The sequence below is a fragment of the Anomaloglossus baeobatrachus genome, chromosome 1 (assembly GCF_048569485.1).
Source record: "Anomaloglossus baeobatrachus isolate aAnoBae1 chromosome 1, aAnoBae1.hap1, whole genome shotgun sequence".
NCBI classification, from domain to species: domain Eukaryota; kingdom Metazoa; phylum Chordata; class Amphibia; order Anura; family Aromobatidae; genus Anomaloglossus; species Anomaloglossus baeobatrachus.
In genome coordinates this window covers 884,111,958-884,400,315 of record NC_134353.1, presented here as the reverse complement: position 1 = coordinate 884,400,315, position 288,358 = coordinate 884,111,958, and the positions used below count along the sequence as shown (strand labels likewise).

At 44.4% G+C, this 288,358-nt stretch overlaps 1 protein-coding gene across 1 annotated transcript; it reads left to right on the top strand.

Moving 5' to 3' along the window:
* The first annotated feature begins 82,954 nt into the window (after positions 1–82,954).
* Positions 82,955–268,785, top strand: NDUFS4 (NADH:ubiquinone oxidoreductase subunit S4). Its single transcript, XM_075326610.1, has 5 exons — positions 82,955–83,084; positions 133,543–133,621; positions 256,186–256,358; positions 261,886–261,959; positions 268,567–268,785. Exons 1-5 carry the CDS (start codon positions 83,005–83,007, stop codon positions 268,668–268,670), a joined length of 510 nt encoding a protein of 169 aa, XP_075182725.1. The 5' UTR covers positions 82,955–83,004; the 3' UTR covers positions 268,671–268,785.
* Positions 268,786–288,358: the final 19,573 nt, after the last annotated feature.

The following is a 288,358-nucleotide window of genomic DNA, read 5'->3' as shown; positions in this document are numbered from 1 at the left end:
TCGGACTGCAGCCTTCCACAGGTAGTGATCTTCAGGGCCCTGTGTAATTCCAAATCCCTGTATAGGGGTAAAAGGGTTTCAGGGTTCTGGGGGTCATGCTTGGTGAGTGGCTTCCCTCTAGCCTGTCCATTACATCCCATCTGAGTCTGTTGATCCAGGCAGGCGTTACAGTGAGGTAGCGCATGTCTAGATTTGACAGAGAAAGGATTCAGAAGGATCTAGATAAGCTGGATCAATGGCCAGCAACTAATAGAATGGTATTGAACAGGGAGTAATGCAAAATTCTACATCTTGGCATGAAAAATGAAAATAACATATACAGAATAGGAAGAATAAGGCTAAGCAACAGCACATGTGAAAAAGACTTGGGTATAGTAATAGATCATAGACTGCACATGAGTCAACAGTGTGATGCAGCAGCAAAAAAGGCAAACACAGTTATGGGATGTATTAACAGACGAATAGAGTCTAGGTGACGTGAAGTAATTATCACCCTCTACTCCTCTTTAGTCACACCTCATCTGGAATATTGTGTTCAGTTCTGGGTACCACATTTTAAAATGTGGTGAGACCTAGCGGCTATTTGACCACAAATATGTGATTTGCAAACTTCGGCCACATTTTCACTAGACTTGTGCGGCCTCGCTCAATTCACTTGTACTGAGTGAGGCAGCACACATCTAGATTTGACAGACAAAGGATTTAGAAGGGTCTAGATAAGCTGGAACAATGGGCAGCAACTAATAGAATGGTATAGAACAGGGAAAAATGCAAAATTCTACATCTTAACAAGTAAAATAAAACTAACAGCTATACAATGAGAGGAATAGAACTAAGCAACAGTACGGGTGAAAAAAAACTTGAGTATACTAATAGATCACAGACTTCACATGAGTCAACAGTGTGATGCAGCAGCAAAAAAGGCAAACACAGTTCTGGAATGTATTAAGAGAAACTGAGTCTAGATCACATGAAGTAATTATCATCCTCTACTTCTTGGGTCAGACCTCATCTGGAATACTGTGTCCAGTTCTGGGTACCACATATTAAAAACAACATTGAAAAACTGAAGCAAGTTCAGAGAAGAGTGACCAGAATGGTGAGTGGACTGTAAACTATGTTCGAGGAATGGTTAAAGGATCTGGGAATGCTTAGCTTGTACAAACTAGAAGAGTCTTAATAGCGGTCTACAAATATCTGAAGGGATGTCACAGCATAAAGGGATCATGCTTATTTTCATTTACATATGGAAATGTGGCGCCCTGGACAAGCCAGGGGCCACAGGTAACTACACCACCACACCCTACACCCCGGTTAGGCACATCTAAGCCAGACACAAAACCCTTGTTGCCTTCCCCAGGGCTGATGTCCACACCAGGGGGTGGAGCCAGGCGGTTGGTCTCCGCCCACCGAGGAGTTCACAGTCCTGGAGGCAGGAAAAGGAAGTTCAGTTAAGCTATGGAAGTGAAGGAGTGAGGAGTTGAGTTTTGACAGTGAAAGTGGAAGGAGGGAAAGTGAGCAGTAGTGAAGTGGCAAGAGAGCAGACTGAAGTGAGTCCGGGTGTGTGGCTCGGACGGAGCAGCAAGGTTGGCAGACGGTGGTGACCGTCTGCAGGAGTGGCCTATCGGAGTTTGCCGTAAGGACCGTGGACGGGCGGTGGCCCGGCGGTACCGGACCGGTACACAAGGAGAAGCCAGCACCATTGGCAGGGGCTTTTCGGACCCCGGCAAGGCTAGGAGTCGCCGTGAATTTGCCAAATCCGTTCGTGAAGGGGACCTCCTGGGTTTCCAAACAGTCAAGTCCCGACAGAAGGCAACCGTCCAACCGTGAAGGGGAGACACCGCCACCGCCAAGGGCAACCGTTTCCCAGGGCCAGCGCCTGCGGGCAAAAGGGGCTCCTCCGGCCCACATCCAAGTCGGGGAGCGGGTTACCGGTGGGAACCCATCGGAATCAACATAGAACATAGGTGCAGGGAGAGACAGTCATCACTAACCTACGGGGAAGAAACAACCGCAGCCGTCTGGGGGACCCGTCTATCCAGCCGTGTGTTTTACCGAGAACTGTGTCATCGTCTCAGGCTGAGTGAGTACCCCCGTGCCGTACGACACAGCGCTGCCCCTGCGACCCTGCACCTCACGAGGCCTCGCAACCCGCCTGCCATCCAGCCCTACCCCATCACCGGGCCCCGGGACAACCAACCCCCTACCCACGGAGGGGAGAAGTAACAACTCAGCTGCTCCCTGTCACCGCTCCCGGGATCCCCGTTCAGAGCAGCGGTGGTGTCACTAAAATCACCACAACCGTGGGTGGCGTCATGGACAAATATCCATAATCAAAACCCCCACAACCAATCACCCCCTTTTCACTCACGGGCGAGGAACGCCGCTCAAGTCCCCAGGATCCGGTCCACTGCTCGAGCCACCACTGAGCAGCAGCCGCAGCAGCGGCCGCAGCAGCAGCGGCCGCAGCAGCAGCGGCAGCCGGACCCGAGCAGTGGGAGAGCGCAGCGTCCCCTCCTCCGCCCGCGACAGAAACATGAGAAGCAATGTCATGAAATTGAAAGAGAGAAGATACAGATTAGATATTAGAAAAAACTTTTTGACAGGAGTGTGATCAATGAGTGGAAAAGGCTGCCACAAGAGGTGGTGAGGTCTCCTTCAATGGAAGTCTTCAGAGGCTGGACAGACATCTGTTTGAGATGGTTTAGTGAATCCTGCTCTGAGCAGGGGGTTGGACATGAAGACTGAGGAGGTCCATTCCAACTTAACATGCTATGATTCACAGGTCAGCAGTCACATAGAGTGACTGCAGACTTTTGTGATAAGCCTGAACAACAACTTTAAGGTAACCATACAAAGTCTAAAGGACTCTTTTTGGTGGGACTACACTATATTTTTTCTGTCAGTGTTTCCTAATTGTTAATCACCAAATAATGCTGTAACAACAAAGAATCAGTGTGCTTACTATTAATGTCCAATTTTTTTTGTTCTAAGGCGGGCTTTACACGCTGCGACTTTGCTAGCATCGGCTAGCGATGTCGCGTGCGATAGCACCCGCCCCCGTCGGTGGCACGATATGTGGTGATCGCTGCCGTAGCGAACATTATCGCTGTGGTAGTGTCACACACACATACCTGTGCAGCGACGTCGCTGTGACCGGCGAACTGCCACCTTTCTAAGGGGGCAGTCGTTCAGCGTCACAGCGACGTCACAGCAGCGTCACTGAACCGCCGCCCAATAGAAAAGGAGGGGAGGAGATGAGCGGCCGGAACATGCCACCCACCTCCTTCCTTCCTCCTTTTCCGGTGGACGCAGGTAAGGAGATGTTTGTCGCTCCAGCGGCGTCACACATAGCGATGTGTACTGCTGCAGGAACGACAAACAACATTGTTACTGCAGCAACAACAATAATTGGGAATAGGGGGGATGTCACCGATCAGCGAGTTAGCAATTTTATTTTGAAAACGGAACGAGATAGAGAAAAAAAGTGAATTACAAAGTTGTAGGGCATCATCAATTCAATATGAATCGACACCTTGCATACAGAAATGCTATGATTAGAACGTGTAAAACTCACAAGACTGCAGACGTGAAGCGATACCTCATGGATACCTTCCTACAAGTCATTGGGTATGGTGACTGCATGGAGTGGCCTCCGCTCACCTGACCTGACTCCATTGGACTTCTTTCTGTGAAGTCACATCAAACAGCAGGTGTATGCGACCCCTCCACCAACATTGCAGGACCTACGACGACGTATTCGTCACGCTCCCAGTGTCCCGGTACCACTCCGTACCCACTGATCTGGTCTCTGTGTCACAGCGCTGCTCCATACCCACTGATCCAGTCTCGTGTCCCAGCACCGCTCCGTATCCACTGATCCGGTCTCGGTGTCCCGGCACTGCTCCGTACCCACTGATCCGGTCTCTGTGTCACGGCGACACTCCGTACCCACTGATCCGGTCCACGTGCTCACCGATCCCAGCTGCTGCTCCCGCTGCTGCTCCCCTGCATCCCCCATGCTCCCTGCTCGGCGGTCCCTCCGGCTTACTGCTACTCGGGACTTTGCCCCCGCTTCCTCTGCGCCCTGTCCCCGGCCTCCTGTGCTTGCCTCTGGCTCCTGGGCTTCACGCATGCGCGTTAGGGCATGGGCGCGCTAAGTCACCTTGTCTTATAGGGCCAGCATCCCTGGAACAGGATGTGGCTGATTGCAGGTGCAGGGTATAAAAGACTTCCTGTTACTTACGGGCGGTGCTTGTTCAACAAGTTCTCTCAGCTAGTATCTTGTGATAGTGTTCAAGCCCTTTGGGTTCGGTCATTAACCCTGTCTCTGTCTTCAGAACCTGACGCCCGGTTTGCCTCAGCTGGTCCGGCTCCCTGGAGATTACCCGGTGTCCGTTTGCAGTTGATCTCTCCATCGTCCCTCTGCTTCACTTCGCCACCGGTTCTGGATTCCATCTGAAGTCTCCAGTCTGCCCTCGTCACTGGTCCCGAACCCCGCCTGCGGCCCTCACCCGGCTCTGGTCATCCATTCCGATTCCCTCCGGACTTTCTGAGGACGCTCCCGGAACCCCGCCTGTGTTCCGGCCACTGTGCATCTAGGCCACCTGGGGTGGTCGCCAAACAGTCCCTGTATAGGGGTTCGCTCCTGGTGGCCTCCCTGGGGGAGTCCAGTGCAGGGCCCAGTGGGTCCACTCCTGGACTGATACGTAACAGTATCACAAATGCTTGTGCAAACGTGTCACCTACCATATTGCACAATGTGCAGCAAGATACAGTATGCTGTCCAGAGTCCAGATGTGCATTGCAGCTGACGGTGGCCACTTTGAGCATCAAAAGTTAAATGAGCGCCATATGCGTGACCAGCATTCAATGTTTTGGGGCGGGGTCATGGGTTTCATATCATAGCATTTCTGTATGCAAGGTGTTGATTCGTATTGAGTTGATGATGCCCTACAATTTTTTAATTCATTTTTTTTCTCTATCTCGTTCTGTTTTCGAGATAAAAAAGCTAACTCCGTTGTTTTCCGCCAGGTGGCGCTATAGGTGGTTTCATTGCGTAGCGCATGGATACTTTACTATACCTAGACACCATTTCTATGCCTTTAGCTGCCGCCGTTCTCAAGTTAATAGCAGTGGACAAGATATGGGTGAACACACTATATACTACATACGAGTTTGTGCAGCTGTCTTGCACAAGACTGTGATTGATCTCTTTGTGAAGCTCAAGCCCAGTCAGGACTTTGGCCAAGATGGAAATATCCACTGTGGGAGCCTCTGTATCAGCAATATTTAGCATTCGCCATTTCCAAAACAGCTCTACAAATATACGTGTGCTAAAAATTAAATATATAATCTGATTCATTTTTAAATGTACCCTCCTGAGCTCCTGTTATGAAATCCAAATCTATAAAAACATGTCTAGTGTATGATCCAAAATCTTCCATCAGCCCATGTCACATTGCATTCAGTTGTGTTGGGATGATGAAAACAATCCCCTGGACAGGATGAAGACAATTGTGAATGATTGGGCTCCTGCTGTGCGTTACAATGCACAGAGATACCATGGTGTGGGAAGTACTTGCCAACAATTTGCAGATAAAGCTTATTTCCAATGCTCTGCATATCCATAGCCTGTCCGCAAGTGAAAGCGTATATATCCACCGCATAATGTTGTCATGCATCAGGTTGATGCCTGCAGTTCACAGTAACATTAATTTAGGGGGGATACAATTATTTTTCTGATTTTATGTTTGGTTTTTAGATATATTTTTACTAAACCTTCCAATTTATCATACTTTTTTATTTACTTAATATACTGTATATACACATTTATTAAATTGAAATTAATTCCTTAGTGACAGAGCCAATTTTGACCCTATTAACCAGGCCAAATTTTACAAATCTTACCAGTTTCACTTATGATGTAATATTCATTGAAGCGTTCAAAAGGTCTCAGTGATTCTGAGACTATTTCCTGGGTTGTTTTTTTTCGTGACATATTGTGCTTTATGTTAGTAGTAAATTCGGGATATTTTTTTGTGTAGATTTGTGAAAACATTGGAAATTTGGTGAAAATTTCGGAATTTTCAAACTTTGAGTTTTTATGCCTTTAAAAACTCAGAGTTATGTCGCGTAAATGGTTAATAAATAACATTTCCCACATGTCTACGTTACATCAGGACAATTTTTGAAAAATATTTTTTTTTGTTAGGAAGTTACAAGGGTTAAAAGGTCATCAGCAATTTCTCCCTACACAATTTACAAAACCATTTTTTTAGAGATCACATCACATTTCAAGTGACTTTGACAGGCTTAGGTGATAGAAAATACCCAAAAGTGACAATAGTTTAAAAACTGCACACTTCACACTGCTCATAACCACATCCGAGAAGTTTATTAGCCCTTCAGGTACTTCACAGGAACTAATGCAAGGTAGAATAAAAAAAAATAATTACATTTTACCTAAATATGTTGCTTTAAACTCAATTTATTCACTTTTACAAGACATGGTAGGACAAAATGGACCTCAAAATTTGTTACCCAATTAGTTTTGAGAGTGCTGACACATGTGGTCAGCAACTTCTGTTTGGACAAATGGGAGGGCTTGGAATGGAAGGAGCAATATTTGCATTTTGGAAAGCAAATTTGGCTGAAATAGATTGCGAGCACCATGTCTCTTTTGCAGGACCCCTAAGGGGTACTTTGCACTAGGACATCGCAAGCCGATGCTTGCGATGCCGAGTGCGATAGTCCCCACCCCCGTCGCAGCAGCGATATCTTGTGATTGCTGCATTAACGAACACTATCGCTGCGGCAGCTTCACATGCACTCACCTGCCCTGCAACGTCGCTCTGGCTGGCGAACCGCCTCCGTCCCTCCTCATAGCTGGCGTGAGCCGCAGGACGCAGGTAGGAGATGTTCCTCGCTCCTGCGGCTTCTCACACAGCTATGTGTGCTGCCGCAGGGGAACGAGGAACAACATCGTACCGTCGCTGCAGCTACATTATAGAAATGTTGGACACTACACCGATGATACGATTACGACGCTTTTGCGCTCGTTAATCGTATCATAAAGGATTTACACACTACGATATCGACAGCGACGCCGGATGTGCGTCACTTTCGATTTGACCCCACCGACAACGCACCTGCGATATCGTAGTGTGCAAAGTACCCCTAAGATTCTTAAACACCAGAAACCCCTCACAAGTGACCCCATTTTGGAAACTAGACCCCTCAAGGATTTTATCCAAGGGTATAATGAGCATTTTGAACCCACAGGTACTATGCAGAATTTGATAACATTAGGTTGTCATATTAAAAATATTCACATTTTTTCTTCACAAAAATGTTGGTTTAGCAACAAATTTCTCACTTTTACAAGCTGTAACATCAAAACGTGGACCCCACAGTTTGCTACCTAGTTTTTTATAAACAAGGCATTACCCCACATTTAGTCAAAAAGTTCTATTGGGACAAAAGCGGAGGATTCTCAACGGAAGGAGCAATATTTGAACTTTGGGGAGCAAATTTGGCTCTACTTGGAATAGATTGTCATATTTGCCAAGCTTGTTTGGTTCAAGAATAAATATAAAACCGCTATAAATTACTTTTTTGTAAATTACACCCTCTATTGTACTTATTTAGGGAGTTTGATAGCATTTTTTTTATGTGAGTAATGCAACACAAGTTTGAAAAATTACAATTTGCATTTTGTTCACTCACTTTTATGAATCTTTTTTCTACATTCTGAGGAACACACCTCAAATTTTACTGCACTAGTTTTTCAGTATTCAGAAATACAGGTCCATTTCAATAAATAAGAATATCAAAGTTAATTTATTTCAGTAATTGAATACAAAAAAGGAAACACATTATATAGAGTCATTACACACAGAGGAATCGATTTCAAGTGTTTATTTCTGTTAATGTTGATGATTATGGCTTACAGCCAATGAAAACCCAACAGTCATTATCTCAGAAAATTAGAATATTATATAAGACCAACTGAAAAAATGATTTTACTGAAAAGTATGTACAGTAAATTTACTCAATACTTGGTCGGGGCTCCTTTTGCATGATTTACTGCATCAATGCGGCATAGCATGGAGGCGATCAGCCTGTGGCACTGCTGAGGTGTTATATAAGCCCAGGTTACTTTGATAGCAGCCATTAGGTTGTCTGCATTGTTGGGTCTGGTGTCTCTCATCTTTCCCTTGACAATACTCCATAGATTCTCTATGGGGTTTAAGGCGGGCTTTGCACGTTGCGACATCGCAAGCCGATGCTGCGATGTCGCACGCGATAGTCCCCACCCCCGTCGCAGGTACAATATCTTGTGAAAGCTGGCGTAGCGAAAATTATCGCTACGCCGGCTTCACATGCACTCACCTGCCCTGCGACCGTCGCTCTGGCCGGCGACCCGCCTCCTTATTAAGGGGGCGGGTTGTGCGGCGTCACTGCGACGTCACACGGCAGGCGGCCAATAGGAGCGGAGGGGCGGAGATGAGCAGGATGTAAACATCCCGCCCACCTCCTTCCTTCCGCATAACCTACGGAAGCCGCGGTGACGCCGGTAGGAGATGTTCCTCGCTCCTGCGACTTCACACACAGCGATGTGTGCTGCCGCAGGAGCGAGGAACAACATCGGACCGTCGCGTCAGCGTAATTATGGATTACGCCGACGCTGCACCGATGATACGATTATGACGCTTTTGCGCTCGTTAATCGTATCATCTAGGCTTTCCACACTGTGATGTCGCATGCGATGCCGGATGTGCGTCACTTTCAATTTGACCCCACCGACATCGCACCTGCGATGTCGTAGTGTGCAAAGCCCGCCTAAGTCAGGCGAGTTTGCTGGTCAATCAAGCGCAGTGATAGTATGGTTATTAAACCAGGAATTGGTACTTTTTGCAGTGTGGACAGGTGCCGAGTCCTGCTGGACAATGAAATTTCCATCTCCAAAAAGCTTGTCGGCAGAGGGAAACATGAAGTGCTCTAAAATTTCCTGGTAAACAGCTGCACAGACTTGGGTTTTCATAAAACACAGTGGACCTACACCAGCAGATGACATGGATGTGGAAGCTTCACACTAAACCTCAAGAAGCTTGGATTGTGTGTTGTAGCCCACGTCCTGGATACGTCTGTGTGTGGTGGCTCTTGAAGCACTGACTCCAGCAGCAGTCCACTCCTGGTGATTCTCCCCCAAATTTTTGAATGGTCTTTTCTTAACAATCCTATCAAGGCTGCAGTTATCCTGGTTGCTTGCGCACCTTTTTCTACCACACTTTTTCCTTCCACTCAACTTTCCATTAATATGCTTGGCTACAGCACTCTGTTAACAGTCAGCTTCTTTAGCAATGACTTTTTGTGGCTTACCCTCCTTGTGGAGTGTGTCAATGACTGCCTTCTGAACATCTGTCAAGTAAGCAGTCTTCCCCATGATTGTGTAGCCTACTGAACCAGACTAAGGGACAATTTTAAACACTTAGGAAGTATTTGCAGCTGTTTTGTGGTAATTATTCAAATTTTCTGAGATAATGACTTTTGGGTTTTCACTGGCTGTAAGCCATAATCTTCAATATTAACAGAAATAAACACTTGAAATAGATCACCCTGTTTGTAATGACTCTATATAGTATATGCTTTTTTCTTTTTGTATTGAATTACTGAAATAAATTAACTTTTTGATGATATTCTAATTTATTGAGATGCACTTGATAAACTAGGTCTTCATCATAAGGAAGAAAAGTTTCTCATATAAAAGTATAAAATTTGTCATTACAGTGGAACTGCTGACAGTTGTCATGAAAATTTTTTGATGAAATTCTAATTTATTGAGATGCACTTGTACATTCAATACTTAATGGCACCAATGGAAGTACAGGTCACACGGCTGTGCCTATGGTGCACCATTTGGTCTTTAGGATACAATTGATGGAATTGCAGGAACCATTCAAAGCTTACAGAGAAATTGATCTACCAAACATGAAAATCTTTCCAGAAATTATTACTCACAAGGAGCAGCATGCCCCTAAAACACATTTGCAAGTTATGAAACTTGGTCTTGCTAACAAAACAGTTATCCCGCCATTGCATATATTTTAGAAGGAAGAATAAACTTTACTGGAGTGAAGAGTAAAATGTGCAAAATGTGGAGGAAAATGCAGCAAACTATGTGGCAAACCAGAGTTTGTTTCAGAGATGAACAAACACCAGTAGGGCTCGAAGGACAAGTTTAGCTTTCAAAGAGCCTAGTCGTACAACTTCTATTTAGCTCCGTCAATCCCTACATGAAGGATGAATGTGCCAAGCGATGTGGTACACTATAAAGGCTCCTGCACGCTGCGGTAGGAACAGTTATTTGCACAGAAGAACCAATCTCCTACAGAATTCTTAAAAGTATTGACCGGTACAGGATGTTCTGCAAGAACCATGCAGTAAAGCATATTGTGTAGAGATCCCTCAATAAAATGATCATGTCCATATCACGAATATAAATAATATATAAGTAATATAAATGCAAAGAAAAGTTTTGCATAGCAAGACATAGTTATAAAAACAGAAAAACTAAGACAAATGGTCAAAAATGTTTATGTGAGTGAGTCCGGGAATTGTCAAATGATCAGACTTTTCAAGAAGATTTGTGGGGTCCAGTTTTGGGTGGGAGTGTGAGGGACGAAGAGAATGAAATATTGCTCTGACAGTCTCCGGACATTTGTGACTCAAAGGCTGCCTCCTGTTCCGTTGAGTCAAATAAGAGATACTCGACAATCTTCTCCTGGTACTGGAGAAATGTGAGTGCTCCTTGTGATTTTTGCACAGAACAAAGCTGTTATAGGTAGCAAACTATATGAAGTTGATTGCTACCTTTTTGTACCAGGTCCTGGTCTTTCGCTTCACCAGATACAGTGGATGCTCCTTGTCCGACTACTCAACGCATTCCATGAACTTATAATAAACTGTTACACAGATCGGTTTCTCTTTGTCCCTGGTTGCTCCCCTGTCTCTGACGATCACAGTGGTGTCCGCATGCAAGATGGTCAGCATGTAGACCTTATTATCATTCTACATCACTGCAAGTAGATGGCCACTTGCCAGTGAGAATGATGTCCCTGTCTCCATGCGCCTTGACACCAAGCGTGATTGAAAACATACTCTTTTTTGTTTTAACTGTTCCACAGGCCCCTGCATTTGCATCATGGAGGGATTTGTATAGGGGAATACTATTAATAATTGTTCGTGTACATGTTGTAACCTTTATCTAGAAATGGTGTCATTTCTAGATAAATTTTACCATGAATGCCAATTGTCTGGGTGCAATTTGGTGGGTTGATTTGACAGTCCCTGCCTTCATAAGTGAGAAAAGTGCACGTGTACCCGCTTGTGCTTTCACACATTTTGTATAGTTTGATGCCATATTTGGAACGCTTGGAGGACTGTGAAATTGAAGACTGTGCACACAGAAGGGCGGGACAGTGCACGGGAGAGATGGCAGGCAGAATGCGTAGGCCTGAGATTTCCAGCTACACACCTGACGTCACAGAGACAGCGAAGAAAAGGGGAGGAAGAATCCTGTATAATGAAGACTGGAGGCAGGCTTATCTTCTGGGCAGTGCATGTCCCATAGCCTGGAAGATAGAAGATATAAAAGAGGATTTTTGCAAAACGACCCATCATCCAGAAGGCATATGTGACGCCCTGGACCAGCCAGGTAGTCACAGGTAGATCCCCTGCACAAACACCAGCCCCTAATAAGGTGACAGCAGCCAACCTACAAACCCTTGTCACCTCTCTCAGTGTTCAATGGTCACACCAGGGGGCAGAGCCAGGCGGTTGGCCACGCCCACCTAGGAGTCCAGAGAGCCTGAGACAGGAAACAGTCAGTTGAGTTGAGTTCAAGTTTAAGTTCAGTGCAGTACAGTGGAGTGGACAGTGGAGTGGAGTTCTAGTGCAGCAGGCCTAAGTCATCAGGTCTGCAACGACAACACTGACCGGTGCCGGGGTCATAGCCCTGGTACCGTGGCAAGGAGGCAGACAGTGGTTGACGCCTGCAGGAGCCGGGAAGATGGCTGGTGGAACCGTAAGGGACCGGGACAGGGTAGTGGCCTGCCGGTACCGAACTGGGGAACCAACTGGAAACCGGAGCACCAGGAGGGGTACTCAGACCCAGAACGAGGTCCAGAAGCCACTGGACCCCGTCAAATTCACTGATTGAGGTCTGGTCCTTTCCCGTCCCAAGACCCGAAAGACGGCAACAGCCCACCGAGGGGGATAGAAAGCCACCGCACAGGCAGAGAGATCCCACGGGCCAGCGCCTGTGGGCAAACGGGTTCCCCGACACACATCAAGACGGGGCGCTGACTACCATTGCTGAAGCATAGGCAGTCAAGTTGTACTAAAGAGGTGCAGGAGAAAGGCGGGAACCACCAACCTGAGAAAGGGGCAAAGCGCAGCCAGCTGCGGGCACCGACCACCATCCTTTTTGGTTTACCAGAGACTCCAGTGTATCTGTCATAGTGAGTACAACAGTGCCCTCGGGCTGCGCACCGCACCACACCATCTTGCCCGAACCTCACAACCACCGGGCCCCGAGACCATTACCCCCTGCCCATGGAGGGGTCAACACCAGGCTGCATAACATCGTCCCCGGGAGCCTAGTTAAAGGCAGCGGTGGTGTCCACATTCACCACAAGCCGTGGGTGGCGTCACGAACTTACATCCCTACACGTAGCGCCAACTCCCCTTCAGAGCGACGTGACCCCCGGGTGCCGGGAGGAGCTCGAGCCACCCACTGACGAGCACGGATCCGAGCAACTCGGCAGCCGGCCGAGCCCCGGGGCGGTACACATATATGTATGGCTAATTTCACCTATCTATTAATAACTAAAAAAATTGAAACGATTGACAAATTCCCTTTAACGTTTTAAAATGGTGGCCATTAAGATCAATGTAACACTGAGCTGTTAATGTACCTGGAATGAAGGGGTCCGGCTATTGTATATTATGCAAAATCACACCGCATTCCCAAGAACAGAATGAGTGTAATGTTCCCTTGTGAAGCACACTTCATGGCGATGCCCATGTGGTCTTGTCAAATGCAAAGAATGGCACATAATGATAGATTCTGTACTGCAAGTGCAATTAGTCATCACATTCAAAGCCTAAAGGTTTCAAACATTGTCTACACAAATCATCAGAAGGTTTTTGAGCAATACTGGGTGATGACCCAGATGTCGAGCTACAGGTGTTCCACTGACTTCATGCTACTACTCTCAAAGCCTATCACAAAAGCAAGATGACAATGATGGCTAGAATGAAGGTCTATCTTCTTCGGCCATGTGTCTTGATTTTGTCTTGGACACATTAGTTGAAACTTGGTCTAGAGACAGGAGACCACATTTCTAATGCCATGAAGAGGACTTCATGAGAGAGCATGAAAGTGTCCCAGCTGTTTTTCAGCACGGCATTGCTAGGCTACATGTTGCTCATGTTACCATATCTGGGATGTCATTAGTTGGCAGTTTCAAAAGGGAGCTTTTTGTTGATGTACTGGTCCTGAGGAAGAGGTTTCGACCTCGAAATGCGTAGACCAATGCAATAAAAGAAAGATATTATTTATCAACTTCTCTATAGTTTCATTTGGCTGATGCGCGGCGTTAACCCCTTCTTTACTTCATTTTGAACACTCAAAAGGGAGCTACCAGCAGAGGATCTTGAAGATTTGCGCCCCAAGTGCATTCATCATAGTAGAACATTCCTCATACTATTAATAACTAGTGATGGGTGAATCCCCCTGATGTTCGGGATCGGGAGACTCGACCCAGCTTTTTGTAAAGTACGTGTTTGGGGTCAGAGATAATGCGAAGTTGCGTTTGAACCCCGAGCTTGGACTTTACAGTTATGGGATGGGGCGGGGGGGGGGGGCTGTAAAGTAAAGAATATATTTGATAATAAATATTGTCATTATACTTTCCGGTCCCGCAACGCATCCTGCAGACCTGCTATCTACTGGCCGCTTCTGCTTCCGTGTCCGATCATTAACATTTGGGGGTATTCACTGCATTGCTCATCACTTGGTAGTTTTCGGCCATGTTCTCGCTGACGTCAGGGTTCACCTTAGGCTTAGCCATGGACTCGATTGAACTTTAACTATCACTGTCAGCCTATTTCTTGCTCTGTATAGATCCTTGTCTGTTCAGAGCGATGAACCAGAGCTGACATTGCTCACCCTGTGGACTACGTCGGACTAAGGTTTTTTTTTTATTATAAAGGTGGAGTCTCTAAATGTTTTTTTTTGTTTTATTTCTAACAATAAAAAAAAATTGTATGTGTTGTGTTTTTTTTTCTTGTTTACTAGAAATTCATGTCTAATTTTGCGTGACACCATGAATTTCGAGCTTAGTACCAGATGACAATAGAAAGCTGGTATTAACCCCTTTATTACCCAGTGTGCCACTGCCATCAAGGCCGCTGGATGAGCTGGGTAAAGTGGCTGGAAATGGCATTAAGAAAGAATGCGCCATTTCCAGGGACGGCTATGGATTTTAGCATGGGTGCCCCAGAACGCTTGGGCCTTACCACGCTGAGAGTTCCAGCCCCCATCTGCCTGGTTTTACTTGACTGGCGATCAAAATACGGTGGGAGACCAAGGATTTTTTTTTCATTTTTTTTTTTTAACCTTAGAACGCATACCTTGGGCCTTGCAGGCCTGCTAGGTTACTTTTTTTCTATTGTAGATTTCTATGGTTGCACATTCTAAAGTTAAATAACTAAAAAAAAAAATGGGCTTCCCTGCATTTTGATTGCCAGCCAAGGTAAAGCCAGGAAGATGGAGGTGGCAGCCTGTAGCCATTCGCTTTATCTGCACTGAGAATCAAAAATACCGTGGAGCACTACATCTTTTTTTTTAATTATTTATTTTTACACTACTATATGTGTGAGGGACCCAACAGCCAATCACAGAATCAATGAAGCCAATCACTAGAATGTATGGGTTGGTTTCAGGTTACTCCAGCATTCAATCACAGACGTCCACTCTGTGACAGTGTCTCTGATTGCCTGTTATTTTCACATTAAAATGAAACAACAACACAGAGAAAAAAATATTTTATTAGAAATAAAACAGAAGACATTTAGGACTCCATCTTTACTACCCCAAAAAAAAATCCTCCGACGTAGTCCAAAGGCGGGTGAGCAACTTCAGCTCTGCTACATCTGTGCGAGGAGACAGACAGGTCTGCTCACACAGACAACCAGGCACAGACTCAGCTGAGAGCTGTCAGAGACTTCACCCGAGTGCACAGCTGAGCCCGGTAAGCTATGCCACCCCGGGTTACCTCGACTGACGTCACTGCAACACTGCCGTAAAGTGAGTGCTTGTCAGCAGTGAGAGTGCTGACTTCAGAGTCGGGGTTATCCGAGGGCACAGCTGACATCACTGCAAGATGTCACGGAAGGTCCTGTAACCCACGAGGTAACATTCACACCACACTGGTCACATGGCTATGATGTCATGGAAGGTCCTGTAGTCAGTGGAGGCTACCCGGGAGCACAGCTGACCGGCCTCAGCTGTGCACTCGGGTGAAGTCTCTGACAGCTTTAACCTGAGTCTGTGTGAGCAGACCTGTGTTTGTATCCTCGCACAGATGTAGCAGAGCTGAAGAGATGATCGCCTTTGAAGTACGTTGGAGGGGTTGTTTTTTCCCTGGACCTTGTGTTCGGGTTCGCCCATCACTATTAATAATTTAAAATGATAGCAGCCAAGGCGTGTAAGTACATGGATTTGTGCATGTGGGGCTTAGACTTGATACCGAATACATTGAGATACTTTAAAAATGTTTCCATTTTTTCATCAGTTGCAGATCATTAACATTTCTATTGTGATGTCTATAATTCTACGACGTTTTCACTTTGGTGTTACAATTTTGGTGTTGAGGAGTGTATTTAATGAGATGTGCAGTCTATTATATGAAATTTGGTGAAAGATCGGAAAATCTAGTCGGCTCATTTTTAAGCCCCAATTCAAAATAGATACCTGTTCTACTCACTTTTGATATCGTCTGTTGGGAGAGAGTCGAGAGGCCACCATACACATTAGACTGTTGGTCAACCCTGCCAATATCACTAAATTCAAACAAAGTTCGATTAACGTGTATGGGGTCTTTACTGGTGGCAAAATAGATATCAAACAGAATTGACACACTTTCAATCCCCACAGAGGTTGCCCCTAAAGCTGGTGTCACACTAAGCGACAGCGACAACGACGTCGCTGTTACGTCACCATTTTCGGTGACGTAACAGCGACCTTGTAAGTCGCTGTTATGATCGCTGCTTAGCTGTCAAACAGCAGAAGCAGCGATCATAACGTCGCTGTGCTACATGTGCAGAGAGCAGGGAGCCGCGCTTAGCGCTGGCTCCTTGCTCTCCTAGGTACAGTACACATCGGGTTAATTAACCCGATGTGTGCTGCAGCTACATGTCACAGTGCAGAGAGCAGGGAGCCGCGCGCACTGCTTAGCGCTGGCTCCTTGCTCTCTTTGCTACAGTATGCATCGGGTTAATTACCCGATGCATACTGCAGCCACATGTCACAGTGCAGGAGCCGGCACTGGCAGCAAGAGCGGAGGCTGGTAACCAGCGTAAACATCGGGTAACCAGGGAAAGGTCTTCCCTTGGTTACCCGATGTTTACGCTGGTTACAGCTTACCGCAGCTGCCAGTGCCGGCTCCTGATCGCTTCATTTCGTCGCTCTCTCGCTGTCACACACAGCGATGTGTGTGTCACAGCGGGAGAGTGACGACCAAAAAATGAAGCTGGACATTCAGCAACGACCGGCGACCTCACAGCAGGGGCCAGGTCGTTGCTGGATGTCACACACAGCGACAGCGACGGGACGTCGCTGCAACGTCACAGAAAATGGTGACGTAGCAGCGACGTCGTTGTCGTCGTCGTTATGTGTGACACCAGCTTAACTCTATCCAGACTCATGATTGAGAAATCTGCCTGGTTGTGTCACTTCCTTATCACTGCAATACTACACAGATTTTCTGTTCAGTTAGGTGACAACCCCATGAGAGGTTGTTTTACAGTCATATCGGTTTTCTTTAAAGACTGCTGAATATATTTTTTATCTCAGATAGAAGACATATTGGAATCTGTAATGCTCGATGATCGAGCGAAGGGATAGTAGACTCACTGGACCAAGGCACCGATCTCTGACCTGGAGGTGTGTATGTGTACGGATACTGAATCTTTGATAAAGCCACAGGTGGTGGATATAGGCTAGTGTTGGTAGGTAGCCACTGAGGGTAGCGCCAGGGGAACTTGGTACCTCAGCAGCTGGCGCCAGAGAAATGGGCACAGACAGTTTCTGATATTAGATGTAGCAGTAACGGCCGGTATTGTGGGTGCAGCTGGGTCAGATTGATGCAGCAGCAACAGCCGGTATCATTGGTGCAGCTGGGATGGATGGATGCAGTAGCAGTGTCCGGTATTGTACATGCAACCAGTTTGGACAGGTGCAGCAGCAGCGGATGCGTAATGCACTGGAACACATGATTAGCAACAATACAGCACAGAAACAGCAGCACTGGGGATCTGTCAACTAGCAACGTGTATACCAAGGGGAAGGTGCCTTAATACCTAGTGCCTCTCGGCCATAGGCAAAGTGCACGCATGGCCTAGAAGAGCTTGCAGTAGGCCTGTGTGGTGTATGCATGCGATGGGAGTCGCCACTGAGCACTGAGCATCCAGAAAGGTGATAGTGCCGGGGTAGGACAGTGCAAGGATGCCGGTGCCTAAATTACAGAATCACAAGTGATTAATTTTTGTAAAAATATAATTTTTTTTAAATTAAATTCTGCAACTTTTTAGAACGTTAAGACAATATTATAAAACTGGAATTGAAAATTAAAGAAATCGTACTTTGCTGTAAAATCTATAGATTTTCCAAATTCAAAGAATTAAAATAATTCTCCCATACATTTACTGTGAAGACCTTGGTCAATATGCCAAATACAGTTCACTGTAAATTCAATTGTAAGTGTGCAATGGTAAAATATTTCATTTTTTTCATAAATATTATTTTTTAATTGATGTCCTGTCCATCCAGAAGACGTTTCAAAAATAGCAAAAAAAAAAATAAGCAGAAGTTTGGGAACTTCTTCCAAAATGTTGTCAAAGCGGCTTAGACACCAATAGTCTGCCATAACAAGATTAGGAGGCAATCTAATCTGCATGTTATTTTTACAAAGAGCAATGTCTTGTTGATATTCTTTATGCTTTGCTGCAGCTAGTGTGTTTTATTTGTGGGGTTTTTTTCATTTTTTTTACAAATGGAATGTTTTTGCTAAATTTAGAAGAAAAAAAAACTATTCATAGGAGACTGCTGAAAAAGAAATTGGAGACAAGAAAAGGATAAATATCTGATTGACTGTGTAAAATTCATTGTGACAAGTAAAGGAAATTGGGGAAAAAAAGAAGAAATAAGGGAAGGATTGTAGACTCCCCCTTATATTATAAAATACAAGATGTGATGTATTCATACATGACTTTATTAACAACTGTATATATTAAAAAATGATGATGATAGAATTGTTGATTTAACCCGTTAAGTGGGAGATTCTTACTTGGAAGGAAAAAAAAACAAATTAATGTGTTCCAGGCCTGGCTAAGTACTGAAAAAAGGTTAAGACTCTTTCATCAAGTTCTTTTCTGGGAAGGCTCTGTAGACACAATAGGGATTACAAGTCTCTTTGATGAAGTCTCTCTCATTTGAACCTATTTCTCTTTCCCCCATGAAACTAAAGATAATCTCCCTGAAATGAACATTTCCCCTTTTGAATGATGGCTCAGACAAATGATAAGGGTTGAAAAAGCAGAGACACACTGACAAAAGAAAAAGCAAAAACATCCAAAAAGTAAAAGCAGAAGATTAGGTATTATGACATCCCATTGAAATACAGAGTGGGTTACTTGGTGGAAAGCAAACGGAGTCATCTAAGAGCATTCACGCACTCAGCAAGGGGCAGCCTTCTAGACCTGTACTAACTAATATCCTATACTATCACTACCTGAAGTTTAGTTGTTTTTTTTTTTATTTTTTTTACATTTTATTACGTCTATGATGTTGGTGGTGAAAATAAAACATACCTAACGTCTTAGACAAATACAGAATGCATACAACAGGGGATCTCATGAAAGGGACTGAACGCCAAATGAAAACTAACAACACTTGAAGGGTTATTCCCATCTCCAAGTTCCTATCATAATATGTAGTAGGTGTAAGGGGTACTTTGCACGCTGCGACATCGATAGCCGATTGTAGCGATGCCGAGCGCGATAGTCCCCGCCCCCGTTGCACAAGCGATATCTTGTGATAGCTGCCGTAGTGAAGATTATCGCTTCCTAAGGGGGCGGGTCGTGCGGTGTCACAGCGACGTCACACGGCAGGCGGCCAATAGACATCCCGCCCACCTCCTTCCTTCCTCATTGCAGGCGGGACGCAGGTAAGGAAATGTTCCTCGCTCCTGCGGCTTCATACACAGTGATGTGTGCTGCCGCAGGAACGAGGAACAACATTGTACCTATCGCTGCAGCGAAATTATGGAAATGACCGACACTACACAGATCACGATTTTCGGCGCTTTTGCGATTGTTTATCGGTGCTTCTAGGCGTTACACGTTGCAACGTCGTTACTGGCGCCGGATGTGCTTCACTTTCGATTTGACCCCGACGAGATCGCAGTAGCGATGTCGCAACGTGCAAAGTACCCCTTAGAATACTAATATTAGCAAATGCCTCCAATTAGAAATATAGTATAGTTGTCCTGATTCACTATGTCACGTACCTCATGTGCAGGGCATTGGAGGTCCTTAGGTATCCATGGTAATGACCACTAGCAAATAACGAACTATAACTGAGTGTGTTTTGAACATATACACAAACTTTATATGACAATATTTATGAAGTATTTGTGATGTGTGCAATATAATAGAGTGCAATATAATGATATAATATCAATAAATATAAAGGAGCACTATAACTAAGCACTTTATCTATATATATAATGGCCTTATTCTGTCTGTCTGTCTGTCTTGCTCCAAAATTGTGTCCTTACGGTGACACAAAGCGGATTGGCCGCTGGGCCCGCCATGGCCCCGCCCCCCGCACGGATTGGCCGCTCGCCCAGGCTCCGCCCCCACACGGATTGGCCGGCCGCTCGCCCAGGCTCCGCCCCCCACTCGGATTGGCCTCTCGCCCCGGCACCCTGCACGTATTGGCAACTCGGCCACGCCCTGCCCCCCTCACGCAATGCACGCTCGCTCTGGCCCCGCCCCCGCACGCATTCCCTGAAGCGACACGGAGCCACGACTCCCAGGTGAGTACTGTACCCCCCGGGAGTCCACATCAGCGTACGCCACCAACCCAGCCGACACATACCTTTCGCATTGCTGGGGTTGCCGGCGTACGCTGGTGTGGGCTCCCGTGCGAGCGGGGGACAGGATACGCTGGTAACCATGGTAGCATAGTTACCAGCGCATCAAGGTCCTGCAGCGGCGGAACATACACACACGCACACACATAACAACAGACACACACACACATCAGATCACACTCACTCTCACACACACCTCACACACACCTCACACACACATCACATCGCATCCACACACTCACAACATCCTGGGATATCGCTTGCTTCTCGGCGGCGATACTGTGCAGTGAGCTTCCAGGACCTGCCGGAGGATCACATGGCCAGAAGCATGTGGTATCTCCGGATGTTGTGAGTGTGAGCGCATATGTGCAATATCGTCAGTGTGTGTGTGTGTGTGTGCGTGTATGCGATCGGGTGTGTGTGAGTGTATGCGATCGGGTGTGTGTGTGTGTGTGTATGCGATCGGGTGTGGGTGTGTGTGTATGCAATCGGATCTGTGAGTGTCGGCAGAGGAGCACGGCGTACTGGAGGAGGCTGGGAGGAGAGAGGCTGATCCTGGGGAAGGCTGGGAGGGGGAGGCTGATGCTGGGGGAGGCTGGGAGGAGAGAGGCTGATGCTGTGGGAGGCTGATGCTGGGGTAGGCTGATGCTGGGGGAGGCTGGGAGGAGAGAGGCTGATGCTGGGGGAGGCTGATGCTGGGGGAGGCTGGGAGGAGAGAGGCTGATGCTGGTGGAGGCTGAGGCTGGGGGAGGCTGGGAGGGGGAGGGTGATGCTGGGGGAGGCTGTTAGGAGGAGGCTGGGAGGGGGAGGCTGATGCTGGGGGATGCTGGGAGGAGAGAGGCTGATACTGGAGGAGGCTGGGAGGAGAGAGGCTTATGCTGGGGGAGGCTGGGAGGAGAGAGGCTGATGCTGGGGGAGGCTGGGAGGCGGAGGCTGATGCTGGGGGAGGCTGGGAGGCGGAGGCTGATACTAGGGGAGGCTGGGAGGGGGAGGCTGATGCTGGGGGAGGCTGGGAAGGGGATGCTGATGCTGGGGGAGGCTGGGAGGAGGGAGGCTGATGCTGGGGGAGGCTGGGAGGAGGGAGGCTGAGAGAAGAGAGGCTGATGCTGGGGGAGGCTGAGGCTGGGGTAGGCTGGGAGGAGAGAGGCTGATGCTGGGGACAGAGAGGCTGATGCTGGGGACAGAGAGGAGAGGCTGATGCTGGGAGGAGAGAGGCTGATGCTGGGAGGAGAGAGGCTGATGCTGGGAGGAGAGAGGCTGATGCTGGGGCAGAGAGGCTGATGCTGGGGGCAGAGAGGCTGATGCTGGTGCAGCATGGGGGATGGAGCACGATGGGGGGGTGCGCAGCATGGGTGATGGAGCACGATGGGGAGTGCGCATCATGGGGGATGGAGCACGTTTGGGAGTGCGCAGCATGGGGGGTGGAGCACGATGGGGAATGCGCAGCATGGGGGATGGAGCACAATGGGGAGTGCGCAGCATGGGGGATGGAGCACGATGGGAGGTGCGCAGCATGGGGGATGGAGCATGATGGGGGGTGCGCAGCATGGGGGATGGAGCACGAGGGGGGTGCGCAGCATGGGGGATGGAGCACGTTTGGGAGTGCGCAGCTTGGGGGATGGAGCACATTTGGGAGTGCGCAGCTTGGGGGATACAGCACGATGGGGAGTGCGCAGCATGGGGGATGGAGCACGATGGCGAGTGCGCAGCATGGGGGATGGAGCACGATGGGGAGTGCGCAGCATGGGGGATGGAGCACGTTTGGGATTGCGCAGCATGGGGGATGGAGCACGATGGGGAGTGCGCAGCATGGGGGATGGAGCACGTTGGGGAGTGCGCAGCATGGGGGATGGAGCACGATGGGGAGTGCGCAGCATGACGGATGGAGCACGATGGGGATGGAGCACAAAGGGGAGTGCGCAGCATGGGAGATGGAGCACGATGGGGAATACGCAGCATAGGGGATGGAGCACGATGGGGAGTGCGCAGCATGGGTGATGGAGCACGATGGGGGGTGAGCAGCATGGGGGATGGAGCACGATGGGAGGTGCACACCTCCCCCCAACACACACACACACACACACACACACACACGCACGCACTGCACAACATACCACACACACACACTGGGAACCACAAACACCGCCCTACACAGACACCCACACAAACAGACAATGCTGCACACACACAACACCCAACACACAAACACCGCGGCATACATAAATATACGCACATACCGCACAACACACACATTGCACAAAACATACCTCCCCCCAAAACACACACACCCCACACCCACACAAACCGCGCAACACACACACACAACGCTACAGACACACAGCGCTCCACAAACAACGCAACACACATACAACACCGCTCTCACCCCCCGCCACACCCAGACAACACCCAGAACATGTACAGCGCCCTACACAAACACTTAGTAACTACACACAACAACATCTATATATATATATATATATATACATATATATACATATATATATATAACAAAAATCATACATGAACTACACAATATGTAAATTCTAGAATACCCGATGCGTAGAATCGGGCCACCTTCTAGTCTAATATATAAAGCTGAGAGTGATTATGTATGAACGCTAAAGGAATCTGCACCGTCACATTTACAATCACGAAATTTTGCACAGACACTCCATTGTGACTCAGGGAACGTCATAGACTATGTTTGGGCAGGAAAATTTAACCCCGCGCTTTATAGCTACTGTCCAAAAATCCTGCTTCCATAAAACTGAATGGAGGTGGGAGCTATAGGTTATTAATAGCAACTGTCAGTGGTTGCTATAGGAACAAAATAAACTGTTAGTATAATAAGCTTATATGTGAGGTAATAAGATGTCGGTGGGGAGACGGATTAAGAGAGACATAAAAAGACAGACAGACAGATACAGAGACTGACAGGGAAAGAGAGAGAGATATTGACAGACAGAGAGACAGAGACAGACCTGTAAAGAGACAGACCTGTAAAGAGACAGACCGGGCAGAGACACATCGGGGAAAGAGACGGACCGGGGAAAGAGACGGACCGGGGAAAGAGACGGACCGGGGAAAGAGACGGACCGGGCAAAGAGACAGACCGGGGAAAGAGACAGACTGGGCAAAGAGACAGACCGGGCAAAGAGACAGATCGGGCAAAGAGACAGATCGGGCAAAGAGACAGACCGGGCAAAGAAACAGACCGGGCAAAGAAACAGACCGGGCAAAGAGACAGACCAGGCAAAGAGACAGACCGGGCAAAGAGACAGACCGGGCAAAGAGACAGACTGGGCAAAGAGACAGCCGGGGAAAGAGACAGCGGGGAAAGAGACAGCTGGGGAAAGAGACAGCCGGGGAAAGAGACAACCGAGGAAAGAGAGAGACAGACAGACACACAAATAGAGACAGATACAGAGCTAGAGACAGACAGACACAGAGATGGAGACAGATAGACTGATACAAATACAGACAGAGAGATAGAAACAGACAGACAAGAAAAGAGACAGAAAGAGGCACAGACAGACAGCGACACACATACAGAGACTGGGAGAGAGACAGAGAGCCAGTTACTATCCCGGGCAACGCCCGGGTACTACAGCTAGTTCAATATAATATTGTATACATACAGTTTGTCTCTCCTCTTGCACATATATAACTTATTTAATCAAGGTTGATCCAATGGTTGGTCCAATCTTATGTATTAATTGAAAGTAATGCAATTGTTATATCCAACTTGCTCTGTCATAGATACGAAGATAGTCTGTGTCCTATGATCACGTTGCCCTGTGAATGTTTACCTTAATGTATTATTGTTTTTACAAAAACACTATCTGCACTGTGTGTTATCTATAAAATATTTTTCTACTAATAAAATAATTGATATTATGAATCCACTTTGAAATTATTTTGCGTTTTCATATATGTAACTATGAGTCAGTTGTAGGTATATATCCTATCCCAATATGTAGTAGGTGTAAAAATAATAATAATATTAGCAAATGCCTCCAATTAGAAATATAGTATACTTCTCCTGATGCACTATGTCACGTACCTCATGTGCGGGGGCATTGGAGGTCCTTAGGTATCCATGGTATGACCACTAGCAAATCACTAATTAACTATAACTATATGCGTGGTCATAACCATAGATACCTAAGGTTCTGCAATGCCCTGAACATGAGGTAAGTGATAAAGTAAATCAGGAAAACTATCCTACATTTCCAAGTGGAGGCAATTGCTAATATTATTATTACACCTACTTCATATTAGCATAGCATCTTGGAGATGGGGATAATCCTTTAAAGAGTAACTGTCATTTGAATTTTTATTTCATAAACTCATACTACACATGAATATTAGAAACTTTTTAATTAGTAATGACTGGATCTGATGACATTCGAAATTCAACAAATTGTGCAGATCTAATTGGAAAATTCAAACAGTAGCATATTTGTTCTACACAAATTGAATCCGTCATTATGATCAGGCCTCAGTGTGAATACGCACCTACACGTTGCACTTGTACCAAACTGCTAATGTGCCGGCCCATTTCTTCGGATCTGCTTTAGTTCGATGTACAGTTTGTGCATCTTGTCTACAGAGCTTTTCAAGTGTGAAACAATGAGATGTACAGTAGGTCCTGCTCTGCCCCTGTCTATTTTGAGGACTGTGGGCACATAGTGAGGTGATATGCTAGAGTTAGGGACTATCATGATTGGATATACCTTGTCGCGGTGGGATGGTTTTTACGTTCTTTTGATCAATAAAGTGTCAAGTAAGTACCCTATGTTATTTACATGTACTATTACTATTTATTCAGTTACTTACTGCAGGTTATTTGCTCATTTGTTTTTATTCAAGGTTTTTATTATACTCTGGGATCTGAATAGATGGCTGACTTTGCCAAAACAAATAAAGTTAAAAAGGCTTTCTTTTCTTTCTCCACAAAACTTCAGTTACACAGACCTCAAATATGAACATGTAAACATCAATTTCTGTGAGACTACTGTTACCATTTCTCCTGGTACGGAGTTAAGTTGGCTATATACTCGTACAATTCATATATGTTGACTTGATTATCGATCGGCTTACAACTGTCTATCCTGTCTTGACATATTTAGCAATACTCAGCCGAACGCTCAATGAGAGAGCCGCCACCAGACTCTACTGGCAGTGGCATATCTTCCGCCAAGCAAAAGAATCAGACAATGAAATTTCAAGTGACCGATCATTCTCTCGTCTGACATCATTTGTCAAGGGAAGGTCGGGGGGGTCCCCATACATAATCAGTTGCTCCAGCTAAAATCAGAAAATTTGGCTAACATCATGTTTAGTCCTTAAATAGAGTCTTAAGGCCCCGTCACACGCTACAATATATCTAACGATATGTCGTCGGGGTCAGGGAATTCGTGACGCACATCCAGCATCGTTAGAGATGTCGTAGCGTGTGACACCTCCGAACGACTGTTAACGAGCAAAAATACTCACCTTATCGTTGCTTGTTGACACGTCATTCATTTTCATCACTATGTGTGACACCCCGGGAACGACAAACACAGCTTACCTGCGTCCCGCCGGCAATGAGGAAGGAAGGAGGTGGGCGGGATGTTCCGGACGCTCATTTCCGCCCCTCCGCTTCTATTGGGCGGCCACTGTGTGACGTCGCTGTGACGTCGAACGTCCCTCCCCCTTCAGGAAGAGGATGTTCGCCGCCCAGAGCGACGCCGTTAGGGAGGTAAGTACGTGTGACGGGGGTTAACGACAGTGTGCGCCACGGGCAATGATTTGCCCGTCACGCACAACCGAAGGGGGCTGGTGCGATCGCTCATGGAGGTCTCAGCTGAATGAACATTTTGATGGCATTTTTTGGGAGCTTAGATATGACGTGCTTTAGCTATGGATGAACCATGCACCACCGACACTTGTAACAACTCTATTGATAATCAACAATGTAAATCTATTGAAGCTACTACTGCTTAAAAAATACCAGGCAGCAAAGTTATGAATTCAGCAGTCTTAAAAGGGCCCTATGAAAATGTAGAATGCAAAAGCTTAATGGTTTGCCATTAATTTAGTGAAGAAATGGGCCATGCAATTTAATGCGGAATATTTCCTTCATAGTTCTCATTGAGGTTGCTAGTCTTTAATTGGTTTACTCTGTATGTAAGCTGACTACCAGGATACAGAATAACTGGCTTTCTTACGATTCTGTCTCTAGACTTGAAAATCCAAAATGGAACTACACTGTTAGAAAAAAATAGAAGGAACACTTAACCCCTTCACCTCATGACTATTTTCTATTTTAATTTTTTTCCTCCCCTTCTTCAGACATAACTTTTTTCCCCAGTCAATATAGCCATATGATGGCTTGCTTTTTGCTGGACAAGTTGTATTTTTAAATGACACCATTCATTTCACCATATATTGTACTGGAAAATGGGGAAAAAATTACAAATGCGGTGAAATTGCAAAAAGAAGTGCAACTCTAAAATAGTTTTTTTCAATTTACAATTTCACTATATATTAAAAATAGACCTGGCAGTGTGATTTTGCTGGTCAGAAGGGGAGTATGTAGATACCAAACATGTATAGTTTTTATTTAAGCGGTGAAATAAAAATCGGAAATTTATAAGAAAAAAATTGTTGCTTTTGTCACCATTTTTTGAGATCCGTAACATTTTTATATTTTGGAATCTAGGGCTGTGGGATGAATTTTGTTTGCTCCCTGAGCTGATTTTTTTACTGATACCATTTCCTCGTGGAAACACTGTTTTAATCACCTCTTATTGTATTTTATTACAATGTTGCGGCGGCTAAAAAACCATATACTGTTGGAGGGTTGAACTCTCTTTTCCTTATGCTATTTACTGATCGGATGATTTATTTTATATTTTGATAGATCGGACATTTCTTAATGCAGCGGAACCAAATATGTGTATTATTTATTTACTTATTTTTGTTTTAATTTCAATGGAGCAAATGGGGGAGATTTGAACTTTTGAGGGTTTTTTTTACATTTTTTTCTTTTATTTTTTTGCATATTTTAAAAAACTTTTTTTTTTCATTTTTTATTGGATTTAATAGCCCCCCCAGGATCATCCCATCATTTGTGCTATACCGAGTAGCGCATAAGCACTGCTAGGTATAGCAGAAATCACGATCTCCTATGAACGCCAGCTCGCAGCATCACTTGACTATATATTAAGCCTTTCACATGTCTTCTGTGGGGATATTTCTTTTGTTGAGTATTTTTGACTTAAACTAGCTTAAGGCCTGAAACCAGCTCAGAGAATTAACTCTGCTGCCGAACATCAGTCAGGGTACCATAGGCTGATCAACAGGATTGTGCAACCCTCCAAGGATATGCTTCCCTATCTCACTGTACCACCACCAAACCAGTCATGCTAGATGACGTTGCTGGCAGTATAACAGGTACTATGGCATCTCCAGACTTTGTAACATCTGTGCTATGTTGTGACACTGCTCTCATCCGTTATTAGAATCGGAGGCCAACTGCGAACCGGATCGAACCAGACAATTGTGATGTTCTATCATAAATGTCAGAGAACGTGGACAATCCTGGGCTGTATGTACAAGTCCCACTGAAGGACATCAAACTCTCAAGCCACCATCTTGAAGTCTGTTTCTGATAGTTTGGTAAGAAACCTGAAAATTCATGGGAAACAAGTAATTTTGTATATTTTGGAAGTGCAGCTCTTGTCTCCCGACACCCAAAGGAGCAAATAATTCTGTTTCTAGTTCAAAGACCGTATCTGACACTCCTCTTGTAATGGTCCATGCTCTGGTGTCTGCTTCATGCTCTTGAGATTGTGCTGGGAGACACAGCAAACCTTCATGCAGCGTAAGCTATGGAGGTGCTATCCAGGAGGAGCAAGACTACTTGAACAACCTGAATGGGCGGCAGATATCCCACCATGGTACCAGTGCTGACGAGGACAACAGCAAAATATAAAACTAGTGAAGAATCAAGGTAAGGAAAGAGTAATTTTCTGGCACCAGTCACCAAATGCAGACCCTCTCTTTTGGAGGTTGCCTGTGTCCTCTCCAATGCACCTGTTGTCACTTATATTTGCACTAAAGTCTCTGCAAAGAATATGTACCAGTTACTATCTTTTTGCCATAGTCCTGTCCATGAAGAATGTTCGGCTGCACATAGAATTTCAAGTATCCAAAACAATGACAATATCTTATAAGTCCCCAATGTAATAATTCAAAGATAAAAAAATAAATCTACTAACTTTATATGTAGTCAAACAATAGATGAAAAAATGTCAGCAGAATTCTAATTACAAGTCAAAGTAGTCTAGTCCAATAAGTAGCTGTGTGAGGGGAATGGCCACACACAAAGGGCATAGTTACAGCCATCTCATTATTCGGCTGAACATCAATGGAAATTAAGCCACACACATTCTCCATCACTTCTTTGGTTAATGAAGTGACACATGACATTGGGGGCGATCAGGTGACCTGGATTTCCGTCATGCCAGATCAAATCCAATCAGATCTCACTTTGTTCACTCTGGACATGACCACACAAAACAACCAAATGGTTACAGAAGTTAAACAAGAACATAAATGACTAGTCCTAGAGTAAGTCGAGAAAAAATCTTGTCCGTCTATATCTTTATTAGGTGGGAATGAAAACCTGGTCAAACATTTAAAAGTTATGCCATTGATAAATTTTACAATCATAGGGGGAAATTCACCAAAAGTTCTCTGGTGTAGGGTGTGCCAAATTAATTAAGAAGTACCGCCCCTGATGTATTTGCCACAGCTATCTGTTCAGTGGCGTAACTAAAGAGCTATGGGCCCAGGTGCAAAATTTGGACATGGCCCCCACCAGCATGTTGGTCAGATCTATAAGCTCTAGTAGTAATGTTCTCCATCCTGTAGTAATGTCCCCCGTCCTGTAATAATGGTCATCATCCTGTAATAATGGCCCCCTCCTGGCCTCTTTATTTAATAATGTTCCCTATTGTGGTCCCTTCTTGAAGTAATGTCCTCAATTATGTAATAATGTCCCCCATCCTGGCCCTCATTCTTTAATAATGTCCCCCATCCTAGTCCCAAGTGCTCGTCTTGAGTAACAAGTATAATAGACGTCAATGAGAAACTTCAGCATTTTCCTGGAAGACCCTGGAGATCTGGAGGCATGAAATTGATGGAAACAGCTCTCAAATGGAATGCGAACAGCATGGGGAAAATGACTGGATGAATCTCTGACTCCCAAGTTCAAGCTGGTAACAATGCTGGCAGAGTATTACGCCACTTTTACGGAAGGAGAATAAAACCTATAAAACCAAGGATAAAATGCATTTTACAGGAAAAAATGTTAGGAAACATTCTTTCCTGTATAGTGACTTGTATATATGGCAAATTAAAAAAAAGGAAAAACGAAAAAATACGCCTCCTTTACTCCTATCTATGATCACACGTAACGTTTTTCCAGCGTTTTTGGACTTTCTCATAGTTTTCAATGGTGAAAAAGCAATTCACCGGTAAATGTAATTTTAACATTTTACTATTTTATCTGGGCATATGGTGTGTGTGACATAGTCAGACACATCCTGTTTCATTAATGAAGGAAAGACTCTGAAACTCATAAAGCCTATGCGGAGGATGCAAGAACTGCCAAAAATTAGAAGGAAGAGGGACTCTGATACACCCTGTAGTACACATAAAGGAGGGACTCATACACAATGTGTTCAAATTGTTAGGTTCTCGGACTCCTACACTCATAAAGCCTATGCACTAAGTGCAAGGGCTGGCAAAAATTATAAGGAAGGATCGGCGTACACCCTGGGAGACACGTAGAGGAGGGCTCCAAACAATATTTTTTTTACCATTTTTAAGGAGTGTGACTCCTAGACTGGTAAAGCCTATGCAATCAGTGCAAGACCAAGCAAGGATTCCAAGAAGGGATAGCAATACACGAGACACAAAAGGAGGGACTCCGACAACGTTTTGGGACAATTTTAAAAACATTCAGACTTTTACCTATGCACTCATTGCAAGGCCTAGCAAGAATTCCAAGGAGGGATTACAAGTACAATAAATGCAGCAAGAGACTAAAGCGGGCTTTACACGCTGCGACATCGCTAGCATCGGCTAGCGATGTCGAGTGCGATAGCACCCGCCCCCGTCATAGGTGCGATATTGTGTGATCGCTGCCGTAGCGAACATTATCGCTACAGCAGCGTCACACGCACATACCTGGTCAGCGTCGTCGCTCTGGCCGCCGAACCGCCTCCTTTTTAAGGGGGCGGGTCATGCGGCGTCACAGCGATGTCACACGGCAGCCGTCCAATAGCAGAGGAGGGGCGGAGATGAGCGGCTGTAACAGGTCGCCCATCTCCTTCCTTCCTCATTGCCGGTGGACGGAGGTACGTAGATGTTCTTTGCTCCTGCGTTGTCACACGCAGCGATGTGTGATGCCGCAGGAACGAGGAACAACATCACTAATAAACAGGCAACAATATTTGGTTTTAGGACGACCTCTCCAAAACCAACGATTTTTGCCTGTTTTGCAATCGTTTAAGATCGCTCGTACGTGTCACACGCTGCGATGTCGCTAAGGACGCAGGATGTGTGTCACTAACGACGTGACCCCGACGATAAATCATAAGCGATATCGCAGCGTGTAAAGCCCCCTATAGAGAAGGGCCTCCGACTACATTTTATGACAGTTTTAAAAACATTCAGACTCGGCAAAGCTTATGCACTCATTGCAAGACCTAACAAGAATGCGAAGGAGGGATTGAAATACAAGCACCAAGAGATGTAGAGAAGGGCCTCTGACTACATTTTGGGGCAGTTTTAAAAGTATTCTGACCCATACCCTGGTAACCCCGGTAAAGACTATGCACTCAGTGCAAGGCCTAGCTTAAAATACCAAGGAGGGCTTGTAATACACCCAGCAAGAGACAGTTACATATGTCAAGAACATCCAACCATAAATGCAACTAATGATGTAAATACATAATGTCAAATTAAAAATTATTGTACAATTGATAGTGCACTGGTTGTAGACATGTGGGAGACCTTATGAAGATAGATACATACAAAACTGTACACAAAAAAAAACAACTTAATTTGTTAAAACAGTGAATACATATATTAATAAAATGCAGTGACAAAAAATTGCAGAAAAAAAGAGGAAAGCCCAGTGTAATAAAAACAATTTAATAAAAGCACACCAACCACCACGGCGTTGCTCAAATGTATAGAGTGCATACTAAAGAAAAAAATGGATGTACGGTACATAAATAAATAACGTCAGCAGCAATATAGTGAACGGCATTCAGCAATGTAGATAATGAAAGTGCTTACATGCAAAATTGCGAGTAAAGAATGTATATAAAATTGCCAGAGAGATGAAAGCTTATCATACATCTTAAGTGCGTATGCATGTAAAAGTGCTTATGCATCAAATAAAGTCTCTATTATAAAAGGTATGATTGATAACCAGCACAATTATGCAGGAAGTTAAAAGCAATGTGTTACAAATTGGCGCTACCGTCGCCGCAAGCAGCCTGCTGCGGTTCCCAGGCGCCGGCTGCCATTTTTGGCCATGCCTCGGGTTGTCCAGCTAGCTGCTTATTCCTCCGCATCGAAGTGTGGAGAGGCGTCTAGGGCGCATGCTCGTGCCAATTTGCCCCAGCCTGAACTTAAGTCCAGTGTTTCACCTAGTGAGCATGCTCAGCCTGTTAGTTCCATTCACTAGGCTAAGTTCTCAGTTCAGGCTACTGACCATGCTTATACACTTAGTGCGAAAAGCCTCTTTGCCCAGGTGCTTGGACTTCGTGCTGTGTCCAAGTCTTATTTCTGAGACTAAGTCTGTTGTTCAGGCTACTGAGCATGCTCAGGCACTTAGTGCATCATCTGAGGCTAAGTCCGATGAGGACTTCACTGGACATGTCCATGAGGTGGCAGGACCTGATAGGCTACTCAGTGGCAGGTGTCCTAATGATGTGGCCACTCCGGACTAGCTTGCGGAGGCCCGCCCCTATGACCTGGCACCCCATCATTGGTCATCAGATGATGACTGGTAGGATGTTTGGGGCGATGCTGCGCTTGTGTAATCAGTGACATGGCGGTTGCGGATAGACCACTGGTGACATCACTGATGATGTAGCACTCCGCTATTGGCCCATGGAGGCGCCATTGTGGTTTGCACTGGGTTTGGGGCGGACCCTAGTTGTTAAAAAGGCCTGCAGAGCGCACCATGGTGCGGTCTTAACACATGCATAGTTCTGTAGCCACAGCAGAGCTTGAGAGTCACATTGCGGCTAGAGCCACTATACTGGAAGCGGTAGGTAGGGATAGACGTCGGTGACCATTGCACCAAGATTCGCAGTTAGGCACAGCAAGGGCTAGTTTTCCCGCTTCTCCTTTTACCATTCCAGTCCTGCCGTAGCAGCCCCAGTGGTGTTAACGGGGCTGCGTCTACTGTCCAGGTGTGCCCTCTACATGCACGGACAGTCATTACCAAGACTCTCTGTGCTGCTAACAGGAGAAGTCCTGGTCTCAGTGTGTGTGGGCCCTGTGGAGTTAACAGGGTTCACTATTTACCTGGTCTGAGTGACTTTTAATTCGGGTCAGGCTTTATTTCTTTACCGAGCCACCCAGCTCTGTGTTATCTGCCTGACCTTTGGGTTGCCAGCAGCAGTTTAGCATCACTGCACAGTGGACTCCGACTGGCGATTGGGAGATTTACTACCTTTTTTCCTAATCCGGCAGTACCCACGTAACACAATGGCAGCTGAAAAAATTCATACATGAATATATAAATTATTAATGTACAGAAACATTACCTGGAACGGGAAGATGTGCAGATGTGATGCCCACCCCAACGCACGTTTTGGCATCTCCTTCATCAGGTCTAAGGCAACCATCTCCTGTTCCTCCTTCTCCTCATTAACACCCAATCTGTGCTGAGAAAATGAAATGAGGCTGGGCTGGGTAGTATAAGCCTATGTACTTCCTCCAGCTATACCTGGTCAGCACGCAAAGCTTCCTCTTTAATTGTGAGCAGCAAGCATTTGAGTAGACACAGAAGAGGGATGATTACGCCGCTCACCATATTGTTTGAGTCCTCAAAGTTTTGAAGAACCACACAGATGTCAATATCCATAGCCACTCGTCGATTCTTATGTGCCCAGTCTGACTAGAATACCGACGGGCAAGTTCTAGCTAGTACTCAACTACTGCCCTCTGCTGCTCACAAAGTCTTGTCAACACAGGTAATATTGAGTTCCAGTACATGGACAGGTCTCAAACTAGTCGGTGAGCTGGCACTTGCTGTTGCAGCACAGACCGGTGGCAGCTGTAGGTGACTTGAGGAAATGGACGCACACACAAGTAGCTCAGGCAAATCTGGGCAGGTTTTAAGAAAGGGCTGAACTACTAAGTTGAGCATGTGAGGCAAATCAGGTTAGGGCCATTATCACACATGACCATGCCTGGTTGGAGGTTCAGCAGCAAGACCCACAGATTTGTCTGGTCTTTTAGACCTTTCAACAACTTTGCAGCGATATTCTGTTTGTCATCTAAAAATATGAGTTTCAGCAGAGCCTATTGCCGCTTCACCGAGAGTGCTGCAGTGCTTCCAGCTTGTGACTGATAGGGATGACAATTCAAAGATGGAGGATGATGAGGGGGTGTGGGAAATGGTATAGGAGGTGGGGGAAACCATGATAGAACTAGGGCCCGAAATTCTAGGTGTCAGTAGCATGTGTGCAGTCCCAGGGTCCATCTCGGTTCTGAACTCTACAAGGTTCACCCAGTGTGCCATCAAGGAAATGTAGCATCTCTGGCCGTAAGCACTTATCCATGTGTTGGTGGTTAGGTGGACTGCGTCAGTAACTGCGTTGGTCAGGGCACAGGTAATGTTATGAGATACATGGTTGTGTAAAGCAGGGACGGCTCACTGGGGGAAACAGCGGCGGCTGGGGAAGGAGTACAGGAGAACAACCACCGCCATCAGATTGGAAAAAGCCTCATTGTCATTTCCAGTACAAGCAGTCAGGAAAAGTGGCCTTTTAGTATTTGGGTCTGTGAGTGGGTGGCTGGATATTTCCGCTTGCATGTCCAAGGCCTGGGGTAGGGATAGCTGAATACCGCACTGCGACAAGGAAGTGGATGTGGCTACTGATGTGCACCGACGGGTGCAGGGTAGAAGGCGTCTGCACCTGCATCCTAGACAGGGGATTGCCCAGCATGTGAAGTGGCAGTGGTGGCACGTGGAGACACGGATTGTGGACCCAGGAGATCAGCCCACCTAGTCAGGTGTTTGGCTGTCATGAGGTTGAGCATGCAGGTGATGGTCAAACTGAAAATGGTCTAGCCCCTGCTAAGCTTGGTATGGCGCAGGTTGCAAATTACTGTTTTCTTGTTTTCTGCACTAAAAAAATAAAAAATGCCAGACTGGGAAACACTAACCCTTGGCCTGAGATCTGTCGGTGTGTGTAAACTCTGGGAAATAGTTGCCCACCTTCTCTCTCTGGCTACTCCACTGCCTCTTCCTGCCTGTTGCAGTGCTGCGGATCCCTCACACTCTGCACTGCTGTGCTTCTGCATTCAACCTTGCCAGCTTGGGTCAGTGACTCATCATCCACCACCTCGTCTTTCACTTCCTCACTCGGTCCTCCTCCTGACTTAAAGGGAACCTGTCATCAGAAATTTCGCCCAAAAGCTAAAAGATTCCCCCTCTGCAGCTCCTGGGCTGCATTCTAGGAAGGTCCCTGTTATTATTGTGCCCCATGTGAGACCAAAATAAAGCCTTTATAAAGTTCTACCTTTTTGTATGCAGCTTCTGTAAATTCGTCCCGGGGGCGGGCTCTCTGCCGTCCGTTATTCTGCCTCCTGGTCCTGTATGCCGCCCCCATCGCTCCTTTCCATATCTGATGCACCGCCCACTGCTCCAGCCATCCCCGTGCATGCCCAGTGCCAGTCTCACAGGACTGAGCACTGTGACTGCTGGTGATGTGTGCGCAGGCAAGTGATTATGGACGGGGCTGTGACTGTTATCAGCAAGTACCCGGCCATAATCTCTTGAGCGCGCAAACCTCTCCAGCGTCACACTGAGCTCAGGATTTATGCTAGACTGTATGGGCTGCTTTCAGGGATGACGTCCCTTTGTCATGTGATAGTATTTCGAACACGCCCCTATCACATGACAAAGGGACGTCATCCCTGGAAGCAGCCCATACAGTCTAGCATAAATCCTGAGCTCAGTGTGACGCTGGAGAGGTTTGCGCGCTCAAGAGATTATGGCCGGGTACTTGCTGATAACAGTCACAGCCCCGTCCATAATCACTTGCCTGCGCACACATCACCAGCAGTCACAGTGCTCAGTCCTGTGAGACTGGCACTGGGCATGCACGGGGATGGCTGGAGCAGTGGGCGGTGCATCAGATATGGAAAGGAGCGATGGGGGCGGCATACAGGACCAGGAGGCAGAATAACGGACGGCAGAGAGCCCGCCCCCGGGACGAATTTACAGAAGCTGCATACAAAAAGGTAGAACTTTATAAAGGCTTTATTTTGGTCTCACATGGGGCACAATAATAACAGGGACCTTCCTAGAATGCAGCCCAGGAGCTGCAGAGGGGGAATCTTTTAGCTTTTGGGCGAAATTTCTGATGACAGGTTCCCTTTAACATGACTGGTTGGCAACTGTGTTTCTTCATCATGCATCTCTTGAGACTAATTTCTGTTCCTCAGTGTCGGCTTCTTCTGACCATGGCTGCTCAAATATTTGGGCATTGCTGCACACAATCTCCTCATGTCCCTCATGGAACGTACACAGAGAGAGGCCAGAAGAAGCCATAAATTGGAAAGTAAAGAGCTCCTTGGAGTGTCCAAGTATGGGGTCACTTGTCTCCTGGGATTCGGCATGGTGGGGGGAAGGAGGATCATATAGCACAGGCTATGGGCTAGTGAGACTCGGCTGTGTGGAAGACAGGGTGGTGCTGGGAAACAGACTGGAAATATTATCTGCCATCCAAACCACAACCTTCTCACACTGTTCTGGCTTCAGAACTGGTGTCCCAAACTCCTATAACAAAGTGGGACAGGCAGTTAGGTCTAGATGATGCATGTGTTTGGTGTGCTTCCACCACAGGCCCAGTTTGCCTTGGCCCACTGCCACAGCCTCTTATTACAACCACCATCAGTGGGACATTCACTCCCCGTCCCTTACTGCATGCTTGCGCATTTTCAATTATTTACGCAGCTAAGAGAATAGAATGCATTTAAATTGGCTCTGAAAGGACTTTTGGTTGTACGTGGCAGTATCAAGAAATGTAAGGCCTTAATCCCTGACTTTATGGCTCTAATATGCTATCTCTACTCTAGTAGCTAACCATACACTAATTGCAGCGAATAGTTGTATTACAGAATCTATTTGAATTAGCCCTGAAAAGAACTGTTAGTTGTATGCGTCAGCACCAAGGACTGTAACATAATGAACTCTGCCTATACACTTTTAATACACTATCCCTACTCTAGTAACCCTACTGTAGGGTTACTACACTAATTACAGCTAAGAGTGGTATTATTGTAATATAGAATCTATTTTAATCAGCCCTCAAAAGGACTGTTGGTTTTACATGGCAGCACCAAGAACTGTAACACAATGAACCCTGTCTAATATTCTCTAAAACATTATCCCTACTCCTGCAGCTAACCCTGCCCTAATTGCAGCTGAGTAGTATTATTATAGAATAGAATCTATTTGAATTAGCCCTTAAAAGGACTGTTGGCTGAATGTTCCACCACCAGGTACTGTAACGTTATAGCACTGTTAGAGCACTTCTCCAGCAGTAACTCTCCCTACACTATTTTTGGCTACAGTGCTCTAAACATGGCAACACCAGGTCTTATTTAGACCTGATGATGAGATGCAGCTGGCCTATCACAGTATTGCCAGTTGCCAACATGATTGGCAGGCAATCCCCGAATGTTTAGTTACTGACAATCAGCTGCAAAACATGCAAGGAGGGCATTCAAGCATGGCATCCGAGTACCAGGATACTTGATTGAGTATCGAGCGTGTCAAGCACCCCAATGCTCGATCGATTGCCAAGCACACTCGCCCATCACTAAACATGACCAGTCCAACAAAACTGGCATTTCAATATGGCGCTCCTTCCCTTCTGAGCTTTGCACTGTGCCTGCAAAGTAGTTCCAAACATATATAGGTTATTAGAAAAATCAAGAGAAATTATGTAACAAGTTATGTGATCAAAGTTCCACCTTTTGAAAATTAAAAACTTGGTACCAAGACAACATTATAGTGAAAAAAAATTCTCAAGAGCAGTACTTTCCAAAACAGGGTCACATGTTGGTGGGTTCTGCTGCTTTGGCACTATAGCGGCTCTTCAAAGACGACACGGCACATGTAGTAGTCCATTCCTGTAAAATCAGCGCTCCTTCCCTTTCAAGCCTGACGTGCTCTAAAACAGCAGGTTTTCACCACGGGGTAATAGTGTACCCAGGAGATTGCACAACAAATTGCATTTTCTCCTGTTACCCTTCTGAAAATGAACAATTTGGGGCTGATGCAACATTTTTGTGAGAAAAATTTGATTTTTTTATTTTCACGGCTCATTGTTATAAAATTCTGAGAAGCACCTGTGAGATCAAGTTGCTCACCACAGCTCTAAATAAATTCCTTGAGGAGTGTAGTTTCCAAAATCAGGTAACTTGTGGGGGTTTCCACTGTTTAGGCACATCAGGGGCTCTGCAAACATTACATGGCATCCACTAACTATTCCAGACAATTTTGCGCTACAAAAGTCAAATGGCACTCCTTCCCTTCTGAGCCCTGTATCAATATATTAAGACGAAATATTTTTCCTATCACATTGCTTTAATTTTTGTGAAGCACCAGAAGGGTTAATAAACTTCTTGAATATGATTTTGAGCACATTGAGGAGTGCAGTCTTTAAAATGGTGTCACTTTTGGGTATTTTCTGACTTCTAGGTAAAAGTGTGACGTAGTCCCTGAAAAAAATGATTTTGTGAATTTTATTGGAAAAATTAAAAATTGCTGATAAACTTTTAACACTTCTAACTTTCTAAAACAAAATCATGTTTCAAAACTGATGGTGATGGAAAATTTACCTTGTAAATGTTATTTATTGACTATTTTGTGTGATATAACATCAGTTTTAAGGGCATAAACCTTAAAAGTTTGAAAATTGTAAGAAACATTTTTGCCAAAATTCCGATATTTTGACAAATACAGTTAGGTCCAGAAATATTTGGACAGTGACACAATTTTCGCGAGTTGGGATCTGCATGCCACCACATTGGATTTGAAATGAAACCTCTACAACAGAATTCAAGTGCAGATTGTAACGTTTAATTTGAAGGTTTGAACAAAAATATCTGATAGAAATTGTAGGAATTGTACACATTTCTTTACAAACACTCCACATTTTAGGAGGTCAAAAGTAATTGGACAAATAAACCAAACCCAAACAAAATATTTTTATTTTCAATATTTTGTTGCGAATCCTTTGGAGGCAATCACTGCCTTAAGTCTGGAACCCATTGACATCACCAAACGCTGGGTTTCCTGCTTCTTAATGCTTTGCCAGGCCTTTACAGCCGCAGCCTTCAGGTCTTGCTTGTTTGTGGATCTTTCCATCTTAAGTCTGGATTTGAGCAAGTGAAATGCATGCTCAATTGGGTTAAGATCTGGTGATTGACTTGGCCATTGCAGAATGTTCCACTTTTTTGCACTCATGAACTCCTGGGTAGCTTTGGCTGTATGCTTGGGGTCATTGTCCATCTGTACTATGAAGCGCCGTCGGATCAACTTTGCGGCATTTGGCTGAATCTGGGCTGAAAGTATATCCCGGTACACTTCAGAATCCGGCTACTCTTGTCTGCTGTTATGTCATCAATTAACACAAGTGACCCAGTGCCATTGAAAGCCATGCATGCCCATGCCATCACGTTGCCTCCACCATGTTTTACAGAGGATGTGGTGTGCCTTGGATCATGTGCCGTTCCCTTTCTTCTCCAAACTTTTTTCTTCCCATCATTCTGGTACAGGTTGATCTTGGTCTCATCTGTCCATAGAATACTTTTCCAGAACTGAGCTGGCTTCATGAGGTGTTTTTCAGCAAATTTAACTCTGGCCTGTCTATTTTTGGAATTGATGAATGGTTTGCATCTAGATGTGAACCCTTTGTATTTACTTTCATGGAATCTTCTCTTTACTGTTGACTTAGAGACAGATACACCTACTTCACTGAGAGTGTTCTGGACTTCAGTTGATGTTGTGAACGGGTTCTTCTTCACCAAAGAAAGTATGTGGTGATCATCCACCACTGTTGTCATCCGTGGACGCCCAGGCCTTTTCGAGTTCCCAAGCTCACCAGTCAATTCCTTTTTTCTCAGAATGTACCCGACTGTTGATTTTGCTACTCCAAGCATGTCTGTTATCTCTCTGATGGATTTTTTCTTTTTTTTCAGCCTCAGGATGTTCTGCTTCACCTCAATTGAGAGTTCCTTAGACCGCATGTTGTCTGGTCACAGCAACAGCTTCCAAATGCAAAACCACACACCTGTAATCTACCCCAGACCTTTTAACTACTTAATTGATTACAGGTTAACGAGGGAGACGCCTTCAGAGTTAATTGCAGCCCTTAGAGTCCCTTGTCCAATTACTTTTGGTCCCTTGAAAAAGAGGAGGCTATGCATTACAGAGCTATGATTCCTAAACCCTTTCTCCGATTTGGATGTGAAAACTCTCATATTGCAGCTGGGAGTGTGCACTTTCAGCCCATATTATATATATAATTGTATTTCTGAACATGTTTTTCTAAACAGCTAAAATAACAAAACTTGTGTCACTGTCCAAATATTTCTGGCCCTGACTGTAAATGCAAAAAATATAGACCTAAATTTACCATTATCAAAAAGCAATGTGTCATGAAAAAACAGTCACAATATCACTGGGATCCATTGAAGCATTCTGGATTTATAACCCAAAAAAGTGACACTGGTCAAAATTGTAATATTTGACCTTGTCAGAATTGTAAAATTTGGCCTGGTCAGAATTGTAAAATTTGGCCTGGTCAGGAAGGTGGAAAAAAAGCTGGGTGGTGAGGGGATGTAGGGGACTCCTGCATTTTGTTTTTATTTTATCACTGGAGTGGTTCATTTAATTTAAGGCGCCCAACCCTATTCTTATACTCACCCTCCAGGGGCTTCACCCTCTATTGTAGATGCTTTCTTCGGTCATGGGCAGTTTGTGACCTGCCAGCAGCACCAGTGTTTCATGAAGCCGGAAGTCACTCTTCAATGCATCTCTATGAGAGCATTTTTGTGGCTCTCATAGAGTTGCGCTGAGATATAACTTCTGACATATGGCCAGTCATACATTGCAGTCACAATATGGCGCCACGGGACAGGAGAGGTGTGGGTTAAAAGGTGAAAATGCTGGAGGATAAGTATAAGAGTAAGGGAAAAGAGCTTAGATTAAAAACACAGCTCCACTGCTGAAAATAAAGCAAACAAACACTGGAGTGGTGCTTTAACAGGACCACATCTCTTTTTTCCTTCAATTTCCTTCAATTTTGGGTGGCTGTCAATTTCCGCATAAGTTATATATATTTTCCAAAATTTGAGCAGGTGGCCTGCATTAGGATGGAAATCAAGTCCATAAAAATGTACAAATCTATTCATGTATTGTTATAGAGGTAACAAAACTTCTATCTCATCTGAATTCCTCAAGGCACAGTGAGTAAATGAGATGAAAGAGGACCTCGGGAGAACCTGGGACATGTCATAGTGTGTCAACAATAATTTGATGCTAACAAACAGACATTAGCACGTTTAGGCCACCGAAGTCAAGGGTCAGAAGAAATGATAACATGTGCAGCTCTCGCTTACAACAAAGTGGAGAAAATATCTAAGGGTCACATACTTTGGAAAATTTGGAACTATGGAAACCGCTCCGGGATGTAAAAGTAAATGCATTACATAGTGAATGGGAAGCTGAACTGTATCCAGACCACTATGTTTAGATGTGAAATGTGAAGAACTTACTATGGAATGTTAGCAAAACAGATCAGACAGCAAAATCATCAACATACAACTTGCAAGATAAAAGTGGTTCAGGGTCTACTTCTTGAGCTCTGCAGATAATGTATTTCCTCTACAGCACTGGTATAAAGCTGGTGTCACACACAGCGACAACGACAACGACGTCGCTGCTACGTCACCATTTTCTGTGACGTTGCAGCGACGTCCCGTCGCTGTCGCTGTGTGTGACATCCAGCAACGACCTGGCCCCTGCTGTGAGGTCGCAGGTCGTTGCTGAATGTCCAGCTTCATTTTTTGGTCGTCACTCTCCCGCTGTGACACACACATCGCTGTGTGTGACAGCGAGAGAGCGACGAAATGAAGCGAGCAGGAGCCGGCGTCTGGCAGCTGCGAAGCTGTAACCAGCGTAAACATCGGGTAACCAAGGGAAGCCCTTTCCCTGGTTACCCGATATTTACCTTGGTTACCAGCCTCCGCCCTTGCTGCCAGCACCGGCTCCTGCTCTGTGCCCATGTGGCTGCAGTACGCATCGGGTAATTAACCCGATGTATACTGTAGCAAGGAGAGCAAGGAGCCAGCGCTAAGCAGTGCGCGCGGCTCCCTGCTCTCTGCAGTGTGACATGTAGCTGCAGCACACATCGGGTTAATTAACCCGATGTGTACTGTACCTAGGAGAGCAAGGAGCCAGCGCTAAGCGCGGCTCCCTGCTCTCTGCACATGTAGCACAGCGACGTTATGATCGCTGCTTCTGCTGTGTTTGACAGCTAAGCAGCGATCATAACAGCGACTTACAAGGTCGCTGTTACGTCACAGAAAATGGTGACGTAACAGCGACGTCGTTGTCGCTGTCGCTTAGTGTGACCCCAGCTTAAGAGTAACGGACCTGTAACATGTTAGTTCAGATGTTATCAACTTCCTCTTTTTTTTTGTATGCAAGACAAGACAAGATACTAGATATCTCAACGTAAAGGGGATTGGGATTCTGAAGATTAACAGGAAATGTTTCAAAACCCTGCTGTACATTATAAGACTGCATTTAGACAGGCCGCCTGCTGCTGCTAAACAACTGCAAATTGGCTACTTGCAAGGCGATCAGTGGTCATTTAGTGGCCTGTCTGATGAAACATCCTTGTTGTTATGCTTGCCAGGTGAGCATGGGGTTAGTGGATCCACTGGACTGAAGGTACCGATCATTGGCCTGGAGGAGCAAACGGGATCGGCCAGTAAGTCTTCAATAAAGCCCCTGGAGGTGGCAATAGGCACACACGCTGGTAAGTAGCTAAGAGGACAGCCCCAAGGGATCAATGGTACCTCGGAAGCTTGCGCCACGGGTACAAACAGTAGCTTGTTGTAGAAGCATCAGCAGCCGATGTCTTGGATTCGGCCAAGATGGATGGATTCAGTAGCAGCGGCCAATATGGATACTTGCAGCAGTGGTAGCAGATATCATAGGGAGCGGCTGGCGTGGATACTTGTGGCAGCGGACTTGTAATGCACTGAAACACAGATAGGAATAAGGAACAGATCACAGCACAATAACAGCAGTAGCACTATGGACCTGAGAACCAGCAACATATAGAACTCTTTGCCCAGGCACCTCCCAAAATAACTGAAGCCTCTCAGCTCGGTCAGGGCGTACTGATCTTTTAAGAATAGGGGTGCGTCCGTGCACGAAACCTAAGCATATTCCCAGGAGGCCTCCGAGGCATGCGCAGGAGCTGGGAGACAGCAGCATGGACCGAGGATGGAGAGGTTTGAGTACATGAACAGGCAGGACAAATTCAGGAACACGAACAGGCAAGTACTGGAGACAGGCTGGCAGTACAGGTTCTAATCACAGGATGGGGTCAGGTTCAGGGACTCAGGAGTATGGGTTCAGGTACACAGGAGTAGTGGTTCGAGTTGACAGGAGTACAGGTTCAGATACATAGGGGCCAGACGTTATTAGCAGGCACAAAGGTATCCATGGTTACGACCACTCATAGTGACAGTTACCTGTGGTGGTAATCATGGATACCTAAGCTGTAATGCCCTGCACATGAGGTAAGAGACATGGCCAAATCAATAAAACTATATCTAAATGGAGGACTTTCCTAATATTATTAATATTACACCTACTACATGTTTGCCATGCCCAGTCCCACCCATGCTCTGCCCAGTTGTTCGAGTGAAAACAGCAAAAGTTACTAAAAATTGTTGCTCAACTTATGAGTTGCGTGAAAATTTGGGGACTTTTTAAGGAGTTTTACACCACAATTCTGGTGTAAACACCTTAATGAATCGGCTCCACAGTCTTTATCCAAAAATAGAAAGTCTGGTCCTCGTTGCACGAGTGAAGATGAACCGTCTATGCTCTGGTTAGTTAGCAGGAATGCTATTACTCCCTGCTCAGCCACACAAGCTTACAGACAGGCTACACTAAGATGAAATCCTGGACTCATCAACCTAATGATCACTGAATGTCAGAGAACTGATTGCAGGGATTTAGCTGATCTATCAGGCCTGTACAGTATTACTCACATCTCATAGCTGGCTCTAGGTCATTTTCTGACTCCTCTGTCCGGGATAATTCTTATCATGGAGACATTCCAGACTATTAATGACAGCTTTATTTTCACAGGTAACAACTTTATGTCGCTCCTTATCAAAGCAAAAAAGTATGAAAACTACTAAAAACTATACTAACAAGTATAATCGTAACTATCCATAGAAAGAATTGTGAGGTTCAGTGTAGAAGAGCTGCAGCATAAAGGAATTCAGTGAGATTCTAAGGTTATGCAACTTCTCATAAATATGTGACAATATCCAGGCCCCGTAAAAGAACATACCAATACATACCAGAAACCTAGCAAACCCCTACAATTATATACGCATCATCCTGCAACATTTTATTGTTATATCACCTTAATTATACTAGCATCTGGCGTCATTAAAAATCAAATTCCTAGGAATATTCCAAAACTTTGTAAGTATATACCGTATATCTCATTGTTGTATGCTCCACACATTCACCATTTTCTTAGGAAAAGAAATTCATCACAAGCACATGGACAGTTTGTTAAGGCAGTGTTACAATGTAGGAACCCAGGACTCAACATCATGAGCCGCAAAATATATTAAAGGCTACGGACAATTTTGACGTAAAAATGATTTTAACTTTTACAAAAGTAACAGAGTTAACCAGTTACTGGCGGAGTAGGCAGGTAGGTACAGCCAGGATGGCTGAGGCAGGCAGGAAAGCAGAAATGGAAAGGTATGGTGGGCACAGTAGGAGCAGATGGTATGGGAAGGCTCAGAAATAGATAATGGGACAGGTGCATGGGACCAGACAACTAGTTAGCAATCAGAAGACTGACTAACTAGGGACGTTGCGCATACACCTCCCCTAGTGGGAGGATGCCTTATGTACCTAGTGCCTCTCAGTCATAAGCGAGAGAGGCACTTCCGGGAAATGGTACACTGGCCCTTTAAGAGGAAGGCATGTGTTTGCATGTGTGCCCTAAACTCACTCCCGGGGGGACCTGTGCTACGTGCACAGGCCCTGTGAGCAGGAAGGAGAAACACATGTGGACACCTGTAGGAGCATGGGGTGAATGCAGCCAGGCCATGGCGGTAAGTCGGCGTCCCTGCTGCTGAGAATTAGGGTAGTAATGGGACTTCGGTGCTTTTTTATTTAATCGTATGAACGTATACCTTTCCATCATATCAGAATAAACACCGGACAATAAACAATCATTGAAAGTATCAAAAAGCATAAAAATCAAAGTCAGATATTGAGGTTTTCTATGTATGCAATAGCATTATCATTTACAATATAGAAATCATTCTTGTTACCATGGTAGGATCTAAGGGTACACTCCTCAACAATGTGCTGGATAGTTTGATAGTCTGCTCCAGTCACAGGTAGGAGAGTCAAATTTTCCCTACTTATGCATAAGATCTGCACAGACACCAACGTTTCTTCTAATACGATTTAGAGTAACCCATGTTTTCCTCGGTAGATTGAAGCCTTGTAGTTGGTTTTGTAAGTTAGGGAACATTTGGGGATCACCGTCTACTGCACTTACCCAAAGTTCTCACCATTTCTCTTCTAAATTGAAGTCTTGTTCATGCAAGGTGATTGCAGTTCGGATGGGTGGGTATCTTGATTTCAATCGTTGTATTGTAACATCTCTGATATTTTGGTGTATTGGGAGTTTTTCATTATTCACTACTTTAGTATATTCTTTAAGTAGAAGCTTTTGTCTTCTTATATTTGCGGGTGCGATATGACTCAGGACAGTTAACCAGTGAACAAGTGTAGGTCTAATAGCACCAGATATTATACGCATAGAGTTGTTCAGCTGAGTGTCAATTAGGTTTACATGACAGCTATTTAACCATACTGGAGCACAGTGTTCTGCAGCAGAGTACACCAGGGCAAGAGTAGATGTTCTCAAAACAGATGTTGCCGAGCCCCAGGAGGATCCACAGAGTTTCTGAATAATATTATTACGTGCTTTCAGTTTCTGCACCACCTTATCCAAATGGGCTTTTTAAAAGTTAGACTTCTATCAAGGATTACACCTAAATACTTAGGATTGAAATTGTTTTTAACATGCGGCCTTCAAACTGTACTTTAAGTTCAGTTTTAGCACTTGCATTGTGTAAATGAAAACAACATACTTCCGTTTTCGATGGGTTGGGCTTTAATCTCCATTTTCGAAAATACTTTCCCATTACACTAAGATCTTTTGTAAGTACATCTGTCGCGGGCGGAGGAGGGGACGCCGCGCTCCCCCACTGCTCGGATCCGGCTGCCGCTGCTGCTGCGGCCTCTGCTGCTCGGTGGCTCGAGCGATGGGCCGGATCCCGGGGACTCGAGCGGCGCTCCTCGCCCGCGAGTGAAAAAGGGGTTGGTTTTGGGGATTTATTGTTGTCCGTGACGCCACCCACGGTTGTGGTGATTGTATGGACACCACCGCTGCTCTGTATAGGGATCCCGGGAGCGGTGACAGGGAGCAGCTTTGTTGTCCCGGGGCCCGGTGATGGGGTAGGGATGGATGGCAGGCCAGGTGTGGGGCCTGGTGAGGTGCAGGGTCGCGGGGGCAGCGCTGTGCCGCCCGGCACGGTGGTACTCACTCAGCCTGAGACGTTGACACAGTTCTCGGTAAAACACACGGCTGGAAAGACGGTTCCCACGGACGGCTGCTGTTGCTTTTCCCCGGTAGTTGGCGGTGACGGTCTCTGTCCCTGCACCTAGTGTAATGTTGGTAGCGATGGGTTCCCACCGGTAACCCCCTCCCTGACTTGGATATGGGCCGGAGGAGCCCCTCTGTGCCCGCAGGCGCTGGCCCTGAGAAACTGGTGCCTTGGCGGTGGCGGTGTCTCTCTCCTACGGTTGGACTGTTGCCTTCAATCGGGACTTAGTTGTTGGGAGACCCGGAGGTCCCCTTCACTGACAGATTTGGCAAATTCACGGCGACTCCTAGCCTTGCCGGGATCCGAAAGGCCCCTGCCAATGGTGCTGGCTTCTCCTTGTATACCGGTCTGGTACCGCCGGGCCACCACCCGTCCACGGTCCTTTCGGCAACCTCCGATCAGCCTCTCCTGCAGACGATCACCACCGTCTGCTAACCTTGCTGTCTCGGTCCGGGGCACACACCCGGACCAACTTCAATCTTTCCAAACTGTCACTTTCTCCTTCACTTCAACTCCTCTCACTTGCTCCTCTATCCCTTCCGTCTCACTTCAAACTCTATCTCCCTTCAACTGACTGGTTTTCCCGACTCCAGGACTGTGAACTCCTCGGTGGGCGGAGCCAACCGCCTGGCCCACCCCCTGGTGTGGACATCAGCCTCTGGAGGAAGGCAACAAGGGTTTCTGGTCTAGCTTTGGTGTACCTATCCGGGGTGTAGGGTGTGGTGGTGTCATTACCTGTGACCCCTGGCTTGCCCAGGGCGTCACACATCCTCTGCTTCCTACATTGCTTACTGTAGCAAGTGTCCAGTCATCGGCATATCCAAATTTCCATTACACTGTTTAAGGAATATCAGCTAGATACAGAGCAAACAGGAGAGGTGCCAGCACTGATCCCTGGGCCAGTCCAATGTTTAAAGATTTCTTACAATTGGTCGAATCACCCATAATTAGTTGAAAGGTTCGATTTGCAATCATATTATTCAAGAGATACATCATTTGCTTACATGGAATCACCTTCAAAAACTTATACTGTATAAAAGTCCTTCCCTCCACACAGTATCATATGCAGCAGAGAAGATTGATAAACGCCACTGAAACTTTCTTGTTCTTCTGGAATTCCCCCTCATGCTGAAGCTGGAGCGAAACGCGTCAGAGGGACTCTGTATAGTGGCTAAATTGACACAGGTAATTATGCCTTTATCTATTTAGCAAAAAATGGTTGGAATATAATTCACATATGCTCTGCTATTTTGTGAGAAATTGTGAGTAATTTTACATGTGTTTTTCTAAGGGGGAATTCTATGATTTGTAGTGTCGGGTTTGCGGTATTTCCCACACCGATGTCATTTAATCCTTATATTTAAGCACTTTATTAACTTTGAAGCTATGTGCTCATCTATTGTATAAAGTTTTCAGTTTGCACTTTAGTAGTATTGAATATATATTTTTTATATATCGGTCTGGGGATATCTTGCACACCCAACACCTTCAGATCATAAACCCTTTTTTGTATTTTGTCTGGATAACCATGCACATGTCACTTTAGATTAGCATTTTTGTGTCCATTAATTACTATGCACAAGACACTTTATCCTTAAACTAATTTAATCAGCGATTTTTGTAATCATTATGCTTGTGACACTTTAATTTATTGTGGTTACTCTTGTTTCTCTATTTATTGAACCAACTAGAATTTAAGTACAGCTGAATTTCTTTGTACTCTAAAAAGGAGATTTTCCAATATATTTACACTTTTAGCTGTTTTTTGTAATTTTTGCATCTTGTGCCAATATTAAGCCCTGTATCTCCTGTGTTTATCCTGACCTACCACACATGCTTTTATGTATGTTTTAAGTATTTCAGACTAATAATTAAAATAAAATATATTTTTAAGACAATCTCTTGTTTTCTTTTTGGGTATTTATGTAATATATTGAGATTATATATATTCTGGGCCATTGCTCGGTTTGGGTAAAAAAAAAAATTCTTACAACTGGTTGAATCACCCATAATAAGTTGAAAGGTTTGATTTGCAATCATATTATTCAAGAGATACATCATTTTCTTACATGGAATCACCTTCAAACACTTATATAAAAGTCCTTGCCTACACACAGTATCATATGCGGCAGAGAGATCGATAAACGCCACTGAAACTTTCTTGTTCTTCTGGAATTCAGCTTCAATGAGAGTTGTCAAAGCTAAAACTCCGGCGCTACACAATCTAAAGAAAATAAGGGGGGGACACACACACAATACGTAGAAAGTGCGTGTCAGGTATGGTCCAGCCATCATTATACTAAATAGGGGTTGTGTTATAAAGCTGCATGATTCAGTCATCAGCCAGGATCTGTCTAAATGCAGTTAACAAGTGCTATTGAGTTTATGTAGAATGTGGAGACAAATAAATAGGAGATTCTGAGGAAAAATTAGAAACGGGGAACAAGAAAGAGTTAAATTAGTGAAGTGAAGTGATAGCACTGTCTAAAGAGATGTATTTTCAAAACACACTTAAAAATGTGGGGGCTAAATATTAATTGGATCGTCTGAGAGTGCATTCTAGAAAACTGAAACAGCACAAGAGAAGTCTTGGAGACGGAAGTGAGAGGTTCAGATTATGGAGGATGTTAATCCTGAAAAACAGTTGCAGAAGGGAGAACATGGGGTAGGGTGATTGAGAAAGATAAGGGAGGAGAAGTAGGGGAGGGCAGAACTGAGTAGAACTTTGTGGGAAAGAGAGAAGTTTTTATTGCACTAATTTTCAATCAGCAATCTTCAACTATTCATTTGTAGACTCTATTATATGCAGTTTGCAACCCGATCCAGGTTTTAGATTGTTTACTGGTGAGAGTGCTTCTCTCAGTAATATAGGCTGGATGTGAAGTCTAAATGTCTCTCCCAGTAGTATGTGTATCACTCCCAATAATATAGGCTAGATGTGAGCTCTATGGTTTAGCTAGGGCACAGCTATCCAGTTGCTTTCATGTTTCAGCACAAACCTAGAACCGCACTTACTTCCTCTCTATGTGCTTTCCTCCATGTCTGCAGCACTTTTTACCATGCTTAACATCAAACTTTACATACTTTCCGCCTACCAACTGCAGATCTGTGTACAGTCCATCCTTAGGGTACCTTCACACTTAGCGATGCAGCAGCGATCTGACCAGCGATCTGACCTGGTCAGGATCGCTGCTGCATCGCTACATGGTCGCTGGTGAGCTGTCAAACAGGCAGATCTCACCAGCGACCACTGAACAGCCCCCAGCCAGCAGCGACGTGCAAGCGACGCTGTGCTTGCACGGAGCCGCCGTCTGGAAGCTGCGGAGACTGGTAACTAAGGTAAACATCGGGTATGGTTACCCGATGTTTACATTAGTTACCAGCGCTGTGTGCAGAGAGCAGGGAGCCGCGCACACTGAGCGCTGGCTCCTTGCTCTCCTAGCTGCTGTACACATCGGGTTAATTAACCCGATGTGTAATGCAGCTACATGTGCAGAGAGCAAGGAGCCGCGCACACTGCTTAGCGCTGGCTCCTTGCTCTCCTAGCTGCTATACACATCGGGTTAATTAACCCGATGTGTACAGCAGCTACATGTGCAGAGAGCCGGAGCCGGCAGCACAGGCAGCGTGAGAGCTGCTGGTAACTAAGGTAAATATCGGGTAACCACCTTGGTTACCCGATGTTTATCTTGGATACAGCTTACCTCAGCTGTCAGATGCCGGCTCCTGCTCCCTGCTCGCTTCATTTGTCGCTCTCTTGCTGTCACACACAGCGATCTGTGTGTCACAGCAGGAGAGCGGCTTTGAAGAAAACGAACCAGGGCTGTGTGTAACGAGCAGCGATCTCGCAGCAGGGGCCAGATCGCTGCTCAGTGTCACACACAGCGAGATCGCTAATGAGGTCACTGCTGCGTCACAAAAAGCGTGACTCAGCAGCGATCTCGGCAGCGAGCTCGCTGTGTGTGAAGCACCCCTTACTCTTCCTATTATCTCAAACAATCAGGAGCAGGAAATCTGATGAATTTGTGAACACTCTGCATCAGCAAGATCCATAGACAATTTTTGTAAAGACTATGTAGAAAGTTGCTTAATATAGGAAGCAAATTAACAATAAAAAAAAATTCTGTACAAAAGTATACATAATGTCTAAATACAGGGTAAGGGTTTTGCTTAAAGGGATGATTCCAAAGCAAAGCATTTTTCTCCAAAGCTATTTTCTAAAATACTTGCTTTAACAATTCCCTACATGTCTAACTACTCTGATTTTTTTTCTAATTTTCTGTTTGATAAATTTTCGCTTGATTACCCCAGTGCATCCTAGTATATTCAAAACGTCATCAGGGGGCAGAGGCTGTGGTCAGTTTCATAGCCTCTGCCACTCTCTGAAACAAAGCGTCATTAGTGACACTCGTTTCAGGGGCAGTGCTGTCACTGCTGTGTGCCTGAGTGTATGCAAATGTGTATGTCCAAATAGTGGCATTTCAAGTTAGATTTTTTAGTCTAGCTGCCCAGACACTGATGTTTTTAACCTAGATAGTGGCATTTTAGTTAGGCCCCCTCATTAATGAGATTTACCTTGACGTTGGTTTCCGGGCTTACATGCATTGGCCAATTCATAAACTAAAAATCTCATTTTTTCATATAGCAATAATGGCATTTTAGTGTGCAGCTGTTTGCATCTTGTATTTGAGTGTATGCACTGTCTTAGTTGAGCAGTATCTCCCTCTGTTCCTGTGTGATGAGCGCAGTGTCCGGATTGTTGTCGGCTCATTAGTAATAAGTCTGCAGCAAAGTGGTGTCACTACCGGGGCTGTCGAGTTGGAGTTGTGGAGTTGGAGTCGGTGTCCATTTTGGTGGAGTCGGAGTCAGTATAAAATGGACCAACTGTCAAAATATATAATAAATTGGGTACAGTTGTTCAATGCAGTCTGTGAGGAATATTTTTTCATAAGAATTTGGGAAAGTTATGAAATGTCCAATCAATGTCTGATCTATTCCTGATTAAAGAATCCAGGCTTTTAGTTGAGATGAATCTGTGCTGCACTTTAGCTACATGATATAAGTAGTGAAGCTTGTTCTCTACCGATAAAGGTAAAAAAAAGACACAAAGACATCTTAGAACTGCTAGAGACTCTAAAGTGAACAGGAAAGTTGGATTAACCTCTTAAAAACTGCAGGCCATACTGGTACATCCTAAGCCATTAAAGTGTAATCACCTGTGGCTGCTGCGGGCAGCCAGATGTGATTCCTGCACATGTCAGCTGATTTGAACACCTGACACGTGTGCCTCGCAGGCGCAGATAGGTCCACGATCCACCCGCATCTGTTAACCCCTTAAGTTACGCTGTCAAAATGTGACCGCACAATTTAAATCCCTGCCACGGTAAACGCGCACTCAACCGCCGCCATTGGAGTTACGTAATGTGATCACGTGGAGCTGATGGTTGCTATCGTAGCACAGGGTCATGTGATGACTTCTGTAGCTATCATGACTCTAATCCTGTAACAGTCGGTCAAATGCTGCCTGTTACAAGAGACGAGCATTTCTGGTGAACTCAGCTGTGTAGCTGTGATCAACAGAAATGAATGAGCGCTCAGACTGCTGATATTTATAGTGTCCAAGGGGGGCTAGTAAAATAAAAAAAAGTTTTAAAATTTACAGAAAAAACCCAGAAAAACCCAAAAACCTAAAAGTTCAAATTACCCTCTTTCACCCCATTGAAAATGAAAGGGTTAAAAAAATAAAAAAAATATACACACATTTGGTATCGCCGAGTTCAGAAATGCCTGATCTATCAAAATATAAAATCAGTTAATGTGATCGGTAAACGACATAGCATCAAAAAAAATTCCAAACGTCAAAATAAACATTTTTGGTTGCTGGAAATTTTGCACAAAATGCAATAACAGGTGATCAAAACGTAGCATCTGCGCAAACATAGTATAATTAAAAACATCAGCTCAAGATGCAAAAAATAAGCCGTCACTAAGCCACAGATCCCGAAAAATAATAGCGCTATAGATCGTGGAAAATGGCGCAAAAAGTGTGCCACTTTGTTTGGACAAACTTCTGAATTATTTTTAACCCATTAAGATAAAAAGTAAACCTATACATGTTTGGTGTCTACGAACCTGTAGCATCCTGAGGCATCACACGGACACATCAGTTTTACTATATAGTGAAAATGGTGAATAAAATATCCAAAAATGTTTTTTTTGTAATTTGTCCGCACTTGGAATTTTTTGGCCGTTTTCCAGTACCCTATATGGTAAAACTTATGGTTTCATTTAAAAGTACAACTCATCCCGCAAAAAACAAACTTTCATATGGCAAGTATGACGGGAAAAAAAAAAAGTTACAGCTCTCGGAAGTAGGGGAGCCAAAAAACCCCAACAAAAAAATGAAAAATTGTCTGGGGGTGAAGGGGTTAAGGTAAGTACTTCTTAAAGCAAATCTAAACTTCAATAAACAGCAAAATGATCCTTTAAAATGAGATGATCTTGTTAAAACTGCTTCATATATCTTCAATTTATCACATGCGCTGTGTTGTGCACACACTGCAGCTGGCAATAACAGATAGTCTGCAAGAAGGGCATGCTGGAACTCTGATTGGCAAAGTGAGAAAATTGGTTATTGCTGTCAGAACCCCTACTATTGTTTAATCTTGAATAGACATGCTGGAAAAGGGGCAATTGTTGATCAAGACACTCGGTGGGGCAGCACTTCTTTCATAATTGAGCGATTGCTTGAGCTGAAAACCTTTCTTGTAGACTTGGCCAACCGTCAGGTAACACTAAATGAAGATCAATGGACACAGGCGGCTGAATTGAAGGAATTGCTTCATCACGCATTTACAGTGACTAAAAAATTACAAGAAGAGGATTTAAGTCCCGCCATTTTAATAAAGGATTGAAAGAACTTGCTGTTTTGCCTGTCCCAATGAGTAGGTTTAATCGCAGATGGCATTGCTGTATCAATGAAACACTGCTATTAGAAAATAAAATTCTTCTTGTAGCTGTGTATGTGGACCCAAGTCATCATACACCGTGTGCAGAATTATTTGGCAAGTTGTATTTTGGAGGATTTTTTTTATTATTGATCAACAACTATGTTCTCAATCAACCCAAAAGACTCATAAATATCAAAGCTTAATATTTTTGGAAGTTGGAGTGGTTTTTTTTTTTAGATTTGGCAATCTTAGGAGGATATCTGTTTGTGCTGGTAACTATTACTGTGCAGAATTATTAGGTAACTTAATAAAACCAAATATATTCCCGTCTCACTTGTTTATTTTCACCAGGTAAACCAATATAACTGCACAAAATTTAGAAATAAACATTTCTGACATGCAAAAACAAAACCCCAAAAAATTAGTGACCAATATAGCCACCTTTCTTTATGATAACACTCAACAGCCTAACATTCATAGATTCTGTCAGTTGCTTGATCTGTTTACGATCAACATTGCGTGCAGCAGCCACCACAGCCTCCCAGACACTGTTCCGAGAGGTGTACTGTTTTCCCTCCCTGTAGATCTCACATTTTATGAGGGACCACAGGTTCTCTATTGGGTTCAGATCAGGTGAACAAGGGGGCCATGTCATTATTTTTTCATCTTTTAGACCTTTACTGGCCAGCCACGCTGTGGAGTAGTTGGATGCATGTGATAGAGCATTGTCATGCATGAAAATCATGTTTTTCTTGAACGATACCAACTTCGTCCTGTACCACTGCTTGAAGAAGTTGTCTTCCAGAAACTGGCAGTAGGTCTGGGAGTTGAGCTTCACTCTATCCTCAACCCGAAAAGGTCCCACAAGTTCATCTTTGATGATACCAGCCCATACCAGTACCCCACCTCCACCTCGCTGGCGTCTGAGTCAGAGTGGAGCTCTCTGCCCTTTACTGATCAGCCTCTGGCCCATCCATCTGGCCCATCAAGAGTCACTCTCATTTCATCAGTCCATAAATCCTTTAAAAAGTCAGTCTTAAGATATTTCTTGGCCCAGTCTTGACATTTTATCTTATGTTTCTTGTTCAAAGGTGGTAGTTTTTCAGCCTTCCTTACCTTGGCCATGTCCCTGAGTATGGCACACCTTGTGCTTTTTGATACTCCAGTAATGTTGCAGCTCTGAAATATGGCCAACCTGGTGGCAAATGGCATCTTGGCAGCTTCACGCTTTATTTTCCTCAATTCATCGGCAGTTATTTTGCGCCTTTTCTGCCCAACATGCTTTTTGTGACCATATTGGCTATTTACCATGAAACGCTTGATTGTTCGGTGATCACGCTTCAAAAGTTTGGCAATTTCAAGACTGCTGCATCCATCTGCAAGGAGTTTGTATGTTCTCCCAGTGTTTGCGTGGGTTTCCTCCGGGTACTCCAGTTTCCTCCCACACTCCAAAGACATACAGATAGGGAATTTAGATTGTGAGCCCCAATGGGGACAGTGTTCCTGATGTATGTAAAGCGCTGCAGAATATGTTAGCGCTATATAAAAATAAAGATTTTTTTTTTTTATGCTTCTGCAAGACATCTTACAATTTTAGACTTTTCAAAGCCCGTCAAATCTCTCTTCTGACCCATTTTGCCAAAGGAAAGGAAGTTGCCTAATAATTAAGCTCACGTTATATAGGGTGATGATGTCATTACACCACACCCCTCCTCATTACAGAGATGCACATCACCTGATTTACTTAATTGGTAGTTGGCTCTCAAGCCTATACAGCTTGGAGTAGGACAACATGTATAAAAAGTATCATGTGATCAAAATACTCATTTGCCTAATAATTCTGCACACAGTGTATATTGCTAGATGATTAACAGCTTACTAAAGGAAAAGAAGCTCTGACAGAGGAAACAGTTAGGATGAGGGGGCTACAGGACTGCCAAGAACAAGAGGACTTGGATCCTGCCAGTGTTACTGCTGCCATATCTTCAGGCTCATCAGATGAGGAGTTTAATTTTGAAATGTATTTGGACGACATGGAGCAGGCAAAGCGTTGCCACAGGGAAAAAGATTCCACTCACATAGCAAACAGATTGACCATATTTCAGCAACATTTTTCACTTGCTCTCAAAGAAGTAGAAGAGTTCAACTGTTCATCAAAACTGACTGTGCATGAGGCATTTCCTTTATACCCTGAAATTGTTAGTGATGTTGCCCGTGTAGTCACCGCTTTTACCACCAACCCAAATTACTGTAGAGAGGTTGTTGTCGGGCCTTAAAATAATTAGGTCAGATTTGAAGTCATTTGAAGTCATCTATGAAGGAGGATCTGATGGAGGCCATTCTATTTCTCAGAACAAATTTATAGACTGCAGAAATGTTATTCCATATATTTTTTTTTCACTTACTGCATAGAGTATTGCATATTTACAATTTATTAAAGTTTTTTGTGTTCTAAACTTGTATTTCAATAAATACTGTATATTTTATGTTATATCTCAACAGCTTGATTATTGCATCATAATAATGATTAAAAGCCTGATGTTACCATTTTACTACAGTAAATTTATCACAAACATGAGTCATATATGAATCATATATGAGGGGGTTGGAGTCATGAAGTCGGAATCAGTGAAATTGAGGAGTCAGAGTTTTGGCTTACCGACTCCACAGCCCTGGTCACTATCTCTGGCAGACACAAATGACGTCACCTGCGGGGCAGCGCTACACCACCTGGTATAATGGCACCGCTCCGCAGGCTTATTACTAATCATAAGCTGACAACACTCTGGATGCTGCACTCATCATACAGGGCACAGATGGAGATACTACACAGGGAAGGCAACGCACGGGGGAGACAGCGCACTAGGGTGGCAGGGATTGAGACATTGTACTAGGAAGACACTCAGGGACACAGCTGTGACAGCACTTGTTTCAGGGAAGTGCAGAGGTTGTCACAGTGACCAAAGCCTCTGCCCCTGATGACGCCTGAAATATCACAGCATGCACTGGGGTACTCAAACAAATCGCCAGACAGGGAACAGAAAAAAAAAGCACATTAGCGGTAAGGCTATGTGTCCACGGTAGAAAGTTGCTGTGGATTTTTCTGCATGAAAATCCGCGACTTTCCCGGCAAATCCGCACCTTTTCAAAGGTGCGGATTTGCCGCGGATTTACCGCGGATTTACCGCGGAATTGCCGCGGATTTTGGTGCGGATTTTTTTTTTTTGTTTCCCAATTCTATAGCCAAAATCCGGATCAAAATCCGCAACAATAATTGACATGTTGCAGATTTTTCCGGATCAAAATCCGCGGCAAATCCGCCGCAGAAAAATCCGCAGCATGGACACAGCATTTCCAAAATGCCATTGAAATGGCTTGGAAGTGCCGCTGCTGCAGATTTTCGGAAAATCCGCGGCTTTTCCGCGAGAAATCCGCGGCAAAATCCGCGCATTTTCCGCAGCGTGGACACATAGCCTTAGTGTAGTTAGGAAATAGTAGGGCATTTATAAAGCACATATATTAGAAAAAAGCTTAGATTATGGGACTAAATAGACCAACCCTTTAAGTTACACATATATTTTCTGAACGCTAAGCCCAGAAGCTGACCTATATGCACATAGGTTTGAAAAACTTATTTATAGTCCAAAATATTTATTGTCTAAGGGGAATGCCTGTAGGTACAGTGCACACAACAATGACAGCATCAGTCCTGGAGGAATTTATTATTAAAGGTGTGTGCACTCATATATACAAGGACTATACATGTATTTAAGGAATATCGTGTGCTGTTGCTCCTTGACATGAGCACTGTCCAAAATATGTTAGGAAGAAAGAACAGTTTCCTTTACCTGAATAAAAGAGAAAATCTCTCTTTGTAGTAAAGATTTCTTTCTCTCTTTGTAGTAAAGATAGACCAGACAAAACAATTGCAGATATGTTTAGATCCTGTAGATAGTTTCTCAGCTCAACCTTTATAGACAGCTACAAATATAAACTCCATACAACCTGGTGTCCCCAAAGAACTTAAAGAATATTTTTATTTGAAAAAAAAAACAAAACACCCTAAAAAACAAAAACAATAAATACAAAACTCCAAGTCATTCTTTTTTCTTAAAGCGTAACTTTCATTTTAATTTTTATCTCATAATTAAAATTTTTCCTTCCCAAAATTCTACATTTACAGTGTAAAAACTGTCTTCAGAGAATACAGACTTTTATATTACTGAGACAAAAGAAGACCATTGCCACTGGCAAGATTTTATTGTAGATGGGTGGAGGTAAAGGAAGGGGTACTTTGCACGCTGCGACATTGCTAGCCGATGATAGCGATGCCGAGCGCGAAAGTACCCGCCCCCGTCGCACATGCGATATCTTGTGATAGCTGCCGTAGCGAACATTATCGCTACAGCAGCTTTACACGAGACTTACCTGCTCTGCGACGTCGCTCTAGCCGGCGACCCGCCTCCTTCCTAAGGGGGCGGGTCGTGCGGCGTCACAGCGACGTCACACAGCAGGCGGCCAATAGAAGCGGAGGGGCGGAGATGAGCGGGATGTAAACATCCCGCCCACCTCCTTCCTTCCGCATAGCCGGTGGAGGCAGGTAAGGAGATGTTCCTTGCTCCTGCGGCTTCACACACAACGATGTGTGCTGCCGCAGGAACGAATAACAACATCGTATCTCCTATTGGTGCGACATTATGGAAATGTCCGACACTGCACAGATCACCGATTTTCAACGCTTTTGCGATCGTTTATCGGTGCATCTAGGCTTTACACGTTGCGATGCCATTACTGGCGCCGGATGTGCGTCAATTTCGATTTGACCCCGACGATATCGCAGCAGCGATGTCGCAATGTGCAAAGTACCCCGAATAGTCCTCCTTCACCATTCGTTTGTTGGGCATTCGTCAGCTTGTTAAAACTGCATATCTATGCTACAGTTAAAAAGTTTAGGGTCACTTACATGTTTCCTTATTTTTTTAAAGAAAAACTATTTTTTTTCAATGAAGCTAACATTAAATTAAACAGAAATACACTATATGCATTGTTAATGTGGTAAGTGACTATTCTAGCTTCAAACGTGTGGTTTTTAATGCAATATCTACATAGGTGTATACAGGCCTATTTCCAACAACCACCACTCCAGTGTTCTAAAGGTACATTGTGTTATTGTGTTTGCTAACTGTGTTAGAAGGCTAATGGATCTTTAGAAATCCCTTGAAAACCCTTGTGCAAGTATGTTAGCACAGCTGAAAACAGTTTTGCTGATTAGAGAAGCTATAAAACTGACCTTCCTTTGAGCCAATTGAGAATGTGGAGCATTACATTTGTTGGTTCCATTAAACTCTCAAAATGGCCAGGAAAAGAGAACTTTCACATGAAACTCGACAATCTATTCTTGTTCTTAGAAATGAAGGATATTCCATGCGAGAAATTGCCAAGAAACTGAAGCTTTCCTACAATAGCGTGTACTACTCCCTTGAGAGGAGAGCACAAACAGGCTCTAACCAGAGTAGAAAGAGAAGTGGGAGGCCGCGCTGCACAACAAGACAAGTACATTAGAGTCTCTAGTTTGAGAAATCGGGTCCTCAACTGGCAGTTTCATTAAATAGTACCTGCAAAACGCCAGTGTCAACGTCCACAGTGAAGATGTGACTCCGGGATGCTGGCCTTCAGGGCAGATTGGCAAAGAAAAAGACATATGTGAGACTGGCTAATAAAAGAAAAAAATTAATATGGGCAAAAGAACACAGCCATTGGACAGAGGAAGATTGGAAAAAAAGTGTTATGGACAGACGAATCGAAGTTTGAGGTGTTTGCATCTCACAGAAGAACATTTGTGAGACGCAGAACAACTGAAAAGATGCTGGAAGAGTGCCTGATGCCATCTGTCAAGCATGGTGGAGGTAATGTGACGGTCTGGGGTTGCTTTGGTGTTGGTAAAGTGGGAGATTTGTACAACGTAAAAGGGAATTTGAATAAGGAAGGCTATCACTTCATCTTGCAACACCATGCCATTCCCTGTGGACAGCGCTTGATTGGAGCAAATTTCATCCTACAATAGGACAATCACCAAAGCATACCTCCAATGGATGCATGAACTATTTAGGAAAAAAGCAGGCAGCTGGTATTCTATCTGTAATGGAGTGGCCAGCCCAGTCACCAGATCTCAACCCTATTGAGCTGTTGTGGGAGCAGCTTGACCGTATGGTACGCAAAAAGTGCCCATCAAGCCAATCCAATTTGTGGGAGGGGGGAAGCATGGGGTGAAATATCTCCAGATTACCTCATTAAATTAACAGCTAGAATGCCAAAGGTCTGCAAAGCTGAAATTGCTGCAAAGGAGCATTCTGTGACAAAAGCAAAGTTTGAAGCAGAAAATTATTATTTCAAGTAAAAATCATTATTTCTAACTTCGTCATTGTCTGGACTTTATTTTCTATTCATTATGCAACTCATTTGATAAATAAAAGTATGATTTTTCATGGAAAAGACAAAATTGTCTGGGTGACCCCAAACTTTTGAACGGTAGTGTATCTTGAAATGAGCATTCCTAGGAACATGTTGTGGACATAATACTTTGTAGGGGGAGTGTGTGGAGATATCTTACTATGTGAAGGGCTGTGTAGGGATATTATACTGCATGGGGGATGAGTGGGGAAATCATATTGCAGGAGGAGCTTTGTGGGGACATCATACTGTGAGGGGGAAATCATACTGCAGGAGGAGCTTTGTGGGGACATCATACTGTGAGGGGAAAACTCATACTGCCTGAGCGGATTTGTGTCTACATCATGCTGTGAAGGGACATCATACTGCATGGGTGGGTTTTGTTTGAACATCATACTGCATGGATAGGTTTTGTGGGGACATCTTTATTATTATTTTTTATATAGCACCATTGATTCCATGGTGTTGTACAAGAGAAGGGGTTGCATACAAAATACAGCTATAGGTTACAGTAAACAAATTACAATGACAGACTGGTACACAGGAAAGAGGACCCTGCCCTTGCGGACTCTCATACAATAGCATGATGGGGAAGGAGACAGTAGGTCGGGGAGCAAGTAGGATCATTTTAGTAAATTGAGGGTTGAGAAAAGGACGGATTCTGGAAATATTTTTGAGTTGAAGATGGCAGGAGGTGGTGAGAGCTTGGATGTGCAGATTGAAGGAAAGGGCAGTCAAGGGCTACTCCGAGGCAGCAGATTTCCGATGCAGGGGAGAGCGTGATGCAATTTACCATGATAGATAGAGCAAGGTAGGGAAGATACGTGAGATGGAGGAAAGATAATGAGTTCAATTTTGTGCACATTAAGCATTAGGAAGTGAGAGGAGAAGAAAGAGGATATGGCTGATAGACACATCATACTGCAATAGGGGCTTTGTGGGGACACATTTAGTGAGAATCATTGCGGAGACATTGTACTGTGGGGGATTTGCCATATTGTGTGAGATGCTTTGTGAAGACATCTTACTGCGTGGGGGCTTTAAGGGGACATCATAGTGTGTGTGAAGCTTTGTGAAAACATCATACTGTAAGTGTGACCGACCATATGTAGACATTATACTGTTCGATTCGACGGAACATCATACTGTTTGTGTAGGGGCCTTTTATTGTATTCAGAACTGTTTATTAAGCTACAAAAGCTGCATAACAGTATTATTTATAAACTTTACAAAAAGCAATAAAGTATATGGTTATTATTAGCTGTTACAGGTAAGAATTAGTGATGGGCGAATAGTAACTATTCATATTCGGATATGCTCAATATTAAGAAAATAAGATTTATATAAATCAATAATAATAAGCAAAATTAAGTTCAGCCTGTTGATTTGGTCTTCCACGACAGTCACGGCCCCTTTGGAAAATAAATTGCCCACCCCTCCCCTAGGTGCACAAGCAGAAGCTGCCTATAAGAAGAAATATGTAGCTCCCTCAATCAACAGGAGACACTTAAGGGTGTTTTACACGCAGCGACATCGCTGACGATATATCGTCGGGGGTCACGTCGTTAATGACGCACATCTGGCGCCGTTAGCGACATCGCGTGTGACACCAAGGAGCGACGATTAACGATCGCAAAAATCGTTGATCGTTGACACGTCGCTCCTTTTCATAATATCGTTGGTGGGGCATGCCGCTGGTTGTTTGTCATTTATGCGGCATCACACATCGCTATGTGTGACACCGCAGGAACGACGAACATCTCCTTACCTGCGTCCACCGGTAATGACGAAGGAAGGAGGTGGGCGGCATGTTCCGACCGCTCATCTCCGCCCCTCCTCTGCTATTGGGCGGCTGGTTAGTGACGCTGCAGTGACGTCGCTATGACGCCGAACGCACCTCCCCCTTGAAGGAGGGATTGTTCAGCGGTCACAGCGACGTCGCTGAAAAGATATGTGTGTGTGACGCTGCCGTTGCGATAATGTTCACTACGGCAGCGATCACCAAATGTCGCACGAACGACGGGGGCGGGTGCTATCGCTCATGACATCGCTAGAGATATTGCAGCGTGTAAAGCACCCTTTAGGCAAGACTTTGATTGCCAAAAATTATGATGCATTATATTTAGTGATGAGCAAACCTTTGGAGATTCGGTTTTCCAGGTACATTCAAACCTTAGAAAAGGTTCGGTTTATGATCCTGACCTGAACCAAACCACAATGGAAGCCAGTAATTGGGCAGTTTGTGTTTCCGCCCACATGCAGCCAGCTATACGCAGAACACTTTTGAGGAGGGTGGGTGGTATTTTTCAAAATTTTCTTTGTTTGTTTGTGTGTGCACACGGCATCTGATCATGCTGATTTTACCCCAAGTGCGTGCTGTTCAAACACTGCAAGCGGCTCGCACAGGGCTGAGCATCACTCATACCCAAGAACAGCGCTGCTCACTTTAGTGGTTTGCACTCGTACCTTACTCAAACTTCGAACCCGAACTTTGTTTTTTTGGAAGTCGGTTTCCGAACCTGAACCTTGATCCATAGGTTCGCTCATCTCTAATTATACTTAACCATTATTATATATCCAGAATTATTGCTGTAGAAGTACTCTGGGTTCAATTGATTTTCAAAGTGCCATGGGTCTTCCTGAATCAATTATCTATACAAGTGTTGGGGTAAAAAAACAAAAGGTTCTTCTTACGGAGTCTAGCATTCATTTTTTCCTACGTAGCTCTTCAATCACAGCAAATAGAAGACAGAATGGTTTATAGCACAGCATAGGTTGGGAATGCACAACCAGTAGGCCTAACCACAAACGGCTGTTTTGACCTTAACGGATATCATCAATGTGAATCTGGTTTCTGGCCCGACAGTATGAGATAAAATTTACAGCAGACTTGACTCGCATTGTTTTGAATTAAAGTCATGAATTGAGAAAGCAAATAAAACATTACAACATTTATAAATGCAATTTAGAAAATATGATCAAGATTGAAAGCCCTCGGAAATGGTTTTGGTTAACATAAATGCCAAAATGTATTATGAAACCTTACATTTCATTCCATCTTCTCGTGAAAACATCTCTGGAGACCAGAAATATTGTGGCAGTCGTGTAAGCCTAAATAAACAACTGCTTCCTCTACATTATTGGCAGTATTTTTTACTGAGAGTGGTTGGGATGAAAGCTTGGATCCTGGCAGGTCAGAGAACTTTGCCATTTAGGAACTATTGTTTATACAAGTATTCCAGTGGAGGTATACTATTAAGCAAATTATTGTGTAGAAAATTGCACAATCATTTGCTGTGTGTAAAAGCATTAAATTACATCGCGAGAACACAGGAGTAACAGTTGATGGAATGGTCATTAACCCATATGACATAGTTCGATGCCTTTGGGTAATAAACACCTCACTCATCTTTACGTTGTGGCTAGAATATGCCATTTCCTCAACCATGAGAGTGAGAATAAAATCTGTCCCTTCCCTGTCAAGTGGCTATAGGTTAGGAAAATTAAATACAATATTTTTCTGTTGGATATTTACATCTATTCTTATACTGAACCGGTCAAATCTTCTCAAGCCCAAAACTTATGTATCATTAAAATCAATGTGGTTTAAAAATATACATTGTATATAAAAATTAGTAAGCTTTATTTTTTTTTTAAATACTTAGAAAACCATGTATCATTTCATTTATACAAATACTTGCTACTTTGTGTTGGTATATTGCATAAAATCTCACATAAAATAATATGCATTTAAGTTTGTGGGTGTAATGAGGTAAGGATCAAGGGGTAGGAATACTTTTTCAAGGCAATGTATTTGGGTCCATGTGAATTTAGCGGGATCTACATACAGAGACACATAGACATACAGTATATATGTTACAGGCAATGTATGAAAACCCCAGCATTCTATAGAATACCTAGGCAATGTATACAATCTCTGTCGTTTTCAGGCAAGGTATGAAATATCTGCCTTGTTCTATACTTTTCCTAGGCATTACATAAAATGTCTAGGTATTATAAAGAATGACAAGAACTGCTCAGGCAAAGTCTGATATAATGCCCAGATTGGAAAAGTTAGCCATTACATAAAATGTATAGGTGCCCAGATTGGAAAAGTTAGCCATTACATAAAATGTATAGGTGCCCAGATTGGAAAAGTTAGCCATTACATAAAATGTCTAGGTGCCCAGATTGGAAAAGTTAGCCATTACATAAAATGTCTAGGTGCCCAGATTGGAAAAGTTAGCCATTACATAAAATGTCTAGGTGACCAGATTGGAAAAGTTAGCCATTACATAAAATGTCTAGGTATTATAAAGAATTAGAAGAACTGCTCAGGCAAAGTCTGATATAATGCCCAGATTGGAAAAGTCCTTAGTAACAAACAGTCAAAAAACTAATGAAAGAAGTAATAAACAGTCAAAAAACTAATGAAAGAAGAAATCCTAAATGAACAACAGGATATCTTTACTGGGAAAAACAAAAAGAAACAGAAGTGTCATTCCTGACTATTAGTCTTTAGTAACAAACAGTCAAAAACATGAAAGAAGAAATGCAAAATGAACAAAAGGATATCTTTGCTGGGGGGGAAAAAAACAGGAATCATAAGTGTCATTCCTGACTATTTGTTGCATAACGTGAGTCTAGAATGGTAATTTGAATTGCACTTCATTTTTTTTTTACGCAAAGGCATTTGTTAGTTTAGCACTTAGTCTTGCACATACACCTCAAAAATCCTTGGCCACTTCCTGTGGACTGAGCAGTAGCAGCAGATCGAAGACGTATTTTGTGGTCATGAACATCTTGAACCTAGAGCAAGCCCTTTTGACAAACACTGAATTGTGATCTTGCATAGAGTTGGTTCAAAATGCTGCCTGCTCTGTCCACCTAATTTTGGATGGACCATCCCTGTAGTATTCTACACTCCGCCTGTTTGTCATTTAGGTACTCTATAGAATAACTAGGAAATGTATGAACATCTGATGTATTTCATACTTTGACGATCCATCCTGGCATTGTATACATTGCCTAGGTATTCTATAGAATGCTTGTTTTTACACATTGCCGGTAACATATACACACACACACATACACAGCGACGGACTGGAGTACCTTGGGCCCACCAGAGAAAAACATTCTTGGGGCCCACCAAGCAGTTATCTAGAAATAATACAAGGCCTCTAGCTCTTGCAAAAGGAATCAATATATTAACTAATAAATAACCAATTTAAGCTAATGACTAAATAATAAACTAAAGAAACATTCCTGGCAAAATAATTGTTCAGGGCCTGTGATCAAGTGGCATAACACAACAACAGATACTTTCAAGGTACATTTTGATTGAAAAAAACATTGAACATGCATCTATCTAGCATCCCAGCAGTGTCATTCCAGCAGCACTAAACCTGCCCCCTGGGAGAAAGTGAAAAAATTCTATAACCATTTTGGAAGTTAGTTTTGCACGTGTTTTGCCGCCCTCTTTTCTACAATAGCATTGTTAGTGATAGGACCTATAATAACAAATAACCACACACCTATAGTCGTGCAGCAGCAAACTTACAAAAGCTTTTTTTTCAGAACAGAAGATGACATTGCATACGTATTAATAATGTCATCATGTTGAGGAGGGTTATTGGATCAAATGCTTAATTAACCTCTAGACATAGGGGATTGTGGGAAAAATGTCCAATGAAATCGATTATCCTTACATAAGTCAGTTCAGATATATCATCATGTGACACACATTTGAGATGGCTGCTGCTTCCTGTCCTCTACACCATGCCCTGATATGCAAGGAATGTCGAGATGGGAGAGAAGGACCAACCTACTGATGACCTCATGAAACCACCCACTGATGACCTCACAGACCAACCCACTGATGACCTCATGGAGCAACCCACTGATCACCTCATGGACCCCCCCCCACTGATGACCTCATGGACTAATCCACTGACCAACGGACACATCCGAGCATGCCCATTGTAGAGCCAACCACTCCCCTTTTCCTTGTTTCTATAAATCGATGCTCTGTTAAAATAAAGTCTCTTGGAGCTGCGCCATACTCTTGGTCAAGAAGAGACTTACATCTGACTTTTTGGTGTCAATTCTTTTGTGCATGTACTTGATCCACACTCATAAGGTCAGGAGCAGGCAACTAGTGAACATTTCAAAGTGTTCACCATAACAATCATAGTCTAAGTTCCTTAAAATATCACCGAAGTGACTCTAAAAGCTCATGTCCAATCAAAGACCTCAGACGATTTTTTTTACAATTTTCAGTTTTGAGGACACTCTTTCACATGAAACCTGGGTGCAAGCAAGTGTAAGAAGATAATAATATCAGTATGGCATACTATGACTGCAGCCGAGAACAGGATCACACGCACCCATACAAGTCTATGGATACGTGTGAAACATCGGATGTCATTCAAATACAGTCTGATTACCAAGGACACAGACAATGGAGAAGATGGAGAAATTACTTTCTCAATCTTCTCCACACCTGTACTCAGATTCTCTCAAGCAAAAGAATCGGATCACACAAACATGGCACTTGGATCAAACTCTGGCAGAGTTTGAAACCAGTGACAGTAGCATAATCAGAGCGATTGTCTCGCATAAGAGAACATACGTCCGTGCAAATGTAGCCTACAACTCACATGATTGAAAATGCCGAGTACCTTGTTCCTACATGTAGACATCAAGCCTGACCTTCATAAAAAAGACATCTCAGATATAATGAAGCATGACTGAACATTATTAATGATGAAAACAGGGATACTACTCACAATTCTAAGATCTCAAAATTCAACTCCCTCGTTATATTGTCTGGTGTAGGCTAAATATGGCAAGGAAAAAATAAAAGTTAGCAGAAAGCAAAATACAGGTAAAGCTCCTAAGATAATGACAGTAGGCTTCCTATAAATTTACATGGTGTTCAAAGTCTTATTTCATGTTGACAGATCTCAAAATATATCTGTGCAGGGACATGATTGTGGTCACAGAGGTCATGACCGGGCCCGTGAGGGGTCCACAGACTTCAGCGCATTCGGATGTGAGGCTTTGGATGCACGTTCAGCTGAAATGTATTGTGAAGCAGAGACCCACTTTGTCCGTGCGCTGCAATACAGGCAAGCAGCTGACGTTGGTGTGCATGAGTGGGGCGCATGACAGTGACATCATGCGCTGCCTAAAGGCCCTGTCACACACACAGATAAATCTTTGGTAGATCTGTGGTTGCAGTGAAATCATGGACATATTGTTCCATTTGTACACAGCCATAAACCTGTCACTGATTGTGTACAATTTCACTGCAACCACAGATCTGCCGCAGATTTATCTCTGTGTGTGACAGGGCCTTAACTCTTGCACACTGAAGTAAGCTGCCAGCTTTAGAAGAGGACATCACGCGGCAGAGGAACAGAGGAAGGGGAGTAGAATTTTTTTTCTATAGAACAGCAGCAAAACAGAGGACATATACACCAGGATGGACTCAGGATGGGGGACATATATAATAGGATGGGGGACATATATGCCCCATACCCTGGTATATATACCTGGAAGGGCGCATTGGTACATAATACGGAAGGGAGGGCACTATCCTTATAGGATTTAGAATTCTAAAAGGGTCCATACATATGGGGGGAGGGGCAGGTTCAAATTTTGTACTGGCGAATCAGTGGACTCTAGTTATGCCACTGTCTCTGTATGGTAATTTAATAATAGGAAATAATTCATGTGAATACCTTTCATGATGGGGAAATTTCCTACTTTTGAGCTCTCATTTTTACTTCCCTTCTTTCACGAGCCAAAACTCTTATTTTTCTGTCCATTTATTCGTATGAGGGCTTGTGTTTTTGAGTGAAAAGTTGTACTTTTGATTGGCACTGTTCATTTTTAAACACATAGCGTACTGAAAAAAGGGAAATGAAATCCAAGTGCAGTGAAATTGGAAAAAACAAAACAAAACGCTATTCTGCCATTGCTTTTGGAAATTATTTCTACAGCAAACATTGTATTGTAAAAAGAACATTGCAATATGTTTCTCCTCATGAGAGTAGGCTGCGTGCCCACGATCAGTGTTCACAGCACAGCACAGCAGGATGGGATTTCTAGGAATCCCGTGCCAGTGTGCTTGTTTTCCCCGCAGCAAACACTGACCTGCAGTGCGAGTTTCCGAGCCGCAGCATGTCAATTGTTTGCTGCAGAGTCGAAAGTGTTATCCGTAGGGGGAACACAAGCGAGAGATGCGGTCTCCTGTGTAGAAGACTGGCGGCCCCGCAGGTCAGGACCCGCCACATCCAGGACACAGCGGGTCCTGATTGTGGGCATGTACCCTTAAGCTGTGTGTGCACAGTGCATTTTTTTATGCAGATTTGGTGCAGTTTATCATGCAGTTTGTTACCCAAATCTGCATGTCTATCTTTATGCCAGCAGAGTCGATAAGAATTCTGAAGTGCTGTGCTCATGTTTAATTATTTTTTCCTTGCAGATTTGGGTGCAGAAAATAACCTGCAGCATGTCAATTGTTGGTGCGTTTTTTTCCTGCGTTTTTTAGCCCTTCCACTCATTGACTTCATGAAAATAAACACACGTTTTTCTGCCACAAGGTGCAGATTTTGATGCAGAAAATTGTCTGCGGCGGGTGCACATACTCTTACGGCAAAACCAAAAATGTCCATTGTTTCATTATTTTAGTGAGGGGGTTGTGATGCCATTTTCTGAGACCCGTAAAGTTTCAATCTTTTGAACAATGGAGCTATTTGAGGGCTTATTTTTTGTGTGACAAGACCAAATTTTTAATCGCATGTTACAGCATTCATTTTTTTATTGCAGAGACCAATAAAACCATAGCTTGGCATTTTTTTGATTTTTTTCGCTGTTTACGGTGTTTTCGAATCATGTTTTTATATTGTGATAGATCGGACGTTTCTGAACAAGGCAATATCAAATATGGGTATTTGTTAATGATCTTTATTTTTAATGGGGAAAAAGGGTGTGATTTGAACTTTGTTCCCTTAGGTGACTTGAACCTATGATTGTCTGATACTATATACTGTTATACCATAGTATTGCTGCATATAGTAAAAGTGACCTCCTATGAAGACCAATCACAGGCTGGGTTTCAAGGTAGCTCCATGATGCAGACACGGAGGTCTTCAACAGACCCCCTGGCAATCATAGCAACCTGTCGGTGACCCGCCACCATGTCATGGGCACACCTATGGGCATATACAACACTTCCCTATGCTGGCATGCTGTTAATGCCACTGGCAGAGTTTAACAGAGGCATTTAACATGTTAAAAATCATGGATGGCTCTTTGCTAACCCTATAGTTGTTAAAGGCAGGTCCTGGCTGTAACACACGGCCATTACCTGGTATGTATGGTGAGAGCTGACCTCATAGACATTTAAATTGCAAGAGGGCCCCCTCCCCTCACTGCCTCAGGGCTCTTAAAGGCAGTGGCTGGAGAACTATCTTTATATTTTATTACCTCACATCACATGACAGCCAGGCCAGAAATGTCCCTCTGCTGCTCCTCTCAGTCTACAATGGTGCTGCTTGGGCAGGCTCTGCGCCAATCACTGCACAGCTCCTTGCTTGTGCTGATGTGGCCACAGAAAGAAAACTAATTCTGATTGGCTTGCACTGCAACCAACCAGTGTTAGACTGTCACCACCGCTGTCCAGGGTTTTGAAAGTGGAGCTGGAGACGCAAGCAGGGACAGATGATCATGAGCTGGTGAGTGTGTTGGCAGGCTGAAGCGATCAAGCACCGCTGCTAAGAGAGATTAGGTAATACAACTGCAGCAGCAGTAGGTGATGTGAAGGCACTGCACTGCACTTCACATCAACTTGTTGTTTTAGCGCAGGCTAAAAAGTAAAGAGCAAATGACACCCCTCGGTGCATGCAATTAGAATACTGAGCAGGGCAGGAGGAAGCAGCTGCAGTGCTGGACTGGGGGTGGGGCCCACCGGAGGATTCTCCAGTGACCTAGTGTGCCAGTCCGACCCTGCATATTCATTTACAGTGTATACACACAGACATACAGTAAAGTTTAGAAATATTTGGACAGTGACAAATATCTGTGATTTTGGCTCCGCAGGCCACTATTTTTCATTTAAAATTAAACAACTCAGATGCAATTGAAGTGTAGACTTTCAAGTTTTAAAGGCAACCTATCACCAGGTTTTTGCCTTAACACTAGAAGTCCCAAGAATTTCAAGCTCCATAGGGTTCCAATGGTAGAAATGTTAAATGACCCCTCTCTGTGACTTCCAGTGTTAAGAGTGTAAGGTCCAACATTTCCATAAAAAAATAAAATAAATAAATCGTTATTTTTATATAGCGCTAACATATTCCGCAGCGCTTTACATACATCAGGAACACTGTCCCCATTGGGGCTCACAATCTAAATTCCCTATCTGTATGTCTTTGGAGTGTGGGAGGAAACAGGAGTACCCGGATGAAACCCACGCAAAGACGGGGAGAACATACAAACTCCTTCCAGATGTTGTCCTTGGTGGGATTCGAACCCAGGACCTCAGCGCTGCAAGACTGCAGTGCTAACCACTGAGCCACCGTGCCGCCCTTGTTGTGTCTTCCTGCTCTCGTCCAAGATGGAGTCTGTTGCCTCGTCTTGCCCTTGAACTTCCTGTCTGCCCTGCTTATAAGTCCCGGTACCAGACATTCCTTGCTTGACCATTTTGTGCTGCTGGTTCCTAAGTCACTCCTGGCTTGTTTCTGGACTTCATGCTGCTGCTTGTTAGTTCTGTGCTCTGCCTCATTACTGCACAGCTGCCTGCAGTCTATGGTGCAGTATCCTGATCCTGGCTGTGGTTCCCTTTCTTCAAGACGTCTAGGAGACGAGCTAATACTGCTGGACTTCCTTGAGCTGTAAGAACTTAATGTCTCTGTTCAGTGATCAGTGTACTTAATCCAGGACTCAATCTGTACAGGCTGTGTTCTGGACTTGTGTGGGCCCTAGAAAATACACTGATGATCATTTGATTGCTGTGTGCACTCCTGCATATTGTTTCTGGAGATTCTCGTATTAGTGCTGGCTGCACTCCTGGATTTCATTTCTGAACATTCACGTATCAATGCTAGTCGCACTCTCGTTTATTATTTCTGGACATTCACATAGTAGTACGGTTTGTACTTGCATTTAAGTTGTAGTTGCCTACTGTTACTGGAAACCATGGACATCACCAAACATTGGGTTTCCTCCTTTGTGAGGCTTTACCGAACTCCACTGCAGCTGACTTCTGTTGTTACTTGTTTGTGGGTCTTTCTGCCTTAAGTTTTGTTTTAAGCATGTAAAATGCAGCTCGATGGAGTTGAGATTCGGTGATTGACTCAGGCATTGCAGAATATTCCACTTCTTTGCCTTTAAAAAAACAACTACTAGGTTGCTTTTGCAGTATGTTTTGGGTAATTGACCATCTGTACTGTGAAGCGTTGTCCAATCAACCTTTGTGCATGGTTGAACCTGAGCAGAAAGTATCACCCTGTACACTTCAGAATTCATTCGGATGCTTCTGTCCTCAGTCACATCATCAATAAATACTAGTGACCCAGGGACATTGGAAGCCATGCATGCCTGGCCATGACACTGCCTCCACCATGTATTACAGAGGATGTGGTGTGTTTTGGATCATGAGCCGCTCCAAGCCTTCCCCCATACATTCTTCTTCCCATCATTCTGGAAAGGTTGATCTTAGTTTCATCTGTCCATAAAATGTATTTCTAGAACTGGGTGGCTTCTTTAGATGTTTTTTGCAGAAGTCTAATCTGGCCTTTCAATTTTAAAGCTGATTAATGGTTTGCACCTTGTGATGAACACTCTGTATTTGCTCTCATGAAGTCTTCTCTTTAAGGTAGACTTAAGATACCAAAACACCGACATCCTGGAGAGTGTTCTTCACTTGGGTGGATGTTGTGAAGAGGATTTTCTTCACCATGGAAAGAATTCTGAGATCATCACAATTGTGGTCTTCCAGGCTGTTTTTGAGTTCTTAAGTTTACCAGTACGCTTTTTTTTTTTATTAAAGAATGTACCAAACTGTTGATTTGGCCATTCCTAACAATTCAGATATCTCTCTGATGGATTTCTGATTTTTCAGCCTAATGATGATCTGTTTCTCTTACACTGAGAGCTCCTTTGACTGCATATTGTGGGTTCACAGCAAAAGAGATAATTGTCCAATTACCTTTCGTCCTTTGAAAAAGAGGCAGTTACATATGAAAGAGCTGTTATTCCTAAACCCCTACTCCAATAAGGATGCGAATACCCTCAAATTAATGCAGAGTCTGGACTTTAAATGCATATTGATTATATAACTATATATTGGATAGGTTTCCGTAAACAGCTAAAATGAAAAAAACTTGTGTTATTGTCCAAAATATTTCTGGGCCTAACCATACATTATATCATAAAAGTGAGTACACCCATCACATTTTTTGAGTGCACTTACCTTCATTACCAGCGCTTTAGACATTAATGACTGTGTGTTGAGTTATTTATACAAGCTGTACACTGTCTACTGTATATTGTATCAAAGTGTCATATCTTCAGTGTTGTCCCCTAAAAAGATATAATAAACATTTACAAAAAAATGTGAGGGGTGTACTCACTTTTGCAATATAGTGTATTTGCAGGGGTAAAATAGGTATTAAACACATCATCAATAGCCTAAAATATCAAGAAGTATTAGCTACCTCTTACATTCCCAATCATAAAAGAGGTCAAATTCTGTAGCAGGATGGTGCTCCATCTCATACATCCATCTCTACAACAAAGGTCCTCCTGGCAAAAAAGATCAAGGTGCTCAAGGACTGGCCAGCCCAGTCACCAGACATGAACATCATTGAGCATGTTTGTGGTAGGATGAAAGAGGAAGCTTGGAAGACAAAACCAAAGAATCTAGATGAACTCTGGGAGGCATGTAAGACTGCATTCTTTGCTATTCCTGATCACTTCATCAATAAATTGTATGAATCATTGTTCAACCGCATGGATGCAGTCCTTCAAGCTCATGAAAGTCACACAATATATTAAATATGTCTCTAATAGCACCACAACTTCATTCACCAATGTTAAGCAACATATCTTTGTATTAGAAGTTAATTATTTGTTTGAATTTCACATTACTTTCTGTGGGCGACAAAACTTTTGTCTTGTCAAAATCTGACCTTTCTGTGTTCATTAAATGATCAACATTTCAGCTTTGCAGCAACTTTATTTTCATAACCTAATCCAAATTTGGGAAGGTTTCAGCTTTCAAGAGAATAATTTATAAAACCAATGGATGAATTTAAAGTCAGGTTATAAGCTTTTATTTACATAACATGGATAAGCGACAGAACTTCTGTCAGGGAGTGTAAAGAAAATAAGAATGAAGCGAGCACTTCATACTTAACGAGGCTCCGGCCCAGCTGTACGCTGCTCCCGCGCTGCTGTGCACTGCTCCTGCAGCCTACCTGGGCCGCTCATTATTGCTCATTTCATATGAACTGCTTTCCCCGCCCACCGACCGGGCCTCTGTAATTAGTTGCAGTCAGATGCACCCCCAGCCTGTGTGACAGCGTCTGCCTGCATCCAGTCATCGCTCATCACGGCTCATTCATTCTGCATTCACAGCGGGCAGTCGTGCTCTATGGCCACTCGCTGTGATATTCAGATGTAGCAGAGCTGGAGTCACCATGGGATCTCGTGTGGATTACTTTGGACCTGCAGGGGTGTGTTGGTGTAAATAAAGGGGAGAAAGAGGGTGTTTTTTTGTATTTTAGTCCAAATAAAGGATTTTTTCCGTGTTTGTGTTTATTTACTTTCACTTACAGATTAGTGATGTGGGTGTCTCATAGACGCCTGTAGAATCAGTGATCTAGGATTTAGTAGCAGCTGTGCGCTGTTATTAACCCCTTATTACCCCGGGTCAAAAATGCAGTAAGGATAGAATATGGTTTCACACCAAATTTGCATCCCTTTGCCCAAAAATGCAAATAAAGTTGTTTTTTTCTGCCAGGAGGTGCAAAATTAGTGCAGACGATTTCAGCACCAAATGTGCATTTCTTGGCAGAAAACCGTGGCAAAAATCACGACACAAAACCTTGACAAAAATCGAGGGAAAAAAATGCGTTTTTTTTGCCAGGAGATGTGCTGTAGATTGGGTGCAGGAATATGATGTAAAAATTTCATCACCAAATCTGCATCTCTTGGCAAAAAAAACCCTGTGGTTTTCTGAGAGGAGATGCAGGTCTGTGAACTCAGCAACCTCATCTGAGGTCAGATTACCTGCAATCACAGGTGAAGGACCCTGGGAACCTCCAGCTGTGACCGAAAATGACTTGAGTGATGTCACCGCTCATTGTGCAGCTCATTCATTCTCTGCACTAACAGTGGGCAGTTATGTTCTATGGCCGCTCGCTGTGACTTGGATGTAGCAGAGCTGAATCGCCGTAGGATCTTGTGTGGATTACTTCAGATCTGCAGGTGTGTTTGGGGGGTTAATAAAGTGGTGAAAGAGGATGGATTTTTGCATTTTATTCCAAATAAAGGATTTTTTCTGTGTTTGTTTACTTTCACTTACAGATTAGTGATGTGGGTGTCATAGACACCTGCCATCACTGATTTAGTGTTTAGTAGTAGCTGCAGGCTGCTACTAACCCCTCATTAACCCGATTGCCACCGCACCAGGGCAATCGGGAAGAGCTGGGTAAAGCGCCGGGCTTGTCACATCTAATGGATGTGACAATTCCTGGTGACTGGAGGCTGATATTGTTAGGTTGGATTTCCCCAGCCTGAGAATACCAGCCCCCAAATGTGGGGCTTTACTTTGGCTGGGTATCAAAATTGGGGGGAACCGCACATCGTTTTTTTAAATTATATATTTAAATAAAAATTAAAAAAAAAGCCACATGCGGTTCTTCTTCTTTTGATACCCTTCAAAGATTAGTGCAGGGCTGTAGTTGTAGCCATGGGCTTTATCTGTGCTGGTTATCAGAATATGGGAAGGGGGGGGGGCCCTGCACCAATTGTTTTACTTATTTATTTTTATACCACGATACTGACGGTAGATGCTAGAGTGTATGGGCTCCTTCCTGATATGATGTCATTTTAACACGCCCCTTATCACATGAGCGTGTTCAAAATGATTCCAGCGAGAATAAACATTATTTTTCTAAGTCCACGTGAGCATGGAGTGTAATAAAAGTGGGGGTCTGGGGGTGAGACCTCCAAATAGAGGGATTGCAGGGGGGGGCCAAACCACCCTTACATGATTATGGTGGACAAGAGGAAACATCACCACGTCCACTAACTAAGCCAGTAACGCCCACTAACCTGGAATGAGCCCATATATTCTAGGTGCACGATAGATGCTAGAATGTATGGGCTCCTTCAGTTACACAGCTTATCCTGCCTACCGACTGTCCTGGTGCCTGTGATTGGATGCAGTCAAGTCAGCTGACACGCTGCCACTCAGGGTGGGAGCGTGTCTGACTGTAAGGCTGGTTTCAGACGTTCGTGTTTTAGGTACGTGTGACATCCGTTTTTAACACGGATGTCAAACGTACCCATATTACCCTATTGTGTACTCACACAGTCGTGTTTTCACATGGATCGTGTGGTCCTGCTTTTTCACATGCAGGCATGTCCGTTTTTTCTCCGGCAGCATGGGTGTCACACGGACCGCACACTGATGGGATCTGTGTGACATCACTGTGACACGGACTGGAGAAAACACGGATTTTTAAATAAAAAGATTTTCTATATTTACCTGTATCCAGCGATGCTGTCTCCGGCTCTGCTGCCTCCCGCTCCTGACCCCCGCTCATTATTTTCATTGATTATTCACTGCAGTGAGCAGCTGGGAGCAGGGGCATCACGGTGACAGCGCTGGAGACAGCACCGCTGAGGACAGTATCGCCGAGGTCATCGCTAGTGACAGGTGAGTATCCTACCAGCAGTGTGTGTGCAGGGATGTCCAGGAGGTAATCGGATTTCCCAATAAACTCTGATGACCTCCTGATGACACCCCTGCGACAACTGCGCTACAGCGAGTGTCACGATGATGACTTCCAGGGGTTCATGAGAGTTCATTGGGAACTCCGATGACCACCTGGATGTCACTGCACAAACTGCTGTATACTCACCTGTCCCCGATGATGTCCCCGGCGGTGCTGTCCAGCGCGGTCCCCGCGATGCTCTGGCTTCCAAATCCTCGGGCAGTGAATAATCAATGAAAATAATGAGCGGGGGTTAGGAGCGAAAGGCAGCAGAGCAGAAGACAGCATCGCTGAATACAGGTAAATATAGAACACCTTTTCATTGCAGAGACACGTGTTTTACCCGGTACTTGTCACACGTATGCAAACATGGATGTCACACGTGTGACCATAACCATGCGTGTGACTGGTACCTGATTTAACACGGACGTCTGAAACCGGCCGAATTAGCGGCCCAGGAAGTGAATGAAAAGCAGTGTACAGCCATGCAGGAGCCTTGGTAAGTCCACCGCTTGCGCTCTCATTCCTTTATTCTTTCTACCACCATTTTTAATCTCTGGATTCTGCTCCCCATAGACTTATATGGGAGCCGGATTCCGGACTAGGTCATGGGCCTTAAAATTACTGTTGGGAGAAGTTGGCTTCAAATATTGAGAACCTGGAGCAGTTTGCAAAAGAAGAGTCCAAAATTCCAGTTGAAAGGTGTAAGAAGATTGATGGTTATAAAAAGCGATTGATTGCAGTTTATTCCAAAGTGTGTGCAACCAAATATTAAGGCTATGCGCACGTTGCGTTCTATTCCGCAGCGTGTAAGTCACTGCATGTGCGTCTCAGAACGCCGCCGAAAAGCTGCGTTCTGAGACGCATTGTTACTGCAGAATTCCTGCTGAATACATGCGTTCTGGATGATTCCAGAACGCACATTTTTGACAGTGTTGTCCCACTCGGCTCTGCAGCATCCCCATAGACTTGCAGCAGAGCCGAGTGGGACTGCACTGTCAAAAAGAGCATGGCTGGCTGCGAGACAGTGCCGCACGATCAGAATGAACTCGGATGAACTTCACCCGACTTCATTGTGATTGCGCGGCTCTGTGCGTGTGCCGTGGCTTGATTTGCGGTCACACTTGTAGGACTCACCTGTGATCGCAAATCCCCTGAGTGACTGCAGTGAGCCGCGCGATCAGCTGTGCTTTGACTCAGGTTGTGGCCACAGCTGCAGTCCTCCACCTGAGAGCGGTGGCCACGAGTAACCTCAGTGACAGCACAGCTGATCGCGCGACTCACTTCAGTTGCTGCATGGAGATCACAGGAGCGGCGGTGTTCTACTGCCGCTCCTGTCAGCTTCCAATGTAGCAGAGCTGAAAGCGTCGTGGGACCTTGCGTGGATTACGTCAGACCTGGAGATGTTTTTGAGGGGTTAATAAAGTGGTGAAAGAGGGTGTTTTTTTGTGTTTAATTACAAATAAAGGATTTTTTGGATGTGTGTGTGTTTATTTTCTTTAACTTACAGGTTAATCATGGAAGGTATCTCGGGGAGACGCCTGTCATTATTAACCTAGGACTTAGTGGCAGCTATGGGCTGCTGCCATTAACTCCTTATTACCCCGTTTGCCACCGCACCAGGGCAATTCTGGATGAGCTGGGTAGAGTCCCGGGACTGTCGCATCTAATGGATGTGGCAATTCCGGGCGGCTGCTGGCTGATATTGTTAGGTTGAGAATCCTGAGAATACCAGCCTTCAGCCGTGTGGCTTTACCCTGGCTGGTATCCAAATTGGGGGGGGACCGCACGTCGTTTTTTTTTTAATTATTTATTTATTTTTTACTGCTCGATATAGACACCAGCGGCTGTGATTGGTTGCAGTGAGACAGCTGTCACTCAGCGTGGGGCGTGTCTGATTGTAACCAATCATAGGCGCCGGTGGGCGTGGAAAGCAGGGAATTCGAGTTGGATTAATGAGTGGCCGGCATTTTCAAAAGAGAAGCCGCCACAGTGTGAACGCTGTGCAGTGCCGGGGATCGGTGAGTATGAGAGAGGGGGTGGGAGGGAGAGACTGACATGGACAGAGAGAGAGATGGAGACATAGAGACCGACAGACAGACCTGCCTTTGTTATGTCAAAAAAACATGCGGATCGCAACAAATATGCAGTGCAAATGCAGTGCTTCACATTTTGGCAGCGTTTTTCTACAACTCATTGATTTCAATGGGTGTAGAACGCTGCCAAAACGGACAAAAGAAGTGACATGCTGCTTTTCTAAATGCAGAGATTTTGTCAAATTTTTGACAATCGAAACGCTGCGTTTCAAAAAGCATCGTGCTCACGGATTTTGCATTATTCCCATAGACTTTGCAGGGGAACCAGAATGCATGCATTTTGACAATGTGACGCTGCAGAAATGCAAAAAAAAAAAACCACAACGTGCGCACATAGCCTAAAGGGAACCTGTCAGGTCCTGTATACAACCAAAACCAAGAGCACTTCTGGTTGCATATTTCTAATCCCTGTCTAGCAGCCCCAGCCTATAGTAGCATACATAAAGACAGCTTTTGAAAAAGTATTTCTAAAGATCCTTTATGATATGCTGATCACGTCAGCGACTAGTCGCAAGGGTGTTAGTTCCCTTGGCTAGTCACTCCCCTTAGCAAGTAATCACGCCCCTGTGGGTGTGCAAACATATTAATCAATGCGCAGCATCAGAGGCATGGTCGCTCACTTCTCTGCTGCCACCATGTCCAACGCTGGATTTCGGCTCAGTGTGCATGATCTCTAGACTTTCGGTCGGATCATTAATTACACAATTTTTGTGTAGCTGTGAGGTTTAGATCGTCTGTTATTGTCTTTTAATGCAATGTTGTAGTGACGAAAAAAACCCATAATTCTGGCGTTTTGATTTTTTTTTATATATATGTCCTTTATCGATCAATTAATTGATTTTATATTTTGATACATCGGGCATTTCTGAACGCGGCGATACAAAATGTGTGTATTATTGATTTTTAGTACTGTTTTATGTTGAAGGGGGCAAAAGAGGGAGATTTGAACATTTAGGCTAAGGACACATGGGCATTTAGCATTCGATGCGAGAGCATCGGATGCATTATGCTAATGAACTCCGACTCCCGCTCTACAGCGAGCGTGCTCAGAGTGTCATTATACTGTGCTGTGATCGGATCACAGCTGCGGAGGAGAGGGAGGGACTAATCTCCCCATCTCCTCCATTATCAGCTGATGCGTATATTGCACTGCACGCCGCTGTAATGCGAGTGCAGTGCGATGTTTCTCTGGCACCCATAGACTTGAATGGGTGCGAAAGAAAATGAATCAGATTCCACCTGTAGCATGCTGCGATGTTTTCTCGGTCTGATTAGAAAAGAAAAAAAAATATTGCATATGGATGCGGCCCCATAGAGTAGCATTGGTCCGAGTGGAGTAAGATTTTATTATCGATCGCATTCCATTCGCTCAGTTTTACTCGCCGTGTGTCCTTAGCCTTAGGTTATGTGCCCACGATCAGGATCTTGCTGCATTCAGAATGCAGCGGGTCCTGATCTGCGGGGCTGCAAGTCTCCTCTGCAGGAGACCGCAGCTGCTTGTACCCACAACCAGGGTTCAGTGTGCTGCGGTCTCTCGCTTGTGTTCTCCACACGGAGGGTGCATGCGAATTGACATGCTGCGGTCTGGAAAGACGCTCCGCAGGTCAGGGTTTGCTGCTGAAAAAACAAGCACAGTGGGCACGGGATTTAATGAAATCCCATCCACTATGCTTGTACTTTACATCGCAGCGTTTTGGATGAAGCTGAAGCATGCAACATCCAAAACACTGCAACCACTGATCGTGGACAAGCAGCCTAAAGGCTACTTTACACATTGCGTAATCGGTCCCGATATCGCTATTGTGGGTACCCGCCCCCATCTGTTGCGCGACACGGGCAAATCGCTGCCCATGCCGCACAACATCGCCCAGAGCCGTCACACATACTTACCTGTCCGGCGACGTCGCTGTGACCGGCGAACCGCCTCCTTTCTAAGGGGGCAGTCCGTGCGGCGTCACAGCAGCGTCACTGAAGCGTCACTGAACCGCCGCCCAATAGCAGCGGAGGGGCGGAGATGAGCGGGACGTAACATCCCGCCCACCTCCTTCCTTCTGCATAGCAGCCGGGAGGCAGGTAAGGAGAGCTTCCTCGTTCCTGCGGCGTCACATGCAGCGATGTGTGCTGCCGCAGGAACGAGGAACAACTTCGTTACTGCTGCAGTAACGATTTTTAAGAATGGACCCCCATGTCGCCGATTAGCGATTTTGCACGTTTTTGCAACGATGCAAAATCGCTTATCGGTGTCACATGCAACGGCATCGCTAATGCGGCCGGATGTGCGTCACAAATTCCGTGACCCCAACGACTCCGCATTAGCGATGTCACAGCATGTGTTTTTTTTTTTACATTTTTTATTGATTTTACTAGCCCCCTTAGGGAACTTTATACCTGCACTGTCCGGTCACCACTTTTGATCAGAGCGATGCGTCAGCATCCCTCTGTACAGCAGAAATGCTGTGATCCTATGATTATTGATGCTCTGCCGCCATTCACAGGACGTGAGTCATGACAGTAAGGCGATGTGCACATGTTTTTTCATGCGTTTCCGCAGCGTTTTGAACTGCAGCGTTTTAATGCAAAAATGCATGCGTTTTGGATTTCCAAGCAAAGTCTATGGGAAATAGGCATATTGTGTGTGCACTATGCATCCAATAACGCTGCGTTTGTTGTGACAAAAATTTGTCAAAATCTTTGCGTTTGAAGAAGCAACATGTCAATTGTTTTGAGCGTTTTGGCAACATTGAAGTCAATGAGAATTATCAAAACGCATCCTAAAAGAAATTTGTAGCGTTTTACATGCATTTTTCATGCTAAACGCATGCTTTTTTGACCAAATCAAAGCATGTGTTTTTGGCATTATAGTGAGGTCAAGAGGTTTCCATTTGCCCTCACATCCAGCCCGACTATAAAAAATGAATTGAACAATACTTTTACTTTATTTTGAACTTAACGATTAAATCTCATTAATCATTTTCGGTAAATTATCATTATACAGTGCTGGCCAAAAGTATTGGCACCCCTGCAATTCTGTCAGATAATACTCAGTTTCTTCCTGAAAATGATTGCAATCACAAATTATTTGGTATTATTATCTTCATTTATTTTGCTTGCAATGAAAAATCACAAAAAAGAAAGAAACAAAAATTAAATAATTTCACACAAAACTCCAAAAATGGACAGGACAAAAGTATTGGCACCCTTAGCCTAATACTTGGTTGCATAACCTTTAGCCAAAATAACTGCGAACAATCGCTTCCTGTAATCATCAATGAGTTTCTTACAATGCTCTGCTGGAATTTTAGACCATTCTTCTTTGGCAAACTGCTCCAGGTCCCTGAGATTTGAAGGGTGCCTTCTCCAAACTGCCATTGTGAGATCTCTCCACAGGTGTTCTATGGGGTTCAGGTCTGGACTCATTGCTGGCCACTTTAAAAGTCTCTAGTGCTTTCTATCAAACGATTTTCTAGTGCTTTTTGTAGTGTGTTTTGGGTCATTGTCTTGCTGGAAGACCCATGACCTCTGAGGGAGACCCAGCTTTCTGACACTGGGCCCTACATTATGCTGCAAAATTTGTTGGTAGTCTTCAGACTTCATAATGCCATGCACACGGTCAAGCAGTCCAGTGCCAGAGGCAGCAAAGTAACCCCAAAACATCAGGGAACTTCCGCCATGTTTGACCTTAGGGACCGTGTTCTTTTCTTTGAATGCCTCTTTTTTTTCCTGTAAACTCTATGTGGATGCCTTCTCCCAAAAAAGCCAGACTGGAGTTTGCCAAAATTTACCTGAGAAAGCCTAAAACGTTTTGGAAGAATGTTCTCTGGTCAGATAAGACAAAAGTAGAGCTTTTTGGGAAAAGCCATCAACATAGAGTTTACAGGAAAAACAAGAGGCATTCAAAGAAAAGAACACGGTCCCTACAGTAAAACATAGCGGAGGTTCCCTGATGTTTTTGGGTTGCTTTGCTGCCTCTGGCACTGGACTGACTGACTGTGTGCATGGCATTATGAAGTCTGAAGACTACCAACAAATTTTTCAGCATAATGTAGGGCCCAGTGTGAGAAAGCTGGGTCTCCCTCAGAGGTCATGGGGTCAACGCACAATCCTGCATTTAAGGGACAGACACGGCCAAGGACGTTTATATACACATCCTTGGTCGTGAAGGGGTTAAACAAAAGTAAAACTCTACGTTTGGTATCTACGAACTCGTACTTACCTGAGGAATCATAATGCCAGGTCAGCTTTACCATATAGTGAACATGGTAAATAAAACCCCCACAAAACAATTGTATTGCAATTTCACCACACTTGGAAGTTTTCCCTGTTTTCCAGTACAATATGGGGCAGAAAGAACGGTGGCATTCAAAAGTACAACTCATCCCGCAAAAAACAAGCTCTCGTGGCTATAGTGACAGAAAAATAAAAAAAGATATGGCTCTTGGAAGGAGAGGAAAAAACATAACAAAAATAAGGAAAATCAGCAGGTGGTGAAGGGGTTAACACATGCATTTCTGTAATATATATACACACAGAATACACGTGTCTTTATATATATATATATACACACACACATATACACACACACATACATACACACACACACACACACACACACACACACACACACGTGAGCCGCACTAGCCCCATCTCCATGGTAACAGTTACGTTCGCGCTCCATATCAGAACATCAGAACACGTCGGCGGTGACGTCACCACGCTCTCTTTCGCCCTTCTGCATTTTGTCCTTCGGCTGTTACCGTAGCTCCGTTCCACACGCAATATGGCGGCCTCAATGTCACTGGCGCTTAGACAAGTGTTGTGGGTTAGGAAAGCACCGACGGCCATTCTCCCCCCGACCAGGTAACTGAGTGCAGCCGCCGCCTGTGTGTCAGCCTGTGTGTATGTGAGGGGCTGGGCTGTGTGTGATGCAGTGTGCTCAGGCTGGGCTGCTGTGTGCCCTGCACTGACACTGGGGACGTCGTGCTGTGGGTATACTGTGTGCAGTATTCAGTGCAGGCTTATTCATTATTATTAGATTCAAACTGTGGAGAATGGTGACGTGTCATGTAGTATTGGTATTACCAGGTGTGAGGTGATAGCTGAGCCCTGGCTGCTTCTTATGGTGAAACCCACGTATACTGTATCACCCATCACATTCTGGCCCCTGCGCTCGTCGGTCGCTCGTCTCTGTGGTCCTTTCCTATGTGACGACGTCAGTTCAGGATCCACCAATGTAACATTGGTCAGTAAGGGCTTCGCGAGTGGGTAGCGTAGGGCTCGGCGGGGGGCGGCTTAGGACTTGGCCTGGGGGGGGTGGGTGTTGGCGTACTGCTTGCGAGCAGGGCGATTTAGGACTTGTCCTGGAGGGTAGCGTGGGGGGCTTAGGGTTCACCCGGGTTGCGGCGTAGGGCTTTTTCCGAAGTAGGGTTTCCCCTGGGGGTTGGCATAGGGCCTGTGAGTGGGGTGGATTACGGCTCAGCCTAGGGAGCGGCATATGGTTTGTTCTGGGGGGGTGGTGTAGGGTTTGTCATGGGTGGCGTGGTCCCAGCACCACTCGTCATGCGCACTATGAAGCCGGGTGTATGTGTCCTGGCTTCATAAAGGTCTAGTGCACATGACCGGAATTGCTGGGACTTCTGATCTTGTGCACTGAGCCTAAAGGGTGCTTTACACGCTGCGATCTCATTAGCGATGTGACACGCCAGATCGCAGATGTGATCTGCCGAGATCGCACATAGGTCTTTTTATAGCGCCGGTTACATGTGCGATCTCGGCAGATCACATCTGCGATCTGGCGTGTCACATCGCTAACGAGATCGCTAGTGATATCGCAGCGTGTAAAGCACCCTTAAGCCTGAAGTCTGATGCGGTGACAACGGACACAGGTACTCGCGTCCATGCCGATGACACTGGGCAATGGGCTTTGAATACATATTAGCACAACCCTGTGGGTGTGATATCATGCTAAGAGGCTGGACTAGTTGGGGGAAAAACGCCCTTACTACTAGTCCCTGCTCTCATTAGCATATCATAAAGTATCTTTAAAAATACTTTTTCTAAAGATCCCTTTATCTATGCTAGTGTATACAGGGACAGTAAGGCTATGTGTGCACTAGGCGTTTTTACCCGCGGATTTACCCGCGGTTTTGCTGCGGAAATTTCTTGAGAAATGTTTGAAATCTTTCTGCAGACATTTCCCAGCAAACCTATGGGGAAAAAAAATAGCTGTGCGCACGCTGCGTTTTTTTTTCTCAAGAAAATTCTTTGAGCAGAATTTCTTGAGAATTTTTTGAGAAAATGTGCAAGTCACTACTTTTCCGCAGGTGCCTGCGGTATTTCACTCCATTCACTGTAATGTAATCGTGAAATACCGGGGCTATACCGCATCTAGCAAATGATGTGCGGTATACCCTCGGTATAGCCGCGATTTACCTGCGGTAATGCTCATCACTCCCTGCGGTTTTGCAGGAAGTGATGTCATTATGACAGAAGAGGAAGCGGAGCAGAGTAAACACACACACGTTAGGCTAGTTTCACACCTGCGTTGAACGGGATCCGTAGCATTGCATTGTGTGACGCATGCAACGGATGCGTTGCATATAGTGGCACAACGCATGCTACAGATCGTACAAAATAACGCAGTCCGTTGTAGTTTTTTTTCCCTTGACTTTACACATCTGAGCATGCGTAGTTGTGTAAAGTCAGGTGCGTTAACGGAATCCGTCAAATGACGCAATCTAACGGAATCCGCCACCATAGGCATCCATTATAAAAACAACAGACGCCTAACGGATTCCTGCAGATTGCGTTTTTTTGACACTCCGCCAAGCGCAGAAAAACGTTACATGCTGCGTTCCATCCGCCCGACTCGGCGTCAAAATAACGACGCTGCGTCGTCCAGCGGATGCAACGCAGACACTTGCGTTACAGTGCGTCGTGCATACAAGTCTATGGAGAATAGCGCAGTGCGTTAACGGACTGCGCTAGTCTCCATAGTGACGGACTGCGCTGAACGCAAGTGTGAAACTAGCCTTACACTCCCTGGACGCCGCACAGAAGCACGTCCGTGTGACCTCCAGGTGCCCGTGCAGCCTGTGTCCCGCTCCAGCCCCGCCGCTGCCAGCACTGCAGTGTGTCAGTGTCTGCCCGCAGTATCAGCAGCTTCTCACCCTGCAGTGTCAGTGTCTGCCCGCAGTGTCAGCAGCTTGTCACGCTGCAGTGCTGGCAGCCGTGGGGATGCCGAGCGCTGCTGTCAGGTTAGATGAGATCATTACCTGCTGTGACGATCTCCTGCTCTGCTGACGTCACGGGCTCTCGCGATACTGCTGAGAACGCGGCGGGCATAGAAGTCAGTGACAGCGCTGACATCAGCAGTGCAGGAGATCGTCACTGCAGGTAATGATCTCATCTAATCTTCTGAAGTCAGCGCTCGTCATCCCCTGCAGTGACCTGGGCTGACCTATTGATGTTAGCTCAGGTCACTACATTGCTCTCCCAGCCAATGGGGAACATTCTGTTCTTCATTGACTGGGACAGTGACTATGGTATGGATCGCCGTGGGACCCCCCCCCCCCCTTATTGGATTACGCCGGACGTGGAATTGATTATTCTTTTCAATAAATTGGTGAAAGAGGGAATGTTTTGGGGAGTGTTTTTTAAAATAAAACTTTTTTTGTCTGTTTTATTTCTTACTGACTGAGTTGGTGATGTCGGGTATCTGATAGACGCGTGACATCACTAATCATAGGGCTTGATGCCAGGTGACATTACACATCTGGCATCAACCCCATATATTGCCCTTTTTGCCACCGCACCAGGGCAACGGGATGAGTTGGGGCGAAGCGCCAGGATTGGCACGTCTAATGGATGCGCCACTTCTGGGGCGGCTGCGGCCTGCTATTTTTAGGCTGGGGAGTGTCCAATAACAGTGGACCTCCCTAATCTGAGAATACCAGACCACAGCTGTCATCTTTACCGTGGCTGGTGATCCAATATGGGGGGGACCCCACGTTTTTTGTTTTAAATTATTTAATGTAAAATAACAGCGTGGGGTGCCCTCTGTTTTGGATTATCAGCCAAGGTGAAGCTGCCAGCTGTGGTTTGCAGGCTGCAGCCGTCTGCTTTACCCTAGCTGGCTACAAAAGATGGGGGGACCCCACGTCATTTTTTTAAATTATTTATTTATTTTTTGGCTAAATACAACACTAGGCACCCTTTAGTGCCACATGAAAGTCACTAAAGGGTGTCAGCTTAGAAAATGCAGGGAGGTGGGGCATTATATATGTCTTCCTCATCTATCTCTTTATCTCTCTATCTGTCTATTCCTCTATCCATATTTCCCTCTATCCATTATCTGTCTATCTATTATCTATATTATTTATTGCAGTTACAGCATAAAAAACCGGAAGGACCAACCTGCGGAAAAACCGCATGCGTTTTTCCCGTAGTTTTGGTGCGTTTTTTTTTTCCGCAGATGCGGTAATCTTAAACTCCCAGAAGTTTCTCAAGACATTTTCTTGAGAAAAATCACTTTTCTAGTGCGCACATAGCCTTAGGCAGGGATTAGCAATAAGCACCCAGAACTGCTCGTGGTCCTTGCTGCATATTGGACCTGACAGGTTCACTTTACCATTAGTCTAGGTTCATGACATGAATTTCAGGGGTTTTGTCTTTATATTATTACTGTTCTTTTTGTGAAACTTTAATTTTAGCGATTTAGCTTACAACCTCCATACTGGAGCCTTGGGCACGATGGAAGAACACGTGTAGTTTTTTGGAAAGAATTGGTTTATTTGCTAAACTTACATTTCAATTGTCTTTTGGGGAGAATATACAGTAAATGAATAAAAAATGGCAATGAGCAAAGCCAAATTTAAAGGGAACCTGTCACCAGGTTTTTTCCCTTTTGACCTGCGGACACCACCAGTGAGCTCTTGTATACAGCATTCCAGAATACTGTATATAAGAGCCCAGGCCGCTCTGTAGAACGTAAAAAAACACCTTTATATTACTCACTTAGGAGGTGGTCCGGTCCAATGGGCATCGCTGTTCTTGGTCCGGTGCCTCCTGTCTTCTGATCACCGTCCTCCTGCCCAGCCCCATGTACATGACGCGTCCTACGTCATTCACAGAGAGGCCTCCATTGTGTTCCTGCGCATGCGCACTGTGATCTGCCTGGCAGAGGGCAGAGAAAAGTATTGTAGTGTTCATGCGCGGGCGGTCTGACCCTTCCTCGTGCATGCACATTACAGTACTTTGCTCTGGCCTCAGCCAGCTAGATCATAGTGCGCCTGCGCAGGAACACAATGGAGGCTTACTTATTAAGTGAGTAAAACCAAGCAATTTACATATTAAAATTAATTTACATTTCAGGAACAGAGGGTATTTTTAATTTTGTTTTGATAGAATGGTAGAGTTGGAAGGGACCTCAAGGGCCATCGGGTCCAACCCCCTGCGAGTGCAGGTTATCGTAAATCATCCCAGCTATATGTTTATCCAGTTTCCGCTTGAAGATTTCCATGGATGGAGAGCTCACCACCTCCCGTGGTCGCCTGTTCCACACTTTGACTGCCCTCACTGTCAGAACGTTTTCCTAATGTCTGATCTGAATCTCCTTCCTTAAAGTTTCATCCCATGGCTTCTTGTACTTCCTTGTGCTAATGAGAATAGGGGAGTTCCCTCTGCACTGTGACTACCTTTCAGATATTTGCAGACAGCTATTAAGTCTCCGCTCAGCCTTCTCTTTTTCAAACTAAACATCCCTTTTCTATTAGTTGTCTTTGAGATGGTGGCCTGCCCGATAGTTTTTTGTGTCTTACCTGAAGCGCCTAAAATACTGATGAGGCTTAAAAAAAGTGACAGAACATGTGCATGGCAAGTTGTTTTAGCATTGCTAGGCATATGGTCATACTTTTTGATGTTTTTTGGGGGGAAATGCAGATCTGCTATCTCAGGTGGAACCCACCTGAAAATCCGCATACCCTTACTGGCCACTTCTTGATTCTATCAAGAGTTGACGGTCTGCCAGCTAGGAGGAGTGCAGCCTTTACAAGTGCTTTGCTACAGAGTTTGCAATTGCTGCTGCGACCGGTCCGGATTCCTGGATCCAGCTTTTACACCCTGCTCTTCTCCAATGCCGCAGCGCAGAGTTGTGGCCGTCTGTTTTAGCCATGCCGCTCATTGATCGGTCAGTCCCGTGGCCCTCTTACGTGTAGAAAGCTGGCAGGCTGGGGAGCGCTGCGCTCCTGAAGACTTCATGAAAATAATTCATTAATCTTGATTGATTTATGCTGATTTGTTTCTAAATTGCACTGTTATTGTCAATATGAAGCCTCATCCGAAAAGTATTTTTCATAATTTGGTAAAAAAAATAAAAAATTGTTATGCTTGTTGTTTTATTGTGACCTTTCCAAAATATGGAATGTAAAAAATGCTAAAAGAAAAGCCAAAATCAATATTTATCATCCCACCCCACAATTGTGGGTTCATTGCGCCCAGTATGTTGTGTAATGATGGTTGAATCGGTCAAAGAGTACCGGAGGTCTGATGATGCGGCTGCACAATAAAACTGTCACTCGCAATGCCCCCCTGGTTACTTTAATTATACGTGTAAGAGCCAAATTAGATGCATAAATCATGTGTTTACATATCTGATAATTGTATTTGAAGGGTTGCAGTAAAGAAGACCAGAGTACGTTCCGCCTGTAAAATATTCACTCACCCTTGGACGCATTTTGTGTTTTGTTGTGTAACTACATTAAGTCCCAGAAAGACACTTTAAAGGGTATATGTCAGAGGGTTTTCTATGTAATCTGAGCGCAGCATGGTGATGGGGCAGAGACCCTGATTCCAGTGTTGTTGCTGTCTAGACTGTGTTCCTGATCCAATAAAATCAGTGTTTTATCAGCAGGAGATTATCATTACAGGACTAGGTGTCTCCTGCCATGTAGTCCTGCTGTGTAATCTCTCCCCACCACTGATTAGCAGCTTTCTGTCAATAAGTGGTGTGGGCGGGGTTATACAGAGCTCAGAGAACTGACAGATCTGCAGCAAAGAAAACAGTGATTGTATCAAAATGACAGCAAACAGCTCAGTAAGTGACACATCACTGGAATCAGGGTCTCAGCCCCTACATAAAGCTGCTCCCAGATTACTTGGGAAAAACCTGGTGACTGATTCCTTCTAATCTTATTGTGACTGCATTTTCTCCATTCAATGTTTTTCATAAAATACTGAACACACAACCTGTGACAGCTGCAGGTTTATTGGCGGTCACTTAGTCCTATCCGAATCGCACCTCCCTGGCTGCATCTTAGTCCTGCTCCACCGTTGCCCCGCTACAGCTGTATAGTGATCCGAGGCAGCCAGTAACGCCTCCCATGTCACTCGTCGTTCCATCCGTCCTTCATGGCTTGGACCTCATTCACACATCAATGGTTCACATATTTGCTCAATCCGTTTTTGGCACTCGTACCCTTTAGGCTATGTGTCCACGGTAGAATGTACCTGCGGATTTTTCTGCATGAAAATCCGCGACTTTCGCGGCAAATCCGCACCTTATTTTTGCCGTGGATTTGCCGCGAATTTGCCGCGGATTTTGATGCGGATTTTTTTTTTCTTTTCCCTATTCTATACCCAAAATCCGCACCAAAATCTGCAACAATAATTGACATGCTGCAGATTTTTCCGGATCAAAATCCGCGGCAAATCCGCCGCGGAAAAATCCGCAGCATGGACACAGCATTTCCAAAATGCCATTGAAATGGCTTGGAAGTGCCGCTGCTGCAGATTTTCGGTAAATCCGCGGCAAAATCCGCAGCGTGGGCACATAGCCTTATAGTCTGGTGCTGGTCACATGTATGCATTTTTGTGGACCGAGTGGTCAACATCAAATAAGGGAGACTTGTCCAATCCCAGTTATTGAGGAAATTCCCAATGCAAGTCTACGGGTCAGTGAAAAATCAGACAAACTGGGCGGCCATCGGGGAGCTGGCCCATCCTCACTGGGTGTTGGAATGGTGAGGCTGGGTTTTTTAAAAAATTTTTCTGTTTTTTTTTTTTTTGTTTTTGCTTTTTTTTTTTTTTCTTCAAAAAACTGATGTTAAAAACTGACAAAACCTGATGACATTCTGATGAAACCACTGATTAAGCTCAGACCAATTTCTGCTTGAGAAGTCACTGATGTGAATAAGGCCTTAGCGTTCCCATGATGAGTTTTTATTGCTGTATATTCACTACAAAAAAACTCAGTGTCTTACAGTCCAAGCAAAGTGGATGGGATTTGGAGAAATCTCTTGCCCTCTGTCTTTGTAGGCTGGTTTCAGACATCCGTGTTTTAGGTACATGTGACATCTGTTTTTAACATATATGCCACACGTACCCATGTTATTCTATGCTCTTACTCACCCGGCCGTGTTTTCACATGGACCGTGTGACCCCGCACGCACACATGGAGACATGTCCATTTTTACTCCGGCAACATGGGTGTCAGATGGACCACACACTGATGTGATACATGAGACGTCAGTGTGACACGGACCGGAGAAAACACGGGTCTTTGAAATAAAAAAATTTCTATATTTTCCTGTATCCAGCGATGTAGTCTTCGGCTCTACTGCCTCCCGCTCCTGACCCCCCCGCTCATTATATTCATTGATCATTCACTGCTCCTCTTAGGACCTGGAAGCCGGAGCACTGTGGTGACAGCATCGCCGGGGACAGTGCCAGGGACAGGATCGCCGGTGATGTGAGTATCCAGCAAGCAGTGTGTGTGCAGTGACATCCAGGAGGTTCCCAATGAACTCTGCTGAACCTGTGAAGTCACGGTGGTGACACACGCTGTAGCACCGATGTCATCAGAGTTCATTGGGAACTCCGATGACCTCCTGGACGTCACTGCGCACACACTGCTTGCTGGATGCTCACCTGTCACCGGCGATGCTGTCACCACAATGCTCCAGCTTGCAGGTCCTAAGAGCAGTGAATGATCAATGAATATGATGAGTGGGGGTCAGAAGCGGGAGGCAGCAGAGCCGAAGACTGCACTGCTGGATACAGGAAAATATAGAAAATCTTTTTGTTTCAAACACCCGTGTTTTCTCCGATCCGTGTCACATTGATGTCACATGTATGCAAACACAGATGTCATACTGATACGTGTGGCTTGTACCTGATTAAACACGGGCGTCTGAATGGGGCCTTACTCTGTGTATTCTGACCTGCGGTGTGAGTTTCCAGTCCGCAGCCTGTCGATTTCTCCTTTGGATGCGCTGAGCTTTATGTGCAGATTTTCCCCATAGACTTGTATTAGATGCCAAAAATCTACAGGAAAAAGCACCCATGCTGAAACGCACTACAAAGGTGTGGATCTGTACATAACTACGTCCATAAAGCTTTGTCTAAGCCAAATACCAGTAAATATGAAAAATACAGCAGCTTTAGTTAAAGCATGATACACTAACGAGACGAAAAAACCCCCCGCAGCTTCAAAAGTGCAGTAAAAACTAACCTTAAAATAATGAAAAAAAAACTTGTGACCTAATTTACACTGTTTTGTGCACACATATAGGCAGCAGAAAAACCTGCTAAAAATACTGGACTGTTGGCAGGAAAAATGCTGCACATAATCATGTTTTTGTTTCTTTTATTATTTTTTTTTTTTGCCAATTCATTTGAAAGAGTGAAAAACACTGCAAAGAATCTGAAAGAATTGACTTTCTGCAGGTTAGAAACTGCTTCGAATCTTCAAGGTCAGAGCAAACTGTGCACGAGAGTCAGAAGTCTTTCATTTTGCTGGCACAGCACAATTCTGCTTTTTTTTTTTTTTTTGAGGCAAAAAAGTGTGAAAAAGTAAACATACTGTAGTAGGTGCAGAAAATCTGCAACGTCACACTCCCCAAATTCTCCTGATGGGAGCACAGCCTGAAATGTAAGTTAAGCCAGGCACTCCACACTGATGCTAAAATGATGAATGTAGCCTCAGGCAATGTGTGACTGGTCCAAGTGCTGCCACCATGCTTTACTGGACAGCACACAGCATCACAGATCAGAGTGTGAGACCCCAGAGACTCGGAGCAGCTCCTCTTCTGATCTGAGTTTCTAAATACTGATAGGACATTATTGGTCTGTGTGTTTTCAGAGAAACGTGAGCATCACTGTGCTCGGGTACGCTGGGTGCTCGGGTACGCTGGGTGCTCCGCCACTTGTAGTGTTTGGCTCACACTGGGGAAAACAGTGTGATCGGATGTAGAGTGCACCATACAAAAATGGAAAATCTCTGTCCATCCCCCCCCCCTTTAGAAGTGATCTGTTTATGGCTGGCTACATGTGGGCAGAGACCTGTACTGCCGAATCAGTGACTTCCATTAGGATTCAGCTCAAGGCTATATCCAAAACCGAACGTTATCCAAGTCCGGCTGCACCTGCTGAACCGAACTTTCAGATGTCCGCTCATCTCTAGTTTTTGGAGCGTTTTGTTGTGATGTATGCTGTGGGTACAGGGGCTTCCCGCGGTCGGCACATTGACGTTCTTGGGGCTTTGCTACTATATTTATTTTTTTAATCTTTTTGCAACAGCCAGAACATTCTTTTCTGAAAGATGAAAGCCGGGACACGATGTTCTCAAAGTTTATTTTCCTATCTCGACAATTCACTGTCCGTTTCTCACTTTTTTTCAAATTTAGGGACAAGTTGAAGACAAAATGTTGGCATCCATAACCGTTCTCATGGTGGCCGTATTGTTTACACCTATGGTGGCTTTGCCTGTTAGTAACACACTGGCACAGCCGCTCATTGTCCTGGATTGCTCACCTGTGGCTGCATCGGCGCATTCTCTGCTAAAATGTGCAAGTCTAATTATCTGAGCAACAGAGACACCAAACATCTGGGTCATGGGCATCCAAGCCGCCTTGATACATTTGATGGAGGCCCCACCTCGAAATTCAAGGGACATTTATACACTGCAAGGTGACCAGTAACCCAGTTCTCATTTTTTTGTTGCATTTTCGATCATTCCTCCCCTTTTTTCCCAAAGCCATAAATATATATCTTCCGCCCATATATGAAAATACGAGGGCTTGTTTTTTGCGGTACAAAACTTTAGAATTGCACCATTCATTTTATCACATAGTGGATGAGCAGGTGAGGGAAAAAGCTCAAGTGCATTGGAATTGTGAAAAAAACAAACACAATTCTGTCATTATTTTTGGGGAATTTTACACTGTGCGCTAAAAGTGACCTGTCAATATGGTTCTCCTCATCAGTACGATTACGGGGATACCAAACATGTCCAGGATTATTATTATTATTAATAATAATAATAATAATATTATTATTATTATTATTATTATTATTATTACGGTGTAAATTTAAAAATTTGTAAACTTTTTTTTTTTCTTTTTTTTTTTCTCCGTTTACATGTATATCAACCGGGTGAGTTATTTTTATTTCCATATTCTGATAGATTGGACTTTCTTGAACGCGTCTAATCATGTGTTTTTGGTGTGTGGTTTTTTGTATGTTTTTAAAGGGTAAAAAGGTGAGTTGAACTTTTTTTTTTTTTCTCTTTTCTCTATACTTTTTAAAGCTTTTTGTTCTTTTTTGTAACTACTGCATTTTTTTAGTCCCCTTAGAGCAGTGATCCCCAACCTTTAAGACCTTTGAGAGCCACATTCAGCTCTGAGAGATGGTCGCGAGCCACATCCAGCTCCTGCCGTCCTCCTCCGAGTAATAAAAAGGATACAGTTGTACTCTGTAGTGGTGAGATATGTGGGACACTGAATATGGAAATATAGTCATGCATTACTGTTATGAAAAACACATAAAAATTGAGATACTTGGCACACAAAAATGGCCACATTTTATGTGAGCTCAACAGCCAGCGGCAAGGTGACCTCTTTTTGTTGGGTCCCTACCAATGCTTCTTTGGATTAAAAACCCTCCAATGTATGGGCAGACAGCTACCTCCAAGGAGTGACACCCAGAGCCCCCATTACCGATATAGCAGCCAAAGCTTCTCCACCGACATCACACCGAGGTAGTAAGGCTGGGATCCCCTGGATCTTGGTAATCTCCATCCAGATCTGCTCTTCCATGTGAAGCAACTGACAGAAATCACCATTTGGAGACCTGCTCTTCATAGCTGTTTGTTAGACAAGGTGCTTATGCACCAAGCAGGCACACAGCCACGAGCTACATATCACAGGCCCGCGAGCCACATGTGGCTCCCAAACTACAGATTGGGGACCTTAGAGGATTATAACCTGTGATCGGCTGCTGTCTTGTGCTATATACAACAATGCAATAGTTTTGCTGTATATAGGAAAAATCTGTCTCATTTGAATCCCAGCCACAGACAGGCAGGTAGGTGTCAAGGGATCTCTGTAAAGATTGGAGGTCTTCAGCAGACCCTCAACTGTTATAGCAACCCATCGGTGACCTGTGATCACATCACATAGAATGGCGCTCCCCTATGCCAGAGTGTTGTTAATACCACTGTCAGAGTTCGACACTGGAATATAACAGATTAACCATATCGGGTGGCTGCCTACTCAGTTCCTGGCCCGTAAGCCCGCTCCATAACACCACTTCTGACTTGCACCGTATAACAGCGCATGTTGTGATTAACACTCTCGTTTCTCAATTATCCGGCCATGTAATCAGGCTTCCAATTACCCGATGGACAAGAAAAAGGCTCGTTCGTAGGGTGAAATAATGTTTTGCACCTAATAAAGATCATGATAATTGTCGGTACATGGTTCTGTGTAAGGCTAGGTTCACATTTACGTTGTTTTGCATCATTCACATGCGTTGCTTGACGCATGTGACTGATGCGTTGTACAACGCATGACAAAGAACAGAATTCATTGTCGGACTCCGTTGTGTGCGGGGGGCGGAGCGCGAGGGGGGCGGAGCGCGAGGGGGGCCGTGGCGCTGAGGACATCAGTGTCGCGGGGACTACAGGGCTGAGGACGTGTGTGTGTGTGTGTGTGTGTGTGTACGTACACATGCGGAGTGCAAGAGGGGGCGGAGCCGAGTGGGGAAGTGTCGGCCTCCTTGCACACGTATCCAGGGTAACTAGAAGCAAAGCACTTTTTGCTTGGTTACCCGATATTTATCTTTGATACCAGCGTACACCGCTTAGCGCTGGCTCCCTGCACACGTAACCACTGTAACTATCGGGTAACTAACCAAATCGCATTGCTTGGTTACCCGATGTGTATCCTGGTTACGGGTGCAGGGAGCCAGAGAGAGCATGCGCAGCAAAATCCTACGGATTGCGCTGCTCAAAAAACGTTACAGGCTGCGTTGCTCCCGCCCGGCGGTCAGTTAAAAAACGACTGACCGCGACGCAGCGGATGCAACGCAGCATCATCAGTCGCAATCCGTCACTAATAGAAGTCTAGGGGGAAAAACTGGATTCCTGCAAAATATTTTGCAGGATACCGTAATTCCTGAAGGCTACGGATTGTGACTGATGCAAAACGGAAATGTGAACTTAGCCTAAGGAGGACTTGCGCTTACAAGAGCAATGGTGGTCTGTAGTGTAGATTGCTCAGGGCGCATCGTTTATCTTTATTTTCACTGACTTGTAAGGGTAATTTTGATCCAGGACATGGACATTTGAAAAGCTCTAAGGATTATTGTAGGGATTCCATCAGCATGTATTTGCTCTGTAATCTGAGGTCAATGTGATGGATGAGAGCCTGATTCCAGCAATGTATCACTTACTGTGTTTTGCTGTTTTAATAAAATCAGTGTTTTATCAGCAGGAGATTATCACTAAAGGACTAGCAGCCTCGTGCCTCCTAGTCTAGCCACCCCACCACTTAGTAGCAGCTTTCTGCCTATGCACAGTGTATATAGAAAGCCACCAATCAGTGTTGTGGGCATGGTTATACAGAGCTCTGCTTAGTCTATGTGCCCACGCTGCGGAAAATGCACGGATTTTGCCACGGATTTCTTGCGGAAAAGCCGCGGATTTTCCAGAAATCTGCAGCACAGCTACTCCCCAGCCATTTCTATGGCATTTGGGAAATGCTGTGCCCACGCTGCGGATTTTTCCGCAGCGGAAATCATGCGGATTTTCGTGCGGAAAAATCTGCAGCATGTCAATTATTGTTGCGGATTTTCGTGCGGATTTTGCCTATTCAATTGAATTAAAAAGAATTGCAAAATCCGCGTCTAATCCGCACCTATGAAAAGGTGCGGATTCCGGGGGAAAGCTGCGGATTTTTATGCAGAAAAATCTGCAGATACAGAGTCCCGCGGGCACATAGCCTAAATCTGCAGCAGAGAAAACTTTGTATCATCCAGTAAACTACGGTAAGTGATGGATTGCTGGAATCAGAGTCTCAGTCCCAACTTCAAGCTGCTCTCAGATTACAGAGCAAAAACCTGCTGACAGACTCCATTTAAGAGATTTGTTTTACAGGGAAAAAAGGATGTTGGACTGAGGCCTACAGCTCAGATGTGTGTGTGACTGCCGTCTGTGGGGTCACAGGGTTTATTCCTAGGGTATATCCACTGAGACCCCTTTGCATAGGAGCTGTATACTCGCGCTGGTAGGAATATGTGCAGACTGGTGCAAGTGTAATTCTCCAGCTTTGTAAACCTTTATCTACAGTTTTTGTTCTGGATGCCGACTAGATGATCCTAGATTGTATCCTCTGCTTTTGGGTGGGTTTCAGGTGGGAAAGGTGATGTGCGGAGCGGCGTGCCAGCCTGTCGCTGCCTGCAGCGCTCCCTTGGTGTTCTGTGCTGCTGCAGCGCCAGGATCAGGTGTTCTTTCTGGAAGGTGCCAAGTTCTGTATTTATGTATTTTCTGCAAGTTCCAGCTTTTGTGGAAGGAAGTGCGGCTTATTAATATGTCATTAAATTATGTTACCTGACTTGATGTCTAAAACATGGCTCTGGGTTTGGCACTGAGCTTATGAGAAAGGAGGGGTTTATTTCCCTTATCGCTGCTTCTGCCAAACTTCTCGCAGGGTGACCCGAGACACTTGAAGAAATGTACTCGCTGTTATGTCTATATTTACATTTTTTTTTTTTTTTTTTCCCCCAGATTTCTCAATTTAAAACTTACATTTCACATAGCTCTTAAACCTGATGAGGCTGGTGTACTCACTTTGAAAATCCTTTTTAGAATGACTATATGTATTTTAAATGGTTGAAAGTTTCCCCTCCAAATATTGAAACAAGTATTTATTTATTTTTTTTTTTTTTAGCTCCATGGGGACTTGTTTTTTCTTTTTCCAGGATAAGTTAAAGTTTTTATCGGTAGTATTTTGGGGTACATAAAATTTTTTTGATTACTGTTACACCTCCGTTAATATTTTATGGTATCATGTGCTTAAAGGGAATCTGTCAGATGATTTATTAGTGTAAAATTAATGTTGGCTTTAAATGGGGCTTAAGAAGCGTAAAGCGCTGCGGAATATGTTGGCGCTATAGAAATAAAGATTTATTTATTATTATTATTATTATTATTATTATTATTATTATTATTATTATTATGGAGATCTTTCAGGATCACTAGGTTTTATTGCTGTACATTATCCTGTTATCTTGTTATAAGCGCTGTAAAAGTGTGTGTGTGTGTGGTAATTAGTCAAGCATATGTAAATACAAACTACATATACCATGCTCTCCCCCCATCGCCTTGAAGTGGTGGTATCAGTGATATTAAGGGTATTTCTGCATGCTTCGTTCTTGATTTGACAAAAAAATGCACCCTCTGGCAGACTTGACAACTGTAAACACTGTGTTTGACAAAAAAAGAGGGAATGCACACGGGGTTTTTTTTATTTTACTGTACAATATAAACCTGTCCACTGGTGGCTGTGATTGGTTGTAGTCAGACAGCTGTCACTCAGCGTTGGGGCGGGTCTATCTGCAACCAACTATATGTGCCGGTGGGCGGGGGAAACGGTGAATATGAAATGAGCCTAATGGGCGGGGGAAATGGTGAATATGAAATGAGCCTAATGGGCGGGGGAAACGGTGAATATGAAATGAGCCTAATGGGCGGGGGAAACGGTGAATATGAAATGAGCCTAATGAGCGGGTGCAGTGAATATGAAATGAGCCTAATGAGCGGGTGCAGTGAATATGAAATGAGCCTAATGAGCGGGTGCAGTGAATATGAAATGAGCCTAATGAGTGGACGGCACTTTCAAAAACAAGAGAGACCGCGAGAGCAGTGTGACAGCCGCGCTGGTGATCGGTGAGTATGAAGCAGAGAAAGGGAGATAATTGAGAAAAGTTGGTGACCTGCGTTTTTTGTTAAGAACTGATCCAAAATGCAACAAACGTGATGCAAATGCACAGCTAAACATTTTGGTTGCGTTTTGGACACTCATTCATTTCAATGGGTGATAAAACATGACCAAAACCTGAAAAGAATGACCATGCTGGTTTTGTTTTATTTTTTTAGGCAAAGATTTTGACAAATACTTGTCAAACATAATGCTGAGTAAAAAAAAAAGCAACCTGCGGATGGAAATTTTGATTTCTCATAGACTTTGCTGGGGAAGCAAAACGCATGCATTTTGTCATTGACAGTTGCAGTTTCCTACATCTGAGCAGAATTTGCACTGCTGCCCCCACCTATACTCCTCCTGCCTCTCAGCAGGCATAGTGAATGCCCTGAGAGGAGGGTGGAGGGAACAGTGAATATACAAATGGTTTCTACATACGCTTGACCAGCATGCAGGAGACACTGAATGTTACAGAGCTTACAGCAGGATAAAGTATATCAATAAAACGTACTGAGTCTGAGGCCTCTGCCACACTCACGTGAAAATCACGCACGTGCCGCGAGCCACGTATTTTCCCTGAGTGTTGCGTAAGTACGTGTCTCTGGTACATGCGTGCCACGTATGTTCTCTGTGTGCTATCCGTGATAACACACGGAGAGCCGGTAATTTGCATACTCACGTGGTCCGCGCTGCTGTCCGTGGTGCTGATCTTCGGTCTCCGGTCCTGCCGTCTCCCCGCTGCTGCTGGTTGCAGTGAAGTGAATATGCAATGAGCATAATGAGCGGCGGTCGGCAGCAAGTGACAGCAGCGGCAGAGACAGGAGGGCTGGAGAAGGTAAGTAAAGATTTATTTCTTTTTTTCTCCGACACGTGAGTTTTCTTCGGCGCATGTCACACGGAACCACATCCACACTACATCCGTGTGGTACGGGTGCGGGCCGTGTGACACCCGTGATGCCGGAGAAAACGTGGACATGTCAGTGTGTAGAAAAACGCACACACGGACACACGTTCCATGTGGTTTTTACATGTGTGCCTGCTACCATAGGATAGCATTGGTGTACATGTCTCCGTGCCGCCGGTACATGCAAAAAACGTACCAAATGTGTACCGGCGGCACGGATGTGTGTCGGAGGCCTGAAAGGTCTCATTAAGTCCTCTTTAGGCTACTTTCACACATCCGGTTTGAGCTGTGCGGCTCAATCCGGCTGTGAAACCTATGCAATGGATGCAGCGAAAACACCGCATCCTTTGCATAAGTTTTTACACGCGGCCCGTCCGCTTTTTTCCGGTTATGGCATGCTACTGAGCATGCGCAGTGGAAGAAACCACATTCGGCGGCCGGATGCGGGTTTTTTTGCCGGAGCAAAAAACGTGCCAGGGAACGTTCCATCCGGCCGCCGCATTGGCTAAATCTGCCGCATGTGGCAAAAACTGGACGGAACACAAGCCCATGCGGCACAATGCGGCACCAATGCAAGTCAATACTGGACAAAACGAAACCGGCGGCAAAAAACCCCAAACGGTTTTGTTTTTTCAGCAGAGCGCCGGATTGTGCCGCACTTTTGGTGGAGCGATATAAGCCTTTCCCACCATTTGCTGGGATATACCGCTGGCTGGTCCACTAGACTGTATTTTATATTGTACTTTAGACCCTTAGGGTATTTTTTATTTTTCTGAACACCCCCCCCCCCCCCACTTTATGTTTCAATATATTGATATTTAATAAAAGTTTAACGATAAAATTTTTAGGAGTATTTTTTTCTGTGATTATATTTTCGGGTTACTCCCCTTTGATCGTTTTTTCTGTGATTTTATTGTGCCGCACTGCTACAACCGGATGTGTGAAAGTGGCCTTAAAGTGACCCTGTCAGGTGCAATATGCACCCAGAACCAAGAGCAGTTCTGAGTGCATACTGCTAATCCCTGCCTAAGACACACAGCGAGAAAAACGTTGCGAGTGGAGTGTGATAAAACATCGCATTCCACTGGGACGAATATTAGCCTGTGTGTCAGCGCATATGAGCGATTATTTTCTCAGCCCTAATCGGCAGGGCTGTGGAGTCGGTAAGCCAAACCTTCGACTCAGACTCCTCAATTTCCCTTGCACCAACTCCGACTCCCACATATATTGCTTATAGTTAAGTTAAAATATATTTATTGGATACAACTTTAGAACACAAACTGTAATAAATTGTAAATATGTAATACACTATGTAATATACAGTAGATTACATATATATCTTGTGTGTGCATGTATAAAATAAATATATATATATATATATATATATCTCTATCACTATGCAATACACTATGTAAGTGGCAAAAAACTGTTTTCAACAAAAACCTAGTAAATAAAATTTGTGCAGTCTATGAATTTGTTGTAAGAAATAGAATTGCCTCCATCAGAGCCTCCTTCGCAGATGACCTCAAATCTGGCCTAATAATTTTAAGGCTAGAGAACAACCTCTCTACAGTAACTTGGGTTGGAGGCAAAGCCGTAACCACATGGGCAACATCTCTAACAATTTCCAGGTATAAAGGAATTGCCTCATGCACAGTCACTTTTGATGAACGGTTGAATTTTTCTATTTCTTTGAGAGCAAGTGAAAAATGTTACTGAAATCTGGTCAATCTGCTGCTATAGGAGACGGAGTGAAATCTTTTTCCTTGCGGCAACGCTTTGCCTGCTCCATGTCATCCAAATACTTGTCAAAGTTAAACTCCTCATCTGATGAGGATGAAGATATGGCAGCAGTTGCACTGTCAGGCCCCTAGTCCTCTTGCGCCTGGCAGTCCTGTAGCCGCTCATCCTAACTGCTACCTCACTCAAAGCTTCTTTTCCTTTAGTAAGCTGTTGATCATCAAGCAGTATATGATGACTTGGGTCCACATACACAGCTGCCAGAAGAATGTTATTGTCCAATAGCTGTGTCTCTCTCCGTTTCATTGAAGCAGAAATGCCATCTGCGATTAAACCTCCTCTTTGGGACAGGCAAAATAACAAGTTCTTCCACTCCCTTATGAAAATGCCAGGAGTTAAATCCTCAGCTTGTATTTTTTTTTGTCGCGGTAAATGGGTGATTAAGCAATTCCTTCAATTCAGCCACCTGTGTCCATTGACCTTCATTTAAGGTTACTTGAGGGTTCACCATATCTATAAGAAATGATTTTAGTTCAAGCAATCGCTCAGTCATTAAATAAGTGCTGCCTCACCGAGTGTCTTGATTAACAATTGCCCCTTCCCCAGCACTTCTCTTCAAGATGGAATCAATTTTAGGGGTTCTGGCGGCAATAACCAACTTCCTCACTTTTCGAATCAGATTTCCAGCATGTCCGCCCAGTTTCACACATCCGGCTTTTCGCCGATTTGGCGGATGTGGCGCACACCAGTACAGTACAATACAGTACAGAGTGCAGCGCCACAACGTCCGGGTCACATGCTCCGGTCACATGAAAGCATGTGACCGGCGTTTGTCGCACTGTCACTGTACTGTATACACTGTACTGGAGTGCACCGCATCCGCCAAACCGACGAAAAGACGGATGTGTGAAACCGGGGTCCCTCTTGCAGACTCTCTCTTATTGCCAGCTGCAGCGTGTGCACAACACAGCGCATGTGATGAATAGGAAAGTGTTTTGAAGCAGCTTCAACAAGATCATCTAATCCTAAAGTATCATTTTGCTGTTCTTCTGTTGTAATATCTGTTTGTTCCTCAGTTACATGAACAGCGCTGTGGCTCCATCTCACACATACTGAATCCTAAATTTTCTTCTAGATGTTGTTCATTACTCTCATTTATCAGTGTAATTGTACTTATGTTTGAAGCACTGTTCGTTACAATGGCAAGAACCTGTTCTTTTTTGCGTTCCTAATCTTGCAGAACTTTTTCCACTAAGGCCTGGAGAAACTGGCCGGTGTGATGAGCTTTACTATCTTTTACTGACAGTGTCTTACTAACAATTTCTTTCTTGTCACAAACATATTGAACATTGATGGCAAAATAATTCAGTGAAATGCAGTGACTCTGGGATCCCAGCAAAGGCAATGGGTGACAAGATAGGACATTCAGACACAGCGTTCTGTGAGGATCCTCACAAAGAATGAGCAGTCTGTGGTGTTTTTCTAATCTGCTTTTGCTATTGAAAGCATTATTTATGAGCTCAGAAACCTTTCAGGTGATGCGGTTTTTTATAAAGCTGATCTGCTTTTGCAGCTGAAAAACGTATCCTCAAAAAACACAGCAAAAACGCTGTGTGTGAATGCAGCCTTAGATCAGGAATAGAACAGACATTTATAGGACATTTCATAACTTTCCCGAATTCCTATGAAAACATTTTCCTCACACTCTGCATTGCACTACTGTCCCCAATTTATTATATATTTTAGGAGTCAGTCGGTGCATTTTATACCGACTCCACCAAAATGAGCTCCGACTCCACAACTCCGACTCCGACTCCACAACCCTGCTAATCTGACCGAGAAAACAATCGCAGCATGCTGCAACTGTAATGCGAGACTTTCTCTCGCATCTATTCAAGTGTATGGGGCGAGAGAATAATCGCACTGCACTCGTGGTACACCGGTGTACCCCAAGTGCAGAGAGGGAGAGAAATCCCTCCCTCCCCTCCGCAGAGCCGGTCCGGCCCCCGCAGCTGAGGTCCACTCGCACAGTCGGACCTCAGTCGCAGGGACACTAGCATGACACTCGGCTCTGCTGTACTGCCAGCATGAGCCCAGTGTCATACGAGGATCGCACTAGTGCCCCGTGTGGCCCCGGCCTAACCGTCCTTGTATCTAGTAGCATTTAGATATACTTTTTTTATAAAGATCTCTTTATTATATGCTAATGAGTGCAGGGAGTAGTTGCAAGGGCGCTCATTCCACCCTCTTAGCACACCCCTATGGGCGTGCTACCATGCTAACGTGCTATTCACTACATGTGTCCGTTGCTACAGCCTCAGAACTCCGGGCACTGCGCATGAGCAGGTCACAATCACCGCCCTTCTGGTCATGCGCACTATGAAGCCAGGTATACACGTTCCGGCTTCAGAGAGGTCTAGTGCGCGTGACCGGAAGTGCCGGGAATTGTGATCATGCGCCTAAACCTGGCGTCTGAGCCTGTAGCAATGGAGACAGGTAAGTGCATCACCGCTGGTGATGACACTGGCCAATGATCATTGAGTAGCATGTTAACACGCCCCCGTGTACAAGCTAACATGCTAAGAGGGTGGAATGAGCGCAGGAAATAAAGTCCTTGCAACTAGTCCCTGCTCTCATTAGCATATCATAAAGAACACACACAGAACTGTTCCTGGTTATGGGTGCATATTGCACATGGGACAGGTTCCTTTTTAAAGGGGTGGTTCACTGCTTAGCTTTACTAGCCCCATCGATAAAATGTTCAGAAACAAGGCTTCTCTCAAATACCTTATGTTGACAATAGTGCCTCTGAGTGCCGCTGATCCCCATTGCATGACCTCTGAAATTCTGTGATATCACGTCAACTTCCAGTTGACCCGTCATCACCGAGGCAGCCCCAATCTCAGTCAGTGACTGGGCTGTGTGCGGAGTTTTACTGCTCGTCACAGCCCAGCATCTCGCGCACTCTCTCCTTTGCTGCAGAGCTTCACAAGCAGGAGCGATTCTGGACTGTGATGTGCGCCCACTCCGCCCACAGCCAAGTCACTCGCTGAGATTGGGGCCGCCTCGGTGATGTCGGGTCAACTGGAAGTTCATGTGCTATCACCAGATTTCAGAAGTAATGAAGCCCAGGGTTCCCGCAATGGGGATCAGTGGACCGTAATAGCACCGCTCAGAGGCACTATTGCCAACAGAAGGTATTTGAGAGAAAACTTGTTTCTGAACTTTAGATCGATGTGGCCAATAAAGCTAAGTAATGAACCACTCTTTAAAGGGAACCTGTCAGGTGTAATATGCACACAGAACCAGGAGCAGTTCTGGGTGTATATTGCTAATCCCTGCCTAACCGTCCCTGTATACGCTACCATAGATAAAGAGATCTTTAGAAAAAGTATTTCTGTATTTCTAAAGAGTTTTTCTGATATGCTAATGAGCGCAGGGACCTGTCGCAAGGGCGTTATTTCTTATGCTCTTTCCACCCTCTTAACATGTTAGCATGTCCACAGGGGCGTGCTAACATGCTAGTCAGTGATCATTGCCAAGCGTCAACAGCGGTAACACGCGTACCTGTGTCCGTTGTCACAGCTTCAGACACCATATTTAGGCACAGTGCGCAGGATCAGAATGCCCCGCACTTCCGGTCATGCGCACTAGACCTCTCTGGAGCCGGAACCCATACGCCTGGCTTCATACTGCACATGACCGGAAGTTCTGGGACTTCTGATCATGCGCACTGACCTTAAGCCCGGCGTGACAGTGGACACAAGTACGCGCGTCACCGCTGATCACGCTGGGCAATGGGTATTGAGTAGCATGTTAGCATGCCCCTATGGGCCACTGTGGGTGTGCCAAGATGCTAAGAGGGCAGACTAGTCTGGGGACATAATGCCTTTGTAACTAGTCGCTGGCCTCATTAGCATATTGTAAAGGGTGTTTAGAAATACTTTTTCTAAAGATCCCTTGATCTATGCTACTAGATACAGGGACGGTTAGGCAGGGATTAGCAATATACACCGAGAACTGATCATGGTTCTGGGAGCATATTAGACCTGACAGGTTCCCTTTAATAAGATTTGCGTTGTTCTTGGGCTCAGTACGATTAAGCAATACCAGATTTATATACCGTATATAATGTGTGTGTGTGTGTATACAGTTAGGTCCAGAAATATTTGGACAGTGACACAATTTTCGCGAGTTGGGCTCTGCATGCCACCACATTGGATTTGAAATGAAACCTCTACAACAGAATTCAAGTGCAGATTGTAACGTTTAATTTGAAGGTTTGAACAAAAATATCTGATAGAAATTGTAGGAATTGTCACATTTCTTTGCAAACACTCCACATTTTAGGAGGTCAAAAGTAATTGGACAAATAAACCAAACCCAAACAAAATATTTTTATTTTCAATATTTTGTTGCGAATCCTTTGGAGGCAATCACTGCCTTAAGTCTGGAACCCATGGACATCACCAAACGCTGGGTTTCCTCCTTCTTAATGCTTTGCCAGGCCTTTACAGCCGCAGCCTTCAGATCTTGCTTGTTTGTGGGTCTTTCCGTCTTAAGTCTGGATTTGAGCAAGTGAAATGCATGCTCAATTGGGTTAAGATCTGGTGATTGACTTGGCCATTGCAGAATGTTCCACTTTTTTGCACTCATGAACTCCTGGGTAGCTTTGGCTGTATGCTTGGGGTCATTGTCCATCTGTACTATGAAGCGCCGTCCGATCAACTTTGCGGCATTTGGCTGAATCTGGGCTGAAAGTATATCCCGGTACACTTCAGAATTCATCCGGCTACTCTTGTCTGCTGTTATGTCATCAATAAACACAAGTGACCCAGTGCCATTGAAAGCCATGCATGCCCATGCCATTGCCATCACGTTGCCTCCACCATGTTTTACAGAGGATGTGGTGTGCCTTGGATCATGTGCCGTTCCCTTTCTTCTCCAAACTTTTTTTCTTCCCATCATTCTGATACAGGTTGATCTTTGTCTCATCTGTCCATAGAATACTTTTCCAGAACTGAGCTGGCTTCATGAGGTGTTTTTCAGCAAATTTAACTCTGGCCTGTCTATTTTTGGAATTGATGAATGGTTTGCATCTAGATGTGAACCCTTTGTATTTACTTTCATGGAGTCTTCTCTTTACTGTTGACTTAGAGACAGATACACCTACTTCACTGAGAGTGTTCTGGACTTCAGTTGATGTTGTGAACGGGTTCTTCTTCACCAAAGAAAGTATGCGGCGATCATCCACCACTGTTGTGATCCGTGGACGCCCAGGCCTTTTTGAGTTCCCAAGCTCACCAGTCAATTCCTTTTTTCTCAGAATGTACCCGACTGTTGATTTTGCTACTCCAAGCATGTCTGCTATCTCTCTGATGGATTTTTTTCTTTTTTTTCAGCCTCAGGATGTTCTGCTTCACCTCAATTGAGAGTTCCTTAGACCGCATGTTGTCTGGTCACAGCAACAGCTTCCAAATGCAAAACCACACACCTGTAATCAACCCCAGACCTTTTAACTACTTCATTGATTACAGGTTAACGAGGGAGACGCCTTCAGAGTTAATTGCAGCCCTTAGAGTCCCTTGTCCAATTACTTTTGGTCCCTTGAAAAAGAGGAGGCTATGCATTACAGAGCTATGATTCCTAAACCCTTTCTCCGATTTGGATGTGAAAACTCTCATATTGCAGCTGGGAGTGTGCACTTTCAGCCCATATTATATATATAATTGTATTTCTGAACATGTTTTTGTAAACAGCTAAAATAACAAAACTTGTGTCACTGTCCAAATATTTCTGGACCTAACTGTATATATATATTTTATGCTTTGCACATTTGTACACTAAAAACATTTTACAAAAAAAGATTGATCTTGCATCGTCGCACCCTGAGAGCTGTAATTTTATTTTTCAGCCAATGGATGTGAGATGGGGTTTGTTTTTTGTGGAACTCATTAATGTCTCTAGTATACAATTTTTTATTTTTTTTTTTTTTTCATAAGAATCGCCTTTTGTAGTCATTTATTTTTCCATGTCATGATGATGAAAAAGCTACTCTGTAGTTTTTGATTATATGCACAGCATTCACTGTGTAGGATAAAAAATTGACTCTATAATGCACAGCTGACACCCACCTGTGGCATTGTCACTCATCGGGGGCGCTAGTCACTTATTAAAAATTGGCAATGAGGAATAAGGCTCAGTAATCACTGCCGTATTGGTGGTCATTAAGGGGTTAAAGAGAGCCTGCAATTGTTCTTGTTCATTTTCCTTTTATGTCCATCAGAAAAGGTGACTGACTTTTTTTTTTTTTTTGGGTAAAGGAGTTGTGATTTCAGGGAAATGTTGGCGATCAGAACGAGTGACGGCTCCTGTAATATTTTCTCGGGCCTTTGTTTTGGAAGCGTGTTGTTGATGAATTGAATAAAGGGACATTGCTATCGATTGTGAAAAGCCCGTGTTTAGTGAAAACGACCTGGTATTTTTGCTTTCAGACATTTCCCATTCCAACACAACACCATTGTTTAAAAGTCCTAAGTCAGACATTTTTCCATAAGGTCCCGGACAAGGGGAGAACTTTCCGTCCAGCTGGCATGTCCTCCACTGGTTCCTCTACACAGTGGGGGAAATGGCCGTATCGTCCTGCGGTTACTTATCTTGGCGGTGGCCGGAGGCTTTATGTAATGCTGCTTTCACTGCCTTCCTTTCCATTCTTCATTAGTTGGGTTTTTCACTTATAGTAGTATTTGTGTTAACAATTGGTGTTTTTCAGAGAATATATACAGTTGAAACCAGAAGTTTCAATTCCCTATCTAAAAAGACACATCTGCAGGTTTTTCCTCACTATTTGACATGAAATCAGAATAAACCTTTCCCATTTTAGGTCAATTAAGAACCAAAATTATTTAATTTGCCAAATTCCAGAATGAGAGCGAGCATAATTAAAGGCATTTTTATAATTTTCTGCAAAGTCAAAAGTTTACATACATCTCATTAGTAATTGCTACCATTGCCTTATACTGTGTGACTTGGGTGAAACATTTTGGATATCCTTCCACAAGCTTCTTACCATAGTTGGGTCCATTCCTCCTGACAGAACTGGTGTTACTGAGCCATGTTTGTAGGTCACCTTGCTCACTCCGTCCTTTTCAGCTTTGCCCATACATTTTCAATAGGATTGACATCAGGGATTTATGATGGCCACTCCGAAACATTGACTTAGTTATCTTTAAGCCACTTTGTAACCAGTTTGGCAGTATGCTTTGGGTCATTGTCCATTTGGAATACCCATTTGCGCCCAAGCTTTAAGTTTGTGGCTGATGTCTTGAGATGTTGCTTCAGTATTGTCACATAATCTTTTTTTTCCTCATGATGCCATCTATTTTGTGAAGTGCACCAGCCCCTCCTGCAGCAAAACAACCCCACACCATGATGCTGCCACCACTGTGTTTCACAGTTGGGATGGTGTTCTTAGACTTCAAAGCGTCTCCCTTTTTCCTCCAAATGTAATGATTATCACCAAACAGTTCAATTTTAGTTTGTCAGACCGCAGGACATTGCTCCAAAAATTAAGGTCTTTGTTACGGTGAGCATTTACAAGCATTAATCTGGCTATTTCTATGTTTCTTTTGGCATTGTTTTCTTACTTGCAGAGTGGTTTTTCAGCCCATGTTGATACAGTACTTGTTTCACTGTGGATAATAACACAATCTTACCAGCTTCCTCCAGCATCTTCACGAGGTCTTTTTGCTTTTGTTCTTGGGTTGAGATGCACATGTCTGACGAAAGCACTTTCATCTCTGGTACACAGAATCCGCCTCCTTCCTGAGCGGTATGATGGCTGGACTTTCCCATTTTGTTTGTACTTGCATATAATTGTTTGTACAGATGAATGTGGCAACTTCAGGTATCTGGAAATTGCACCCAAGGATGATCCAGACGTACGTCCACAATTCTTTCTGAGATTTTGGTTGATTTCTTTTGACTTTCCCATGATGCTGCACAAAAAAGCAGTGTGTTTCAGGTGTGCATTAAAATACATCCACAGGTGTGTGTCTAAATAATTCAGATGTTGCCAATAATTCAGAAGCTTGAAGCTTCCAAAGACATGACTTCATCGTATGGGCGCTTAGAAAATAACTACAGCACTTCTGGTGTGGTGCACAAGTAGGATCCAATCCCTTGAATACGATAATAAGAAACTTGGCACTCAACAAGATGAAGAACTGATGTTAATTTATTGAAGAATCTTTAAATGTGCTCTGTTCACATTTGAAGATTCTTTGATTCTTTAATAATTTTACATCAATTCTTCATCAGCTTGAGTGCCAAGTTTCTTACTTCTTATAACATGGGCTGTCACCTATTGTTTACAGGCATAGTACTCTAAGGGGGGCTTTACACGCTACGATATCGTTAATGTGTTATCGTCGGGGTCACGTTGTTAGTGACGCACATCCGGCGTCATTAACGATATCGCAGCGTGTGACACTTACCAGCGACCTCAAAAATGGTGAAAATCGTTCACCATGGAGAGGTCGTCCCAAACTCAAAAATCGGTAAGGGTTGTTTATCCATGTTGTTCATCGCTCATGCGGCAGAACACCTCGCTATGTGTGACACCGCAGGAGCGAGGAACGTCTCCTTACTTGCCGCCGGCTCCAATGCGGAAGGAGGGAGGTGGGCGGGATGTTACGTCCTGCTCATCTCCGACCCTCCGCTTTGATTGGCTGGCCGCTTAGTGATGTTGCGGTGACGTCGCTGTGATGCTGAACGTCCGTCCCCCCTTGAAGGAGGGATTGTTCGGCAGTCACAGCGACGACGCCGACCAGGTAAGTGCGTGTGACGCTGCCGTAGTGATAATGTTCGCTACGGCAGCGATCCCAAACAATCGCATGCGCGACGGGGGCGGGTACTTACACGCTCGATATCGCTAGAAAGTGCTAGCGATATCGCTACCGTGTAAAGCCCCCTTTAGTGTAAGTAAACTTTTGACTTTGCAGAAAGTAATAAAAACCCCTTAAACCATTCTCTCTCGCTCTCATTATTCTGGTATTTGGCAAATATAAATTAATTTTCGTTCCTAATTGACCTAAAATGGGAAAGGTTTATTCTGATTTCATGTCTGATAGTGAGAAAAACCTGCAGATGAGTCTCTTTCGATGTGTATGTAAACTTTTGATTTGAACTGTAGATTTCCAGACAGATGTTAGTTAAATCCTCCACAGCCTTGGTGTATATATACGTCCTAGGTCGTGTCCCGTCCCCCATATCCCCCCACCCCCCTGGTAAACATGGGCTCCGGCGGCAGGTCCACGATAATCCGCACACGTTTGCTTGTCCAATCAGCAGACGTGCAGCTAACGGGCATGGGTGGATCAGAGATCCACCTGTGCCTGCTTACTACTTAGATTGCTCTGTCAAAATCTGACAGTGTGATTTAAATGGCTGCGGCGTGGATCGCGCCGTTCCTCGCCGCCATCAGCAACCCTGTGACGCGATCACGGGGTGCCAGTGGGTTGCCATGGTAACATGGGGGCAGCTCATTTCCTGTGGGACCCGACAGAGCGCAGCCACTTACAGGAACGTTGTATTTCTGCTGATCAGAGCAATGCTGCTGTGATCAGCAGAAATGCACAGGCGATCAGATAGTTAGCCTGCGTTTTTAAGTCCAATTGTATAATATACTTGCACTTTGCTGTTTAGAGCATTGTCTATGTGCAATTTGCACACATCCTATGATGCATCAGCTCAGGATGACAGTCTCTGCCTGGATAACACTTCAAATATTTTATATGTTCTTCTGAAAAAGCAAATGTATGATCATGAAAGCTGAAATATGATCTTGTACATAACTATGTGAAAGAAGCTGTGTAGTCATCATCATTATCTGTGATTGCAGCTTCTATCTTTCTTTCACTAGAGGACTTCAGTGGCACAGTCCATACAGTTTTATTATGTAGGAACTTCTACTGAATGAGATGTTGACTCCCTTCAAGAAACAAAACTCTACGTAATTCAGAGGGAGTCCATATGAAATCACATGACGAGAAGTGTACCATGACGTCATATATACAACTGAATAAAGTGGACTTTTGATTGAATCCATAAAAAATTAACAACCTATAGCGCTACTTTACGGTTTGCAGTGGTCCTGTTGGGGGGGAGGGGGGGCATCCGTTCGACCTGTGCTCTCCGCGGCAGGTAAGTCGGCCCTGCGTGCTGTGGGTGAGCCGCGCAGCACACTTTGAACTCGATCACAGATGTCTTTATTACAACCCGTGGGACGGAGGCTGGATGCGCATCATCTGGACATATTGTAACTTTTTTAAACTCATTATTTAATGCTCACTTGAAAAGCTCAGATGTTGGATCAGTCCGGTGGGGTTGGTATGTGATAAACATTCCCATCTGGGTGGGTAAGTATGACCTCAAACAATCTGGTATGCAATTCACCCATACGAAGCGAAGGGAACGACACTTTCAGCTAATTACCACTTCCTCTCCCTTTCAGGTACTTATAATTGGGGGCTATGCAGGAATTACAGGGTCCTTACATTGTAATTGCGCTCTGTAAATGATGTGCTATCTGCTATATCGCCATCCATGTTACTGTGTGTTGGGTTTTTTTTTTTATTCTCTTCTGCAAATGCTTGTAATAATGACTTATGAGCGTGAGACTGAGCAGACCACGGAGTAAGCTGTATCGGTTGTGCAGAAGAGACAGAAGACAGACGGAGGAGTCTTCCCTTAAACCAGCCCCCAGCGGTTTTTGACGTTTAGTACAGCGTCTCTGATTTACGATCTCCCTGAAAAATGTTAATGCAGAGCGGTTTTACCTTCACCGGCCTGTAAACGCTGATGGCTGTTTTAGATCAGATTTGTGGCAGATATTTGGCAGGATTTACTTGCCTCGCAGTATAGAATTAGGTTAGCCATGTGAGTCGTGCAGTGGTCATTCCTTCTTTGGCAACTAGTCTTTCTTTGTATGTTGTGTGGTAGAAACCTAAGAAACCATGTTTTTCCAAAAATTAAGACTGTTTTATACTTTTTCTACCCCGAAAAAAAGCACTAGGACTTATTTTCAGGTAGGGCTATTCTTGGGAAACGTGGTCGGGGGCAAGTTTAGCACCCCCCCCTTCCTTCCCAGGAGACTTATACTTACCAGTCTCTGAGCATATTCATGGCTCCCAGGTCCTCCTGCGATCTTCAGTGGGGGCTCCCAGCAGGTATGTTGCACGCAGTCCTCCCCTGCTTCTGGCCCACACACTCGCATATATCAGATCGCTCACACACATTTAGTCACACACACACTCACCACATCCAACGATACAGATTGATTCCGGCCAGCAGGGAGAAGATGGGATGCAGTGCGGTGGAACGCATCAACGCGTTCCACCGCAGATCCTCTTTGCGTTCCACCGCGCTATGTCACAGGATTCTTTGCCGGCCAGAAGCAATCGGTATCACCCAATGTGTTGGCGAGTGTGAGTGTGCGATCTGATGGTGTGTGTTCTGCCGCGGGTCCTCCCATTCGGCGTGTGGTGTGTATGATTGCGGAGTCTTCTCTCCTTTATTTTGGGGTTGTCTGCTTTCTATAATGAAGTGTCCTGCAGTATTCTTTAAAGGGAACCTGTCACCACTTTTTTGGCCTATAAGCCGCGGCCACCACCACCGGGTTCTTATATACAGTATTCTAACATGCTGTATATAAAAACCCAGGACGCTGTGTAGAGCATAAAAAAAACTTTATAATGCACACCTAATAGTTGTTCTGCGGTGGTTCACGGTCAGATGGGCGTCTCCGTTCTCCGATGCCGGCGCCGCCTCTTTCGGCCATCTTCGTCCTCTCTCTTCTGTAACCACGCTGCATGATGTGCCTACGTCATCCACATTCGCTGGCACTGAGGTCCTGCGCTTGCGCACTTTGATCTTCCCTGAGCAGTATTGTAGTGCGCACGCGCAGGACCAGCGAGTGTGGATGACGTAGGTGCATCATGAAGATGGAGGACGAAGATGGCCGAAAGAGGCGGCACCGGAGAACAGACGCTTATCTGACAGTGAACCACCGCAGAGCGACCGTTGGGAGAGAGTATTATATCATTTTTATGTTCTACACAGCGGCCTGGGCTCTTATATATAGCATGTTAGAATGCTGTGTATAACAGCCTACTGGTGCTGTCCGCGGCTTATAAGCCAAAAAACTGGTGTCCGGTTCCCTTTAACTTTTTTAGCTACATGGACCCTTCATTATCGAACCGCTTATTTTCAGGTTAGGGCTTATATTTAAGCCTTATGCCAAAAAATGCTGAAAATTCCTGCTAGGGCGTATTTTTTTGAAAAACACGGTACCTCTGCTATAGAAAAGCCCAGAAGTTTGGTCAGAAGCATAGCTGGTTGTTCTGCTCGTCGGTGCGCGTTACAGCGGGCAAACTCCCACCCACCTATCCCATGTTTTCACCTGACAATCCATTTAAGTTCTGTCCTTTAGTGTTACAACCATGTTATAGCACGTGCTGATGTCCGGCACTGACGTGCTTTGTGTCTGTATCAATATATACTTTGCCAAAAGAAGATTGGCGTCTGCTAAGTAAACAAATAGCAAGTATGTGACCAGCCATTACCAGAGCCATTGTGCAGACCAAAAAGGTTGCAAGTGCATCAAAACATTTGGCTGGATTAGGATTTGCTTGGGAAAGTCAGTCAGCAGAAGTAGGACCTCTAAAAGGGTCCTTTCCATGTTTGAGAAGTGGAAGTCTACCTACAGCAGTGATAGTTGATTGCAATATTTTGGCATTGTCCAATTTGATGACGACGTTGAGGTGGTGTAGATTAGGTAGAGCCTCATCTCAACGTTTTGTTGATGGGTCGATTATAACTTCTGACTACTGTACCCGGGTTGTCCATTTATTCTCTTGTATGGCCACATCCCGCTTTCCACAGATATTAAAGTTGATCAATGAAGGTTCTAGGGTCCAGACCGATTCGGGAGTGGGTCTGTCTTCTGATGACAGCACGGCACCGAGACTACTTTAAAGGCCAAAGGGGGAATTTCGTCCCCCACATCTATGATCGATGTGAATAGCTGTTCAGAATTGAACAGCCAATCACCGCGATTTCAATGTTTTGGCAGATTACATTTCGTGAAACATTGAAGTCCAGATATGATCGGTGCTAGAACAGCAGTGATCATAGACTGGAGCCTGGCAATGGCGGTGGCACCAACGCTGATTGGACCTCCGTGACCGCTGTGCTCCATCGTTTGTCCCCCCCCGCTTTTGCAGCACTTCCTTGTCTGCGTCCTGCTGCTGCTGAGCCATTGATCAGTGACTCACATCACTGATCGGCATCATGTTGTGTTTGTTGCAGTTGTTTTTGATTGTTGTTTTTGTGTAAAAATAAGAATCCAATAAATTATTTAGATCATTTGATAGGGCTAAATTAGGGACAGTAAAAATATACTGTAGTAATCGGCATCTACTGCAGTATTTCCTTTTTTTCCGGAATATAGTCAGGAGTCGCTTGGAACGGCTCATGATCCGAAGCATACCACATCCACTGTAACACATGGTGGAGGCAGTGTGATGGCTGGGCATGCATGGATTCCAGTGGCACTGGGTCACTAGTGTTTATTGATGATGTGACTGAAGACAGAAGCAGCCAGATGAATGCTAAAGTGTACAAGGCGATACTTTCTGCTCAGAATCAGCCAAATAAAGCAACATTGAATTTACGGTGCCTCACAGAACAGATGGACAATGACCCAATATATACTGCGAAAGCAAGCCAGGAGTTTAAAGGGAACCTGTCACCAGTTTTGGGACCTATAAGCTGCGGCCACCACCAGTGAGCTCTTATATACAGCGTTCTAACATGCCCAGGCTGCTGTGTAGAACGTAAAAATCACTTTATAATACTCGCCTAAATGGTCGCTGCGGTAGAGTTGGGTCATATGGGCGTCTTCGTTCTCCGCTGCCGGCGCCTCCTCTTTCAGCCATCTTTGTCGTCCTTCTTCTGAAGCCTGGGTGCATGACGCCTCCTACGTCATTCACACTCACCGGCATTGAGTTACTGCACAGGCGGAGAACGGAGACACCTCAGCAACCGGTTTAGGTAAATTATTATAAAGTGTTTTTTATGTTCTACACAGCGGCCTGGGCTCTTATATACAGCATGTTAGATTACTGTATATAAGAACCCACTGGTGGTGGCTGCAGCTCTTAGACCCCAAATCTGCTGACAGGTTCCCTTTAAGTCAATAAAATGTAGTAATCTGCAATGCCCGAGTCAATCACCAGATCTCAACCTGATCGAGCTGCATTTCACAGGATTAAGAAAAACGTAGAGTAAAGACCCACAAACAAGCAACATCTGAAGTCAGCTGCAGTAACGGCCCGGCAAAGCATCATAAAGGAGGAAACCTGTAGGGCTATATGGGGCTCAATGTATTTAGGAAGCTATGGGAAGGCTCACTCAGTATATAGAGGGGCTGTCAGGGCTCATACTGTATATAGAGAGGTTATGTGGGGAGGCGGCTCATACTATTTATAGGGGCTATGTGGGGCTCATACTGTATACAATGGGGCTGTGGGGGCTCATATGGTATACAGTACAGAGGCTATGTGGTGGTCCCTGTGTATAGGGGGCTGTGTGTGGGCTCATGCTGTATATAGGGGGATGTCTGTATACTTAGTTCTACAAAATATTAAAGGGGTTTTGCCGTAAACAAAATTCATTTTTATTAATAGAGCTTGAAATAATAATTTCTACAATTGGATGATTTTATTTATTTATTTTTTTAAATATTCCTGTGCTGAGATCTCATGTGTCCCTGCTATGAACTGTGTAATGGCTGTGTCTGACTGTACAAGGACGTGGTCTGATCATACCACAGCTCCTGGGCCAGGGGAAAAGCAAAATCTACAGACAGTACCGCATGCGATCACAAATAATTGTTTCTTTGAAGTAAAACTGTTTTTAAGAACATGTAAGGAAAAGTTTTACCTCACAAAAAGAATCACCTGTGATCCTGTGCTGTAATGTCTGTATACTTTACTTCCTCCCCTGCCCAGGATCTGTGGTATGATCAGACCGGTCAGACACGGCCATTACACAGTACATAGCGGGGATACATATAGAAGATTCTCTCAGCACAGGAACTTTTTTTTATTTTTAAGTACGCATCCAATTGTGAAAATTATTATTCCAAGATCTATTGATTAAAATAAACTTTTAAAGTTAACATTGTTGTGGGGAAAACCCCTTAAGTGACACAATTTAATATTTTATTTTAAATTTATAATTTTTATTGATTTTTCAAAAGCAAACAAATCATTACATAGAAACAAATAATATTGTTGATATTATTATCCGCAAGATGACAAGAAAATTGTATATCACTCCTTTTACAATTCAGTACTACAACATCTATTCAATGTTCACAGTATTCACAGTAAAGGCCGCTTTACACGCTGGAATATCGCTAGCGATCACACCCTCCCCCATCGTTTGTGCGTCACTGGCAAATCGCTGCCCGTGTCGAACAATATCGCGTCACACCAACTTACCTTCCTACCGACGTCGCTGTGGCCGGCGGACAAACCCCTTTTTTTAGGGGAAGGTTCGTTTGGCATCACAGCGACGTCACACAGCGGCCCACCAATAGAAGCGGAGGGGCAGAGAGCAGCTGCATTAACGACATGCCCACCTCGTTGCCGGAGGACGCAGGAACGCTGTTGTCAGTCATTCCCGGGGTGTCACATGTAGATGTGTACTGCCTCAGGATCGACTAACAACCTGCGTCCAGCAACAATATTTGGGAAATGAACGACGTATCAACGATTTAGTGAGTATTTCTGATCGTTAGCGGATGCTCGTAGGTGTCACACGCAACGACGTTGCTAACTATGCCCCCTCTGCTCAAACCCACTCCCACCTGCTAGTCACCTTTAACCTCCAATCCTCCAAGTGTACCACCTAATTTCTCAGTGATACCACGCCGTCTACTTAAATGGTGACATTAGGCCTTCTATTTCCTCCGAATTGTTGTAGATTATAATAAAGTCCCTCCACTTTTTGAAGTGACTGCCCAATCGTCCCGACTTCTTCCAGCATCAAAGCCCTCTACCTCAATCAGCCGTTTTATGTGGATTAGTGCTTCTTCGAACGAGGGTACTTTTGACTGCAATTTAATATTAATATATAATAATTCTAGTATGTTAATAATATTGAGCAGAATTCATATCAGCCTATAGATTCGTCCTCCACACCCGTCACGTTGTCTCATGTGGCCCCTCGGGGAAATGAATTGCCTACCCCTGCATTAGCGGATGCTCAGTCTGTGCCACCAGATCTGCTCACGTCAGCTGTAGGCTCCTGGCACTGGATGGGGGCAATGTTTTGGCCTCTGTCAGGGGAGCAGGGAAATTGCAAAAATCCATATGTACAAACATAATGTGAAAAATGTGGTCAGTGACACCACTTTCATAGATGTAGTGTGTATATATAGCGATTTATCAATGGGATAAGTGTCAATGCATCATAAACAATGCTCAATCTAGAGCCATTTGACGCTTGTATGGCCAATCTCCTGCACGGGTAACTAAAGAAGGATTTTATTTGGACTGCCGCCTCCATCTCCTGAATTTTGGTCTGGTTACCCATGCATCTTCACCTGTGACCGCTGCTGCCGTCTTCTGGATAACTATTCTACATATTTTATAATCTGTCCCGGAGTATCAGATGCTCCGGAAAAAGCAAAGTCTCCCGTAAAATCAAGGAGAAATTTTTGGATCAAAATCACTAACTCAAAATTACGGGTCTGGAAAATTCATGAACCCCACCCTGATGCCAATTGTGTTCCATCCTTGTGCTTTCCTTGTTTTACAGGTAGGGGAGGCCTGGATTTTTTTTTTTTTTTTTTTTGGGGGGTACTTGAGAAACTCATTGACAAAGATGAAAATCTGATCCATCAAACCGATGGCAATTTGTGGTGACCCCCCCCCCCCCCCCCACCACCAATGATTAATAATAGGCAGTGGCCTAGTGGTTGAGTTCTCTGAAGTTCGTGTCTCGTGATGACATTTAACTTTGTCATGTTTTGTAAGAAATAAAGTCCATATTATAGTGGGAAGTAAACTACATGAGTCTGTATTTGTGCCATAATGGGAACGTTTGTGGAGTTACTGCAAATATCAGACGTTCATCTTCAAACCTTGTGAAGTATTGAGGCCTCCAAACCATATGGCTCATCTTCAGCTTCTAGTACTACTTAGAACCTCTTTTAGCAATTACTATCTTAAAAAGAATTGGACTAACAATTAGTGATGGGCGGACCGGAGTCCAGATCCGCTCGGTTTCAAAGGTACCCGAGTGCTGGACTCTGGCCTGGGATTCTGAGTGTTTGATCCGGATCGGGTCTGGATCGGACACTCGGGCAATGAAAAAAAAAATAGGAAAAAATAAAGCCCTTCATACTTAGCGAGGCTCCGGTGCGGCTGTACACTGCTCCCACGGCCACCCATTCACTTCCTGGGCCGCTCAATCTTGCTCATCCATATGCACTGCTTTCCTTGCCTACCAGCCATCCTGACATCTGAGATTGGTTGAAATCAGACATGCCCCCAGCCTGTGTGACAGCGTCTGGGTGCAACCAATCACAGGCACTTTCTGCGGGTCAGTATTGTGGTATAAAATATTTGGCTTAGGGTCCCCTCATATTATGATATCCAGCACAGATAAAGCATACGGCTACCAGCCGTTCACTTCTCTTTTATGCATTGACCACCTCATGGAGCCTTGAAGTGAAACATGTTGAGGCACCCTGCATCTACTCCCTGATAAGTTCCCCTCTGTACTGTTTGCTGCTAATAATTGCTATAGGGCAACACATGGCCAGTAAGGGGGTGCCGTTGAGGAGTGGGGGCACCACTATCTTATGGTGAACCTCTGCTGGTGGGTAGGGTGCACCATCAGTATAACCTCTGTTTTAATCACTTGAAGGGGTTGTCCATTACTTTTACATTAATTGCTTACCCATAGGATAGGTCTTCAATGTCTGATTTGGCCGGGGTCCGACACCTGCTACCCCCGCCGATCAGCTGTTTTCGGTGCCGGTGGCGTCCTGTCAGCAGCCACAAGTGCTCAGTTCTGCTAAGTGCTTTTGCGGGTGAAACAGCTGTACTCTGGCAAAAACAAGGCTGTTGAGCAATACAATTATTAAACACAAGTGTCTGTATCTGGATTTAGGGGTACTTCTCACATAGCGAGATCGCTTGCAAGATCGCTGCTGAGTCACGGTTTTTGTGACGCAGCAGTGACCTCATTAGCGATCTCGCTGTGTGTGAGACTGAGCAGCGATCTGGCCCCTGCTGTGAAATCGCTGCTCGTTACACACTGCTCTGGTTCATTTTTTGGACGTTGCTCTCCCGCTGTGAAGCACAGAACGCTGTGGTTGACAGCGAGAGAGCAACTTGCAGCTTGCGGTAAGCTGTAACAAAGGTAAATATCTGGTAACCAAGCGAAGTGCTTTGCTTGGTTACCCGATATTTACCTTGGTTACTAGCGTCCGTCGCTCTCAGGCTGCCAGTGCCGGCTCCCTGCACACGTAGCCGGAGTACACATCGGTTAAATAAGCAAAGCGGTTTGCTTATTAACTCGATGTATACTCTGGCTACGAGTGCAGGGAGCCAGCGCTAAGTGGTGTGCGCTGGTAATCAAGGTAAATATCGGGTAACCAAGTGCTTGGTTACCTGATATGTACCTTAGTTACCTAGCGCAGCATCGCTTCCACGCGTCGCTGGAGGCTGGTCACTGGTGAGATCTGCCTGATTGACAGCTCACCAGCGACCATGTAGCGACGCACCAGCGATCCTTACCAGGTCAGATCACTGGTGGGATCGCTGGAGCGTCGCTAAAGTGTGACGGTACCCTTAGCTTTCAAAAATCTGAAGAGTGTAGATCAGTAGCATGCCGTGGTGAGCGGTGGACAGTTCTGCGTATGGGAGGTCTCGGAGACTTCTGTCTTTCATGGATTCTTTGCGGTTTTCGGTATCGTGCCTGATCATCCATTTAGGCTCTAGACATTTATGGACCTTTAATAGTTACAATATTTTGTTTTCTTGGCTTTTTTTTGTTTTCTTTTAAACCCAATCTTTAGATTTTAATAGATATTGAATCTTTTTTTTTTTTTTTTTTTTTTTTTTCCGTAAATTCCATTTATTCAGTCTGGATTCATTGTGAAACAGTGAAGGTACGCTCTAACTTTTGGGATGTTTCTCAATCTGCTCCTCTCACATACGGTAAGTTTCTACATCTAGATAATGGGTACGCAGTTGTTTCCACTTATGAGAGGTTTTTACATCATAGTAAACAGATGCCAGATTACCGTAGTTGGAGATTAGGGCGGCTTTTTGTATCTGTTTTATTTTATAAATGCTGTGGTTTTTTTTGGTCTTTACTAAAATGCAATTTTAGCTTCCTTTACTAAGAGAGAAAACCATATTCCAGCGCCCATTAAGTGCAGATGTCTCCGTTAGTGTAGTATAGACGTAAAAGCTCGTGTAAACCAATAGAAGAGAAGAGAAATAAAATCTTAGCGCTCCGGAGACAAGACGACGACGACGATATATCACCACAAACCTGAGTTGTAGCAGGAAAAACAATGTACAGTATGCACCAATTTGCAGCACTTTTACATTTTTGTTTTTTTTGTTTTTTGTTTTTTTTCCCATTTGTGTGCAAAAATACTGTGAAAGTCAACATGCTGAGGATTTTAAAAATGCCCGGCAGCTCGAAAAGTGGAAGGGAAAAAAAAATGCAGCACATAAATTAGATTTTTGAATCATTTCTGTAATGAAAAATGCAGGGATTGTGCAGAAGAAAAAGAAAACTAACCAAAAAAACCCTGCAAAAATGGCTCATGTGAACATATCCTTAGTGTAATTGACGTCAGTCACTTCTGGTTCTGCATTATAACACAGTCCAGCAGTCTGATCCTTTTCTCCCCTAACATCTGTCGGAGGAGATTCGGGAGGCCCCCCGTACACATCATGTAGTATGCTGGTCAAAATTTGCGAGTTAAACCATCTTTTATTTATTATGTATGGGGAACCTTAAAGATTACCCATCCATGCTCAGAAGAACAAAATGGGCCTAACTGCCAAATATCAAATGTTTATGGTGAATTAAAGAGGATGTCCCCTACTTTTTCATTGATTGCCTATCCTTAGGATAGGTCATCAATGTCAGGTCTGCCAGGGTCTGACACCGGCACTACCGCCGATTAGCTGTACTCTGTGCCTGCTGTGGCATCAGACAATGCTCAGTTCCAGAGCTGCTCTGTCTTCTGATAGTGGCCGTGGTTGGGTACTGCACATCCGCTTGAATAGGAGGTGGATGTGCAGTACTCAGCCACTATGAGAAGACTGAGCAGCTCCGGAACTGAGCATTATCTACTGCTGCCGCCGGCGGTATCGAGGACAGCTGATCGGCGGGATGTCGGAACCCGGCCAATCTGACATTGATGATCGAGGATACCTAACAAAAAACCTTCCTAAAAACATACATTTATTTATAAATATTTAAAATACAAGACAGTAATTGTTCAAACAAAAGCAATACCAAAGGAAGACAAACTCACTACTCTACAGATACATGTATTTTAAATATTTATTAATAAATGTATGTTTTTAGGAAGGTTTTTTTGTTAGATATGTTTTTACTTCCTTTGAATTCTGTGATTGAGGAGAGAGGCCATCAATGAAAAAGTAGAGGACAAGCTCTTTAACTCTTAAAGGAGTTGTCCGACAAGCTCAACCATTTTTTGTAAGCTAATCTATGCTGTACTGTCATCTTAAACACTCCGACATATTTTTTTTTTTTTTTCTAACTTTTGTTCCTCTTGAATTATCCCTTTATTCTCTGCAGCACTTTCTTTACCTGCAGCTCAACCAAACATGACATTTTTTTATGCGAAACCTCAGTCAGAGCTAGCACCACCCAGCCTCACTGTCTAGCCCCGCCTTCTGCCCACACTCTGCACACTCATTGGATGTCAGTATTCTGCCGAACACTTACCTCTCATCACTACAGCATTGGAAATAACAGCACCACATAGGGCTCGGCAGGCCCCCACCACATAGGGCTCGGCAGGCCCCCACCACATAGGGCTCGGCAGGCCCCCACCACATAGGGCTCGGCAGGCCCCCACCACATAGGGCTCGGCAGGCCCCCACCACATAGGGCTCGGCAGGACCCCACCACATAGGGCTCGGCAGGACCCCACCACATAGGGCTCGGCAGGCCCCCACGTCGCTCAGGGAATACATACTTACCAATCCCTGCCGCTGCTCCTTGTTTGCGCACTGTGTGCCCTGGCCATATCAGCACAGTAGTGACGTCACCGCTGTGCTGAACTGTCAGAGCAGACAGCGGGACAGTGATGAGAAGCAGCGCTGCCTCTCATCATTGCTGTGAAGTGTATTAGCATCTGTGATGTCGATACATTTGAAGTGCGATCCTGAGCAGGGGGCCCGGTGCTGGCGCTGATACCACGGGCAGCCACTGCCAGGCCCCTCCCTCCAGCTCATGAACCCGACAGCAGTGGCGGGGAAGAATAGGAATGTGGGGAGGGTACGTGAAAATGTGTGGGAGGGTGCGGGGGACTCTGGCGCCATGTACCTGCTAAGCAGGGCGGCTACATGACATGGGCTGTGATGCTCTTCTACATTGCAAGCATAAGCTCCTGGCCTGTCGACGTGACATCATGGCAGGAGCGGTCGCATGACCGCTCTGAACCGGGGGAGAGGGGCTGACAGCAGGGCACATAGTAACTACCTATCTACTTACCTGCCCCAATGTAGCCCAATAGTGCAAGAAAGAGAAAAATTGGCAAAATACCCACTTTAATGTTAAATATCAAAGAAGGGAAGTGGAGAGGCTAAACTCCCTCCACTCACATTACACTCTTATTCGAATCCGTGATATTGTCAGGTTCTTCCAATAGTCTTATATGTATGGGAGCAGCAGTCAACTGATCATTGAGGGAGATGTCGATTTTGTCATTTTGGATTTAGGATCTTTGTTCTTCCAAGGATTCTCCAGCAGCCATGTTTGGCAACGGCTCTCTCATAGAGAAAAGACGAGAGCTCAACCTAGAAAATCTGTGTATGGAGAGACGATCACAATAGCGGTTAATCAATGGTTCACCCAACAGTCATCTAATCTGTGTTTTGGCCATAGAAAGGGGTCTGACACTACTTTATTTTTATTGAAGACCTATCTTTTAAGATAGGTCATCAATATCTGCTCGGTGAGGGTACGACACTGGGCACCCCCGAAGATCAACCTTTTCCGGTGGCGGTCAGAAGATCTCAGATGCTGCTGGAACGTAGCAGCTCAATCAAAAAATATCGTGGTCATGGCTGACTACTGCATGTCCACCTCTATTCAACTGATTGGGAGGAGGAGCTGCAGAACTCGTCCGAAGCCGATAAAGGAATGACAGATTGTATGTATGGAAAAATTTCATCCACAGAAGATCAATTGGTAATGCTCAAAGAGGGGCAATAATTCATTGAGAACCCTCAATCTATCTTTCCACTACCTATTAATGGAGATATGACATGCGTCACAAGCACCCTAAATTAAATTGGTGCCCCCATTCCTCGGTGGCTTTCCCTGATATACTGTCCCTAATTTCCCTTCCTATTCAATTGGGATTTATGGGACAATATCACGTCCGTAATGGGAAAAGACAAAAAAATCGCTTATCTGGGATGTATTTCACATAGCAGCCTACCAGGCTATATTCGTTATTACCATACAGTAGTTCCAAGGTTCTCCATGATCCTCCACAGTATTATCGCAGCCTGTGCGTTCACCCCCCCCCCCTCCCAATCTGTTGATTGGGGTTCATCAGGATCATGGAGAGCCTTGGAACTACTGTATGGAAATAACGAATATAGCCTGGTAGGCTGCTATCTGACATAATCCCAGATAAGCGATTTTTTTTTTTTTTTTTTCTTTTCCCATTACCGAAGTGATATCGTCCCATAAATCCCCATTGAATAGGAAGGGAAATGAGGGACAGTATATCGGGGAGAACCACCGAGGAATAGGCGCACTAATTTAGGGTGCGTGTGACGCAAGTCATATCTCCATTGATAGGTAGTGAAAAGATAGATTGAGGGCTCTCTTAATGAATCATTGCCCCACTTTGAGCACTACCAATTGATCTTCTGTGAATATAATTTTTCTATACTGGTTGCATACAGTCAAGACTGTTCCATGATCCTTTTGGTTTTTTTTTATTTTTGTTTTTTGTGCTATTGGTCACGGTGTAGAATGGTTTGTTGTTCTGTAAATTTTAATGAAATTTAATGTAAAAGGTTTTTTATCTCGAGGAAATGCTGTCAATCTTACAGAGGCACATGCACAGTGAGGAGTTGGACCTAAGGACATTCGTTCCATTGATCTGTGCATGCACTGTGAAAACCTGAGGACATCCGCTCTATTGATCTGCGCATGCACTGTGAGAACCTGAGAACATGCGTTCTATTGATCTGGACATGCGCTCTATTGATCTGTGCATGTGGAGTGAGGACATGCACTCTATTGATATGCGCAGTGAGGACATGCACTCTATTGATATGCGCAGTGAGGACATGTGCTCTATTGCTCTGCGCGTGCGCAATAAGGACATGCGTTCTATTGATCTGCACATGCGCAGTGAGGACATGCTGCCTATTGATCTGCACATGCGCAGTGAGGACATGCAGCCTATTGATCTGTGCATGCGCTGCGATGACATGCTTTCCATTGAACTGCGCATGTGCTGTGAGAACCTGAGTACGTGTTCCATTGATATGTGCATGCACTTACATGAGATCTCAGGCAGGGGAGCAGATCAGTGACAGAAGAGGGACCTGTCAGTCATTAGCGGAAGGTCGGCAGAGAAAGGAGTGAGGCCGGAGAGCTGTGTGTGCCCTGCACTTGTGGCTCAACATACAAAGTTGGACAAGGGATTTCTTTTAAACTGAAACAGATTGCTAAAAAGAAGGCCTAGATGTATTTGTACCCCAAACTAATATAATAGTTTACGGTACAAAAATCTGCTGACAGGTTCCCCTTTTTTTTTTGCCTGCTTAGACGGTCCGCCGCCACTTCTTGCGTGCACAGACTGATTTTTTATTGTGCGCATAGACTGCTCATACTTCTCGGCAGCATGTCCTGTATACACAGGGCATTATGCTGCCGAGAACTATGATTTTATTAATTCTCAATCATTTCAATTGACAAATGAGTGTTTTCATGTGACTGACAGCCTGTTATCCAGAAACGAGTGTTTCTGTTTTTGTAGCTTGCAGTTACCCCTGTAAACCGATTTACATGGTTTATATACTTATCTGTTTTTAGTCTCTTTTGTAGGACATCGAGACGTATTTCTACAGTTGAGAAGCTCCATTAATGTCGTGGTTGTTAAAAAAAAAAAAATAAAATAAACTCCGCAGACACAGAACATTTGTTTCCGCACATTTCCACGTCAGTCTACGCTAAAAATTATCTGAGGGCAACGTGTTCAAATGTCTGTAAATTCTAAAGAATTTGAGGTCAACGTAGACTTAAAGGATTGACCGCTATAAGCTGGCGTGATGGCACATATGATCGCCTACTGATCTGCACAAGCCATCTACGCTATTCACACATCTGAGGGCTTACAAACGGCGCTTCCATTGAAGGTACTCCCACACAACCATTGCTCCTTACCATGGAGTCTCAAACTTGCAAGTATCACAATGTATTTACTGACCCTCTTTCTAGATGGCTTTAAAATTTACATCCAAACATGAAAGCTCAGTGGCATCCATCTGTTGTATATATTTTGCATGAAATAAGTATTGAACACGTGACCAATTTTCCAAGTATATATATTTCTAAAGGTGACATGAATTTCTCACCAGATATGAGTAACAACTCATCCAATCCACAAAGGCAAAGAAATCAAACCATAGATGTCCATACATTTAGTAATGTGTAATAATAAGAAATGACCCTTGAAAAAAATTATTAAACACACTTACTGAAATTTATGTAAGCTTCAAGACGCCTCCTGTATGGAGAAACCAATTGCATGCATTGCCCAGGTGTTATTTTGGACCATTCTTGCACACAAACACACTCTTCAAACACTGAAGGTTCCATTCTCCTTCTATGAACGCTGAGCTTTACTTCGTTCCATAAATTTTCTATTGGATTCAGGTCTGGTGATCAGCTCGGCCATTCTAGCAGCTTTATTTTTTTTCTCTGAAACCAATGTAGAGTTTCCTTGGCTCTGTGTTTGGGATTATTATCTTACTGAAATGTTCACCATCGTTTTGTCTTCATCATTCTGGTAGATGGCAGCAGATTCTTATCAAGAATGTCTCTGTACATTTGTCCATCATCCTTCCTTCAATTACATAAAGTTTGCCAGTGCCGTATGCTGAAAAACAGCCCCACACCTTGAAGTTCCCACCTCCAAACCTTACTATTTTAATGTTTTTGTGGTGATGCAGTGCCTTTTGGTCTCCAAACATGGTATATTATGGCATCCAATGAGTTAAATTTTGGTCTCCTCTGACCAGGCTATACTCTCCCACTATTTTACAGGCTTGTCTAAATGTTGAGCAAACTTTAAACATGCTTTAACATACTTTTTGTTCAACTTTGGACTCTACTGTGGTGAGCGTGCATACAGGCCATGGAGTATGAGTGTACTACTTTATTATTTTCTTTGAATCAATTTTACCTGCTGATGTGTCTCTCTATAGCTCTCCAGTTGGTCCTTGAATCTTTGACTCTTCTGATAAGTCCATTAACTACTCTGTCTGAAATCTTGTGTGGAACACTTGCTATTGGGCGTGTTATGGTGAAATGATGCTTTCCACTTCCGGATTACCTATCCGTGCACACTGGAACCTTCAGTAGTTTAGAAATTCTTCTGTAACCAGTGCCATCAGTGTGTTTTGCAACAATAAGGTTACAAAGGTCTTGAGACAGCTCACCGGTTTTACCCATCATAAGCTGTTTCTTGTGTGGCACCTTGGTAATCAGTCACCTTTTTATAGGCCATCCATTAAACCAGCTGATATTTTTCACAGAATGGCAGGATTGCTTTCTTATTACTGATAGATTTCAGCTGGTTTCATGACTTTCCATGGCTTTTTTGCCTCCTTCTTCATATGTTTTTTTCCCTGTCATTTCTCATTATTAGGCTATGATTCCACTTGCAAGAGACTTGCGCATATCTCGCATTGCATTACTCAGGATGGCCTGCCTCTTTCCCGACAGGAGCGGGTCAGCCGCATGTATTTCTATGCAGCTGAGACACTCCTGTTGGGAAAGAGGCAGGCCATCCCGAGTAATGCAATGCGAGATACATGCGAGTCTCTTGCAAGTGGAATCCTACCCATACACAAATTTAATTTCTGGACATCTGTGGTTTGATATCTTTGTGTGGATTTCATGGCTGTTGTTACAGATGACGTATAGTGAGAAATTCATGTCAATAGCACGTTTTACCATACATTTTCTTAGAAAACACTGGGGAACAAAATTTTTTTTGCATCCACAAAACCACTTGTTTTTAATTCGAGTGTGCTTATCTCAAATCTGAGATTAGTTTTTTTTTTCTCTAGCTACAGTTTTTTTCAATTCAAGATTTTAGGTTTTCATCTTATTGTACCAATTTCAACATTTAGTTTAACATAATGACGTAGAATGCTTCTTGGGCATCATCTTTGTGAAAATGTAATAATGTAATGCAGTAAATACTTGAAAAAATATGATTGCATCACAATTTGTCTACAATTTTCGAAATAGAACCTATTAAAACACTTATTTTAATCATAAAATATGCACAAAACGTATTTAAATTCTTTTGATGGAAAAATTTGCATTTGTAGCTCTTGTGTTTGTGTACTTGTTGAGGACAATCTCGTTTGATGCTCCAGCAGTAGTCTGCGGTCATATTTTTGTCCCATCACCCCTGATAACACTCTTCCGTCATCTTCAGATCTTCATGAAAGCGTTCTCCCTGCTCACCACTAACAGCTCCAAGATTTTCGGGAAACTTATCAAGGTGACTGTTCAGGAAGTGAATCTTAACGCTCATGTCACATCCAGTGTCGCTGAAAGCCAACAGCATCCTCTGAATCAGAAGTTCATAGTTTTCTGCTTTTTGTTGGCAAGGAAGTTCTTTGTAACTGCCACAAAAGACTGCCATGCTGCTTTCTCCTTCTTATTCAGCTTCTTCGCAAATTTTTGTCACGTATAAGGGTTCGAATTTGAGGTCCACCCATTATCCCTGCTGTTATCTTCTCGAAAGACAAGGCAGGAAAAGCAGAAATAATATGTTGAAAGCATTCGCTTTCTCTATTCAAAGCCCGAACAAACTGCTTCATTAAGCCAAGTTTGTGAAGTGAGGTGGGGGAAAAATGATGCTGGACTGTACGTGGTAACACCTAGCTGGCTGAGAAGACTACTAATATATCAGAAAACAAAGCGTTTGTCTTTGGGGAAAAAAGTACACAAATTTGTTCACGCTTCCTTGCATAGGAAACTTTAGCTGACCGGTGAAGAACATTCTTTTCTTGAAGCCTGGAGGCTAATATCGTAATTTTCGGACCATAAGACGCACTTTTTTTTCCCCCAAATGTTGGGGGAAAGTGGGGGGTGCGTCTTATTGTCTGAATGTAGGGCTGCGCGGAATTAGGGTGCTGCAGTGGATCGGATCATCTGGGGCACGAGCAGGCTGCAGCAGCGCCTGCCGTGACCACGTGGACCCGCTCATTTAATATGCACGCCCATCCTCCCGCCCATCATCTCTCAGCGCTGACAGGTGGGCGGGATGATGGGCGAGGGATAAACAGCCGGCCCACATGATCACCCCTGGCAACTACAGCTTGGAGTGATCATGTGCGGCTGTATTCACTGCCCCCCGCGCATCATCATCGCGGGGTGCAGTGAATCAGCACACTCACCTGTCACCGTTCCCCTGCAGTACCGCGATCTCCTCCTGGCTGCCGGCGGCCGCTGAGTGGAGCCATCCCCGTTCCCCCTGCAGTATCGCGATGTCCTCCTGTCTGTGCCGGCGGCCGCTGAGTGGAGACTAGCAGTGCGCACAGCGATGACTTCATCGCTGTGCGCACGTGTCCACATGCAGCCACCGGCAGCCAGGAGGACATCGAAGTGCTGCAGGAGAACGGGGATGGCTCCACTCAGCGGCCGCCGGCAGCCAGGAGGAGATCGCGGTACTGCAGGGGAACGGGGACGGGTCCACTCAGCGGTGCTGACACAGACTGGAGGAGGAGCGATGCTGCAGGGAGTGAGGTGAGGTAAGGTGAGTATGAACGTTTATTTTATTTTATGTGCCACAGGATGCGGGCCGTATACCAGCATGGGGGTGTATACCAGGATGGGGGTATATTATGAGCAGGATGGGGGTATATTATGAGCAGAATGGGGGTATATTATGAGCAAGGATGGGGGTATTTGAGCAGGATGGGGGTATATGAGCAGGTTGGGGGTATATACTGTATATACAAGGCATGAGGATCATTACCAGGATGGGGTACCTTAGTAGAGAATTTGGGGACATTACCCCCATAACAGTGTCAGCAGCAGATCCTCGCCCCATAACAGTGTGTCATGACTCCATTTTTTGCTTAAAATTTTATTTTCCTATTTTCCTGCTCTAAAACCAGGGTGCGTCTTATAGTCCGAAAATACGGTAACTCAGCTGCTTTATTTGATAGGCCCAAATCTCTTACTAAATCATTCAATTCGGGTTGGGTAAACTGCTGACTGCTTGGTATAAGACCCCTCAGATTCTACATTAATTTCCTCATGCTTCTTATCAAAATACATTTGATCACCATGTTCACTTTCTTCGTCCTTGCAAAAAATAAAACCATTGAAAACTGGAACCGTGAGTGTCTCAGATTGTGGAATAGGTCATATTGCTGAAGGAATATTAGGATATCCACCATATATCGTTTTTTTTTTTTTCTTGCCGATGCCCTGTGTATGGATCAGACAGAAATAACGGTCACTGTTGTGGTCCTTAGGTTCACGCCAAACCATGGGAATATGAAAAGGCATTCCTTTGTGTTGTTGTTTTGAGTTGTTGCCCTTTAACGCCAATTGAAAATCCAATGCATATGCCATAAACTGTAACAAAAAGAAATTAAAATTGCCAAAAAACTAAAGCATGCACCAAAAAACGGATTTCAGATTTGGAATCTGCAATGCCGAAATGTGTAGAAAAAGTTCTAAAATCTCATGTATTAGAAAATGAAGAAAAAAAAAAAAAAAGAGTTGTTGCCCAGGGAAGTGGGTGACTTAGGCCAGAGGCACTACTGCGATGCTTGCATGACACTCGGCTCGCGCTGACAGCATAGCGGAGCCAAGTGTCATGCTAGTGTCCCTGCGACTGTGGTCCGACAGTGCGGGCGGGCCGGTGCTGCGCGGGGCGGGCCGGCACGGAGGAGGGGAGGGAGGGATTTATCTCCCTCTCTCCTCCATAGAGGCTATTGTAATTCTCGCTTTCCATTTGCAGTACACCGGTGTACCGCGAGTGCAGTGCGATTTTTTTTTTTTTTTTTTTTCTCTCTCGCCCCATTCACTTGAATGGGTGCGAGAGAGTCTCGCATTAGTCGTAGCATGCTGCGATTGTTTTCTGGGTCCGATTAGGGCTGAGAAAATAATCGCTCATGTGTGCTGACACACAGGCTAATATTGGTCCGAGTGGAATGCCATGTTTTATCGCAATCCACTCGCACCGATTTTCTCGCCATGTGGCTTAGGCCTTACTAAATACTTTTAATCTGCCGTGTGTGTGTGTGTGTGTGTGTGTGTGTGTGTGTGTGTGTGTGTGTGTGTGTGTGTGTGTGTGTGTGTGTGTGTGTGTGTGTGTGTGTGTGGTGTAAATATATATTTATTTTTTTTTCTATACCTTTAAACAGCTCAATGTGAAAAGAGAAGTTTAACTTTTTTGCGGCCCTTGATCTACATTAGTCTAACAATGTTATATTTTTTTTTTTTTTTTTATAAACTAAACTCAAAATAGCAGACCTTAAATGACGTCTGAGGACACCCATCATTGGGTCTGCTGCTTTTCCCGTACACTGAGTTCATTCTGCGCCTGAGGAAAGTGCGGATGTTCAGTGATTCTTCCATTTGCAGTGGAATTACAATATATATTTTTTTAATAAAGAGCCACACCTTGTTCTATTCTGCTGGAGACCCGTCTTCCCCCTCTGTCCATTCTGTTTTGCACTTTTTGTCTCTAGCCATGCAGCTAATACAATTTAACAAATACTTTCTTTTTCTTCTTCACCTCTGATGCCATCGTTTTGGGTTCAGTCTCAAGCTGCTTTATTACAGCTTTGTGTTCTTATGTCTATTCGTGACAAACCCGCTACTGTACATTCCCATAGAGCAATTTTTGCCACCGGCGGTCTCTCTGTGACAGGGGCTTGTAGCAGACATAAAGTGCAGCCTGTTGTGAACTGCTCAGTGGGAGACTGCCAAAAACTCAGCAGCTTGAGCTACTGTAACTGAGGACAAGAAAGAAGTGTTGTGTCCTCTCGTTCTCTCTCACTTTTCCTTTTTCTCTGCAGTATCTCACGTCTTGTTCTTCCTCTAGGCCTCACGCTGCCTCTGGCACAGTCTCTTTGGCTATTGCTTTCTCTCCTCGCTATTCCTCTTAACCTCTATTGCTCTACAAATTTATTTGCTCTCTTACCCGTCTTCTTCGCTTTTTCTCTCATTCATGCTCTTCTCTCTTTCTTGAGCTCAACTAATCTCGTGCTCTCCTGCTTTTTCGCTCGCTATCTCACTATTCTGCTTTCTCTTGTGGTTCTGCTTTTTTACTTGCACTCTCGCTCACTCTCTTGCACTTGTGCTTTCTCGCTTGCTCTCTTGCTCTTCTGCTCGCTCTCTTGCTCTTCTGTTCGCTCTCTTGCTCTTCTGCTCGCTCTCTTGCTCTTCTGCTCGCTCGCTTGCTCTTCTGCTCGTGCTCTTGCTCTTCTCGCTCGCTTGCTCTTCTGCTCGTGCGCTTGCTCTTCTCGCTCGCTTGCTCTTCTGCTCGCGCGCTTGCTCGCACGCTTGCTCTTCTGCTCGCGCGCTTGCTCGCACGCTTGCTCTTCTGCTCGCACGCTTGCTCTTCTGCTCGCGCGCTTGCTCGCACGCTTGCTCTTCTGCTCGCACGCTTGCTCTTCTGCTCGCGCGCTTGCTCTTCTGCTCGCGCGCTTGCTCTTCTGCTCACGCACTTGCTCTTCTGCTCGTGCTCTTGCTCTTCTCGCTCGCTTGCTCTTCTCGTGCGCTTGCTCTTCTGCTCGCGCGCTTGCTCACACGCTTGCTCTTCTGCTCGCGCGCTTGCTCGCACGCTTGCTCTTCTGCTCGCGCGCTTGCTCTTCTGCTCGCACGCTTGCTCTTCTGCTCGCGCGCTTGCTCTTCTGCTCGCGCGCTTGCTCGCGCGCTTGCTCTTCTGCTCGCGCGCTTGCTCGCACGCTTGCTCTTCTGCTCGCGTGCTTGCTCGCACGCTTGCTCTTCTGCTCGCACGCTTGCTCTTCTGCTCGCGCGCTTGCTCTTCTGCTCGCGCGCTTGCTCGCACGCTTGCTCTTCTGCTCGCGTGCTTGCTCGCACGCTTGCTCTTCTGCTCGCGTGCTTGCTCGCACGCTTGCTCTTCTGCTCGCACGCTTGCTCTTCTGCTCGCGCGCTTGCTCTTCTGCTCGCGCGCTTGCTCTTCTGCTCGCGCGCTTGCTCTTCTGCTCGCGCGCTTGCTCTTCTGCTCGTGCGCTTGCTCTTCTGCTCGCGCGCTTGCTCTTCTGCTTGCTCGCTCACTCTCGCTTGCTCTGATGCTCGCTCTGTTGTTCTTCTGCTTGCTCGCTCGCTCTGATGCTCGCTCTGTTGTTCTTCTGCTTGCTCGCTCGCTCTCGCTTGCTCTGATGCTCGCTCTGTTGTTCTTCTGCTTGCTCGCTCGCTCTCGCTTGCTCTGATGCTCGCTCTGTTGTTCTTCTGCTTGCTCGCTCGCTCTCGCTTGCTCTGATGCTCGCTCTGTTGTTCTTCTGCTTGCTCGCTCGCTCTTTCTTGCTCTGATGCTCGCTCTGTTGTTCTTCTGCTTGCTCGCTCGCTCTCTGGCTCTTCTGCTTTCCCATGCGCTCCTTGCTTTATCGCTCCTTTTTCCTTTTATTGCTCGCTCTACTGCTCTCTCGCTGTACTCACACAATTTTGTTACTCCCCTCCTGCAATCTTGCACTTTACTGCATCACATCTTCCATTGGTCTTACATTTTTTTCTAGATAGACATTGTATGTCAGATTTTCTGTCTTTATTCTTATTCATTGAATGATTGCTAACTTGGAGTCTTGCTTTGCAGGGCGTTGAGCACTTCCACATGGAGGCAGGCACAGAACCAAACCCAAGACACTGAACTCATACCTGTAGATGAAAAATTGGTAAGTTGCACAATATTTATCCCTCACACTTCGGTGAAATAGAGGTTTGAGTTTGTTACTGGAATGTACAAATGGTTGCATTTTAAAGGGGTGGTCAAAAGGCCAAATAAACTTCAATCTAAGTCCCATCTATGTCGTGCCATGAGTTAAACTAATTTCTAATATATTTGCATTAATAAGTCCCTGTTGTTCCTTAATTACACTATCTGTTCCTGTATTTTTCTCCCTATCTCCTGTCTGATGACACTGAGAATCCCAGTGCATCCTAGGATACTGAAACAAAATGTCATAAGGGGGCGGAGGCTGCAGTCACTGGCACACTCTGCCCCCACCCTGAAACAAAGCGTCATGAGTGACGCTCATATCAGGAGCTGGGCTAGTCCCTGTTTTTGTTCTGTCCTGTGCATGCTTTGCACTATGCAATGTGCACAATGACAGTGCACTCTGTTTTGTCAGCTCTGTTCATTAGCAAGGAGCCAGCAATACAGAGTGCGGTGTCAGTTGCAGTGGTGACGCTGGTCTTGGAACGCTGGGTATCTGGACACCACATACTAACAGTGCGCTCTGCTCTGTTGATGGTTCCTTGCTACTGAACTGAGCCGGCAACAGAGTGCATTGCCATTGTGCACGTCGCACAGTGACAGCACGCAGGGACTAAACCAGTCCCTAAAATGAGTGTCACTGGTTACTCTTTGTTTCAGGGACGGGGCAGATGCTGTGGCAGTGACCTCAGCCTCTTCCCGCTGATGATGCTTTGAGTATCCCAGGATGCACTGGGTTTCTCAAATGATGCATCATCATAGAGAAAAAAAGGAAAAATACAGTAAGGGTATGTGCGCACGTTGCTTTTTACCTGCTTTTTACCTGCTTTTTTGCTGCTTTTTCTTCTGCGCTGTTTAATGCCAAAATGGATGTGTTCTTCTATTCAAGCAAAGTCTATGGGAATTTGGGTTTCTTGTTCACACTATGTTGTTCAAAATGCTGCCTTTTTGTGGCAGAACTTTGGTCAAAAACTCAGCTTTGCAGTGCAAAACCCAAATGGCAAAAACAATTGACATGTTGCTTCTTTGAAAAGCTGAGTTTTTGACCAAAGTTCTGCCACAAAAAGGCAGCATTTTGAACAATATAGTGTGAACAAGAAACCCAAATTCCCATAGACTTTGCTTGAATAGAAGAACACATCCATTTTGGCATTAAACAGCGCAGAAGAAAAAGCAGCAAAAAAGCAGGTAAAAAGCAGGTAAAAAGCAACGTGCGCACATACCCTAAGGCCCAGTGTCCACGCTGTGTATTTTGACGCGTATTTTCAGAAATCTGCAGCAAAATCTGCATGTCCATTGTGAAGCCAGCAAAGTCTGAGAATTCAGAAGTGCTGTGCCCACATTGCTTATTTTTTCCTTGCGTATTTGGTGCAGATTGGGTACAGAAAAAAAGAAATCTGCACCAAATACGCAAGAGGAAAAATACTCTACATGGGCACAGCACTTCTGAATTCTCATAGACTTTGATGGCTTCACAATGGACATGCAGATTCTGCATCAAAATCCACAGCGTGGGCACAGGGCCTAAGGCTATGTGCCCACGCTGCGGAAAATGCGCGGATTTTGCCATGGATTTCTCGCGGAAAAGCCGCGGATTTTCCAGAAATCTGCAGCACAGCTACTCCCCAGCCATTTCTATGGCATTTGGAAAATGCTGTGCCCACGCTGCGGATTTTTCCGCAGCGGAAATCGTGCGGATTTTCGTGCGGAAAAATCTGCAGCATGTCAATTATTGTTGCGGATTTTCGTGCGGATTTTGCCTATTCAATTGAATAAAAAAAAAATCGCAAAATCCGCGTCAAATCCGCACAAAATCCGCACCTATGAAAAGGTGCGGATTCCGGGGGGAAAGCTGCGGATTTTGATGCAGAAAAATCCGCAGATACAGAGTCCCGTGGGCACATAGCCTTACGGGGAACAATATGAAACTTTTTAAGGCAAGTATATCAGAAAATAAAGTTACTTTGATTTTGACAGATGCAATAATAAAGAGGACTTTATCACATAGATAAGCACAAAACCATGACCAAAATACTGATGGTTTCTGTACCCAGCTCAAACTGGTGTTTGTTTTATTTATTTATTTTTTTAAACTAAAAATTAGTTTGGCTCTCTTGCTTTTATGAACAAACAATTTTATGGATGGGTTTGAGTTTCCTCCATGCGATTTATTGTATAGCGCTGCTGAAGGGAAATCCATATAACATGGAAAGAGGCTCACCGGGTCACATTGTAAAGGAGACTAGTGCCTGGTGCCCTTCACCACTATTGGGTGCCCTATGTGTCTGTGTAATTGGTATTTCTAGTTTCTCCCATTCGTTTGAACCCAGATGCAACCATAAAATCAACAGGAAAACAGCTGCTTTCACACTGTTTTTTTTAGCATGCGTCATGAACGTTTTTTTGCTGCAAAAGCGGATCCTGTTTTTGCAATGAAAAACGCATGCAAACGCATGTGTTATTTTGCAGGATCCTGTCACTTTAAGTTTATGGGCGGGCATTGGAGTCATGTGAGGGGAACTGAATGTGACAGACTGGGAGCCGACATCTGACAGCTGCGGAGGTTCGTAACCAAGGTAAACATCGGGTAACTTGGATACCCGATATTTACCTTGGTTACGAGTGTCTGCAGCAGCTAGGAGCAGGGCTGCCTGCTCCCTGCACACGTAACCAAGGTAAACATCGGGTAACTAAGCCCGCGGTTACCCGATATTTACCTTGGTTACGAGCGTCCTCCGCTCTCAGGCGGGGAAGAGAGGAGAGAGAGGGAGGGGGAGGAGGGAATGATCACGAGAGGCTGGTTTCTGGGCATGCTCAGTAGAGCAAGCAGGATCCTGTCTATCAGCATGCCAGCGTTCACATACGATTGCGTGCAGTATAGTCAGGATCCAGCAATTTGCAGTATTTTGACGTAGTTCAAAAACGCTACAAGTAGCGTTTTTGAAAAAAGTTAAACTGCAAGTCGCTGGATCCTCACTATAACGCACGCAAACGCAGGTGAACACATGTTGACGCAAGTCCATTGCGAATGCATTGAAATGAAAACGCATTTGCACTGGATCCGTTTTGCGGTAAAAAAGCGTTCAGGACGCATGTTAAAAAAACGTAGTGTGAAAGCAGCCTTAACTACTTCAGTGACAGAATCCACAGCCCTTTTTACTTACAAATTCTTGAAAGTAGTAGGGGTCAGCGCTCCGAAAACGGATACACTGTGATGTGCTAGTCTTCAGAATATATAAACCCAGAGGGTTTTTTGGAAGAGGACAAATCCATTGTGATTTTCAAGATTTGGAATCTGTGGATTCTGACACATTTTGCAGAGGAGACCTCCATTCAGAAGAATTTTTTTTTACTCTGTTTCGCAGCTGATTTTATAGTTTTATTTGAATTTTTTTTTTTTTTTTCTCCCCGGATAAGGCTTTTAAACCTTGTTGGTAAAAAACTGTTTGAACGGCACAATGTGGATTTGTGATTGACGTCTGTAGGATGAGCACTCGGAGTATTTGATGCGGTTTTGGATGTGGCTTTTGAAGTGGGTCAGCTTCAAAGTCCACCCAAAAAAGTCTCTGAACGCTCCGTGTACTACCCATAATGTTTGGTCTCACCTTAGGGCTCCTGACCAGACGTTACAGCCTTATATGTGCCTATGAGGCTGTGAGCTCGTGTCCGGAGACAATCAGTTCAAGCTGTAGGATTGCTGCGGGCCTGACCTCTGGGACCCTATGATGTAGAGACAGTTGACACAAAGTTCATCATGTGCATGGTGCAGTAGTGAGCATGTGCGACCCATTCACTGTATAAAGAGTGATGGTCGTACTGCTCCATTCCTAAAGCACCACTCCAGCATTTTTCTTTTTTTTAGCATTGGAATGGTGCTTTAAATTAAATCCTCTGCTCCTTGCGATATACTCACCCTTCAGCAGTCTTTCTTTTTCTGCATCTCTCCAATCCCGCTGCGCCATATTGTGCCCGTAACTTCTGTCTGGAAGTCAGAAGTTACATCACAAGTTCTCAATCCAAATCTATGAGAGCCAGAGAGGCTCTCATAGACTTATATTGAGTTTTGGCCTGGCTGGAGGCGACACTAGAGCTGCCGGCAGGTCACAAATCACCAGAGACCGACTGGAGCGCCGTTGGGGAAAAAGATGAAGATGCCGGAGAGAGGAACCTAAGACAGGGGGGCAGGGGATGTCGATTGAAAGCACCACTCCTGCATTGAAATAAAGAAAACACCGGCGTGGCGCTTTTAACAAGTGTTTCTCAGCTCCTACCCTAAAGTATCCACAACTGGTCTCGCTTCATGACCACACCATAGCATGTGACCGCTGCTTTGTGAATTCGCAATTGGTGGGTGCCATCTTGGTTGCTTCTTACAAGGCAGGGATGAGGCGTCTTGCATCCATAAGGCCCTGGATATGGGGGATATTCTTTTCCATCTTTGGTATTGTTACTTTTCTGAGCATTACTTGTTGTGCCCATTTTTTTTTTTTATCTTAAGTTGGTTAAAAACAAGAACTTTTCAGCCGCAGTGAATGTAAACATCATTAATCAGATGCCATCCAATCCCTTTTTCTTAGTCTGGTACACCGCGCTACACCTGGAAGCACATCCCGTTTTCAAGTGTTCTCTGCCAGAAACCTTCTACAGCCTTTAATGGGCAAACAGATCGAGTGGATATCTGGCCATAATCATTACTCCAAAGATTGCCGTCAGATGTCACTGGTGACGTGGCTGGACACTCAGATTGACGATACACGCCTCCATTTATAGCAAAATACATATAAATGATACAACCAGAGGTAGTCGCCTACGTTAGAGAGATCTTTTTCTTTCCTCTTGATCGTTGAATTGTTGGTTGATCAGAATCTAGAATTAAAAGGGATGACTTTTGTAATTCCACTTTAAAAAAAGAAAAATAAATAAGGAAGAGACGTGTACCGAGAAACCTAAAAATATAAAATATATTAAAAACTTCCAACATTATTCCATCATGATCAAGTGAGATTTATCCCAACAAGACAAGCATCAGATAATATTAGACGAAACCTAAATTTTTCCTTCACCCTCTGACTGCACCCTTATATTATGTGGTGCCATCATGTGTTCAGAAAAAACACATTACCGGTAAGTAATTACGCATTTTTCCCCTCACCCTTCACCCTATGATGGCACCACGTAATATAAGGGTGCTGTAGGGGGCTCAGAAAACAAACACATTACCGGTAAGTAATTACGTATTTTTCCCTCACCCTATGATGGCACCATGTAATATAAGGGTGCAGTCATGGGTTCAGAAAAAAACACATTACCGGTAAGTAATTACGTATGTTATACAAAAAGCAAGCACAAGTAAAATGCCGCTAACGATGTTAGCCTTAGATATTGAAAAGGCATTATTCACCTTTCCGCCTGGCCTTATTGCTTCGTTAAAATTGCTTGGTTACACCCACAGATTATCTAAAGCTTCCGTCCACCCTTCCCACAACTATTTAATATACAGAGAGGCACACGGCAAGATTGCCCACTGGCTATGGAACCCTTAGCATAAGCCATACGGGAGCACCCTGATATTAGAGGATGTCAAGTACACGGACTTCAAAGTCAGCTTGTTTGCAAACGACCTTCTTTTAACCCTTGCGCAACCTGACTCTCCCGAACCTCTCCTCTCTTCTAAGAAGATTTGAAAGAATATCTGGTCTCAAAATTAATATCAATGTTAAGCAGTGTTTATTAATACCCCAATCTCCATGCAAGACCAAATAATATCTCAATTCGGGCTCACCAAAAGGGAATGTTATCTCGCTTATTTCGGTATAAATTTAACCATGAGTAAATCCACGCTCTTTAAATGGAACTGTGCCCCTCTAATCCAGAATCTCCGGGCTGATCCCAACAAATGGGCGTCCTCCTACCTATCCTGGTTGGGACTACCACATTTCTTATACCTATTCAAATCTCTGCCTATAGTAATACCTAGCAAGACCTTCTCAGATATTCACTCAGTCATTTCTAAATTTGTTTGGCACGGCCTAGGATATCGCAACGAACAATGTTTTCATAGGCGAAAAGGAGGAGTATCGCTTAGTAATGTTTCGTTATATTATAAGGCTGCACAAATAGCACCGATCTCTACAGTCTCATCTTCATCTGGTAAGCCCAGGTGGATACACATTGAAAATTCCCTCGCTGCACCATACTCCATCTCGGGGCTAATGTGGTCAACAGCTCAGCTACCTTCTAATTTAGCCACTCTCTTGCCATATACAATCCAATCCAATTCTTCCCCTCTGTTGACATTATTTAATAACCCCATGTTTACCCCTGGGTTAGACCCAAATTCCTTTCAATGGTGGAAACTTTGAGATAACTACCATGAAACACCTTTTGGACATCTACTAACTCAATTATCATTAGGCAAGATTTTATACAGTAATATAACCCCCCCATTGGGAGAAATGATGCGTATCAATCAGGTTCTACATTTTGCCAAGACAACCCCTACTAGCAGAAAGGCCTCACCACTGCATTTGAAGAAATGTGCCTATATGACCCTTTTGGTCGAGGGATTATCTCACTACCATACTCCATATTGAATCTTCCCTTGGCTGGTGAGAAATTAAGGTGTATGGAGCAATGGGAAAGTGATCTCGGATTCACCATGTCCTTTGAAAAATGGAATAGATGCTGTGAGGTTTTATCTAAATGCCCCGTTACACGCAACGACGTATCTAACGATATATTGCCGGGCTCACGAATTCTGTGACGCACATCCGGCATCGTTAGCGACGTCGTTGTGTGTGCCAGCAAGGAACGACCGTTAACGATGGAAAATACTCACCTTATCGTCCATCGTTGACACGTTGTTCCTTTTCAAAAAAATCGTTGATTGTTGAACACGCAGATTGTTCGTCGTTCCCGAGGCAGCACACATCGCTATTTGTGACACCTCAGCAGTGACGAAGTACAGCTTACCTGCGGCCGCCGGCAATGAGGAAGGAAGGAGGTGGGCGGGATGTTACGGCCTGCTCATCTCCGCCCCTCCGCTTCTATTGGGCGGCCGCTTAGTGATGCAGCTGTGATGCCGAACGAACTGCCCCCTTAGAAAGGAAGCGGTTTGCCGGACACACCGACGTCGCTAGGCAGGTAAGTCCGTGTGATGGCTCTTAACGATTTTGTACGCCACGGGCAGCAATTTGCCTGTGACTCACAACTGACGGGGGCGGGTACGCTCGGTAGCGATATCGCTGCGTGTAACACCCCTTTTAAGGGTGCGCTCACACGAGCGTATGACCAGCATGATTATCTGATTGCATCACCCGCCGCGGCCGCACACTCTTCGGCCAGGAGCATGTCAGCTGCATAGAAATACATGCAGCTGACATGCTCCTATCTGAAGAGTGTGCGGCCGCATTGGGTGATGCGATCCGATAATCATGCGGGTCATACGCTCGTGTGAGCGCACCCTTAAGGTAGTAATCGGACATCACTCACTGAGACATTGTTAAAAGTCCTACAAAGAGGATATTATGTCCCAGTGAAGTTACATAAAATATATTCTAATGTCACGGATTGATGTTTCAGGGGGTGCAACACCCCAGGAGACATGACACATATTTGGTGGATGTGCCCTTTGGTAAAATAATTTTGGCAGGAGGTTAAATCCCTTATCAGGGATGTTTTAGGGGAGTCTATCCGGCTTGATCCAGCCGTACTACTGTATGGAGACAGACCATCCGGACTTATTAATAAAACCTTTTAATTTACTAAATGTTATTACTATGGTTTCACAAATTCACATAGCTGCGCAATGGAAAACATCAATTCTTTCTTTATCTTTATTGAAAAGAAGATTAGATAATATAATTTATGAATGCATTGAAGCCACTAGGAACCAACACCATAGTTATTTTATGCTCTTTGGACCCTTTGGATAGACTCCCATCCCGACCCCCTACTGAACCGCTCTCTAAATGTGTCCTCCTGAGAGATACGTATAGATGATGGGATGGTAATTCTAAATTGTGCCTTCCATTTAAACCTGGTTATTAATAAGACATTCTGTATTTATATGCACGGAATATCCTCTTATTGAATAATATTGTGACGGGGTATGCGGCAGAGCAGTAAGGGACGCCAGGCCAAGGAACAATCCAAAGGGCTTTATTGAAACCACAAAGATAAAGCACCAAACAAATATAAATCCTTAAAGTCTGCAAGGAGTCCACAATAAAACAAAAGATCCAGGGGCGCCTCCCGGTATTCCAACGCCAGGGAAAATATGGCAATGGTCCTTATATGAGTTTTTTGAGTCCAACAGGGTGAACAACAAAACGCAATCCCACTTGGCCACTGATCTCCAGTCTGTAACAGTCCATACACAGGCTCTAGGATCCAGCCTCAGCAATAGATCCTAGTCCTTCTCCAGCCGAGAGCCAACAAACTGACCTAACATGGATCTCATTGTTCTTCTCTCCTGGGATCAGACCCTAAGGTGGGCAGAAGAGTCCAACTCCACCTGGACACTTGTTACATGAATGGACTTTAGAAGTCCTGGCTCTTTCTTGTTTACCAATTTGTAGATTGGAGAAGTCCCATGCTGAGAAGAACAAACAATCCCCCACCAGTAGTACATACAGGACAGTCAAGGAGAGACAGAGACTATTTATTACACCATGAGCAAAGGCGGGGGAAGGACACTGGTACAAATAGAAGTCATACAACTTGCTCCAGATTATGATAAACAGTGTACAAATATCCCGATTACCCGGCTGTCCTTCCCAGATAAGGATCCTCCCCTCCCTTTCCCTTTTTTTCTTTTCTTTCCTTTTCATTTGTACTTATTGGAATATAAACTTTAATACTTGTGACCCCCTGTGATGGGAAATCATTCTGCTGTGAATGTTATATGTTGTTTAAAAAATTCAATATAACATTTTTGGAACCTAAAATACAGTAAAAACTGACACAACATCTATAATGAGGGGCAACATTTTTCTGAATCCTAATTTTGAAAACAGAAATTGATCCTAGAATAGGTAAAAGGAAAGAAAGATGACGTCCGAAGAGAGAGGGGAGAGATATCGGGATATATAAGAGTTGTTTGCTAGGAAAGGAGGGCTACATTGAGTTCATCCCTAGTGGTCACTTGGAAAGTACGCCTGTTGGCTTTGCATAGTTTATAATTAAAGGGAATCTGTCAGTAGGATCAACCTTCGTAAGTCATCTATATGGGCATGTAGGTCATAGGAAGGCGAATTAAATGATACTTTTATCTGCATTCCGATGTCTTATTCCAGAGGAAGCCACATTTTCATATATATGTAAGTGACCTGTTAATGTCTACCAGACAGACACAGATCTCCCTGAGAATCTGCCTCCAGAGTTCAAGTGAAGGGGGTGCTAGGGGCACTTTGCAAGTTGCGACATTGCTATTGCGATATCGTCGGGGTCAAATCGAAAGTGATGTACATCCGACGCCGGTAACGACGTCACAATGTGTAAAGCCTAGGAGAGAAGATGAACGAGTGTGAAACAGTCAAAAATCTGTGATCTGTCACGTCGATTATTTTCATAATATCGGTGCGTCCGCAGGTACAATGTTGTTCCTCGTTCCTGCGGCAGCACACATCGCTGTGTATGAAGCCGCAGAAGCGAGGAACATCTCCTACCTGCTTCCCGGCTGCAATGAGGAAGGAAGGAGGTGGGCGGGATGTTTACGTCCTGTTCTTCTACGCCCCTCCGCTTCTATTGGCCGCCTGCTGTGTGACGCAGCACGACCCGCACCCTTAGGAAGGAGGCAGCTATCACAATGATATTGCATCTGCGACGGGGGTGGGGACTATCACGCTCGGCATCGCTACAATCTGCTAGCGATGTTGCAGCGTGCAAAGTGCCCCTTACCAGTGTGAGACATCAGATCAGGAAAGCAGACTGTCAGTCATTACATTGCTCACATTTTTTACTCCCCAATCTCCCCCCCCCCCTCTTTCAGTGGTGCTTTTAATGCAAGTTCCCTGCTCCTGGCATTATGCTCACCCTCTGCCATTGCCACCTTTTTCTTGGTGTCGCTCGTGGGCCCATAACTTCTGACTGGCCAGAATTCAGGAGTTACGTCATGAGCTCTCAAAGCAAGTCTATGAGAGCCAAAATGTGGGTCACGTACACTTGTATTTAGTTGTGACATCTGGCCATCCTGAGGCAATTCTGTTGCTTTTTACATGGTAATAGTCAATAACATGCACATCGCTCACTATTTCCACTTTTATCCTTTAGGCCCTGTGCGCATGCTGCAGTTTTTGCTGCATGAATTGCTGCAGAAAATGTTCATAACCTTGCTGCAGTCCTTCCCCAGAAAAACCTATGGTAAAAAAAAAATGCTCTGCACACACTGCGTTTTTTTTTTTTCCCCTACAGGTTTTTCCTGCAGAATTTCTGCAGCAAAAAGGAATTGCATGTCACTACTTTTCTCTGCAGCCATAGATAATGGTTTAAAAAAAAAAAACACAGGGACCAACCCGCGAGCAATCCGCGGCAAAAACGTGAGTGCGTTTTTTGCCGCGGGTGTGGTTTTCTGCCAGAGGGTGCCGATTTTTCTTAAAGTCCATTTTCTAGTGCGCAAATAGCCTTAGACCGGGTTCACATGGACTTTTTTTTTTTTTGCTGTCCATATATAAATCACGATGCCCGGACTGACTGCAGGTTTCATGACCTGAGTGTAGTCTCCTATGTGTCTATAAAGCTGTAAGTTCGGATCACAGGAGCCACTGTCAGTGGTTTGTAAGGCTGCTTTCACACATCCGGTTTGAGCTCTGCGGCTCAATCCGGCTGTGAAGCCTATGCAACGGATGCGGTGAAAACACCGCATCCTTTGCATAAGTTTTTTACATGCGGACGGTCCGGTTTTTGCCGCTTGAGGCATGCTACTGAGCATGCGCAGTGGCAAAAACCGCATGCGGCGGCCGGATGCGTTTTTTGCCGCATCCGGCATCCATAGGGATGCATTGGGAAAGCGCCGCATCGGCCGGATGCGGCGCGATGCGGTTATTTTTGCCGGAGCAAAAAACGTGCCAGGGAACGTTCCATCCGGCCGCCGCATCGGCTAAATCTGCCGCATGCGGCAAAAACCGGACCGAACGCAAGCCAATGCGGCACTACTTAAAGTCTATGCAGGAAAAACTCAACCGGCAGCAAAAAAAAAACGGTTGCGGTTTTCCTGCAAAGTGCCGGATTGTGCCGCATTGCAAAAGCCGGATGTGTGAAAGCAGCCTAAGAAACATATATGAATCGGCTCACCACTTTATCCTGAATCATGGTGGAGCACAGGACTCAGCCTCGCCACAGTCCGAGATTCAAGGAAAAGTAAAGGGAGGAATCCAGCTCTTAAACCTGCGATTCTTTTCCTTTTTTTTTATTGTTTCAAATGCATGACAAACAGATCATTGCTGCATGGGTATCACAGTGGAACCTTGGTTTAAGAGGAACTTGGTTTGAGAGCGTTTTGCAAGACAAGCAAAGGTTTCTAAAAATGTGTAACTTGGTTTAAGAGCAAGAGCAAATATTCACCGTGCACACGTCCGCTTCTGTCCTTTCATCGCACTCTGACCCGCTCTGGAGGTAACTTTCTGTCCATATGTACTGTTTACTGTATACAATATACCATTGTGCAGTACAGTATATACTATACAGCATGTCTATCAATTTGCATTTGTGGATATAGTATTGTACTTTCTTTCTGCTAATCAGTACAGCACATTGCTTATACTGTACCTCCCGCACACCAATTCTATTGTAAGATAATATGCAGTTTAATTTGTTTTATATGCTTTTCCTGTACAGTATCGTGTATTAGTGTACTGTAATTTTATATGAATACAGTACATTATTTTGTATAACTGTAATAATTTTGGGTTGTGGAACGAATGGTCGGCGTTCCAATTATTTCCTATGGGAAAATTCGCTTTGATATAAGAGTAACTTGGTTTAAGAGCTCACTCCCGGAGCCAATTATTCTCATAATCCAAGGCTCCACTGTATATCATTGAACGCATTTAAAGTGCGCTTAATGATTAAAAGTGCCATGTGCGCTTGAAACGCGTTGGTGGATGATACCCATGCGGCAATGACCTGTTTGTCATGCATTTGAAACAAAAAAAAGAGTATCGCAGGTATTAGAGCTGGATTCCTCCCTTTTTTCTTTTTCCTTGTGGTTGATATCGGACCGTGCAATACACTTGTCTGAACCCACCATTAGCCAGTACTGACAGAGCCGCTGCTATCAGGCTATAGGATAATTATTGGGGTCTCCGTAAATGATCATTTCTTTATTTTTCTCACGTGATATATGGTCTGTGGAGAAACGTACTGGTGTGTGCGTAAAGCAGAATATATTTATTTTCACAGCTTAGTTCTTGTGTTTGGTTGCATGTTTTGCCGCTGTCTTTTGGATGCGTGTTCTCATGTTCGGACAGAAGGAGCCCGCTCGGGCTTTCTTCCAGCTTTGCTGAAGTTGGATATTCGTGCACATTAGCATCTCGATATCTCAGCGGATTACATTCCAATAAAGAATATTATGTTGTCTTATTCCTCTCATTCTTTTTATTCTTCTCGTCACCTCGGTGCATGGCTCCGCAACTTCTGCTTACTTTTTTTTTTTTTCTTTTTTTCTTTTTTTTTTGTTCCAGCGCTTATTTAGGTTTAACAGCTTTATTATTCTCAAATTCGGGAAATAAGAAGAAACTAAGGGATAATTGTGTTACATAATGGGGGATGTTGTCCCTGTACATAAGGAACATTTGCAATCCTACTATCCAGTTCTTTTAGCCTTTACCATATACAGTGGACCCTTGGATAACGAGAACAATCCGTTCACGGAGTGTGCTTGTTAACCAAGTTACTCGTATAAAAACTCGTTACCCATATAAAATCATTGCAATGCAGACAATTTGTTCCATAACTTGTAAAATGTCCCATCCTGGTCCCCTATTGTGTCATTCCACACACACACAAACACAGATTATGCTCACCTTACCTTCCGTTCCCTCGCCGGTTTCCTGAACTTGCAGTTCGCCCGTACAAGACGTGTATCGGGTAACCAAAGCGACCGATGCCGGACCTTCCGCACGCTGCCTTTGAGTAGCACCTGACAGGGGAAGTTCCTCCCTTGTCGCGATGGTTACCAAATACACATCCTGTGGAGAGAGGACCGTCCCCTGTCAGCCGCTACTCAAAGGCAGCGCGCTGGCCAATCAGAGGCAAGCGGCTCCTGCCTTTGACGTCAGTGTGCTGGGAGCGGAAGGTCCGGCATCGGTCACCTTGGCTACCCGATACATACAAGTTCCAGGAGGCCGGCGAGGGAACGGAAGGCAAGGTGAGCATATGTGCGTGCATGTTTGTGTGTGTTTGTGTGGACTGCAAGTGCGGGATAGAGCGCGGTGGATGTACGGAACCGGAAGTGTGTGCAGTAAGTATTTGCTCGTATGGTAAAGCTTGCTCGTAAACCGAGTTACAAATTTACACAAAGCTTTGCTCGTTAGGAGAAATACTCGCTAACTGGGTTACTCGTTAGGTGAGGTTCCACTGTAATGTTCTGAAGACTAAAACACAATTCCTCCATTACTTTTGTTGCCCTCATTACAGCAGTCATTCTGCATTACCAATGACCCAACCATGATTCTTTTTCAGTCGATGGTCCGGTTTACAGCCGCCTTTTCTGCATGTTGAGCTTTCGTTTTAATGCCATGTTGGTGGAAGACTTTTTGTATTTTTTTTTTTATTGATTTAAAAAGATTTTTTTCTACATTTTTTGATTTTTTTTTTTTTTGTTTTTTTTTTGTTTTTAAATATGGTTTGGTTTTCCGTTTTCTGAGACCCTTAAAGGGAATCTGTCACCAGGTGTTTGCTCCCCCATCTGAGAGCAGCATAACATAGGGGCAGAGACCCTGATTCCAGGGATGTCACTTACTGAGCTGTTTGCTGTCATTTTAATAAAATCACTGTTTTCTTTGCTGCAGTTCTGTGTAAGGCCTTTTTTTTCACACGTCAGTGATTCTGGTACGTATGTGCTAGTTTTAATACGTACCAGAATCACTGACATACGCAGACCCATTATAATCAGTGGGTCTGCGCACACATCAGTGATTTGTCACTGAAACCGTGTCCCTATGCGGCGTACATGCGTGTCTGTGATTGCCGCACGGAGACAAGTCTGTTTTTTTTTCTGGCATCACTGATGTCCCATGGACCACACTATGGTGTGATCCATGAAACACATACCAGAAAAAAAGTACATATAAAATGAAAAACATTTTCAACTCCCCTTTCTAGTGACGCTCTGTGCAGCTTCTGCTCTCTGCAGCTTCCTGCCCGGCTCATGAATATTCATGAATGCAGTCAGAGCCGACCCGGAAGTAGCTGCAGAGAGCGGTGGGCGGACGCTGAAGAGCCGAGGAGTTCAGCACAACGGACCGCAGGAGTGTGACAGGTGAGTAATGTCTATGTGCAATCACTGAGTACGGATCACGGATTGCTTATGGATACACACGGAGGGACACAGGCTTTTTTTATACGTCAGTAAAGAATGTCTTTGTTTTTTGTTTTTTTTTTATTGACATGTGAAACAGGCCTAACCCTGCCCACACCACTGATTAGCAGAAAGCTGCTAATCAGTGATGGGGGAGGGATTACACAGCAGGATTACATGTCTGGAGACACCTAGTCCTACAATGATAATCTCCTGCTGATAAAGCACTGATTTTATAGGATCTATCCCCATCTGAGAGCAGCATAATTTAGAGACAGAGACCCTGATTCCAGCGGTGTCACTTTCTGAACTGTTTTCTGTCATTTTGATAAAATCAATGTTTTCTCTGCTACAGATCTAGCAGTCATACAGAGCTCATGTATTTGCTGGACTACCTGCAGCACGACAGGTAGTCCTATAATCTACTTTTGATTAACAGTGATTTTATCAAAACTACAATAAGCAGCCCAGTAAGTGACACACCGCTGGAATCAGGATCTCTGCCCCTACGTTATGCTGCTCTCAGATTAGGTGGAAAAAAACTTGGTGACAGATTCCCTTTAACTTTTTCTGTTGATTTTGCTATAGTTTTTTGTGTAGTAAGCTGAAGTCTTTGATAACATTTTGGAGAATGTGATATTTTGATCACCTTTTATTGTATTGTTTTACTTAAAGGGCTGCGCTGACTGAAAAATGAAAATTCTGGCATTTATTGCATGGATTACTAAGGCCGGTTTCAGACGCCCATGTTTCAGGTACGTGTGACATCCGTTTTTAACACTGATGTCACATGTACCCATGTTATTCTATACTGTTACTCACACGGCCATGTTTTCACATGGATCGTGTGACCCTTCGTGACCCCACATGCAGACATTCAGGTTTTTTTCTCCAGCAGCACGGGTGTCACACGGATTGCACACTGATGTGATCCGTGTGACATCAGTGGGCACCTGCCTTGTAACAGTGGTCCTAGCTCCCGATCCCACTCTATATACCAGTATGGGACATTCAGATGTCACATGTCCAGGCTTAAAGGGAATCTGTCACCAGGTTTTTGCCACCTAATCTGAGAGCAGCATAATGTAGAGACCGAGACCCTGATTCAAGTGATGTCACTTAGTGGGCTACTTAGTGTAATTTTTATAAAATCAGTTTAATCAGTAGTAGATTATCATTACAGGACTACTTGGCGTGCTGCAGGTAGTCCAGCATACTAATGACCTCTGTATAACTGCTAGATCTGCAGCAGAGAAAACATTGATTTTTTTTTCCAAAATGACAGGAAACATCCCATCACTGGAATCGGGGTCTCTGTCTCTACATTATGCTGCTTTCAGATGGGGCAGCAAAAACCTGGTGACAGATTCCCTTTAAACATACAAATTTCTGAAGTTGAGTAAGGCTACCTTCATACTTGCGTTGAACGGTATCCGTTGCATTGCGTTGTGTGACGGATGCAACGGATGTGTTTCATATAGTGGCGCAACTGATGCAACGGATGCTGCAAAACAACGCAATTCTTTTTTTTTTTTGTTTTTTTTTACAGTTTTACCATCGGCAGACTATTGTGAATGATCAGCTGATCGTTAATAGTTGGCCGCCGGGTGATCAGCTGATTGTTCGGTCGCCGACAATATGTGCGGGGGGCGGGAGCGGGGGGGCAAAGTGCGAAGTGGGTGGAGCCAAGCGGGGCCATGGCTGAGGACGTCAGTGCCGCGGGGACTGCATCGCTGGGGGACAGGTGAGTGTGAGTGTGTGTATACATATGGAGTGCGGGAGGGGGCAGAGCCGAGCGGGGAAGTGTCGGGCTCCCGGCACACGTAACCAGGGTTGCTTGGTTACCTGATGTGTACCCTGGTTACGGGTGCAGGGAGCCAGAGAGAGCATGCGCAGTGAAATCCAAAGGATTCCGCTGCTCAAAAAAAGTTACATGCTGTGTTCCTCCCGGCGCAGCGTCAAAATAACGACGCTGCGTCGTCCGGCGGATGCAACACTGACACTTGCATTACAGTGCGTCATCCATACAAGTCTATGGAGAATAGCGCAGTGCGTTAACGGACTGCGCTATTCTCCATAGTGACGGACTGCGCTGAACGCAAGTGTGAAAGCAGCCTAACGGAGAATCCAGCTGTTCGTGTCCGGACCATGATGCATGGAGGGGCGGGGGGTTGGGGGGGGGGGTCTCCTGGCATGGACCGGAGGAGTTTGGAGGGGTGTGTTTCTGGCACAAACCGGACGGGAATCTTCTGGCTAAAAACCACAATTTGAACATGTACTTAGACATCTGTCGGTTTTGGTTTGTTGCTTACAAAAAAACAGACCAATTCTCATCAATGATTTCCTAAATTCCTGATTTTTGTGAGTATGTATCCAAAAGTTGTTCACTTTTTTTTTTATTTTCTTTTTTTTTTTTTTTCCTTTCTCCCTTTCATAGACCTCTAATATATATATAATTATACTCTCTCATTGCCAGGTTTAATCTGTCACTTAGATCAATATCAGACATGGCCCCGAGATTTTGGACAGATCAGTCGGTCAACAAAAAATTGACGTAATCAGACAGTCACAGGTACCAGTGCGAACAGTAAAAAAACGGACAGCAATTCTGTGAAAAACTGGTGTGAATGAGCCCTACAGACAGCATCCCAGAACACCGGCCACGCGATTAATAACACCGGTGCGGAGCCTCTGTTTTTTGTGCTACCGTATCATTGATCACTGCTATATCTCGGCCATTCTCCACTTTATTTCCTCGGGCATTTTAAGGATAACTACAATAGGTGGTCTGAGAATAGAAAATAAAAATAATACAAATGTTTGCTTGGACGTCCTCCAGGGATATTACATTCTCCTTCTTGGACTTCAGTGTTCTTTTAAAACTTTTTCTAAGAATTTCCTACCCCGGGAGCTGCTGACGGGAGCGCAGCTCTGGCTGTTCTAATCGGTTAACTGTTGATGGACCGTAGTATCCTTCACCTACTGTATAGGAAGGTGTGAAGTCTATGGGGGGGACAAGACCTTACCGGGATGTAACATCTCCCATTATCACAGCTGGAAAACAATTAGTGAAAAAAGAAAATATCAACGACATTCCACTCCTAATTAGTAGCAGATTAGAGTTTTGGCGATTCTCTCTTCAGGCGCTCAGCAATGTGTGGTCTGTTATTTCATACGCAACCTGATATTTCTAATTGTTGTATTCCAAGCACAAAATTGAGAAAAAGATCCAGCCGTCCTGCTAATGGGTCAGAGGAAATTCACACTTGTCATTTAGGTTATAACCCTTTCTTCTACATTAGTTTTTTTTTTGCGTAGATCATTATCATACAGGAAAAACATTCCGGCATTTTACACGAGAAAGATTCGATGCTGGAGTGAAGAAGCGGGGTTAACGCCGTGCTACCGCCAATAAGGAGAAATGTTGATTAATAATAATAAATTCCATTACTCCATAGGTCATGTCTACGCATTTCAGAGATCCAGTCCCCTTCTTCAGGACCAAGAAAATCAACAATTTACTGTTGATTTTCTTGTTCCTGAAGAAGGGGACAGGATCAGTGAAATGTGTAGACCTGACCTATGGAATAAAGGATTTTATTAATAAACATTTCTCCTTATTGGCGGTTGCGTGGCGTTAACCCCGCTTCTTCACTCCAGCATCGAATCTTTCTCATTTGTAAAATGCTGGAATGAATTGTCTAGGGGTAGTGCATTCCAGAACCCTGGCGCAGCACGAGAGAAGTCTTGGAGACATTGGTGCGATGTTTGGATTATGGAGGATTCTTACATCAGTTGCTGAATGGAGAAACTATGTAGGGTGATAGAGATGAGGGATGCGATATGGGGTGGTGCAGAACAGTGTTGAGCTTTGTGGGTAAGAGATATAAGTTTGTATTGTATTCTGTAACGAATGGTTAACCAGTGTAATGACTGGCACAGGATGGAGGCATCGGTGAAGTGACTGGACAAACTCAGGACCCTGGCTGATGTATTCAGGATGGATTGGAGAGGAGAAAGTTTGGTTACAGAGAGACCGATTAGTAGAGTTGCAGGAATCCAAACTGGAATGAATAAAAGAAACAGGAAGAGTTATAGCACTTTCACAGGTGAGAAAAGGTTGGATTGTGGAGGTTTTTAAAATGCAGGTGACATGAGTAAATGAGCGACTGGATATAGGGAACAAAGGAACGTTCTGTGTCAAATAGAACCCCAAGAGAGTGAGAATGCTGCTGGGGAGTTGAGGCTGAACCACCGAAGTTGGATATATGCAAGTTAGTAGAGGGGGGAAACACCAGAAGTTCCGTTTTGGAGCGTCAGGACCAGAAGTGTATAATTGGGTGTCTTTAGCATAGAGATGATACCAATAACCAAGTCTACTGATTTTGTCCAATAAGGAAGGTGTAAAAAGAGAAAATGAGGAGGCCTAGGACTGTGCTTTGAGGAATCTATATAAAATTCCAAATTACCAGACAATTTCAAGGGTCATCAGATACCAGAAATTCCAAAAAATTCAAATGACCCAAATTCTCATGAAACATTAAATTCTTTATTTTTCATTAGACATACAAACAAACATCATGAAAAAGATGGATAATGATATAAAAATATCCTGGGCCCATATCCTGGGTTTGTTTATTTACTTTCACTTATATGATGACATGGTGTCTGATAGACCCCTGCCATCACTAAGCTAGGACTTACTGGCAGCTATGGGCTGCCATTAACTCCTTATTACCCTTATTACACCAGGGTAAATGGGATGAGCTGGTAAAAGTCCTGGGACTGTTGCATCTAATAGATGCGGCAATTCCTGGTGGCTGATATTTTTAGGCTGGGGTAGCTCCAAATAACATGAGTCTCCCCAGCCTGAGAATATCAGCCCCCAGCTGTGAGGCTTTATTTTGGCTGGGTTTCAAATTGAGGAGGACTGCACGCCGTTTTTTTTCTTTCTTATTTTACTGTACAATATAGAACTGGCGACTGTGATTGGTTGCAGTCAACAGCTGTCACTCAACATTGGGGCGTGTCTGACTACAACCAATCATAGGCGACGGTGGGCGGGGGAAGCAGTGAATATGAAATGAGCCTAATGAGCGGCCGGCACTTTCAGAAGCCGCAGAGGCCGCGGGAGCAGTGTGACAGCTGCGCCGGTGATAGGTGAGTATGAAGCGGAGAGAGAGCGAGAGAATGGAGAAAAGTTGGTGACCTGCGTTTTTGTTGACATAAATGCATCCAAAACGCACAACTAACATTTTACTTGCACTTTGACACACACCAATGGGTGACAAAACGTGACCAAAATGCAAAAAGAATTAACATGCTGCTTTTTTTTTTTTTTTTTTTTCAGGCAACGAGTTTGACAAATGTTAGTCAAACAAAACGCTGCCTAAAAAAAGCAACATTTGGATGGAAATTTTAATTTCTCATAGACTTTCATGGTTGCGTTTTAAACTTAACATGTGCACATAGCCTTAAGATAATTTACCACCGGACCACGAAATTATTGGAAGTCCATCTACTCAATATGATGATCTTCAGAATGAATGAGGCTTTTGGAGTTGTGTAGGTGAAGCGCTTGGTCCCTTTATTCTTGGCGTTGGCATGGGCACCGAGGGTTGACCCGGCTAGGTTGCGTTGTTACAGCCTGAGCTGCATGTGTTACCCGTGTATCTCTCTGGCGTGATTGACTCGAGTCTCTTATGGATTCATCATTTGTTCCCCAGCTGAGAAGAAAGTTCCAAGAAAACACAAAATCTGGTAGAAGGATTCTAGGAAGAAGAGACATTCCTAAAAATGAGAATATCATGAATAAAACCTCCTGCCCGTGCTGAGCGTTGCACATACACAGATTCGAAGACTTTTCAGCTTTTGTTGACAAGTAGAACGTATCCAATGTAATTTTTTCCAGGCAGCAGCTTCAAGAAAAATCCCATTATGTTCTTAGCTTGTTTGCTTGATCCCGCGCCGCCCGTAGTATTTAGCTCTCGCATTGATTCCGTCACTGTTAAAATTAGATTAATACATTGAAGTTTGTGCTTCTCGACTGTTCAATCGAAGGCAGTTTTCACACTAAACCTAGAAAGCAGCGGGATACTGGCACCGGCAAACATGACCTAATGCTCAAATTGGGTTTCTCTTCTACTGTGCAGCTGCCGGGGAAGTGGATTATACCAAAAGCTCTAACGTATTACATGGAAAAACCACCAGATTTCTTTCCATCTTCTTCCGTTTTGTGTTGCTGGATGGCGAGCCTTTACTTACATCATCACCTTATGTTTTCAGATTTTCTTGGTAGAAGGTATTAAAGGGAACCTGTCACCAGATTTGGCCCCTATAAGCTGCGGCAACCACCAGTGGGCTCTTATATACAGCATTATAACATGCTGTATATAAGAGCCCATTCCGCTGTGTAGAACATAATTTTATGACTTTGTAATACCTAAACGGGTCAGATGGTTGTCTCTGTTCTCCGGGTGCGGCGCCTCCTCTTTCGGCCATCTTTGTCCTCCTTCTGAAGCCGGGGTGCATGACTCATCCCACGTCATCCACACTAGCCGACATTGAGGTCCTGCGCAGGCGCACTACAATACTTTGATCTGCCCTGTATAAGAGCCCAGTGGTAGTTGCTGCAGCTTATAATCACCAAATCTGGTGACAGGTTCCCTTTAAGGAATAAGTGGACAGGAGTATATTTTAAGCCAAAGTAATGGAAATTGGGGCAAATACTAGTATTTTTCCCGTCGCCACGACAGCGCCACCAGAGAGATAGGTCCACCCCTCATTTGGACAGGAAACCTACTAAAATAAAAGGGCGGCACCTATCTACCGCATCAGTTCGGTTTCCTGTCCCAGGATGGGAGACCCAGAAGTGCTGTGGCGCTGCCACAGTGAAGGACGGCAGGTCTGTGTTGACCACCTGGGCACATAGTGCATATGTGCCTCTGGATCACATTTGCAGAGCTGCCACCTGGTCTTCTCTGATAACCTTTTTTAGGCACTACAGACTAGACTTTTCAGCCACATCAGATATGCCCTTCGGTAAACTGGTTCTACAGGCTGTGATCCTCCTTAATGGTGTTATCTTGCAAATCTCTGGTGGCGCTGTTGTGGTGACGGGAAAAATCAAAATTACTTACCGGTAATGGCTTTTTTCAGAGCCACGACAGCGCTACTGCTTTCCACCTCCTTTTCCTTTTCCCTCACGTTTTGTTTTACACGGATAGTGGGGGTGTTCATTGGTGTTGGATTAATTTTGTGTTTATTTTTTGGTACTCCTCTCTGTGCTCTGTAACCTAACTGATGCGGTAGATAGGTGCCGCCCTTTTATTTTAGTGGGTTTCCTGTCCAAATGAGGGGCGGACCTATCTCTCTGGTGGCGCTCTCCTGGCTCTGGAAAAAACCATTACCGGTAAGTAATTTTGATTTTTTTTTTTTATTTAAACATGACCGCCCACCAAATCATAGTTGGGCAGCTCTTATTTTAGTCACTCTGCTTCAAATATTTTAGTTTTTTTTTGTTTGTTTTATATACATGTGGATCCATAAATATGGGCCTTTTTCTCTGGTGCAAATTGTTATGGTCTTTATCAAGTGGGTGTTGCACACTCGGCTCTGCGGGGGCGTGTCTTTCGGCTCCTCTGTTTTTTTTGGGGGGGGATTTACCCTGTAGGAAACACTTATTTGAAAAAGAGCATAAACGGTAACACTAAATAAAGACAACGTTCTAGAACCATATGGCGGATTTAAAACATAAATCTAATACTCAGGGGAGCAGCGGGAATCAAATGGGTCCAAGAACTGTCCACATTTCCCTGATGATTGGCCGTCTTTAACCCCTTCACGACCATGGACGGATATTTCCGTCATGGAGCGTGTCCCGTGAAGCCCCGCCCCCTGCCGCGGGCAGGCGGCGTGGATCGGCATACATCAGTTGTTTTCAACAGCTGACATGTGTGCCTGCATGTTACGAGTGGAATCGCATTCCACCCGTAACATTAACCCCTTAGATCTCGCTGCCAAAGTCTGGCAGCAAGATCTATATGCGCGCGGCCATGTTTTTTTACTTACCGCCGCCCCCACCGGAAGTCACGTGAGTGATCATGTGACGTTTGGTGGTTGCCATCGTAGCACAGGGTCATGTGATGACGCCTGCAGCTACGAAGTTTCACTTTCGTTTTTCCTCGGCCAGGAACAGAGGGAAAAAGAAAGTGACTATTTCTGCCGTTTACAGCTGAATAGCTGTGATCAGCAGATAGCGATCGGATTGCTGATCGCTATAGCCCCCTAGGGGGACTAGTAAAATAAAATAAAAAAAGTAAAAAAATTTTTTTAAAAAAAACCTAAAAGTTCAAGTCACCCCCCGTTTCCCCCCATTGAAAATGAAAGGGTTAAAAAAAAATAAATATACACATATTTGGTATCGCCGCGTTCAGAAATGCCCGATCTATCAAAATATAAAATCAATTAATCTGATTGGTAAACTGCGTAGTGGCAAAAAAATTCCAAACGCCTAAATTACGTTTTTTGGTCGCCGCAAGTTTTACGCAAAATGCAATAACAGGCGATCAAAACGTAGCATCTGCGAAAAAATTGTACCATTAGAAACGACAGCTCGAGACGCAAAAAATAAGCCGTCACTGAGCCATAGATCCCAAAAAATGAGAACGCTACGGGTTTCGGAAAATGGCGCAAAACGTACGCCACTTTTATTGGACAAGCTTGTGAATTTTTTTTAACCCCTTAGATACAAGTAAACCTATACATGTTTGATGTCTACAAACTTGCACCGACCCGCAAAAAACAAGCCCTCATATGGCAAGATTGACAGAAAAATAAGAAAGTTACGGCTCTCGGAAGAAAAGGAGCAAAAAGCAAAAACGGAAAGTGCCCCGGGGCTGAAGGGGTTAAAGCATGTTATTGTGTATTTAATAAATTAGGTATCACCACAATCACAGTGATTTGGAGAGTCATTTTGTCATGTAATTTTTACCTTACTGTCAACATAAAAATGAAACCTGACAAATGGGGGAGTGTATTATTTTTATTTAAGAAAAAAAAAGTACCATATGTTTCGTTTTATAAGACGCACTGGATTATAAGATGCACCCCAAATTTAGAGATAAAAAAAGTAAAAAAAAAATAAAAATGGGGTCCGTCTTATAATCCGGTGTTGTCTTACCGGAGGGGGGCAGCAGTGGTGGTGAAGCGGGGTCACAGGAGGCAGAGGCTGTGCTAGCGGCGGCTCAGTGGTAGAGCAGGCCGGTGTGGTGAGCGCCCCAGTCTGTTCGCAGTCCTGGTCTGTTCGCGGTCCTGGTTCAAATGATGGCGCCTGGAGCGGTGCATGCACAGATAAAGCTCTCATCCAAGGGCACCATCTGCGCACGCGCTGACTCCCGGCGCGTTATTTGAAACTGGGACTGCGGACACACTAGGACACCTGCCGCATAGCCACCCGCCCGGAGTGGCAGCGAGCAAGCCGCCAACCCACCCGCACGCACAAAGTGACAGCCAACAGGCCGCCCGGCCGCACGGAGAGGCAGCCGGCCTCCAGGACAGAGGCAGCCGACACCGACAGGCACCCGGCTGCCCGCACGCAACCACAGGCACCCGGCTGCCCGCACTCAGCCACCCGAATGCACCCGCTCACCGCACAGAAAGCCCCCCGGTAAGCTATATTCGGATTTTAAGACACACACCTCATTTTCCTCCCAAATTTTTAGGAGGAAAAGTGCGTCTTATAATCCGAAAAATACGATACATAAAATACAGGCCCTTGTAGCACAAAAAAAAAATTGTCATATTTAAAAAAGTTTACAGCTCTTAAACCTACATAAAAATAAAATATATACAGATAAATATATATTTTCTATAATACTATAGATGATAAAAAAGCATTAAAAATAAATAATAAATTGGTTATTATTGTCCTGGTCCTCGGTCGTTTACATGATCTTGCACACGACTACAATACTTTGGGCACAGCGCTCCCGTCCCTCCCTGGATGGGGGTCGGCTCTGTGTGGCGCACACACTACAGCTGGTGACTTTTAACTCCTTGATAACTTGGGGAAATCCAATTCCAATTTCCCAGCTTTGTAGTAGAAGGGTCAGGTCGCGCCATTCTTTGTCCTTGACCACCATAATTATGGGACTGGGTAAATATACTGTGTTTCTGCGTTCTAATTTTTTGTAATTATGTAGACCGTCTACCCTTGGACAAGGCTGAGATTCCCTCGCGTCAGGAACCATTCGGGAGATGTCCTTCATTGCCGACACACGACCTCTGCAAACTATGCTGGATGCTGAGCCGACAGACCTAAAGCTTCAGTCGTGCTAAAATAATGTTTTTACATGAACGTTTGCTAGAGGAGGAATATTTCTCAATTTAGGGAAAGGAAATCTACAAATTAGAAACATGCTGACAGATAAGGAAATAGATTTGAGGCAGTCTGACCTTGATCAAGTTGACACAGCTCACGTTTCATGCAAGGCATGTCCTGTATCGCTGCGAGGAGAGGAGAATAGGTATTGATGAAGGTATGGCGTATATTTTTACACGCACACTTTGATCAGGGAAAAAAAGGCAAAAATACTTGACTGCTTGTCTGAGAAAGCTGAAGTCGTTCAAGGAATTTGGATACACGTCAAGGTGATGTGATGGCTCTCCGGACCAGCCTCGGAGGCTTTATTCCTGTGTCAGGAAGCATTCTTTACAGTCACTTATTAACAGGATGGCTTCTTTATGAAAACTATACCCTGGTATAAAGTTCTAGGCCAGGGGTCTCAAACTCGGCTGGGTGTATGGGCCGCACATAAAAAAAAAATAACTTTGGGGGGGGGGGGGAATTGGTTGCAGTGATTACAGGGCAAAGTAAAATTTTTATTGGTACCATTTTTTTTTCTCTACAACTTTGGATCACTGTTTTTGAACATTTTTTGCTTATAACAAACCTGCACTTTTTTGTTTTATATATTAAATAAAAAAAATCTTGATGGTAAAATTTTTTTAGGCTTTATTTTTTGTTTACATTTTATTCCTTTTGTTGTAAGTAATAGTTTTACACTAGCACTATATAGTAATTTTGGCCAACATCTTTTAGTGATGTGCCCAATCCTGTTCCTCATTCTGTAGTAATGTACCGATTTTTGTCCCCATCCTGTAGTATTGTGACCATTCTGTAGTAAGGTGCTCCATCCTTGTCCCCCATCCTGTAGTAATATGCACATCCTGTAGTAATGTGCCCCTTCCTTGTCCCCATACTGTAGTAATATGCCCATCCTGGAGTAATGTGCCCCTTCCTTGTCCCCATACTGTAGTAATATGCCCATCCTGGAGTAATGTGCTCCTTCCTTGTCCCCATACTGTAGTAATATGCCCATCCTGGAGTAATGTGCCCCTTCCTTGTCCCCATACTGTAGTAATATGCCCATCCTGGAGTAATGTGCCCCTTCCTTGTCCCCATACTGTAGTAATATGCCCATCCTGTAGTAATGTGCCCCTTCCTTGTCTCCATCCTGTAGTAATGTGCCCCATCCTTGTCCCTATCCTGTAGTAATGTGCCGTGCCCAACCTGTAGTACTGTGCCCAACCTTGTCCTATTTTACTAATGTGCCTCACCTTTTTCCCTATCCTGTAATAATGTGCCAATCTTTGTCCCCTTTTACTAATGGTCCCATGCAGGTCATCTTCTTGTAGTAACGTCCCCTTTACTAATCCTCTTCTTGCAGCAATCTCTGGATTGGGAATAGAGCTGGAGTGTCCTAACAAGACCAAAAAATAATAGAAACCAAGAGGAAAAAACTAGTATTGTAGACCAAAAAAACACCCTCTTAAAACAATTACCGTACTTTATTAATCAAGGTTAAAAATCAATATTATTACAGGAAACTAAACTAAAAAACGTTCTATTCAGACCAATGTCAAGTGAATAGGGAGCAAAAGACACACATATAGTGCATGGATAGTGGGGTATCGCTTATGTAGACCGTCGTCTAAAATGTGATAAACCACTATTGGTAAATAGTAGGAGACATGAAGGGGAGGGGGACACATTAAAGCTATGTGACCACAGGACAACGTACCCGCGGATTTTTCCGCAGGTATGTCCGCAGGCTTCCTGCAGCTGCTCCGTGGAATCCGCAGCTATCCATTGCTGCGGGTTTCGAGTATTTTTGTTGCGGTAAACCTGCTCGACAAGTGCGGAAATACCTGCGGAATTCCCGCCTGTAACTGTGGAGGAGCGGAAACTCCGCGGATATTTCTACATGAATAATTAGCATGCAGTTGCTTGCGGCTGTGGGACATCCGCAGCATATTCCGCAGCCGCACATACCGCAGCATTGATACAGCGTCTGTACTTGCTTAAACCTGCGGATTTATCTGGAAAATCCAGATAAATCTGCAGGGTTTCCGCGGCAAAATTTGCCAGTACGTTGTCCTGTGGGCACATAGCCTTAGGCTAACAATACCCTCCCTGTCTCTTACCTACCAGCGGAGGTGCACCGTCATTTTTTGGGTGCCTCCACTCCGCGTTGGCTACCCCTAATGTATCCCTAATACTCTTGTTGCCAATAAATGGTACCCGTCACCAGAAATACAAACGTGCCAACACTGTCTCAAGTCAAATGGGGCATAAATAATTGGTCTCAATAAGGATGATAATAGTCACTCACATAGATACACAGCAAAGGCTGCCGTGGCCTGCATGAATAAATGAGTGAAGGCAAGAGACTACACAGAAACATAAGTATGGTGCTAAAAATACCAATAACTAAGATGACTTATCTGCTGGGATCTTCCATAAGATTCCCAATGCGTTTCCCACCACTTCTCGGGGTTCATCAAGGGACATTCAAACGACTGATCATAGGTCCGTGGACATAAAGGCCTGTTACAATATACTCCTGTATCCACAACAGGCAATGCAATAGCCCAGATAGGCTATATAGATAAGTTGAGACTGTTTTGTGCCTGTAAGAGAGAGAGAGATTCCAGCAGGTTCTTGTCTGCTCCACAGTGGTGCTCCCCGGTTTCCAGCCGGCACACACACTCATACCAGGTGATACCGTACGTCTTCCAGGCGGCAGAAGGACATAAGGACCTGCGGTGGAACACATCGATGTACTCCATCGCTGGTCCTCAATATATTTCACCGCAGGTCCTCTCGTTCCACTGTGTGCCAGGTCCCCAGAGCAGTAGGGTATCACCGGGGCACCGGGGGGGGGGGTTCCACAGCATCATGGTTGTGGTTGTGGGTTCGGTCTTCTCTCTTAGCGGTGTCTGTTTTCTTCAATGAAGTATCCTGCAGTATTCTTTTACATTTTTAGCTGCATGGAAACTTCATTATTGAACCGCAATTAGGGGTTATTTTAGGGGAAACACAGTAGTACATACATCCCTCTGATACAGGGGGAATGGGCATAGAGTGTGGGTGGGTGGTAATTTTTATATATAAATGGAATACCTGTGATGTCCCTCAATTAGCCAAATAGGCATATGTTCCTTCCGCGGAGGTTGGCACTTTAATCAATGCGCAAATGGCACACCCACTTAGCAATTGCTATCCCTATCTGTTCCTGGTATACAGTGGGTATGGAAAGTATTCAGACCCCTTTACCTTTTTCACTCTGTTTCATTGCAGCCATTTGGTAAATTCAAAAAAGCTCTTTTTTTTTTCCTCATTAATGTACACTCTGCACCCCATCCCCCATCTTGACAGGAAAAAAATGGAAAAATGTATGGTATGAAATGTAGAAATTTTTGGTAATTTATTAAACAAGAAAAACTGAAAGATCACATGGTCATAAGTATTCAGACCCTTTCCTCAGTAGTGAGTAGAAGCACCCTCCTTTTCAGCTAGTAAAGCCATGAGTCTTCTTTAATTCCCAAAAGCTACATTTTCCATATTCTCTATATACCCTTCATATGATCATTAAATAGATGTAAAAAATGAGTGCATACAAGCTATATCTGTAGTGCCAAGCAGCTTTAATGGCTGATAATCCAAACCAAAGTTCACATTATAATAATGAATAAATGCCACAGAGAAATCGCTATGATGGCAAATATAAAGGGATTTGTGCTAAAGACTTGTTTTAATCCCAAGGGTAATTTCCAATTATAATATCTACATGAACTTCACTTCGAAGTATTCACTGTAATGTAATATCAGATATGTACAAGCCGCCCCTCCAGTGACCACAATTATAATCCCAGGGTTTTAGCTAGGCTAAGAAAAATATACATGGCTGATAAATCAGGATAAGGAAATTGTACTGTGCTTAAAAATGTTCATGGAAGCTGCTCTGATGCGTTTCGCCTCTTTGATAAAGTTTCATCAGGAGCTCTACACAATGGGAACATCTTTATTTTGCAACACTTCCAATTGTAGAACTTATTATTACTCCAATTGAATAAAATGAACTTTGTTCATGGGGAAAACCTTTTCAATTAGTGGCCATGCTTGTTGTTTTTTTTTTTTTTTTGCTTATTCATTATATAGATAGATATATAGAGAGATAGATATAGCTATATAGATAGATAGCGAGTGATTAAATATTATATATATATATATAACATATAATATATTATATATATATTATATATATATATATATATATATATTACATATATATATATATATATATATATATATATATATATAATATATATATATATATATATGTATGTATATATACACACACACACCTATAAAGGCTACACTGGAATTAATTTAGGAAAAATTCATCTTTATTGAAAATGATCTTAACAGGTGCACAGCTGATGAGTATGATCAAGCTATTCAATAACATATAAGTATTACTTGTGGCAAAAAATGTACCCAAACTATCAGTATGTGATATTAATCAAAATAAGTGTAGGCTGGGGCCATACGGGGATTACTGTGATCCCCTCGCATGACACTCGGCTCATGCTGGCAGTACAGCAGGAGCCAAGTGTCATGCGAGTGTCCCTGCGACTGAGGTCCGATCATGCAATCGGACCTCAGCTGCGTGGGGGCGGGCCGGCACTGAGAAGGGGCGGGCCGGCGCTGCGGAGGGAGGGATTTATCTCCCTCTCTCCTCCATAGCCGGCTATTGCCATTCTCGCCCTGCACTCGTGGTACACCGGTGTAATGCGAGTGCAGTGCGATCTTTCTCTCGCTTCAGAGACTTGAATGGGTGTGAGAGAGAGTCTCGCGTTACACCCGCAGCATGCTGTGATTTGTTTTCTCGGTCCGAATAGGGCTGAGAAAATAATATCTCATGTGTGCTGACACACAGGCTAATATTGGTGTGAGTGGAATGCGATGTTTTATCGCATGACACTCGGTCTGATTTTCATGCTGTGTGTCTTGTCTTAGGCCTTAACAATGGACACCAAAAAATGACAGTATGTAATATACAGTACATCACCAACCCAATAGATTGTATTTTAGTTTTGGCAATTTTTTCTTATTTAACAATGTGTATCACAATATAATGTACAGTAAAGACTTTATCCAAACAAGGATGACAAAGGCATAATATAATAGCAATGTGGAATAGATTGTATTAGAATAGCAGATGGCAAAAAATGTATTGATGGATATCGGGATAAAAAATATATTATAATCTGATTGCTAACAAATAATAAAAAATCACCATATGGAAATAAAAAAAGTGAACCACATTTCTATATACTGTATTAACAAAGCCTTACCAATAAGACACCTTGACGCGTTTCGCCGTGGCTTTCTCCAAGGGCGTATTCCTTATTCATGATTTCCAGTGCATTCTGAGTCCATCCTCACTGATCCAGTACATTACCTCGCCTGAGGTTAGACAGCAGTTTTATTAAACAGGAAATGCACTACTAATGTTGATGGACATCTCTGAATCAGAAGACTCCATTGTGGGAATAAGCCTAATTTTTACTGATTTGGGAGGGGAAATTGAGGGAACCGGGTATGCACAAAAATCTGACAAACTAATACATGTTTTGTTTCTTTTCCTTGGTGCAGCATCTTTCTGTATCTAGCAATATTAGGTGGTACAGTTACATCCATGTGGTCTGGATGTATGTTCACACTATAAAAAGACTTTTAATGGACAATTATTATTTTTCCCCCTTTTTTGTCAGAACAGGACAAACTTTTCATCAGAAACATGATCTTTAATCTGTGTAATTGTTGTTTAAAAGAATAAATAATCGGACTTCACTTATTGCACAATGTGAGTAAATCCAGGCGGTTTTCTTGGAAACCTCTGTAATGCCTAGAAGAGCTCATCTGCTCACACCAGCGACTCCCAGAATATTGGGGAAATAATTAAATGTGATATTTATTGATCCTAGTAAATGAGAGCTGTGCGGTAATGTGACCTTATGATGGCCGCTGCTGGAAACTGATTTATTTCCTGGATTTCACTCATATACCAAGTCATGACTGAGAACTTCTCGTTTTTGCACCCTAACCCCAGAGAGAACTTCTCGTTTTCCCCTCACCCATGACAGCACCACGTGAGAGAGGGATCCGCCCAGCAAGGACAGCAAACCATTCTGAAATAAAAGGGCGGTATCTCTCCCCTTCGTCAGTTGGTTTCCTGTCCTTGATGGGAGACCTTGTTCTGAACTACGGCGGTTTGAAGACAGAAGTTAGAAGAAGCTGTATTTACCCAGCCCCGTCCGGTGTCCGGAAAAGCAGGGCGAGTCTTGTGCCGCCGTTCTTCGGGGCTGGAAGTGCTGTCCAACAGCCCTTAGGGAACCTGGTGTCCGTGCAGGGGTGTACGGCAGGGCCCTTCCGGTGGTCCGGACCGCCACTCCACCCCCCCCCTTGCGCTCCCCTGCTGGCTAGGACTTCCGGATGCGGCGCGCTCTGGGATGCGCGCAAGGCATGCTTGGTAACGGAGGCATGCTTGACACGTGATGTCACCTGAAGAAGATGGCGGCGCCCATGCAGCAGCAGCGGTGTTCCAGGGCACCGCAGTGGCGATGGCGCCCACCATCTGGTCACCGCTGGGCGCATGGAAGCAGTGGAGGCACTAAATGGGACCGGAAAGCGGAGGATCGCTGTTTCAAGGTGCGCTTCCCGGCAGCGCGGGTGCTTGTGCCTACATGCCAGGAGGGATTCAGAAAGGCAGCAGCTCTCTCCGGAGCGCCGGCAGCATTACCGTAAGAACAGTCACCGTTCTAGTGACACTGGTCCACCCGGCCACGGCAGCCAGAAGGGCAGATCCTCTTGCGGCTCCACAACTTCTGCGAGACCTGTGGATGTCCGACGAAGCCTCCAGACTTGTGTAACTGGGTTAAAAACTGGCTCAGTGATAGGAAACAAAGGGTGGTTATTAATGGTATGTACTCGGACTGGGTCTCAGTTCATAGTGGGGTACCACAGGGGTCAGTATTGGGCCCGCTTCTTTTCAACATATTTATAAATGACCTTGTTGGGGGCATGCGGAGTAGAATTTCAATATTTGCAGATGATACTAAACTCTGCAGGGTAATCAATACAGGGGAGGATAATTTTATATTACAGGGAGATTTATGTAAATTGGAGGATTGGGCTGAGAAGTGGCAATTGAAGTTTAATGTAGATAAATGTAAGGTCATGCACTTGGGTAGAGGAAATAACATTTATGATTATGTACTTAATTGTAGAACACTGGGTAAAACAGACACAGAAAAAGACTTGGGTGTATGGGTGGATGGTAAACTTCACTTTAGTGGACAGTGTCAGGCAGCTGCTGCCAGGGCTAATAAAATAATGGGATGTATTAAAAGAGGTATAAGTGTTCATGAAAAAAATATAGTTCTACCTCTGTACAAGTCACTAGTGCGACCGTACTTAGAATACTGTGTACAATTCTGGTCACCGATATATAAGAAGGACATAGCTGAACTGGAGAGGGTGCAAAGAAGAGCGACCAAGATTATTAGAGGAATGGGGGGGCTGCAATACGAAGACAGGTTATTAAACTTGGGGTTATTTAGTCTGGAAAAACGAAGGCTTAGGGGAGATCTAATCACAGTGTATAAATATATGAGGGGACAGTACAGAGACCTTTCCAAAGATCTATTTACACCTAGGCCTGCGACTGGAACACGGGGGCATCCGCTACGTCTTGAGGAAAGAAGGTTTAATCATAATCACAGACGAGGATTCTTTACTGTACGAGCAGTGAGACTATGGAACTCTCTGCCGCATGATGTTGTAATGAGTGATTCACTACTAACATTTAAGCAGAGCCTGGATGCCTTTCTTGAAAAATTTAATATTACCAGTTATGTATATTAGATTTTATGACAGGGTATTGATCCAGGGAACTAGTCTGATTGCCGGATGTGGAGTCAGGAAGGAAATTTTTTCCCCATTGGAACTTGTTTGCCACATTGGGTTTTTTTTGCCTTCCTCTGGATCAACATGTTAGGCTACGGGTTGAACTAGATGGACTTAGAGTCTCCCTTCAACCTTAAAAACTATGATACTATGATACTATGACTTAGTACCCTTGATCTCCTTTTTTTTTTTTCCGTCATTATCAGTTGGATCTATCCTCCTCGGCTGACCTCTCGTTTTGTGGATGGATGCTTGAGACGATGGTCCCTCCCTAATGCGTTATGAAAATCTCTCACGTGGTGCTGTCATGGGTGAGGGGAAAACACCTAGGTTACTTACCGGTAGCCGGTTTTTCCAGAACCCATGACAGCACCCATATAATCCCTCCCTTCTCACCCTTAGTGTGCACTATTTTGGGTGTGCATGTGTGTGTTATGGTTGGTGTTGGAATTAGGTTCTAACGATTGTTGGAGGTCCTCTCAATTCTCGGTAATCAACTGACGAAGGGGAGATGTACCGCCCTTTTTATTTCAGAATGGTTTCCTGTCTTCGCTGGGCGGATCCCTCTCTCACGTGGTGCTGTCATGGGTTCTGGAAAAACCAGCTGCCGGTAAGTAACCTAGGTGTTTTTGCAACCTAACCCCAGAGAGAACTTCTCGTCTTTGCACCCTAACCCCAGAGAGAACTTCTCGTCTTTGCACCCTAAACCTATGAAAGCTTTATTTTTTTGCAAAATGGGTTTTGAAAGGCATCATTCACTTTACCATAAAAGAAAAAAAAAATCGAAAGTGGTAAATAAACTGCAAATGTTTTTGGCTTTTTGTTTTTGTGCCATTTTATGTGGTCGAGATGACCTGGCAATATAATTCTTTAGGTCACTACAAAAACGATACCAAACCTGTAGAAATAATATATACAAACATATATAGATAATTTTATTATTTTCTTATTTTTTTTTTATTGATTTTACTAGAATTCTTTGGGTACTTAAAGCTGTGGTACGCCAATCACTTGTTGTGTATAGAACAGGGCATCAGCACCGCTCTGTACAGCACAAATTCTGTGTTCCTATGAACACCGGCGCTCAGAAACTATGTCATCACAGACATGGGTCATCATCTGTCCCCCAGCTATAATGACAACCCATCGACGCCTCGCTGATGCTTGTTAAATCCTCCTGTCAGAGATTGACAGCAGGCTATAATGAACAGGCGCAAGTGGATCTCCTGATAGAGGCACATGTCAGCTGATCAAATCAGCCAACATGCACTGGTAAACATGCAGGCTCGCTGTGATCAAAGGGCTACACACAACTTTGACGTAGCAGTACGTCTAAGATTATGAAGGGGTTAAATAGCCTCCTTTCCTGCTTATTTTCCCTCTATCTCCACCATCTTTTCTTTGACAGTTCTGGTTTGACAGAAAAGGGATGGAGACAGATGGAAAACCAGAGGGTGGGAAGGTGCATTTAAATGTTTGGCCACATAATGATGCACAGGCCACATAATGATGCCTGTACTTGGATTGAGCAGTCATTCTGTGCTAACAATCCCTTTAAATGTACATTTTGGTAACGCCAAATGCCGACACCTTAGCCCACTCCATACACCTACACCGGACATGTGTTGTAGATACATGTCAGAAGAGGGTAATTTCTGGCAGTACTACACCTGGTTTGGCAAAGATATTGTGTATTTAGTCCAGCCGGTAAATCTCATTTGAATTTGAGAGCAGAGCTTCTAGAAGTGTTTGTAATGAAACTCCACTTCTTCACACTGACTGCTGGAAATAAGTGCTGAAAGCTGTCAATGTTCCAGCATATTTCACTCTGTAGTAAGGAGAACAGACTGTATCAATGTATGTTTGACACTGAGCCTGTTGTAAGCTATGGTTTTGGGGTGTTTTCTTCTTTCCTCATTTTTTCCCTGCCTGCTTATGATTGGTCAGAGGAGGAGGTAGTAGTAACCCGACTTGGATTTTTTTTTTTTTTTCCCCTTATAAATGCTTAGGTGCCAAATACTTTGATCCCCAATAACTTCATATTGTGTGTCCATGTTAAACTGAACAATCTGATGAAAGGTCCTCTTTAAAAACTAGAATCAAAAGACTCTAATGTAGAAATATTTTGTGGATAAACCTAGATCTACCTTTTATAGACAGACTTGTTTGTGGTACGGTAGTAAGTCTGTAGCCAATTATTAACCAAGAGGACCTAACGTGTCTGTTAGAAGTGAGCGAATCTGCCAAAGTTCGATTCATTCAAATTAATCTGGGAAATTTAATTTGGATTGCTGGTCAAAAATTTTGTTATGCTCAAAGGGTTTTAAACAGCCCAGAGGACAATACATGGAGGATAAAAGTTACACTTGCCTCCTCCCTCAACTGCCCTGGTTCTGTAGCTCCTTGCCTGGCCCCCCACCGGCTCCCTTCCGTTCTCCATCTTCAGTCTTCTCTTCCATATTCTTGACCCATTGGCTCCTCCGGCACTCTTTAGGCCTCATGTCACATCATGACGAATTTTGAGTCATAGTTTGTGAGGAAGAGCAAAGTCTGAAGAGAAGACCTGAGCCTGAGGAAGCCAGGCAGGAAACTGCAGTTTCAGGACAAATAAGGGTCAGGGTCAGTTTAATTTTTTAGTAATCCTTCCTGGTCCTAAAAGGATCCAGCAAAATTGGGGCAAGCAGGATATTCAGGTTCTGCTGCATCGAGGCTTCTGCCTTGAGCCCTGAAAAAGAGGATTCGGGCATATCTGTGAAGGACCAGTGACTTCAATGAAGCAGATGGTCACTTTGTGCTCTGTCTGACGTAGTTTTCATCATTTTAAGACTGGCACAAAAGTGTAATAGGCTGCTCTATTGTGTCAGTTTCAAAAAGGCCAACTCTGCCGAAAATGATAGACCAAGCACAAAGTGACTCCTTATGCTTTTATTAAAGTCAATGGCTCGGTTTGCGGATAAAAATTCCGTTTTTTTATGGCTTCCGATCGAAGCCCCAATGGAGTCACCGATGTATGACTAAAATTTGGTTGAACACAGCCTTAGTGCAAAGCCGTCTGAACCTAACAAATTTGGCAAGACGAGATGATTATCTCATGTTTATGTGGCCTACGATTTCTCCACCCAAGTTATGTCTAGGTGGAGTTAAACCAGAGTATGGTGAATTTGAACATGACTGAAGCTCTGTCTTCGTGAGCGATATGCCTCTACCTGTGGAATAGCGCTGCGGACACCATTATTGGTAATGTTTAAAGAAGCACTCTCAACAAAAAGTGTAATATGTCTGTGTTGTAGTGTAGTTTAATTAAGATACTTGTTGATTTGTTGTCTTGCCCAGTTTCAGCGTAGCTCTGGTCCTTAGCAATTTACTCTCTTGCCTGGTTTCAGCGTAGCTCTGGTCCTTACCGATTTGCTGTCTTGCCTGGTTTCAGCGTAGCTCTGGTCCTTACCAATTTACTCTCTTGCCCTGTTTCAGCATAGCTCTGGTCCTTACCGATTTGCTGTCTTGCCTGGTTTCAGCATAGCTCTGGTCCTTACCAATTTACTCTCTTGGCCGGTTTCAGCGTAGCTCTGGTCCTTACCAATTTACTCTCTTGGCCGGTTTCAGCGTAGCTCTGGTCCTTACCAATTTACTCTCTTGCCCGGTTTCAGCGTAGCTCTGGTCCTTACCAATTTACTCTCTTGCCCGGTTTCAGCGTAGCTCTGGTCCTTACCAATTTACTCTCTTGCCCGGTTTCAGCGTAGCTCTGGTCCTTACCAATTTACTCTCTTGCCCTGTTTCAGCATAGCTCTGGTCCTTACCGATTTGCTGTCTTGCCTGGTTTCAGCATAGCTCTGGTCCTTACCAATTTACTCTCTTGGCCGGTTTCAGCGTAGCTCTGGTCCTTACCAATTTACTCTCTTGGCCGGTTTCAGCGTAGCTCTGGTCCTTACCAATTTACTCTCTTGGCCGGTTTCAGCGTAGCTCTGGTCCTTACCAATTTACTCTCTTGCCCGGTTTCAGCGTAGCTCTGGTCCTTACCAATTTACTCTCTTGCCCGGTTTCAGCGTAGCTCTGGTCCTTACCAATTTACTCTCTTGCCCGGTTTCAGCGTAGCTCCGGTCCTTACCAATTTACTCTCTTGCCCTGTTTCAGTGTAGCTCCAGTCCTTACCGATTTGCTGTCTTGCCTGGTTTCAGCGTAGATCTGGTCCTCCCCAGTTTGCTTTCTTACCCTGTTTCAGTGTAGCTCTAGTCCTTACCAATTTACTCTCTTGCCCGGTTTCACATAGCTCCAGTCCTTACCGATTTACTCTCTTGCCCGGATTCAGCTAGATCCTGTCCTCACCAGTTTGCTTTCTTACCTTGTTTCAGCGTAGCTCCAGTCTTTACCGATTTGCTGTCTTGCCTTGTTTCAGCATAGCTCCTGTCCTCTTCTCAGTAACATGACCGCTGCTTTCCTTTGCTGGCTCATACAGGGACTGTTGTGCGGAGTGGTGTTTCTTTCAACACTGTAAGCCTACAGAGGCTCACAAGAAGGCTCCACAGAGACATTGGGAAAACAACTTCTGGTTCATATACAAGCCCCGTGTGATCCATCTAGACTGATTTTGAAGTCTCTTGACCCAGAAGAGTGGAGCTGCGCTAGAAACTGGGAAAGACTGCAATCGGTCACTATTATAATAATTAGACAAATATTTAAAAAGGGATTACATTTTTGTCTGCAGTTCCATACAAAAATATATATTTTCAATCCGGTCAAAGTGAATTTATTCCGACCTAGATAAATTGAACACACGGGAGTAGATGTGCCCGTAGTCGTGGAGTACATGGTTTTTTTAGTAGAACCAGAGTCCTTTCCATTCACGCTTCAGGTCTGGTTTGTTAGGACGTCCATGCATACCACATCTTTGGCAGTCATTCAACACCATGCGGCAGTGTAACAAAGCCGCCACGAGAGGGACATCAAAGTCTGAGGTCCAAAACGAGCAGTATTTGTGATATGCTGCTGAGTGACATGTCGCCTCCCGGCCCACTATACATCATGCCCTATTTGATGTATCCAGTGCATAGAGAATGACAAATTCATTGCTTGTAATTGCTGACTGGCATATAATGCCGAGGATTAGTGTGTCATGTCATCTCGCTGAGCATATGTCTGGGTCCTGCTATTCACTTTTTTTTTTTTCTTTTTCTCGTTCCCTCGCTGTTGGTTTCCTCTTATTAACACTTTAGTCTTCTGACCTGTACAGAACAAGGCTGGGACGCAAGACGCAGGAGCTTGTAAAAATGTTTGCTCAGCAGATTTTATATTTGTTTAGCATCATTAATCCTTGTCTCCAGCAATGGTACTGCTGTTTGTTCATTTTTTGTTCTTCCTGTTGTACTACTGGTAACATGTCCATGATTGCCATCAAACTTTATTTGCTTGAAGCATCACTAAACGTGCCAGTTAAATATTCATCTTTTGTATAGCAAAAGCCATGGACGAAAGTGTTGGCACTCATGAAATTGTTCCAGAAAAGGAAGTATTTCTCCCAGAAAAATATTGCAATTACACGTTTTGCTATATTGTTTATTTCCTTTTTGTGATTTGCAGCAACAAAAAAGAGAACACAAATTTACACACAACCCCCAAATTGTTTTGGAGAAAATTGTTGGCACCTTTCCAAAATTGTTGCAAACGTTTTTTCAAGTTTGTGATACTTGTTAAAACTCACCTGTGGCAAGTAGCAGGTGTGGGCAATATGAAAATCGCACCTGGATACGAATAATAAAGAGACGTTGACTCACTTTTCATAGTGTGTCTGTGTGTGTCACACGAAGCATGGACAACAGAGGGGAAGAGAAGTGTCTGAGGACTGGAGAAGAAAATTGTTGAAAAATAACAATCTCAAGGTTAAAAGTCAATCTCTAAGGATCTTGATGTTCCTTTGTCCACAGTGCGCAACATAATCAAGAAGTTTACAACCCATGCACTCTAGCTAATCTCCCTGGATGGCAGAGAAAAATTAAAGGAAGGTTGCACGCAAAATAGTCTGGTGGATAAGTAGCCCCAATCAAGTTCCAAAGAAATTCAAGCTGTCCTGCAGGATCAGGGTGCATCAGGATCAGAATTATCTGCTGACATTTAAATGAAATAAAACGCTATGGAGGAGACTTAGAAGGACCCCACTGCTGACAGTCATAAAAAAGCTAGACTGCAGTTTGCCAAAATCCTTCTGAGAAAGTGTTATTGCAGACTGGTGAGACCAAGAAGGAGCATTTTGGTAAAGCACATTATGCTACTGTTTTTCTGACAATGGAATGAGGTCTCTAAAGAAAGAACACAGGACCTACAGTAAAATATGGTGGAGGTTCAAAGATGTTTTTGGGTTGTTTTGCTGCCTCTGGCACTGGGGGCCTTGACTGTGTGAAAGGCATCATGAAACCTGAGGAGTACCAAAAGATTTTGGGTCGCAGTGTTATTCCCATTGTCAGAATGCTAGGTTTGTGTTTAGGTCATAAGTCTTCTAGCAGAACAATAAGTTCTAAGCCACACGGCATAATAATTGGAGTGAGTGGAATGCGATGTTTTATCACATTCCACTCGGACCAATAATTGGCCTATGTCCCAGCACCCATGAGCGATTATTTTTCTCAGCCCTAATCGGACCGAGAAAACAGTCTCAGCATGCTGCCACTGTAATGCGAGTCTTGTTTCTCTCGCACCCATTCAAGTGTATGGGGCGAGAAAAAAATCGCACTGCACTCGCAGTACACCGGTGTACCGCGAATGCAGTGCGAGAATGGCAATAGCCGGCTACGGAGGAGAGAGGGAGAGAAATCCCTCCCTCCCCTCCACAGAGCCGACCCGCCCTCCCCCCAATCGCATGATCGGACCTCGGTCGCAGTGACACTCGCATGACACTCTGCTCCTGCTGTGCTGCCAGCGTGAGCGGAGTGTTATGCGATGATCGCAGTAGATCCCAGTGTGGCCCCGGCCTAATCCCAAACATGTGAAGAAGCCTCCAGAAATGGGGAAGCGATTGATGGGAAATTATTTATTCCAAGGGGTGTGCCAACTATTTTGTCTGGCCTATTTTGGGGGGGTTTTGTGTGATATTGTCCAATTTTCCCTTTTGATTCTTTGTGTTGCTCCAATACACACAAAGGGAATTTAACATGTTAATAAGAAAAGGTGTAATCGCAATAATTTTCTGGGAGAAATACTTAATTTTCTAGAACAATATCAAGGATGCAAACTAGTGATGGGCGAGCACTAAAATGCTCAAATTCTCGCTACTTGATTTGAGCTGGTCAGAGTCTCAAATGAGCTCAACGCGAGAAACTAACATTATTTAAAGTCAGTGATTGGCCTGGTCTGGCCTCTGCCCACAGACAGCCTGCCGTCAGCAGAGCATTTCCCAGGCAGGAGGAAGGGCGAGGTTTTTTATTTTGTGGTCACACTTTGTCCAAAAGTGTTTTTATTCCCCTGGAGAGCGATTCAGAGACTGACTGGCTCTCCCTATAGTGCCTGCACACATCATGCAATGAAGCAAGCCTGTGCATTGTGGTCTTTGTTTCATTGACACAATATCTGAGCACCTGCGATACTTGGGCGAGCTCTCGAGCACGCGAATGCTTGATCGAGTAACGAGCAGTACCAAGCTCATTCACCCATCACTGCTGCCAACACTTACAGCAATGACTGTGTCTCATTTTTATTGAAGTGAGATGTATACAGTGTGTCCACTCCTATCCTGTCCACTGCCATTAACTTGAGAACGGCGGCAGCTATGGGCATAGAAGTGGTGTCTAGGTATAGTAAAGTAGCCATGTGCTACACAATGAAACCACCTATAGCGCCACCTGGTGGAAAACAACGGAGTTAGCATTTTTATCTCGAAAACAGAACAAGATTCAGAAAAAAAGTGAATTACAAAGTTGTAGGGCATCATCAATTCAATACGAATCCACACCTTGCATACAGAAATGCTATGATTAGAACGTGTAAAACTCACAAGGCTGCGGACGTGAAGCGACACCTCATGGAGACCTTCCTACAAGTCATTGGGTATGGTGGCTGCGTGGAGTGGCCTCCGCTCACCTGACCTGACCCCATTGCACTTCTTTCTGTGAGGTCACATCCAGCAGCAGGTGTATGCGACCCCTCCACCAACATTGCAGCACCTACCATATTTCACAGCGTGCAGCAAGATACAATATGCTGCCCAGAGTCCAGATGTGCATTGCAGCTGACGAGGGCCACTTTGAGCATCAAAGTTAAATGAGCGCCATATGCGTGACCAGCATTTAATGTTTTGGGGGGGTCATGGGTTTCATATCATAGTATTTCTGTATGCAAGGTGTCAATTCGTATTGAATTGATGTCCTACAACTTTGTAATTCACTTTTTTTTCTCTATCTCATTCTGTTTTCGAGATAAAAATGCTAACTCCGTTGTTTTCCACCAGGTGGCGCTATAGGTGCTTTCATTGCGTAGTGCATGGCTACTTTACTACATCTAGACACCACTTCTATGCCTAGAGCTGCTGCCGTTCTCAAGTTAATGGCGGTGGACAGGATATGGGTGGACACACTGTATATGAGGACTATTTTACTTACATGCCCGACATGTCTGTAGGCCTCCATGCAGGAGTGTCGTCTTACTCTGAACGTGCACCCCCGACATACCCAAAAACGAGATATAACTGCGCCTTCGTACTCTATATTTTGAAAGTTTATTTTATTGTCACTGCTGTTAGAACTACTTGTGTATACATATTATATTGACAATTGAGGTGACTGCCTTTATTCATTTATTAGTTTAATTCCCAATTCTAGAATCTCCCAATGACCTTTTAGAAAGACTCGGCTGTAATAATTTCTACTATATCGTTGTCATGAGCTTTCTGGAAGTGATAAAGCCGTGTCCATCATTCACGTGACTGTAGCAAGCAGTCACAGGTCTTTACCGGTCATGTGGGCATCACCACTGAGGCTGGTGATTGGCTCCAGCAGTCCCATTGGTAAAGAATGTGACAGTATCGCTTCGGGTTCGACTAGGACCACATTGGTGAAACTGGACTAAGCATTACTTCAATATTTTGATACATTTCCTGCTCCAATATGTATGCCGCCACACACCTTAGATCACCTATGCCAATCTCTGGCCCGCGGGCCTATTGAGGACTATGTGGGGCCCATTATTCTATATGGCGGACTATATGGCGCCCATTATTCTGTATGGCGGACTATGTGGGGCCCATTCTGTATGGCGGACTATGTGGGGCCCATTATTCTGTATGGCGGACTATGTGGGTCCCATTATTCTGTAGTGTAGGCTTTGTGGGGCCCATTATTCTGTAGTGTAGGCTTTGTGGGGCCCATTATTCTGTAGTGTAGGCTTTGTGGGGCCCATTATTCTGTAGTGTAGGCTTTGTGGGGCCCATTATTCTGTAGTGTAGGCTTTGTGGGGCCCATTATTCTGTAGTGTAGGCTTTGTGGGGCCCATTATTCTGTAGTGTAGGCTTTGTGGGGCCCATTATTCTGTAGTGTAGGCTTTGTGGGGCCCATTATTCTGTATGGCGGACTATGTGGGACCCATTATTATTGTCTGGAGGGCTATGTGGTGCCCAGAATTCTTTATGGAGGACTATGTGGGGCCCACAACTAGGTTGGCCTTAGACTTGAGCCAAGTTTGTAACTTTGGCCATGTGTATTCGAGTTGACATTTCTGTATTAGATGATCATTTAACTAACAGTTCCCTTGACTCCTCCCATTTGTCTGAGAGCATCATAGCTAGATCCCTATGGCCATAGCTTAGCTACCAAAAAAAAAAAGGAACGGTAAGGCTGCTTTCACACATCCGGATTTTTGCTCTGCGGCACAATACGGCGTTCTGCAGAAAAACCGCAACCGGCTTTTATAACGCCGATTGCGGTTTTTTTTGCATAGACTTACATTAGTGCCGTATTGTGCCGCAGGGGCTTGCGTTCGGTCCGGTTTTTGCCGCATGCGGCAGATTTAGCCGATGCGGCGGCCGGATCGAACGTTCCCTGCAACGTTTTTTGCTCCGGCAAAAAACACCGCATCGCGCCGCATCCGGCCGCTGCGGTGCATTTTTCAATGCATCCCTATGGAGGCCGGATGCGGCGCGATGCGGAAAAAACCGCATCCGGTCGTCACATGCGGTTTTTTCCACTGCGCATGCTCAGTAGCATGCCGCAACCGGAAAAAAACGGACCGGCCGCATGTAAAAACTTATGCAAAGGATGCGGTGTTTTCGCCGCATCCGTTGCATAGTTTTCACAGCCGGATTGAGCCGCACGGCTCAAACCGGATGTGTGAAAGTAGCCTAATCGAAATTCAACAGGCTGCATCCTTCTCTCGCACAACATTATATGTAGGGGGACAGTCAGGAGGTCCCCATACACATTATATGCACAGGCAATCCTATTGAAATCTGCATGTTATGTGCATGGGGGCCGTTACTTATTTCACTATAGTCAATAGGTGATAGCTCTGTTCTCTGTGCTCCTGAAAAACTGAATTCTACACACAACAGTCATCAGAATCTTTCTACAACATGCACAAGGCATATACATTTTTAGCTATTTTATTTTTAGTATGAAACTTGTAAGTAGTAAAAACAATCATAGGAACTGGTTATGTCAAAGCAATCTTGCTTGTGCTCAGGTTGTTCTAAACTTTCAAGGCCCTGGACATCTGTTTAGCCTCACATACATGTATGATTGGTTGCTGCTGGTGACAATTATTTGTGTTAGAGGAATTACAATTTCTTTTTATGTTGATACTTTTTAGCGTTTAGGGAGGATTCATCAATACGGACAAAAGTCACACGATGTTGCCACTTTTGCTGTTTTACGGCAACTTCTACCAACTTCTACCAACTTTTTGAAAAGTGGGCAGAGGTTAGCTGTAGGGACGTGACTAGGGATGATCGAATACTTCGATTATCGGGCTTTGCGAATATTTTCTGAATACCTTGCTGCTATTCAACGGGCAATGTAAGTCTATGGGAAGCCCGAATAGTTCCAAATAGTTGTTCGGGTTTCCCAACGACATACATTGCACATCGAATATTCGCAAATAGTCGAATATTGGCGAGGTATTCGGAAAACATTTGCGAAGCCGGATTATCGAAGTATTCGATCATCCCTAGACGTTACCCATCAGCCCAACGGGTTCACTATAATCTACGGCACAACCGGCAGAAATGATAACAGAAGTATACTATTGTCAATGACTGGAATACATTTTTAGACTTCGGTGAACCGGAAACTAAAAGATGCACCATTAAAAAAAAAAAAAAGGTGGCCAATAAATGAGTTTGGCTTATCTTGCTTCAGCTAACGCTAAATAATTGCTGGCATACAATCTCAAGATTTGATGAATTTTTCTTTGTTCAGTGACGTGCGACCCAAAAGGTTTTAAAATTTAACCTAAGTAGTCAGAATCTTCCTGGACTGTAAAGTTAAGGGTGACATTTAGCATTGGCGTCGTCTTCTCTTGGAGGATTTTGTCTTCCTAAATTTTGTGCGTGTAGCAATTTTTTTAAAAATGAGCAACTAAAAAATGGGTTGTCTGGGACTTACATTGATGGCCTATCCTTAGGATAGGTCATCAATATCTGATTGGCTGGGATGTGACAAGTCACCCCAACCAATCGTGGTTCACTTCCTCCGAAGCTCTCTTAAAAACTTTGTCTCAAGTTTTACCTTTTTTTTTGTCTAAAACGTTCATCCCTTCCAGTCCTTGAAATGAGCTCTAATAATGATGCTTCGTTTCATGGAAGAGGTAGAGGCTGTTTGTGACCACAACCTCTGCACCCTGATGACGCTTAGTTTCTTGGAGGGGGCAGTGGCTGTGTTGATGACTGCAGCCTCTGCCCCTTGATGATGCTTCATTTCTTGGATTGGGCACGGGCTTTGTCAGCCACTGCCCTCTAATGACACTTTGAGAATTTCAGCATACACTGAGATTCTCAACCAAAACATCATAGACAGGAATTAGAAAGAAAAAGTAAATATCAGTTACTGTAGTTAGTAAACAGTAGGGATTTTTTAACACAACCGTATCTAATTGGCTGGGATGCAACACCCAGCGCCCCACCAATGAGCGGTTACTGGCAGCGGCCGGATGTACTCAGTTGCGGAGCTGCACAGCTCCATCTGTGGTGGTGTAGTTGTGGACAGCTACCGTACATCTTCCCCCTTTTCGGATTAATAGCCAGTACCTAGCCACTGTATAATTGATAGAGCTGTGTATCTCTACAGCTGCGCACATCCAGTCACTGTCGGCACTGGGTACAATTTATGGGAGGGGGCTCATGATTTTGCACCGCCACCGATCAGATATTGATGACCCATCCTGAGGACAGACAATCAATGAAATTTGTTTTTTCTGCTTAGTTTACGTTCCAATGACTGAGCGAAAACACTGTGTGCATTCCCATTGAGAGCTGGGACCAAATCCATCCTCTCCGGTCTCCCTCTCCTAGTCCATATATTTAATTGGAAAGCCAATCAATACTGACAGATTACTGCTAATTGCATCAAATGGTGACATCCTTGTAGAACAATTAGAAGATGGTAGAGGCCAGTGGAGGGCTAGGTACGTATCACAAGTCAGTGTAGTCGGAAATGTGTGTGTGTGTGTATGTATGTATGTATGTATGTATGTATGTATGTATGTATGTATATATATATATATATATATATATATATATATATATATATATAATAAAAAAATTTATTTGTTTATTTTTTTTTCCCCGGTACCTACCTTCACGCAACCTCAGATCCTCACAAGATCTCCTTCTCTGCTCCTCTCTTATCTCCTCTTCCCACAATCGCGTACAAGATTTCTCCCGTGCATCCCCCATACTCTGGAACGCTCTTCCTCAGCACATCAGACTCTCTCCTACCGTGGAAAGCTTCAAGAGGAACCTCAAGACCCATCTCTTCCAACAAGCCTACAACCTACAATAACCCTCAGTCCAGTAGACCACTGCGCAACCAGCTCTGTCCTCTCCTATTGTACCATCCCCCATTCCCTGTAGACTGTGAGCCCTCGCGGGCAGGGTCCTCTCTCCTCCTATACCAGTCTGTTTTGTACTGTTAATAATTGTTGTACGTATACCCTCTTACACTTGTAAAGCGCCATGAAATAAATGGTGCCATAATAATAAATAATAATAATTTTATAATATATAATTTTTTTTTATAATTATATAAAATTATAAAAAAAGTTATATATTATAAAATTATATAATTATAAAATATATATATATATATATATAATATATATTTATATTTATATTTTTTTATTTTATAATATATATATTTTATTCCTGCACTGGATTATCTACAAAGTTATGCAAAAAGATGCTCGTTATCCTGGTCCATGACTACTGATAAGAGCAATGGATTAGATCTCTCTGACCTGTGGCAACCCGGGTGCCTCTTCTTAGTAGACCTGCCGCGAACGTCATGCAGGTGTTATTCTGTATCCATGTAATTGCGCCAGGACTACTGATCAGAAGAGACGCTATGGATGTCAACAGGTAAGTGTAGGTTTGCAGGGCTACCATGGACTACCAACATGGTCACAGTCGGGGCACTGCAAATATCTTTGCTCAACTCTGCTTATGTATTGCACAAGTTCTTCATGTTTGAGGAATTTTTAGAACAATTTTTGTTGGTTAGGTCATGTGTTTTTCAGTGGAACTAAATCTAGACACTTGTTTTATGCCTGTATCTAGCACATACAGTATGTACAGCAAATCCGGACTAAGGACATGGGGCTTCTCCATGGAAGCCTAGAAAACACCCGATAGTTCAGTGTCCTTGCACCTGGAAGTTATCCTATCCTGCCTCAATCAGTCAGTGCTTTTGAAGTCTTAAGTAACTAGAACATATATTGTCCTAAGAGCTTACGTGACGCCTGGTATTCGCCATTATAAATCACTCAACTTGCCCTGAAAATTACACTGTGTTGTGATGATGTGAAGTCAGCTGGCAGCTGCATCCTTTACAAGGGCTGATCTGCGCCAGCCAGTTTCCTACAACATTTACCGTAGCTTGTTCTGTACGGTGAACACTCCCTGATACCGTGACCTCAACATGTCAAAGTTTCAGCGGGTTTTTTTTTTCTGCTGTTGAATCAGAGCTCGGTGCGTTCGCGTCTCTTGTATCAATCTCTCCATGATGTAAACTATTCCTGGTTTGTACTGGACGACACACAGACATTTAAAGGGATTTTCCATGCTTAAGAGTCTTTATTCTACCTGCTTCTGAAAGTTAGAATTTCCAAAATTAGTTTACTCAGCCATCGCTGCTACAGTGCCGCTCCTCTGCCGCTGTCACAGTCTTTTTCTTTATCGTTCCTATGGGAGACCCAGACCATGGGTGTATAGCTACTGCCCCCGGAGGACACACAAAGTTACTACACTCAAAAACGTGTAGCTCCTCCCTCCTAGCATATACACCCCCTGCTAGCCAGATCTAGCCAGTTTCTTGCTTTGTGTCAGGAGGATCCACACACACACATGCATCCTTTTTTGATTTTTCATTTTTTCCAAAGATTTGGAAGAAAAGCGGGTCCACTGGACTCCCGGCATGTCCCTTCACACTCCCCTGGCGGCAGTGCTGTTAAGGTTGACTTCAGGGCAGGAGCCCTTCATGCCGCGCTCCTTCAACATCCCTTAGGGGCTCTGGTTTGAAGTGGGAGCCAACTCGGTTCTCACTGCCTTGCAGGAGACCGGCCTCCATCCGCAGCCCTTGTGCAGGACCCTGCTGGACGGAGCACTGACCCCCACCCCACAGGGAATGGACCCTGCGTCTCAAAGCTAAGTATAGAGACGCTTATTCAGAGGGTCTTTTCTGCAATGTGGGGCACTTTTAATGGGGGGGACAGTGATTGCTGGATAATGCTGCCTTGTTTACTGTGTTTCCGGCCGGTTCCACAGTTTTTACTGAGAACCGCGCCGACGGTGCCCGATTTTCGGCCGCATGCATAACTCTAGGCCCCGGCTTCAGCCGCGGCCTAGTTTCGTTTCGTTCCCCTGCATGTCAGGCATGCAGGGGGACGCTGCAGAGCCGCCCGCCGGCCGCTCTGCACAGGGGAGGACGCTCCTCTTTGAGGAGATGATTCCCTCCCCTGTACATCTCCTCGCCCTCCGATTCCCGCTCCTGGATTAACCCCCGCCTCCCCCCCCCCTCACTCTGGCGCCATTTTCTCAGCGTCTTATACACTGGTCGGCGCTGGCTGCTCTGCAGCAGAGGGAGTGAATACTGGCTGGGGGTCCAGGCTTGGAATCCGGAGGGCACTCATAATATGGCCTGATAAGTCACAACCTCTGGTTGTGCATTTTTTATATATACTCTCAGGCATTCTGAAGGAGTTAATTCTTTATCATAGAATCTCCTCCTCAGCAGCATGTCTCACTCTAGCAGCAAAGCTCCAAGGTTGTACACTACATGTTCTGCATGTAACCTCAGATTGCCTGAACCGGCACACTGTAATGGTTCTTAGGTGGGAGTCTCCCCAGGCTGAACCCCTGTCTTGGGTATTCTCGGCAGAGCCCCCACCTCTGCAGCATGTCTCACAGAGCGAGCCTGCAGGCTGTTTTTTATTATTCACTGCAGGTAGTCTCGTACGGCTATACCGAGCTCCTAACCACTGTGGCCCCTCAGCATGGGGGCTCATTAATGGTCCCTCTAGCTGCTCCGGTTTCGGTGGCTGACCCCCATGGGAATCCTATTTCCAGGGGTCGGCTGTCCCGGCATCTGCTGAGCGTGCCAGCCCCCTTCTCAGGGCGTTCTCTGCTCGCTCGGCTAAGCTCACAAGGGACTCTCCTTCTGGGCTCAGACCCCGTTCTCCTGACAGGGAAACGCAGGGTCCCCTGTCCTCCCCGTTCCGCAGCTCCGATTACGAGCTGATTCACCGGACGAGGAGGATGTCTCTACCACGGACACGGACGCTACTTTATGTACATTGATCCGTCCGTAGGTGACGCAGATGCGAATGATGGCTTGCGTCCATTATTCTTGTGTCCGCCTGATCAGGGGAGTATTCCCCGCTGGCAAAAAGGCACAGTTTACCTTTAGCAGGTCAAGGAGTGTGTTACTTAACCACTCCAGTTTTCAGCCCGCTGCGTCCAAGCCCACAGCCTATCCTGCAGACCCCACAGCGGGGTTCTGCTGCCTGTCTCCCCCTCCCATCAGAGAGGGTAGCCACTCCGGTCTAGACTGCCCGGTTAGTTGTATCAGTGGCTGACGGCACCTCTATAGGATTCTACCGTACATTAATTTCGTACTGGACCTCAATCCGCTCTGAGCTTCCCCGAAGCGTGTTTCTGAGGACTGTGTTTCCCCTGTCCACCAATGGTGGTCAAGAAGTGGGCTCATTCACTTCAGGTGGCTCAGCCCGGACCGTTATGTCAGTGGCTGATGGCTCCTCACTTAAGGTTCTGCGGTCCGCCCGGTTGTCCTTTGGGCCAAGTCGGTATGGGGACGGCAGGAGCTTCTTTCTCCTCAGCTTACAGCAGTGCGGTATTTTTGTACCTTCTCTGCTTCTCTGGAGGAGATGCATTCTCTCACATGCCCAAGACGGTTCCCTGAACTTCCAGACTTCAGTCTTTTCATCCTCTGCCAGGTCTGCCATGCTGGACGCCGCACGGCGGTGGTCTGGGCTACCTTCCTCGCTATCCGCAGGCTCCTGTGGCTTCGGAATTGGAAGGCAGATGCCTCTATGGAGGTTCCTGGCTGGGCTCCCCCTTGGTGGGACCAGTTTCCCCGGAACCAAGCTAAGTGAAATTAAGGAGCTCTTGGCGGGGAGTGTTCTTCCTCGCCACAAACCTAAACCAGGGAACCTGTCCAGGGCAGGAATCAGTTGAGGTTTCGATGGTTTCCGTTCCTCCATCTGATCGTCCTCTAGCTCAGCCTAGGTTCATGGAACCAAATGGCTCGAAGCTGCGTCTTCAGAAGACCGCAGGAGATGCTGTCACTGAGTCAGCTTCCTCCGAGCTATTTAGCCACGCCAACAACCTCCTTGGTCGGTGGCAGGCTCTCTCCACTTGGCGACGTAGGGTTCTAACACGTCTCCGTTAAGTGGGGGCGAGATTATATCTCCCTTGGCTACAGGATGGACTTCTGTCCACCCGCCAAACAGATTTTTTCTGTCAACTCCTCCCGGCTCCAAGGCCGCCGCCTTCTCACAGGCTGTGGCATTTTTTGCTGGCCAATGGAGTAATTGTACCGCTTCCCGACTGGGAACGGTTCTGAGATTTTTGCTTAAATCTATTCCTAGTCCCCGAAGAGGGCGGTGCCTTCCGACCTGGTTCCTTAGCTTTTCAAGCATAGCCAGGTGGGGCGTTTTCACAGGAGTCTCGGTTTTGTTCCGTGTGTTTTTCTCACCGGATCAATCAACAGCCCAAGGAGATTCCTTAGCAGCCATCGGCATCAGAGCTGCCCATCGGCAGGAGTCAATCGCAGTTTCTCACCAGCGTTGACTACGTTTTGACAATCGGAGTGGTCCAATTCGTGGCTCTTCCCTTGGGATTAGCCAAGGCCCCTCAAGTATTATCATCCAGGCAGCTGTGATTACGGTTCTGCCCCCCTAGGGTTTGGCAGTGATCTTTTGCCCTGGTCAGCCTTCTTGTTGGGGCTTCATCCAGTGCTCACCCTTACCAGAGTGCTTCGCTCACTCTCGCCACTCTGACCTATGCGGGTGGCTTGTCTTTCTGTCAAAGTCCACTCTGACTTCGAACCAGGGACGTCAATGGAAGCGGTTCCTTGCCCAGTTTCCCCTGCGTCCTCTGAGACTGGATGTTTTCCGCTTTACAAGCGAACTCAATCCTTCCACGGGGTGGTGGCTTTGCCACTGACCAGAGGCTCGTTTCAGTGGTGGCTTCGGCCACTCTGTCTCAGGGGCGTTCCTCTCTGGCCCGTCCCGGGTGATCCTCACCAGGATACTAGCCTATCCGCCTGGGGAGCAGGATTTCTCCACCGTGGAGCGCAGGGCGCTTGGACTCTGTCCGAATCAGCCCTCTGGATCAATGTGCTGGAAATCACTGCTGTATTTCTGGCTCTCCAAGCCTTCACCATCTGTGGGCGGCTAGGCACATTCGAGTCCAGTCGGACAACGAGACAGCGTTTTCCTTTTTCAGCCTCCAGGGCGGGACGCTCAGCCGCCTGGCAATCTTGGCGGCTCAACATTCTTCAGTGGACAAGGGACTCCTAGTCCACTGTATCCGCAGTCCACATCCTAGATGTGAAAACTACGAGGCAGGCTTTTTCAGCTGTCCAACCGCGGTCCACAATCCTCAGGTTTTGCGGTAGACACACTGGTTCATGTTTGATCCCAGCTTGTCTCTTTTCGACTTTCACCCTCTACCCCTTGTCCAGAGTCCTGCGCAGGATCGGTAAAGGGGGCGTCGAGTCATTCTTCCAGACTGACTCAAGCGGGCTTGGTCCTCTGACCTGCTCCTTCTGTCCGTTGGGTTGCCATGGCATCTTCCGGACCGTTCAGACCTTTTCCCAAAACGTCCGTTTTTCCCGTCAGAATTCTGGATCTCAGAATAACGGCATAGCTCTTGAGTCCTGGATCTTAGTGACTTCTGATATCCTTCCCGAAGTCATCTCTGCCTTGACTCGAGCTCCAAAGTGTCCTTTGACCTTTTTGGCCTAGCCGACCCTCCTGTCCCTTTCACAGTCCGGTCTACAGCTAGGACTATCCCTCATTAAGGGACAGGTCTCGGCCCTGTCAGTATGTGCCAGCGGCGTATCGTCCGGCTGGCTCCGGTGCGCTCCTTTAAGGGCGCATCTCACATCATCCGCTTTTCCGGCGGCCTATGGAAACCTGGGACCTTAATCCGGTCCTCCCGGTTCCCAGAAACCCCCCTTTGCGCCTCTTGGGGAGGTTTCGTTGTTTCATCTTTCACAGAAAGGTACACCTTCTAGTGGCTATAATTTCCCGCCTGAGAGTTCTGGCTGCACTCTCTCGGAGTAGTCCCCCTTTTTTTTGGTCTTTTGCATCAAGACAAGGTGGTCTTCGTCCGACTCCGGACTTTTTTCCCTAGGTGGCTTCTGCCTCCTCCTTATCCGGGGCAATTTTCCTGCCTTCCTTTTGTCCGGCTCCTGTTCATCGCTTGAGGAAGCGTTGCATATCCTGGATCTGGTGCGGGCGCTCCGGATCTATGTGTCTCGCACCGCCGTTATTAGGCGGTGCACCTCTCTAGTGCTGACTGGTCGTCAGCGTAATGGTCTCTCGGCATCTAAGCTGACCCTGATGTTGGCCTAGGTCGGCCATTTCCGAGACCTATGAGTGTACTCAGGTGCCTTCCCCGCTGGGGATCGGGGCACATTTGGTCAGACCTGTCGGCGCCTTTATTTTTGGGCTTTCAGGCACCAGGTTGCGGCTCAGTAGGTCTGTCAGACTGCAGCTCAATTTAGTCTGCATGCTTTTTCGAAGCACTCCCAAGGCATGCCCATGCCTTGGCAGACGTGGGCTTGGACAGACGCATTTTTCCGGCGTCTGTCGCCCATTTGTGAAGTTAGGTTTGCCTGCTTCTCAGTTGTCTGTTTATTCCCACCCATGGACTGCTTTGGAACGTCCCATGGTCTGGGTCTCCCATAGGAACGATAAAGAAAAAGAGAATTTTGTTTACTTACCGTAAATTCTTTTTCTTATAGTTCCGTCATGGGAGACCCAGCACCCTCCCTATGCCTGTTGGCAGGTTTCTTGTTCCGAGTGTCTTCACCGGCTATTATTGTTGTAGACAGAGGTTCCGGTTCTGCCGGGTTTTACTCTGTCTCTTCTTGTGGGTGGATGTCCTCCTTCAGCTTTTGCACTAAACTGGCTAGATCTGGCTAGCAGGGGGTGTATATGCTAGGAGGGAGGAGCTACACGTTTTTGAGTGTAGTAACTTTGTGTGTCCTCCGGGGGCAGTAGCTATACACCCATGGTCTGGGTCTCCCATGACGGAACTATAAGAAAAAGAATTTACGGTAAGTAAACAAAATTCTCTTTGTTGACAGGCTGCATCAGTGACTGACGCAGCCATAGACTGGGCCCAATGGTCATGCCGTTATAGAGCGCATGAGACATCTCAGCCCAGTGATTGGCAGCGGTCATGTTGTAGTTGTGATGTTACTGTGGCAGCCTGTTAATAAAGACCAGAGGACAGGGGCAGAGTGGGGGTGCTGAAGCAGTAATGGGTGAGTATAGCCCATTGTGTAATGTTTAACCTCACAAAAACTATAGATCAAAAGAAAAGGTTTGACAATTACCTTAAAACCTATTTAATCATGAAAACTCCTTTAAGACATAGGCACACCTCAATGACATCCACTCAAAATTGCATCAGAGGATGGTTGTCTTAGATTGAATATATGATCCTGAATAAGGGGTATTGGAAGGTGTCCGATTATCCAGTGGCTGGCGTTACTGTGCATTGTATATTTTCAGATTTTCCACCCACAAACACTAATGTAGCATCACGCTTTGAAAATGCCAATAAAAAGTTAAAGAAAACATGTACCCTCCTGATTCCGTTATATTAAGAAGTATCATTAAGTTGCTTTAATTTCTTAGGCACTGTTCTAAAGGAACAATACTTTTATTGAAGCCAAGGGTACGTTTTCACTTCCTCGGAGGCTCTGTTAAAAAGGTTTGTCTTAAGTCTTTGCATTTTTTTTGTCGTAAAAGGTCAGCCCTTAAGGTCCCTGAAACAAGTGTTACTAATGACGCTTTGTGTCATGGAAGAGGCGGAGGCTGTGTCAGTGGCTGCAGCCTCTGCCCCCTGAAGACGCTTCGTTTCTTGGAGGGGGCTGGGCTGTGTCGCTGACCGCAACCTTTGCCTCCTGATGACGCCTCGTTTCTTGGAGGGGGCAGGGGCTGTATTAGTGACTGCATCCTCTGTCCCCTGATGACATTTCCTTTTTTGGAGGGGGCAGGAGCTGTGTCACTGACCGCAGCCTCTGCCTCCTGATGATGCTTAGTTTCTTGGAGGGGGCTGTGTCAGTGACCGCATTCTCTGCTCCCTGATGATGCTTCCTTTTTTGGACTGTGTCAGATACTGCAGCCTCTGCCCCCTAATGATGCTTTATTTGAGAATCCCAGCATGCACTTGGATTCTCAACCAAAGCGTCAGAGAGGAAGTATGGAAAAAAAAGAAATAAAAGTTACTGTAGTTAGTGAATAGTAGGGAATTTTTAACTTAACCATATTAGAAATTAGTTTAGTTTACCCAATTAAATAGAGATTTGGTTGAAAATTTGTTTAACCTTGAGAGCACCCTGTTAAAATTGCACAGGTGAGGCTGTGGCAATTTCAGATGCCTAATACCATCAACTATGGAAACTTTAAAAGCTGATCATCTGGGGGCTGTGAGGACTGGATTTAGTAAACACTACTCTACAATAAGCCTTTTGGCTCTTGGCATTGTGCTCTTGAGATGTGAGGCATCCATTCATGATCTTCCATCACCATTTTCCAATTAGCCAGTGATCTGGTGTGAAATAAATCAGGATCACTGCCTTACTCCACATAATTCGAGCTCTAAGAATCTCATATAATCCATGTGTAAAAGCTCCGCACTCGCCACCTTCAGAGAGGTCCCATCTTTTTACCAAAAACTGAATTCATCACTCAAGCAATGGTCATCTGCTAAAACGAGACCTGGACCTCTGGCTTCCAACTTGACCTTCTCTCCCCATCTCCTAGTTTACCTGGTCAGCATTCACAGTCCTATTTTATTTTTTTTTTCTTCATTATTTTTTTTATGGTCTGTAGACTTCTATGACTCGTTTATTTCCTAAACTGATGACTTTCCATCATGTAGTGGGATATTAAATCCACTTTCCCGGTGCCAATGTCCCTTGTTTTGCATTGTACCTAATTGCTGTGTGATTAAGCGTACTGTGCGGTAAATGGGCAGAGCTGGAATCACGGGTGACAGTCATGTGGTTTCTGGCCATAGAAGGTCACAGGGTTTGGCTGCGTAGAATGCTCCCTGACTTTCCATTGTTCCTGCTGTCAGTATTCATTGGCGTAAGTAGCTTTCCTGCTGGATTCATCTCTCCCTCTATGAGCTCACCTTTGAACCCAGCTGCTGATCATCAGCATTGTCTTGCTTAACTTACCCCCTTCCTTGGACTGGTGCTGGTGATATTTTTCAGTTCATTCAAGCTATGGTTGCAAGCAGGTGGTTTGTACGCCTCTGTGGTATAGTTGCTGAAAACTTTGCTGAACTTCTAGCTGTGTCACCTGTAGATAAGTAGTTCATGCATTCCCCCTCCCCCCATGTGTCTTTTATAGTGTTTAGTGGGGTTGACGAAGAGCTCATCCCATCTATTCCCTATTTGGGTTCAGCACTCGGCATACCTAGGGTCACGTATCCAGCTGGGCGCATAGGTGCAGATCCTATATAGGGTGGTGAGGGACCCCAGGGACCAGTAGCATTATTCTCCCTGTGTGTCCTCCTTGTGTCTTCTATAGTGTTTAGTTGGGTTGACAAAGAGCTCATCCCACCCATTTGGGCCAAGCACTAGGGATATCTAGGGTATGGTATCAAGTTCTGCACCTATGCGCCGAGCCTGATCTAGGGTGGTGAGGGACCCCAGAGACCAGCAGTGGGTTTGGTCAGGGGTCACCATCTCCTCCTTCCCTAGACACAGGGTTTCCCTTCCCGTTCTCCGTTCGCTTGGTACGTCCCCCGTACCTAGCGTGATAGTTGGCCGGTTGAGGATACCGAGCAGCGCTCAGAGTCTAAAGGCTCCCAAGTAATCCAGAAGCCACAGAGGTGGGAGCCTTCGTAACCATGTTGACCGAGCGGAGTGTAGAAACCACTGGATCTATTATCACTTGTAAACCTTTTATAGCCCTTGTAAAGACCATGCTAGCATTCAGGGCTACCAGCGCCATAATTTATAGCAGGAACCTTGCGTTAATGACTTGTTCCATTCTTCAATTTTCCGTGTTCTACAGAGAAAAGAACATCTCTGACGGCCATGTCATTTACATATGCAAAAAAAAGTAGGCAAATTCTGTCTGTAAATCTGTGAATGCGTGTTTTATGGAGGTAACGAGTGAGAAGAGCCTGACACTGTGTAGTGTTTTATGCCGCGGTGGTACTATCAGTGTTCATGTTGTTGGAAGGAGGGGTGCGAGGCTCGGGACACACCACTCCTCCAGCATCTCAAGTGTCTGTTTTGTCTGGACTCCCTTCACGCAGCATTCTTCTGCAAAAGAAAAAAAAAATCAAGGCTGCAGTCTGGAGCACTGGGTCAAAGAATATAGCTTTATTTTTTTTTATTTTTTTAAAAAAAAAAATTATTCTGAAGAACAGACGGGAGGGGATTTATGTTTTATTCACTGTGCACCATTTTATTTCACATCAAAGAAATCGCCATTTCTGAGCGTCTCGCAGTGAGGTCTGATAATAAGCCATGGAAACATGGCATTTCCTTCACAGACGAAAGAAGATTTTTTTTTTTTCTTTTTTTTTTTTCTCCTGCTTGCAAACACTTGTCTGGTCTGAAAGTTTTAACACCCTGAATGCAGACAGACCGAGCCGTGCGCCAACATTAAAATAAAGAAGGAAATTGTTTAATTGCTCCGTAATTGAGTAAGTCATCAGACCTTTTTTGTTTTCTTTTAATCCTCCAGGCTTGGATAGTTCTTTACATTAGACGTCTTATTTTCTCTTCCCGGCGGAGTTTAGGGAGAAAAAAAAAAAATCTTAATTTGTCCAGACTGATTTATTTATCTTTTAATTTTAAAAATCTAAATCAAAGTATGATGCATAAATAAAACACATCAAAAGATAAAAAAAATCAAAAATCAAAAGTTGTACAAATCCTGGTGAAGATTGCAAAAGCTTTGACAACAGATTTAAGAGCCTCTCACAAGCTGACCATGAAATTTTAAAAAGCAGCCACTCGCCTGGCTAAAGCCAATTTCCCCCCCCTTCTGAAGCTGATTCCCCCCGCTGAAGCCGAATCCCCCCCGCTGAAGCAGATTCCCTCCCCCCCGCTGAAGCAGATTCCCCCCCCCTCGCTGAAGCAGATTCCCCCCCCCCCTCGCTGAAGCAGATTCCCCCCCCTCGCTGAAGCAGATCCCCCCCCCCCTCGCTGAAGCAGATCCCCCCCCCCTCGCTGAAGCAGATCCCCCCCCTCGCTGAAGCAGATCCCCCCCCCTCGCTGAAGCAGATCCCCCCCCCCTCGCTGAAGCAGATCCCCCCCCCTCGCTGAAGCAGATTCCCCCCCCTCGCTGAAGCAGATTCCCCCCCCTCGCTGAAGCAGATTCCCCCCCCTCGCTGAAGCAGATTCCCCCCCCTCGCTGAAGCAGATTCCCCCCCCTCGCTGAAGCAGATTCCCCCCCCCTCGCTGAAGCAGATTCCCCCCCTCGCTGAAGCAGATCTCCCCCCCTCGCTGAAGCAGATCTCCCCCCCGCTGAATCAAATCTCTATACCCCCCGCTGAATCAAATCTCTATCCCCCCCGCTGAATCAAATCTCTATCCCCCCCGCTGAATCAAATCTCTCCCCACCCCCGCGCTGAATCAAATCTCTTCCTCCCCACACCCCCCCCGCTGAATCAAATCTCTTCCTCCCCACCCACCCCCGCTGAATCAAATTCCCCCCCCCCGCTGAATCAAATCCCCCCCCCACCCACCCCCGCTGAATCAAATCCCCCCCCACCCACCCCCGCTGAATCAAATCTCACCCCCCCGCACCCCCCCCGCGCTGAAGCGGATCTCCCCCTACTGTAGTTGATCATCTCCCCCCCCCCTTTCCTCACTGAAGCAGATTTCCCTTGCTGAAGCTGATCATCTCAGCACCCGGGCTCAGACATCTCTACCTCCTAAGCCAATAGCTGAATGCAGATGCTCTTTTCCCATTTTATGTCATGGGTCATCTATTTAGATACTTAACTGTATAACATCTATATGCGCCCTTCTGCAGCAGGGTTATCCATATGACAGAACGCCATTCAGTGTAACCAGCTTATCATATGAAGTTCCTTCATTGTACCACCATCACTGACCAAGCTAATAAAATCATAGGGAATATACACCATTTTGCCAACAATCTAAAACTAGCATCCTCTGTAATTTTGCACTGTAATCTCTAAGACTTCTCTTGTGCTGCACCAGTTCTCTGGAATGCACTATCCTAGACAATTATTCCAAATATCCAGTTTTAAGTGCGCTCCTAAAACCTGCTTTTAATCTGGCCTTTCACATTTTCTAAATTAACTTTTGTTTTTGTTTTATTTTATTTTCTGCATGAAAAACTTCAACTTTATGATTATTTTAAAATGACTGTACTTATCAGTTCCTGAGCTCTAGGTCTTTACTCTTATTAATTAGTGAGTTCCTTTTCTATAATTTGATTTTTGTTTTTAAGTGCAAAGTGCTGCAGAATAAGTTGGCGCTGTAACTTTTTTTTGCTTTTTTTTCCCCAAGCGAATTCTGACATCTCATGCACTTTCTGGTTTTTTGTTTTTTGTTTTCTCCCCTTGTAGCATGTCAATTCTTTTCAGGGTTCTTGCAGCATTTTTCAAATGAATGGAGGAAAAAAAAACTAAATAAAAAAAAAAAAACAACACAATCATATTTTATGCAGCGTTTTTCCTGCCAAGACTTGCGTGTTTGTTGCAGAAATTTCTGCTATAAAATGCTAAACGTTACCTTATGGTTCATTTTGGAATATGACTTCTATCCAAAATAACATGTTCTGTGTTACACATCTGCCCTCCCCACCTTTTTATCCCCTATAAAAGCGCTTTCACACTTGCGTTCAGCGGAGTCCGTCACTATGGAGAATAGCGCAGTCTGTTAACGCACTGCGCTATTCTCCATAGACTTGTATGCACGACGCACCGTAATGCAAGTGTCAGCGTTGCATCCGCTGGACAACGCAGCATCGTTATTTTAACGCTGCGTCGGGCGGAAGAAACGCAGCGTGTAACTTTTTTTGAGCAGCGCAATCCGTAGGATTTCACTGCGCATGTTTTTTGTTGTGTTTTTGTTTTTTGTTTTTTTTAAAATCACTAACTTTATTTTCTCTTTATTTTCTCTTTATTTTATCTCTCGGTGACCGAATGTTCAGCTGAGCGCCCGGCTGCCGGCATGTGAGAGCGTTCAGCTGAGCGCCCGGCTGCCGGCATGTGAGAGCGTTCAGCTGAGCGCCCGGCTGCCGGCATGTGAGAGCGTTCAGCTGAGCGCCCGGCTGCCGGCATGTGAGAGCGTTCAGCTGAGCGCCCGGCTGCCGGCATGTGAGAGCGTTCAGCTGAGCGCCCGGCCCCGGCATGTGAGAGCGCTCAGCTGAGCGCCCGGCCCCGGCATGTGAGAGCGTTCAGCTGAGCGCCCGGCTGCCGGCATGTGAGAGCGCTCAGCTGAGCGCCCGGCTGCCGGCATGTGAGAGCGTTCAGCTGAGCGCCCGGCCCCGGCATGTGAGAGCGCTCAGCTGAGCGCCCGGCCCCGGCATGTGAGAGCGTTCAGCTGAGCGCCCGGCTGCCGGCATGTGAGAGCGCTCAGCTGAGCGCCCGGCCGCCGGCATGTGAGAGCGTTCAGCTGAGCGCCCGGCTGCCGGCATGTGAGAGCGCTCAGCTGAGCGCCCGGCCCCGGCATGTGAGAGCGCTCAGCTGAGCGCCCGGCCCCCGGCATGTGAGAGCGCTCAGCTGAGCGCCCGGCCCCGGCATGTGAGAGCGCTCAGCTGAGCGCCCGGCCCCCGGCATGTGAGAGCGCTCAGCTGAGCGCCCGGCCGCCGGCATGTGAGAGCGCTCAGCTTAGCGCCCGGCCGCCGGCTATTGAGAGCGCTCAGCTGATCGTTCACAATAGTCTGCTGCCGGTAAAACTGTAAAGAAAAAAAAAAAAAAGCTTCCGTTGTTTTGTATGATCCGTAGCATCCGTTGTGCCACTATATGCAACACATCCGTTGCATCCGTCACACAACACAATACTACAGAAGCCGTCCAACGTAAGTGTGAAACTAGCCTAAGTTCTGCCTTTGAAGTGTGGAGTAATCTCACTGTCTGAATAGCGGACATGCTCAAGGCATGGAGAAGGATGTGATCTATCAGTGATCACGCTCACTTTCATTTTGTGCCTTTCCATTTACTTGACATTGTCCGATTTATCTTGACCACAACAAGTATTTTCTAACAGATGAATGGCGCAGAATTGGGCAGCTCAAAAACTTTAGTGCATATAATACAAAAAAATGTTCCATGCCCAGAGATGAGCGCACCTGGCCTCTAGAGGGCGTGCACTCATCTGTCGCTCCTGAGCACAGTAGCTGGTGCGTGGCTTCCTTAAGGCTATGTGCACACAGCGTTTTTTTACGCATTTTTGTGTTTTTGGCCGCAAAAAACGCACTCTCGGCAAAATGAATCGGAAAAAACGCGTTTTGCTGTGTTTTTGATCTCTGCATTTTTCCAATTCATTGCATGGGTAAAAAACGCAGTAAAATGCAGGAAGGTCCTGTGCGCAGTAGCAAAAGGATTTTTCTCAAATTTCTTGAGTCTGAAAGATTAGCGTACTTGCGGCATGCATTTTTACCGTGTGTTTGATGCGTTTTTTTCCGCAAGTTGGTCCTTGCGGTTTTTTTGGGGTTTTTTTTTACCACTATGGCAAAAAACGCAGGTACCTGCAGAAAAGAAGTGACATGCTCATTCTTTTTCTCAAGAAATTCTGCAGAGAGAATGTTATCGAGGAAAAAACGCAGTGCAGCTTTTTTTTCTTTTTTTCCCATAGGTTTTGCTGGGGAATGTCTGGAGAAAGGTTACAACCATTTTCTCAAGAAATTTCTGCAGCAAAAACGCAAAAAAAAAAAACGCAGATACAAAAGCAGTGTGCTCAAAAACACAGCTAAAATAAAAAGTTGTGTGCGGACAGCAAAAATGTAAAGTCATAAACTTTTCTGGGGAAGCAAAGTCATGCAGTTTTAAGCCAAAAAACGCACCCGAAAAACGCGCAAAGAAGCCTAGTGTGCACATAGCCTAAGACACATTGATGTTCTCCAAGAAAGACAAAAAATACACTGAAGATTTGAAAATAGATTTCCACGGTGGCTCATCACAACCGAGTGTAAGGCCATTTGCCCATATTGCTTTTTTCCTTGCTTCTTTTAATCCATAAAAGCAAGGAAAAAGCATCCCAGCAAAGTATATGTGAATCCTGACTTGCTGTGCACACATTGCTTTTTTTTTCTTTGCAGTTTCTGTTGCTGAAAAAAGAAAACGCAGATGCTGCTTTTTTCCTGCTTTTTTCACAATTGACTTCAATGGAGTCAGTGAAAAACACATAAACGCTTGTGTAATGCACACATTGCTTTCTTGGGCCTTTTTATGTGCTTTTTTGACGTTACTGGAGTTCTCAGCCATTTCCTCATCTTGCGGTCTTTACAGCAGGACTTTGCTGCAGGGAAGTTAGGAGACGTCACAAAGTGAACCAAGTTCATGTCGGTGGATCACTGGGATTTCCTGCAGATCCATCGGCATGAACCTTGTTTGTGACATCACAGGGAATCCCTGCACCTAGGCCACACAGCCAGTGTCAGCAGACATTTTCTTATCTTGCGGTCATCACCACAGGACCTTCCTGCAAGCAACTCCGGTGATGTAGATGCCCTGGTCTGTGAGGCAATCCGTACCTCAGTAACCCGGGGTTGTCATGGTGACGACCCAGGTTTACCATGCTAGTGATCGGGTCCCTGCGATCGCATTACAGGGACCTGATCACCAGGGAGAGGTAAGCGATTCCTCTCTCCGCCTCCTGAATGCTGCGAATGCAGTGATCGCAGCATTTAGGGGGTTACACTGCCGGGAGCCGTGCGGGGACCAATCTGGGCAGTGAGTCGGGTGCCAGCTGTAAGATCAGCCGGTGACTCGGTGGCGATCACAAGAGTACAGCGCAGGAACCCCCATGGTTGCCATGATTAAAAAAAACACATGGGAAAAAAAGCATGTAAAAATGCGCAAAAGCAATAAAAAATGCGCATTTTTCAGCTGCTTTTTTTCCTGCCAAAATGTGTTTTTATGTGCAGATTTTCTGCACATAAAAACGTAATGTGGGCACATAGCCTTAAAGGAGAATTTTTCTCTATATTTTTTTGCGTATATGATTTTTATCTAACATATACGCACTACTGCCTGTATAACACGCCTATTAAGAGAGTGTGGCAATGGAAATATACCTTGGCATTAAAAAAAAGAAATATCCTCTTAGTAAGTCAAACTCCTCAGTCCAACCTCACTAAATCTACGCACGTGACCGACAGGAAATAATTAGCAATTATTAAGAAAGCAATGAATGAAAAGTTGCCTGTGACTAAGCCGCTATGAAAGAGAGTCCCTGAATTAAAAGTCACATATACATAGGAGAATAAAAAGTGGCACGAGGCCATGCGGCTATACATGATCTTATACTTAATGAATGAAAAGTCACTCGCTAAAATATATTGAGGAAACATTAAAAGATGTAATAGCAGTGGAGATGCAAACTACTTGTGTCCTTTTTTGAAGGGAATCTGTACTCTTGGTGAACACTACCTGTAGATATCTGGTTAATCTGCAGGCAAAGCGTGTTACAATGCTGTGCGGCCACTTTACTGAAAGTGCAGCTTCCTGGAGAAAGTTTACTTCTTTCCTCCTGGGAGCCGCCAGCTTTCAGTTATGGAGTTGTGCTGAGAGCTACAGTAACCACTTACTGTACTATGACTGGCAGCTGTAACAAGCCCTAACACATTGATTGACAGCTTGCTCTGCACTGATTAGCTATCAATCAGTGTCCCAGGACATGCGAACAGCCGCCACTCAGAGTATATTGAGCGATGCATTGACAGAAGCTGCTCTGAGAACATCCCCATGACTGAAAGCTGGCAGCTCTCAGCAGGACAGAAGTTAAATTTTACATAGTAGCCAGACAGCATTGTTACACTAGCCACAGATTATCTCCATATCTGCATGTAAATAGCATAGGTTACCTTCAAGCTTAAAAGTAGACCTGTCCATGGAGTTCAGCCTACAGACTAACATGTCGATCCAGACAAAGACAAAAGTCCCATTGGGCAAATAGTAAGGCTAAGTTCACACTTCTGTTATTTTGCATCATTCACAATCAGTTGTGTGACTGATGGAATGGATGCATTGTAGATAGTGGCACAACTGATGTGACTGATGCTGCAAAACAACGATCTGTTGTTTTGGGGTTTTTTTGTTTTTTTTTTTTACTGTTTTATCAGCGGCCTGCTTTTTTGAGCAATCAGCTAATCGCCCAGCTGATCGTTCAGAAAAGCCGAGCGATCAGCTGATCGTTCAGAAAAGGTGGCCGCCGGGCGATTAGCTGATTGCCCGGCCGCCGGCTTTCGTGAGCAATCAGCTGATCGTTCACAGCCGGCCACTGGGCGATAAGCTGACTGCTCATAAAAGCCAGCGGCCGGGCGATCAACTGATCGTTGCAGCTGCTGGAACTGAATTTACAGTCGATCATGTTTTTTTACTGTGCGTATGCTCAAAGTAAAAAACGATCCGCCGCACACAAAAAACGTTAGTCAGCATTGCTCCCGCCTGACAGTCAGTCAGTAAACAACTGATCTGTCAAGCGGCGGATTCAATGCAGGGCCATCAGTCACAATCCATCGCTAATAAAAGTCTATGGGACAAAAACTGATTCCGGCAAAATATTTTGCAGGATACTGTAATTCCTCAAGACGACGGATTGTGACTGGTGCAAAATAACGCAAGTGCGAACTTAGCCTAAACTCCACATTAGGGGAAAAATTTCTTCCCGACTCCACATTTGGCAATCAGACTAGTTTCCTGGATCAACGTTGCAAAAATTCTGAGTGGAAAAACACAGCTGGGGTTTGTTTTTTTTTTACTGTTCTTTTACTGCTTTTGTGGTGAATGAAACTAATTTGATTTAACGCAGGAAAAAAACGCACTAACAATTGACACGTTTCAGATTATTTTCTGCACCAAATCTGCAAGTAAAAGACAAATCTGCAAGTAAAATAAGCAACACGCGCACAGCACTTCAGAACGCTCATTGATCTTTCTGGGATAGCTGGACCTAGACATGGAGATTTGGGCCACAGACTGCACCAAATCTGCAGTATTACCTCCCCACCACCCTTTTCTTTTCTGACTTAAAACACTCAGCGGGCAGAAGGTGCTGCTGTTCCTCGGGCGTTTGTTCTCCCCTCGGAGTCCTGGACGGGGCCTGTATTTGCTCGGGGTTGGGGCCATATTCGGACTCTTGTACAGTGAGAACAGTAACAGATCTGTCTTAATTGGGTAAACACAGGGAAAGTGTAACCTGCACACGGAGTGTTGTCCTTCATGCGTGGGATCCTGTTATGTAGCCCTTATCCACCCACTCTATTTAATAGAAAAATACCAGGCTGACCCTTCCTGTCCGCTGCTCCCTACTGTGACGCGCTGTTTGCTTTTTGCACTTCTGCTTTCATTTAAAACTTCGATAATCATTACTCCTCGGGCCACCGCTCGGTCACCCCCAATCTGACAACAACAAATATTATGTTTACATTACTGGAGAGGTCACATGGTAACACTAACAAAAAAAAAAAAGGACGAAACACGGCGGGGGTCCTGTCATTGTGTGTCAGTTACACTATTCTAAACTTTCTATAGGAAAAGACTATTTCCTTTACAAAATTCTTTTTTTTTTTTATTTTTTTTTACTATTTCCTTTTTTCAGTTTGAGAATTTTTACATTATATATATATATATATATATATATGTATGTAAAAATTCTCAATATATATATATTATATTTATTTGTTTATTATTATATTTATTTATTTATTTTTTTTACTGTTCACTCATAAAATGAAAGCAATGCTGGGTCCTCAAATCTGAAAATCTGCCCAAACTTACCACAATTAGAAACATTTAGCTGTCTCACATTGAAAGCTTATTTATTTTTATTTTTCCACGGCTTTTTTTTTTTTTTTTTTTTTTATGTTCTTGAATCACATTCAATTTTTACATTAACTTTTGACCACTGCTCTGGTGATTGGGGGAGGTCCTAGTAGTGGGTCGTTTCCACGCAGACCAGGGACCGGCCAGTGCTGGTAGGTGACTGACTTTTATTTTTTTACATATCACCAAAATTAGAAAATGGAATTAGTTAAATAAAAAATATTAACTAGATTAAGGGGTGTACAATCTTTCTTGATCCATGGTCAATCATATTAGAATATACCACTCTGCAGGGCCACACCAAAAGCTTAAAATTGTACAATATACTGTATATAAACAGTACTGTACATGCCATAAATGTCTAAGCCCGCTTTCACACTGCGCAGTGATCTCCGTTCAGTGGTCCCGCCAGAGCTTCCATCCGAACCCCCATCCCCTCTACCCCCCCCCTCATACACAGAGTTTCAAACGCTTTGAGCCGTCGAGGCCACTGACCATAATGGTGCAGACGGAGCCACCGTGGGCTCTTTTGCGCACCATTTTTGGGCGTATACGCTTTCTGGAAGCGGACACCCAGACATACAGTTGTGCTCAAAAGTTTACATACCTCCAGATTTTTTTGCTTCCTTGTCCTTTTTTTCAGAGAATACGAATAACACTATCTTTTTTCCCCACTCATGGTTAGTGGTTGGGTGAAGCCATTTACTGTCAAACTACTGTGTTTTCTCTTTTTAATTCATAATGACAACCAAAAACATCCAAATGACCCTGATCAAAAGTTCACATACCCTGGTGATTTTGGTCTGATAATATGCCCAGAAGTTGACACAAATGGGTTGAATGGCTAATAAAGGGAACATCCTCACCTGTGACCTGTTTACTTGTAATCAGTGTGTGTGTGTGTGTGTGTGTGTGTGTGCGCGCGCATAGAAGCTGGGTGAGTTTCTGGGACTCTTGCATCTTTCACCCACTGACATTTCTGGATCGTGAGTCATGGGGAAAGCAAAATAATTGTCCACGGATCTATGGGAAAAGATAGTTAAACTGTATAAAACAAGAAAGGGATACAAAAAATATCCATGGAATTGATAATGCCCATCAGCAGTGTTCAAACTATAATTAACAAATGGAAAATCAGGGGCTCTGTAAAAACCAAACCACGATCAGGAAGACCAACAAACATTTTGGCCACAACTGCCAGGAAAATTGTTCGGGATGCAAAGAAAAGCCCACAAATAACATCAGCTGAAATACATGACTCACTGAAAACTAGTGGTGTTGTTTCAAGATGCAAAATAAGGAAGCACTTAGAGATAAATGGGCTGCATGGTCGAGTCACCAGAAGAAAGCAATTACTGCACAAATGCCACAAAGTATCTTACCTACAATATGCCAAACAGCACAGAGACAAGCCTCCAAACTTTTGGAGTAAGATGATTTGGAGTGAGGAGACCAAAATCGAACTTTTTGGCCACAACAATAAACGTTACATTTGGAGAGGTGTCAACAATGATAAAAGGAACACCATTCCTACTGTAAAGCACTGCGGTAGATCGCTGATGGTATGGGGATGTGTGAGCTACAAAGACACAGGAAACTTGGTAAAAGTTGAAGGAAAGATGAATGCAAAATGGTATCAGCCCAGAAGCTGCGCATGGGACGTACTTGTTATTGGCCACTCCAGAACAAAGTGAAGTTTCTGGAGTGGCCATTTCAGTCTCCTGACCTCAATATCAATGAGTCCCTTTTGGAGAGAACTGTAGCGAGCAGTTCATGCAAGAAAGCCCAGGACTTTTCAAGAACTGAAGGCTTTTTGCCAAGAAGAATGGGCAGCTTTACCATCTGAGAAAATAAAAAGCCTCATCCACAACGACCACAAAAGACTTCAAGCAGTCATTGATGTTAGAGAGGGGAATACAAGCAATTCTTATGCAATTCTTTTGCAAGGATTCTTTGAATACTGCCATATGAGATCCCTGTGACCTCAGCTACATGCCTGATAGTCACTCTTCGATCTGCCAATACAACTTCTTCAACTTTTTTCACGTTTTCTTCATTGAGGGACATGGATGGGCGTCCTTCACGATGTTCATCTTCCGTCAATGTTCTTCCCAGCTTAAATTCCTTGGCCCAGCGTGCAACTGTGGAATATGGAGGAGAAGAGTCCCCTAATGTTTCCACCAAGTCGCTGTGTATGTCTTTGGTAGTCATTTTTTTCAAGCAGAGGTATTTGATGACAGCTCTAAGCTGGTTTTTTTCCATTTTGATGTTCACTCCTCGGCAGTCCATATTCAAATGAATGTAGCTCCCGGGAATCGTGGCCTATTTAAGTGATTTTTTTTTTTTTTTTTTCCTGGACTAGTGGGTACCTAAGAGAGAAGAAAACATTTTATTTTCATTTCTGTGTGCAATAGAAATAACCGATTATCATTACTTTTGGATCACCCCTCGTACATGTTAAGAACTGGGGTATGTGAGCTTTTGATCAGGGCCATTTGGATGTTTTTGGTTTTCATTATTAGTTAAAAAGAGAAAACACAGTAGTTTAACAATAAATTGCTTCACCCAACCACTAACCATGAGTGGGAAATAAAATTGTCGTCATTCATATTCTCTGTAAAAATGCCAAGAAACCAAAAAAATCTGCCAGGGTATGTAAATGTTTGAGCACAACTGTAGTAGACTGCATCTGGGTGTACGCCTCGGAAAGCATATATGCCCGAAAATGGTGCAGGATGGAGCACATGGTGATTCCGTTTGCACCATTACAGTCAATGGCCCCGTCGGCGCACACATCCGATACCCGTGTTGTGGGGCGGGTAGAGCTATTCCCAAAAACAACAAGTTTTCCTTTGCCATCATCTCTGGAAGTCCCAACAACAGTGAATGGAGCGGAGGCTGAGCATGTGCACCTTTCAGGACACCGCTGTAGAGACTCGTTCTCGGAGTGCCAGAGCCCTGATTTCAGTATCGCAACGATCAGCAAGAACATTTCTGAATATTTTTGGATATTGTGCATGCTGCGATATTCAACACTGATGGTTTGCTCTGTTGCTTGTGCATTACTACAGTGTCACTGCATGAGATCTGTTTCCGCTAAGGATTTCCATCATGAGTAACCTGTTAATCTGAATTTCCATACTGTGCAAAGAAGATGTGGAAAAAGGACTCTATCTGCTGAATTTCCAATTCTTTGCCATCTTTCTGTGAATGAGTCCTGAAGAAACACTTTGTGTATTGGTGTCTGTGTGGCAGACATACTGTTCCCACTCCTCTTTTTGTGCCGGTGGAGTGGAAAGGTTGACATGTTTCACCCTTCTTCTGATAAGTTATCTAGATCCATCCAGAGGGCGATAAGTCACAGATTTGCATATTTGGTGATGGAGAAAGTGGTTGTCTGCTCAGACAGAAGCACGGTGACAAATTATTAACGCACCGTGTCCTTTGAGCCGTTCAAAACTTTGTAGACCTTTTGTATATTGCAATCACACGGCTTAGATAATGACCAGAGAGGGTGGTCCCCGCAGGTCAGGACAAAGGTCGTCACAAGGGCGGCGGGAAATCGCATGCTGAGCTTTTTGTTTTTTCTTTACCCGGTTTGAGCTTTGTGATTTAACTAATAACCACAAAAACACAAACTCTTAATTAGGAAAAAGAAAAAATCCTGATGTTGACCCAGGAAGACATCTACTCCATGAAGAGTGAAAGATCAGTAAATCATATATATGTATATACACTGTGTGCAGAATTATTAGGCAAATGAGAATTTTGATGACATGATACTTATACATGTCGTCCTACTCCAAGCTGTATAGGCTGAGAGCCAACTACCAATTAAGTAAATCAGGTGATGTGCATCTCTGTAATGAGGAGGGGTGCAGTGTAATGACATCAACACCCTATATAAGGTGTGCTTCATTATTAGGCAACTTCCTTTCCTTTGTCAAAATGGGTCAGAAGAGAGATTGGACGGGCTCTGAAAAGTCCAAAATTGTGAGATGTCTTGCAGAGGGATGCAGTAGTCTTGAAATTGCCAAACTTTTGAAGCGTGATCACCGAACAATCAAGCGTTTCATGGCAAATAGACAAGAGGGTCGCAAGAAGCGTGTTGGGCAAAAAAGGCGCAAAATAACTGCACATAAATTGAGGAAAATCAAGCGTGAAGCTGCCAAGATGCCATTTGCCACCAGTTTGGCCATATTTCAGAGCTGCAACGTTACTGGAGTATCAAAAAGCACAAGGTGTGCCATACTCAGGGACATAGCCAAGGTAAGGAAGGCTGAAAAATGACCACCTTTGAACAAGAAACATAAGAGAAAACGTCAAGACTGGGCCAAGAAATATCTTCAGACTGATTTTTCAAAGGCTTTATGGACTGATGAAATGAGAGTGACTTTTGATGGGCCAGATGGATGGGCCAGAGGCTGGATCAGTAAAGAGCAGAGAGCTCCACTCCGACTCCGACACCATCAAGGTGGAGGTGGGGCACTGGTATGGGCTGGTATCATCAAAGATGAACTTGTGGGACCTTTTCGGGTTGAGGAGGGAGTGAAGCTCAACTCCCAGACCTACTGCCAGTTTCTAGAAGACCACTTCAAGCAGTGGTACAGGAATAAGTCGGTATCGCTCAAGAAAAACATGATTTTCATGCAGGACAATGCTCCATCACATGCATCCAACTACACCACAGCGAGGCGGGCCAGTAAAGGTCTAAAAGATGAAAAAATAATGACATGGCCCCCTTGTTCACCTGATCTGAACCCCATAGAGAACCTGTGGTCCCTCATAAAATGTGAGATCTACAGGGAGGGAAAACAGTACACATCTCGGAACAGTGTCTGGAGGCTGTGGTGGCGGCTGCACGCAATGTTAATGGTAAACAGATCAAGCAACTGACAGAATCTATGGATGGTCGGCTGTTGCGTGTCAATATAAAGAAAGGTGGCTATATTGGTCACTAATTTTTTGGGGTTTTGTTTTGCATGTCAAATTGTTTATTTTCACCAGGTAAACCAATATAACTGCACAAAATTTAGAAATAAACAAGTGAGATGGGAATATGTTTGGTTTTTATTAAGTTGCCTAATAATTCTGCACAGTAATAGTTACCTGCACAAACAGATATCTTTCTAAGATAGCCAAATCTAAAAAAATCCACTCCAACTTCCAAAAATATTAAGCTTTGACATTTATGAGTCTTTTGGGTTGATTGAGAACATAGTTGTTGATCAATAATAAAAAATAACCCTATAAAATACAACTTGCCTAATAATTCTGCACAGAGTGTAGTTTGCAAAATTGCAGCCACAGCGTTCTTAGACCTGCACAATCCTGTGGTCCAGGCCAGTTTGAGTTTTGTGGATCATGAGGTTTGGCCACCTACAAGGCTGTTTGCCTTACCCATTGTCTTCTTTCCAAGGTTTTTCATTAGAGCAAAGTCTATTCCCGAGTCACAAAGATGCGCTTACAGCATAGGGTCTAGATTTGGTGCAGATTTACTGAGACGTCCCAGTCCATCGTCCACGACATCAGTCTGAGCACTGCACGGGAGCGCCAGCACTGCCTCTTACCACTTGGCACCAATGAAGTATAGCACTGCACTTCTGCGATAGAGAGGGATAGGTGCTTCGGCAGATTCCAAACCCATTAATGTAAAGACCTAAATCTGACAACGTTTCGGTCGTCACCCATTGATCCTCATCAGATAACGCATGGAGTTGCTTGGAATTGGTTGCGGGAAGTAGTGATAGCGGTGTCCGCTGCTCTCAGGGTGCTCCTCACAGCAGCGGATGCCGCTGTCACCGCTCCACACAACCAATTCCAAGCTAGTCCAAAGCATGTTAACTGATGGTCAATGTGTGACAACCGAGGCGACCCTTCCGTACAGATGGCCGGAAGAATGAGACGTGCCCATCGATTTGTAGCAACGTATCTAAAAGAGGTCACCTTGTAATTGTCAAATGGGCTCACACACACAGTCCTTCAGGTTAGAATTGGGAAAGGGTGTTCCAGGCCTGTGACCCTACAGGGGGCTCAAGGCAAAACATCCCTCAAATCTATTCATTTATTTAAATTGTGAAGATTTCCATTGGATGTAACTAATCGCTTCCTTACTATAATTATGACAATTTGGGTTTTAGGTGCTATATTCCTCTCTTAATTATGTAAGTGTGAACTGATCTCTTGACGGCAGCCAAGTCCCTGGATCCCGGAAGCGTCACGTCTAGCATGTGCTTATGTCAGGAGAGACTTTCCTTTATGGCTACACTCACATGAGGATGTAACTCGGACGAATGCGATCAGCGCTTTTTTATTTTTTTGTGAAATTGAAAAAAGTGCAGCATGCTGTGTGCAGTGGACGACCCCTTTTAAGGCTGGAGCATGGTCGAGGTAAAAGTCAGCGGCCCAGGGTGGAGCCAGCGGCGGAGGCCAAGAGCCAGCGGCGGAGGCCAAGAGCCAGCGGCGGAGGCCAAGAGCCAGCGGCGGAGGCCAAGAGCCAGCGGCGGAGGCCAAGAGCCAGCGGCGGAGGCCAAGAGCCAGCGGCGGAGGCCAAGAGCCAGCGGTTCCTTGTGAACGAAACTCATGCAACTCTTTGATTATTTTTTACAAAAAGGAAGAAAAAGATGCTGTATTTATATTAACAGAAAGTTCCTCCATTGTGTGGTGGAAGGCTCAGCATTTTTAGCATTGCATCCCCATTTATTCAAGAAAGTTGTTTTTTGTTTGTGTTTTTTTTTTTTTTTTTTATCTATGTGCTTGTTATGCCTTCTTCACACATTTTTCTCCTTGCTGTATCCTTTATAGTAGGGAGCCTCAAGTGAGAGTAAAACCTGTCCAGATTGTGCTGGATGGACAATAAGCCGGCAGATTTGCGACGTGGAAGGGCAGAGGCCAAGTTCATGCAACCTCATAACCCACTACTGAGGGCGTCTGCCAAGAGAGGAAGCGGCTGATTTACGGGCTCGGCTGCTTTGTCTAAGTACCTACAGGTTAAGATCAGAGCCTGAAAGCCAGCCACTTTCCAATATTTGGAATTACACACCCCACAAAGCTGCTGCCAATCCTCCTCCTCTGAAAATAATGCATACATTCCAAACGTCTTACATCACACCTGCTGTCATGAATCACCATCCAAAAAAGACCGCCCAAAAAGTTAGATAATAATGACCAATCTATTTATTTTCACGCAAAATGTCTTCATTTAAAGAATAGATAAAATGTCGGGCATCTTGAAGGTGGCATCCCCAAGTGACGGGGGTTGCAGTGCCTTGCTGGGCGCTGCTCTACTTGGCGACTGAAGAAGGTCACAAGATGCAGTCTATGGGATGAGAGCTGAACTTAGCACCTATAACCCCCATAAATCAAAACTGCTGATGTCTTTTCTGACATATCAAAAGGGTTTGCCCCTCAAAGGCAACTCCTGTCCACATGTTCTTTTATGACATACAGATTTGATTTAGGACCCCCCATCTATATTACATAGAGAAAAGAACCACTAAAAATAGTAACACCAGCCAGGGCCTTGGAGTACATGGACATCCGCACTGCTAGAGAGTAACCATTGTTTTAATTTTTATTTCGTAAATCAATAGTGCAGATGAAAATAAGTAACTTTGTAATACCGTATTTTTCGGACTATAAGACGCACTCCCCCCCCCCCCCCCAAAATTTTGGGGTAAAGTGGAGGGTGCGTCTTTATAGTCCAATGGCTGCAGTGAAGGGGGGTGCGGTGGTGATGTAGCGGGTCATCGGCGGCATGAGCAGGCTGTAGCAGTGTCTACCGTGACCACGTGGACCCGCTCATTATCTCTTTTCACATGCACTGTATCCCGACACCCATCATCTTTCTGCGCTACAGGTGAGCGGGATGATGGGCGGGGGATGCGCGCATACTAAACGGCCAGCCGGCGTGATCATCCCTGGCAACTACAGCCTGGAGTGATCATGTGCGGCTATATTCACTGCCCCCCGCGCATCATCATCAGTGCAGGGGGCAGTGAATAAGTACGGTATACTCACCGGCCACCGATCTCTGCAGCATCGCAATGTCCTCCTGTCTGCCGACCTGCTGATGTGTGTGTGGAGAGCGGTGCGCACAGCGATGACGACATCACTGTGCGCAAGGCTCCACACAGGTCAGCGGCGTTGCTGCTGGCACAGACAGGAAGACGAGCGATGCTGCGTGGAGTGAGGAAAGGGGAGTATATTTTTATTTGCGTTTATTTTTTATGTGCCACAGGATACGGGCCATATACCCGGATGGGGGTATATAGCAGGATTGGTGCACATATCAGAATGTGGACATATACCTGGATGGGAGCATATACAGTACCTGGATGTGAGCACATACCAGGATGAGGGATATATATAACAGGAGGTGCACAAAGCTGTGGTCCGTGGGGTCACGGGCTACCAATGTAGTGGTTACTTCAGCCCGTCTTAAAAAGCACAGTTCTCGGGACTCGTAACAAGCAGTTGGACGGGCGCAATTTGAGTTTAATGGAAGTCACTGGGGGATGCAAACATTTTCCCTGGAAAAATGCTTAAATCCCCCATTGACTTCCATTATACTGGGGTACTCAAGTCAAGCCCGTCGAAGCATCCAACTGCTGGTTACGAGTACCGAGCATGTAAGCATGTTAGTGCCCACTCTTCACTAGTTACAAGAACCGAGCATGGTAGTGCCCGCTCATCACTAGTTACGAGAACCGTGCATGGTAGTGCCCGCTCATCACTAGTTACGAGAACCGTGCATGGTAGTGCCTGCTCGTCACTAGTTATGAGAACCATGCATGGTAGTGCCCGCTCATTACTAGTTACGGGAACCGTGCATGGTAGTGCCTGCTCGTCACTAGTTACGGGAACCGTGCATGGTAGTGCCTGCTCGTCACTAGTTACAAGAACCGTGCATGGTAGTGCCTGCTCGTCACTAGTTACAGGAACCGTGCATGGTAGTGCCTGCTCGTCACTAGTTACGGGAACCGTGCATGGTAGTGCCTGCTCGTCACTAGTTACAGGAACCGTGCATGGTAGTGCCTGCTCGTCACTAGTTACGGGAACCGTGCATGGTAGTGCCTGCTCGTCACTAGTTACGGGAACCGTGCATGGTAGTGCCTGCTCGTCACTAGTTACAGGAACCGTGCATGGTAGTGCCTGCTCGTCACTAGTTACGGGAACCGTGCATGGTAGTGCCTGCTCGTCACTAGTTACAGGAACCGTGCATGGTAGTGCCTGCTCGTCACTAGTTACGAGAACCGTGCATGGTAGTGCCCTCTCATCACTAGTTACAGGAACCGTGCATGGTAGTGCCCGCTCATCACTAGTTACAGGAACCGTGCATGGTAGTGCCCGCTCGTCACTAGTTACGAGTACTGAGCACCTGAGCATGGTAGTGCTCGCTCATCACTAGAATAGATATGAAATATACTTGTATGTAGAGTACACTCGTATATAATTTGTAATATTCCCCCCGTGTTAGTTGCACTTCTCTGATGCGGACATCCTATGTGGTGGTTTTGTTAGTGACTGTACAATCTTTATTATTTTTTGTTCGGTCTATAAGTCAGTCCAGATGTTTGCAGAATGTTAGCAAAACCTGGATTTGCACAAAGTAAAATGTGTACCTTAAAATACACTGTAGTGACCCAGTCAGCGTCTGGAAGTAATTCAGCAGTCAGATGAGGACTACCAGTTCTGCAGAACATCAGCGGAACAGGCTGCAGGCGGTGACCCAATTGCTCAGTGGATAGTGCAGCGTGTTATGTAGGAGCCCCTTATCTGGGAACATCTTTTGCGCTGCCACAAGTTCAGACTATAACTTCCAACAATACCATCATTTTGCTCATTGTCTTTAACCCTTTGTGGTTGATATACCTAAACCGTTAGTAAGAAGAGGTCTAATTAAGCCTAATTCTTTTAGGATATTGAAAAGGATTGTGCAGAATGTGGCCGATCACATTTTTCTGTGCATGGAATTTTCCATCTGCAGAAAAGTTTGGAAGTAGTATTGGCATTTAATGAGCGCTAATCAGTGGCATTTCTGTGTAAAATCTGCAGGAAATAATGCACATGGTTATATAGCAAATACCTCCAATTAGAAATGTAGTAGAGTTCTCCTCATATAGCCATATCTCAAGGGCACGTCACACGATATATGTAACGATATGTCGGCGGGGTCACGTCGTTAGTGACGCACATCCGGCATCGTTTCACATATCGTAGCGTGTGACAGCTACGAGCGACTGTGAACGAGCAAAAATACTCACCTTATCGTTGCTCGTTGACTCGTCGCTCATTTTCTAAAAATTGAACGTTCTTCTGACGTCCGGTTGTTCAATGTTACCGAGGCAGCACACACCGCTCCGTGTGACACCCCGGGAACGATGAACACAGCTTACCTGCGGCCGCCGGCAATGCGGAAGGAAGGAGGTGGGCGGGATGTTTACTTCTCTCTCATCTCCGCCCCTCCGCTTCTTTTGCGCGGTCGCTGTGACAACGATCGTCCCTCCCCCTTCAGCAAGTGGATGTTCACCGCCCACAGCAAGGTCGTTCGGGAGGTAAGTACGTGTGATGGGGGTTACAACTTTGTGCGAAATGGGCAACAAATTGCCTGTAACGCACAAACGATGGGGGCGGGTGCGATTGCATATGCAATCGTACGATAAATCGCCGCATGTAAAGCAGCCTTTAACCTCATGTGCAGGGCATTGTAGTAGCGTATGTATCTATGGTTTCGACTACAAGCTAACTAACTATATGAGTGGCTGTAACCATTGATCCTTGAGCTGCAATGCCCTGCACATGAGGTAAGAGACATGTAGTATAGTTCTCCTGATATAGGCATGTCTCTTACCTCATGTGCAGGGCATTGCAGCTCAAGGATCCATGGTTACAGCCACTCATTTACAGTTTGTTAGCTTGTGGTTGTAACCATGGATACATATGCTACTGCAATGCTCTGCACATGAGGTAAGAGACATGGCTATATCAGGAGAACTATACTAAATTTCTAATTGGAGGTATTTGGTATTAATAATAATAATAATAATAATGATATTTTTATTAATGATTTATTATTATTATTATTATTATTCCACATATTGGGATTTAATCTTGGAGACTGGTTTTAACCTTTTATTGCTCGGTTAGTGGCTGATTTCACCAATTTGTGTTCAGTGATTTTTACTCTGTTTTGGCTACAAATACTGACATAAAAAAACTCGCCAAATACTCATCTTGTGAACTCCTCATCATGGTGTGAACTCATCGTGTGAATTGCCTTCGGGTGTAGATTTGCCATTCATTAGACCTGCAGGAAAGCTGGGTGCTCTAATAACCAGTAGCCGTCCCTTTAAACTTGCTGAAGTTTTATCCCCCCCCCCTTTTTCTAGTTTTGTCTCTTCCCTCTAATTTGTCCTTTGAAAGGCTGGAGAAGGGGCTGATAAGAGGCTGATGGTCTCATGCCCCATGTGCTCGCTCATGTGAGCGTTTTATCTTGATAAATGATATTAGTTGAGTCTTATTATAACAAGCCTTTTCTTGGAAATAGAGCCAATAAAACTTTTTATATAATTTTTTTGTTTTTTTTATCTTCGTGTTTTGACCTGTGAAATGGAAGAGTTTGACTTTTAAACAGGAAAATCTGAATGTATCACCTGCAGGACCGAGCGTTCAAGGGCAATAGGTGGGGCGAAGGAAGTCATTACTAAGATCAGTGGCATTTTTGTGGGTTTTTCAGAAGCACGAGTTAATTTATTCAAGGAATTATTGCCAAAGGAGGATGCCAGCTGCTGTGCGCCAGTCTCATCTACATTTATACTGATCTCCACTGATAACAGGACGATCCTACACCCCTATATTCCCCCATATCCCAGAATATCGCCCCGGCCACAGTATGACTCTGAAGATTAATAATGGTCAATTAGAAAGTGAAGGCCACAGCCACCGGCCAAGGTGCCTGGGATTCTGGGTGGCTCTGGGGAGCAGCCTGGGGCTTGTTTTACACCTACAGCCCCATTTGTTCCTCTTGTTTTCCCTTTCTTTTTTTTTTTTTTCCTTTTTGCAGATATAAGACTTGTTTTCTCACATTACCCTTAGGTCTTAATCTGTGCATTTAAAATTGTTTTGCAACTTCAAAGACGATATACTTGTGTTTCCACATGGCCACCCAGCACTTATCTACCCAAGGTTATTGTGAACCTTGTATGGGTAAAAGTATGCATAGTATACAGCGTGTGTATGTGTACCTGCTATGTGCGCTGTGTGAAAGTGTGTGTAATATATTCATCATATTCTGTGTGTGTATGTGTTTTATTTCTAATGTGTGTGTGTGTAAAAAAAATAATACGGTATGTTGAATAGATGTAAAGTTTAATCATCCCCTCTCGTTTCTTTCTGGGTAAAGCCAAAGACTTATCAGCCCCATAATATTATTTATATATATATTTATTTATTACTTATATATATATATATATATATATATATAAATATAGTAATATATTTATTTATTACTTATATATATATATATATATATATATATATATATATATATATATATAAGTAATAAATAAATATATATATAAATAATATTATGGGGCTGATAAGTCTTTGGCTTTACCCAGAAAGAAACGAGAGGGGATGATTAAACTTTACATCTATTCAACATACCGTATTATTTTTTTTACACACACACACATTAGAAATAAAACACATACACACACAGAATATGATGAATATATTACACACACTTTCACACAGCGCACATAGCAGGTACACATACACACGCTGTATACTATGCATACTTTTACCCATACAAGGTTCACAATAACCTTGGGTAGATAAGTGCTGGGTGGCCGTATTTTTCAGATCATAAGACGCACCCTGGTTTTTAAACTTTAAGCAAAAAATGTGGTCATGACACACTGTTATAGGGAGAGGATCTGCTGCTGACACTGTTATGGGGGTATTGTCCCCAAATTCTCTACTAAGGTACCCCATCCTGGTAATGATCCTCTTGCCTTGTATATGATCCCCATCCTTGTATATATGTCCCTCATCCTGCTATATGTCCCTCATCCTGCTATATACCCCCCCACCCTGCTATATACCCCCCCACCCTGCTATAGACCCCCCCACCCTGCTATAGACCCCCTCACCCTGCTATAGACACCCCCACCCTGCTATAGACACCCCCACCCTGCTATAGACACCCCCACCCTGCTATAGACACCCCCACCCTGCTATAGACACCCCCACCCTGCTATAGACACCCCCACCCTGCTATAGACACCCCCACCCTGCTATAGACACCCCCACCCTGCTATAGACACCCCCACCCTGCTATAGACACCCCCACCCTGCTATAGACACCCCCACCCTGCTATAGACACCCCCACCCTGCTATAGACACCCCCACCCTGCTATAGACACCCCCACCCTGCTATAGACCCCCCCACCCTGCTATAGACCCCCCCACCCTGCTATAGACCCCCCCACCCTGCTATAGACCCCCCCCACCCTGCTATAGACCCCCCCACCCTGCTATAGACCCCCCCCACCCTGCTATAGACCCCCCCACCCTGCTATAGACCCCCCCCACCCTGCTATAGACCCCCCCACCCTGCTATAGACCCCCCCACCCTGCTATATACGCCCCCATCCTGCTATATACCCCCCATCCTGCTATATACCCCCCCCATCCTGCTATATACCTCCACCCTGCGATCTACCCCCACCCTACGATCTACCCCCACCCTGGTATATGGCCTGCATCCTGTGGCACAGAAAAAAAATAAACGTTTATACTCACCTTTCGTCACTCCAGCAGCATCGCTCGTCTTCCTGTCAGTGTCAGCAGCAGCGCCTCTGACCTGTGTGGAGCCGGTCACCATTCCCTGCAGCATCGTGATGATCCTGTCCGTCGACTCGCTGATGTGTGTGGAGCCGTGCGCACTGTGATGACGTCATCGCTGTGCTCACCGCTCTCTACACAGATCAGCAGGCCGGCAGACAGGAGGACATCATGATGCTGCAGGGAACTGTAAGTATGCCGTACTTATTCACTGCCCCCCGCGCTGATGATGATACGCAGGGGGCAGTGAATATAGCCGCACGTGATCACTCCAGGCTGTAGTTGCCAGGGGTGATCACACGGGCCGGCTGCTAATTATGCACGCATCCCTCGCCTATTATCCCGCACAACTGTCAGCGCCGGCTTCAACGCTGAGAGATGATGGGCGGGAGGATGCAGTGCATATGAATTGAGCAGGCCCACGTGGTCACGGCAGACGCTACTACAGCCTGCTCATGCTGCCGATGACCCGCTCCACCGCAGCACCCTAATTCTTCACAGCCATGCCCTACATTCAGACTGTAAGACGCACCCCCCACTTTCCACCAACATTTGGGGGAGAAAAAAGTGCGTCTTATAGTCCAAAAAATACGCTACTCTCCACTGATGTCAACACACTTCTTACATCGGTATTTTAAGTTCTGTAAGCCTAGCAAAAAGAAGGATTTTGGTAGTGCTTCAAACCAGTCATCCGTAGCAGCCATGGCATCAGAAATGGTGTGATATTTAGTACCCTTGAGGTGTTTCTTCAGGTTTGGAAACAGATGATAGTTGGAGGGAGCTAGATCTGGTGAATAAGGGGGGGGGAGGGGTGAACAACCAGCTGGAAGCCCAGCTCTGCCAGTTTTGCCATGGTCGCTTGTGCAGTATGAATGGAGGCGTTGTCTTGCAGGAACAAGATAACTTTGGACAGCTTGCCGCGCCTTTTGGCCTTCAGAGCTGCCATCAATTGGTCCAAAAGTTCAATGTAATATCTTGCATTGATGGTGGAACCCTTTTGAAGGTAGTCCACTAGCAGCATGCCCTCCTTATCCTAGAACATAGACGACATCACCTTAGTGGCTGATTTTTGCACCCTGAACTTCTTTGGATAAGAAGAACCACTGTGCCTCCATTCTTTTGACTGCTTGTTGTTTTCAGGGTCATACAAATAAATCCAGGTCTCATCCATAGTGACCAATTGATCCAGGAAGTTCTTATCAGTCCAGAAACGCTGACAAATGGACCGGGAAGTTTTCACTCGCATGCTTCTCTGATCTGTTGTTAAACTTTTGGGGACCGACTTTGCAGATCGCTTCCTCATGTCCAAATGTTCATGGATAATGACACAAACATGGTCATGGGAAATCCCCATGATGTCTGCTATTGCTTTAGCTGAAATTCGTCGATTCTCCAACATGAGGTTGTGCACAGCATTGACAATCTCAAGAACAACAACCACTCTCGGTCGTCCAGGACCGTTACTCATCATTGGTGCAGAAGTGGCCCATTTTAAATTTGGCAACACAGTTCTTAACTGTGGAATATGAAGGGCATTGATCCCTAATGTCTGCGACATATCACCATGAATATCCTTCGTGGACTTTCCTTGCAGAAATAAGAATTTTATCACTTTTCTGCGCTCAGCGGTTGTGAATATCGCATTAGACTCCGCGTGTGTAGAACACTGTTGGCATAAGCAACAAACACAAAATTTTGAAAACATATATTAGACACAAGGCTTTCATGTGATGTAACATTCTTTACCATAGAAACAATAAAAGATCACAAAGCCAAAGACTTATCAGCAGCCCCTTGTATAATTTTCATTCAAATTCTGTGTGAAAAAACGTGTGTATATGTGTGCGTATATGGTATATATGTATGTATATATATATATATATATATATATATATATATATATATATATATATATATATATATATGTATATATATATGTGTGTGTATATATATATATATGTATGTGTGTATATATGTGTGTGTATGTATATGGGCATCTCAATAAATTAGAATATCATCAAAAAGTTCATTTATTTCAGTAATTCAATACAAAATGGGAAAGACCATTTACATAGTCATTACACACAGTGATCTACTTTCAAGTGTTTATTTCTGTTAGTGTTGATGAAATATGAAAACCCAAAAGTCATTATCTCAGATAATTAAAATAATTACCATAAAACACATTCAAGGATTCCTAAGCGTTTAAAATGGTCCCTTAGTCTGGTTCTGTAGGCTGCACAATCATGGGGAAGACTGCTGACTTGATAGATGCCTAGAAGGCAGTCACTGACACACTCCACAAGGAGGGTAAGCCACATTAGGTCATTGCTAAAGAAGCTGGCTGATCACAGAGTGCTGTATCCAAGCATATAAATGGAAAGTTGAGTTGAAGGAAAAAGTGTGGTAGAAGAAGGTGCACAAGCAACTAACATAACCACAGCCTTGATAGGATTAAGAAAAGGCCATTCAAAAATTTGAGGGAGATTGACAAGGAGTGGACTGCTGCTGGAGTCAGTGCTTCAAGAGCCACCACACACAGACGTATCCAGGACTACAACTGTCACATTCCTTGTGTCAAGCCACTCATGACCAATAGACAGCACCAGAAGCATATTACCTGGGCCAAGGAGAAAAAGAACTGGACTGTTCTCAGTGGTCCAAGGTGTTCTTTTCAGATTAAAGTAAATTTTGCATTTCATTTGGAAATCGCGGTCCCAGAGTCTGGAGGAAGAGTGGAGAGGCCACAATCCAAGCTGCTTGAGGTCTAGTGTAATGTTTCCACAATCAGTGATGGTTTGGGGAGTCATGTCATCTGCTGGTGTAGGTCCACTGTGTTTTATCAAGACCAAAGTCAGCGCATCCATCTACTAGGACATTTTAAGAGCACTTTATGCTTCCCTCTGCCGACAAGCTTTTTGGAGATAAAAATTTAATTTTCCAGCAGGACTTGGCACCTGTCCACACTGCCAAAAGTACCAATACCTGGTTTACTAACCACAGTATCACTGTGCTTGATTGGCCAGCAAACTCACCTGACCTAAACCCCATAGAGAATCTATGGGGTATTGTCAAGAGGAAGATGAGACACCAGACCCAACAATGCAGACGAGCTGAAGGCTGATATCAAAGCAACCTGGGCTTCCATAACACCTCAGCAGTGCCACAGGCTGATCGCCTCCATGCCACGCCGCATTGCAGTAATTCATGCAAAAGGAGCCTAGACCAAGTATTGAGACATTTACTGTACAGACATTTCAGTAGGCGCCAACATTTGAGTTTAAAATCATTTTCTCAGTTGGTCTTATATAATCTATTTTCTGAGATAATGACTTTTCGGTTTTCATTGGCTGTAAGCCATAATCATCATCATTAACAGAAATAAACACATGAAATAGATCCCTCTGTGTGTAGTGACTAACATATAGAAGTTGATCCCTCTGTGTGTAATAACTAATATATAGGAATAGATCTCTGTGTGTAATGACTCTATATAATATATAGGAATAGATCACTCTGTGTGTAATGACTCTATAATATATAGAAATAGTTCCCTCTGTGTGTAATGACTCTATATAATATATAGGAATAGATCCCTCTGTATGTAATGACTCTATATAATATATAGGAATAGATCCCTCTGTGTGTTACGACTCTATATAATATATAGGAATTGATCCCTCTGTGTGTAATGACTCTATATAATATATAGAAATAGATCCCTCTGTGTAATGACTCTATATAATATATAGAAATAGATCCCTCTGTGTGTAAAGACTCTATATAATAGGAATAGATCCCTCTGTGTGTAACGACTCTATATAATAGGAATTGATCACTGTGTGTAGTGACTCTATATAGCGTTTCCCTTTTTATATTTAATTACTGATGATGTTTTACGATATTGTAATTTATTGAGACCCACTTGCAATGTAATTTATGATCATGTGATTTTTACTCTTCTAATATGTTTAAAAGTGTTTAGTGACAATATGGCTGCTCACAGCTCATGTAATGCGTGTCATCCAGGTCAGAATCCTGCCAATGAAAGGGTGAAGGTGGGAAAAGCGCTAGCTTCTCTACTCAAGATTATCCTGTTATTTTATTTACGGTATTTATTTTTATTTTTTTTTTTAAAGATGAGAAACATGGTTTGTTTCGTAAATAATATGATTTGTAGAGTGGGTGTCACTGACGGAATATCAAGTGGCAGAATAGGTGAGCTGGAGAGGACAGACCCCTGTGCTTGGATTACAGAAGTGACACTGGGTGGGCTGCAGGGAGTCGGGGAAGGGACGGAGTGATTGATAGTCAGATTGTTAATCCTACTACAAAGTATTGCCCTTGTGACCCTGCAGTGTATGGGCTCCAGGTAGGTGTTTGGAGCTCTGCTATGAATAGTTGGGTCTTGTATGTGTCTATTGATACAGGTACTATAGCATTCAGCGCCGCTAATCCTAACAATGGGACTCCTCCTCCTCACTGCTTGTGGTTAGAATCATTCCAGGCCACCAGGCATATCCTTTATAGCTAGTCCATCAAAACTGTGTGCTAGTGTACCCAGAAGAGTCAAGACTACCTTAAACATTCGCACACTACTGTACGTCTGTGTATATACATTATATCACAAAGGTAAGTACATCCCTCACATGTTTGTAAATATTTTATTAGATTTTTTTTCATGGGACGACACTAAAGATCTGACATTTTTATACAATGTACAGTAGTCAGTGTACAGCTTGTATAACTGTAAATGTGGTGTCCTCTAAATAACTCAACATGCAATGATTAATATCGAACATCCGAACTAATCCGCACCTCCCACTCCCGGATCCAAGACTTCTCCCTAGCTGCCCCAATTCTCTGGAATCCCCTACCCCAATAAGCTAGGAGGAGTCACAACTTACTCAGCTTCAGACGCTCCCTAAAAACATCTTTTTAGGGTGGCCGATCACACTCCCCAGGCAAATTAAATTTATAGTCCCTCCACAACCCCCAAAATGTCAATATTCTGTGTGGCCACCATTATTTTCCAGCACTGCCTTAACTCTCTTAGGTATGGATTTTACTAGAGGTTCAGAGGAGCCACTGGATCCTCTTCCATCCTACATGACGACATCACGGAGCTGGTGGATGTTAGAGACCTTGCGCTCCTCTACCTTCCGTTCGTGTAGGCCCCAGATGCTCAATAGGGTTCAGGTCTGCACACATGCTTGGCCAGCACCTTAATCCTCTGTTTTATTAGCAAGGCAGCAGCCATCTTGGAGGTGTGTTTGGGTTGTTATCATTGGAATACTGCCCTGCATCCCAGTTTCCAAAGTGAGGGGATCATGCTCTGCTTCACTATGTCACGGTACATTTTGACATTTATTGCTCTCTCAATGAACTGTATTCTCCACAGCCAGCAGCACTCATGCAGCTCCAAACCATGACATTCCCACTACCATGCTTAACTTGTACACAAGACTCACTCGTCTTTGTACTCCTCACCTGGTAGCCACCACACACGCTTGACACATCTGAACAAAATAAGTTTATATTGGTCTCATCAAACAACAAGACATGATTCCAGTAGTCCATGTCTTTAGTCTGTTTGTCTTCAGCAAACTGTGGGCTTTCTTGTACATCATCTTTAGAAGAGGCTTCCTTCTGGGACAACAGCGATGCAGACCAATGCAATGTGTGGCGTATGCTCTGAGCACTGACAGGTGCTTACTCATAAGTCTGGATATGAGGCTGAGCACATGCACTCAACTGTTTTAGTTAACCACAGCGTGGCCTGTTCTGAGTGGAACCCATCTTGTTAAACCGCTGTATGGTCTTGGCCACCGTGCTGTAGCTCAGTTTCAGGAAGTTGGCAATATTCTTATAGCCTCAGCCATCTTTATGTGGAGCAACAATTCATTTTGTCAGATTCTCAGAGAATTCTTTGCCATGAGGAGCCATGTTGAACTTCCAGTGAACAGTATGTGAGTGTGAGTGATAACACCAAATACTTTGTATCACTGAATCACATGACACTGGGGAGGGAAAGTGGCTAAATTGGCGGAGGATGGATGTGCTGTGCGCATAATCCGGAGTATCCGAGGCTTCCGATCATGCGCACTAAACTGATGCCGGGTGTAAGCTTCCCAGCTTCAGTGAGGTACAGTGCGCATGACTGGGAGTACTGAAGACTTCGGATCATGCCCAGTGCGCATCCATGCACTGCCGGCCACCATGAACAGTGAGGTATGTGCGGCATCACTGCACGTTCTTTAGAATGTTAGTACGTCCACAAGGGCGTGCTAGCATGCTATGTGGACCGACTAGCTAAGGGAACAAACACCCTCGGGACTAGTCCCTGCGCTCATTAACATACGATAAAAGATGTTTAGAAATACTTCATCTAAAGATCTCTTTATCTTTGCTAGTGTATACAGGGACAGTTAAGGTCCAGTCACACTAAGCAACTTACCAGCGATCCCAACAACGATAGGGATCGCTGGTAAGTTGCTAGGAGGTTGCTGGTGAGATGTCACACTGCGACGCTCCAGCGATCCCACCAGCAACCTGACCTGGCAGTGATCGCTGGAGCGTGGCTACACGAGTTGCTGGTGAGCTCACCAGCAACCAGTGACCAGCCCCCAGCGCCGCGTGGAAGATGCTTCGCTTGGTAACTAAGGTAAATATCGGGTAACCAACCCGATATTTACCTTGGTTACCACCGCACGGAGCTACACGTGCAGAGAGCAGGGAGCAGCGCACACTGAGCGCTGGCTCCCTGCTCTCCTAGTTACAGCACACATCGGGTTAATTACCCGATGTGTGCTGCAGCTAAATGTGCACAGAGCAGGGAGCAGCGCACAATGCTTAGCGCTGGCTCCTTGCTCTCCTAGTTACAGCACACATCGGGTTAATTAACCCGATGTGTGCTGCAGCTAAATGTGCACACAGCAGGAGCCGGCACTGACAGTGACAGCGGCAGAGGCTTGTAACAAAGGTAAATATCGGGTAACCAAGGACAGGGCTTCTTGGTTACCCGATGTTTACTGTGGTTACCAGCCTCCGCAGAAGCCGGCTCCTGCTGCCTGCACATTTAGTTGTTGCTGTCTCGCTGTCACACACAGCGATCTGCGCTTCACAGCGGGACAGCAACAACTAAAAAATGGCCCAGGACATTCAGCAACAACCAACGACCTCACAGCAGGGGCCGGGTTGTTGCTGGATGTCACACACAGCGACATCGCTAGCAACATCGCTGCTACGTCACAAAAGTTGTTCGTTAGCAGCGATGTTGCTAGCGATGTTGCTTAGTGTGACGGGGCCTTTAGGCAAGGACTAACAATATGCACTCAGAACTGATTGTGGTTCTATGTGTATATTGCACCTGACAGGTTCCCTTTAAGTATTGTCTTAAAGCGCACCAATCACCAGGATTTTTCAATAAAACCTAAAGCCAGTGCTATATTGGCAATATAATGCTGATTCTATACATACCTTTAGTTGTCAGCTAGGATGAATAGATTTTGAAACACAAGCAAGTAAAGCTTGTAAAATAAAGTTTTTGTTTGTTTTTTTTATTGGCAGCAGCTAATAGCTGGGTTGGGTTTTGATTGGGATACCTGCCCTCCGTCTGTTGTTCCTCCCCCTATTATTGATGCTAATTTCATTATAGAGGTATTTTTCTAATGGTTGTGGCTATAAATCATGGTGTTTAGAAGGGCCTTGCTGACGTCATACCCATGTGACCATAAGGGCCAACATAGCTGATTCCAGGAAGCAACATTATTTTCTGTTGACCCAAGAGCCACTCCTTCTGGGCCCATGAGTATGACGTCAGCAAGGTCCTTCTAGCCACCATGGTTTATAGCCACAACTTTCTATAATGGTTTTACCATAAATAATAGCGGAAGGACGGACAGGCCGGGGGCAGGAATCACTATCAAACCCCATCTCGTCTATTAGCTGCTCGGCAGCTGCTGCCAGTCAAAAAAAAAACCTGATCATTTTGCAAGCTTTACTTGATTGTGTGTCAAAACCTATACATCCGAGCTGACAACTAAAGGTATGTATAGAATCAGCCTGATAGTGCCAGTATAGCACTGGCTTTAGGTTATATAGGAAAATACTGGTGATTGGTACGCTTTAAATATATGAAATGCAGCTCAATGTGGTTAAGATCTAGTGATTGACTTGGCCATTGCAGATTATTCCACTTCTTTAACTCTTGGGTCACTTTCACAGTATATTTTGGGTCAACTCCAAACATATAGCCAATGTTATAACTATTGTAAGTGTAATGAAAATACAACTGACAATATGGCCCCCGCAGTGCCCTTATTAGATCTGTGTGGGAATACCTTTAAGGCTATGTGCCCACGCTACAGGATTTACCGCGGATTTTGCCGCGGATTTACCGCGGATTTGCCGAAAATCTGCAGCAGCAGCACTTCCAAGCCATTTCAATGGCATTTTGGAAATGCTGTGCCCATGCTGCGGATTTTTCCGCGGCGGATTTGCCGCGGATTTTGATCCGGAAAAATCTGCAGCATGTCAATTGTTTGGTGTAGATTTGGTGCGGATTTTTGGCTTTGAATGGGGAAAAAAAAAAAAAAAAAATCCGCATCAAAATCCGCGGCAAATCCGCGGGTGCGGATTTGCCGCGAAAGTCGCGGATTTTCAGGCAAAAAAATCCGCAGGGACATTCTAGCGTGGGCACATAGCCTAAGTATTTGCACAGGCCTATATCCACAGAAGATTTCTAATGAACTTATCCTTTGCAGCAGAGGTAATTTTTTTATCTTAATCAGCGGCAATTTCATCAAAGTGATTGAAGGTTTTCATGACTGCACTTAAGGATACCTTAATTTTTTATTTGACTGGCCTTCATGTAAAATGGTGATTGACTTTTGTTTCTCATTGCTTTAGTTGTTTATCATATTCTGTCTTGGAGTTTTGAAATAGGGCTCAATACATTATCACATTATGGATCATTGTGCATCAAAACTGCATGTGCAATCACACCTGATGGCTACAAACACTTTCTGAAGGTCGGTGATTCCATGCTGAACATTTACTTCTATGTGTGCCTTTGTAGTTTTGCTGCCTTTAGTCTAAGGCTGCTTTCACTCCTCCGGTTTTAGCAGAGCCGGCCAATCCGGCTCTAAAACCTATGCAACGGATGCGGCGACAAAACCGCATCCTTTGCATAAGTTTTTTACATGCGGCCCATACGATTTTTGCCGCTTGCAGCAGGCTACTGAGCATGCGTAGTGGAAAAAACCGCATGCGGTTGCAAATCGCGCCGCATCGGCTGGATGCGGCGCAATGCGGGATTTTTTTGCCGGACAAAAAAACGTGCCAGGCAACGTTCCATCCGGCCGCCGCATCGGCTAAATCTGCCGCATGCAGCAAAAACCAGACGGAACACAAGGCCATGCGGCACAATATGGCACTAATGTAAGTCTCTGCAAAAAAAGCAACCGGCGGCAAAAAAAACGGTTGCGTTTTTTCTGCAAAGAGCCGGATTGTGCCGCACAGGAAAAACCGGATGTGTGAAAGCAGCCTTAATTTGCAGTGTCCACATTCCAATAAGGACAAAATATATACAGTGGAACATTGGTTAACGAGAACAATCCGTTCTGGGAGTGTGCTTCTTAACCAAGTTACTCGTTCAGCAAAGCAAGATTTCCCATAGGAAATCATTGCAATGCAGACAATTCGTTCCACAACTTGTTAAATGTCCCATTTTGGTCCCCTATTGTGCCATTCCACACACGCACAAATACACACAAACACATGCACACACGCACATATTATACTCACCTTACCTTCCGTTCCATCGCCGGTCTCCTGGGACTTGCTGTTCGCTGGTACGGGCTGTGTATCGGGTTACCATCACTACGAGGGCAGAACTTCTGCACCCAGAGCGCTGACGTCACAGGCAGGAGCCGCTTGCCTCTGATCTGAAAGCGCGCTGCCTTTGAGTTAGCGTCTGACAGCCGAAGTTCCTGCCTCGTCGCCATGCTTGCCGATACACATCCTGGAGCGGTGAACTACAGGACCCAGGAGGCCGGCGATGGAACTGAAGGTACACAATCTTTATGCTCACCTTACCTTCCGTTCCATCGCCGGCCTCCTGGGTCTTGTAGTTCGTCGCGAGGATGAGCCGGCGAACTACAAGAATCATGAGGCCGGCGATGGAACGGAAGGTAAGGTGAGCATAATACTGTATGTATGTGCGTGCGTGTGTTTGTATGTGTTTGTGTGGACTGCAAGAGCGGGTCAGAGCGCGGTGGATAGACGGAACCGGAAGTGTGTGCGGTGAGTATTTGCTCGTACAGCAAGGCTTTCTCGTAAACAGTTACAAATTTACAGAAAGCTTTGCTTGTTAAGCGAAATTCTCGTTAACTGGGTTACTCATTAAGCGAGGTTCCACTGTACAACACTCTAATATAATTAGTAAAGAATGCGTTATAGTGTAGTGCATTCTATACTATATGAATATATGTGTACACATGCTTTCTGACAGTCTGTAAGCAATGGCTTATCTATACTGACACATCCACAAATTTGGCCAAAAACTCTCGAGTTTTGTAAGGGGAGAGTGTATTAAGTTGCTCCCAAACATAGTTTTGGTGGCCTTCCCATTTACACTTAACCCCTTCCCGACCATGGACAGAAAGATCCGTCATGGTGCCCTGGGCCTTAAAGACCAAGGACGGATCTTTCCGTCATGGCGGAATCGTGGCACCGGAGCCTCCGGTGATTGCAATTGGATAACACAAACCGCAGATTCGAGGAGGAGGGGACCTGTACCTGACCTCAGGAGGGGTGGTGCCTCCTCCCTGGACCTACGGAGGCTGTGATTGGCAGACGAACGCCGCTCAACCAATCACAGCCACTGTAATGTTCCAGCAATTTAAAGTGACTGAAACATTGAAATCCAGCCCTGGCCAGTGCAGCTATAGCACTGGCCATTGGCTGGAGCTGGGTGACCTCACTGGATCACCCTCCCCCAGCTCCAGTAGCTCTGATTGGAGAGATCGGCCTTGTGACCGATCTCTCCAATCACAGTGGACCTGTTGCCGGTGACCGCCCCATCAGCTTCACTTGTCGGCCCTGCAGCACGCCAGCACAGTGAGTGTATACAGTGCAATGGCAGGGCGACAAGATCCGGTCCCATGCTGTTACGTGACCAGAGCATGGGACCCGGAAGTTGCCGCGCTGCCATTGCACTGTATGAAACCGGCGAAAAGCCTCCCGATCCGCCGCCGCCCTCCGCGATCTGCCACCTGTGTCCCCGATCTGCTGCCCGCACCCTCACCCCTCGTATCTGCTGCCCGCACCCTCACCCCTCGTATCTGCTGCCCGCACCCCCACACCTCCCGATCCGCCGCCCTCCATCTGCCCCCGATCTGCTGCCCGGCCCCTTTCCCTCGTGATCGGCTGCTCATCCCCTCGCCTCCGTGATGTGCTGCCAGCCCCCTCCACTCGAGATCGGCTGCCCGCTTCCTCCTCCGTTATGTGCTGCCCGTCCCCGCCCCCTCTCCTCCGTTATGTGCTGCCCGGCCCCGCCCCCTCTCCTCCGTTATGTGCTGCTCGCCCCGTCACCTCCATGATGTGCTGCCCGCTCCCCCCCACCTCTCACCCCCGTGATCGGCTACCCGCCCCCTCCCCTGTCACCCCCGTGATGTGTGCTCCCTCCCCTGTCACCCCCGTGATGTGTGTTCCCTCCCCTGTCACCCCCGTGATGTGTGTTCCCTCCCCTGTCACCCCCGTGATGTGTGCTCCCTCCCCTGTCACCCCCGTGATGTGTGCTCCCTCCCCTGTTACCCCCGTGATGTGTGCTCCCTCCCCTGTCACCCCCGTGATGTGTGCTCCCTCCCCTGTCACCCCCGTGATGCGTGCTCCCTCCCCTGTCACCCCCGTGATGTGTGCTCCCTCCCCTGTCACCCCCGTGATGTGTGCTCCCTCCCCTGTCACCCCCGTGATGTGTGCTCCCTCCCCTGTCACCCCCGTGATGTGTGCTCCCTCCCCTGTCACCCCCGTGATGTGTGCTCCCTCCCCTGTCACCCCCGTGATGTGTGCTCCCTCCCCTGTCACCCCCGTGATGTGTGCTCCCTCCCCTGTCACCCCCGTGATGTGTGCTCCCTCCCCTGTCACCCCCGTGTTGTGTGCTCCCTCCCCTGTCACCCCCGTGATGTGTGCTCCCTCCCCTGTCACCCCCGTGATGTGTGCTCCCTCCCCTGTCACCCCCGTGATGTGTGCTCCCTCCCCTGTCACCCCCGTGATGTGTGCTCCCTCCCCTGTCACCCCCGTGATGTGTGCTCCCTCCCCTGTCACCCCCGTGATGTGTGCTCCCTCCCCTGTCACCCCCGTGATGTGTGCTCCCTCCCCTGTCACCCCCGTGATGTGTGCTCCCTCCCCTGTCACCCCCGTGATGTGTGCTCCCTCCCCTGTCACCCCCGTGATGTGTGCTCCCTCCCCTGTCACCCCCGTGATCTGTGCTCTGCTCACCTGTCTCCTCCGTCATCTGCGCTGCGCTCCCTCCCCCACCTCTCACCCTCCCCGATCTGCTGCCTCCTTCATCTCCTGTGATCCAGCTGCCTAGATCCATCCTGTAGGGTAACTATCCCCAATCTCACCTCCCACTCCCCTTCCCACCCATCCGTGGGATTGGCTGATCAGGTACGTAATTGTTGCTCTAGTTTTTGCTTTTTTTTGTGCACCCCAAATAAAAAAAAAAACTAAACAAAACTTGAACAATTAGGTACCTGATCAGCAATCGTCCTGCAGTCGTACTGGACTTTGGACAGGACTTCTTTTTTCCATCCCACCTAGTCCCCCCCCCCCCTTTTTTGCAGAACATTCGTGGGTGCGCCCTGGTTTTTTTTTCTATGCCATGGGGGTCTAGTTTCCAAAATGGGGTCACATGTGGGGGAGCTCCACTGTTTCGGCACCTCAGGGGGTCTCCAAACACAGCATGGAATACGCTAATTATCCCAGACAATTTTGCGTTTGAAACGTCAAATGACGCTCCTTGACTTCCGAGCCCTGCTGTGCGCCCAAACATTTGATTTCCACCACATATGAGGTGTCTGTGTACTCAGGAGAAATTGCACAATACATTTTATGGTGCAATTTTTCCTGATACCCTTGTGGGAAAAAAAAGCTACCTGGTTGAAGTAATAATTTTGTGGTAAAACATATTTTTTTTTTATTTTCACGGCTCAACTCTATATTAACTTTTGTGAAGTCCCCAGAGGCTCAAAGTGCTCAATAAACATCTAGATAAATTCCATGAGGGGTCTAGTTTCCAAAATGGGGTCACATGTGGGGGAGCTCCTCTGTTTCGGCACCTCAGGGGGTCTCCAAACGCAACATGGTGCGGCTAACGATTCCAGCTAATTTTCGGTTCAAAAAAGTCAAATGGCGCTCCTTCCCTTCCGAGTCCTGCCGTGCGCCCAAACAGTGGTTTTTCGCCACATATGAGGTATCTGCGTGCTCAGTAGAAATTGCCCAACAAATTTTGGGAGTTCATTTAATCCTGCTACCCTTGTGAATATGCAATAGTTGAGGCTAAATTAACATTTTTGTTGCAAAAAGTAAAATGTTCATTTTTTTCCTTCCACATTGCTTTAGTCACTGTGAAGCACCTGAAGGGTTAATAACCTTCTTGAATGTGGTTTTGAGTAGCCTGAGGGGTGCAGTTTTTGGAATGGTGTCACTTTTGGGTGTTTTGTGTCATGTAGACCTTTCAAAATCGCTTCAAATGTGATGTGGTCTCTAAAAAAAGTGGCTTTGTAAATTTTGTTGTAAAAATGAGAAATTGCTCATAAACTTTGAACCCCTATAACTTCCTTAATTTTTTTATTTTTTTCCCCAAAATTGTTCTGATGTAAAGTAGACATGAGGGAAATGTTATTTATTAATTATTTTGTGTCATATGTCTCGTTGGTTTTAGAGCATAAAAATTAAAAATTTGAAAATTACAAAATTTTCACGAAATTTCCGTTTTTTTCACAAAGAAACGCAAAAAATATCGGCCTAAATTTACCACTAACATGAAGCCCAATATGTCACGAGAAAACAATCTCAGAATCACCGGGATCCGTTGAAGTGTTCCAGAGTTATAACCTCGTAAAGTGACACTGGTCAAAATGGCAAAAAATGGCCTGGTCTTTAGGGTCAAAATAGGCTTGGGGCTGAAGGGGTTAAAGGGAATCTGTCAGCAGGACCGCTTTGCTTACCTCATCTGAGATCAGCATGATGTAGACAAAGCAATCCTGAATCCAACGGTGTATCACTTAGATTAATGGGTGCATCCGTTCTGACATGATCTGAATTTTTAGATTTAGCCATCTAGTAGAGCGCCATCGCCCACACCAAGCTCCTTATAGAGATTGCACATTGACAGTGAGTTGTCAGGAGAAGGAGTGCCGGACTGCCGTGTGGTGACATTGTAGTTTGGGCAATGATAAGTCTTGCTGCTTAAACAATCATGCAAACAACAGATCGGAGCTTCACAAGACAGGAATCCCTGAATTCTCTGTGGTAACCCTTGCACCATGCTGGCTTCAGTTTACATAGCAAAAACCTGCTGATGGATTCCTTTTAATGTTTGGATGGTTGGGCCAAAATCTTCCAGTTTAGACATTTTTATTTTTTGTGTATAGGGCCTCTCTGCACACTCACTTGAGCATGCATAAGTGTGGGCGGTTGGTAAAATAGCTGATGCCTGACCGGCTGTTGACCTAACCAATATCTGATGCTTACGACCTGGATATGCTCCTCAAACTCAAGAACCAAAAAACATTAGCTCACTTTTAGGACCCGACACTGCACCAGATCTGAAGACAGGTACACATGAGACCATCCATGGTAAAATAATTTCCTAGAAGACTATGTAATAGTGTACTGGGAAAAGCCTGCATTTTATGCATAGTCCAGTTCTGTGATATACTGTATGCCCTGCATGGGATATTCCAGGAACTTGGCGGTGCTCGGGGAGACAATGACTGTTACAGATTTTCTTGGCGCTGTACGAGTTTACTTCTGTATAAAAATGTCTATTATCTTTTGAGAACGCTCACTGTTAGACCCATAAACGTCATATTTCTGTGAATTACTGACTTCTTTACTTTTACTTTGTTTTTCTTTGTTTGGAGGGTATCGCTGATTTCAGTTAACAATACCCGAAAAAAAAACCTTTCAGATACGGTTTCACTTATTTATTCCATGGCCATTTCTTTTATTTTAATGTTTTGTATCATGACTTGACCAGTACTGTGTGTGTGAAGGGGGCTGGTTGCTTATTGAAATGAGACCTTAGCATGATGACATGCCGACACAGACAACATCCTCCTACTTCAAGCACAATACATTTGTTTAAAATCATGTCTGTAAAACCTGAATCAAAAGTGATGAAAAAATTCTGTATACCCCAAAATGATACCCAAAGAATCTTCAACTTGTCCCATATAAAATAAGCCCTCATACATCTGTTTGCCAAAAAATAAAAATATTTATTGTATTTCTTGTGGTATATTTATCTGATTTAAGGAACAGAAAAAAGAACTCCGGCATCAACGAGCGCAGGGAAAATCCAGAGATACAATCAATGACTTTTATTTAATCATCATAGGTAAAAAAAAGGTAAAAAAAAAATGGAGATATATATATATATATATATATATATATATATATATATATATATATATATATATATATATATATATATATATATATATATATATATATATATATATATATATATATATATATATATATTATAATCTATCCATGTTAAAAAAGAACTATAAGAAACTGCCAAATGGTAAAATTGAACATGGTAATTTACCATGTGACAAGATGTTATACTTAAATATGGATTTTTTTCTACCTATAATGAGAATTAAAATCAGCAACTTTTATCTCCTGGATTTTCCCCGTGGTCGTTGATGTCTGTGTTCTTCTTTGTGTTTCTTGGACATTGCCGACTTATGCTACTTTCACACATCCGGTTTTTGCTCTGCAGCACAATACGGCGCTCTGCAGAAAAACCGCAACCGTTTTTTTTGCCGCCGATTGCGTTTTTTTTTTGCATAGACTTACATTAATGCCGTATTGTGCAGCATGGGCTTGCGTTCCGTCCGGTTTTTGCCGCATGCGGCAGATTTAGCCGATGCCGCGGCCGGATGGAACGTTGCCTGCAACGTTTTTTGCTCCGGCAAAAAAACCGCATCACGCCGCATCCGGCCGCTGTGGAGCATTTTTCAATGCATGCCTATGGACACCGGATGCGGCGCGAAGCGGAAAAAAACGCATCCGGCCGCCGCATGCGGCTTCTTCCACTGCGCATGCTCAGTAGCGTGCCGCAACCGGAAAAAAACGGACGGGCCGTATGTAAAAACTTATGCAAAGGATGCGGTGTTTTCGCCGCATCCGTTGCATAGGTTTCACAGCCGGATTGAGCAGCACTGCTCAAACCGGATGTGTGAAAGTAGCCTTACTGATTCTGAGCACTGCCTGGGAATCCTGCTTCCTTGTAACTTCAAAGAGCTGGAGAATTTTTCTTTATTTTTTTTTTTTATCTGATTTAGGCTGCTTTCACACATGAGTTTTTTGCCATCAGGCACGATCCGGCGAAAAAACTGATGCGACTGATCCGGCGAAAAAATGGATCAGTTGCATCAGTTTTTTCTATCAGTTCCTTCACTTTTTTGACGGATCAGTTGTGATACTAAGCATGCTCAGTTGAAAAAAAACTGATCCGGCGGCTGTATCCGTTTTTTGCCGCATTACGCTGGATCCAGCATCCATAGGCTTCCATTATAAAACGCGCTGGATCTGGCGCGATACGTTTTTTCGTCAGAGACAAACGTTCCCCTCAGCGTTCCATCCAGCTACCAGACATGCAAATTTTGCTGGATCCGGCGAAAGCCGGATGGAACGTAAGGCCATCCTGCACAATCCGGTGCGAATAGAAGTCTATGGGGAAAAAAACTGATCCGGCGGCAACAGACGCCGGACCAGTTTTTTCAGGTTTTTGCCGGATTGTGCCTGATGGCAAAAAACTGATGTGTGAAAGCAGCCTTAAGGGTATAGGTATTAAAAGTTTGAAAATCGCTAATTTTTCAAAATTTTCATCAAAAACCCCTTTGAAAAACGTACAAACTTAACGTTTAACGCTAATATATAAAGTACAATATATCACGAATAAACAGTCTGCAAATCCCTGGGATATGTAGAAGCTCCAGAGTTATTACACTGGTCAGACTTGAAAAATTAGGTATTACTTTAAGGCTATGTGCGCACGTAGCGTTTGTCCCTGCTGAAATTTCTGCAGCGATTTGAACAGCACACGTGCACAAGTGACATGTCACTTCTTAGAACGCGCGCTTCGGGCAGCAGCCGAAGCGCTGCGCTCTAATACGCCACGTGCGCACGTCTCCTGCATAATCTTCATAGATTATGCTGGGGACGCAGGACGCATGCAGTTACGCTACGGTGCAGATCGCAGCATAACTGCATGCAAATATGCAACGTGCGCACATAGCCTTAAAGTTGTCTCTCAGGGGTTAAAATACTCCAGATTACCCATCATTTCTGCATGTGGTCTGATTACACCGTCTAGGATGTCTTGGTTACGTTCACACTATCTAGTAGGCTCAACTCACATCAGCAGTATTTTGCCGCAAAACCGGATCTGTTACAAATGCGTCTCAGTTCCATTAATTTCCAATGGAATCGTGGCAAGATGCGGTCACATGCGGTTGTGTATGATGCACGCAACCGCATGTGACCGCATCTTGCAGCGATTCCATTGCAAATGAATTGAACTGAAATGCATTTGTAACGGATCCGGTTTTGCGGCAAAATACCGCTGATGTGAGGTGAGCCTTAGTTGGCTTATTTTGGGCTAGGAATTTGCAACCAAATTTTTGAACATTTTTTGGCACGTGGGGTGGCAGTTTGTCGCATCCCCTTTACATAAAGCCACGCACTATTGACAGACAAGTGTGCAGAATGTCTAAAACCCCTAAATATAGTGCAAAAATACCCCCATTATATCCAACCTGTCTAATCAATAAACCCCCCCTCTTTTCCCCCACCGCTGACATCAGACGAGTCGGGCCGCCTCATACTCATTATATCCTTTGTTTGTCCTGGAAAAAGCATCTACAACAACTTCAGACCAAGTTCTTTCTCTCAAATGTTCACTTTTTAACATCAGATTTTCATCATAGGACGTTTTTCCAGTTCGGCGTATGTTTTTGTAGGGTCAGGTCATACTTTTGCATTGGGTTAGGTTTTTTTTTTTTCCCTTCTAGTTAATTTAGGCAGTATAGCATTGCCACTGTGCAGCGATCTCTTAGTGACCCTCGGAGGAAAGGATTCAGGCTGGTGCCATATAGTTCTTTTCATGAGTTCATATTGTTTTCAAGGAATTGTAAAGCTCAGGCTTTCACCTATTGAAATGTCACTTAAAGGATAGGTTTTCTTGTCACCAGCAGAAAGCCATGTAGATGGGACGATCACAAAAGAGTGTTGTAAGGGATTTTCAAAGTGTGAGAAATCGCGGTGTCTAGACTCCGTGCACCAGCAAGGAATAAGAATTCAGGACCTCGCTGCCTCCTAGGTGTCAGGACTCCGATAGGGGCCAAGCATTTTACTCCATATCTTTTGACAAAAAGTGGATTACGATACGGTACCTTGTGCATTTGGTCTTAACAGCTTTTGCTGTGAAGTGATCCGGTGCCAAACTAGTGGTACGTGGAAACATCCAGTGTCAACGATCCAAATCGTATCTTGGAAAACATTTTTACCAATTACCTTTTTTTTTAGAGTATTTGTCTTCTAACTAAGCTGGAAAATTGTCTCTGATACAAGGGAAACAAGCTACATTAAAAAAAAACAAAAACAACCCAAATGCGCCATGACTGCCCTACCCAACGTGTCATCATTCATTCCCAGTGACAGAGATTGTGGTTTCTTTTCACTTTGACCCCGCCCTAACCCTGGGTTCATGATGGGTTCATGACGAAACCAGCGGGGAGCTGAACAGGTCATTTCCAAAAGTAAGTTGGCTACTTATTGACAGGCTGACGATGTGCAGACCCAGAGTTTGGCTTTCAAACACATTTTCAGTGATTTGAACAAAAAAGAAAACATTTTGGATTTTAGAGTCTGTAATAAATTGCTATAGATATTTTAGGAAAAATCCACAAAATTAAATTATATTATGGATCCGTGGGAGTTCAAACACTTGGACCCGCACCACCGAGCAGAATGGATCTAGCATCAGTGCGCGAGTGTGACCTGCACTTCAGTCATTCCCTATTTGGCTGCCAAGCACCGCACTCAGCTTTTCCCGGCAGCACCAGAAGGAATGAACACCGCAGCGGTCAGGCGTCCCGGGATAAACGTTATGCATTTCAATACGTTCTTATAGTTGGAAAGCTTCAAGAGGAACCTCAAGACCCACCTCTTCCAACAAGCCTACAACCTACAATAGCCCTCAGTCCAGTACACCACTGCGCAACCGGCTCTGTCCTCACCTATTGTACCATCACCCATCCCCTGTAGACTGTGAGCCCTCGCGGGCAGGGTCCTCTCTCCTCCTATACCAGTCTGTTTTGTACTGTTAATGATTGTTGTACGTATACCCTCTTTCACTTGTAAAGCGCCATGGAATAAATGGCACTATAATAATAAATAATAATTATAGTTCTAAGCATTATTTAGTGCTATGGGTCAGGATCATACAATTGGCGGCACATCCATGACTGTCGGGAGTTTCCAACAAAATACCTGAAAAATGAGACAGACGTAATCTCGACACCGTACGGAGTACGGTGAGGCACACGCTGGAACGTTGGATTCTCGGAACATTCTTTCCTCTGGTGTTTTGCCTTTTTCCCCCGTTCCGCACACAATCGCAGTAGACAACTCTATTTTGTTCAGTTAAGACTGGCAACACTGCTTTGTAGATCAAATGGAGCCCAAAGTTGCATTTTTGTGACTCCATTTGAAGCCATGAACTTCTCTGATGTGAACCTATCCATAGAGATTTGGGAAAGCATTTTAAGACCTCTCCAAGACCAGATTTTATACAGTCATTGGCACTAAATATACAACTTTCACTGCCATTGTGCATGAGCATATTAGTATATCTTATATTTGCACGCACTTAGATCACTGAGAAAATAAAAATGTGCTCGATCTGGTTTCCTTTACAATTCACTGTAAAGTTTTACCAGACATATTTACGACCGGGTGATTGAGATATTAAAGGCACTCGGTCAGCACAAAATGACTTACACCAAGTCAGGCACTCCGTGCACTCTTGGCGTGGCCAAACCAGTCAGTGCCCCTTCCTTGTACATCTGTCTCCTCCCCTCTTATATTTGACTAATATCTATATCTTTATAGGAACCAGAGGATAGGAGGAAATAAAGTAGGTGGGTCAAGGTGCATTAAACTCTTTGGCCACACCGAGGGTGCACTGAGCGCCTTTACTCCATTATGTATGTACAGTCATATGAAAAAGTTTGGGCACCCCTATTAATGTTAACCTTTTTTCTTTATAACAATTTGGCTTTTTGCAACAGTTTCAATTTCATATATCTAATAACTGATGGACTGAGTAATATTTCTGGATTGAAATGAGGTTTATTGTACTAACAGAAAACGTGCATTCCGCATTTAAACAAAATTTGACCGGTGCAAAAGTATGGTCACCCTTATCATTTTCTTGATTTGAACCCTCCTAACTACTTTTTACTGATTTACTAAAGCACTAAATTGGTTTTGTAACCTCATTGAGCTTTGAACTTCATAGGCAGGTGTATCCAATCATGAGAAAAGGTATTTAAGGTGGCCACTTGCAAGTTGTTCTCCTATTTGAATCTCCTATAAAGAGTGGCATCATGGGCTCCTCAAAACAACTCTCAAATGATCTGAAAACAAAGATTATTCAACATAGTTGTTCAGGGGAAGGATACAAAAAGTTGTCTCAGAGATTTAAACTGTCAGTTTCCACTGTGAGGAACATAGTAAGGAAATGGAAGAACACAGGTACAGTTCTTGTTAAGCCCAGAAGTGGCAGGCCAAGAAAAATATCAGAAAGGCAGAGAAGAAGAATGGTGAGAACAGTCAAGGACAATCCACAGACCACCTCCAAAGACCTGCAGCATCATCTTGCTGCAGACGGTGTCAATGTGCATCGGTCAACAATACAGCGCACGTTGCACAAGGAGAAGCTGTATGGGAGAGTGATGCGAAAGAAGCCGTTTCTGCAAGCACGCCACAAACAGAGTCGCCTGAGGTATGCAAAAGCACATTTGGACAAGCCAGTTATATTTTGGAAGAAGGTCTTGTGGACTGATGAAACAAAGATTGAGTTGTTTGGTCATACAAAAAGGCGTTATGCATGGAGGCAAAAAAAACACGGCATTCCAAGAAAAGCACTTGCTACCCACAGTAAAATTTGGTGGAGGTTCCATCGTTCTTTGGGGCTGTGTGGCCAATGCCGGCATCGGGAATCTTGTTAAAGTTGAGGGTCACATGGATTCAACTCAGTATCAACAGATTCTTGACAATAATGTGCAAGAATCAGTGACGAAGTTGAAGTTACGCAGGGGATGGATATTTCAGCAAGACAATGATCCAAAACACCACTCCAAATCTACTCAGGCATTCATGCAGAGGAACAATTACAATGTTCTGGAATGGCCATCCCAGTCCCCAGACCTGAATATCATTGAAAATCTATGGGATGATTTGAAGCGGGCTGTCCATGCTCGGCGGCCATCAAACTTAACTGAACTGGATTTGTTTTGTAAACAGGAATGGTCAAATATACCTTCATCCAGGACCACAAACTCATTAAAAGCTACAGGAAGCGACTAGAGGCTGTTATTTTTGCAAAAGGAGGATTTACAAAATATTAATGTCACTTTTATGTTGAGGTGCCCATACTTTTGCACCGGTCAAATTTTGTTTAAATGCGGATTGCACATTTTCTGTTAGTACAATAAACCTCATTTCAATCCAGAAATATTACTCAGTCCATCAATTATTAGATATATGAAACTGAAATAGCTGTTGCAAAAACCCAAATTGTTATAAAGAAAAAAGGTTAACATTAATAGGGGGGCCCAAACTTTTTCATGTGTGTGTGTATGTATGTATGTATATGTGTGTATGTATGTACGTGTGTGTATATATACTATATATATGTGTATACATATGTATGAATGTGTATGAATATATACACACGTGCACGTACGTGTATTTATATGTGCATATCTGTATGTACGCGCATGTGTATATATGTGTATATATATGTATGTACGTGCGCGCGCACACGTACGTGTATATATGTATGTGTGTATGTATGTATGTGTATATATATATTACAGTACAGACCAAAGGTTTGGACACACCTTCTCATTCACAGAGTTTTCTTTATTCTCAAGACCTTGAAAATTGTAGATTCACATTGAAGGCATCAAAACTATGAATTAAAATGTGGAATGAAATACTTAAAGTGTGAAGCAACTGAAAATATGTCTTATATTCTAGGTTCTTCAAAGTAGGCACCTTTTGCTTTCATTACTGCTTTGCACACTCTTGGCATTCTCTTGATGAGCTTCAAGAGGTAGTCACCGGAAATGGTTTTCCAACAGTCTTGAAGGAGTTCCCAGAAATGCTTAGCACTTGTTGGCCCTTTTGCCTTCACTCTGCGGTCCAGCTCACCCCAAACCATCTCGATTGGGTTCAGGTCTGGTGACTGTGGAGGCCAGGTCATCTGGCATAGCACCCCATCACTCTCCTTAGTCAAATAGCCCTTACACAGCCTGGAGGTGTGTTTGGGGTCATTGTCCTGTTGAAAAATAAATGATGGTCCAACTAAACGCAAACCGGATGGAATAGCACGCCGCTGCAAGATGCTGTGGTAGCCATACTGGTTCTGTATGCCTTCAATTTTGAATAAATGCCCAACAGTGTCACCAGCAAAGCAGCCCCACACCATCACACCTCCTCCTCCATGCTTCACGGTGGGAACCAGCCATGTAGAGTCCATCCCTTCACCTTTTCTACAAAGACACGGTGGTTGGATCCAAAGATCTCAAATTTGGACTCATCAGACCAAAGCACAGATTTCCACTAGTCTAATGTCCATTCCTTGTGTTCTTTAGCCCAAACAAGTCTCTTCTGCTTGTTGCCTGTCCTTAGCAGTGGTTTCCTAGCAGCTATTTTACCATGAAGGCCTGCTGCACAAAGTCTCCTCTTAACAGTTGTTCTAGAGATGAGAAGGTGTGTCCAAACTTTTGCTCTGTATTGTATGTACAGTATGTACGTATGTTTTTGTGTGTGTATGTCAAGTTGTTTGGGACATGCTCAGGACTTGGCAATGCAAGTAATGTTATATAGCCTACCCCCCTTCACGAGCGGCTCGGTGAGAAGCGCTCTGCTTAGAGCCGCTAAGCTCACCAATTGGCTGCCACACCGTCAACGTGATGCCAGAGCCGCAGTCCATACCTAACCCCAGGAGCAGCAGCACTACTTACTGGTGGACCTGGAGAAGGTGAGTGTAGCCCGGGTTTTCTTTCTAATATCTGCACCTCGTTATTAATTTTCAATGAAAGGGAACAACACCTCTAAGCTTTAACGGCAAAGGAATTTTTCATGTTTGTACTTTTGTGGGAGGTGGGTATACTATTTCCACACCGAGGTGTTTTGACACCTTGGAAAACAACAACAGTTTGCTACTTGAAACCGCTTAAGGTAATGCTCCTTATTTGAGGCATTTTCACACAGCGTCTTTTAAGACACCGGTGCACCCACCAAGTTTTTCCTAGGCGTGCCGCTTCAGGAAAAAGCAGGTAATCACTTTCTAGAAGTGATTTGTAAAAAAACCCCAAAACTTTACACCCTCAAAGTGTATAAGTGTATGTATGTATGTATGTATGTATGTATGTGGATATATATATATATATAACATCTCTGCATATGCTCACAACGAGGTTTTTTTTAGGTGTTTTTCAAACATAAGCAACTTTTAAGAATCTTTTGATTGGAAAATGCCTGGTTTGGAGACGTTTTCTTCAGGATGCTCAAAGTGATACGCTTTTTTTTTTTTTTCCCACCAGCCATTTTTTTGTTCACTTTAGAAAAAAAAATGCCCCAACTCCTCTTTTGAACAGCGAAGTGGATTTCCTATAGAAATCAATTGAAAAATTTGCCGAGAGGAGCAATTTTAGTGACGATCCCATCCAAAAACTTTGAAAAGCTTTGTTCACACATTCCCTAATAGAATGACTGGCCGTATCGCGATGCTTCTACACACTTTGAGACAAGTTTTGTCATTCTTGATTTTTGAATTGTCGTAAACCGCTGGTTCGGAGCTTGGTAAATGCCATCATATTGACAACATAACATGCGGCCTGCTGACTCGTGTGCGACAGCGGGCAGAATTCGGGCCCGGAGTCTCCGCCGTTGTGTAGCTCTTGCCTCACTCCTTATCTTCATCTCTACGTCTTGAATATCCTCACAGCTCGTTCTCCTCATATTGTAGCCACGGTCCGCCTGACATCTCAAAGCCTGCTTTACGAGGTGAACAGAAAAACAAAAACGAGACATGGCTCACTTGGGTTGATGATGATCTGTGACAACATCAAGACCCTTGTTCCTCTGCCGTATGTATAAAAAAAAAAAAAAAATTAGTTTGGGGCTGGAGACTTGTAAAAGCAAAAATATTTGATTAAATTGTCCATCTTCCAACACGATCCTGTCACCGCTGGTAGAACTCACACAATATGCTGGATGCACAGACACATACCGCTGCATGGGACTTTGATGGTATTCACTGCTGGAAAGAAGGCAGGAAAAAGGTCTGCAGAAAACGCAACAAATGGCTTTGCCAGGGCATAAAATGATTCTAAGGATGACAAATTTTCATGATTTTGTAAAGCTGTAGGGGGGAAAAAGCGCAATAGGGTCTTACCCGGTATGAGGGTAGAGAGACAGAAAGAGATACACTCACCTGGTAGGGTTGTGCCAGTCACAACCCCCTATGATCGCATGTGAGTGGTTTTATGTGGTTTAGCAGCGGCCCCGGAAAGCAGGTTATCATATAAATCAAATAGAAAACCAGTTTTAAATGCCGCACTAATTATCTACAGCATCTGTGGTTTTTAGCGCGGCATTTAAAACCGGCTTTCTATTTGATTTATATGAAATTTTCATGATTGTGCACTGTAAATGCAGCAGTATGATAAACCAACAGATGCCTGTCCTATCTTATATCAAGGTTCTTCCTTAAAGGGAATCGGTCAGCAGGTTTTTGCTATGCAACTTGAAGCCAGCATGGTGCAAGGGTTAACACAGAGATTTCAGAGATGCCTGTCTTGTCACAGTCTGATCTGTTGTTTGTAGTCAGAGCAATGATAAGGGTCATGGTGCTTAACACTAGAAGTCCCAGAGAGGGGTCATTTGACATTTCTACCATTGGTACCTTATGGAGCTCGAAATTCCTGGGACTTCTAGTGTTAAACAAAGTGACATGTAGGGCAGTCCAGCACGCCCCTTCCTCTGACACCTCACTGCCAATGTACAATCTCTATTGAGAGCCTGGTGTGGGTGGGGACAGCTCTTACAGCTCTGCTAAATGATTTAAATCTAAAACATTCTGATTGTGTCAGAAGTTCATCCAGTAATCTAAGTGATATCTCATTGGATTCAAGGTCTCTACCTACATCATGTTGCTCTCAGTTGATGTAGCAAAAACCTGCTGACAGATTCCCTCTAAAGGCTCCCTAAAGAATATGGATGCTGTTGGCAGCCTTTTTTTGGTTTATTTGTATTTTGACCATTCAAGGAGTGGTCCACTACTCAGCATTAGTGGTCACGGCAATGTAAAGTTCATAGAGAAGTCTTTTCTAAAATACCTTGTGTAGTAAATTCTGACCGGCGCAATTGTGGTCTGCTCATCCCCATCACATGACCCCCGTGCTTAGTGGCCTCTGAGATCCAGAGATGTCACGTCAACTTCCAGTTGACCCGACATCACTGAGGCCGGCCCCAATGTGACTGGGCTGTGGTCGAAGTTTCACTGCTCATCACAGCCCAACATCTTGCGCGCTCACTTCTTCACTGCAGAGCACCGCAAGCAGGAGTGATACTGGGCTGTGACGAGTGGTGAAACTCCTGCAACTCACCTGAGTCTGTAGCTTGTGCTCCCTAACATCCTTATACGGATCCCCAAGCCCTACACCCCACTCCCGCATCTGTCATGTGCCAAGGCCCTCGCTAGCCCTGAACTCACCCTGGCTAGTGAGAATGCCGGTGAGAGCACTAGTCTCACCATTGCATTAATACAACCTAAGGTAAGGGAGACAGACCGAGGGAAAATAGACACCAAAAGAGAAACTCTCCAATCTCCTCCACTGCAGTTAAACACCATCGCTGCAATTGTCACAGCTCTTCAGCTTCTTTCTGAGACCGGCTCCTTCCAAAGTGGGCAGCATAGAATGAGAATCTATAACTGGCATAAGATAGTAAGACATGTGACTTTTTATAGGGAAAGTGGGGTCATCAGAAAAGAGATGCACCTGAGACAAAGGCTACAAAAGACAGCCAGATAGGAAAGAGTCCTTAACTACTACAGCACTAAAAGAAAGTAGATTTACTCAAATACAAGTGGTAGACCTGCCCATAATAAGGCGTTGTGACTTTCTAGTCCCAGATTTGTCAGAGGTCTCCCCAGAGCGGGACACACTCATGACACAATCATTGCAAGTAAACAGCATGATAAGAGACATATATCTGAAATCTGTGTGTTAACCCCTACAGCACGCTGTCTTCAGATTACATAACGAAAGCCTAGTGACAGACTCCCTTTAAAGATTATACCGTAAGCTAAAAAACCCCACTAATATCAGCAAAAATGTATCAAAGCAACAAGTAAAGAGACACATCACATAACATCTATGCCTATATCAAAGTGCATAAAATAATACACATCAATGATCTCAATGAAAATGTCCATGTAGGAAATCTTTCATAAATCTGATTTTGCACTGGGCTCTCTTTAGTGGTTTTCGATCCCCGGGCCATGCACTGCACCCCTCAAATAATGCATCAAGCACAATACAGTCTGGGATTTTAATACTGGATTTTTTTTTATTTTTTTTTCACTGAACAAAGTGAAGTATTGAAATATCTGACTGTGAAGAGGAACAGATGGAATTGAACTTTTGGGTAAGGTTGAGAAAAGTGTCTTTCTTTTGACTTTTTCTTCTCCCGTAAGTATAGTATAAATAAGGGCCGCCAGGTAAAGCTGCTTTCACACATCCGGTTTTTGCTGTGCGGCACAATCCGGCTCTTTGCAGAAAAATCGCAACCGTTTTTTTTTCCCGCTGGTTGCGTTTTTTCTGCGTAGACTTTTATTAGTGCCGGATTGTGCCGCATGGCCTTGCGTTCGGTCCGGTCTTTGCCGGATGTGGCATATTTAGCCCATGCGACAGCCGGATGGAACGTTGCCTGGCACAGTTTTATGTCCTGCGAAAAAAAAATGCATTGCTTCCGCGTCCGGCCGATGCGGTGCTTTTTCCAATGCATACCTATGGACGCCGGATGCGCACGATGCGGCAAAAAACGCATCCGGCCACCGCATGCGTTTTTTTGCACTGCGCATGCTCAGCATGCCGCAACTGGCAAAAAACGGACGGGCCGCATGTAAAAACTTATGCAAAGGATGCGTTTTTTTCGCCGCATCTGTTGCATAGGTTTTAGAGCCGGATTTAGCTGCACTGCTAAAACCGGAGGTGTGAAAGCAGCCTTATAGATTCTCTTACTGCCCTGTCCTTACTGTAGTGATGCTGGTATTCTTCTCCAATTAACAGGAATAAAGACACTCACAATGATCGCTCTTCACTTACCTTTCAGACACCACAAAATCACAATTGTAGCAGAGGTTAGTGGCACTTACAGGCAGCAACCTTTACTTGTATCTCCCCACTTCTGCAGGCCTACTGGAGGCCCCGAGACAGACAAGTGGGCACCACTAAAGTTCTCCCATAGCTAAGTGAGCATTGCACCATCAATAAAAAAAACCTTGAAACGCTAGCAAATATATGAGCATATAATAAATTATCCACAACAGTAGCATTTAAAGGATGTGACCCTTGTTTTACTACACCCAAAAATACTATGATGATACACTATTTAGAAATGTGTAAATTACTTGAAAAATGTATTCATTACCAAATCAACGATATACCGTACTATTCCAGCACAAACTTAAGTGGAAAAAGCAGACTACAGGGTCTACATCTCTATAACGTCATTTCGGGAATTCTGTGCCATGTTTCGCCGTGCCAAGATGGCTTCCTCAGGGGCTTCTCTTGGAACAGAGCAGTGCCAATGGTTTTTACTTGGGTGCTTTTGGCTTTTTACAGTGTCGTACACCATGCAGAGTAGTAACAAAAAATTATTCTGGGTATTTGTCACTGGATGTAAAATATGTTCTCCTCTGACTTCTGCATAAACCTTGGTGTATCATCGCTCAGTTCAATGATTTCATGCCCATGAGACATTCACCTAATCACGGGCAAACGTTCTCCTTGACAGATGGCCTATGACCACAATTTCATGACATTGCAATGAAGTCAGATCGATCTATAAACAGAGGACAAGGTCAGATTTCTTCATTGCTGCAAATAGTAGTATTCTGGGTGAGTGGGCAAACCTCTGAAGCAATATGGTTTGGTAAAGTTGCGTTCAGTTCTAAACTGGAGTAGCATTTCTGGCGGGGGCGCCAATCACTGAACACTTGGCTTAATGACTTCAACATATCGTAGACTATAACGTCCCTTCATGAAGACTAACGTGTAAAATGGCAGTCTTATAAGCGTTATCCAGGTGTATTTTATTTTTTTTCCTATGTGACTGAGAACTTACAGGCAAGTAGTTGCTAACTATCTGCCTGTTGTGCCCGGCGCCGATTTCCACTGGCTCAGAGCAGTCAAAGACCACTCATGGCAATAATTTTGCGGCCTCTGGTGACATGATGTTAAAAAGCACCTGCTTCTATTCCTCTCTTCTGTGTTGACGGGGCATGATAGACTCCCTGCTGCATAACTATGGAGAAACTGCTGTCAGTCACCATGATGTAGGCAGTCACTGCCTGCCGATAGATCAGCCCAGAGAAGGAAGAGCTGCTCTGCTGACTTGCAGAATCGACGGCGGGAGCGGACTGTGATCGCTCTGCGCCGGGCAGAAGAGGCAGGTAGTTAGAAACTACCTACCTTTCAGTTCTTCGACCAGAGGTCCCCAAGCATTCTGACCATAAGAGCCCCATTCAGCTCTGAAAGATGGTCGCAAGCCACATCCAGTTGCCACCCCCTCACAGTAATGAAACACAGAGATCCCATTACCAGTATAATGACAGCCAAAGCTTTTCCACAAGAATCACACCGAGGCAGTTTACCAAGATCCAGGGGTTCCAGCCTTACCCCCAACCAGATCTGCTCTTCTGTGTGGGGCTACTCACAAGTCACCATCTGGAGACGTTCTCATGATAGCTGTTTTATAGACTATTTGCTAATGCACCAAGTCGGGAGACAGCTGGGAGCCATACATCAGGGCCTGGGAGCCACACATCAGGGCCTGGGAGCCACACATCAGGGCCTGGGAGCCACACATTAGGGCCTGGGAGCCACGCATTAGGGCCTGGGAGCCACGCATTAGGGCCTGGGAGCCACGCATTAGGGCCTGGGAGCCACGCATTAGGGCCTGGGAGCCACGCATTAGGGCCTGGGAGCCACGCATTAGGGCCTGGGAGCCACGCATTAGGGCCTGGGAGCCACGCATTAGGGCCTGGGAGCCACGCATTAGGGCCTGGGAGCCACGCATTAGGGCCTGGGAGCCACGCATTAGGGCCTGGGAGCCACGCATTAGGGCCTGGGAGCCACGCATTAGGGCCTGGGAGCCACGCATTAGGGCCTGGGAGCCACGCATTAGGGCCTGGGAGCCACGCATTAGGGCCTGGGAGCCACGCATTAGGGCCTGGGAGCCACGCATTAGGGCCTGGGAGCCACGCATTAGGGCCTGGGAGCCACGCATTAGGGCCTGGGAGCCACGCATTAGGGCCTGGGAGCCACGCATTAGGGCCTGGGAGCCACGCATTAGGGCCTGGGAGCCACGCATTAGGGCCTGGGAGCCACGCATTAGGGCCTGGGAGCCACGCATTAGGGCCTGGGAGCCACGCATTAGGGCCTGGGAGCCACGCATTAGGGCCTGGGAGCCACGCATTAGGGCCTGGGAGCCACGCATTAGGGCCTGGGAGCCACGCATTAGGGCCTGGGAGCCACGCATTAGGGCCTGGGAGCCACGCATTAGGGCCTGGGAGCCACGCATTAGGGCCTGGGAGCCACGCATTAGGGCCTGGGAGCCACGCATTAGGGCCTGGGAGCCACGCATTAGGGCCTGGGAGCCACGCATTAGGGCCTGGGAGCCACGCATTAGGGCCTGGGAGCCACACATCAGGGCCTGGGAGCCACACGAGTCCCACATTATCCCTTTCATGCATTAGTCCCTCATTGTGCTTATACAGTCATATGAAAAAGTTTGGGCACCCCTATTAATGTTAACCTTTTTTCTTTATAACAATTTGGGTTTTTGCAGCAGCTATTTCAGCTTCATATATCTAATAACTGATGGACTGAGTAATATTTCTGGATTGAAATGAGGTTTATTGTACTAACAGAAAATGTGCAATCCGCATTTAAACAAAATTTGACCGGTGCAAAAGTATGGGCACCTCAACATAAAAGTGACATTAATATTTTGTAGATCCTCCTTTTGCAAAAATAACAGCCTCTAGTCGCTTCCTGTAGCTTTTAATGAGTTCCTGGATCCTGGATGAAGGTATATTTGACCATTCCTGTTTACAAAACAATTCCAGTTCAGTTAAGTTTGATGGTCGCTGAGCATGGACAGCCGCTTCAAATCATCCCACAGATGTTCAAGGATATTCAGGTCTGGGGACTGGGATGGCCATTCCAGAACATTGTAATTGTTCCTCTGCATGAATGCCTGAGTAGATTTGGAGCGGTGTTTTGGATCATTGTCTTGCTGAAATATCCATCCCCTGCGTAACTTCAACTTAGTCACTGATTCTTGCACATTATTGTCAAGAATCTGCTGATACTGAGTTGAATCCATGCGACCCTCAACTTTAACAAGATTCCCGGTGCCGGCATTGGCCACACAGCCCCAAAGCATGATGGAACCTCCACCAAATTTTACTGTGGGTAGCAAGTGCTTTTCTTGGAATGTCGTGTTTTTTAGCCTCCATGCATGACGCCTTTTTGCATGACCAAACAACTCAATCTTTGTTTCATCAGTCCACAAGACCTTCTTCCAAAATGTAACTGGCTTGTCCAAATGTGCTTTTGCATACCTAAGGCGACTCTGTTTGTGGCGTGCTTGCAGAAACTGCTTCATTCGCATCACTCTCCCATACAGCTTCTCCTTGTGTAACGTGCGGTGTATTGTTGACCGATGCACATTGACACCATCTGCAGCAAGATGAAGCTGCAGGTCTTTGGAGGTGGTCTGTGGATTGTCCTTGACTGTTCTCACCATTCTTCTTCTCTACCTTTCTGATATTTTTCTTGGCCTGCCACTTCTGGGCTTAACAAGAACTGTACCTGTGTTCTTCCATTTCCTTACTATGTTCCTCACAGTGGAAACTGACCGTTTAAATCTCTGAGACAACTTTTTGTATCCTTCCCCTGAACAACTATGTTGAATAATCTTTGTTTTCAGATCATTTGAGAGTTGTTTTGAGGAGCCCATTATGCCACTCTTCATAGGAGATTCAAATAGGAGAACAACTTGCAAGTGGCCACCTTAAATACCTTTTCTCATGATTGGATACACCTGCCTATGAAGTTCAAAGCTCAATGAGGTTACAAAACCAATTTAGTGCTTTAGTAAGTCAGTAACAAGTAGTTAGGAGTGTTCAAATCAAGAAATTGATAAGGGTGCCCATACTTTTGCACCTGTCAAATTTTGTTTAAATGCAGATTGCACATTTTCTGTTAGTACAATAAACCTCATTTCAATCCATAAATATTACTCAGTCCATCAGTTATTAGATATATGAAACTGAAATAGCTGCTGCAAAAACCCAAATTGTTATAAAGAAAAAAGGTTAACATTTAATAGGGGTGCCCAAACTTTTTCATATGACTGTATGATTAAAGCATTTTGGAACATTGAACAGAAAAATGTTTTTACAAAACAAATTAACTTTTTCTTAAGTGCCTTTTTTTTTTTTTAAGTAATTTTACAGCCTTTTAGTTTATCCGTGGGCATATACGTTCTAATTCTTGTGTTTGCCGAGTTCTTTTGAAGATGTGGCCAAGTACTTCCCTCCCGAGAGCTCACAATTAGAACCAATTTAAAGCTATGTTCCCAACCCCGGCTGTGCTGTCGTATTGTTGACCCTGACTCATTGTGTAAATGAAGGACTTGCAGGTCTGCGTGGGTGTGCTGCCTGGCGCGGCGGGTGTGCTGCCTGGCGGGTGTGCTGCCTGGCGCGGCGGGTGTGCTGCCTGGCGCGGCGGGTGTGCTGCCTGGCGCGGTGGGTGTGCTGCCTGGCGCGGTGGGTGTGCTGCCTGGCGCGGTGGGTGTGCTGCCTGGCGCGGGGGGTGTGCTGCCTGGCGCGGCGGGTGTGCTGCCTGGCGCGGCGGGTGTGCTGCCTGGCGCGGCGGGTGTGCTGCCTGGCGCGGTGGGTGTGCTGCCTGGCGCGGTGGGTGTGCTGCCTGGCGCGGCGGGTGTGCTGCCTGGCGCGGCGGGTGTGTTGCTATGTTGAAAGTGCATACCGAAATGGGAACACAGCCTTCTGCCGATATATAGTGGTGTGACTAGCTGTTGCCATGCTGAGGTGATGGATATAGGTGACATTAGAGGACAACCTCTATGTAGTTGAGAAAAGTGTGTACGATACTATAAGAATAGGTTTTGTAGCCCGGACACCGTCCGCGTGTCCCTCGCCTACATTGCACCGTAACACCTGTGTTTTGTTGGCAGAGGGTGGCGGGCAGTGTGCACACAAGCTTGATACATTTCGGGGGGATGTATGGGCTGTAAACGGTTTTTCTTTCAGTGGTAAATTTCCTTGTATCCGACTTTAATTATGCAGTTTAATAGATACAGACACACATTAGACAGCCATAAACACTGCTGGATTTAGAACTATTGCAGCATTCATTCTTTCGGGCCCAGGGTGCACCTGTTCTAAAAATCATGCTTATTTATTGCTATCCACTTTAGCCAACAAGCTGTTCTTAGTTAACAAGCGTCTTTGCTTTGTCAGCCTGCAGGGTGTTTTGTGGACAATTTTTCCATACAAAAGCACGAATGTCATCTGAATGCGCCAGTCTAGACGTTGTTGCAAGGCCCTTTGGCAGAATGTGGGTCATAGCAGGCCGTGGAATCCCTCTCTGCATTATACACACTACACTAGATTTCGCTTTCATTTATGCATTAATATCGAGTTATCTCACCAGACTGCACTTCTGTGACTTCTGCCGACGCTCCTTCACACTGGAGGTCTAATATATGGTCGTTTTGATGTAAAAATCAAACATTTGTATTGAAAATATACACAAAGCACGACCATAAGAAATAATGCATCTGAATTTCTGCATTATATACAGTTTTTCACCAGACAACCCCAATAAAGCTGTGGCTGCCGCATAAATGTCTGCAAGAATCGCTGCTTCTCAGCGGCTCTCCATGTGCTCAAAAAGTGTCCTGATACGACTTTTAATATCGTATTTCTTTGAGTATTTGATCATGCTGTCCTTGGTGGGTGCCATGACTCTAACCGATCATAAAAAGATGTATTACCCATGTCATGTACAGTACAGACCAAAAGTTTGAACAACCCTCATCTCTAGAACAACTGTTAAGAGGAGACTTTGTGCAGCAGGCCTTCATGGTAAAATAGCTGCTAGGAAACCACTGCTAAGGACAGGCAGCAAGTAGAAGAGACTTGTTTGGGCTAAAGAACACAAGGGATGGACATTAGACCAGTGGAAATCTGTGCTTTGGGCTGATTCCAAATTTGAGATCTTTGGATCCAACCACCGTGTCTTTGTAGAAAAGGTGAACGGATGGACTCTACATGGCTGGTTCCCACCGTGAAGCATGGAGGAGGAGGTGTGATGGTGTGGGGGTGCTTTGCTGGTGACACTGTTGGGGATTTATTCAAAATTGAAGGCATACAGAACCAGTATGCCTACCACAGCATCTTGCAGCGGCATGATATTCCATCCGGTTTGCGTTTTTAGATGAACCATCATTTATTTTTCAACAGGACAACGACCCCAAACACACCTCCAGGCTGTGTAAGGGCTATTTGACTAAGAAGGAGAGTGATGGAATGCTATGCCAGATGACCTGGTCTCCACAGTCACCAGACCTGAACCCAATCGAGATGGTTTGGGGTGAGCTGGACCCCAGCGTGAAGGCAAAAGGGCCAACAAGTGCTAAGAATCTCTGGGAACTCCTTCAAGACTGTTGGAAAACCATTTCCGGTGACTACCTCTTGAAGCTCATCAAGAGCATGCCAAGAGTGTGCAAAGCAGTAATCAAAACAAAAGGTGGCTACTTTGAAGAACCTAGAATATAAGACATATTTTCAGTTGTTTCACACTTTTTTAAGCATTTCATTCCACATGTGTTAATTCATAGTTTTGATGCCTTCAATGTGAATCTACAATTTTCAGACTCATGAAATAAAGAAAACTCTTTGAATGAGGTGTGTCCAAACTTTTGGTCTGTACTGTATATACCTGTTTACCATATTTTAACAAATTAATGGATTCAAGAGGATCCAGTCACTTGCTCTAAAAATGTATTTAAATGCCTTGTAAAGATCCTCGAGCTCCCCTGATTCTGCACTTTTTTTTTTCCATTTTGTACTCCCTTGTTCCATTGCAGAGATATTCACATTTTTCTTCTGGAGCGCAGTATGTGAAATCTCTGTTTCACAGTCCTACTGGGCGTTTCCTCACAGTCTTCTCTGGGGTCGTGCGCTTTCACTAAATGCTGCCAATCACAGCTCAGCAGCTGATATAGCAGTCTGTCTGTCAGATGAAACAGCTGTGATTGGCAGCATCTTGGAAGAAGAGGAGATGGTGCCGCACCTCCACAGGAGACTCTGAAGAAATGCCCAGAGATTTCACATACTGTGCTCCGAGAGAGGCAAACGTGAATATCTCCGCAGTGGAGCGACATAGCACAAAACGGAAAACTGCAGCAGAATCACTGGAGCGCAGGGATCTTTGTTAGGTATTAAACTAAATTATTAAGCAAATGACGGGTCCTCTTTAAGCCCTGTTGACACTGCTATTATAATTAAGATTGTTTCAGCCAGGTTTTCTTTGGTCTTCGATGGATAGAATTTTGTTGTTCAATAATACGGGGCCTAAAGATTATAGCAAATTATTTAAAAGTCATATGCAGATACATAGCAGCTTTGGTTTGGTAGTTTTGTGGCATTTTAATAGTTTTTTTAGCTTTTTTATTTAAAAAGAAAATGCGTAAAAAAAAACCTTTTCAATTGTGTGCCTTTTTTCTTTTCTTACAAGCATCGCCTACACTTACAAAACAAAATCTGTGCATAAGTGTACTTAGGCTATAGGCTGTCATTTCCACCTCAAAGTATACATTTTTTATTTTTTTTGTACTGGCTCTTTGGTGGATAGGTGGCACTGTCAGAGATGTACTGTAGTTCCTGAGAATGTATGCAAATAGTGTGACGCCCTGGCAAAACCAGGTAGTCACAGATGACTGTACCCCCCACCAAGGGTGCAGGAATCGCTTCCTCCTTGGGATTACACACACACACACGGCACATGGTGCATATGAGCAGCCGCCCCTCCCCCCCAGTCAGGAGCTGAAAAGAGCAGCAGGGGAGGAGTTCAGGCAGTCGGAGGTAGTGATGGGCAGTCAGGCTCTTTTTGGTGATCCAGTTCCCATGACTCCGTTCACCAAAAAGAGCCGGATCTTTCATCTGGTTCTCTGCTCCTTATTAAATGTGTTCATCCTAGGTGAACACATATTTAAGATTATAGTAACACCACCAAAGCCCCGCCCACCCATGGCTAAGCCCCGCCCACTTTCAAGCAGCCAATTAGATAGCTGAGTAGGCAGAGTTTAGCCACGGGTGGGCGGGGTTTTGACTGCAAAAAGAACTGTTTAGTGATTTCAGTGGCTCACACTGGTGATCCGGCTCCTGTCGTTCACAGCAGGGAGCCGGATCTTTGTGTCGGATCGTTCGCGACCGACACATCACTAGTCGGAGGAGAGCAGCAGAGCAGTCAGGAGTGTTTTTTGGGCTGCAGAGAAAGTTGCAGAGCGGTCAGGGGTTGGAGCCCCTGGACTGCGGGAACAGGTCAGGCACTAGGAGGGGACCCAAAGTGGACCGGGGCAGGGTAGTGGCCCGCCTGGATTTGGGTACCCGGAATAGTGCAGGGAAGTGGACTTCCCCCGTTCCAACCAGAGGAGCTAAGCAGACTACAAGGTGCAGTGTAACAAAAGAGGGCTCCTGCTCATTGTACCGTGTGTGGGACCAGCACAACCCTCCAAAAGGCTCCCGGTCACCGGCAAGTTGATTTACAGAGGACTCTGTGTTTTATGACCACACACATCAGCCTAGCTTCATCCAACACCAAGACAACCGAACTGTGAGTTCCTTGCTCCCTGCAATCCCTGCCACCACCACAACTCCCAATTGGGCCCCGGGACTACACCTCCTCTACCCGTGGAGGGTATTCCACCTTGCTACCCCCACACCACCAGTCCCGGGCACGGCCCCCAGAGGCAGCGGCGGTGCCACCATCTTATCACTGCAACCCACAGGTGGCGTCACGGACAATTTCCCTTACCTAATCCCCTTTTTGTTGTGGAGCCTGGGATCACAGACCGGGTCACGCCACAGTGATACCTACAGAAGTGACAGCTTGGCCCGGATCTGAGTACCCCCTATCCCTGGGTGACACAATTGTGGCAACCAATCACAATCTGAACCTAGCCAGGTAGAGGCTTCCTGATATCTAGGCAAAATTCAACCACAAAACAAAGGAAAGTGACCTCTCAATTCCAGCTCACCAGTTAAATGGAAGTCCGGTCAGATGGTGCACAGAAAAAAATATCTTCGCCATAACACTAGGAAAAACGAAAAAGTCCAGCACGACATCCAAAATATAAAACTTGTTCTTCTTTATTAATATATGTTAAAAAGGTGAAAAACCTGGACGAGGTACGCATTTCGGAATATGGCTTCCTTATTCACAGCCCTCTGATGACCTTTTTAACATGTATTAATAAAGAACAAGTTTTATATTTTGGCTGTCGTGCTGGACTTTTTCATATTTCCTGATATCTAGGCAGTACACTGAGCAAACAACCAAGATTTCAGGTAGATACCCATTTACCTGCCTGGATTCGAGTGAGGTTTGTAGTGAATATTCTTTTTATCAACTTAAGCTGGGAGAAATATTAGGTCTGTGTGATTTACTAATCTGTGTATGTAAAAAAAAAACAAAAACCTAAATTATTTTGACAACTTTTAGCCAAACCTGTCAATATCAATGGATTCAACCAACAGTCTAATGTGCCGAGGAAGATTCCAGTGGGGTATGTCCGATTGGAGACTCCTTTTTATGGTTCTCCTGGAGATGTGCCGGCTCTTCAGTTGTGCTAAGCCCTCTGTCTGCTCTGCCCTGCGACGATCTCTCCCGGCTCGGAGCAGTTCCTCCTCTGACCACTCCTGCCAGCGATTGGCCTACTTCCTGTGACAACACGTTGACAGAACAGCTTCTTCTCTCTTCCACTTTCGCTCTTTTAACAAGAAGTGACTAGAGATTAGCAAACCAGTTGAAGTTCGGATCAGTGGGTGCAAACGAACCGACCCTCCATGAGTTCACACTTGACTTGAACCCCAATATAAGTCACTGACTTGCAGTTTGGATCTCAGCCCACATGCAGCCAGCCAAAGACAGAACACTTTCAGGGGAGGGTAGCGGTTTTTGGGTTTTTTTTGGGTGGGGGGGGGATTTGCACACTACATCAGATCACGCTGTTGTTACCCCCAGTAAACAATGCAAGTGGCTCACACTGGCCTGAGCAATGAGTGTACCTGAGCACAGTGTTGCTAGCATGAGTAGTTAACATACGTAAAGTACCGAAACTCCGTTTTTTGGGAAAGTCTGTGTTCGCCCTGAACTTCGGATTTGCTCTTTTGTAGACATGGCTGCTGATAGCTTGCTGATTAACTGCAGATAGATGGCTGTAAATCAGCAAGACATCGGCAGTCGCGCCCCATCAACACAGTGGAAGTGGAAGAATAGCTCTGTTGACATGAGGTCAATTTTAGTTGGAGAGTCGCCACCTGCACTGCAACACATTGAAGCAGGGCAAAAACAGGTCGGTAAGGTGGTAGCCCCATAGCCAAAAACCCCAAAAGTCCCCGATAACCCTTTTAGTACATTGCCACTTAACAAGCAAAAATGATGATCCTTTAATCCATTTTCCTCCATGTCTACACCTGACTTTGGATTACATGGCTCGTCCAGTTTAGGAATAAGGGGTAATAATGAACACGCAGAGCACCTGGAGCAGATGTCCTTATATTATAGAGGATCAACTGCAGCTATTGTAAAATGCGTTACAATGATGACTGTAATGGCTGGCTGGAATGAATGATTTCATGCCTATTAAAATAACTTATAGTGCCCCGCTGAGCCCTTAATTAACAACGCATTGCCTATAAAGTTATGTGTGAATATTTAACGAAAATAGGAAATGCCATTAAAGAAGCAAAAACTGATTGGAACAAATTGCACTTGTAACAGTAAAGCCAGAAAAGCAGCGGCTGCGGGAAGTTACGATACTGGAGCATTTGTACCGCTCTGCACCCGGCGCTGCCTCCTCACCACATTGCTTGTTCTGCAGTAAAACATATATTAGGGACTGGAGAAAGCCTGCTGGCATCTTTTATGGCTTTCACTAATAAAAATATTTGTCCATAAACTCCGATACGATGAGATTGAGCGTATGTCGGGCTGAGATTCTTGGTCCTGAAGCCGCGGGTGTTGGCAATGCTTCGGAGGGCTGTGAATGTGCTGACCACGCTCGCTTAGAGCGCAGCAAAGGCTTATAGCAATTTGGAGACTGCATTGTTTTCTACAATCTGAACTACATAAAACCTGCATTGTGGATTGGGGGGGGGTTACGTAAGGTTTCTCTTGGAATTTCTCAGGTTCGACATTATATTGTATGTTCAGTACTAACTTACACAACACAATACATATTTTTTTTTGCCTGAAGGTGCATTACTTGCTTTTGTCAGCAGTAATTTCCAACTCTGGCGCTATTAATTTTTATACATAAAAACACACGCGTGCGGCTTACCGCAGGGCATCACCCTGCTTTTGCCAAAGTTGATCCTATGACGGTATGTTAGATAATTTTATATACAGCGCTTCCCTAAGGTTATATTCTCGCACTCCATGGTAATGGTGCTGCAGATCGCTGCTGACTTTTATGTACTTTTCTTTCTTTTCTTTCTAATTTGGTCAAGCATTGATTGCTGTCTGACATACAGGAAAACTATTCAATGTCACATTGACCTCCTTGGCTACAGTTTTGACCACTCCAGTAGTGTTCACTGGGACACGATGGCTTCCACTTTTGTTATTGTCCAGTTGCTGAGGCCTTATTGTCCAGTTGCTGAGGCCTGTGCTTGGGTTGAGCACTCAGATGTCTGAAATTGATCCTCTTCGAATGTACATGAGATAGCTTGAGCGCGGGTCACTCTTCTAGTTAAGGGGCAACTGTAGTGGTACATCATCGGATGAGATTACCACCGGAATGGCCGAGTAGAAGATGATGATGAGGGATGACTGCAATGGGACGTCATCGGACGTGTGTAAGGTAGGCAAAACTGGAGTGGCACATTCTGAGGATCACAGGGTGACTTGAATGGGACAGCATGTGATGTACTCTGGCATTAAAGCCATGGGCTGACTTCAACAGGAAATCATAGGGTATGCAACAGATGACCACCCGAGTGGTCTGTGTAGATGTGATGAGGTGACTGGAACGGGACATCTATTGATGACCACCTGAGTGGCCTGTACTTGCTAGACGCAGACTGGACATCAACGGAAGACAACTGGAGGATGTAGCTGTAGGGCGCTGAAGCCAAACTGTGACTAGGGGATGGGACATCCTCTAATGACCACTGGTGCAGCCTACTTGGAAGCTATGTGGTTAGAGACAGTGAATACACTGACGAACAACAGGGTAACAATGTTTTCCCTTTCGCCCATGACAGCACCACCTGAGAGATAGGTTGTGCTGTCATGGGCTTCTGAAAATCCCATTACCGGTAAGTAATTAAGATTTTTTTGACACTCAGGCTCCATATCTCACCATCCACTACAGCTATGAGCATGAGACAACCTTCATTTTATAGACAATCATCTTGGCTATCTCATATATAAAATTAACTTACAACTATTTAGCATATGATTAGTTATGTAGATTTTTTTCACATCACTGCATTGTTTCTGTTTTACTTCTGGTGAAGGAAAGTGTTATTCGGTTGATTCTCAAACTAAAGGTTACTGGTTCGAATTGATAAGCAGCCATGAAGATTTCCCAAGAAAACAGAAACAGCATCATCCAGCTCATCGATAGTGATGTCTCAGCCAAGAAAACGCCACACTGCATCATGTGAGTGCCAGGACAGTTTGAAGCATACAAAATGAAGTCCGTCCATCCATTCAAAAGCCAAGAGGTGGACGGCTAGACAAAATATTGGTCAATAAGTCAGCTCATCACAAGGTCTATCAGTTTTGGTGTGACAAACACAGCAGATTAGGCGGCTCGTATGCGTCGTAATAGTGAGATCAGACGTCCATGCAAGCACTGTGTGATGCAGGTTACACAAGTCTGGAATGGTGGCCTGAAAAAAGGTGAAGAAGCCTCGATTGTAATGTCATCATAAGTGTTGGCACGAGTTTGCAAAAAAGTACAATAAAGTGGAAAGTAAAAGATTGGAAACGGGTGATTTGGAGAGTTGAGACGAAAGTCAATATATTAGGAGGATATTCTATTATGGAGGCAAATGGTGCCTGTAAGAAATAAGGGAAAAGGGGCTAACAGATTGAGAAATTGAAGGAACTGTCAAGTTCGGTGGAGAAAGCCTGATGATATGGGGTTGCTTCAAAGCCAAAAGACATTGAATACATCACCAGGATGGATGGTCTCAATGCTGAGTTAGATGTGAGTATCCTACAAGACGAGTTACCTCATACACTCGAGTACTATGGGTACGAAAACAACGACCGTGTTCCAGTAGGACAACGATTATAAGCATACGTCGAGATTGGCGAAGAAATGGTTCAGTGACAATGAAGTAGAGGTGCTGGAGTGGCCCCCACAGTCCTCAGTCAAAATTATGTAAGAGATGGCCAAAATAGTTTAATATAAAATGAAGGCGGTCTCACGCTCTAAGCTGTAGTGGAGGGAGAGCTATGGAGCCTGAAAGTCAGAAGTTCAAAATGTGTTTGGTTTTGTTATGTTTGGAAAAAGTCTGTGTCAAAATGTTAACTCCCTCACTACTTCGGCTGTACCGTTACGTCCAATGTCGTGTCTGAGCCTTTAATGCATGCAGGCTTGCACGGCGAGCCCACATCTCCCTGTGCATGTCTTCTGAACTGATCAGCTGAGGTGCAGCTACCAGGCGCGGGTGGATCGGAAATCCACCCACGCTTTTTAACCAGTTAAAGCCCGCTGTCAACCTTTTTTTTTTTTATTTTTTTTTTGCTCAGTGGAAAATACAATTTTTTTTTTTAAAAAAAAAAATCAAAAATGCCCAATCAAAATATAACGTAAATTGAGGCATAAAGAGAAAAAAGGTATAAAAACTCCAAAATTACATTTTTTATTTTTTTTTTTTTGTTTCCGCAACATTGTAATAAAATGCAATAAGAGTAGATGAAAATATCACATCTACTTTGAATTTCAATTGGTAGAGCATTCTATAGTTTTTATTGTTACCTGTTTTGGGTACATATGACAGTAAAATCACTTATTAATTTTTTTTATTTATATTTTTTTCTTAGAATGATGCAGACTGCAAAAACAGCAATTCTTGAATTTCAATTATTTTGTTTCACTATGGCATTTACCATACAGGTTAATTTCATTCTAAATTTCGACAGATCAAACTTTTACAAATTAGGGAATGATATATATATATCATAATATATATTATTTCTTTTTATATATATGTAATAAATAAATTATATATATATATATATATATATATATATATATATATATATATATATATATATATATATATATATATATATAATATGTATATGTGTATGTATATATATATATATAATATGTATATGTGTATGTATATATATATATATATAATGTATGTGTATATATATATATATATATATGTATATGTGTGTATATGTATGTATATATATAATGTATATGTGTGTATATATATATATATATATATATATATATATATATATATATATATATATATATAATGTATATGTGTATATATATATATATATATATATATATATATATATATATAATGTATATGTGTATATATATATATATATATATAATGTATATGTATATATGTATATGTGTATATATATATATATAATGTATATGTATATATATATATGTATATATATATATAATGTATATGTATATATATATATGTATATATATATATATATATATATATTGTGTGTGTGTGTGTGTATATATATATATATATGTATATATATATAATATTATATTTATTTATTTTTTTTATTATAGTGTGTGTATGTATATATGTATATAATTTTATTTTTTACAGTTCTTTATATTGCCATTGGTGTCAGCCATGTGGTTGGACTCAGGCTCTTAGTTGCCACCCAACTTTCCTAGTCCTCTGTGCAGCACACTAATTTATCCTTTGCTGTTGAAGAATTAATCTCGGCGGGAAGATTTGTCAATAGCGGTACTGGGAACGCTCGGTTTGTGCACGTTATGACGGCAGCCATACTTGTTTCCACCAAACTACTCCAAAAATGTTTTATCTGGAAAACTGTTAGTGTTAATAGTGTTAACTTGACAGAAGCAGATTTATATTTACTAATATTTTTTTTTCTTTGTTCTTTACTGATCCAATTCTTGATAAAAAACGCTCCAAAACCAATATTTCATGGGGCTTCAGATGGAGCACAAATGATGACTGGGGTAGTAGTTTGCCTGGTTGAACAGGGAATATATTGTTCCGGACCACTTAATTAACGGACTTGTAACTTATAGAAGCCGCTTTAGGAAATTATAATTCTTCTTTAGCCTGATGGACAGGATAATAGTTTGCATTGATTATGATGGACTTGTGTCATTGTGATCTGCATTTCTATAAGGTATTTCCCATAAAGAGACGTTTTTCCCGTAGGAAAAACCCTGGAGACCCTGGGTGGGGTGCAGGAGTTTTTTGTTAATTAGATCCCAACGTAGACAAAAGTGTTTAGTAATGTTAATTACTTTCACTTTTTTTTCCGCTGAGTAATCCTCTCTCTTCTGAAGTTAGCCATCGGTCTGGAAATATGTCAACTTCTGAGTTGAGACCTTCGGGACACCTTGGTTAATATTAACTCAGTGTTTTCTCAGCTTTGTATCCGTGTTTGTGAAGTAAATTGCTTTCCAAGAATTCGCTTTCTCATTCTTTCCGCCAAATACTGGAACGTGACACACAATCCTAATGACATATACTTTTCTTCTTCTGTTAGGATATCTCCACAATCACTGGATTTCCAGAAGAGGAGCTGAAAACCAGGAAAGTTCACATCTATGTCCCGGCACGTAACGCCATGCAGTCTGGTGTGCAGAACACCAAGAAATGGAGAATAGACTTTGATACTCGAGAGCGTTGGGAGAACCCATTGATGGGATGGGCATCGACGTAAGTGGCTCGTTACTAAACATTTCTCTGTTAATGTGAGTGCCTCTACCACGGACAGAAAAATTGTCCCTGCCTTTATGAATTTTTAGATCAATGGCCTATATGACTGAGGACACATACACTATATGGATAAAAGTTCTGGAATACACATCTTAATCAATGAATTCAGGTTTTTCATTCGGCCAAAATGCCCCCGATGTATACCATCCGTCCCCCTGTCGTGCAGTCTTCCTTTACTAACGTGACAGAGTGGCTGGTGGTAACGAGCTCACTGATACCATTGCAGTCTTTTTATAGGAGCCAGTGTAACAAGTCCATTCATGACATTTCTTCCCTCCTAAATCTTCGCCCATCAATGGTAATCTTCACATGAAGATATCCAGGCAGGCACTCCTATTGTTGTGGTGCGCGAATAATGGTTTGGCAAACCCAATGTCCAAAATTTCCATCAATGGGAAGTGATATTTTTGAGAAGTAGACGCAACCTCAGCCACAAAATGGAGACCACGTAAATTTATAGAGAAGGGGGCCGAGTGCTTAAGAGCAGAGGGCGGAAAAGTCACAAATGTTCTGCTGACTCCATAATGGTAGAGTCCAGACCTCTTCTGGAATTAACATCAGTAAAAACTGCTCCCCTCCGAGAGCTCGATGGCCGAGCAGCTGCATGCAACCGTACATCACCAAGCACAATGCCAAGGGTCAGATGGATTGGTGTAAGCCACTTCTACTGGACTCAAACGGAAACTTGTTCTGTGAAGTGACTGATCACGCTTCTCTATATAGCACTTGATGGACAAGTCTGGGTTTGTTGACTGCCAGAAGAACGTTACATGACTGACTGCATTGTGCCAGGTGTAAAGTTTGGGGAGTAGGGCTAATGCTATAGGATTGTTTTTCAGGGATCGGCCTAAGCCCCATAGGAAAGAGAAATCCTAGTGCTTCAGCATATAGTAGATATACACCATGTTCCAAATTATTATGCAAATTATATTTTTCTCTGATTTTCCTAAATGGTTGGTGCAAATGACAGCCAGTCTAATAAGTCATCACCCATTAGAGTATACATCAAATTTTATTGAAGAAACTCCCAATGATAACAGTATAATCTGCAAAATTTAAAAAAAAATCAATGCACTGTACTAAATTATTAGGCACAGTAGAGTTTCTAAACATTTTATATGTTTTAAAGAAGTGAAAATGCTCATTTGTGTAATTTGCAGCATTAGGAGGTCACATTCACTGAAATAAAAAGCTATTTACATCCAAAACATCCTAACAGGCCAAGTTATATGTTAACATAGGAATCCTTCTTTGATATCAGCTTCACAATTCTTGCATCCATTGAACTTGAGTTTTTGGAGAGTTTCTGCTTGAATTTCTTTGCATGATGTCAGAGTAGCCTCCCAGAGCTGCTGTTTTGATGTGAACTGCCTCCCACCCTCATAGATCTTTTTTTGCTTGATAATACTCTAAAGGTTCTCTATAGGGTTGAGGTCAGGGGAACATAGTGGCCACACCATAAGTTTATCTCCTTTTATGCCCATAGCAGCCAATGACACAGAGGTATTATTTGCAGCATGAGATGGTGCATTGTCATGCATGAAGATGATTTTGCTCCTGAAGGCACGTTTCTGCTTTTTTTACCATGGAAGAAAGTTGTCAGTCAGAAACTCTATATACTTTGCAGAGGTCATTTTTACACCTTCAGGAACCCCAACTGGGCCTACAAGATGTCTCCCCATGATTCTGGCCCAAAACATGACTCTTCCACCTTCTTGCTGATGTTGCAGCCTTGTTGGGACTTGGTGGCCATCCAATAACCATCCACTACTCCATCCATCTGGACCATCCAAGGTTGCTCAACACTCATCAGTAAACAAGACTGTTTGAAAATTAGTCTTCATGTATGTCTGGGCCCACTGCAACCATTTCTGCTTGTGAGCACTGGTTAGGGTGACTGAATAGTAGGTTTATGCACCACAGCAAGCCTTTGAATGATCCCTACACCTTGAGGTTCGAGGGACTCCAGAGGCACCAGCAGCTTCAAATATCTGTTTGCTGGTTTGTAATGGCTTTTTAGCAGCTGATCTCTTCATCCGATGGACTTGCCTGGCAGAAACCTTCCTCATTCTGCCTTTATCAGCACAAACACGTATGTGCTCAGAATCGGCCACAAATCTCTTCACAGTACGATGATCACGCTTAACTTTTTGTGAAATAGCTAATGTTTTCATCCCTTGTCCAAGGCATTGCACTATTTGATGTTTTTCAGCAGCAGAGAGCTCCTTTTTCTTTCCCATGTTACTTGAAAACTGTGGCCTGCTTAATATTGTGGAACATCCAGTTTTCCTTTTATTGGGCTCACCTGGCAAACTAATTATCACAGGTATCTGAGATTAATTTCAGTGATCCAAAGAACCCTGAGACACAATACCATCAGTTTCATTGAAGAAAAAAAAAATAATTGCTATGACACTTAAATCCAATTTGCATAATAATTTGGAACATGGTGTAAAAAGTTCACACACCCCTGTTAAAATGGCAGGGTTTTTTTCTTGTTTAAAAAAACAAAAACATACCAAAAAGAATCCTTTCAGAACTTTTTCTATCTTTTGTCACCCATACAATTCAATTGCAAAATAAACTTTAATCTATTTGCGTGGAAAAAGAAAATTAAAGAACTAAAATAATCTGGTTGTATAAATATACACACCCTTTAACTTCTACAGAATTTTTGTTGAAGTACCTTTTGAATTTATGAATGCTTTCAGTCCTTTTTGGGTAGGAGTCAGCATAGCACATCTAGAATTGGAAATATTTGTCCTCTGTTCCTTGCAGTAGCTCCAAATCTGATACAGGTAAAATATATATCTTTGTACCTTGTTAGCCAGTAGAGTTAAAAAATTGTTTAAAAGAACTGACAGTCCTCAGTGGTTGATACCTTTTAATGGCTAACTGAAAAGATGGTAATAATAGCAAGCTTTCGAGACTACTCAGGTCTCTTCATCAGGCATGGTATAACACAAAATCTGAAGAGTCACATATTTATACACAACAGGACATAGAATAGTTTTTACTGCACTATTCTATGTCCTGTTGTGTATAAATATGTGACTCTTCAGATTTTGTGTTATACCATGCCTGATGAAGAGACCTGAGTAGTCTCGAAAGCTTGCTATTATTACCATCTTTTCAGTTAGCCATTAAAAGGTATCAACCACTCCAAATCTGACAAATTCAAAGAGCATCTCCTCTGTACACCGTCATCTGCAGGTCATCCACAGATCATCAATTGGATTTAGGTCTGAGCTCTGGCTGGGCCATTCCAAAACTTTGACCTTCTTCAGGCATACCATTCTTTCGTTGATTTTCGAGGTATGCTTCGAGTCTAGGAAGTGTCACTGTTCTGCCAAATTTGCCATTTTATTGGCTGCCAAACTCCTCTACAAGCCGTAAAAAGCGATGAAAACGTCATGTAAGCCAAAATTTTTACCAATGAAAACAGTTTGCCACTCAAAAAATAAGCCCTTACTGAGCTCCATCGAGGATCTGCAATTCCAGGTAGACCCTATGGACAACTGTGGCACCATTTCTTTGGGAAAAAAACAATGTTCAATCTGATCCTGACTTTTTTGTCATTCTATCTTTACTTGTTGAAATACTATGTCCCAAGAATGACAAAAGTATTTTAGGAGTGATACCTTTTATAGGCTAACCAGAAAAATCATATTAACAAGCTTTCAGAGCATCAAGACTCCTTCAGACAATATTACCCTATCTTTACTTGTGAACAGAAGTTGTGGACGATGATGCGGGTGGTCCCCTTTCCGCCGCTGCCCAGGTAGCCCTGCAGCGTCCGCTTAGGATTCACCCAGAGTTGTGGCCAGATCCCCATGTTCATCTGATTGGATATGTGCCGTTCACTTGTACGAAGAACATATACACATGGTTTGCAGCTCGCTGGCTTGTATACACCTCTTCGTGTTTCGGACCTCTGCGCAACACATGTTGTTGGTGAGAGAAATTTGTTACAGAAGATTAACTATGTAATTACACTCGTATAATAAACATCTGATCTGCTAACAGTCAAATCAAGCTGGCTGGTCGCGGAGACTTTCACAAAGACAAGTTTGGTCATTTTCCTCCACGTAATCCCCAGAAAGCGAGAACGTTACCAGTCCTAATAAACACTGAAGATCCCATGCATCTCTGGAGATTTGTAAAAGAAAGAAGTGATCGTGAGGACACACATATTGCCAGACCAATGCATGGAGGGCACTGTGCCGGGGTCAAGAATAAAGGCTATGTGCACCGGCCCCTACTGCATTGGTGCTGGGTGTCAGACCTCTACCCATACGATATTATTGGCCATTGGTCTTCCAGTTTACAGATTTTCTTTTACCTGGGTCCTCCGCTCATGGAATGGATCAATATCTCTTGGCCAGAGTAGAGGGAATAGTTACAAAGAAATTCTCGGAGAACTTGTCGGGTTCCCTGTCCTATATTGCAAACACATCTTACTTATCTGCTTGAGAACTGAAATATAAAAAGGAGTATTTCATGAGTTGTTTCAAATTTGAGCTGAAGAAATGTAACATTAAAAAAAAAAAAAATACCTAAAATCCTCTGCTACTTCTGTGCTGCCACTTTAAAGTGATGACTCCACGTGCATCCGTCTCTTGATGGCTGTAGTCACTGGCCTCACTGGTAGCGTTTGCGTTTTTGGCTCGTGGCCACTGAGGCTAGAGATTGGGCACGATGGTGAAGTAATGAAGCTGATGGCCTCACCTAGAGAATCAGCAGGACATTCGGGAGGTGTATATTGCTTATTTTGTTATTTGTAGATCATCCTCTGCTAGAAATGAGCAAAAAGACTTCCACTGCCCAGTTCCTTGGCCAGTGCGAACTTCCTCAGGCCACACTTGAATGCCAACATCCTGGGCACCTCTTGCGATGACTAGGCTCATTGATGAACATCATCTTGTCTTGGTGGCCTTGTAAATGCCAGAGGAGCCTTGGATTCTGCTATTCGACTGCCGCATGAAGAAGTTAACACTGTCCTGGTACGGATGCCACAGAGAATCGATGTGGATTCGAAGAGGCTAGTGCAGATCATTTGTTTCCTCTCTTTTAAATAAATCCCTTGAAAAAATGTTATTGTTCCTTGTTTTTGCAATGCAGGGAAGTTATAAGTTTTCAAACCGGTAACCATTCTCAAAAGAGCCCCCAGAGATTGGCTAAGATGGAGAACCCCTTTTAATAACAAACAACCAATGTCCTCGAAAACCTCCTTTCAGGCCTTGATTACATTTCAAACTGTTTGTACAAAGCCGACAGATGCGTCTGAAGTCAGGAGTGTGGGGTTTTCTGATCTCTCGGGTGTTGGAGTGACCAGAAGCATAAAGCCATGTCCTCCACTTGGAGGTATCCTCTCAGGAGACCCTACACTTCTGTGGTCCCTCAATATAAATAATGCATTGGAATGGGACTGAGCGGAGCTTTTGATTCTGTATCTTCTGTTTTGTAGTGCCGACCCTTTGTCCAACATGGTTCTGTCATTCTCCTCTAAAGAAGAAGCCATTGCGTTTGCTGAAAAGAACAGTGAGTAATGTCCGAGAACCTCGTCATTAGCTTTGGCATCTTAGTCATTGCATTGCCAAATTGTGTGTGCTGTTTTATACCTTATGAGGATTCCCCATTATAGACCATCCCTACTTTTTAGATAAACTGTTTGACAATAAGCAAAATGCAAAGTGTCCCCTCATGTTAGGACCTTCACCACTCAGCTGTAGTCTTTGGAGAAAATTCATAGTATGCATTTAATTTCACTAAAGTGTGACCACAGGTAAATTAAAAGGGACTTTTCACTGAAAATTTTTTTTCTTTCTTCAAATGGAGTACCTCCTGTAATTACCGCCACTCCACTGATTCTGAAACTGTTTTTCTTTGTCTTCTGTGCCCCTCTGTTCTAAAGTTATGTCCCCCGGAAATAAAGATACAAATTTTCTCAACCAATGGGCGTATAGCACAGGACTTCTTTGTGGGCATTGGCTTATTTTCCTCTGATGCCGGCCAATTAAGTCTGTGATTTACACCCTATTGGTTGAAGGGAAAATTTGCATTATTTTCAGGGAACATGACTTTATAAAAGAGGAGCACAGAAGAAAAAAAGGAAAAACTGCTGGGATCTGTGGAGCAGCAGCTATTGGAGGAGTGAAAGGTCTTCAAAGACTATAGATGACTTTATTTTTTTTTTCTTTTATTTAAATGCCTGTATTTGGGTCTAAAAATAATTTTTGCAGTTGTCCTTAAAAGATACTGCATTCTTTTGCTTTTACGTGTGTTTTGTTTCCATGAAAATTGCAGGCTGCAGAGTTAATACTCTTAAGCGGCTTTCACACATCAGTTTTTTGCCATCAGGCACAATCCGGGAAAAACATGAAAAAACGGATCCGGTGTCTGTTGACGGATCCATTTTTCCCCCATAGACTTTCATTTGCGCCGGATTGTGCCTGATGGCTTTGCGTTTCATCCGTTTTTTGCCTGATGCATCAAAATTTACTTGTCCGTCGGCCGGATGAGACGTTGAAGTGAACTTTTTTGTGTCCCCGGCAAAAAAAACTGATTGCGCCATACGGCGTGTTTTATAATGGAAGCCTATAGATGCCGGATCCGGCGTAATGCGTCAAAAAACGGATCCGGCCTCCGGATCCGTTTTTTTTAATTTAGCATGCTCAGTATCACACCGGATCTATCAAAAACTGAAGGAACTGATTCGTTTTTTCGCCAGATCCATCACATCAGTTTTTTTGCCGGATCTTGCCTGATTGCGAAAAACCGATGTGTGAAACCAGCCTTAGGCTACGTTCACACACTAGTTGTTTTTCATCAGGCACAATTCGGGAAAAAACAGATAAAACGGATCCGGCGCCGGATCCGTTTTATCCCCATTGATTTTGTATTAGCGCCGGATTGTGCCTGATGGCCTTGCGTTGAATCCGGCTTTTGCCGGATCCGGCGTAATTGCTCAATACGGCGGCCGGATGGAACGTTTCATTGAACTTTTTTTGTCTCTGAAAAGAAATGTATCGCGCCTGTGATTTACAAAGGAAGCCTATGGATGCCGGATCCAATTTATTGTAGAAGAAACGGATCCAGCAAAAAAAAAAAAAGGATGAAACTGATACAAAAACAGGTGTGCCGGATCCGTGTTTTTGACTGATCCGGTGTACCGGATCCGTAAATAAAAAGGATCCGGCGCATCCGTTTTTGCATATTCTGTGCCGGATCCGTTGCATCAGGCAAACGCCGGATTGTGCCGGATGCCAAAAAACTGATCTGTGAACATAGCCTTACCGGTGTTCTTCTGAATCTCACTCGGCTGATTAATGACCACTTTAGAGTTCAGCTCAACCTTCATGTGGCCATAAATCAGCTGATAGGAATTGAGAAAAGTAAAAATGGTTCTGAATTGGTCTGAAGGAGTTCACTGATGGACACTCGGTTAACTCATTCTGCAGCCAGCAAAGTGCAGGGAAACAGCTGTAAAAGCCTAATTATTTGTGAACACCAATTGAAAAAATAATTTTGAGTCCAAAAAGAATGTCTGTTACTTTTATAAGATCGATGGAGATCCTACACATGGCACCACCAATGATCAGCTGTTACCACTTCCAGCAGAAGTCGGGTGTAAAGCTACCATCTACTGGTAACTAATGGGGCCAAGTTAGCTCTGATCACTGTAGTTTAACCAGTTAAATGCAGCTTTCCATCTGTGACAGCATCACTCAATTGATACCATTGTGTCGTCCCCCAGCAACACGATTATGTGGAACCAGTGGTTTACAATGTCTCCCATAACTGCTATCTTGGTCCTCCTGTGGAGTTCAGCCATCCACTGAGCTTCATGTGAGAACCACAAATTCTTTTTAATTCCTTTTCTAAACTGCAATACTATTGTACTGAGATATTGCCGTATATAGTAATGTATATACTATAAGAAATCAAGTGATCGCAGGTCCAAGTTCCCTGAGGAAAATATAAAAATGTAGGAAAAAAAAATTGTATACAGTGGAACCTTGGTTAATGAGAACAATCCGTTCTGGGAGTGTGCTTGTTATCCAAGTTACTCGTTCAGCAAAGCAAGATTTCCCATAGGAAATAATGCAAGCTCAGACAATTCGTTCCACAACTTGTTAAATGTCCCATCCTGGTCCCCTATTGTGCCATTCCACACACGTACAAACACATACAAACACACACATATTATTATCACCTTACCTTCTGTTCCATCGCCGGCCTCCTGGATCTTGCAGTTCGCCGGTACAGGATGTGTATCGGGTAACCATTTCGACGAGGGAGGAACATCCGCTGCCAGAGCGCTGACGTCAAAGGCAGGAGTCGCTTGCCTCTGAATGGTCAGCGTACTGCCTTTCAGTAGCGGCTAACAGCGGAAGTTCCTCCCTCTTCGCGATGGTTACCGATACACAGCCTGGAGCGGTGAACTGCAAGTTCCAGGAGGCCGGCGATGGAAAAGAAGGTACACATATTATGCTCCCCTTACCTTCCGTTCATTCGCCGGCCTCATGGATCTTGTAGATCGCCGGTACAAAATGTGTATCGGGTAACCATGGCAACGAGGGAGGAACTTTCGCTGCCAGAGCAAGTTCCTCCCTCGTCGTGATGGTTGTGCAAAATTTTGTGATTGTAAATGTGACTGTGCAAATTCCTTTAGCAGAGACACACACACACACACACACACACACACACACACACGCGCGCATAGACAGGCACGCGCATAGACAGGCACGCGCATAGACAGGCACGCGCATAGACAGGCACGCGCATAGACAGGCACGCGCATAGACAGGCACGCGCATAGACAGGCACGCGCATAGACAGGCACGCGCATAGACAGGCACGCACACACACGGAGCTTTATATATTAGATGTATTTAAATCTATATTTGTGTGTGTAACATATTTATGTGCGCGTGTAATATATATATATATCCCAGTATATTACAAAAGTTAGTGCACCCCTCACTTTTTTTTTTTTTTTTTTTAACTATTTTATTATATATTTTCATGGGACAACACTGAGGATCTGATACAATGTACAGTAGTCAGTGTGCAGCTTGTAGAACAATGTTTACACCACTGGCAAAAAAGTGAGTGCACCCCTAAGTGAAAATGGCCAAATTGCACACTCACTTGTGTTACAAGTAGTGATGAGCAAACCTGAGCTGTAAAGTTCTCAGGGAAGTCCATTTTACTGTTGTGGGTCAACCACCCAGATGAAAAAAAAATTAAAGCAAAATAGGGAGACTCCACGCAGCTCTCACACTGCTTCCGGGTCCGCTCATGAATATTCACTGCTTTCCCTACCCACCCTTTGACAGCATCTGTGATTGTCGCAGTCAAGATTGCCAGATTCTGTGATTGGTTGCCCTCACAGTAGCTGTCTGAGTCTCTGAAGTGGAGTGTAAAAACTTCCACCTTCTTCTGGCAAAGCCATTCTTTTTTTGATTTGGAGGTATGCTTAGTCGTTGTTGGGCTGAAATGTGAAATTCCTATTAAGTTTTTTAGCAGTGGGCTGAAGGTTTTGTTGAGAAATCTACGGATATTTGGAATTGTTTATAATTCCTTCCATGTTGACTAAAGCCACAGTGCCAGCCCCAAAGCTAAATGCTTCCTCCACCATTCTTCACTGTGGGTCTGGAGTTCTTTTGGTGATGTGCAGTGTTGGTTTTCCATTTTTGGAACCCTAGCTGTGTGTTATTTAGAGAACACCAAATTTACACGGTTATACAAGCTGCACACAGACTACTGTACATTGTATCAAAGTGTCGGAGAAAATTTTATATAATCTAAAGGTTTAATTAAGTCACCCCACTCTTTCCCTCTTAATTGTAAAAAAAAAAAAAAAAATGTTGGTGTCAATGCATCCAAAAGGTCTGATCTATCAAAATATAAAATTATTAAACTGTATGTTGACCGCTGCTGAACGGGAAAAAAAAAGTCTTAATTGCTTCTCCCCCAGCTTCCTACCCCACCCCCCCCCCCCCTTTTCCAAAAAAAGGAAAATAAAATGTCAGTTGAGGGCATAAAATATTACCTTTTACACAGCTCCATGAACAGAAAAATAAAAAGTTATCGGTTTCAGGAAGTGGTAACAGAAGCAATTTTTTCGTCACTATTAACTTTTTAAAAAAAAAAAACTTGTGGTGTGGCAGTAATCGTACTCACCTGGAGAATTGTAATGCTGGGTTTTGCTGCACAATAAACACTAAAAATTACATTGGTAGCCTTTTTTTCATAGCTTTACCACACTTGGGATTTTTTTTGTTTTGTTTGTTCAGTACATTTTATGGTAAAATGAATACACTACAACTCGTCCAGGAAAAAAATATAAACCCTGATACAGTTCTCAATGGGGGAAAAAAAAGCTATGGTTCTTGGAACAAAGAAGGGAGGGAGACAAAAGCACCAAAATGAAAAAAAAAATTTTTTAGTCATTCAGTGGTTAAGAAAAAAAAAAATTCTCCCCGACGGTGTCTATATGTTTTAACTAGCAATGAGCGAGCACTACCATGCTCGGGTATTCGGTACTCGTAACTAGAGATAAGTGAGCACTACCATGCTCGGGTGCCTGGTACTCGTAACTAGTGATGAGCGGGCACTACCCATGCTCGGGTGCTCTGTACTCGTAACTAGAGATGAGTGAGCACTACCATGCTCGGGTGCCTGGTACTCGTAACTAGTGATGAGCGGGCACTACCCATGCTCGGGTGCTCTGTACTCGTAACTAGTGATGAGCGGGCACTAACATGATTGGGTGCTCGGTGCTCGTAACTAGTGATGAGTGAGCACTACCATGCTTGGGAGCTCAGTAATCATAACTAGTGATGAGCGGGCACTACCATGCTCAGTGGTTCAGTACTTGTAACGAGCAATTGGATGTTCAGATAGGCGCCACTCTTGTACCAAGTATAATGAAAGTCGATGTGGAACTCGAGCATTTTATCAGGACCTTTTCTAGAAAAATGTTTAAGTTCCCAAGTGACTTCCATTATACTCGGATACTCGAATCGTACCCGTCCGACTGCTTGTTACGAGTACCGATCCACCAAACTTGGTAGTGCTCACTCATCAATGGTTATCATTACACCTTTCCCATACATATCTGTGTGTGATGCAGGTCAGGTCCTCCAGATGTGGAGACTCTTTGGTGCTCCTTTCGGTCTTGACCAAAAGATGAGAATTGTGACCCCTGAATCCCCCTTTGGTAATATGCCATTCGCTAATAGATGAAGATTGGCTTCCAAACTTGACAAACCTCCCTTCTTTTCTCCAGCCGTCTTCCATATTCTTCGGCCACTCTTCTAGCAGCCATGTATTTCTGTCTACACCGCTTGTTTTTCATGGGTCAAGTTGTAGTTTTAACTTCCATTATTGAATTTACCATATAATGTTTTAAAAAAAAATTTGAGGTGAAGTGGAATTAAGAAACAAAAGTCCACGGATGCAGCCGTACCAAACATCATTTTTTTTCCATGTTAAATATAAAATTTATTTATTTAAATCCTATTTTTCTTTCATTTTTTTAATGTTTCCTCCAATCACAGTTATCAGTACCTACATATTGTGAATTTAGGCAGTGGCAGAGCTTCGCTGGGGTATAAAGATGGCCAGCCGGGGTTTTCAGGAGGTTCCCTGCTTCTATTACCCCAGCAGCACCCACCAATCCCACTGATGGACAATCCTCTGTGAGCTAAATACATTTCTCCTGCCAGAATAGTTTCCTACACTGTATTGGGGTGAAAGTGGTGGCAAACCGAGAAGTGGTAGCAATAGATTGTACAAAAGAATACTGCAGTTTACCGAGAACTTAAACCTATCGATGAATTGAAGTGCAAAGTTTTAGTAAATTTTGATACCTCCGTTACATTTTCCTGTACCCCATCGTCCTACATGCACTTTATCCAGAAGATTGGGCCATATAAAAAGCACAATAAAGCCATTTTCCCCCCGTCCCTGCTCGCCTCTCACGCTGACGTCCTGTATATAAATCTTCCCTTTGATGCTTGATGCCGCTGCACAGCCACGTGAGAATTAAAAAATGTCACTTGCCGGTAATTTTCTATGTTTAGTTTCTGTTCCCCGTGTTTACGTCTAATCAAGGCTGCGTTCTATGTAATTTTTATAGGATGGAGTTACGAGCTTGACGAGAAGAGGATTCCAAAGCCAAAATCCAAGTCATATGGAGCAAACTTTTCTTGGAACAAACGAACCAGGGTATCCACAAAATGAATTGTTATTGGCCGTCCGTAAGTCTGACTGCGAGCGAAGTCAGCTGCGCTGTATTTATAGCCCCGGTATAATACACCTCTTAATCTCCTAATAAATATGACCTTTAAACTACAAACGCGTCTCGTGGTGTCTATTTAAAATGTTTTTGAAGTTTCCAATTCAGCCTTTGATAAATTTATCTATATTTAGAGGCGATTTAGGGAGTTCATAGCTCTAGGAAAGTGCTGAACGCCAAGTCCGGTAATAGCAGAGTCCAAATCAGCTGCAGCGTTCAGCAATGTGCCGGTATTTTCATAGACATTCGCTAATCCATCAAGAGAAATTCTTGCTTTGTTCTCGCTCCTGTAGTCGGCTCTTAGGTTTCCCTTCACTCGCTTGGTACAGACAATGTCAGTGCTCCTCTGCGCTCTTCATTGTCATCACGGCGGAGATTGATTTTATAGGGTATTATAGTAGAAATCACTTATGAAGAGAATGAGAGGCATTTACCGATACAGTATGCACAAGACATGGGGATAAAAGCCGTGACAGCTATTTTATACAGGGTGGGATGCAGTGGTTACACCCCTTTCGTATTTTAGTTTGTAAAAATATTTTAGGATCATCATTGTGTGATGTGTGGTCTGACCTCCGGAAACCCCTTAATTAGTAGGAAGAACTCTGCAAAGCTTTTAGTTCTACAGCAGTTGTCAACACAGCAGTCCCGGTGGCTATTTCTGGAATTGCAGCGATTGGTCATCCACTTGCATGATGTTGAGTATATCACATAGAAATCGCAGTGTCAAGTGTTGTACTCCTTTCTTCTTCTGTCTCTGTTTCCTGCTTGCCAGTGAGCTGTGCGCTCCTGATGATTAACCGTTTCTGCCTTGGAAGCCGGGGCACTAACGCTAGGCAGATCCAGTCATCCAGCCTGCTTCTAAACGAGCTTTCAAGCTATAAAACAAAGCTTGCAAGTGCATGCTCCTTGCCCAGGAAAGTGTTTACACAATGGCCGATAACCTAGGCAACAAGAAGTAGACTTTACCATTAAAAATCCCTACGTTCTTAAGGAGAACATGCACTTTGCATTTTACCCATATAACAAGATTGTACAACGCCTTTGACCACGGTTTAAATGGAACCTCTTGATTTTACTATTGAACCTAGAGGTATGTCTGTATAACAATAGTAATCACACCTGCCTTACAGCAATCTGAGACATCAAGCAGTAAAGCCACATGCAAATTAGCCTGAAAGGGCATTTGGGCGTGTCAATGTATTCCATTGCCAGCCCCTAATTGACTTCCAGGCTAAATTGCATGTGGCTTCCAAACTCGATTTCTACAAGTCTGTGATTTTTATTATTACAGTTCTCAACTCAATTCACAAGTAAAATCATCTTGGCTAGTGATGAGTGGGCACTACCATGCTCTGGTGTTTGGTACGTGTAACTAGTGATGAGTGAGCACTACCATGCTCGGGTGCTCTCTACTCGTAACTAGTGATGAGTGGGCCCTACCATGCTCGGGTGCTCTCTACTTGTAACTAATGATGAGCGAGCACTACCATGCTTGGTTGTTCGGTACTCATAACTAGTGATGAGTGAGCACTACCATGCTCGGGTGCTCGGTACTCGTAACTAGTGATGAGGCAGCACTACTATGCTCGGGTGCTCGGTACTCGTAACTAATGATGAGCAGGCACTACCGTGTTCGGGAGCTCTGTACTCTTAATGAGCAGTTGGATGCTCGGACGGGCGCAATTCGAGTATCCAAGTATAATTGAAGTCAATTGGGAACGCAAGCATTTTTCCTGGAGATCTTCTGTATAAATGCTTGAGTTCTCCATTGTCCTCCAATATACTCGGGTGTTCAAGTTGCAGCCATCGGAGCATCCAACAGCTCGTTACGAATACCGTGCACCCTAGTGTGGTAATGCTTCACTGATCACTAATCCTGACAGGTTGGAGATTTTTCCCAGTTTCAGCATGTTAAACTGTTCACATCATGGAATGGTGGATGCCGATCTGAATAAAACATGTTTTGGGTTTATTTATTTGTTTCTATTACTATTTTGTTTCCAGCCTCTCAGCAGGTTCACATTTGGTCACTCTTTGCAGAGCTATTGTAAATGGTTCAGAATTGGTTGCCATGATCGGTGCGTTGTATATAAAAGAATACAGTAAAGCCCACTTTCTGTATCACCAGGAGACAGTTTGAAGCACAGAGACGCTCCAGCCGGGACATGTCCTAGGATTCAAAAGAAATCCACGGGTTTCGGGTGTCACAGCCTTCTTGATCATGATTAATGATGCTGTGACATCCGAAATGCGTGGATAATATACTACTGAAATCTCGGCAATGCTGTTATCGAGTTTATCGAGGTGACAACCTCATTTCCGATTGGAGAACACAAAAATGTTGAGTGCAATAAATAGTTTCTTCACGTCATCTCCCTCCTGTGAGTTACATACAAGACATCCACTGAACATCAGGAGGCGACTGTCCTACTTCACGATCCAGATATCAAACCCGAGGTTATAAAGTCCCCAGAAATGTAAGATATTTGTCCTCTAAGGCCGGAGAGTTATCCAGTCATTCATCATCGTGACTTAGCTAAAGATTTAAACCATATTTCTGTAATTCAGTTTCTGATAATCCGGTATATCTTAAGATCCTAGAGGAGACTAAGGGGTACTTTGCACGTTGCGACATCGCTAGCCGATTGTAGCGATGCCGAGCGCGATTGTCTCCGCCCCCGTTGCAGATGCGATCTCTTGTGATAGCTGCCGTAGTGAACATTATCGCTACGGCAGCTTCACATGCACTTACCTGACCTGCGACGTCGCTCTGGCTGGCGACTCACCTCCTTCCTAAGGGGACGGGTCGTGCGGCGTCACAGCGATGTCACACGGCAGGCGGCCAATAGAAGCGGAGGGGTGGAGATGAGCGGGACGTAAACATCCCGCCCACCTCCTTCCTTCCACATAGCTGGTGGACGCAGGTAAGGAGATGTTCCTCGTTCATGCGGCTTCATACACAGCAATGTGCGCTGCCGCAGGAACGAGGAACAACATCGTACCTGTCGCTGCAGCGAAATTATGGAAATGACCGACACTACACAGATCACCGATTTACGACGCTTTTGCGATCGTTTATCGGTGCTTCTAGGCTTTACACGTTGCGACGTCGTTACCGGCGCCGGATGTGCGTCACTTTCGATTTGACCTGACAAGATCGCAGTAGCGATGTCGCAACGTGCAAAGTACCCCTAAGAGATGATTAATTAGGAGTCTCCTATCAGCAGAATACAAATAGAGAATCGTCTATTATATTTATACACAAGGCAAAAACTCGTCTGAAATCTAATCTTCTCCCGCACATCCTAAGGGCTGCTCAAATGCAAAAATGGAAAAGTTCTCAGTAATAAAGCGGTGGGTTAGTAATTTTACAAGTTTTCCTTTTCTCTTTCTTTAAAGGGAACCTGTCACCAGTTTTTTGCCCTATAAGCTGCGGCCACCACCACTGGGCTCTTATATACAGTATGTTAGAATGCTGTATAATAAGAGCCCAGGCTGCTGTGTACAACATAAAAAACACTTTATAATACTCACCTAAACCGGTCGCTGCGGTGGATGTGTCTCAGATGGGCGTCTTCGTCCTCCGGTGCTGGCGCCGCCTCTTTCGGGCATCTTTGTCGCCACCTCTGTCGTCCTTCTGAAGCTGTGGTGCATGATGCGTCTGACGTCATACATGCTCGCTGGCATTCGGGTCCTGCACAGGCGCACTTTGATCTGCCCTGAGCTAAGTATTGTAGTGCGCATGCGCGGGACCGCTTCAGAAGGAGGACGAAGATGGACGAATGAGGCGGCGACGGCACCGGAGGACGAAGACTCCCATCTGAGCCACATCCACTGCAGCGACCGGTTTAGGTGAGTATTATAAAGTGTTTTTTATGTTGTACACAGCGGCCTGGGCTCTTATATACAGCATGTTAGATTGTTGTATATAAGAGCCCGGTGGTGGTGGCCGCAGCTTATAAGGTAAAAAAAACTGGTGACCGGATCCCTTTAATTTTTCTACTTATAAAGTTTCCATTTTTATGACAAACCAATAACCAGATGTCTGCATTATGTCGTCTGTTACGCCTCCTGGTTAAAAAACAACTTTCCCCTTTGTCAATAGGGGGATTAGATAATGTCACAGCACATTTAAAGAGAATATGTCAGCAGGTTTTTGCTACCTCATCTGATAGCAGCATAATCTTGGCAAAGAGACCCTGAATCCAACAGTGTATCACATAGATTACTGCCTGCAGCCATTCTCACATAATCAAAGAATTGAATATTAAGCATGTAGCTGAGCCCAGGCAGCTATACCATCCACACCAGGCTCTCAATAGAGATTGTATGGTGTCAGTCACAGCAAGGGGCGTGCCGGATTTCTCTTCATGTGAGTTTCTAGTCTTGCAATGTTAATCACAGGGTAACAAACCCTTTAGTTTAAGTAAACAATAACTCACACACAGATAAGAGAGGCATTGTTGCTTTTTTTTTTTTTAACTCCTGCATCATTCTATCCTCAGCTTACAGAGCAAAAACCTGCTGACAGATTCCCTTTAAGTCATCAGAGTTGGGGACCATTGCCTGAGCAGAAGGAACAACTGTTTTTTCCAGGATAATCTTGTATGTGGCTTGATTCCCAATTGGACCATAGAGGACTGGGGTAAGGTAATCTTCTCTGATGTCTCTAATTTTCAGCTTGGCCCAATGCCTGGTCATCTTAATGGTTAGACTGAGACCTGGAGAGGCATACAAGCCACAGTGTCATGCACACAACGTGAAATTTGGTGGAGGATCGGTGATGATCTGGGGATGCTTTAGCAAGGCTGGAATTGAGCAGATTAAACTTTGCAAAGGACATATGAATCAATCCACATACAAGGTTATCCTAAAAAAAAACAATTGCCTGAGCAGAAACAAGCAATGTTCCCCAACTCTGAGGACTGTTTTATTCCAGCAGGACAATGCACCATGCCACACAGCTAGGTCAATCAATGTGTGGATGAAGGACCACCACATCAAAACCCTGTCATGGCCAGCCCAATCTCCAGACCTGAACCCCATTGAAAACCTTTGGAATGTAATCAAGAGGAAGATGGATAGTCACAAGCCATCAAACAAAGAAGAACTGCTTACATTTTTGCGCCAGGAGTGGCATAAGGTCACCCAAAAGCAGTGTGAAAGACTGGTGGAAAGCATGCTAAGACGCATGAAAGGTTTATTCCACAAAATATTGATTTCTGAACTCTTCCTGAGGTAAAATATTATTAGTATTGTTGTTTTCTAAATGATTATGAACTTTTTTTCTTTGCATTATTTGAGGTCTGAAAGCAATGCATTGTTTTGACCATTTCTCATTTTCAGAAAATACAAAATTTATTGGAAATTTTGAGACGTCAGTAGTTTATAGAATAAAAAAAATTACATTTCACTCAAAAATATAAAGAGAAAAATGTGAAAAACTGACAATTTTACAGTAGTCTCTATATGTATGTATGTGTGTGTGTGTATATGTATGTATGTGTGTGTGTGTATATGTGTGTGTGTGTGTGTTTGTGTGTATATGTAACACACCTCATTCAAAGAGTTTTCTTTGTTTTCATGACTCTAAAAATTGTAGATTCACATTGAAGGCATCAAAACCATGAATGAACACATGTGGAGTGAAATACTTAACAAAAAAGTGTGAAACAACTGAAAATATGTCTTATATTCTAGGTTCTTCAAAGTAGCCACGTTTGCTTTGATTACTGCTTTGCACACTCTTGGCATTCTCTTGATGAGCTTCAAGAGGTAGTCACCGGAAATGGTTTTCCAACAGTCTTGAAGGAGTTCCCAGAGATGCTTAGCACTTGTTGGCCCTTTTGCCTTCACTCTGCGGTCCAGCTCACCTCAAACCATCTCGATTGGGTTCAGGTCTGGTGACTGCGGAGGCCAGGTCATCTGGCGTAGCACCACATCACTCTCCTTCTTAAAGAAAAGTCTTTGAATGAGAAGGTGTGCAAACTTTTGGTCTGTAGTGTGTGTGTGTGTGTGTGTGTGTGTGTGTGTGTGTGTATACATATATAATATATATATATATATGAGAGAGATATACACACAACAATTTAATTTTTTTTTGTTTTCTGATTGTAGACCATAATTTGCCAAGTCTTCAGCATTTGTGAGTTAAAAATAATTTTTCCTGTAATTAATAAACCTGCCCTGATGTACGGTGCTTCTTCATACATAACCCGCTGGCTCTGCTATCATGCCTGTATTAGTTATTATCTGTATTTACATAAGGTAATGCTGGAGTGTTTTTTTCTAAGACATCTGCAAAGTGTTGTTCCTCTGTTACTCCTCCTAGTAAAAAAGAAAGAAAAACCTTAACTTGTTGACTCTTCCCTTTGTCAATAGGAGAATTAGACAGTGTTGCACTGTGCAGGGGCGCCACCAATTTACAGGGGGGATGGTAACAACCAGGCGTTCATTTCTTCATACTTTTCCAGGAGGAGTAGTAGAGGAACGGCACAAGATATTACTTTTCTAAAAAAAAAAAAAAAATAAAACATTACCTGAAACTGATGCCAGGAGAGCTGTCAGACCCTCTGATTACAATATTCCACAGACTTGGTTGATGGATGTACTTTGTTTCTGTACAGAGAGAGAGATATAAGATATGGATTGTTTTGGGGGGTTTTTCCCCCCAAGTACACCCTCCGTACAGAATGGAGACTGTTAAGCACCAAATTACACTCGTTGATAGTTTGTCAAGGTAGAAATAGATTTTCCTTGTGAAATGCGGCGACAGGTGCGGGTCCGATATCAGATATAAATACGCGGGGACAATGGACGCCGACGCCGCTCTCTCATCAGCTCCAGCAGGTGTTTTCCAGTTGTAAAAAAAAAAAAAATCCTTCAGTAAAGTAAATCTCAATGAAAAACGCTCAGCGAGACCAATCACGTGATGAAATATCTGGCGATTCTATCAATTATTTACTAATCCAGGGCATATTCGAGTAGTTCTGGGAAATATTTCTCCACCTTCTCAAGAGGGAAAATTTAGAAAAACACAAATTTTAGTTGCAGTTTATTTATACAAGCCGAAGAATTTCGCTTTTTTTGGCCTTCAAACTCTAATCAAGAAAATTCTACATAGAAAGCATTTAATTGCTAAAATGATAGATAACGTTTTACGATTCGACTCTTTTAGATCTTAATCTACCATGTATGTTATATAAACACGAGTGAAAAAACACTGCCTGCTGCAATTACCCACATTTATTTTTCATCCAGCCCTACTAAGAATAGACTTTAAAGGTTACAAGCTGGAAATGCTCTTCTATAAACCCGCTTTATTTTGGGGTTGTTAGTCTTCACTGTTATTGTGACCTTACAGGGAAAACATTTGTCTGATTCCTCAAAAAATGACATATAATATTTAAATGATGGGTTCCGTTGCAGCCTGGAAATGCTTGTCGTTGGGGACAGCTTTTAATATATAAATATCAATATATATTTTTTTCATTTTGCTATTGGTGCATTTTAGAAGTTGTGTGTGGCAGATCCGTAGCCAAAGACTGGAGCTGCCAAGTGCGCAAAACAGTAATCAAAGCAAAAGGTGGCTACTTTGAAGAACCTAGAATAGAAGACATATTTTCAGTTTCACACTTTTGCAAGTATTACATTCCACGTGTTAATTCATAGTTTTGATGCCTTCAACGTGAATCTACAATTTTCAGTCAAGAAAATTAAAGAAAACTCTTTGCATGAGGTGTGTCCAAACTTTTGGTCTGCAGTGTGTGTGTGTGTGTGTGTGTGTGATTTTATATATATATATATATATATATATATATATATTTGTGTATGTATGTATGTATATATATGTGTATATTAGTATGTAAAATATAACAATTTTTCAGAGCAGCACAAAAAAATCAGAAGGCAGCACTCCACTTTTCTTTCAAATAAAATCTTTAATGGCCCATACCACAGGACATTTCAGTCAAAGGCTGACTTTTTTCCAACAATGATTTTTTGGATAGATATATAATATTTAGGCACCACAAATTAAATAGACCAGCTCACCTGCCGGAGCTCTGATATAACTGAATTCTCCTGGTTTCTTTGATGGTGCACGGATCCGGATTGGGAGACCATCCATTAATAGTATAACCAGTAAAATGGATCCAGCAAAAAAATTCCGAAGTCCAGGTGGCAGTAAAAAAATTCCTTCATACTTTGAGCATCATTAAAAATAATTCAGAGCCCTTGACATGTAGTATATGCAAGACGTATGCAGAAACGGATGACGCGTTTCGGCGGTGCAATCCGCCTTCCTCACGGTCCAAGCCAGGAAGGTGGATTGCACTGCCGAAACGCGTCATCCGTTTCTGCATACATCTTGCATATACTACATGTCAAGAGCTCTGAATTATTTTTAATGATGCTCAATAAAGTATGAAGTAATTTTTTTTACTGCCACCTGGACTTCGGAATTACTTGCTGGATCCATTCTACTGTAAATATATATATATAATATATAGATCTAAAATGCCAGATCTAGCATTTTTCACATTGGCCATAAAGCGTGATATTTAACCCTGCTGTTCTGTTCTCATGTACTATACACTTGTATTGCTCCTGGGTCACTATGACCCGGTTTATTAAATCTTGATTTTGGGTACTGTAACTCAATTATTTTTATACCTTATGCTTACTTGACTGTATGGGAACATGTTTGGAAATTAAAAAAAATGAAATTTTTTTTTTTTTTATTCAGAGAAAATTAGTAATATGCAAAACGAAAAATAGCAAACTACACATATGTGGTAAAAAAAAAACAAAAAAAAAATTTTGTGGAGCCAAGGAAAAAAAAAACCAGCTGTTCGCGGAAATAAGTTTGTCAGCTTTGCAGACAGTATGCACTGACCTATACGGCAGCGCCCAGGTCATTGGATCTGATAGACGGGCTTCGACCCTTAAGCCTGCTTTACACGTTGCAATTTCGCATACGATATCGTATGCGATTTGCAACGCCCCCATCGTATGTGTGGCACGTTCAATTTGTTGAATGTGCCGCACATACGAGTAACCCCCCGTCACACGTACTTACCTTCCATACGACCTCGATGTGGGCGGCAACATCCACTTCCTGGAGTGGCAGGGACGTTCGGCGTCACATCGACGTCACGCAGCAGCCGGCCAATAGAAGCGGAGGGGCGGAGCTGAGCGGGACGTAAACATCCCGCCCACCTCCTTCCTTCCGCATTACCGGCTGGGAGCCGCGGGACGTAGGTAAGATCTGTTCATCGTTCCCGGGGTGTCACACACTGCGATGTGCGCTACCCCAGGTACGATGAACAATCTGATGTGCAATTCTAGAGAAAGGTACGATGTGTATGCGATGAACGTTTTAATGTTCAATCGCAATCGCACGTAGCTGTCACACACTGCAATGTACCTTACGATGCCGGATGTGCGTCACTTACGACGTGACCCCGCCGACACATTGTAAGATACATTGCAGCGTGTAAAGCGGGCTTTAGACTCCCATGGAGAGCTCCCTGCTGCGAGCTGGACACACTCCCTGGGCTGTGCAGATCACAGCAGAGGGAGGAGATCGGCGCCCTCTTTGTGGAGCTCACTGTGTATGCTGTGTGCTGCGCTTTCCCCCTGTCACCCGTTCGGGATGTGTGAGTACCGGCACTGGACCGCTGCTGCTACCATCTTCCGCCGCCGTTACTCTTCCCCCGCCGCCACTCTTCCCCCCCGCCACTCTTCAATCTCAACACCGCTCTTCACTCACAACGCCGCTCCCCCCGCTCTCGTGCGCTCACCTCAAACCTCCTCTCCTCAGCTCAGCAGAGCACAGTATACTGAGGAGCACACTATACAGCAGAATAAAGCGGAGTGCGGTATACTGGGGTGCGCAGTATACAGTGGGGTAGTATGCAGGCGGCAGATTATTGCGTGCGGGTGTGCGTGCGGCAGAGCATGGCGGGCAGCAAAGCATTGCGGGCAGGCGTGCATGCAGCAGGGCGGTCATGTGTGCGGCAGAGCACTGCAGGCGGGCGGGCGTGCGTGCAGCAGGGCGGGCGTGCGTGCAGCAGGGCATGCGTGCATGCATGCGGCAGAGCATTGCATGGCGGGCGTTCGTGCGGCAGAGCAGGCTGCAGTGCATTGCTGGTACGGGGCGTGCAGAGCGCTATGTGGGGAGCACTATGCAGTTGTCCTTGGGGACACTTTAGATATTAGGATCACTTTGCGGTTACCAACAAAATGGCTCTGCACTGTGATCCTAAACCTCATCTTCCCTTATCTTTTTGGAAACACCCAGAATTGGAGAGGGGTGACATCACACACAGGAGAGCAGATTCTGCCCACTTTTACTGCAGCTGTAATGTGAGCTAGTACTACAGTAGGATTTCAGCAGTTGCAGTGTTTAAGAGTGGAAAAATCAAACCTTATAATTTTTTTATATATATATAATCTGAATTAAAAACAAATATTTCAACAAAACATTAACATTCAAACTTTACATTCTTTCAGTTATTGATTTTTTTATTTTTTTTTTGGACGACCTCTTCCCTTTAAAATTATTAAACAGTCGTCCTCATCATGCTGTTCACATTTTGACATCATGAGACCAAGTTGACACCTGACAATTGATCTGCAGTACCTCACCATTGTGAGGCTCCAAGCAGGATGTTCTCATAAGGATGTGGTCACTGAGTTTAGAGTCACAGTGTCATCAGCAGATTGTAACAGAGAGACTGGAAGAGCCACAGAAAGGCAGAGAAGTGGACGTCCTTTGGCCATATCCCACACAGATGACTGCTTCATTGTGAACAATGCCCTTCAGAAAAAGATGATGAATGCCACAAAACTCCAGGCATATTTAAGAAAGGTGTTAGGCACCCAAGTGTCGCATCAAACCATTCAAAATTGGAGTGGTCTGTGTGCTAGAGGACCTGCTAGGTACCTGTCCACACCACCAGGCACATGCGTCATCTATGCTGGACGATGGACCAGTGGGCATCAATCGATTAACGCAGAACAGAAATGATGGCCGTCAATGATGTTGGAGACATCAAGGAGAGCGCTGTGCATCAGCCACTGTTGTCACCAGATGAGCCTTTGGTGGTGGTGTTACAATGTGGGCAGGTGTGTCTAGTCAATACAGAATGGCCCTTTGGGAATTTAATTTTGTGACTGGTACGGTGACAGCCCTTATTTCTGGAATAACATCATTAATCCTGTCCTTGTGCCTCTGCATGAACAACACAGGTTTAATTTAGTCTTCATGGAGGACACTGCTCGAGCTCATCGAGGTCGCCTCATTAGGGATTGGATGCTGGAGACTGGGGGACCTCAAATGGAGCGGTCAACACTTTCTCCAGACCTGAATCCCATAGAAAACTCATGGAGTCAGCTGAGTCGGCATGTACAGGCCGTAACCCTGTACCCCAGAACCTCAATGACCTGAGGGCCGCCCTTCAAGAAGAGTGGGATGCCATGCCTCCGCAGACAGTAACTCCACTTGTGACCAGCAGGAGACATCATTGTCAGCTGTAATTGATACTCAAGTCCACATAAGTTATTGAGAAATTGATATATTTGGTGGATATACCCACCACCACTGTTGGCTTTTGTTTCAATAAATTGTTCGAGATGAGGAAATCACGGTTGCATGTTTACAATGCCGACTGTCATATCACTGTAGCATGAACGTTTTACGTTTTTCATAAATTTCACCTGGAAATCAAATATCCCTAACTTAGTGTGAGTAGTGTAGAATAGTAATAGCATTTTTGGGTTTTTTTTAAAAAAAAAGTACATCTAGCAAAAAATAACAAGAAGTCATTTTCTGATTAATTTTTTTTTTTTTTCTTTCCTGAAAAAAATCACTTCATAGTGTTGACCACTAGAGGTCTCTCTGCTGTCCACTGAGTGGTGTGAAATGTCATCCATAAAAAAGCGACACCGAGACTGGTGTTTGACAGACAGGAGAGAAGGGGCAGAGACCGACATAACAGAGCAACGAGCTTTCACTCCAGAGCCAGCAAAGCATGCTGGGAAGTAATGGAAAGAGCGTTCCAGGACTTATAGTGCTGATAGATGAAGAGCAGCTGTCCATTCAAAAAGTGTAGATGGCTACTTACTTGGCCGAATTGTCAGGTACTAAACACATTAGACTGGTATGTGCAAAAAAAGAAAGTTTTCATCTCCAGCAGCAGGAGGGCAGCGATATCATGCTTTGTGTGGAAAGACGAGTACAACTAAAATTTTAATATATTTTGTCTATAATGTTTTATTTTTTTTGGGGGGGGGGGGGAGGGGGTGAAATATCAAAAATTACCTGCATTGTATCCTTGTATTACTGCTGCTGTCACGTCACATGATGGTCATCACGATAATTCAGTAGCGCAATATGACAAGGTTAGACGATAAATACGCTAAAAATGTACTCATTTATTCTATAGTCAAAATATTTTCCTGTTCTTGTTTGGTTTCATGTAGTTTTGTTCCCGATCTGTCAGGATTCGCCTCCGGGCGGTTACGTTTGTGTTTTGCGCAGGTGTACACATTTCATTTCTGTAAAAACATCTGAACGTTCTATTGACATTGTGTGTTTCCATATGTGATGTTTGGCGGTAAACACACAGCGTGGCCGCACATTGTATCCTCACAGGTTCTAATCCGAAGACCTTGATTATCAGATCAGCAACAACAGTGCCACCAACAGGTCAGTGAGTGGGCTGCGGCTTATTTTCGTGAATATGGGTATGTACAGTATGTGTATCTACAGTCTGTCTATTTCTGTAGGATTAATGAAGACGTTCCACAATGGGTCCTTCACAAGCCCAACCAAACCTTTATTTTCCGGCTAACGTTATTACTATTATTATTATTATTATTTTTATTTCTTATTATAGCGCCATCAATTCCATGGCGCTTTACATGTGAAAGGGGTATACATAATAGGAACAAGTACAATAATCATAAACAACACAAGACACAGACAGGCACAGGAGGATAGAGGTCCCTGCCCGCGAGGGCTCACAGTCTACAAACATGGAAAAAGTAGAGGTGAGTGGATCAGGGCAAATGTGAGAAGTTAATGTCCTTATGGTCTTGGGGTCTCTCTGGACCTCAAAGCATAAGAAACATAATATGTAAAATAAAAAGAATTCTTGCACGGTGGCTCAGTGGTTAGCACTGCAGTCTTGCAGCGCTGGGGCCCTGGGTTCAAATCCCACCAAGGACAAAATCTCCAAGGAGTTTGGATGTTCTCTCCTTGATTGTGTGGGTTTCCTCCGGGGTCTTTGGTTTCCTCCCACATTCCAAAGACATACTGATCGGGAATATAGATTGTGAGCCCCAATGGGGACAGTGTGGCTGATTTATGTAAAGCGCTGGGAAAGAAGTGAAGAAATTATTACTCTACTTCTTGCTCACCTCTCCGGCACGTCCACTCATCACAGTCGCCGCATCTTCTGGTCCCCCGCCTCTTCTCTGAAATCTCCACTTGGAATCACTTTTTAACTTTTGACTATTAGCATGGGATCAATGTGACCCCATGCAGATTGGTACAATTAGTTATTTTTATTTTTTTTTTCATGGTACCAGACAAGGGTTAAAATTGATGTATTTGTATGGATCCATGAAACTACGGGTGTGTGCTGTCCGAGAAGAAAAAAAAAACGTGCAGCGTACAGACGTTACCACCTGATGGATGAACGTAGCCTTAGGCTATGTTCACACGTGCGTTGTTCTGCATCCGTCACAATCAGTTGTGTGACTGATGCAACGCATGCGTTGCAGATACTGGCACAACTGATGTGACTGATGCTACAAAACAACGATCCGTTTGTTTGTTTTTTGTTTTGTTTTGTTTTTTTACTCTTTAACTGGCCGAATATTATCAATGATTAGCTGATCGCCTGGCGGCAGGCCGCCGGGTGATCAGCTGATTGCTCACAGTAGCCAGCAGCCGTTTACAGAAGCCGGGCGATCAGCTGATCGCTCACAAAAGCAGGCCGCCGTTCACAGAAGCTGCCCGCCGGGCAATCAGCTGATCGCTCACAGTAGGCGGCTGCCAGGCAATCAGCTGATCGCTCACAGTAGGCGGCTGCCAGGCAATCAGCTGATCGCTCACAGTAGGCGGCTGCCAGGCAATCAGCTGATCGCTCACAGTAGGCGGCTGCCAGGCAATCAGCTGATCGCTCACAGTAGGCGGCCGCTGGGCAATCAGCTGATCACTCACACTAGGCGGGCGCCGAGAGAGACATTGATTTGAATAATTAAACACGAGCTGAGCATGCGCAGTGAAATCAAAAGGATTCTGCTGCTCAAAAACGTTACAAGCTGCGTTCCTGCCGCCCGACGGTCAGTTGTTCCACGACTGATCAGTCGGGAGGCGGATGCAACGCAAGGGCATCAGTCACAATCCGCCGCTCATACAAGTCTATGGTAAACAATGGAATCCGCCAAACGGATTGCGTTGTTTATCAGAGCGGCGGATTGTGACGGATACTAAATAGTGGAAATGTGAACATAGCCTTAGAAAAAAAGTGGGCAAAAAAGGGGTTGTATGTAAGGGGTGGGGGATATATTATGGACAGATTAGTTAGAAGTGGAATAATACTGGAAACTCTTGATTCTCTTTTTTGTTTTATTTCCAATCTTCTGAACTTGGTTTAAGACAGTGGTAAATTGTTTATTAAGTTAGTGCCATCAAAGGGGAATTTTGGGCCCGGGCATCTATAGATGAGTGATGTGACGTCTCGTCTCCATACACCTGCTGGGGCGCCCGTTACAGAGCACATGCACAATACGTCTGACTGTGCATATTCCGGCAGGAGTGTTCAGCCAAGATGTTGGCACCGCGGACCTCTTAGTGCTAAAGCGAGCATCGCTGCTGCTGGACAAACCCTTTACATGTAAATGATTCAGAAAGGAGAAAAAAACTGTTTTGTTTTTTTTTTACTGGAAAAAAATACTTATTAGTTACAATTATAAACATATTAAAATTTGTAAATAAGCACATAGACAAACAATACATGGGCAACGAGGCAGTGTATACACATAAACTTCAGTCAAAGTATGCATAGGTGTATATATGTATACAGATAAGACACAATAGGCATAGAACCAAATGCAAGCATATAGTTATCAGATTATAGGTACATGGTAAAGAAAATTCTTATATCCATGGATTAAGTGCATACTGCAGAGTAATCACACAGAAAAGTCCCCAACGCGCGTTTTAAGTTTTCATTGTTTCTCCCTCAGGGGTTCCGGTTTCTTTAGATGTAAGTGGTAGGAGTTGTTTTTTTTTTACATAGATGTTATAAAGTTGCTTAAAGGGAATCTGTTACCATTTTATGCCCCCTAATCTGAGAGCAGCATAATGTAGGGACAAAGACAATAATTCTCTGGATGTCACTTTTTAAGCTTTTTGCTGTAGTTTTAATGAAATCACAAAATATCCAGACGAGAGATTATCACTAGAGAATTTATGAATTTAGAGGATTACATGGCAGAAGGTTTATGAGTTAAGTATAACCACGTTCGCACCACTGATTGGCAGCTTTCTGCCTTTACACAGTGTATTCAGAAAGCTGTCAATCAGTGGTGTGGGCAGAGTTATTCAGAGCTCCGCATTCTCACAGCTGCTGGATCTGCACCAGAGAAAAAAGGGATTTTATCAAAACTACAGCAAGCAGCCAAGTAAGTGACACTTCACTAGAATGTTGGTTTCTGCCCCAACCTGAAGTTGTTCACAGATGGAGTAGCAAAAACCTGCTGACAGATTCTCCTTCAGTAATATGTTCTCTCCTCAGTCGTGCAGCGCTCCCCTGCTTCCTAGTTTTCTGTTTGCCATGGGGTGGTCCACTCCCGATAATGTATAGTTTGGATTAGCGGCATGATTGAGCCACTTGCTTAAACTGTGATCTTCCATGCTGCAAACTCGGGCACCAATGGAGGAAACCTGAGCCAGCAATCCGGTCAACTTCAGAGCAGCACTTGCTTGCTCTATAGAAAAGAACTTGTAAGCGCTCTTTGCTTGTCTGTGAAACTAGCCACCTCTGATCACTTATGGAGATGGTCGGCAACCCAAGCATAATCCCTCCGATTTTGGAAACTTAAGGCTGCTTTACACACAGCGACATCACTTGCGATGTCGTTCGTGAAAGCACCCGCCCCCGTCGTTTGTGCGTCACGGGCAAATCGCTGCCCGTGGCGCACAATATCGCTAACACCTGTCACACGTACTTATCTTCCTAGCAACATCGCTGTGGGCAGCGAACAACCTCTTCGTTAAGGGGGAGGTTCTTGCGCCGTCACAGCAACGTCACACAGCGGCTGACCAATAGAAGCGGAGGGGCGGAGAGCAGCCGCATTAACTACACGCCCACCTCGTTGCCGGAGGACGCAGGTACGGTGGTGTTCGTCGTTCCTGGGGTGTCACACGTAGCGATGTGTGCTGCCTCAGGAACGACGAACAACCTGCATCCAGAACGATTAGGTGAGTATTTTTGATTAACACTCGCTCGGAGCTGTTACACGCAACGACGCCGGATGTGTGTCATGAAATCCGTGACCCCGACGACATATTGATAGATATGTCGTTCCATGTAAAGCCCCCTTAAGACTACTTTAAGCGGGAAATTGTAAAGTTGTTTATATTTACAAGCACTTAAGATATCTTACTCAAATGACTTATCTTCTCAAACAAAAATCATTAATTACGATGCCCCAATAAGACACATAAGGAAAGGAGCAGGGGTGTACTTATATCCTGATTTTACATCTTCGCTCTTCGCTCTTTTTATGATTTTTTCCAACATCTTAATCTATTATTGCTTTCATTTTAAGTGCATCTTTCTGCTATTCTTCCCTCTGAAGTTTGGCATCTGGTACACATCATATAGGAAGGATTACATTACATCACATTATCAGTCATGCAACATTTACAAATCCACCAACACAGTTGGTTATGCATGCAAGCCTACAGCTGTGTATCCTTGCAGTGTTTATCCTACCCATCATCTGCTGTTGAGAGCCTCAGCACACAGCTCATTTTACTGGGTAAACACCCCATTGGACAATGATGCCCCCTGCTGGCCAATGTAGGAGTTAGTGAGATATGACCACCTGGGTGGTGCCACCATAACTCCCAAGCAGCACTTTCTGTCTTGGGGTCATATTGAACGCAGTGCTTTCTTTTATATCCTATATCTGATCACTCGCCCGCTCACGTCACCTACATCTTAAAAACAGGTCCAGTATCCGACCTTTTCTTTGAAATTACAAAACCTCTTACAGTACAGTCACTTATTCATTGTCGTCTGGAATACTGTAACTCTTCTGATCACTCACTCGTAGCAAACTTTCTCCACTCCAAGCCGTCCTGTGTGGGCAGCCAGGGTAGTGTTTCTATCCAACCGCCACACTGTGGCCCCCACCTTGTGCCAGTCATTGCATTGGTTACCCATCCATTATAGGGTGCAATATGAACTTATCTTAGCTTTCCAGAGTTCTGCACCACTCTACATCTCCTCCCTCATCTTTTTAAATCATCCTACCCATCCTCTCCATTGTTCAACTGTTCCAGAACTAACATCCTCCATAATCCGAACCTCCCATTTCTGACTCAGACTTCTCCTATGCCGTGCCAATTTTCTGGAATGCACTACCCCAGATCCTATCAATACCTAGCCCCCACATTTTTAATTGTGCTTTAAAAACACATATCTTTTAGACAAGACTATCACTTCACTTCAATGATCTATTTTTTTCCTATTGCTTCTTTCTAAATTTTCCTCAGAAGGTAGTCCCTCCTATTTACATCCTCCATGCACTCCATAACACTTGGTAAGTGCAATTAGACAGATATTGGCTTATGATGGATCATGCAGATTTATAGCATAACTCCTATTTATTATAATGATGTTTTTAACATGCATGACAAACACTTTATACCTTTTGTGTCCCCCATCGCCTTATACAGTGTGTCCACCCATATCCTGTCCACCACCATTAACTTGAGAACGGCGTTAGCTATAGCCATAGAAGTGGTGTCTAGGTATAGTAAAGTATCCATGCGCTACGCAATGAAACCACCTATAGCGCCACCTGGTGGAAAACAACGGAGTTAGCATTTTTATCTCGGAAACGGAACGAGAGAGAGAAAAAAGTTAATTACAAATTGTAGGGTACCATCAATTCAATACGAATCGACACCTTGCATACAGAAAAGCTATGATATGAAACCCATGACCCCCCCCCCCCCAAAACATTGAATGCTGGTCCCACATATGGTGCTTATTTAACCTTGATGCTCAAAGTGGCCACCGTCAACTGCAATGCACATCAGGACTCGGGACAGCATACTGTACCTTGCTGCACGTTGTGCAATATAGTAGGTGACACGTTTGCACAAGCATCTGTAATACGTCTGATTGAGGATTGAGACGGGCTTCCAGTATTGCTGAGCGCAGAAGGAAGAGGTCTCATTCCACTGAGCACTTCATTACATACAAACAGGCTCTCGCCACTTTCAAGTCTGCACTCACTGCTGCAAAACAAACCTACTTCTCATCCCTCATATCCTCTCTATCCCACAACCCTAAACAGCTATTCAACACTTTCAACTTTCTCCTCCGTCCCCCGGCACCACCTCCCTCTCATCTCAGCTAAAGACTTTGCCTCTTTCTTCAAGCAGAAGACTGACAACATCAGATCAAGCTTTGGCCCACAATCACCACAGCCACTCCTCACAACTACTCAGCCTTCTTCCTCTAAATCCAGTTTCTCCACCATGACAGAAGATCATCTTTCCACTCTACTCTCAAGATCACATCTCACAACCTGCCTGCTTGATCCACTCCCATCCCACCTCATCCCCAATCTCACCACAGTTCATTCCAACGCTAACCCATCTCTTCAACCTATCACTAACAACTGGTGTATTCCCTTCATGCTTTAAACATGCCTCCATCACACCCATCCTGAAAAAGCCCTCCCTTGACCCTTCCTCTGTGTCAAACGATCACCCCATATCACTTCTTCCTTATGCCTCAAAATTACTGGAACAGCATGTCCATCTTGAGGTGTCCTCATACCTCTCTTTCTGCTCCCTCTTTAACCGGTTACAATCTGGCTTCCGACCCCATCATTCCACTGAAACTGCCCTAACAAAAGACACTAACGACCTACTAACTGCAAAATCCAAGTGACACTACTCTATCCTCCTCCTTCTGGACCTGTCCTCTGCCTTTGACACAGTGGACCACTCCCTTCTACTACAAATTCTCTCGTCTCTGGGCATCACAGACTTGGCGCTATCTTGGATCTCCTCGTACTTAACCAACCAAACTTTCAGCGTCTCCAAATCTTACACCACTTCCTCATCCCGCCACCTATCTGTCGGTGTCCCCCAAGGTTCAGTTCTTGGGCCCCTGCTGTTCTCCATTTATACCCTTGGCCTGGGACAGCTCATAGAGTCCCACGGCTTCAGTATCATCTCTACGCTGATGATACGCAAATCTACCTCTCTGGACCTGACATCACCTCCCTACTAACCAGAATCCCACAATGTCTGTCTGCTATTTCATCCTTTTTCTCTGCTCGATTCTTAAAATTGAACATGAACAAA

Coding starts and splice junctions, on each gene's coding strand:
- NDUFS4 (XM_075326610.1), top strand. CDS start 83,005: ATGGCGGCCTCAATGTCACTGGCGCTTAGACAAGTGTTGTGGGTTAGG. Junction 256,359..261,885: donor TTGATGGGATGGGCATCGAC/GTAAGTGGCTCG, acceptor TCTGTTTTGTAG/TGCCGACCCTTTGTCCAACA. Junction 261,960..268,566: donor TGCGTTTGCTGAAAAGAACA/GTGAGTAATGTC, acceptor TAATTTTTATAG/GATGGAGTTACGAGCTTGAC.